Source organism: Serinus canaria, chromosome 2 (genome assembly GCF_022539315.1).
Source record: "Serinus canaria isolate serCan28SL12 chromosome 2, serCan2020, whole genome shotgun sequence".
Taxonomy (NCBI): Eukaryota; Metazoa; Chordata; class Aves; order Passeriformes; family Fringillidae; genus Serinus; species Serinus canaria.
In genome coordinates this window covers 70,070,311-70,342,637 of record NC_066315.1, presented here as the reverse complement: position 1 = coordinate 70,342,637, position 272,327 = coordinate 70,070,311, and the positions used below count along the sequence as shown (strand labels likewise).

At 40.3% G+C, this 272,327-nt stretch overlaps 3 protein-coding genes and 1 long non-coding RNA gene across 11 annotated transcripts; 3 read left to right on the top strand and 1 right to left on the bottom strand.

Moving 5' to 3' along the window:
* Positions 1 to 48,184: 48,184 nt before the first annotated feature.
* PIGN (phosphatidylinositol glycan anchor biosynthesis class N) lies at positions 48,185 to 150,698 on the bottom strand. Of its 2 annotated transcripts, XM_030229110.2 has the most exons (29): positions 150,623 to 150,698; positions 136,815 to 137,075; positions 132,353 to 132,474; positions 131,152 to 131,250; positions 126,487 to 126,593; positions 120,372 to 120,496; positions 119,008 to 119,138; positions 112,334 to 112,450; positions 107,650 to 107,690; positions 106,063 to 106,122; positions 104,880 to 104,972; positions 102,952 to 103,007; positions 88,523 to 88,601; positions 86,230 to 86,412; positions 82,862 to 82,998; positions 81,781 to 81,880; positions 81,577 to 81,669; positions 80,151 to 80,242; positions 78,361 to 78,472; positions 74,162 to 74,270; positions 70,540 to 70,642; positions 68,116 to 68,218; positions 65,916 to 66,002; positions 63,164 to 63,219; positions 62,603 to 62,678; positions 61,287 to 61,360; positions 58,431 to 58,473; positions 56,672 to 56,724; positions 48,185 to 48,519 (listed from the first exon to the last, which is right to left on the bottom strand). In XM_030229110.2, exons 2-29 carry the CDS (start codon positions 137,039 to 137,041, stop codon positions 48,396 to 48,398), a joined length of 2,802 nt encoding a protein of 933 aa, XP_030084970.2. In that variant the 5' UTR covers positions 137,042 to 137,075; positions 150,623 to 150,698; the 3' UTR covers positions 48,185 to 48,395. The 2 variants fall into 2 exon arrangements, 1 of the variants encoding a protein (XP_030084970.2); XR_007776754.1 differs by lacking the exons at positions 48,185 to 48,519; positions 56,672 to 56,724; positions 58,431 to 58,473; ... (1 more) ...; positions 62,603 to 62,678; positions 63,164 to 63,219 and adding an exon at positions 67,484 to 67,665.
* Positions 150,699 to 151,033: 335 nt separating this feature from the next.
* Positions 151,034 to 226,876, top strand: RELCH (RAB11 binding and LisH domain, coiled-coil and HEAT repeat containing). Of its 5 annotated transcripts, none has more exons than XM_050970683.1 (29): positions 151,039 to 151,647; positions 167,322 to 167,411; positions 175,327 to 175,398; positions 175,508 to 175,563; positions 175,673 to 175,786; positions 177,567 to 177,770; positions 177,860 to 177,951; positions 178,950 to 179,258; positions 183,597 to 183,672; positions 184,047 to 184,142; positions 192,779 to 192,824; positions 196,935 to 196,957; positions 200,656 to 200,727; positions 201,517 to 201,657; positions 202,161 to 202,325; positions 203,020 to 203,167; positions 205,026 to 205,182; positions 206,149 to 206,272; positions 206,995 to 207,043; positions 207,429 to 207,508; positions 208,294 to 208,400; positions 209,003 to 209,102; positions 213,038 to 213,120; positions 214,045 to 214,108; positions 215,651 to 215,789; positions 216,143 to 216,259; positions 216,967 to 217,055; positions 220,882 to 220,952; positions 225,077 to 226,876. In XM_050970683.1, exons 1-29 carry the CDS (start codon positions 151,167 to 151,169, stop codon positions 225,195 to 225,197), a joined length of 3,486 nt encoding a protein of 1,161 aa, XP_050826640.1. In that variant the 5' UTR covers positions 151,039 to 151,166; the 3' UTR covers positions 225,198 to 226,876. The 5 variants fall into 5 exon arrangements, with proteins under 5 accessions (XP_050826641.1, XP_050826640.1, XP_030084732.2 ...); XM_030228872.2 differs by lacking the exon at positions 213,038 to 213,120 and adding an exon at positions 213,780 to 213,862 and having other exon boundaries at positions 192,779 to 192,891; positions 196,867 to 196,957; XM_030228867.2 differs by having other exon boundaries at positions 192,779 to 192,891; positions 196,867 to 196,957.
* A 3,054-nt stretch (positions 226,877 to 229,930) lies between these two features.
* LOC127059335 (uncharacterized) lies at positions 229,931 to 231,797 on the top strand. Its single transcript, XR_007777032.1, has 3 exons — positions 229,931 to 229,998; positions 231,179 to 231,380; positions 231,709 to 231,797. It is a non-coding gene; the product is annotated as an uncharacterized LOC127059335 (long non-coding RNA).
* Positions 231,798 to 233,898: 2,101 nt separating this feature from the next.
* TNFRSF11A (TNF receptor superfamily member 11a) lies at positions 233,899 to 262,724 on the top strand. 3 transcript variants are annotated; one of them, XM_018926797.3, is made up of 11 exons: positions 233,899 to 234,092; positions 234,645 to 234,854; positions 247,165 to 247,246; positions 247,675 to 247,800; positions 248,352 to 248,495; positions 249,576 to 249,669; positions 250,016 to 250,110; positions 250,972 to 251,079; positions 252,904 to 252,956; positions 254,591 to 255,443; positions 259,562 to 262,724. In XM_018926797.3, exons 2-11 carry the CDS (start codon positions 234,795 to 234,797, stop codon positions 259,942 to 259,944), a joined length of 1,998 nt encoding a protein of 665 aa, XP_018782342.3. In that variant the 5' UTR covers positions 233,899 to 234,092; positions 234,645 to 234,794; the 3' UTR covers positions 259,945 to 262,724. The 3 variants fall into 3 exon arrangements, with proteins under 3 accessions (XP_018782342.3, XP_018782336.3, XP_018782332.3); XM_018926791.3 differs by lacking the exon at positions 233,899 to 234,092 and adding an exon at positions 234,099 to 234,470 and having other exon boundaries at positions 252,907 to 252,956; XM_018926787.3 differs by lacking the exon at positions 233,899 to 234,092 and adding an exon at positions 234,099 to 234,470.
* Positions 262,725 to 272,327: the final 9,603 nt, after the last annotated feature.

The window sequence follows — 272,327 nt, the reverse complement described above, 5'->3', positions numbered from 1 at the left end:
TGAGACCAGTTCACCCCATACACCCCTATCCAGGTTAAGAAGACAGCAAACAATCAAGTCTTTCAGATCCCACATGCAAATACAAGGTCCTGGTCTGGAGGGGCTACTGCAGATTTTAGCACCTGACTCCCTCTGCTGAATGGATTCCATGCACAGCTCCTGGCAGAAGTGCTACCAGTGAGATGCAGCAGATGAGGGGAACTGGAAAAGGTAATTACTCCCAGGAGGATCCCTGGATTGCTGCCATGGTCCCCAAGGCTGCATCTGTTATGAGTAGAGTCTGTATAAGTCTCTGGGGAGGAAATCTTGAAAAGTTCACAGCAATAGGCTTGGGAAGGAAAAAAGAAAGATAAATAGATTTCATCTTCAGATTGCTTCACATGGTTTATTTCGATAAAACTTTTCACTAGGAGACGGTTTTGTAAAAGGCAGCAAGTTCCTTGGTACTGCCCTTTTCAGTTCCTACCTGAATAAAAAGGATGAAAAGGGTTCAGCCAGTGCCAGAGGCATCAAAAGACAGAGGAAAGGCATGCAAAGGCAGCTGCGCTCTTCTGTCCTTTGCTATTCTCTCACCAGTCTGGTTGGATATGGGGACATTTTCCTCCCCCATCTGGATTCTTCTAACAATTTGTATAATTTTAATTTTTACATCGTATCTAACAGTCAATGAGAGCAAACTGCTATCAGATGCACTCACTCAAGTATACCCAGTACTGGGGAGGTGGGAACACCTATCATTCACAGAAATAACAGGAGCAATCCCTGCAAGTGCTGGGGTAGCACTGGGATATCATAACAAAAGTAGCTAACTCATGGTTTCTCCATTATGATCACCTAAGAGACCTCTAATACACAATATGTATGTAAGACCTCAGTGTCCAACTTTCAGTTCCAGGAACAAGTCCCCAAATAATCATAAAACCGAACAGTTTTATGGAAACTTGTAAGCATTTTAAAAATAATCAGCACATAGGGGATCCATTCCTTTTCATTTCTTAGTCAACACTGGAGGTTTAAATCATATTTCCAATGTTTATTCTGTTTATTAAAAAGCCTAAGAACTCTTTTTAGCCCAGTTTCCTAGAGAATCAAAGTTTATATTACCTCACTGTGTATCCTTCTATCTTCCTGTTTTCTTTCAGCTGCTTTTGAAACTGTTGGTAGAGGAGAAGAAATCAGACAGCAACATCCCTAATTTTTGTTGTTGTGTATTAAATCATTAATGGGGCAAAGAAATCTTCTTTGAGGGAATGGGGTAAAGAAGATTCTTTGAACCCTCCCCAAGCAAGAGGCAGGGAGAGTTCAGCTCTTTTCTCTTCAGTCTGGCAGCCAGTGAGCACAAATGCATGAGGCAGCAGTACCTCACCAAACTTCATAATATCCCTTGTTCAGGTAACATCTTTCAGTGGGAAAAAAATGAAGACTTCTGTGATCTCAGAGCTCTGGGACTAAGGGGGGAAAATTACATTGACCATTAAAATTGCTACTGAGTCAAGGCCTGTCAAACCCCACACCTTGCACAAAAGCTTCACAGAAAGCTGTTGCCTAAAACTGTGAGACAAAAGTACAACCCATAGCGATTAAGAAAGAATCATTGGTGGAAACAGCTTCAAGCCCTGCTGATCACAGGTAATTGTCACTTCTCATATTGATACCCTGTGATAAAATTACAATGAACATTTTGGCTCATTGAAATCTGACAGGCTCATACACATTCCCTTATTCTCTTCCATAAAACTCTGCTTTATTGTGTGCTTTAAAAGATTCAGCAGAGTACTTTTACAGGTCGCTAACCTGAAAACAGGCACCTAAAACAGATGCATATTTGTGGTAACTCCATTTAATAAATTGCTGTGAAACCCCAGTCTCCCTCGAAAAAGAAAAAACTCCACCTTAAAGTTAACAGGAGAGCCTTCACCCCTTCATTAAGATTAAAGGCTTCGAGCAGGAGAAGATGGTCAATGTGCCTACCTTAAGAGAGTAACAAATTCTCTATTCACCAGTGTGTCATTCAGCCCACTTTTTGTCCTTGGGTTGGATACAGAAATTTGATCAATAATTTTCTCCTGATAGCAATAGCTTGTAAATGCTTCTCTCTTAATTATAACTTTAATAATGAATCATGGAATCATAGAATCATATACCCATAGAATGGTTTGGGTTGGAAGAGACCTTAAAGATCATCTCATCCAAACGCACCTGCCATGGACTGGGACACCTTTCACTAGACCAGGTTCTCAGAGCCCCATCCAGCCTGGCCTTGTACACTTACAGGGTCAGAGCATCTCTGGGCAACCTGTTTACAGTGCCTCAATATCCTTGCAGCAAAGAACTTCCACTGAATTTCCAATCTAAACCTACTCTTTTTTACTTTTAATCAATTCCCCCTTGTCCTTTAACTACATGCTCTTGTAAAAATCCTTCTCCACCTTTTTGTAGGCTCTCTTCAGGTACTGGAAACCTTCTCTTTTCCAAGCTGAACAATCCCAACTCTCTCATCCTGCATTGACATATCAGGTGATTTAACATCTATAAGTACAAAATGTAAGGAAGTTGCTCCTTCTGGACCATCTGATTGCCTTTACACTCAAAGGGGAGATGTCCCTGGAGGTAATTCACAGTAGAAGTCCATACTCTGAGTCACCTTCTTGCTACCTGGGATAATCTCCCTCCACAGATAAGATAGGTTGAAAAGCTTCCTGCACTAAAGTTTAGTGCCCAGAGATAGGCAGTGCAAAGAGCCCCCTGAGGCTCTCAATGTTGGGAACCGCTTGGGTCTGCTGACACATTTCTTTGCTTCCTTTAAAGTGGTGGCCCAGACTCCTCTCAGTGAGTCACCTTGGAGGAGCCACAAACCCTGTATCCCACCAACCACAGGGATGGGCAGCATGTGTGCATGTGCCTGAGATGTGTTACCCATGTTGTCAGCACAGCATAACTGAGGTGGAAGGGGACCTCTGCAGATCCTCCTGTCCATCCCCCTGCTCAAAGCAGGGGCAGCATCAGCGGGGCACTCAGGGCTGTCTCCTGCTGCTTTTTGAACATTTACTGCCAGTACAGAGAGCTGGATAAACACACCAGGGGTGCTACCGCAGCAGTTGCTCTCTGTACAGTCCTGGATATTGTCTCTGCTGCTGCAGCTGTCACAAAATGAAAGGGAGGGGTTGTTTATAAGCTCTGGCAATTATCTCCAGAGCTGCACTTTTCTCTTCCTTATCCCATCACAAGAAGATATTTAGAAAAATACACTTATATGAATCTAATCTTTGTTTTTTACTGTACCGAGTCACACCTGTATCTTTTTAATAATTAATAGTTCACTGTATATTTAACAAAAGAGAAAACATATATGTGAAAAATATTTTCACATCAGTGAATTTCAATTACCAAAGCCCGATTATTTAAAAAACCCTAACTCTTCCATTATCCAAAGCAACACTGAATTCGTGGCTGGGCACTAACTATATTGGAAGTCCATTAGTTAGACAGCCCCTCAATCATCCATGTTAATTCATTCTCCTCTGAAGTAGATGAGTTTTAAGAGAATTACAGTCCTCATATACAAACAGCACCACAAATAAATGGCATGAAGATATTTCATCATAATTTACTAAGTGCAACTACTTCCCTGTTCAGGACTTGCATACTAAAGCATCAGGATAGCCCTTTGGCACCAGCTCTACACAATAAATACAGGTAGTCCTATCACTGACAAAAAGCTCAATTAAAAAGAAAATTGAGGTTTCAAACATAAGCATTTAAAATTAGAAAACACCCAAATTAAGGCTGACTGTGCAAGTTCTTCCTGACATAACCACATGCTTCCATTACACGAGTGCATGCTGCTTTTCACAGCATCCTGGGCTTCCCTTCAGTTGCATGGGATCTCAGAAGCACAACCCCAGCTTCCTGCTCCCTAGTGCCAACCTCCTCCGTCATCTTTCCCTGTGCCAGCACCCAGGTTCCATGTCCCAGGCTCCCTGTTCCCTCATTGTTGGTCTCCAGCCCTGATAGGCCACTTTCTTCTCTTCAGTGCCATCTCCCCCATTTTCCTTGTCCAGCTGTAACCCACATTTCATCCCAGCAGTTTCCAGCCTCAGTTTCCAACCCCAGCTCCCAGACCAGGTTTCTTACAGTGAGGCCCAAGTACTTTCTCCACTCCAAGTCTCCAGTTCCAGTCTTTCACTGCAGGCTGCTTTAGTCCACCTGTTAATGCCAACTCCACAAGTAAAGGCCAGGTCCCTTCCTCCTCATTGCTTGGGATCCAGGAGGTCATTGACACAGACCACAAGTCTCCATGGCTGTATCAGGAGGCACCAAGAAGAGCATTGCCAGAAACCTCCTACTCAGTCCCTCCAACCACAGACAGACTAGAGCACAAGTCTTCACAGACTGAAACATCAAAGAGAGCAGCAGCCACACTTAGAAGTCACTGCCAGGAGTGTGCAAACTGCGATTTTCCAAGAATTTATAATTTAGCCAAATCTGGGTATTTTTCACAGGAGCCAGAGTTGAGTTGCACCTATTTCCTTTTTTTTTGCTCTTGTGTTTTGGAAGGGGAATCACAACCAGACACTGATTAATGTTATGTAGAAAAATCTAGTTTCAAGCATTCAGTCTTTCACAGGAAGAAATGTCATCAAAAGAGCTGAACAGCCAAAAACATCCCTCCAGAATCAGACTGAGGTATTCACCTGGCACAGAAAATGTTAACCCAAAAGATTAAGGTTTCAACAAGTTACAGAAGATGAAAAGGGAAAAAAAAAAAAAAAAAAAAAGTGGTGCAATTCAACTCTGGCATTAATTAAAGCAAACTGAGTAGAATAAAGGTTATTTTCTCTAGTCCAGCAGAAGTACCAGATATATCTACTATCCTTAGGATAGTACGAGTCCACAGTTCATGCTACAGGCCTTGAGAAGACAAAATTGCACTGTGTAAACACTTTAGATATAGTTCATTAGGACCATTAGGACTAGTCACCAGGTTCAGGGTGCTTTACACCCTGTAACTGGTGTTATAAACCCTGTGGTTACCCCAGGCAGAACACACAGCCCGTGTCCAACAAAGTCCAGCAATCATCTAGACATCGTGTCTGTCATGGTGTACTTTAGCAGAGAAAATAAAGTGAGGTATGCAAGTCTCTGTGTTTATGCAGACTTGTTTTCTTGACTTTTTACACTACACATTTCCAAGCCACTGGCTGATCTTTTCAGCTCTTACCTGTAGGACAAGCTGCTCTGAAGAATCCTCAGCTGAATAACTTAACTCAGTGTTAACAGAATGAGAACCAAGGCCTGGAATTTCAGAGTCAAATGTGAAGCACATATAGAAAAACAAGCACACTGGGATATTTATGTGCTGGGTGCTGGCATGGCAGTGACTGCACTTCATCCTGACACTTCCTGAAAATTACATCATTTATCATTTAACACTACAGCTGCAGATTCCCCACCATTTACAATGAATTAAGTAGCAGAGCTCTTCAGGAAACCCCACGGATTTCCTGGTCTATCCCAGTATGGCTAGTTAAGTACATGAATATATGAAGTAAATATTTTTTTGTTTTACTGGAGTTTCTGAAAATGAAAGCATCCTGTCTGTGCCTCACAGAGGGAAGGGCATTGCTGGTAGCCATGAAACAAATCAAAACCAATGCTGTCCCTGCCAGAGACGCCTGGTCAAACTACACTGGTTGATGATAACCTTGCACAGCAGTCTTTTGTTCAGGGCTTCATCCTGCAGTCCCTTACACCCCTGGAAGAAGCTTGGGGAATTTCAGTGGTTTCTAATTTGAAACTTATTTTTGCAATCAAATGTCTTCAGGACCAGCGAAAGCAGACACATTCAAACCTGTGTCAGCATGTCCAAAGTCTGGGGGACTACAGTTGCTGCTCAATGTCCACATGGGCTCCTGTCTCCTGCCCTGCTGAATTCAAGATTATTCTGAGGGAATTTCTGCAGTGGCAGAGCTTCAAAACAATTTCTGCAGTGGCAGAGCTTCCCAGCCTCACTCAGTTAGTGTTTTTTCAAACAGCCTGCTTATGGTCTGAGAGAATAAGCTTCTTATGAAGTTCATAGATCAGTCTCATTAGTATTCACTCTTCTACAGTTAAGCATGTTCATGTTTTCTAGAACAGCACTGCTTGTATCTCATGTAAGATTGCTGCAGAAGATAAGTGCAGAGTTCCCAGTTCAGACCTGTGGGCTACAAGGACTTACTTAAATCCATGTCTAATGTCAGTCCGTTAACATGGTAGCTCTTACATTTAACTCTGATTTTAAAAAGAGGTGTTCAGAACCTCATTTTCATACCTGCCTTAAAGGAGTACAGACCTCCTTAGAGATGCGGCTGAAAGGCATAAAACTGCCTTAGTCTTATTTCTGAAGTCAGACGAGACTTACACCCTTAAAGCTTTTGAAAAATTTACTATGTTGCTGTTTGGGCTGAATAAAAATTACCTGTGAGAAAGGCTTTTCTTTTTAACACTCTTTTTAGGCTTAGAAAAGGCTTACTCAGGAAAATATTTAAAAGTATTAGGCTGCTTTTCAACCTCACAACTTTCCCAATTTTTCCAGATTCTCTGAAGAGGCCGCTGGGTGCTGGTGCGTGTGACTTTCAGGGCTGTGAGCCTTGCAGAGCTACACCAAGTCCCATTAAAGTGAGTGGTGGAGTTTCCATTGATTACAGCAGGATTTGGAGGGTCCCATAGAGAAGCTGCTCTAAATCCAGGAGAGCTGATGTTCCCGCCCACCTATCTGCAAGGAGTGAGCACAGGACATGCAAGGAGGAAGTAAAATACATTTTTCTTTTTTGCAAGGAAAGTTTGCCTGATTCTCATTTATTTCAATCCCAGTATCTATATTTCAGCATTAATAATGGGCCAACCTGCAAAAGGAGCTCATGGAAGCTGCCAGGTTTCCACTGGGGAGACTCAAGTTTGGCTGCCCAAGGCAGAAGGGAGCTTTGGAAAGTGCTTTGTTTAAAGTTGAAGCGTTCAAAACTGTTTTGCACATTCATCATCCTCAAAGAGAAGTGCTTGGCTGCCCTCCATGGAGGGAGGGGAACATGCAGCAATGGGACCCTCAGCAGCTGCCAGCAAAAAATAATCCAGAAGAACTATGAATAAATAAAATACATTTTGCTAGGCCTAATATTACACAGCTTTCTTCATGCTCTCCCTCTAAAGCTGTGATTCTCTTCCAGCCATTTCTGGTTTTAGTTTTTATCGTGGATTGTTCTCTTCCTATCTCTCTTCCTTTAAAGCCTAAACAGCGATCTTCTCCTTACCTGAAAGCTTCCTCTATCCATTTCCTAATTTTCTACTAATTTCTCTCTTCTTTTAAAACCATTCTGATGCAACTCCACAATACTTTTCAGACTTCCAAGCCTCTTTTATTTTACTCTTTTCTCTACAATGTTTCCTTTCATCATCATCTTCCCAACTTTAATTAACAAAGATTTGCCTATGTGTGGCAGAACTCAATTCCATTTTAAAGTCAAAAATGTTTTTCTTTCTCTGAATATGTTTTTACACCAGTGGTGCTAGTGACAGATGAGAAAACACAGATTATCTACTGCACTGTAACAGAAGTGGAGAAATCAAGTGGTCTGCAGGCTCTGAACTCAGGATCAGCATCTTTCAGACAATGCCTGAATGGAATAATGAGAGAGACCAAATTCAGAAAACCCTTTTCTTGCTTGAGATGTCACCTTTCCAACTCATCATAGCTGCCTTGGGCAAATTGGGATGCTCTCCACAGGACACTCACTGGCCCAGACAGTTTCAATCTTGTTCATTGTGGCTTTATCAAAGTTAGATCAGGAAGCATAATTCTCAATGCTAGGATTTTATTTTATTCTTTCCACCTCATGGCAAATTAATTCCTTCCCTGCTGCTATGAATGAACTCCTTAACCATCCTCCTCATCCTTGCTGTCTTATAAATAACAGCATTCTGCTCCATCCAGATCCAGCCCCAGCCAGCTTGTTCTATCCTTTAATTTATGAGGAAAACTTCTCTGATGTGCAATGGTGGCTCCGGGAGACTGCCAGGTGGCTTTTGGCAGAAGTGCTCAACTGGACAAAGAGGACCAAGCTACAAATCTGAGGTGAGGAGGAGCCCGCCTCTGGTGCCTTGGTCCTGCTTCTCTCAGTGCAGCCAATCCTTGCCTCACATTGAATGATTTCTGAGCTCTGGAAAAAGCTGCAGTTGCAGGTTGCTGCTTGCCAGAACCTAATGCCAAAGTCCTACCTGTCCAGACATCCCATATAACAAGAAAGTGCTGATGGCAGCATGACAAACCTCTCTTTGGAGCTGATGCTATGTAGTCATGTTTGCAGTTGAAGCCCCAGCACAGCCTCACCAGCGGGTTGGTTCTTGCGAATGCTATTTTAAGGCAGAGGGGGTGCAATGGTACTGCCACAGCATGAAAAATGAAATTTAAAATAGTGGATATTTACAGAGCAAGGTTATTCTGTCTGTGAGGTGTGATCTTTTTCTGCTGAGTACATGTAGTGCCCCTTCTCATTTCCTTCTGCCACCTGTAAGCTTAGGCAAGAAAAGTGTGCTATGGCGTAGGGCTCTGCATTATGGACTCACCGGTGTTTCCTACAGAACTCTCACATGCTGCTAATCACTTCTGGGATGTAGGGGTTTGGGGGTTTTTTTGTGGAGCAGTATCAGAGGGAGAGTCACAGTTTAAGAGCCATGGCTGCTACTTGCCCACAGATATTCGCATGCTTATCAAGATCGATAAACAGCGACAGTCACCCCCCCCCCGAAGTGATGCACCCTCGCCTGCAGCGATTGCTCTGGGTATGGAAGTTGTCAAATCTCTGTTTATCTGCTGATGGCTGAACTACTCTTATCCTGAGTGTGCCTCTTTCAGGAAACATCCAGTAAAGTACTCACACTGGTCAGAGAGATAATTGCGCTAAACCTTCATCGTTTAACGCTGCAATACTGTAGCAGCTGCAGATTGTTTTCGTAAAAAAAATTATTTAAAAAAACCTTAAAAAAAAAACCCACCACAACAACCCCTAAGCTGTCTCATCACCATTGTCTTCTCCAGATAATGTCCCAGCTGTCTCGGCTAGGCTTCCCCGTGACTACAAAGAGGTGTTTCACTCACTAGCCAGTCCTCAACGTCTCTCCTGGCTTCTTCCCTCCGGGCACCATGTGATAGCCTGGGATGTGGCTGGGATGTTCCCTCCAGAAGCTGATAGTAATCTTGGTCTTTGCCTCCTTATCCTCTCCCTCCTCTGTGAGTCATCAGGAATCACTCCCAGTCTTTTGTCTCTTTACTTGGGTGTCATTTGGTTGTATTCATGTTCCTGATGGCCTAGGTCTTTGTTTGTCCCCGGTTCTAACTTTTCCTTTGTTTGAGGAGCTGTGTGCAGGGGAAGGGGGAGAGGATGGGGGCCTGTGATGGTGAAAACCCGCTAAACTGAAGATTTTCTCTGTGCTTAGAAGGACAGTGCAGCAAAACCAAATTCCTGTTCACCCCATTGCCATACTTTGCTTTGTCCCATTTTTCAGCTTCCCTCCATCTGGGAGCTCCCAGCCCACAGCAGCTGGTCCTAGCCTGGAATGGGTGGTTTTCTCCAAAACTGAAGCAAAGCCCACCTACATTGGAGGACGACCATCATAACAGAAATGTCACCAAAGTAGAAAAATTTGGATGAAAGGGAAAAAAAAAAACCAACCCAGCATTGTATCCCGCACATGAAAGTGCAGAGTAAGCAGTTGCTGCCCTATAAAGCTTGTTTAAACATCCGCGGTTTTTAGGGAGTTTGGTACCAGCTTTGGCTTGCACAGTAGAATTGCAGGCCAATGCACATTCATCACTCTAATTTCATACAGCTGCATTATTTTCACAGTTTATGGTGGCACCATCTCATTAATGAAGTACACACTGCAGTTACACATATGGCTGTATTATTTTCGGCACTGAAGTTCAATTAGTAGTTTCACTGAGCTAAGACTGTCAAAACAGCAGCAGGAGTACACACCGTATTGTAGCTGCCCAAAATTTATATATGTTTATGCAATAAATACATCGCAGTTTGTGTGCTACAATTTGGGTCACTGGTTCTAAAATAATAGCAGAAACACTAGGTGAAATTCGCTGTCACTGACTCAACTTCAATGACTGTGGCTCCAGCTCTTCATTTACACCTGAGATAATTATGGCATGATCATGGGTCACAGAGACACTGCTTCTTCCCTGCCCAGAGATGTCATGAGACAAAACACTAATGTGAGCTGCCGTGTCTCTTATTCACAGACCAAGCCTTTAAATACAAATTCCTGTTCACCCCATTGCCCAAGCAGTAAGGTGCCAGAAGCTGGCCTTTGGAGACATCTCTGTCCATAATACTTTATTTGAGTCATTTGCCAGCACCATAAGTGATCTTCCCCATTAAGAAACAGTTTCCTAGGGAAAGATGGGCAGGATGGGGAGAAGGAGAAAAATTACGCAAATTTCCTGGGTGATTGTGCTTGCTGAAAAATGTGCCAGTTTGCATGTCGCTGATTTATTCCTGGTGCCTTAGTCATTAGGGAGGGTAAAACCACAGTGATAACGGAGCTGCTGCAAACAGATTACAAACTCTGCTTTAGTTGACATCAGTGCTGACTTTCCCCAGCATTTGCATACTAGCAAATTTAGCAAAGAGGTGGCTGTTGCTCAAAGTTATGAGAAAGAGCTTGGTTCCTCCCAAGCACTTGTAGTGCTTCTGAAATGCTGACCTTTCATGCAGGTGCTAAGCAGTAAGAAACTCTGAAAATCAACTTTTCAATGCTCCAGTTTCACAATATGCAAACCAGAGAGAATAAAAACTACCTTCAGGTGCATTCAAAAACTTATTTATAGTCTTCCAAGCTTTCTTCCACCCCTGCATGGAAGGTACCACTGGGACACGAAATGCAGTGAAGTTTCCTTCAGCTCCTATGGCTGATTATGGTACAATGAGAAGAGGAAGTGGCCTCAAGGCACCAAATCCAAATTAACAGATGTTTATAGCACTCCTGTCTTCCTCCTTGCTCCACAAAATAATGGATCTATCCTTATCACCATCCCTTACACATGGCCAAATATAAATATGAAAATACTTACAGCATGAAATGAAGACTTGTTGTGGGACTCATCAGCCTCTGAGCACGTTTTCTTTCACATCCTGACAGAGCCTGGCATAAATTCAGCTTCTGACGCACAGGGGAAAGTATACCTTTTTTGCTCTACTTTTTTGGCAGTTGTCATTAATTTGGCTCACTTTCCCCTGCAGTAATGTTGACAAACACATTGCTCATGGTAGCATTTCAGCAAGCCCATTCAGGCAATTTATGTTTCAATATTTACAGACAGCACTGCCTGATCTTTTTGTAATGAATATGTTTTGACTTGAGACAGAGTGGGAACTTGCCTGTCACAGCAACTGCATCTGAAAGTTTACACCCCCAGTTTCACAGTACAAAGACATGTATTAACCCCTATATTATGTGGTTTTCTAGGTTTAAATTGGTGTGTTTCCTTCCTGTTCTGCTCATTGACTCATTTCTTTAAATCTGACTTGAGCTTGCTATTGAGTTTTAGCCTCAGTACACCAGTAGTGGTCGCAACACCCCCAATTCAGCAGGAAGAGAGGTGACAGCAAAAGAGAAAACATTTTCATTATATTCACAAGATAGTACAAATAATTTTCTGATAAGAGGCAAGGAGAAACAACAGTGGACAGGACAACCATGAAGCAGCTGAAGTTTTCTTTCAGAGGGAACCTTACCTGTCACTCCAGCGTCCAAGCATGTCTTGTAAACCCCACAGAAATGCTGACCTGGTTCACAGAGTTGACATCAATTCTCTCTTGTAGTTGAACGTGTTTGAATGTCCCTTACAAAAGAAGAACAGAGGCCAAGAGTGCTTTTTTCAGGAGCTGAGGAAATTAAAGAACAACTGCTTTTCTCCTCTACCTTAAGGTTTCTGGTACTCATTCTGTCTGGATCACAATGAACATTTTCCTTAATATAAGTTCCTCTACTACTTTTTTTTTTTTTTTTTTAAGTGGATTAAACATTTATGATTTTAATCCACCAGAGCACAGATTTCAACAGCAAATGTGATCTTGCTTTTCCATGCTCAGGCAGATATTTGCTCTAAGAGAAGCCTTTGAGCATAAATACCAAGGATACAGCAAATGTTCTTGATTCAAAATTGCTTTAAAGCTAGCACCCTTATATCTAGTCCATGATTAAATAAATGTTTTATTGAATGCTTGCCCCTGGCTCTCTTTCAGCACGGTGAGAGACCTATACCCTATTGGTGAGATGAAGCACATTGTTGTAGGAGTGGCTGGGTATTCAGTGTCAGCTGGGCTGTGCCCAAGCCTCTGATGGCTCAAGCACAATTTCCTGCCTGCAAGAGCACCCCTTTAGACATTTAACTACATGATCTGCAAGGAAGTGCTGTGACTCTAGTTTTTTGCCAGCCCTTCAGCATAGATATAATAATGAACTGCAGGCACCCTACTTGATACTCACATTTAATTGCACCTGAACTGTCAAAATGCAGCCTTTGATCAGGGGCAGGTTTCAAGCTCTTGCTTGCAGTTAAGGAGATTGTTACAGGAAGCATCAGGCTGCATTTGCAAAGAACCCAGATGCTTTAATTCATTTTTGTGGGTAAAGACACTATGAGAATGAACTGAGACCCTGCCATTGGGACAAACCTTTAGGAGTCCAGGACTCACACATAGTCAGACCACAATAGTCTTTGGCCTTGGGCAATTCTTTTAGCCACTTTGGCTCCCCTAAAAAGATAATGTGATAACACCTCACTTCCCTCACAGGCCTTAGAGTGAGCTCATCACTTAGTGTCCTTAAGATACTGTGTAGATAAAAAATGCAAATGACAGCAAAGGCCAAATCCTCTTCTCATTTATCCCAGCCGATATTAAAGTGAATTGAGGTGGAGCCAGGGAAACCCGGAGGAAGACTTGGCTGTAGGCATGAAGCACCATGACTGATCTGTCTCTGCAGAGCTCACTGAAGGAGCTTCTTGAGGAAGCTATTCCAACCTGTTCTCTGGCCTCAGCTGGCACAGAAGCCCCATGCTTATTTTATTTTGTTGCTGCTTCTTTTTTTAAATTGGCTGCCAAGGACTCAGTACTTCTGTTTATAAAGCCAGTGGGCTTTGGCTTGTGTTGATCTGGATGATCTGCAGGCAGAGCCATCTCCTCGGGTTCTGCAGTGAAGGAAGCATCACTTCGGGGCAGGCAGTGCAAAGGTGACTGGGAGCCACCTGCACTCAAACTCTGTGGGTGAACCAGCACCAGTGTGCAGAAACAAGCTCCAGAGAAGCCCTGTGAGGCTGGGGTCACCTGGACTGGCTGCTATAGTCATCAGATAACAGTACACCCGATAAAAAGAGAAGCAGAAAGGCAGGTGTGATGGCCAGGGTCATCCCTTCAAGGGAAACAAAAATGGGAGACTCTCCATAGCTGGGTGAGGAGACTTGACTTTTGAGGCTGTCCTCTCTCTGTTTAGGGACACTGACACTGGGTCAGGCAGGGTGAGGGGTAAATTCCCCTGCCCCAGGTAGCTGGAGCACTCTGCAGGGAACTACCAGCAGCACACAGCCAGGCCCCACCTCTCCTTCTGGGGTATTTTGATTGTAGTGAAAGGCTCAAGAGACAGAGAGAGGAAAATCTTGTTCTATGCTAAATTGACATTTGAATTGTGAAATGCTTCTAACAAATTGCAGCTCAAGGAGGGGCTTCATCTGATCAGCATTTGGATGAGTCTGATACTGAATGACATGGTATCCTATAATACACCACATCTGAGATTATTATTATCATTACTGTTACTTCTATTATTATTATAATTATTATAATTATTATTATAATCTCAGGGTCTTGGGAATCCAATCAAGAAAATATACATAGTGGTTTTATCTAGCCTAGACTGTACTAAAAGAAGATAGAACTTACTGTCCCTTCTGCCTGTTTAGTGAGAAAGGAATGTCCTCTACATGTTCTTTTGGGAAAAAGGAAAAAAAAAAGAATAAAGAAAAAAAAAAAAAAAAAAAAAAAAAAAAAAAACCCAAAGAACATGTTCATGATACTGGCTCACTCATACATCAGAAAATCAAGGGAGACACCACTAAGGATCAAAAGCTTGCCAAACACGCAGCTGTGAACTTACTAGTAGGGTAAAGGACTGTTTCCTCCATCTCTCCCAACCCCACAGACTCTGTCTGTTTGGTCCCTACTTCATGCTGGGAATAAACACATTCCCAGACTCAATGGACACCATAGGGTTTATCAGCTGCCCCAAAACTCATGCGATGGTCCAGCTCATGGCCCTTTTCCACAGAAGCCTCAAAGAAGAAAACACACATACAAGCAAAGGCATGGTACATATCATACTAAAACACGCCCAGGCTCAGGCATTTCCCCAAGTCACAGATGCACATGACTTTTGGGTTCCATGGACCTGTCCTTTACATGGTCCTCCTGGGCCACGTAGCTGCCTTTACACAAATCATGCAACAGAGAAGGAGCAAAGCATGAGCAACAGCCAACAACAGTATCATTAGCTTATCAACCTTGATTAATGGAGGTGAACAGCTTTTTATGGCAGGCAAAGTATGTAATAGTGGCCATCTCAGGCTTTGTGGTGATAAATGGTATTTTCAATACCAACATTATGGTTTTCGAGGGGTAACCTCTGATACTGAGAATAAATATGCCTTTCTGCTTGTGGCAGGGAAGGGAGGTGGCAGAGCTGTGCCAGAAGTGCTGCCCCATGCCCCCATCTCTCCCACCAGCCCTTCTCACACTGGCAGTCAGGGTGATAGCAATAATTCACCTCTAGCCCAAGATCCAAGAGCCTGAAAGTCACAAGTAACATTGTCATCACCTCGTGTGCCTCACCAACAGCAGTCGTGCCTCTGAGAGGGGAGGGGAGCAGTGGTGAGGTTGCATGGAGAAGGATGGGGAGGGATGGCTGTGGAGAGAGGCAGTCACAGGGTGGTATCCATGGCAGTGCCCAGCCATGCTCAGCACTCTGAGCTTACAGGCTGCCAGCACCAGCACCACTCCAGGGAGAACCAGCATCCCAACTGCATTGCTTCCTGTAAGGACAGCCTATGGGAAAAAAATCCCCCAGGAAGGTCAGTGAGACAAGGGTTTTCTTTTTCTGATGATTCTGAGAAACTTCTCCTTCAGGTAGGAAGGAGAAGAAACTTCTTCAGGGTAAGGTGCCATCTGTAGACACTCTGTGCTAGCAAAACACTTTGGTGATGCAGGGTTTCCCCACACTGGCTTTGGTTAAAAGCCTTTAAAGCTCTTGCACGCTTCTGTTGCCCTAAGGGAGAACTATCACCTAAAATTCTGGTACTTTATACATCAAAAGATGTCAAGAGTAAAATTAAGCTAGATGTTTTCATAAAAGAGTATCATCATAAAATCCACTTTGCTGTTGTTGAGTGAAGAAGCTAGGATCTGAAGAGAAGCTTAAATAAAAGCTCCACTTAAAAAAAGATAAATACAGAATATTTGTACCTTGGGACATTTGTTTTCCCTTTTGAGACCCCTCATGAGCTATGCTGGTGTTCAGCTTCTGACTCATGCACTTGTTCTCAGGAAATTAAACACCATATCCCTGATTTTTTCTTTACATGAACATAAGATGAGCCTGTAAATGTAAGCTGTCTCCACATTTCTTAGTGAGCATATTGCAGCTCCTGCAATTATCTAAATAAAATGCACATAACTGTAAGCTAAATTGCATCTTACACCATTAACTTGAGTTTTATCTGGCTGTTGTTAGGGACAACCACATGTCACTTATGGAAAGCCAGGGGTTTTGAGATGTTAACACAGGGGATTCATTAGTTCCCCAGCATCTGATCTGACCCATCTTTAAATAACAGGCTGGCTTTTCAGAGGGATGATCCTCATCACTTCCTTAAATTGCTCAAGCCTCCTTTAAGTATCATAGACTGAGAGCATTAATGCAGAACTACCCATGGCTATGTGTAATCATGGTATTTGTGTCCAGCTAAAGGACTAATTTTTTTCAAATATCAGACCTACCACATTATTATTATTGTATACTATTCTTGTATAGCCACAAGAATAATTCAGAAAACAAAAAAAAACCAGGTTTGACTAAACAGGATGAAAGACACAACAGAGAGACCAACTTGGTTCAGCATACACATATTATACAAACAATAAATGCATAAACAAATATACATTCATGCAAAAATACCACTAATGCTCATGGTTCTTCCCTCCAACCCCGGAATCACTATAAAGGGAAATATTTTTAAATTTTCATTTTGTCCTAGGTCCTGAAAACAAAACTGGTAACTGGAAAAGAAAAAAAAAAACTAAATTTCACTGACTAACCCCCAAATTAGTTAGAAGCAAACATGTTGAATTCAATTCCTTCATGTTTTCTTCATTTGCAGAAGTCATGGCCATACTATACTGGAAAAAGATTTTTTTTTTTTTTTTTTTTTTTTTTTTTTTTTTTTTTTTTTTTTTTTATCTTTTCAGCCAGTGGTGCCTGCTCAGAGCTAATGTGTATTGGCTGCACCAGGCTGTTTCCTGAGAGACTGGCTTTGCATTGCCTCCAGTGCCCAGCAGGACAGGATATAGCATATTACTGTCAGGATGCACCAGGCTAAGTACAACCAGTCCAAATAGTTCTCTGGGCCAGCTCAAGCAGAAAACAAAAGCTAGGTTAAAGTGGCTCTAAAGTAGCTGCTCCCAGGACTCCATTAATCATCAGTCTGCCGGGTCTTCCTCAATCCCATAAACAAGCAGGTCATCTACCTCTGATTGCTAACCAAACAGGGTTGCCTTGTTCCAATGTCCTGGGAAGGGGGGAGAGAGAGCTGGAGAGCAGAGCTTTGAAAAGTGTAAAGGTTTACGTACAGCAAAAGTACAGACTTCAGACTTTATGAAAGGCTGTTACGCACAGGAGCATCATACGTGCTATGCCACCGTAGGTCTAAGTCCTAAATTTGTATTTTATGCACAGAAACTAATGTGGACTGAAGATACGGACTGCAGAGGCATGTAGTAAAGTGCTTCTGCATCTGTACAATTTTTCACACTCCTTTCTGTATAGCTTTTACACTCATCTGTCCCCTGAAAAAACCCTCCTTCTAAAACACCCATAACTCAGCAGTTTTGAAGAGGAAGGTTCAGCCAAGCAGAGAAATGCAAAGGTGGGAATCAAGATCTAAACCTGAAACTCACTGAGCTCAGCTGTATCAGGGCTTTGATCCAGAAACACCTCTGGTAAATAATTCTTTTGATTCCCATATTGTTTGGGGGGCCAAGAAGGTGCACTCTTTTCTGTCAGGAAACAAAATCCATGGAACCCTCTTTTGGGGAAGGATTTTTTCTGTGCTGCATAATGATAAATAGCCAGTCCTTCTCTTGTACATCTGCCAAAACTCTTTTGTGACCTAGGCTTTCTGAAATAGAAATCTTAGTTTAGGATGACATTGGGGCTGCTTCTTTAAAAATGTCAAACCAAGGAACCAACTTCTTTCCCATGCAAGTGAGGCAAGTTTTCTGATACTTGGGTCTTAATTCAGCTCACTGCTAGCGATGGACATGTTCTTGAAAAAAATTAAATTCTTCAAAGTGTGGTTAAATAATGCAGCATGTTCCTTGGGGGTCCTAGATACTTCTAGAAGTCCTTTATAGCCTGGAATTAGTCTGGGAGACATTAGACTTTAATTGGAAAGGCAAATTTAGTCCAACATCCTAAATATGGTCCTAAGCTGTGGCTTTAATTGACATGAAACACATTATTACAGAGGATAGCAGTGACAAACTAAACAGCCATTTCCTCCCCCACCCAAAGCAGAAATCAAATGTAAGCTGAACGCTGCCAATCATAGCACACTATTAACAGTGGCAATTACAGAAAACCACCACAATTACTAATAAAATATTATCAAGGGTAATGGAATGGGTAATTGCTACCTTTCTTTTAAGAAGGTCCAAGACCATGGCAAGACACTCTCAAGAAGGATGATTCCCAACTCCCTTCCTATTTGATGGCACCCGTTAGGAGACCCCACAGCTACAGCTCAGGAAGAGAAAGAGCAAAGGTGTGTCAATCCTCTTCCTTGGAAGCAGCTTCCAGGGCAAGACTGGCAGCACAGCTGCAGTAAAAAGCACCAGCAAAATAACTACTTCTTAAGCACTGTGATACCCAAGTGTGACTGAGATGCCCATGGACACCCTAAAATATTTCCACCCTGATGCTTCCCAGAGCCACAGTTGAGGGTCTTGCTTGCAAGCTGTTGCTCAGGACAGGCTCATGGCAACTCTGTGGCTTGGCTTGACCCTTAGCACGGATCTTTGGTCTCCATCAAGCAGGAGACTACACATCCCCCCTCAGTCCCCCAAAATGCCTGGGTGTTGGCTCCAGGGACTGAACACAAAGAGCTGTGGAAATTGAGCAAATCCTCACTTCCAGCCTAGTGTGAAAAGTTAGTGCAGTGGAATTGTTAGGCCATCAGCCTTCCCTGGCTCAGGGTCACCTCTTCACATGGTCAGTGGGGGACATAGGAGAAAGTTATTTTTCCAGCTGACCTGCTGTCTTCAGAGGTTTGCATTTTACCTCACTCTCAGATTGATTTCCTATATTCCACATTAAATTATATATGAGTAAGTGGTAACTTGTGTGCAGGGTGGCACAGACCAGCAGCAGCAGTTCCCATGCTGAAGAACAGCTCATGCACTTGCTTATTCTGTCAGAGGAGCTGTGCTGAGATGGATGTTTGTGTCCTCTGCAAAGAAACAACAGTGGTTGTAACCTGGAGCACAGGCACTGATTTGACTGGCATACATCTAAAGCATGGGTACCCAGTTCCTTGGATTATTCCATGAGTAGCCCCTCTAAAACCATTTGGGTAGTCATGGAGTGTGCAGCATGGTCCTATTTTTGGGGGGCTATTTGCACAGGGTGCAGCAGCGGGAGGCTCATCTGGACAACAGAGAAGCTCAGCTTGTTTGGCTCAGTTTAATATATTCAAGTAAAGGAAAGGAGTCTCAGCAATGCAGAGGATAAGAATAGGCTCAGTCTTGGTCCAAAAGTGATGTAGAGAGTAAAATCATTGCTCTTCTACATGTCTTTTAACAGTTCATACTGAGCATCAAATCTGGACCTTATCTCAATTCCCAGCACATGCAGGTTTTTTTCCCATTCACCAGAATATTTGCAGTCACAGGTAAAAGTACCTTTTATTGGTTTTACAGTCCCCTTATATTGCTGTAAAAGAAACAGGATTTGAGTCAGTAGCAACTATGTGTTGCTGAGCACAGAGCAAATTCCCAGGGCTTTTTATTGGATTTCTCTACCTGGTACTAGGCAAATCCCCCAGGGGGATCAAAATTACTGCAAAGTCCAAGAGGAGCAAAAGTCTCACAATAAATAGCTGGCCCAGATCCAGCAGGCAGCCTGGAAGGTTGCCAGGCTGCTATGCCTGAAGTAAAGATGGCTGGAATCTGCAAGTCAGGTCCCAGCAGTGTGAGCAAATTCAGGGTGATTAGCTGGCAGGTCACTGCAGCACACACTGGAGTAGGAGGGAAGTCACACATATCTGCTGAGCAGGTGGCAGAAGGTCAGGGAGGAAGAGGACACCAAAAAGGAGTGAAGGGATCAACGCACAGAAAAAAAGCCCCTTGCTATTAGAGAAAGTAGCACAAAGGCATATACAAGTACCTTATTACACAGTGACAACAGTATCTAGCTTAAAACAAGGGCTGGAAAACCATTATAAAAACACTTTAAAAAAAACCCAAAACACACTTTAAAATGTATCCTATGTTGACAATAGCATGACCAGCAGGTCAAGGGAGGTGATTCTTCCCTTCAATTCTACTCTTATCAGAACTCGCTTGGAGTGCTGAGTCCAGCTCTGGGGCCTGCAATGTAAGAAGGACAAGGATCTATTGGACCAAGTCTAGAGGAGGAACATGAAGATGACCAGAGGGATGGAGGATTTTCTCCTCTGTGGAAAGGCTGAGAGAGTGGGGGTTGTTCAACCAGGAGAAGAAAAGTCTCCAGGGAGACCCTATAGCACCTTCTGGTACCTAAAGGAGGCCTACAAGAAAGCCAGAGAAGGACTGTTGACAAGGGCATGTAGGGAAAAGTGTCCCAGCTCATGGCAGGGGGATTGGAAGTTTGCGATCATTAAGGTCCCTTCCAACCTAAACTAGTCTTTGAAGAGTCTATAAATTTACTCTATAGTTAGAGAGGAAGCACAGAAAAGGAATTTTGCTGGAAATTCTTGGTGGAAATTTTCTGCAATATTTTCTATGACTTACACACTGTCCAGTTGCCTTTCCAAAGATGCTTTATGGAGAAAGTAGGGGCAACCACCCTATGATGCCTCAGCAAGAATGAGCAAGGCTCTGAAAACTGAGCAGCATGCATACTCTGAGACACAGTCATGCAGAGATTTGAGAGCAGCCATAAATTCTGTACCCTGAATAACTGAGGCATGCTGCCCACCCTGCAAAACATCACTGTTAAGAACTTCCCCACTCTGAAGGCAAGCCCATGCTGCCAGCAAGGACAGCCTACAAGGGCTATGGTGGAAGCTGCTTCTCCAATATGCTCCCCTTTCATAATGCTGCTTTGGGGCCAACCCAGAAATCCTCACTCTCACCTGCAGGGCACACTAGGAACTACTATGAAATACAGCTTTATCAGTTCTAGAAATATGGATGTCAAGTATGAGCATCTGGAACAAAGCAATTTGAGAGTAGATTCCTATGAACTGTACTGAGATATAAATCTCTTTGATGGACAACCATTTTGATAAGGCATTTCCTGAACAGGCTGGGGAATTGTGGTTAAATTCCTAGAGACTGATGAGCAGTTCTGGGGAATAGGAAAGAAACATGACAGGCCTGGGCAAGGAGCATAACACTGGTTTTTCCTCAACTTTTCTACAAACATTTCTGGGGATTAACAACATGATAGATATAACTGAAAACACTGGATGAGTAGATCAAACATATGGAAGAGCTACTTACATTAGGCTAATGCAAATTTATGATTTCAATCTACATAACTTTACTGTGGATTTAAATCTCAGCAAATGGGCCTCTTCTCCTAGACGGCTTCACAGAGTCATCTTATCCACCCTTCACTGCAACATCTCTGTCTGTGAAAATGAGATTAATAAATACTTGTAAAATATCCTGTGATCTCTAGATACAGGGTATCTCCACACCATAAAATTACTGGCAAATAAACATGGCTTTTCTCTCCCACTCACTCAAAGCCTCAGGTCTGGATATCAAGTTTGCATGTGCAATACAAAGGGTAGAAAAATCAGGCACACCAAGCTCAGTTGCTTTTTCATCCTTCAGCCCAAGGAGCCACAGGGTGTGAATGACTTGGGTTTTACAGCTCAGGAGGTCATGACTGGGAAGAAGAGTAGAGAGCCTGTTCTCATGCTCCACTTAGATCTGCTGGAAATCACCCCTGCCCAAACGAGGCACAGCTTTAGCCTCATCTGTGGCTCACATTGCCCTCCCCAGGAGCCACACGCTGAGATGTCCAGACAACTGCCAGGAGGAACAACCAGGGCTACAGTGCAGCAGCCTCTGCTGGGGCTCCTGTCATCCATCCTCAGCCAGGAAAACATGCAGGAGAAGCAAAGGAGAGGAGGCATGATCTTCCACAACACCCTGCAGAGGCAACTCGACACCAGCTCTTTGAAGAGGAACAGTTTTAGTCACCATGTGTAGAAGGTGCGAGATAGGACTTCTACCTACTGCCATGCAATGTAACTTCCAATAATGAGCTGTAAATGTAAACTGTGGAGTTTTCTACCACCTACAGGAAATTTCTAGTATTAGGGAAGTGTGTGTTTGTGTTTCTCTGTGACTTTGCACATACATTCAAGCTTATGTACTTTAATGATGTTGGTTATTCCTAGGAACATGGATGAGGACAGGCTTGTCCTGAAAGATTTATAACAAAGATACAAATTAATTCCTACTTAGGCATCATGCAAGAGAATGGAACTGAGCAAAAAGGCAGCTCTGCCCAGGCAAGCTTGTGAAGCAAGCTCAGAAAACCCCAGCAAATCAAATCAGAATGTGGGGATTCCTCCGAAAAGTCAGAGCTCAGTGCCTGAAGTGCCAAGCTGCTTGTAGAGATGAGGTATTGCTTTCAACAGATGAATTTTGCAGAACCCATTTCTTGATAACACGTGACACCAGCAAAGCACAAAAGGAGCAACCCTTTTGCTAATTTGTTAGCATCTTTGGAGAGGTTTGTGTAAGAGCATGTGAATTTTCTCAGATGAACACAGTTCCATCCAAGGAGACCATGAGATTCACAGCCTGCAGGCATGAGGATGAGGTCTAAATCTGACCTCAATGTTCATTAATTCATGTCACATTCCCACCAGTGGTGCTCAAGTTCAAATCCACCTCTTCCAAGTTAGCACAACACTATTATGGTGTCATGTTTCTACAATATCTGCTAAGAAGCAGATGCAGCGAGGTCACAGTAAGCTTTGGTCACATGGGAGCAAAGTAAATTCTCAGAGCCTTTAAAAGGCAAGAAGAGATAAAAGAGAAGCAAGACTTCCTTGAGGAAGGGATGATGTATGGATATTGCAGTGTCAGGCTATGTAAACACAGCTGCAAATCTCCACATCGAGTCAAGCTGCTTTATGGGGTGTTTATTACACATCTAGATGGATATCTCTTTATATACTTATAGAAAACAAATATCCACATAAAACACCCTTCTGCAAGCGCTACTCAGAACTCTTCATTGCAAAGAAGTTGCTACAAGTGGGATAAGGGAATACTGTGAAGCATTCAGATCAGAGTGGTGACTCAGGTGAGCCATCCCAATGAGCTCTATGGCATTGCAGTCCAGCACTCTGCAGAAGCAACATCAAAGCATCTTCTACAGTCTGGCAAGCACAGCCACCACTGGTCTTTTAACAGCAGTTTGAGGCTATCAATCAGATGCCAACATGCCATCAGTGCAGGGAAGAGTCATCAAAACAGGCCATAGCACTGTGGTATCATTGGACATACAATAGAAATTGGGTCTAAAAGAAATACAGACATAAAACTGAATAAAATCAGTTGGCTTGGCAAGGGATCAGTCTGGTTTATCAAAACATTTATGGATGCAATATCTTAGCTTGCTTTCCTGCAGACCAGGAAAAGAAACGCGGCTGGAGGGATGTCTGACACCAGATTTTGCACCTTTACAGTAAGCTCTGCAGAGATTGTTCTCGACTTGCAACCAGCAGTGTAGCAGTTTTCTGGTTTTAATATTTATTTTCAGCCAGATCAGCACCCTAATCTCCAGCTACATCATCTTTTGTGTCAAAACAAAGAAGAGGGCAGGAACAAATAGCCAGTAAGAAAGGCATATCTCCTTTACAATGTTTCTTCACTGGCACAAGTTTCACAAGCACACTTCCTGTTAAATTTTCTCCATACCTTGCATCACACTTATGAATTCCAATACTACCTGTATGTACCTTCTTTTCTCTCCAAATTCTTCCAGATTTTTTTCAGAGGGGCTACATACCAGTCAGCAAAGACTAAGCTAGAACTAGAAAAAAGAGCTGCATATGGGGACTAGCTCCAGCTGAGAGAATGATGACAACTTCCAAAAGAGCCATCAAGGACTTCTCTAGAACTGACAGGTGCTGAGTAAAAGGGATCAGCTTTCTTGCTGCTCCGTGGCCCCATGGCACTGGAAGAGTAGGACACAGAGGACTGAAGACACAGTGTGTCTCTCTTGCTGGTAGAAATCCTTGGACAAGAATCAGTGCTAACCCAGCAAAACACAGATGCTACACTCCTGACCACCTTCTTACTGCATTACACACCAATCCATCAGAGCATGTTTCTTCAGTAAAGGCATAGCTGAAAAATTTGGAAAATAAAATACCAAAATAGAAAGCTGGGAAGAGTATCTGTAACCATCTGTTGGAGGAAACCTAAACATGAGTGTGCATAAGTCCATGGGACCTGATGAGATTCCTCTGCAGGTCCTGAGGGACCTGAGAGATGAAGTTACTAAGTCACCATCTGTCATTTTTGAAAAATTGTGGCAGTCAAGTGAAGTCCCTGTTGACTGAAGAAAGGGAAATATAACCTCCATTCTTAAAAAGGGGCATGGCCAACAGGTCAAAGGGGCTGATTCTCCCCCTCTGCTACTCTGCTTAGACTCCACCTGGAGTGCTGCATCCAGCTCTGGGGTCCCCAGCATAAAAAGGACACATAACTGCTGGAGCAAGTCCAGAGGAGCAACACAAAGCTGATGAGAGGACTGGAGCACCTTTCCTCTAAAGAAAGGCTGAGAAAGCCGGGGATGTTCAGCATGGAGAAGAGAAGATTGCACAGAGACCTCATAGCAACTTTCAAGTACGTGAAGGGAGCCTACAGGGAAACCAGACAGAGACCCTTCATCATGAACTGTAGTGATAAGACAAGGAGTAATGGGCACAAATTGAACAAGAGGAAATTCAGGTTAAATATTTGGAAGAAATTCCTGGGTATGAGGGTGGTGAGACATTGGACCAGGTCACCCAGGGAGGCTATGGACACATCAGTGTTCAAAGCCAGGCTGGATAAGGCCTTGAGCATCCTGGGAGGCATCCCTGCCTATGACAGGGGGGCTAGGAATAGATAATCTTCAAGGTCCCTTCCAACCCTTAATATTCTATGACCGAAGTAGTTATGCAGCATCTATTGCATAACCATCAGATATTATGGCATCCCTGGGTAGCCTTTATTATTTCCAAATTTTCTTTCTGTATTAAAAAAAAAACAACCAAACTTCCTAATCACACATCTTTTCCTTTCAGTTGTCTTCTCACTGACTAATCAGATATACCAACCACCTCAACAGAGATTCTCTTAAACTGTGCCCCACACTTAACATTTTCAGCATAGTTGCAGCAAGAAGCTCGATTTTATGATTTAGAAACTGAAGTTTTTGGTTGCAATGACAATTTTGCAGCCATTATTGTTTTGTTAAAGGGATTCTTATAAACTGCCCCTGCATCAGGAATGCTTTACCAGCAGAGAGCTTCTGGTGGAAATGCCTGGCTCTAATAAAAATATTCCACTCCTCCAAGGATTATCAGATTAGATGGGAGGCTTTTTCCTTATTTATTTTTCTTCTGGGCAGGCTTAGTACCCAACAACCCTTCAAGGACAATACAAGGCACTCTGAATCATGGATGTCTCAGACATTCTCATGCCTGCATCCCCTCCCACTGAGGGAAAAGTAAGAGAAGGGCAACCAAATCCTCCCCCAGCAAAAATGAGTGGTGACAGGAGATGTAAGCTGCTTCCCCCTGCTTTTCTCTCCCTCCATGTCCTCCCTCTGTGTGTGGCTCTGAGGAGGGTGGTAAAAGGTGCAAGTTGTTGTGGGAGAAGGAGAAGCAGCATTTCTCACAGCTGAATTTTTGCCAGAGCATGAGCTGTGGTTCATGAACTCAGCCTCTGGCCCAAGGCTAAGTTCAATTGTGTCTGAAGTCTGATGAAATGCTTTGCATTGCTCTAATACAAATTTCTATTTCAGCTGAGGTTTTTTCCAAGGCAGAAGACAATTCCTCTGCCTAACGAAAAAACAGGCTTTGAGCACTGTTTGTAATGTATTAAAAAGGATTTGCTTTGTTAATTTTCACAAATACCAAGTCCATTCTGCAGGCATATAAAATGTACAGTAAAAAAAAAAAAGTGATCTATGTAAGGATCACAGAGGTTCTCTTCTTCACATTATGTCCAGTGGAGATGATCAAGATCCTGAACTTAAGGATTTTGTAATTCACAGTGAAAACCTTGACTGTAAAAAGATATTTCTAATACTAAATGGCTCTTTATGAGACAAAAATGAAACAAGATCTAATGGCTGGAAACTTGGCTAAGAAGATACAATTAATTTTAATAATCACTAACTATTGAGAGTAATTATCTGCTAGATCAAACTACTGAATAATAATAATTTTTTAAAATCTTAATTTCTAGCTTCATTTAATTGAAAGTACATGTTCCCTTATAAGTTGCACAGTAGCTCAAACAGAAGTTACAGGGCTGAAGCACAAATTACTCAGAAAAATGCTATGATCTGCATTAAACAGGTCAGGCTGGATGATCTAGTAGTCCCTTCTGGCCCTAAATCCTATGAATTATGAATCTAGGGTGCTCTCCTTGGAGAGTTTGACAATGCTTTGCTGACATGAGTTTATAATCCACTGTCATACTGCAGGCCAACCACAGCATCACCTCAACCTCCAAAATCTATGTTTTATGGCCATCTCTAAAAGGATAAACTTTACTTATTAGGGTATTAAATATTTCAGAGGAATTGCTAGCAGATCTGATATGTGGAAAATTTCCTTTTTACAAAGGGAGAGCAGGACAGACATGCACTATGAATGTCCCTGGGCCAAGGACCTCTGTCTGCCCAGCAGAAGCACCATCTACTTCCAGGCTGATGTCTTGATGTCACCCTAGCAGATGCACAGAGACCTCAGATAAGGATACAGGCTTTTCCTCACTGAAAGGGCAAATAACCTGACCACCATCTACCCCATCTCTCTGTATTATAGGCAAAATACAGGGATGAAGACTCTCCTACTTTAGGTACTGCTAAACAAGCAGTACAGCAAGGCAGTGCATGTTCATATGGACACACTGACACCAATGTTAAAACACAGGCATGTGGATGTCCCATCCCTGGAGGTGGTCAAGGCCAGGGGTTTGTCCCTGCCCACGGCAGGGGTTGGAAGTAGGTTATATTTAACCCAAACCATTCTATCATTCTATGATAACAAAGAATAATTTTCAATAGGCAACTTTAAGCTATACAAGAGTTGCTTATTTTAGTTGCAGACTAACAAGACTGCAGGCTGCAATTGCCTCTATGAACTCAGCTCAAACTCTGGGAGACTTCTCTGTTCCGACACAGTAACACAATAAAGACTGGTTCCAAAGCAGCTCAGCTCCAGGAGAAGATGTCCTGCTTTTGTGCAGCAGGGAGCCCAAGCCAGCCAGCCAACCTGGCAGACACAGATGAGTTCTTCCCTTAGCACTCTCCCACCACCAGCATAGCAAGGTGCCCCTGTACCCAGGCTCGGCCTATGCTCAGCAGCCTCACAGGTCTGCTGGATCCAGACCATGCTCCCTGGTACAGCAGGTCTCCAGGGATTCAGCACAGGGTGCTGAGCCACTGTCCAGAGCTTTCCTGAACTTCCTAGTGCTACTGAGGGGAAGGATCACTTCTGAGGATCAATAAAGTCTGGGAAGCTCGAAGATGTCCCCTGAAATAGCATTAATATGCCTGAACCTGAATGCCTCCTCTTTACAGAGGCAAGAGCTTCAGAGGCCTTTTCTGTGTGGCTTACAGACAGAGGAGGGCTGACTGATCATGTACAAACTTTAATAGTGAAACAAGTGTGTGAACATCAAGGCTTGGAACAATTGTGACCATACAAACCTCTAAGGGAATCAAATCACTGTGGTATCAGAACTGCTGAAGCAATGCTTGAGAGCAGAGCAGGGAATGACCCCAGAGAGGATCATCCCAGGCTCCTGCTCTAACAGAGTGTGACCAGGCAGCTGCTCATGCTCATGTGACTTGTGTTAAGCCCCTTGAAGCATCCCTCTGTTGCAAGAGTCCAACCACAGATCTCTTACACATAAATAGAATGCTATAGAATGAGCCTGAATGCTTTTCATAAAAGCCTGATCCAAACCTGCTGAAGAAGATATTGCATTTAATTCTGCAATCAAGCCTAACAGGTGTTTTTTAATATGCCACTGCATTGCTCAGCATGCCCTTTCTCTCCCTTCACAGTCACATGGCTTTCCTACCGAGTTTTATTTTGACCTAAGGTAGCATTTTCAGCAGGCACACATCATGTGAACAAACCAGAAAATTAACAGGCTGATGATTTGCTGCTGCTTTTGTTAAGTCAAACAGAGAGAACACTCTTGTCATCATAAAGCTCCGCTACAAAAATCTCAGCCAGTCAGAAGTTAGGAAGTTGCTGCTCCAGTCAAGTTACCCTGAGGTCTGTTTTGAACCGGTTTGTAATCAAGAAAAAATGAGGGACCAATGGTTTTGCTTCCTGCCTGAGCCTTTTTATCTGCTTTGGGCAAGGACTCTGCTTCTGGAAAGCTTGGTCCCATTCCTTAGACTGTGCTAGAGCTTTGCTACAGGATGTATGAGGCGGGTGGGAGCTGTGAGCAGCAGAGCATTGACTGTCTCATCTGGAACAGAACTTAATAGTTCTGAATCATTATGCTGAGGATCTTCAAGACTTGGGAAAATAGATTAAACATAATAATAAATCATATACTGAAACAAACATCCTTCTTTAAATGTGGAATAACCCTGCTCCGAGTTCAACAAATGCCTGTGCTTTGTCTTGGCTCCCTTTGTTAGAGAGCGGGTTCATCAACATTAGTTCAGAGCAATGCGTTGAACTGTGGATTGTGAAATGCACATCTACCACAATAATGGAGCTCTATAAATAACCTAAACTAAAAACACTTGGACAGACACATGTAGCTAAAGGACTTCATACTTCAGTGGGCAAAACCACAAAATACCAAAATAATTAAATTTGTCCCTCAGAAGCCTTGAAAATAATTGGGTCAAGTTTCCCTATTTCATCCCCTCCTATTTTATAAGATAATTATGAACAACTCAGTACACCCAGTTTCTGGAAGCAAAATTCTGCACATCCTTCTTTTTTCCTTTCTGCTTCCAAAGAAGTAAACAAAATAAAGAAAAACTGAGTCTGAGCACAGTTAGGTCTGCAATATGCCACTAGCTTTCCTCCACACAGCCCCCTTTAAGTCAAACCAGCTGATTAGCTCTGAGATGTCTGTCTGTGTAGAATCTCTCTTCCCAGAGCCAACAAGAAACGGAATTGTGGTTGCCTGAACCAGAACAGTGCTTCTGGGATTTTTTCATGCACTCTCCCTGTGCAGAAGAGTCAACATAATAGTGCAACATGACAAGATGTTGAGCCACAGTGCCAAGACAACTTGCACACTTCGCATTTTTCCTATTAGAGATGCATCAGTGGTTCTGGAAGGGAAGAGAGCGAGAGGAAAAGAGAGAAACTAGTGCAGAGGAGACAAGTCCAGCTCCAAAAGCCTTTGTGCTTTCATTTTTCTATCAAGATGAGAATACCTCATCATCACAAGACAGTGATGATTTGTAGACTTCAAATACTGTAATAAATTTGCCCTTTTATTAAAACTGTTTTCCCAGGGAAAAAAAACAAACAAAAACAAACACAAAACAACCAACCAAACACCAACAAAAAACCAGGACCAAAAGAAGAAAGGACCAGAACATTACAAACTACATAGCATCCTCAACTGCACACTTCATGCTAAGATGAGCAAACAGAGAAAAAACTAAAAGCAAAACCTTCTTTGCCATCCCTCCTCACAGTTTTTCTGGGAAATATTCCCCCAAATCACACTACCAAAAAACCTGTTAGTTCCATTTTTTTTTCTTAATACCAGGCATGAAGAAATATGGGAATTTTTGAATGCGTTTTCCAATTTTCATTTGTATTCTGAACAGAGACCTGACTTTAGGCCGGTTTGTCTGGACATTTTTGATTTAAGGGAAAGAGGGTTTGTATGTTATCTCGGCACCCTTCCAAGCCAAGGCTCTCCCCAGTGCCAAGGCAGGGTGTGGCAGCAGGCAGAAGTTGGCCTTGTGCTGCAGTTCCCTCTTCCTCAGCATCCCTCCAGTTGGGTGCCCACTGGGATGTCCCTGGTCAGGACTCTCAGCCTGTCTCTGGCTCCCCCTCTCCAGCCCAGGGTGCTGTGTAGCAGGGAGCCTTTCAGCCACCCCGAGCATCCAGGGTGCCTGCTCTGGACCCCAGCGAGTGAGCAGCAAAACCTTGCTCGGGTTGTCACCCACCTGTAGTCCCCACAGCAGAGCACCAGGGCCACCACTGCCCTCGGGCCCATTTTTGCAGCCCATCCTGCACTGTGACCTCATCTCACAACAAGTCTGCTGTGACACTTCATAGCTCTTGAATCCTTTTAATTTGTAGTGACAGAGAAAGCAGTTGCCCATTGCTGATGAACCTGTATCTGTGCTGGAGGTATGCACATATCTGTTCAGTCATAAGGAGACAGCAGTTCATTTTCAGCCTTTTTCACTGTAAATGCAGTGGGAGATTATGGGGCAGGAGGGTGGTATAATTTCTAATGGAAATTACCTTAATTATAAATTAGAAACATTAAGAGGATTACCCTCACAAAGGAAAGTATTATCTCATCATTTTTATAAAAACCTACTGCTCTGTTGTTTTAACACAGTCAGCTTAAAACCTCAAGGCTGATAAAAGAGTTCACTCTCAGCGTTCTTTTTTTTCAAGTAGGGAGAAGATATTTGGATTGACTTCCCTCCTCACCCCACCCCACTTCTAAAGTCTCTCTAAATTGCACTACAGTGTTACTGATCCATGAGCTGTACTGTAGACGTTCACTCTTAAAGGTCCACAAATCCCGACTCTTTATTAGGTGACAACCTATGCCTAGGGCCCTGGCAGAGATTATTAACTTTACCATTTAGTTGGCTTCCTGACAGAGATTTTTAATCCTGTGAATTACTTTTAGGAGGGCTACATCAAGAATTTCAGAGCTGCTTTATTATCTATGAATCAAGCCTTGGCTGCACATTCAGAACATCATCCCTACTTGAGAAGAGCAAACATATGTATGTATGGGGATATAACAATCGAGTCTTTTGTTGACAAAAGACTCGATTGACAATGGCCCATCTTGACAATGACGTTCATGAATTTACATCCATTCTAAAGATGCAGTAGAAAAAGGACAGAAGGTCACAAGTTTCTTCCCAGTGTAAAGCCCGAATTTAGCCCCAACACAGCTTTGTTCTATGGAACCATGAACCTGAAATTTGCCAGACACCCTCAAGTGACAGAGGGTATTTTTTCAGGAAAAAGAAAATTAACTGAAGATTTGTTTTTTCAAATATGGCTTAGCAAACAGTTACCTTCTGTTGAGACTCTGACTCCTGCACTGAACCAGTAACATTTCTGCACAGAAACTTTCCTGCAAAAGTAGTTTTTGCTCTGATAAAAATTTAAATATAGAAACTAGGCAAAGAAGAGTTACTTTTTTAGATAGAAATCACTGTTCAGCAAAACATTTCCTCTTTGGCCTTGTCTTTCAGTTAAAAGTGCTTTACCGAGCTACCTTTTTAAAGATCATAGCATGAACTCTAAAAAGGCTGGCCTTATGGGGAGGGCAAGGCTCTACATCAGATTTCCTTTATCCATCCATAGGGTCACATCCATAGGACTATCAGACAAGTGCTGCAGACACCTTTGGGGGACGAGGGAGGTACATGCCAGATGTGCATCCTCACACCCATCTGTGCATAAAGCTCATGGAGAAATAGGCTTGGCAAGCACAGCAAGCTCCTTCCTGCTCAGAAGAGCCCATGCCCTCTCCTTGATGGTGGCAAAACGCCGTTGTCTTGGCAGGGAAGCACTGGGCCCTGAGCACACCAGGGCTGCAGAAACTGCTCCTAAAGGCCACCAGCCAGGCACTGGAGGTCCCTCGATTCCTTGGGCTTGCATCTGCCACAGACACTGATGTAGAAAATGGCTGCAAAAGCAGCAACATGCTGCCAAAAGGGGGAGAACAACAGGTATGGGATTCGCCCTTCATGGGCTGTGAGAATTCCAGCATCTCTTCTGCAGTTCGTCGGGCTGGGAGTCCCAAAAACCTAATAAACTGGGAGCCAGACATTCACCGTGTTGGGAAGCACGTCCTCAGATCACCGTTTGGCCATGTTTCTACATTTAGGCTGTATGCAAATCTTGTGGCGAGCTATCAATTATAAATCCTCAAAGGCTTTTGCACTGTTATAAATGATATAGCATGAGAAATGTTAGAGTCACGGCACAAGTGTTTTCCGAAGCAAAGGCATACAGCCCGGAGCCAGGAATGAGGTAATTACTTGTACAATAGAAATGTAAATTCAGTAACCTGAAGCGGGGGTGGGGGAACACAGAAGCGATACAAGTCCTTACAGAGCCAGGTCCCAGGGGTAAGTCTCAGGCACCAAGAGGCAGACAGGAGGAAGAGAAAGTTTTTCTATGGAGGAATACGGCAACCAGAATAGTCACCTTTAAAATCAGAGGAAGAGGTAACAGAATATCCCAGCCTCAGAAGTAGCAGATAATGAACTACTACAAAAAGCTAGCTGGTTGAGGGAATAGCCAGAAAAAAAAAATACTTAAAGCTAAGTAAAATATTAATAATTCTTTTATTTTATTAACTTTATTCTAGTATCATATAGCCTCAGGCCTAAGTAAACACCCTTTATCGTTCAGTCTCATCTACTGAAAATGCTGACTGTCGAGAAACATAAAACACAGGGTTTCCAATCCTTCTGGGGTGGAAGCAGAGGATTACTATGCTTCAACAACAAACAACAGCTGAATTTAAGAAAAAAAACATTCCCGGGATATCACAAACCTCCCCAGAGAGGAGGAAAGCTCCTTCAAGAGCAGCTGGGCATGGAAGCCCCTCTGATGTTCAGCAGGGGGTGGGAAGGACCCTGGGCACAAAGGGTATGCAGCACAGATCCATGAGCAGCGCTGGAGCCTCTCTGCCTTGAGATAAAAGCTACACACCAAACCCCCATACAGAAGGAGCTCAGGACACCTACCTGAAGGAGCCTGAGGCAGGAGGAGGACCACTGGAACCATCAGGAAGACCCCAGCAGTCCCACCTCTTGGGCTCAACACGAAAACCCTTATTTTATAGCTGCTTCCCATCATTCTCCAGCCCCTCTGTCTAAACAAGTCAGCTGAAACCCATAGCCCAGGGGCACGGCTGTTCAAATGGAGAGGGATAAACCAGCTGTGTTTTGGCCAGACCTGATTGAAAACCCCAGTCCTACAGTCAGCAGTGCACTGGCAACTAAAACACATCAACTGGTGAAAATGAGCTCCACATGCCCACCGTAGGTGCAATTGTAGGAATTTGCATCCTGCAAGGCTCTGTTGAACGCATCCCGGCTTCCTTTTCAGTGTCAAAAATAAAGCTTGTTATTTGCTGAGGTTTGGGATAGGGGGTGGGGACGTGACAGTAAGATCCTGAAATGTTTAAATAAATGGAGGCAGCAGTGTTTTGAAGTACTGCTTGTTCCTCTCGAGGCTTTGCCCCGAAAAAAAAAAAAAAGAAAAAATAGGATAAAAAAAGAAAAAAAAAGGATTAAAAAAAAAAAGTGTGGCCTTGTGACTTTTTTATAAAACCCTGCTGCATCAGAAAGTTTGAAATATAAACAGTTGCTTTTACTGACTACATCACTGCAGCTGGGCTGCCTAATCCTTGGGTAGCAGTGCTTATAAATACTGCTCAGACAGGCAGGTTAGATCAGATTTTCCCATGAGCTCACCCAGGATGGCTGGCTTTCATGGACAGGCACGCTGTTATCTCTTTTAGCAGCCAGCGTTTTAACAGCCGGCTTTTGAAAGCCAGCCACAGTTTTCAAAGAGTCAGTCCTGGGGAGGAGGAGAAGGAGGTGGCAGAGGAGAGAATCTTTCATCACAAACCTGACACAGGAAAAGCTGTGCCTGGATTGATGCCACCAGAGAATGTATCGCTCACTGTCAGGCAGAGCCGGGCCATTTCCAACAGGCAGCGACCAAGCTGCTGCAGAGCCCTGGGCTCTCCCCGGTGGGCACGGGCCTGTTGAGACCCAAGTGCCCCTGGAACACTGGAACCTGGTTTTGCCCAGGGGGGTAAAGTGTAGCAACAAAGGATATGGAGCTAACCTACTCCCTCTGCATCCCTGAGAGCATCCCAGCACCCGGTACTCAAGGGAAGACCCCATCCCACTGCAGCCCCTCACCCTAGAAAGACCAGTGGGAGAGGACAGAGAGATGGGATGTGGGTATTGATATGAGGATTGTTCACCTTATCATACAAGCTGGGCTTTTTAACATCAAAGGGCAGCAATGTTTCCAGTTGGACCTCCCGGCACTGTGGTTCCTGCCCCTCAGGGGTATTTGTCCCAGTGGCATGGTCACCTCCATGAAGGGCCACATGCCCTTAGCTAGAGGAAAGCATCTTGCAAAGAAAGGATTTACTGTAAAAACAATAAAATGAAGATGGCATTATCAATAGAGCTTAAATTGTAGGAGGATGACTAATCGGAGCCCAGCTTTGGATGGCCTATGTGGCCTGTGCCTGGCAAGAAAGCGTTAACCCAAACCTCCTCAGCCAAGACACGCAGAAAATCACCTTCAGTTCCGCTGCCTTCTGCGAGCTGATCACTACGGAGGTGCTTCAGAACAGCAAACACAGGGCTGCAGCCCCAGGGAGAAAGGAATCCATCAGGAGGGAAAGGCAGGGGGTCCCACAAGAAGAGCAGATGGAGGAGGGTTTTGAGGAGCGCAGGCAAGGCCTGGCCTGCCTGAGCCGCCTCAGCGCTCGCCCCGCGCAGGCCTCGGTCAGGCTCGGGCGCTGAGCAAGAGCTGCGGGGCACGGGCTGCCCTTCCTGTCAAAAGCCATTCCTGGCAATCTTGCTCTGGGCATTTGGCTGATGTGTCAGGATAGCCCCGAGGAGACCACGGAGGTGACATTATTGCTGCCGCAGAAGAAAAGTGCAGATAATGAAAACTGTGGCTTTCATTAGTGTCAACAGCACTGCTGAGGAAAGGCTTTTTCCTCTCTATGTTTCTGTTTCTTCAAAAAGAGACGCAGATCTCCAAGCGCTGGCAAAAGAAAAAGAGATTTTATGGGAGTCTGCTGAAAAATGCAGCCAACATGAAGCCATTTGAGCTTGTTAGCTCCACTAGAGTTAAACCCAATGCATCCCTCAGTGAAGGATCCTGGGCAAAAGGGCCTTCACCCACATTTCCTTGTCTGTCCTCATAGTGATCCCAGTGGTGCCATGCCAGCTGAAAAAAAGATGTTAAAAAAAAAAAGCCACTACATCTGCATGTACACTCAGGAGGGGCCAGTGCACAAGAGCTCCCTGATGAGGGTCTGAGCTCCAGCCACAGATCCAGCCCAGCACAGGAGACTTGCACCCAGCAACCCCACAGGGCACAGAAGCTCCCTTTCTTTCCTGAACACCATCAAGACTGGGAAAAAAAGCCAGAACTCAGGTCTTCATAGCCCCCTTCCAAGTTCAAGGAAGTCAGTAGTGAACATTGGAACAGGGTGAGTTTTGGCCCATTTGGATCACAAAGTGCAGAGGCAAAAACTTCATTTGCCAAAAAAAGGGTGATCCACCTAAATGATTTCTGCCAGAGGGCACGAGTTGTCTTTAATTTCCAATTGCCAAGGGCTGTAATAAGGGAGGGGAGAGAAGGCTGGTCATTAGGAGGCCAGAGTTATTAGCCTGTGTCCTCAGGAGAAAAGATTTCATCCCTCTCTGGCTCACTCTCAGCCAATTTCAGCTGAATTCAAAGGAGTCTCAGAGGTATAAGTCTCAAAAACAATTGAAGTTCCACACGACTGATGAGACATAGGAGTCTGGGAGAATAAGAGGTCCCAGGGAAAAGCACATAGCCAAGACTGGGCACAACTGGCCAGTGGGTCAGCAATGCCATTTGTCTGGATGGCCTCCACCTGGACATGGCCAGGCAGCCAGGGGAAGGGAGCACAGGCACAGCCTTCCCAGGGTCCTCCAGGTCTTCTGCTCATAGGACATAACTTCAAACAATACAGGATATTGCTGGGGAGAGGAAATAATTTCAAAGTCATTTTCTGTGACTGCTTTCTTTCACAGGGCGTTTCCATGCTTTAGACAGAGACTCAGCATCAAATTCCTTGGCTGCAGTTTGAAGACACATTACCTAGGTTGGAAACAATCTCCCTGTTTTCAGAGGTGATGGGGATTTGTCCTGTATGCTGCACGAACACACCATTTCCAGCACAGGGTTGCACGCCTTCCTGCAGCAAGATCCAGTCAGGGCTGTAGGCTTCATGCAGCAATATCTGGCAGCTGATCACACTGATCCTTTGAGCCTTAAAATTAATTAATGAAAAACTGAGAGTAAGCTAATCATTTTCAGTTATAACGGTTTCATACGATATCAGAATGAATACCTATCAGTTTGACAAGATTACAAGCAAAAAGTGGGGAAGAGATGAAAAATTCCTTAATTTTTGCTTGTGTATCACAAAGAAAAAAAAAACGAACCAAACAAACAGATGCAATCTCTTTCACAGCCCATTATACAGACTCCTGGAAAGAAAATACCCAGAAAATACAAGGATCTCCATTAAAAGACAGATTCAGTTCCCATCACTTCTGACATGGAAGTGCATGCAGAAGTAATGAAGGTTTGCTTTGCTTACGGTTCTCTGTGCATAGCTGCTGGTAATTTTTCTTACTGAGCAGTGGGGCATTCTTTTTTGTGGAAAAAATCAATAAATATTTAATTCATAAATGCAAGAGAGGTGATGAGCAAAATATACAACTAATAAAGACAAATGGCTTTCGTACTCATGAAGAAGTCTCATAAAGAGTCAGTGGAAAAAGTGCCCCTGCTGAGCAAAGAGAACAAAATAAATGGGAGATTATATACTGCAAACATAGCATTGAATTAAAAAAAAAAAAACCAAAACAAAAAAAACCACCAAAAAAACAAACAAAAAATGAAAACAGAATCAAACAAAAAAAATCCCAAAAACACAAGAGAAAACAACATTAATGCATCATTAATGCTGAGTGTTTAAATCTACAGAAACCAGCACAACATAAAGGAAGATTCCTGAGGCAACATTAATTGGGACTTATTGTGGGCTCTGTTATTGATAATTACATACATTCAACTGCATAAACAAATTGCCAAAGCTCTATGCAACTGGAATGCAAATAAGGGATGTGCAGTCATGTGGTTTCTCTTACACTGTGAGACCCAGCAGGCAACATGTGCAGCAGGAACAGTTTATGGGTCACCTACAGATGCACACATATGTGTATAAGTTCCATGGACCAGCACAAGGCAAAAATTCCACCCACAGTACATTCAACATAAGTTACTTGTGTTTATTTATTTGCAGGCAAGTTAAAGATGGGGCTAACAATGCATTCTTTTAGTGCTTGCATAATTTAATTTGTTTCATCTGTTGTATCTGAAAATGCTTAGACATGACAAGAATGTAACACTCCCTAAGTGGTAAAGTACTTCTATTTAGTCATTTCTATGGCCAAATGAAAACTTTGTATTATTTCATGTCCCATACTGCCAGTAAAACCACAGCTGAGCTAACATGCTCCAATCCCTATGCCTGTTTTCCAAAGCACAACATCCTGGGGACATATTCTCTAATTTCCTTGCAAAGGCTTTGGAACCACACAAATGCAGCCTAGAGAAAGAGCCTCATCCATCAGAAAGGCCAGGGTCTGTCTTGGCTCCAGCAATAACATTGTACCTTATCAGCACCAGGCAGTCACAACTTGGCAAATGGCACTCAAATTGATGCTGGAGGGGGTATTATTTGCATCACTGATATTCCCAGAAACCCCAACAGAGATCAGATTCCTGCTACAAAGGAAATTGCCCTTCATGTCCAGGTAGGCTATTAACCTTTCAGAGAAGGGGTAAAGTGTGAGTGGGTCATCCTTTCAAACAATTCCCATTACAGAGGGGAAGAACTGACCCTTCTACTGAATGCTGTGGATTGAAGTGGGAATTTTTGGTGTCCTGACAGTTTGTTAATAATTAAATCAAGCTCAAAAAAGTGATCCCAGACACTTTATCAAGTTACCCAAAGTTGCACACTGTGACAGAACCCAGAGGTGCCACTCTTCCCCACTAGCAGTTCCCATAACTAGCCAGTCCCTCCCCAGCTTTTGTGCCTCCTCTTTAATCAGAAAAAAATAATGGAAGTGCTCATGCAATGTTGCATCCTCTTTCGACTTTTGCTTTCAGGCTCCCCAGCATCTGAGCATGGGGTGAAACAGACAGAGGGGGCATTCTGCTTAGATGATTTAACTAATCTCATGCAAATGTACTCAGCAGTCTTGGTACCCATTGTGTTTTCACCTACATAATGGCCAAGACAGCTGAATATAGCTTTTTGCAAGGATAATAGCATTTTTATGCATTATTCCTTAAAGCTTTTTGTGCTCACACACTGAAAAACAGCTCCAGCTGAGGAATAGCTGAAGTCAATATACTCAGTCTCTGTCCAGGTAATTATGCATCCTCCTCCCATGCTAGGTTAAGAAAATATTATAATGATAGGACATCATTAACATGTCTATTTCCCCTACCCCTTTTCTTACTTTCAGCATGTGCAATGGAAAACTGCAGTTAAACATTTATTATTACATATTTTCTAACATATATTGCCTACTTGTCCTGCATTTGAGAAACAGGAAGGATTTTTCAGGCAAGGCAAAACACAAAATAAACTTGTTTAAACCAGAAAACAAGACACTTACCTCTCCTGAATTTATCTGATTTACTGATTTCTTAATTGTCTGAGTCTAGAAGAAAAGGACAAAAAATCCATCCCAAAAATATAAATTATATATATATGTAGTTTCCTTTAGTAATAGAAGCAAAGCCCTCAATAATGGTAATGGAAGAGTTGTCAGCTCCTTTTCCCCATCCCTCACCAATTCTCAGGTTAATTTGCCAGTGATAAAATCCACCTCCTCGTTTTACCTTCTTCCCAAGGAACCAGGACTGGCTGTGAAAACCAATGTTAGTGGGTTTTCCCCTTTTCGGTTCTGACCAAGTGTTGCTCCTGCCCATGCTCATGGGCTGACCAATGCACAAAGGCTTTTGAGTAAAGATTGGGATTTCGAATCTGACATCAAGGGAGCTGGAGAATTTGCTGGAGGGAGTGAGGTGGGTTGCATATGAGAACACAATCAGCTCGTGGCCACCTGAACTATTACCTGGAAAAGCTGCAGCAATGTGGCACCTGCAATAATATTCCGGAAAGCCACAAATTCCATATAGGTCCAACACATTAAACCTGGCTGTAAAAAAGGAATGATAGCAGATTTACAAAAAATGTAAGCACTTGAATAACTTTTGTAATAACCAGCCTTTAACTCATGCTCCTGAGAGAGCACTTTGACTGTTGATTTATCTACAACTGCCCTTTCAATCCATTGGCTTCCACAGGCTTTAGGAAATTCCTGTGGATTTTGACAGCTGTTGGCTTATATCCAAGGGCCATGCCTTACAGAAGCATGAAACCCATTTTGATGCTTTAAACAGATATGGAGAAAGCTCCAGCCGCCCCACCCTCTGATACAAAAATGTGACTGCTTTCATTGTAGGTGTGTCTCATGCTGTTTGACCATTGTTCAGCATCTTTCAAGTTAGCTCCATTAGGAGGAGAAATTGCTGAGGGATTCAGGTAATTTGATGCAAACCTGTTGATTTTGAAAAGAAAAAAGAAATACAAAAGCCTTGAAGGCAGTCTGAATCAAATCAGAGATAATGTATCATTTTCTAGTCTGCACTTGTATTTATGAGAATTTTCAGCCATTCTCTCCAAATTGTATTTCCAACTTTTTTTTTCTGTCTTCAAGACTTTCTAGATCCTATTTTTCCTGTTTATTTCCTGGCTATTAAGGCTGACAACACACTCCAGTAACAGTATCTTATTGCTGAGATCTTAATTTGAGCCCTGGATAAATATTTTCACCTTTTTCTGCTTCTTGTTAATTATCCAAAGCCTGTATTTTGGGCACTGAATCCATTCATATTCATTCCAAAAAAAAAAGGAGATTATCATCTTCCTTCTTGTCTCCTAAATGAAAGACACCATGACACTGACACGCTTTAATTAAGTTTCACCCAACCACCAAGAACTTCAGACATGGTTTAAAAGAGATTACATAAGCAGAGATAAAATAAATTTAAAAAAAATTAATTATGGAACCAAAAATCTTCCCAAAATGGAAAGAACATGCAACAGCAGCATGTATCACTTTTATAAAAGCCCACAAGTGAATGCCTGGTGAATGTACAGTAGCCACTGCACCCAGGTATCCGCTGGAAGTGGGAGGAGCTAGTCACTCTGACAGCAGATATAAACCCAAATATTCTCCTTTAGAGGGATAAAAGGAGAAAGCAGTGGACTTCATTTGTAATACTCATTCGGTAAATCTCACCCAGGCACACAGAAACATTCCTCAATTGTTACATGGAGACCAAAACCATCAGAATGACCCTCATCTGGGCCTTCTACTTTTGCTTAACGCTTGTGCTTCAGAGCAGCTTCTTCAACCTCCAGCTACAGGAACTTCCAAATATACTGTAAGAAAATGGTTTGTGATGGAACAAAGCTACTAACAGGATTCTTAGTGGGTGCAAAATTAATGCTGGAGAAGACTCTCAAATTACTGGAAAATTAAAATACTGTTGGGAGGTTGGGGGTTTTGTTTTCTGGGAGTTTCTTGGGTTTTTTTTGGCCAAATCTCATTTTCAATTAAACCATTTAGTGAAAGCAACATTTGGCCAAAGCAGAGTGTGATTTTCACAGAAGAGCAATAAAATATTTAGCGTGTTTATATTCCCAAAAATTAAAAACAAACCAGAACAAAATGCACAAAAGAAAACATTGCACTGAAATGGGCAGAGTAGATTAGTCTTTTGCTGCAATACCTCTGGTTTTGCCCTTTGTCTGAGAAATGCTAGGCAACAGACAATTCCCACTTCATCAATAGGAGCTGGGGATGCTCCATCTGTGATGAGCTCTGATCTGTTTACAGACCTGCTCACAGCTGCCATCCCGATTTAAAAGCATTCTTGGGGAAAGCTTTTCCTGGTTACAAGCTTAGCCAGACTCTGGTCCTCCTGGTCACTTAAGCACACATTTAACTCATGTGCAGGAGCAGATTCCCAAAATTAAGAGATGACCTGACACTGCGAGCAGGGCCAGGTTGTTTGAAGTTAAGCACATGCTTAAGTGCTCTGCTGGATTTTTGCCCAAGCTGCCAATCTTTTATAGTTAATCATTTATCACCCCGCTTATGTTCTGGTAGTTATGCTTCAGTGTGCAAATATGTAAATTGCTTTCATAAAGCTCCACGCACTGAGCACAAATAATGCTTCCTCAGCCCTTTGCAGTTCTCCAGTCCTGTGACACCTCAGATAGATCAAGCGACACTGAGAACTGGCAAGAAAGTTACTTCTCCCTTAATTAAACAGAATCATTACCGTGTTCGTCTTCTTAATGGTGAGGCACATTCACAGACTTGCAAAGTAAGCAAATAAATAATGCCAGTTAGCTCTAACCTGACAAGTATCACACATTTTGCCTCTAGAAGCATGTACACCGATCCATCTTCCTCCTCCACTCCCAGAGTAAGAAACGGATCAAGCTGTCAAACCCATCGTAAGCATATTTGCATAACTTTGGCACAGATTAAGGTAAATCAGTGCCTACAAGGGTATTTGCAATGCATCACAAGGTAATTCTCCCAAACACCAGTGACCATTTTAATTTTTCTTCTCCTCCTGAGGTTAATTGCTGTGAACTACAGGGGAATGTCACCTCCACTTACCTGTGCTCTATTGCTTTGTATTCAGAAAGCTCACAGCTGCCGTGATTTTTCACAAAGAATTAAAACTGCCACAAGGAGAGAAAACATAGTTACTGCCATTCAGTTCCAATATATTTATTGGAATGATAGGCAGCAATGGTGCCTCACTGAAACAGAGCCTTAAAACACAATTAGTTGCAGTTCTATAAATTGCAGAGCCAGTTATTCTGTGCTCCTGCCCGTGGGCCTTCCATGCACCCACTAATGAAAAGGCTGCTTTTCCCCAGATGTCAGGTACTTTTGCAAGAAATGAGCAGCAGGAAGGGAAAATGACAGAGTCTGTTCCCTTGCTCTGTAGAGCAACTTTTTGTAAAAATTTATTCTCTGTCAAGCAAACTGCCTGAAAAAAAACCCCCTCAGTCAGCTACATTTTCTAAGAGGAAGCTTGAACACTGCTCAGATTGAGTCATATTAAAACAAATTAATGCCAACAGCTGGTCTCACAATCATTACTTGAAAAAAAACTAAACCTCAAGCTTTAAGTGTAAATTAACAAAAAATCCAACTCCTAAACAAACAAAAAAAAGAAGCAGCAATCTAAGCAAATGGGCTCTCCATTATGACCCACTGAACAGGACAAAACTTGTCTCCTGAACTGTCCTGAGTCTGGGTCCTGCAAAATGCTCCTAAGATTCTCCTGCAGAGTTGGGCTGGCAGATCAGGTCCTGGGCCACCCAGGAAACAGACTGTTGGAGAAGCAAAGGCAGGAGGGACCCTCCAGGGAAACCCTCATGCCTGGGAAAAAGAAATCTCAGGCAGGGTTCACTGCATGGCTATTTTGGGATTAGTGAAGAAGTAAAGCCCCAGGAAATGAGGAGCCTCAGAAAAATTTCAGAAGGCTTATGTTCAGTTCAGGTCCTGGATGGAGATTTGGCCATCATCCCAAATACTAGGAGGTTTTCCTGCACTATGTAATTCTTTAAAAATGACATGCATGTTAACTTCTTCTTATGGTTGCAACCACCAGTTAATTACTAAGTTACAGCAAAGCAAGTAGGTTTGTAGCATTTTAAAGGAAATATAAGGTGTTAAAGTAGGTTAGCAAAGACACAGAAAGATACCACTTGTATGAAAAAATGCATGGTGGTGAAACAGATATTTTCCCTTCACAGTAGGTCAGATATAACAAGCCCTTGATGGAAAATATCCACTCACTTCTGGAGATCTAGTGAGATGGAGACACAAATATCTGAGCAGCTAAATATAGTCCTGGATAGCAGCGCTTTGTACAGTAAGTTCTAGTGTCTCTTAACTTAATATGGAAATTGACACAAAAATAAAATCACAGCATTTTCAGAGTCTTTCTCTGCTTGTGTGCTCACTGCAACTTACACCACCAAATTTCAGCCTCCGTTGAAATTACTCTGCAGTTTTTGTGTTGCACTGCCTCACAGGCCAAGAAGGCAGAATAATGATGTCCATCACTAAAAGGCCACATCTATTGAGATATATAAAGGTTACTCCACAGAAAGTCAATATGAGAACTGCACTGAGAATGCCTTGTCCTTCAGCATTTCCACAAGAGTGATAAGCTAAGTTTAATTAGAGGAGTCCAGGTCTTGGTCAGAGGTTTCTCCAGCCCTAAATGCCAGTGGCTCAGTGGTGCAATGTTTATTACTGGACATGTGCCCTTTGGATCAGCTTGTACTTGCTGAAGCTTGGAGCCAGGCTTGGGCAGGTACTGCTGGAGCTGCAAACCCCTTGAGAAGGAAGAGGAGGCAGTGGGAACAGTGAAGAGCCGTGGTAGTGACATATGGCTTTTCATATTTCTCCTATCTTCTCACTTTGAGGCAAAAACTTTGGACCCAGGTGTGATTGCTTTTGCAGTGATTTAAATTTAAATTCCCAAGGCCCTGACTCTACACTAACCTGTCCCTTGCTCAACCACTGGCCCCAGCACTGGGTGTGCAGGATTGGTGGCTGTACACTGGGTCACAGGACAATTCAGGTCAGGAAGGGCCTCCTTGCAGTAGAGGTGACACCCCGAGAAGGAGGGTGCAGATGGCAGAAAATTCAGAGCAGAAGTGGGCTCCATCCCTGGCCATGTCCCACTGCAGTCACAGACAGCTGAGGGGAACTTGGTCTGGTGCTTTTTCTCCCCGTTGCAGAGAAAGCACTGGATGATATCCAGCCATTATTAACAGGCTTGCCAGCAGTATTGACCTGAGCAAAAGGTAAACCTTTAAGTCAAGTTCACCTTATGTAACATTAGAGGCATTTGCTCTCACAACTCACATGGAAAATAAAATGTAAACAAAACAAGGTGTGTTGTCATTGCCTTTACATTATCCACCTTCAAAGTTAGAAAGTTATGCCAAGCGTAAGTCAATAAATAAATAAATAATGAAAATATCAACAAGCTTGATTTCAAAGGTCATGGGAAGAGGAAGACTTTCAGCCTTCTTCTTCCTCTTTTCAGTCCTCAAATGCTAAAATACTGTGCCCTGCCCTGGGGTGAGGAGGGAGCCCTTGCAGGAAGCAGCTAGATTCAGAGCCTGTATAAGCAGATGAACTGGATTCAACACTACACATCCTGATGAACACATAACTAGTCCAAGAGAGACCAGAGAGAACTGCAAATAATTTGATGACTGCCAGCTGCTGTGATGGTCAGTTCCAGCCCACCACAAGCTCTGTCTCATGGATGGATAACCAGGACTGACCTGGGGCTGTACCACACACCTGGCAGCTCTGAAACACAGGTTCCCAGACCTTCCCCAGCCACAGAAGCTCACCAGCAGCTTTCCAAAGACAACACACAGGAGAAGACAGTTTTCCACCTTCAGGCTGGATGAAGCCATGTAATGATGAAGAAGGAGGCATCTGGAGATGTCCCAGCACTGTGACACACAGCACACCCCAGAGCAGATGCAAGACAGTTCTTCCTTCCCTACCACAACTATAGCTCCCAAAAATATTCTCTTCAGCCAGCTCCTGCTCACAGAGCCCATCTATCAGATGCAGAAGCATGGCACCCTCCATGTTCTCATCCTTTTTGCCAAAGACATCTAGGTGAAGTACCCCCACCACTCCAAAGCCACGGGAAAAGAGACTGCAGCGTTCACACAAACTATCTGGAGAAGTAACAAGCATCGTATCCTTACAAATTAGCTGGGATGGTAAGAGCTGAAAAAACATTTGCCTTGTGCCTTCTCCAAACCAGACACCATAGTTCAAGGTTCAGGTGAGACCATGAATGTTCATTCATATCATTGTTCTCATTCAAAAATGTGAAGACTGTACCAGACTTACAACTAACAGGCACAGTATGCATTGAAATTGCCAGAGCTTGTAAAATCTGATTTACTCTGTGAGGGAGAAGGGGAAGTTATTTAGTTTGAGTCATAAGAGGTCTTGATACAATCTAGGCTTCATCATTTCTGAAAAAACAGCTCACTCCCTGGGCAGATATCAAAAGGCTGCTGTGTAGAGCTTTGATAACAAAAAAGCAGAGAACAATTCCTGGTGCTGAAGATTACAAGACTTTTGTATCAGCTGCTCTTCAGTATGGTTTCTCTTGCATTACATCACCTGATGGGCACTCTAGGTTTATGATTAGCTCTTCAGGAATCCATGGATCTGAAATCAGGAAGACAGAAGCTTTGCAGAGGTTTTTAGTTTAAAACAAAAATTAAAGTTGTGCCATCCTCTGCATGAATAACAATGTCCATCTACCTGCCTTTTCCAGCCTGAGGTTTTCACCCTCTGGACCTCACTTGCTCCAGAGTCAGAGAGTGTGCAGCTCTGCTGCAGGTGCAAGAAGGCAGGCAGAAGGGCTTGGGGTAAATTCTGCCTTCATATCCTTCACATGTGCTGGAAGCCTCTGCTGGCTCAGAACCCCCTTCTGTGGCCTGAATCCTGTCAGAACACCATGAAGAGGGATGATAATGCTTCAAGACCCCCAAGGAGAACAAAAGAAAGCTTAAACCCATCCAAAACCAGAATTTTACTCCCTACCTTAGCTGCTAAGGTTGGGGAGGACATTTTATTGCCAATGCCATTTGTTTCTGGAGAACATGCATCTGTGGGAGGGAAGAGTCGACTTTGTAACACACCACATGGGGCTGTGTAAAGTAGCTGAGTGGGAGAATTTTTGACACCTCTCCATGCTGGAGTCAACCCAGAAGTGTGGGCCAAGACTCCGGCAAGAGCCTCCCCTGGGGAGACACAAGAATAGCACAGCCAATCCTGCCTCTCCATGAGAGCTGCTCTCCAGCACTCCCGTGGCCTCTGATAGAAACTGAATTCACAAATGGCACAGAGATGCAAGGAACCAGAGGGGGAAAGGGAAAGGGCAGCTGAGGTTGCTATAGCCATGGCCCAACCAGAGCAAATGGCAAACAAGAACACGCCCCTGCAGAGCAGCACTGGGGAAAAACAACACACAAATTGCAAATATTCCCCTGTGCTCATTGTCCCCTTTCTTCTCTTACAAGGAACGATGTAAAAAACAAAACTCACTTTGTAGAAAAAGGTGCTGTGGAAACCATAAGCAGAAAAAGTAACTGATGCAGGTTGTACTTTGCATGTTCATTTCCACTTGCCTGCATAGCAATGTATCTAGATTATTCCTACCACCACAGATGAGCAGCACCAGATGCAGTCGGCTGAGATGCTGTTTTATTACTAGCCTGCTGTGGTAAAAAAAAGGAGTAAGGCTTGAGCTCCTCTGCATTCTCCCAGGGACCCTACAGCGCCAGCTTCCATTTGGTCTTGTCATAAATAACAAGGAGTTTTGATGAGCTTGCAGAAGGTGTGACTTAAGGGTGGCAGCCATGTGAGTCCCACATTCCCAATTTTTCAGTCAATTTCTTCACATCACATCAATGCCAGCTGTTCAGCTGCTCCCATGAGTGAATTGTTCTACAGTAGTTCTGCAAAGCGGTAACTCCAGCAATGGAGACTGGGATGGTCAGTGGCTTAGAGCTTTGTGTACTGAAGGGAAGCACTATGGACAGAGGTCTCCAGACATCAGCTAGGGCACAGAAAGCCAAGGATGTAGCGAGTACCCACAATGATACAGTATGCTGTAGATACTTGTGGAGTGAGGCTGAGATGAGGACAGCTCTCCACAGCTCTCCACAGCAGACACTCACTGGATCCTGGAACAAGCGTGGCACATTCCCACACCTATACACAGACTGTGCTGTAGTGGCAACTTTCTAACTGCTCATGGTTGCTCCTTGCCTTGGCTGTAGGGTACAACCACCAGCACCAGGCACATGTCCACCTTTAGGTGTCCAGTCTGCAGGTACAGCCTGTAACAAATGCAAAGTATCTGCTGCAACTGAGGCAACATGCCCAATAAAACCACTGGACCACCACCTAGTGGAAAAAATTACTCCCTTAACAGTACTCAGATACTCTCACAAGGTACTCTGAAGCTGCATGGATGACTGCAGGCCTGTGATGCCATTTTTTTCTAGTACCCAAGAAGCAGATGGAGGTTTGTAACTGGTTTTTCCCAGCCAAACTTCCTGCAGAGGGATGACTAGTTTTCAGTGTTTAAGAGACATGTGACCATGGCCAAATGCCAGATGGCTGGAAAGAGCATTGGAGAAGCCCCCATGATGCATGTCTAGCCTTGGCTGCCAGCATCATGCACCATATGTATCAGCTCCCAGATAGAAAGGCCTGGCTGGTGCTTGGGAGTGACGCAGGGGATATTACACAGCACAATTTTTAGTGACACCATCATAGAATGGGCCAGAATGAACAACATTTTTTCTTTTCCTTGCTTCTCACTTGTAATCAGTATACAAGGAATCTGCATTAGATTAATTGTGCAGCCATTACTGATGCTTACAGAAATGGAGCAGAACACAAGTGGAAAGAAAAACAAGGAAACAAAAAAAAAAGCCTCCACATGGCATCACTTTCTGAAAATCAGCAACTCCAGCTGCAGTTTTGTGACCTCTTTATGCTGATCTAACTCTGGGCTGCTATGGAAACAATCAGCCCTAACCTTCCTGCCCACCCTATCATAAGCTGGCCCAGGGAATTTGCTATTTAACCAGGTTTCTTTTCATTTGGATCAGCTACCTGAGTGTCATACCGCTCAGCCTGCCCAAGCTCAGAAGGCAGCAGGAGAGCACAGTCAGCAGCAGCAATTCACAGCAGGATGAGCTGAAAGATGTTGTATTACAGCAAAAGCCTCACAGCACACCAGCCTTAACCTGCCTCAAGATATTCTCACAGGCACACTGACACGGCTGGCAAAAAGCACAGCCTGTTTCGGAGGTATTCTGACATGTGAGCCACATCAGGTACACACAAACCAGCCATCTGCCCAGACTGATTCCATCCATGCCTTAGACTGGGAGGTGCTTATGCAAGACATGAAACTAAGCTAGAACTTTGCAGACTCCTAATGAGAGTATGTGTAAACAAACACATACACAGCTGGCAGCCAAGTTATGACAACAAAAAAAGAAAAAAAACCCACCTCCCCAAAAAAACACAACCCAAAAGACAGCTGTCTATGTATTTTAAAAATAATTTAGTTACTGTTTTCATGTTGAAGAAATGTGTACGCTTGAAGAATAACCAGAGGCTTTTTATTCCCATATTCCCATTGGTACCTAAATGGCAACTCTCAAATGCAAATTTCAGTCATGTGACAGCATTTAATTTGTATCAGCACAGCACTCGATCGAGCTGGATGGGATTTTGGCACTCTAGTCCATTAACCCTTATTTACATTCCAGAGCTGGAGGTTGGTTCAGAGGAAGTCTGAGGATGTTTCATCACATGGAATGGTGCTTATTCCTTCTGGGAAGTCCAAGTCTCTGTGTAGTTAACAGCTGGGCCAGTCCATTCATCACCATCATAAATATGGTCAGTGACATCACCAGCACATAGTGGCTGATGCTGCAAGGAAGAAACAGATAAAAAAAATGAGAGAAAAACACAAATTTGCAGAGTAAAGGAAAAAAAAAACTGACATAAATAACCCTCTGAATATTTTTTGTTCCATTTTAAGTAGGCCTAATTGTTCACCTAGGATGTAATTTTATATATACTGCTCTTAGAAGATAAGTATTGTAGCAGTCCTGTCATGTAAAAACCCAAGACTCTGGCAAAATAAAATGGTGGGAACAACAGAAAACACAACTGAGCATACAACAAGAGAGTAAGAGTACCAGGTGTACTTTTCATTCAAATGGATAATTCAGTACATGTGAGTGAAACAATTGCAAAACTTTCATTTGCTGTCAATTATAACAGAGAATCTAGAGAGAACTTGCCATCAGGCAGACATTCACGGTAGTAAGACAACTCAGATATTTATGTCAGATGAAGTGCAATTTTCTAGAGAAAACACTATCCTAGTGACAAATAGTTCTAAGAAAAAAAGAAAATCCAAAACCCTACTACTTTTTCACTGAACATTGCTAAAATCTATAGAATTCTGTGCTGTGATAGCACATGCAAAGAGATTAAAGAGATGAGTTCAAGAGTGGCTAATAAACACAATATGGAAATACAGCTTCTGGGTTAGGATGTCCTGAAACCACTAATGATTAAAAGTCTAATAAGCAGCGAGCTTGTTCTCCACTTGCTCAAATTCTGTTACCTGAGGTTCAGTGGTGTTACAGATGGGCTATTTAGGGTCAGACTAAGATTCAATCCAGGACATTCAGCATTCTGTGTTCAAGGGGTTCAAGGCCCATTTGGAATTAAATCTGGCTTAGAATATCAAGAATAACAAGAAGGGCTTCTTCAAAGACTCCTATTACACAAGGAAAACTGTGGCAAATGTGGGTCTGCTACTGAATGGAGCAGGGACCTTTGCAACAGAGGATACAGAAAATGCTGAGATACCAAATGCATTCTTTGTTTCAGCCTTCACTGCCAAGGCTATCTCTCAAGAAACCCCTGACCCAGGAGATCAGGGAGAAAGTCTGGAGGAAGGCAGATTTTCCTTTCATGTAGGAGAATTGGATTACAGACCATTTAGTCAAACCTGACATCCACATGTGCAGGTGCCCTCTCAGCAACTTCACTGATGCCACAAAGCTGGGAGGAGTGGCTGATACCCCAGAGGGCTGTGCAGCTCCTCAGTGGGACCTCAGCAGGTTGGAGAGATGGGCAGCAAAGACCTGCCTGAGATTCAACAAAGGCTGTCAACAGGCAACATTTGCTGTCAACTATAACACAGAATCTAGAGAGAACTTGCCATCAGGCAGACATTCCTTGGTAATAAGACAACTCAGGTATTTATGTCAGATGTATGCATGCAGGGTTCTGCACCTAGGAAGAATAACCCCAAGAACCAAAACAGGCTGGGGACTGACCTGCTGGAAAGCAGCTCTGTGGAGAAGGACTGGGTGTCCTGGTAGGCAATGAGCTGTCTATGAGCCAGCAGTGTGTCCTAGTGGCCAAGAAGGCCAAAGGTAACCTGGGCTACATTAGAAGAGCATTGTTGCCAGCAGGTGGAGGGAGGTGATCCAGCCCCTCTGCTCGGCCCTCATGAGGCACATCTGGAGAGCTGTGTCCAGTTCTGGGCTCCTCAGTACAAGAGACACAGGGAGCTCCTGGAGTAGGTCCAGCGGAGGGCTAAGAGGATGATCAAGGGACTAAAATGGAGCATCTCTTTTATAAGGGAAGGCTGAGAGAGCTGAGTCTGTTCAGCCTTGAGTAGAAACAAGTGAGAAGGGATCTCTTCAATGTCTATAAGTATCTGAAGGGAGGGTGCCAGGAGGATGGGTGCAGGCTCTTCTTGGTGGTGCCAAGGAACAGAACAAGAGGCAATAGGCACAAACTGGAATACAGGCAGTTCCACCTCAACATGAGGAAGAACTTCTTGACTGTGCAGGTGACTGAGCACCAGAGCAGGCTGCCCAGAAACGCTGTGGAGTCTCCTTCCCTGGAGAACAGCCATCTGGGCACAACCCTGAGTAATGTGTTCTGGGGGACCCTGCTTGACCAGGGAGGTTGAACTAGGCATGCTCCAGTGGTCCCTTCCCACTTCAACCATTGTGTGATTCTGTAAGATCTGAATTGGGTACTTTTAATGTAAACCATTAGTCATTCAGAAACCAGAAATCTTCCAAACCCAGTGACATTTCAGGTTAGAGCTGCAGATGAAACACTGCTGCACCCATGTCCATTATGCATCTGGTGTGGCTTTGGTTTTTCTTGAGATTACTGAAGAAACTAGCACTCTAACATGAGAGGTACCCATACCTCCTGAAGCACCCATACCTATTATTCCAAAGTAGAAGGCTCTTTAGGACAAACAGAGTAACTTCAGACCCCACGAAATCTGAGTTTAGTCACAAAAAAGGATTGTAAGGAATGCTTGCTGGCTTAATGACCTGGAATTTCTGCCAGAGGACTCATTCAGTTTGAGAGGTTAGCCACAGAAGAGCAGTAAAGCTCATAATGCCGACACTATCAATCCTCACAACCCTGAGACTGTGACAACTCTGGCTCTAGTCTAGCACAATTTAGACCTGTGGAGAAGCACCATCTCTCCACAAAGCTGGGCTGCTAACCAGAGTGAGAGACTAAAAGTAATCCAAAAAGTTCTTCCACAGCCAGGGTGCCAGCAACCAAAGGACCAAACATGGAGAACATGAAAACAGACTTGATGCATGCTGTAAGATTTTTCTGTTTCAGTCGAGTCTGACAAAAACACCTCACAAATGCCTTGTTCAAATGAATAGTTTTAAAAAATCAGTTAGAAAAATCCACTATCATAAAAGGGCTCAGACCTCAATGAGGATAATGAGTGGCAGGGCAGCATGTCTACAAGAGCCAAGCTCTTGCCCTTTTTCTGTGGGAATGGTGTAAGAAGGGACACAGGGGGAGCATGAAGTCAGGCACAAAGCCTCCTGTCACCTGGGCAGTGCACTTTGGACTTCATAGTTCACAGCACATTTACAACAACAAAGATAAACTCCCTTAAGAGCTGCCCTTGAAAGATCACCTGGGTGTGTTACAACTTTGGTTTCAGTTCTCCATGGGAAAGAACACATTGACAGATGAAACTCAAACTCTTGCTGCAGTTATCTTCATGGTGTAATGTGGCCTTGGGACTGTACATGCACCACAGTAGATAAGGTTGGTGGCTCCTAAGGGAACAGCCACCCTGGTAAACAGCTGGATGCTTAGTGTCTCTCCTGCCTTACTGGTAACACCTCAGCTTTCCTTCTCCTTTCACCTGGCACCAGAATTCTAGTTTTTCATGTAAGCAAGCAAACACCACTTTCCTTGTAACTTTCAAAGAAAGCGTGAATGAGAAATCTGAAAAATCATAAGCCAAGTGAAGACCCTGCCTTTATTCCCATAGATACCCCAAGACCATCACAAACAATATATGACCATGCCAGACAGGCATCTGAGTTCCTGTGAACCCCTGAAAAGGAGCTCTTTCAGATGTGATCATGATTTGCTGGGGCACAGGGAGGGGCTTTCTCAAAGCAAAAAGGTCTCTTCAAACTCTCCTTAGCCACCTGTCAGTTGAGGGACTGGATTCTCTGTGCTTTTGTAAAGAAGAGTGTTGCACACACTTCTCCCTTGCTATACTGCACAGGTCTGCATAGTTATGCTCCTTTAATAAAATATGAGACATTCAAATATACATATATAATGCCATAGAGCACAAGAGAAACAATTTCAATCTGCTTGTCATGTAATTACAAACACCCAGCATCACTGGGGCTCTCAGAAACTGGTACTGTACTGCCTGCAGGCAGCTCTGCCAGGTAAATTACTTCTTAGGCTGGGGTAATGCTGTATTTAAACAAAGAAAACCAGACTCTTACAGGTATATGCCACCACAGCAGTGTCAAATCTTGATCCCTAAACAATTCAGAACTGCACCTTTGACTGGATCTGTAGCTACAGTGAAGGAGGTAGTTCTCAAAACAAGCTTTCTGCATCAGAAGTCAAACCTGAGCTAATGAGGAGATTCTAGGCTCTAGGCAAATTAGATCCATGTAGAGAAAGAAGAGCCATTAAACAGGTACAAGAGAAGAGCATAATGGGGCACAGTGGGGTAATGGTTATAAAGGATGAGATGGCAGAGGTAGCAGGTGTGGGGGATCATGGATGATCTATGCTAAGGCAGCACTGTTCAATGGAAAGGTGAGGGCCCATGTATGGATCAATGTCAACAGGCAAAGCTGGTGGTAGGAAAATTTTTCATCAGCGAGCAAGACACCTGTTTCAGTGGCAAGGAGAACATATGAGGTACTACCAGCTCCTGGCTTTGTGACAGTATATACTGGTGAGAAAAAAAGAAGACAAGAATCTAAGATATTGAAAAAATCAGGGGGATAAGCGGTGGGAATCAATCTTGCTCCAAAACTTGTCTTTTTCCCAAGACAGGCTAATTCCTAAGATGACAGACCTGATTAGAAGCTGGAAAGACAGGAAGATGGAGTAAGTCACCATAGCAATTAAAACAACTAGGAACAAAATAAGTAAAACAAAAACAACTCGTGCAAAGACTTGGATGAGCACTCTCCAGAGGAGTCCAGAGACATTATTTCTTTGTGACACGCTCTTTGAACTGTTCCCAAGCACACACTGAGACCCCAGATTTAGATTCTGAATTCTAAGTTTCCTGCTTTTTCAGCCAGGATGCCACACCCTCTCTCCTCAGTTTCACCAAAAACAAAACACAAAACTTTTGTTTTAACAGTTCAACCAAGAAGGCCCAGCACCCCAACTCCAAAATTGACTCCGTTATTCCTAAACCTCAACAACTCCAGTTTTGTGCTTTATTTATGTCCCCTGACCTTTGAAACTGGAGAAGAGCAGTTAAGATCATATCTTTATCTTCCAGCAGCTATAAAGAGAAGGAATAGTACAGTATGCATCTGTATAAAGCTATGTAATAGCCATATAAAGAACCTTTAAGGTTTATCTTTACTATCAGGTTATACAACTATTTACAAAGTGCATGTACTGTAAAGATATAGTAGGCTTTAAAGGCTATTTCTCTCTCTTTCTGGAAATCTACAGACAAAGATAGATAAACACCTTTTAAGCTTAAGAGAAATTATTTTGGTGACAAAGAAGCTGAAGAGCTAGCTATTCCATTTGGCTCTTATTCAAAAATAAAAGGACCTGTCAGAACAAACCTCTCACAATCATGTACTACACACTAATACATCAAAAACACTAGGAAAATTACATTATTATATTTAAGAAATTTAGTGGTGTGCTCTTCTAGTGCATATGATGCAATTCAGTTTACCTCAAGGTCTATAGGCAGTGGGCAAGGTTAAGCACACCTTAGTAGTTTGTGGCAGCTGCTGCTTTGAGTTCTGCATTCCCTGCAAGACCACTATCCCATTATTATATCAAAACAATGAAAAGCACTCTCTGAAAGACAAGCTTATATTGATTTTGGCATCACCATTAAGAAAAGGGGCTTTAAAACTTACTAAGAAGCCAGAAATATTTATGATAATTGATAATTTACTGAGAGGAGGGAATCAGTGGTGCGTTGATAATTTGCTGAATGTGTAATACAGGACTGTATGTTGGATCTGTTGTTGCACAGCATTTCATTAACAAACTGGAAGAACAGAAGAAGTAAAAATCTGCTTCCATTCAAAGACAACACTTATGTGACCTGGTGAATTCCACCTGGAGAATAAAGACATATTGTTAAGGCAAATGTGAGGCATATGGTTAAGGCATAGCAGAATAGGATACAAAAAGCCAGGAGTTAGGGGTGAAATTTTTAAAAATAGAAAATGCCAGTTCAGTAAACAAACCTTACTTCCAAACAATGAGATCCACTAGGAAAGAAAACATCAAGGTGAAAAAGCACTGAAGGTCTTTTTATTGCAAGGGATTTAAAGCCAGCTCATCTACATGAAACTTGGCTGCTGGAAAAACCAAATATTGCCTAATGAGTCGCCTACTCAACTTGCATATTCTTAGTAAGAGAGAGAACATACAGAACTTTTGAGCATGGTAGTTAGAAAACCCATGGAAAGCTCATCACCACAAAACAGGATGAGTAAGAAAACACAAATCAAAGCTTTACAAATGTGGCACGTACACCACTGAGCTCTGAGAGACTTTAGAGGAATGAATCTCCACCAGGCAATTAAGCTGCTGGTTTCCGACCTCTGATTTCACTGATGTGCTAACCAGTAACATAACACAAATGCAGATATTTTTGCTGACACACACATACACACTTCCTATCAGTGTGACAAGAAAAAAAGAAAAATATGAGAGCAGCTGTCCCTAAAGACTTCTCCTATTCTCAGGAAAACTTTGGCAACATGGAAAATGTTGCCTGCCATGAGACAGGATATTTTCAGACCTTGCTGTCAAAGCAGCAACAGACAACACTGCAATGAGAATGCCACAGAGCTGTCACTGCACTTGCAACAGGAGGACAGGAAAGAGCTTTGTTAATATCTTACTCCCACTGGTTTTGGGAATTACCCAAAACCCCTTGAAGCTCATCTTCCCTTTCAGGAACAAACAAACAAAAAAATCTTCTTGCCTGCTAATTTTGCCAAGCCTGAGGATCACACATTAGAAATCTGCTCAGAGGAGAAAGTTTGATGCCAAAATAATGCTCATGCTAGATAAAGAAAGGACTACTTAGCTCTACACCTATGGCTTCACTTCCTTTCTTAAGCAACCTAATTATTTTTCTTATGTGCATATACACACCTACATATAAGACATATATAAAGAGACTACAATAAAATAACATAGGTGGTAGAGTCAAGCACTCAAAACTGAAGTAATGACAGAGGTTGCCTGAACATTATGAATTTCCATGTTAAAAATTAATCACAAATTACTCTTTCGAAAGGCCCTTTTCAGTGCTTTCTTCAGTGATCAAAACACACACATGGAGAGACAGAATTAGTGGTGCATAATGAGCTCTCCTAAACTCTTCAGAATAAGGCTGCCTTCCAGCTGAAATAGATCCAGCAATGCATTACTGTTGTAAAGCTCTTGCTATGAAGGCCATGTATCAGAGATGAAGCTTTTGGGTACTTGTAACAATTTATACTTTTGCTGCTAACTCCCAATTAAAAAACTTCTTGCCCAACAGCACAGAAATTTTCTGAGGGCTTTAATATCCTTATTCCTGCAGAGGAATTCAAATCAAATGATGAATTACCATAAACTGACCATAGCAAGGAAGTGGGAAGCTAAAGGGACATTTTCACTGTTTGCTCTAGATGTACCTCTGCCCACTAGGAACCCTCAGAAGGTAATGATGAGCAGGAATTGGAATCTCCAAAGAACAGGAGTGCACACATAGTCCACACGCTGCTGGGAACAAAGGGGCTCACAAAAGCAAAGCACAGAGCCCACGTAGACTAAACAGAACATTAACAATAGGTCACTATTCAGCTTCTGTTTAAATAACAGTGTCAAGTGACCAGATTGGCTGGATCAGAAACAACGCATTCCCTACTAAGCTTACTACAGCATTTTATCTATTTTCACAACTCAGGGAAGGTACATCTGAAATGTGTATTCCTTGTATTTGAGGTTAATATGACTCATAATGCAAAACAAATTCTCTCATTTTAGCTGTGATTTCTATGTTTACATGCTAAACTCTTCCCCAGTTAGGGGGAGGATAAGTGCATGGGCCTTGGTAGCCACCAACATATTTACACAAGGTTCACTAATTCACAGTGAACTGTACATGGAGGCTTAACTAGAAACGAGATAATTAACAACTTCAATAAATTGTTATTTTAACAGTGATTACAACTAATTAAAATGCAAAACATTAATTAAAACAGTTTTTGTGTAATTGCTCTTCAAACAGATCCCACTAAATGTATTTCTTGCCACGCTGGATTTATTACTTACTCTGTGTTGCTCCAGCACGAGTTTTATCTTGGGATATGTGTATGTAGGTGTGCACATGTGTCTAAAGTATGTGAAACATCCCCAAAGCATTTGATTAAGCAGAGTAATTGGAAAAAATGACAAGAATTATGAGTAGATAAACAATAGTATGAACCCATGAAGCTTTAAAAATGCAATGGAAGCAAAAAAGCTACTGTACCTTGTGCCAATATCCAGCCAGCTTCCATAATCTTTAACCAAAAAGAAAAAATGCTAGGAAATAAAACAGTTCTCATTAGTAGATCAACACTGCACAATTTGAAAGACAAAATTCAACCCAAATTTTTTCAGGCTGTTTACTCCAAATTTCTAATTCTTCACATAGAATATGCACAACACCTTTCCAGGGATGATCATTTGGACCACAGTAAAGAATAGTCTAGGAACCAGAAAGAGATTTAACATGAAATGAAACGAAAACATCAAGAGATGGACTAAGTTCTGTCTAGCTTGGCTGGCAAAAACCGGAGAAATACCAGAACTTTTTCAATAAGAAAAGCCAAGCCACCTTATTGTTTGAAATAACAACAGGCCAAATAATGCCTAAAAGTTTTCATGGAATTTCAACACAAATGTCTTTGGGCAAGTCTGGCAGTTCTCCACCTGTAAAGTGAGAGTAATGTTGGGAGAAGACAGTACTTCCCTATTAGTGAATTCCTCTATTTCTAGTTGGTGGTCCCATTGATTCAAGACTACAAACATGTTCTCCTTTTGTCCTGCTACTTTCTCATTTCTTGATTTAGTTCCTACTTTCTCTTTTCGTGACAGAGTTCCTACATAACTCCTACAAACCTCTTTGGTAATTTCTTTTTTTTTTTGTACACCAAGTACATTGTTTCAAAACACTTAAACCAAAACAGGAGAATACATGAGATATAAGACCTGGAGATACTAGGGCTTGCTACACACTAGTAAGTACCTGTAGTCTAGGTTTGGTTTAATTATACTGATTTTATTAGTGAAATGCTATGAGTGTGGTTTATTGGTATACTATTTCTTTTCCTGTGGAAGTTACCCAAAAAGCAGATTAGACACATAGACTTATTTAAAACTTGACACAGCCACACCTTCTCCTTTTCTCACACTACAGACAAATTGGCAATTATTTGTTTTTTACTTGCTGTTTTTCCTACCAGGTGATATTTACAGATCACAATGTACTAAGAAATAAGATCAGGAATGCTTACTCCAAGGGATAAAACAAAACCAGCATGTATAAAGTGACAACACCAGCTCTACCTGCTGATTTGAAAAGGTTTCTATTTACTAGTGGCACTGCTTGCTGATTTGAAGACAGCTGGAGTGGGCAATGAAAACATAACTTTTAATCTGCAAAAACTGTGTTGGGGATTGTTCAGCTTTGGGTTCTTTTGGCTAGCTTGGTTTGTGGATGCAGGCTTTCTGAAGATAGCATTTCCTGACAGCTTATTACAAAGGGCACAAAGTGTCTTTTTGGATGTTGCTGATCTCTTGGATTCTGACAAGTCTAATGGAGCTGGTGGGTAAAGCATTTCTCCTTTTCCTCTCTTTTTCAAGAGAAGCTGGGGTGGGTAAAAGGTTTGGAATTCCTGAACAATTAACTAAACCCTGCACACAGCTAAAAATGATATTCCTGTTTAATTTTTCCCAAGGAATTTGATCGTAAAGCACACGAGGAACTCCAAATGTTAACTTATTATTTCATTTTGTCTCTTATTATTATGAGAACATTGCTTCTTCAGAAGCATTAATTACATGACATTTGAAAAGCAGTGATTGGAAGAGTTTTATCTCTAAGTTATGCTAGGATTTCAATCCAATTCTCTGCCCTAGTTAGAAAAACTTTGAAGTCTGAAACAAATTCAGATCTCTCTTGATGGAATTAGGAGAACTCTTTGCTTCTTGATCTTATTTGAAGAGAATGTGCAACAACAACTTACCAAAGCCATAATGTCTGAAATCACAAGAACAATGAGGAAAAGGCTGCAAAGGAAAAAACCCAGCAAAATCAGACCATCAACCTTTCTTTATGGACACAGCTATTAAAAGAGCTTATTAAAACCCACAGAAAGAAATTAAAGATATGATTTCTTGCATTTGCCTTTCAAACAATCAGGTACATTTCAATCGACTAGAAAACAAAATACATGACTAGGACATCTGGTATTTATAATTTCACAGTAATAGGGTTTCAGTTTTGCAATGGAGAAACCTAACATGAGTCATTTTTTGGAGAACAAAAGAATCTTACAAAAAGCATCTGGCCTATTTTTGATGCAGAGAGCTGTGTGCTGGTTGGACCAAATAAAGCTGATTTAGGAGCTTCATGATGAACTCAAGAGTGAGCAAAGCTGCTTGGCAGGTACCTCAACTGTTCAGTTCCACCCTGCTGACAACCACTCTGCTGGGTCAGAGGCTGCTAAAGGAGGTGCTTGCCCCCTCCCAAATCTCTGGATGCCCATAACCTGCTCTGGGAACACCCAGCATTTTGGTGGTCTGCTCCCAAAGCATGGGCCTCTTTACAGGTAGCAGTTAACTTCTGGAAGTTAGGCTGAGGCTAGTAAAAGGAACAAGAAGGGAGGAGGCAGAGCTATTTTTTCCCCCCCATTAACCTAATCTTCTTTTCCTCAAACTATGTAAATTCTAAATTACATGAAAGCAATTGCTGTAACTGGTTAAAACTGGTTTCTAAGTTAATGACACTGAAGTAATGTTGCAAACAGCTGACCCATTAACAAAAGTTTTTAACTAGAATACAGCTAATTTATCAGTACTACCATAATAAAACTACAAATGCTTTTTTGGAAAATGTCCTGCTGCAGCTTTGCATGAGCATGTACTGGGGAGATACCCAGACCAATGCCTCCAAATGAGGAACTTGCTGATATTGCCTACATCAGTTGTGCTTCATTAGTAAATCAGGATGCAACAAACCAACTGCATCTCAGACACAGGGAAAGGCTTCCCTCTGCTAACCTATGGCTCAGATAGACAGGATGTTGCAATAATAGTGCTTAGGGGGCACTCAGCTAGAGGGATTTTTTTTATAGGCAAGCTCCAAGTACATATTGGGACAGAATATTCCCCACTGGAAAAAAAAAAAAAAAAAAGCCTTTAATCTATAATCAGGGACTTTAGGAGCAATTTGTCCAAATCACAAAAATCCACTTTTTGCCCTTCTGAACTGCAGGAAGCCTTTCTCAACAGAAGGAGAAGACTAATTTCAGGGTATGTTTCTACACTGCAAAGACAAGATTGTTCCCAGTGATGGTTTAATTTATCTAGCAGGGGCAGCAGCAGCAGTAAGGAGTGCAGCACAGACTTCAGGATACGCTGACAATCAGAGCACAACCTCTCTGGAGATCCTGGGTGCGCCTTGCGGTTTCTGCCTTGTTCCCAGGCGGATGCTGTGGCACTATCACTGCATTTGTTACCTGAGCCCAGCTAAATGAAACTGGCACAAACACCAGACAGAGTTACAGCCACAGCCTCATGAAGTGGCACAGAAATACTTGTGTCCCCTGGTTTATGAAAGCAGTATCATTTCCCCTCTCACACACTCAGATATACATTCCATAAAAGTTTGCAATATCACCAGTGCTGCCAAGGCAAGCATTCACAAATTGGGAAATGCTGACCTTTATGATGCTTGAGCCCTAGAAATGGAAACCACTAGCTGGTCATCTGAGCAACCCCAGGACCTCAATGCAACCCTGCCCTTGTACAAGCCTTAGGGATGAGGATGAACGCCCTTCCTTGGGGGTCCAAGGATGACGCAGGCACAGTGCACACACAGCTAAGGCAGAGCAGGTAAAAGGGATGGGAGTCAGATTTTGGGCTGCCCTACCTCCCTTTGGTAGTGGGTGGTGTTGTACAAGGAGACAACAGGCAGGGTCAGGCAGGATGAAAGCAAACAGAAAAGCAGAGGGCATCACAAAAAGTGAGGGCAACTTCTTCGTGCTCAACTGAGCAATGCACAGAGAAAGTCCCTGAAGTTCTCCTGCCACACACAAGCAGGACTTTTGGTCAAGCCCACACAACATCCCACAGTGAAAAAAATCACATGGCTGACAGGGACCTCCTCCATCTCAGCACCATCCATAATATCACACGATGAGAGGAGGATTCAGTCATGTGCACTGGGTCTGCTGAATGGGGTGAGCAGGGCTGACAAAATAAAAGTCTTGAGACAGGGAAAATGTGTTTCAAATCTGGATACAGCACTCTGTGAGGCTGGGCACCCATACTCTGAAAAGACCTTAGAGATAGGGAAAGGACTGGCAGCCATCTGCAGCTACTGCAAAAAATGTGCAATACTGAACACATCTGGGAAGCACTGAACTGCAATGCAAGGACATGCAGTGCCTTTTTTTTAATGCTATTTGGGGTGAGGTCAGTGCTGCAAAGCTATAAATTGGTTACATTAGAAATGGGCTATTTAAAAAATACTATGCTAGAGGCAGAGATGTAATATAAAGTAAAATCAGACTTTAAATTCTGATCATTTTTAACATTATGGAGGAAAAAGGGTCTTCATGTGTATTGTCAACAAAGAATATTAAATATCTGATTGTTTCAGACAAGGCCAACACTTCAATTTATTCTCATTTATCACTAATGAAAAAACCCCTGAACTTGCAGAAATCACTGAACAAACCCCAAGCCCTAATAACAAATAAAAGCAACAATGAGATCTAATAGTTTTTTTTTAATTTACATTGAGATTTGAAAATTCTGAATTCCTCCAAAATAGATTTGAAACCATTACTAATGCAGAAATACAGCATGTAATGTACCTCTTAGAAGACAGCTGTGTTGTGACTTGAACAGCTTCGAAAGCACATGATACCAGAACAAACGGGATTGCAACCTGTTCAAAACACAAGCTACATTTTGGCTTATAGTCATATTTAAAAAAAGAACCTGGGCAGGTTGTGGAAACATTTTTCTGTCTTTAAAATTATCACAGAATGGGTTTGTTACAAAATAAAATATTGGCTAGACAGGGTAGAAAATAATTTTGCAGGAAACATTTTCAGTTCATTAATAAAAATCCCCTTTCATGGTCATAGCTGAACTGCAGTGAAATAAGCCATGAGGTAATACCAAAAACCATAACTAAAGCATATCCTCACTTCATTTATCCATTGATCTCTAGTGATAAATACTTCAACAAGGCTAGAAGACAGAACTATGCAGCCTGTCATGTGAGATGCTGGATCTGAAGAGTTTCAAGTGTAAAGGACAATCTCATGATAAAAAAATAGTCTGAATACAGAAGGCATTCAATAAGGCAAGGGTCACACTGCCCCTCCAGAGCCAAGTCAAGCAAATGTAAATGGTTCAGTAAATTAAGAACAAAAACTAGAAAACATGAATGCTGCCTTTTGCTCTTTGCAAAGTTGATCTGCAATCCTGACTACTGGCATCCAGAAGGTTTGTACTATGGATCTGTGTCCCGCAGAACAACATGCAGTGTACCTGTAACTTCAGTCTGCTTCCTCTGGGACAGAAGCAGCAGAAAAGAAGTGGTAGAAAATACGGCTTATTTCAGTAATAACAAATCGATTCAGTGTCCCACTTCACCCGCTCTGGCAGATCTTTTACTCAAATACTAGAAAAGAGCTACCACACCTTGCCTGCAAGCCAGAAGTGCAATCTGACAGACTATTTAAAATACAGAAAATAATGGCCACTGTAAAATGATAACCTAATCAGTAGAACATTCAGTACCTCTATTTAATGTAATATAGATAGAGCTAATGATGTATCTCCTCAACGTTTTTGTTGATATCATGCTACAAGAAAAGCTTAAAACTTTAAAAACTATTAAAGTACTTTCAACATTCGAAATTTCCATTTTAATAAAATAAACTGACCTAATGCTGTTAAATTACACTTCCCTGCACTTCAGCTTCTCTTTTGGGAAACAAAATGATCTCTCTAGAAACACTACAAAGACTGAAAGCTTCACACACAATTAAGAAGCCTAATGAAGCTCAAATATATATACATATGTTCTTTTGTGAATTGCAAAGTAACAACCACGTATGCTATACTTTATTTATTCCACAGTTCTCTGAGAAGATCTCACCAAGCTAGGATTACTAACCTTCAGTAAAAGCAAGCCTCCCATCATGAAGGGACTGAACACAGTCAAGAAACAATAGACAGAAGCAGGATCAAAACTAGAGAAACATGAAAAAGACATTACATATCTTTGAAATGGCATTTTCCATTTTAAAAAAAAAACCAGCCTTTAATTACCCTGTAACACACTGGGTTGTATATACATTTTTAAACAAGGCTTCCAATTTTATCTTCTCTTGATGAAATATTAAATCAGCAGGGACTGCCACCTGTCTTTCTCTACAATTTTTCTCTGATTGTGTTTTTCAAGGTGCCATGGTGTTGGTGGGCAACCAAACTCTCTCTGCTCATCCTGACATCATCCTGATAACATCTAATGGAATTGAGACAGCCTCACAAACAACTAGCTCAGGCTCTTAGGGTAGATATTACAGAGAGCAGAAACAAAATAAATTGTCATCTCTCCACTGATAACTGGTTTGATTCTGCTGCCCTGATTTTGTTAACCAAATTTACATTTAGTACATCAAATGCAGGAAGAATTTTTTGTACTCTGTGTCTCAAATAAATGAATAAAATTTACCTGTTAATAGAAGCTATGTTTCCAGTGCCAAAAAAGGCTGTCACTATGAAGAAAACCTAGATGTATTTAAGGAAAATACACTAAATAAAAAATAAAACCCACATTTCTCCTCCTTCATTCAAATTTACTTTCAAAATCTATCATGAAACCACAAGAAGATGACCCACTGCTACAGGTTTTACAGCACATTAAGAAATCCAAAGTATTTTCTAACTCTACCCTAGATTTCACACACAACTATACCAATTTTAAAACACACAGAATGCCTAGGTGAAGTTTTAGAGCCTGTCTTGAGGCCCTTGTAAGAAAGCTGCAGCTGGCTTTTTGGGTCTCTGCCTAGCAAGACAGGAATATCCCTGGACCACAAACCCAGCAATGCATTCAAACACATGCTTTTGCAGAAAGTAATAACACAGGCATGTATTCTGCACACCAAAAGAGATGGCTTTATTGAGGAACTGACCATGGCTCTTAAAAAAGGCTAGAGGTTCCTATGCTACCCTTACTACAGATTATTTTGTCCAAAGATTTTGCTGAGTCTACCCATGGCAATATGGAACTTTCTTTCTTTCTCACTTCAGGGAGAATGACTGCAGCAGTATGTGTATAGCTAGAAGGTTTTTTATATACCCTACCTTTTTCATCTAGATACAACACTTGCTACTACATGACCCATGAAAGGTATTTTTCTTGCTCCTGAGCTCATTGGAGCCCTTAATAGCTCACATGGCTTTAGCTGAAGAATGTTTTTTAACTTGCTTTGCATAAGGCACAGGGTCATAAGTCAGTGAGGATGGGCTGCTGTTGCCAGAGCTCCCTCTGGTCCTTTTGCTCCTGTTATAGCTCCTGCACTGGGTCATTTACGTCTCTCCATAAACAATTTGTTACCAACTGTTCAGCAGAATCGTTGGGATGCTGCATGCAATATTTTGGAAGGATTAGGTCAGCATAACTGGAGAAATCAGCCTTCCCAAGAGTATCACATAATTTCAAGTTCCATAACACAGCAGTCTAACAGGCTAGCACAGCTCTGCCGGTTGAGATTTATAAGAGGAAAAGGTCTGCAATAAAACAAACAAGAAAATACCAGTAACACATAGGTCCAATCAAAATGCTACGCATGAGCAATCTGAATCTTTTCCTCAAAGACCAGACTCTGATTTCTCAGCGTATGCCAGCTACTGGGCCCGATACAAGAGCCTTGGGACAACCTTAAGGCACACAGTTCACAGGGTCATAGCTGCAGTATGACTGCTCCAGCAGAAAAGGTTTCTCCTCTAATACTAATACTCCACTATTTCTAAACAATAAACAGCATCTAAATTTAAAAAAAGACATAACATATTTTGAGCAGACAAAGGAGATCTGAAAATTGGTTATTTTTTCAGGAGCTGAGTAAAACACATTTAAGTGTTTTAAAGTAGTGCTCACTTGTGGGGCAGTGTGAGGAGCAGAAAAGGCCTTGACTCTGTGCAAGCACTGAATTATCAACACTGCTGTCATCACAAATGCAAAACATAGTCTCACACTAGCTACCATGAAGAAAGTTAACTCTAGCCAAAATCAGCACAGCTACATTCCAGTGTTAAAGAAGTGCTATGCTGGAGCTTTAAAAAACACAGTTGGATTAGTTGATTTATTTTTACTAGTATTTAGCAACTGACAGCAGTAAGCTTTACTAAAGTTAGTATATTTTTTGTTAAATGAAACTGATGCATTTAGTGCAAGGTCTCAGCTCTTTTTAGGTATACTAAAGCAAAGACAAACATCAAACACCTAGCACATAATTTTGCCTTCTTTCTTAGCATTAATCAGCCTTCTTAAATTGGTATCTGTTACACTTTCTCTGCTGCAGGTTCCTAATGTCCAACAACACAGTTCCAAAGTCCAAAAGTGCGGACCCTGTGACTGTGACCCACCCTCTCAGATCTGGTTACCTGACAAACTATAAAGGCTGTTTTTGTAGGAACCAGTATTGAGACAACTTCCTCCCCAGATTAAGTAACTCACCTGCAAGAAACCCCCCTGTGTTCTAGACTAGCTCAATTTGTCTCCCATTTGCCCATCCATCTTCCTTGCTACCAAATAGCTCTCACTCAATTGCAATCCCACAATGAAAGAGAAAAATGACAATGTTATCAATGTACAGTATTAAAAAAAAAATCAGCTGCAGTATCAGTTACAGGAACACAAACTAACTGCTATGTTAGTGAACAAACAGCTCTTCCCTCCTAAGACCATATAATTTCTAACAGTAGAAATCACTTAAGATATAAATAATTCTAGGCCAGATTCTGGGAACATGTTTCACTATGAGCCTGCAGGAACTTTCCTCCTCCTTGCTTCATGTGCCTGCTACCTAACATCTGCTTCCTAACACACTGCCACGTTCTAAAAATGAGAATAACTTTAATATCACCTATTTCAACGGATTTGTGAAGGTGAGCAAATTCCCTCCAGCCAAAATGAAGTCAAACAAAACCAAATTGAAAACAGAACTCCTCAGAAGAAAATTTACCTCAGCTGCAATGGCCATAAGTGGGCAAAGAGCCAGATTCTAAAACTGCCTTTTTAACTACTTGATAAAACGCCTAATGAACAAGACCATTGCCTTTTGAGCGATATGAGTCAAATCACTTTTACCAGCTCCTGTTCTCAGTGAGTACCAGGCTACAAATTTTGACTGCAGGTCCTTTTGTTTTTGAAGCAACCCATTTTTTTGCCTGGAGTGCAGCAACCAACCAAAGGATACAAAGAAGAAGGACCTCCGGACATCATCCAGGTGGAGCTGTCGGAACTGAGTTATATCCATAGTAGAGGTGAAGTTGAAAACAGCAAGCTGGAAAGACAGTAGAAGGAATCAACACCAAATATAAACTAATGGACTTTGACAGAGCCACTGTATTTCTACTGAAATGAATGAGAAAGAAACCTACTTTCCTATTGCCTGTTATTAGAGTATTATAATAAGGACTGCAAATGTTTCCCTTGTTTTCATTATACTTTAATGAATTAATGAATCTGCCAGAAAGACTGTAAAAGTGAGATGATCAAAAGAACAGTGAAGCTTCTGCTGTTATCTACACTAAAAATGAACTCCTATGCCTTAGACTTAGAAGCATATTTTTTCATCAGAAATATTCCTCCTACACACACACTTCCACTGCTCACATGAGCATATGGATAAAGATCCTCAGAAATAAAAGACTGCAATTATCCTTATTTGACTTATTTTGTGAGTGAAAAACGTAAACCACTCTCCACCTCCTTTACTCAGTTCTCAGCACAATATCACCTGACTTGAAGAGAAATTACCGTCATGGAATTTAAGAGGTCAGTGAACTCCTTTACACTGGGGAAAAAAAAAAATCAACTAACAGACATTTAAGACTGATAAAATTTTAATTTAAAATAATCTCTCATCAGAGGATTGAGCTGCATTCTCTAATACAGGATTTACTTGGCAGCATATATTAGCAAGCATTCTAGGGATGATATCTTCTGGGGTAACCATTATTGTTCCTTTCACTTGAAACCATAAGGTTCAAGTAAATGTTGACAAACAGTGAGTGACAACTTAAAACATAATTACAGCCTATCTATGTTCTTTCCATTTACATTTGATTAGTAAGTGTTCATCACTGTTTAATACTACTTTAATAGAATTTTATTTTACAATGAAGAGAACATCAGACTAACAGCAGACAGGCAAGCATCATAGATGCCTTGTAACAAGATACAAAAGATAGAGTGGGTTCCATAGTGGAAGAAAAAACACATCCCTGATATGCTAAACACCTCCAGTCACAATTGTGGCATCACACTAATTGTAATTATGATATTCAGATTCCATTCCTGATGCTTAAGATTCTACAAAACACGATCACACAAATTATCATAAGTAAAGGTAGCATAAATAGAAAATGATTCCTGGTTTTATTTTTGTATTTTTTTAGCCTTGAATTGGTAAATCCTACTCTGTCAAATTTCAAAACTGTCTTCCTTGAAGGAGCACCACAAAACCACAGTATGTGTCAGGTTTGCTCTGGTGACTGTCTTGGCTCAGGTTGCAACCTCCAGGACTTTTTCCTAATTATTATGAGCTGCAAAGGAAGGAAAGACATGCACCAACGCTTCCCTTCAAGTGACTCTGGCCCCTCCCATGCATGTGTAGCCAGGAGGGCTCATGTGGGAGAAGCCAGGGAGAGCTGTGGTGCACACCCACCCACCTGGCACCAAGGACCCAAACCACTGTAACTGGCACTTTGGATCTGACCAAAACAGTGGCACAGCCCCAGTTTGTTCAACCCCACACCTCACCTAAGAGCTAAGCTGCAGTGTGAGCAGCAGGACTTTTGCAAATTGTTGACAATAAATTTTAAGATGGAAGAATTTGCATTGATTACAAAACTCCCTTTTCTCCTCCAGGCAAATCTGAGAAGGTGCTACTTCCAAGTTGGTCTCCAGTTACTTGTCAGTCTAAACAGAAATAAACCTCCATCCTTGGACAAAGAGAGGAAAAAGTGAAATTAGGATTTCTAATATTTCCTAAGATCTTTTCAAAAATCAAATAATTTCTTTTCAGCCTCTCACTCGTGAGTTTACGATCAGACCAAAAAAAGCACAGTGACATTGCACTTACTCTGAAGAGTTACTGCACCTTATACTAACCTGACAGAGACAGCTCTGCAGCTTACAGACCATACCACTGTGTCTTACTAAGTCAGACTGTCTTCCTGCATTTCTAGAAACAGCTCTGATGTGCAATATCTTCCATAAAGGAACTACGAATCTTACTTACAAAGTCATATTCCTAGTTCATGATACACCTAATACTGACTTCCTAAAGTGAAAGTGCTGCTCTCTGAAAACCACTCAGAATATTTACTACATCCTCAAAAAACCCAGATAAAGCTGGTAATTACATTGATATATCTGTCAAGAGCTGTTACCTTTGGTTTGAGTGAAAGACCATAGTGCTGCAGTGCTTCTTGTTCCATATTTATCCACACAAACATCAAACCAAACAGTGCCAGTGGAAAAAGAGCTTCATATCTGAAAAGTAATACAATAATCATAGCAAGTGCAGTTGCTGACAACTAATTAACATCAAATGCTGACATATTTCTTTTCTTTTTTCTTCACACAAAGAATCTACCAAGACATAGTGGCATTCTCCCCATTCTTTCCCCATTTCTGAATACCCACAGTTGGTGGAATTTTAAAGCCATAAAGTAGTTAAACGGCAAAAGTAGGAGAAACAGAGTTTGCTTCAGCTTTGCATTTTTTGCATTTTTTTGTTCAATGGCTGCCACAATGTTGGATGAATGCCTTTTTTAATTTTAACAAAACTGGTAAAAAGTTAAAAGAAACAGGAAAAAACCAAACCTATTTGACATTAATTTTCTGCAAAATGGAACATTTCTCAATGAGAGCCACTTGGAACTGAGGGGTTACAGTTCAAGTTAAACAGCAGCTAGAGACTGTGTCTCTTTAGGACCTAATCACACAAACTCATTATGGTGATCCCAGTTTTGTTCTAAGGAAAGACACATCTGTATAATAAAAGGAGCATTACACTTCAGTGAAATGCTCTTCTCTACACTGTATTCCAATCCTTCACAACAGCAGCATCAAGTCACACTCTAACCATGGCCACTAAGCTGTTCTAGCTACACCCCCAATCTCTGATACTTCTGACTCCTACAGCACTCAAATTCCAAAGTGTGAGTGTATTTATGACAGAAATTAGTATCCCCAGATAACATAAGGGTGCAAACTGAAACTGGATAACACTTAGTTTCTCCAGTTGCACTTCATGGTACCTCCCAGGCTTTTTTTTTTCAGGATAAAATTATAATACTGATACTGACAAGACTGTAAATGCCTCCCTTTTTATTTTTTCCTTCCTAGACAAATATCTGTCTAAAAATAAGGAAATCACTGCAATCACTGTGGTCTTGGTATTGTTTCTGTTGGGCTACAAAGCAATTTCAAACCAGAACAAAAAATTCTGAATAGACATTTCCACTTTAATTATCAGAACCACAGGCAGCTAAACATGAAGATGAAACAGTTATGCTGTCAGTAATAGAAACACCACAGCCCTTATAATGGTCTACACTTGCCTTCAGATTAAATGCCTTCAACAGAGTTGAAGTGACAAGTGATTGTATGCAACCATCCTCTTAGGCTGGCTTCAGTGCTTCCACTTAACCACCCCTAGAGAGGTGCTGCAGTTACCCAGGCAATGTGCTGAGTTATCAGTACTTGATAGAAGAGTGCACTGAGGAGAGAAATGCTGGACACTTTTGGCACCAGTGCCTTGGGTTTTGTTTTTTAAGAATTGCTCCAAAATTTTTTCATCTATTTGGACATTGTAGGAAGGCAGCAGAGAGCTGTCAGCATTTACATGGTCTGGTGCAGGGCCAAAATACAAAGAGGGAGATTGCCAGCCTCAGAGAGAACAACATTCCTGCTTTAAACAGTAGCCAGCACAGGCTAAGAAGGTTGAGTGTAAGAATGTGTGTGCAGTCAGGAGTAACACCAGGATCAAAATCTTAATGGGGAAGTGGGAGGAAGGGGAGGCAGAAGACTGGGGAAAAAAATAAAGGAGATGCTTCAACTAAAATGAGAGCATCCACAGGAGGCAGCTATTGCAAAATGTCTGCTGCAAGATGTTTTATTCCATTTAATTTTCCAGTGTAATTAAATCCAGAGGATAAGTGGGAGGGGAGGCGGAAAGAACAGTTCCTATACTCCCCATTAATTATGCTCTTAAGAGCTACCAAGTCTGAGAAAAAAGAAAGGGCTGGCTGACATAGTGTTTTCTTCATTTAAAACATCAGAGGAATTGACTTTTATCCAAAAAGAAGCAAGGTCTAGTCTTTACAGGGAAACAATATCCCTTTGGAAAAAAATAATTACTTCCACAAAAATCTCTCAGAATGCAATTTTCCCTCATTTTAGGACTACCTGTTTCCTGGCACACATCATTTAAGCCATAACTAGACACCAGAGCTAGCAGCTGGGAGAGATGCTATTTCCTTCTGTTTGTGAGCAGAAAAGCACACATCAAAACAACAAAAGGCATGAACAAAACCAGACTTACTTATTTTGGTGCAAGATTGTTTGAACACGCACCCTTCCAGCCACTGCCTTGTCTAGTTGAAAGGAATGTCAACAAACTGTGTTTATAATACAAGGAAGAACATGAAAGTTCCCCTGAAATTTTATTCAGTAAACTAAACAAGGAGATAAATGCTGGAAGCACATGTTACACCTTTAACAGAAATGTGCATGAGATGAAGCAGTTTCACATATAATCCTGGATTTTCATATGTAAAACCAACTCAAATAGAGTAAGGATGAAGTACCCTGTGCTGAGGAGCAGGTAGGTGGACATCAGGGAGAGCAATATGCTGAACAGTCTCTCAAAGAGAAACGTGGGGCTCAGTAGCAGCAACACTGGGGAAAAAACTGCAATAAGAAGAGATACATCAGTCACAACATGCAAAACATTCATCCTCAGCAACAAGATAACTTTCCTCAAATCTTGACATTTTATGTACAGAAATTCAATACAGAACATATATGGCCCTCTATTTTCAAAAGTTAATTTTGCTAAAGAAAATACAATGTCTGTAATGTTTCACATTCATCAAAAGTAATTTCAGTTCTGTATCATTTTAATTCCCTGTCATTCCACGTCACAGCCTTTATAATATCTCATGAACTGATGCTAATAAGTTTTTAAGATGATGCAGAAGCACTACCCTCAAATCCAATCAAACTTGACTAGTTAATACTACTCTGATAACCAATTACCAATGCCCTGAGGACCTCTGGCAGCTCCAAAACTGCAGCAACAAAGCCGCTGATCCAATGGATTAGAGCCATAGAAAAGCTTGGGTTGGAAAGGACCTTGGAGACCACCTAGTTTCCAAACCCCTGCCAGGGGCAGGGACACCTTCCCCTAGGACCAGGTTGCTCAGAGCCCCATCTGACCTGACCTTCTATCTTTTGTAATTAGATTAGGAACTGGGCTACTGTAAAAGTGAGTAAAGAGAAAGAAAAACAGGAAAGATGTCCAGTGCTTGAAGAAGGGAAAGGGAGAAGGACAAGCACTGCTGTGACATAATCTTTAAACCCATTTTTTTTAATACAAAAACTGCATGTATATAAAAAAAGTATGATGACAAATAACATTCATGTGATTCTTCATTGCAGTATAGGAACTTCACATTACTGAATCATTCAAAGGTTGCATCAACAGTAAGTCAAAATTAATAATCACTCTAAGGAACACAAAACTGTAAGATATGGAAAGTACTCCCTTGTGAATATCATTGTACCCATTAGTACTTATAGTGAACATATCCATGAAAGAGAGGTGAGGAGGTTTCTAAGTCCTGAGGGTCAGTATGTTTTACTTCCTTGATTTCAGCCTTGGCCACTGCTACAATTACAGAACAAGTGACTTTAGGGGGCTCCAAGAAGGCCCAATTCAAGGAGGAACTGCAGGGACCTCACTGAAAGTCAGAACAGTTGGAAATAAAATTCAGCATGGCAACTGGCCTCTGTGAATGACACTGAACATATCAAATGTGTATCACTCTAAGGGCAATCATAGATGAGAACAGATGAGTGGCTCGTAGGTGATTATTAGTCTCTCTCTTCCATCTCTGATGCAATGTATCAGATATCAATCATAAAAAGACCTGTAGATTTCTGGCTGACCTACACAAACCTCTGTATATGACCCCTGCACAGTTGTGACACCAAATTCCTCACAATTTAGCAAGTTGCTATGCCAAATTCCCACAGATGAAAATTTTAAGACATAATATACCTCCATTTAGAAATGTCTGCTAATATTAAGAAGGTTCTGAATAACATGAAAAGCACTTGAATTAATGTTACACCTCCTGGTTTTGCCTCTATGGTCGCAGTTTAGTACACTGTATGAACCATACCATGTTACAGCTAAAGCTACTAGGATACAGGCCTGAAGGACCTCAGCCATCACTAATTCATTTGCCTGGTTCCTCAAACAACAGTTTAAAAAAAAAAAAAAAAAAAAAAAAAAAGAAGCAAGTAGGTCAAAGTTAAAATTTTAACAGTTAGGGTTCATATATATTAAGATAAACAGCTGAGAAGGGGGGAAAAATTCCCTGAAAACTTCTGAAGAATTGATATTATCCTGACACAATAATAAAACAGTATTATCAGGAACAAATACTGTTAACTGTGTGTTTCTAGTTCTATAAATACACAGAGATGCAAAAAGAGAGTTCGGTAACAGTGCCATTCTTCCACAACTACGCAAAAAGACAAAGAGGAGTTGGACCACCTGTAATCCCACCAATCCTGGAAAAGCTACAGTAGAGTTTGGTACTTTAATTCTTATGGTATCCCATTTGTGGTACCCACTGGCAACAAGGCAGGTGCTAGTTGTGGTTACAGTAATGACAAGGCATTTCTCTCCAAGAGGAGTATTGAGGACATGCTGGATGCCTTAGTGTTTTACCTGCTTATTTCTGTGTTTAATTATGGAAAGCAATTTCAGCAAGTACACAAAGCTCCTATCTTGTATATTATATTCACTTAGAATGATTACTTCCAGTCTGAAAGACTTTGCTAAAATATTCAATACTACTGTGGCAGCAGTACCTACAGTTTACTTCACTGTTAGCTTTATTTTTATCATCACCCACAACAAAGAGAATTTCTAATATACTTTTTCCTCATAACTCTAAACCTCTTTGACTGCCTGAATCATCTCTTAGATGAAAAATGTTTCTCTTTCATCCTTACACAGGAGAGAAATATAACCTTTACACTCAACTCCTGCTCCAGTAAGCCAAGCAGGACTTCATCGATTTCATTGACTTTACAACTGCGAGAAATTCATCCACACAGAGATCCCCATTTAGCTTCGCAGGCTACAAAGAGTTAGGGGAGCATGATGGAAAGGAAAATGCTCCAAAGAAAAATGCATTACTAAGAAAGCATTGCTCACACACACTGATCACAATCACTGAACTTAATCTTGAATCCATTTGCTCAAACAGAAGCAGGATTGCTAAAACCAACAAGATCTGCTTAAGTTAAAACAATGTCACCAGTACAGGAATGTACAAGACAACCAGCAAGCAGGTAGCATGGGCCACTGTTCTTTCATTGAGCTATGTTTAAATTTCTAATCTTGACTTGTAGCAAAAAGCTGCTATCAAACTTTATATGGGAAATGTTTAGCTCTAAAACAAATCCCACATTTCAGATCACTCAGGGATAAACAATGCTAAACATTTTCTAATGGAGCTCTATAGAAATTATTTTATAACTGAATTATGAAAGGTACTGCTTCACTGTATTCCAGAAGTCCAGTAACAATTCCATTGGCTCTGTTTAATCACACTAAGATTTTTGAGTGGTGAAAAATTCATAGACTTACAAATTGTTTTTTTCTTTAATAATTAGATACTAACAGATATCAAACATACACTATCATCATTATTTCACAGGTATTTTGCACAGCAGCTCTCAAAATCACTTCCACAAGGGTCACTGCCATCTGCTGCAGCTTCCAGTTTACACTGAATTACAGCAACAACCTTTGGTCATTTCCCTGTGTTCAACTGGATTGATGGGAGAACATCTCAGATCACCCATATCCAGCTCCAAGTGAAACAAAAAGGGAATTTATGCCATTATATCCCTGAAAGTGGTCTTCAAAATATTCAGAACATTCAAAAGATAAAGCTATTGGTAAATCAAAGGTATTTGCATTTTATCACAAACTTACAAAGGAAATATATTTTCAAAGACTAACACATACCTCAAAAAAACTCACTTAGGAAAGCAAACATACAGAAGGACTATCAGCAGTCAGATAAAGGAAAAGGAGATGTTCATGAAAAAGTGACATCATCCCCCACCCAATCCCAGACTCCACAAACTGCCAGCACAGAAGTTTGAGAGGGAAGATTTTCTTACCTAGTGTCATCCAGCTAATAATTTGATTCATTACAGGTAATCCCTGTTTGATCTTAAGGCTGTTATGGGTACTGACCACAACATATGTCGAAAGTGCAACACTGAACATCTAGAAAGAAATCGGGCAAAGAAACACAAAATTATTGTATGGATGTCTGCCATTCCATCCCAAATACAGATATGCTTTAGAGTTGCATAAACTTCTCACCTGAATCACCATAAGAACAGGAAGTCAAAGACAGTGTCAAAATCTATAACTTTTTATAACTTACTGGCTTTTTAAAATTTCCATCCAGATTACTTTTTATTGTATTCTTGTTATTTATTTGTGCTATTTTAGAATAGTTTACATGAGTGACCTGGACCACTGATTTGACATGCTATGCTCTTTGTCAAGAGTAACTATTTAAACACTCCTGTAAACACCAGAAAACACATGCCCCCAGTCCTTCAAGGGGCCCCTGTTCTCAAACAGCAGCCACAAGGAACAAGCAGAGCCTTTGGCTTTGCTGCAGAATCAGGTACAGGGAGAAGGAGAAGGCTCCTGGAAAAAGAGAAGAAGCAGCAGAACAAATTGGAAGTGGCTTTTAAGAGACGGAAAGAAGCTGTTGGGTTTTTTGCCCCACAACTGAATTGAGTGAAGCACCTCAAGCAGAGCCCTCAGCCTTGCAGAAGCAGAAAAGTTGAAGAGGTTTTTTCTTTGACTAATTCAAGAGACAGCATTCAGTCATCAAATACGTGCAAAAAACCTTTTGAAAATTACCCCATGAGTCAGTTATTTTTGAAAGGTGACAATTATCCAAGGAAATGCTTGAGCCAAGTTTTCAATTACTGCTATTTATTCACAACTCTGCAGTTCCACTAAAAGGCAAATCAAGCATGCACAGTACTTTGCAAACACGTGCTTTAAAACTGCATTAGAGGATGTAATTGCAGTGGCGGCTTTTTAGTGCACGGCAACTACACCATTCACATCCATCACTTTGTACCATATGAATAGCTGCTATTTCCCTGCTAGACTGCTGTGATACCTACTGGGATCAGCCCAGACGATACATTTAGCACCAGCGTTCTTTTTTGACAATTTTCACAGGTGCTCAGTATCTGCTGCTTTTATTTCATTTCAGGCCACAAGAACATATACCTTGTATTTCTCTGTGACATCAATAAACAAGGTCAAAACATTAGGCATCCAAAAGCTCAGGGAATTTTAGACCTCTGATGTTTATTTTGGACACTTTTGCTGTATTCAGGCCCTTTGATATATCTTATCAAGTTCTGTTTGGTGTCATGAGCTCTGGTAATTCCTCTGATACCCCTAGATGCCGGGGAAGTCACTTTGCACTGACTTTGTGTCACCCTCTGTAATATATCCTGTGCCTTGGAAGACTTGTGATGGCTTGGGAATATTAGTAAGCACAAGGAACTGCTGCTGAATCTATGCCAGTGTCCAGGGAAGGGCTCAGCAGGTGCTTTTGAGAATCTGTGCTCACATTTTAAGTAACATTCAAACTGGTCTTGGCTTTCCTCAGCACCTCCAGGACTGCAGAACTGAGCAGAAGAAACTTGGAGATTCTTAGCTTAGCAAACTGAGCTAAGCTAAGAATCTGTCTCCCTTCATTCTTCACAAACGTCTCCAATTATCAGAGATAATTCCTGAACAACTTAAGAGCAGGTCTCAGATACCCATACCTGTAGGTCATACACCTACAATGAAGAAACCAAGGGTGACATCTGCAGTCCCAACACTGCCAGCTGCTCTGGCTGGGAGCTCTCCTAAGCAAACATCATAAGGACCCATAGGGAGAATGGCAGGAGAACCAGCATCATCAGCTGGGCACAAGGCTGGTTGAAAACACCCTTCCTGTCCCCTGCTTCCACCAGAATGGTAGGGACTCCTACTGCTCACTTCTCCTATTTTAAATGAAATGTAGATGCTGCACTTAGTAACATGCTTTAGTGGGGATCTTGGCAGTGTTAGGTCAATGGCTGGACTTGACCTTAGAGATCTTTTCCAACCAAAATTATTCTATAATTCTAATTGAGAGGAGGAAACTAAAACTGACCACCTTAGACACAAATGAAGTCCAAGCATCCTGAGAATAGTAAGTTTGTCCAACATTAGCAACCTATAAAAATAGCAAGTTCTCAGTAGCGTGGCAGAAACTGGACAACACCTATGAAACAGATGGCAAAGAGAAACTGGGGCTCTCTCCAGCAAAAATTAAGTTCTACAGTAAGCACTGCAGCAGTGATGGATTATGAATGACTCCTGGTTTCATCATTACTGGAGCCTTAACGACGTCTCAGAGATCACAGAATCAAAGAATTGTTTAGGTTGGCTAGGTTTAATTCATCAGTGACCCCAAACATTAAGAAGAGCGTTCTCAGAGGAAGGCATAACCTTTGATGACTGCCTCCAAACACCACTTATGGCAGACCTGCAAAACCTACTTTTAAGAAATCCCTTGTCAGATGCAGAGCAGGAATCTGACTAAGTGTGAGCATTCTATTTGAATGCCAGTGGCCTGATCACCTTTTGTCACAACAAAATAGTTATTTTCCCCTGACTGGGGTATTCATCTCACCTTTAAAACTGGGAGTTTAATCAAGGATCTCAAAATGAACATTTTTGAAGATTACCCCTTCCTGTTCCCACTGAAAACTCCAACTCAAAGGAAAATATAAAAATAGAATTCGGGAATTTCATTGACTAGAAATACCAGTATTCTGACAAGCATTTTCCTTTTGTATTCCTGTACATTTCAAAGCAACTAAATGTAACCTAACCTCAAAACAAGATATTTATTTAGAAACACACAGAATGCCTCTGTAATGTCCTTTTTTTTCCCCTCTACATATGAATAATCTCACCTCCCAATCTTTTCCTTACCCAAAACGTGAATGGTGGATCCCATATTTTCCATTCCCAATTAAGGTACTGAAACAAAAGTCTAATAGAGATTAGTAATTAAATGTCACCATTGTAAAATATCTTCTGATTAAGAGGCAATTTGAAGAACTTTATGATCTTCTTAAAAGTTGGGAGGAAAATGAAGACATTACTTCCAGAATTAGCAGGCAGAACATTTTCCTGTAATTAACTATCACTCTGTGAGTGGCTTTCCTGATTCTCTACGTTTGCTCAAGAATAGTCTGGCATTACTGTTTTACTATAGACCAGTTTCTTCATAATCATGAGATGCTGCAGCAGTTGTGTGGTGAGTTGAGGTTGGCCAGCTGCCCGCTGGGCTGCTCCCTCACTTCCCGACCCAGTGTAAGCTTTTTTCAGGCATTCCAGCAAGAAATCCATTGCTGAGTGTATACTGGAAATTTATGTTTGAAATGCTTAGGAAAGGAACTGACATCTCTTTTCCACATGTAGGCTGAAAAAATTAAGAGACATCACCACCATATTTGACATGCATTCATGCTCAGCTACTAAAGCCATTTTAAATATTCATTACTCTTTCCCTTCCTCCTTTCAACCAATTTGAGCTCCATACCTAAATCACTGATATAATGAGTGCATTGCTTTGCTCAGCAAGAAACTCCTGCACACACTAAATCATAAGAGATAAAGCTGGTCCTGAAATAAAACTATTAGCTTGTAATAGGTTGGGGGCAGGGGGGGGGGGGAGAGGACAGCAGACATGCAAGGTATTATTAGAACCTTAAAGCTCTCTAGAACTTAATTAGCTCCAAGCATGAAAAAAACCTAACTATTTCACAGAGATATAATTCACCTGAAAGAAGACTTAACCAACAGAAAACCAGTTGAGCATCAGTCTCACATTGTTCTTCTACAGCCAGAAACTAGAACTAGGTCAAAACCCCCAAAACCAGCAAGCCATAGTGTGCACATGCAACTACTGCAAAGGAAGGGATATACACAGACCAAAGGCAGGACAAACTCTCAAACTCTCCAAGCAGAGCATCTAAATCTAGATGCACACTGATATATCAAGCAATATAATTATGCACAGGATGGGCTTTTGGGAACACAGCATAATGATGTTTAAATATGTGCACATGGTTCTCTTGAAATAGCCAAGGAGAATACTCCTAGGAACAATCTTTTTTTTCTTGAAAATAAAGAATATTTTTTGGCCTTGGTAGAAATATGTTTTTAGAAGGTAAGTAAAAATTTGCACATAAAAACCCTCTAATATTTAGAATTACTGAAAGTAACAACTGACCTGATAAAAATATACTTTCAGATCTTCATTATCTCTGTACTTTTTTCCACTTTTACAAAGAGATGCCAACGAGAAGAAAGATATCAAGATGGTCAGCAAACCAGCTGCTATTCTGAAAAAACAAACAAAAGAACAATATAATCTCAGAAAACATAATCAAAAATTTGTTTTGCTACGGTATGCTATCTTGTTGCACTTGACATCCCACACCAGATTCAACCCCAGGAGCGCTTTGGCTTTTCTAATCTATCCTGAATATTCAGTGTCTCCAGGTACCTCTTGGATTATCTAGCCCTACTTTCATCCCCACATTTCCTTTTTATGACTGAGCTGACTGAGGAGCTCCCTGCTCCTACCACACAAGTTTCATTAATGTACTGAAAAGCCCTGATTTGACAGTACCACTGCCCAAGAACAGAAACACCTATTTCTCATTGGCTTGCTGATTTCCCCCTCTTGTATTTTCTCCCCCAGCATCAACTTATCTGCAACATCCTGAAGTGTCACTTGTATTTTTAATTGCTGCTTCAAACCTTTCCAGCTTCAGAACTCCCTTGAAAAGTTTCAGACAAACACAGTGTTTCAAAGGTAAAATATTTCATAAGAATAAACAGAAAGATGTACAGCCTGGGCAAGGTGAATATAAAGAGGTGTCAGAGAGGAAGATCTGTAGGCAATTTAATTCCATTTTGATTTCTTAGCTGTGCACATATGTTCTAAAGAATAGAAAAACCTCAGTTTGGACCAGCAGAAATACATATATATGTATATACAGCTGAGAGACTATAACACAGTCAAGGGAAATCTGAATATTTCTAATGAGCCCAAGGAATGAGACGAAGTAGGGTCTTCAAAGATAGATTTAAAACACAGTAGAAAATATTGAGGGAGAATGTCATAATCTTGGAAATATCTGGGTTCATAATTCTACCTGCAATCACATATTACTGCTTAAATCCCATATTTCACTGAGGATCAGGCATCCTGGCTCTGCTGAGGCATGACATCTTCTACCAGCCAGCAGGAGCCATTGCACCCCTAAGGTAAATTCACTTTTTCTGCAGTAACTACAAAGAGAGCACAAGCCTAACCCTTCAGGCCAACCACCTGGATTGCATCCAGATATGAGAGAATGCTCCTATGACCAAGGAGTGGCTCACAAGAGGAGAAGGACAGATAAAGATATAATAGAAAAACAATAAAAAACAATTGTAGAAAATCAGACAAGCAATACCAGAAAAGAAGACTCAGGATAGAGAAGCAGAAGTGGAAAAAGAAGAGACACAGGAAACACAGAGGAAGAAGAGAGCTCTGCCTATCCTATTTTATTTCTCTGAATATTAGGTACAGAGTGCTATTCAAAGACAGATTATTCAAAATTGGATAGACAAATTCTGAAAGATGCTGTCAAAAATATATTGCTTTTGACTAAATTCTTATTCACATATGATAGTTCTGTTGACCATATTTACATCCCACTGAAGCTTCTCCTATAATGATCCCCTTTTTTTTTTCTGTAAAATGTGCAAATTTTTATATTGTGGGAAATGCTTCCCTTGACAAGAAATTACGGAATAACACAAAGACCAAATGCACGTGGAAAAATAATTAAAAGTCTATTCTCATTAGTGAATAACTGAGTCTCTATAATCCTACTATTTAAACTCTGAATTTCAACTCCTGTCTCAGCCAGCTTTCAATAATGCAATTCCTCCCAAATACCAATAGGCAGCCTAAACTCTGAATCAAAGAGGGAATAAAAAATTTAAAGAACAAGATGAGATTCTTACACCAGAGGAATGTTTGGTTCTCTTCCTACAACAGGCATTAATGGAAATATTGCCAGGAGCACACACAGGAGAGTCCAGATCAATGCTTTTGTCTAGAAGAAGAAGGAGGTCATGTAGACAGACAATTGCCTACTCATAAAGAAATACTTCAGTGAACTACTAACAGCTACTAGCATCTCCCATAAGCAAATCCTGAATCATCCAAAACCCTGAATCACCAAGGAGTAAAATTAACCAAAAAGGTATTACAGAACTTCAATTTAATACAGAAAATAATTTAATTTATATAGTTGTGAAAATCCCATCAAAGACAATGATAATTAAAGCCAAGTTTACACTTATAAGCACTTTCTCAAAGTGTGGCCTTCACACATTGCAGGCACCAGAAATGTGACAATTTGCCTTCTAGAAGGAAGGCATAAAACTGATATCCTCAGAAGGTTACAGCAGTTCATCAGCATTGAGAGAGAATACTCTGAGAACATGGTAACATTATCCAGTCTTTTGATTTATCTATTTGATAAATCTATTTGATTTAGCCACCATAATCATCTAAGTAGTTCCTGAGACTCTTAGCTAGGATGAAAAAAAAACAACCTATCCCAGGTGTTTTATATAACTAAAAACATTAAGAGCTGTGTCATTTAAATTTTCAAGCTCAAGTAAAATTCATATTACTGAAAGGAAATTTCACACTACAAAACATTATCTGTGTATATCCTGCTTTAAAACAAGTTACTTGATTACTCAACTAGAACAAAAGAATTGTAAATTAAACAAATACAAGCCTCCATCTTGGCAGTTTTTGGAGACCAAGACTTAGCAATTTGATTCCTTTTCTCCATCCCAGAACCCTAGCTTTTAGGTATCCCCTGAAATAAGAGATGTTGGAAGCAATTAACCTAAGAAACATCTCTTAAAATTAATATCATGCCACTTCATGAAAGTGGAGATTTTTTCCTATGAAAAACAATACAGAAAGTTGCCTCTGAGGAACAGTGTGTCCCAGGTGATTGCAGAAAATAAGGAGTTGACAATTGTCTTTCCGTTATCTTCAACATTTTTTTCTAATAAATGATGATATTAGTTAAAGGGTGACACTTTCACCAATCATACACGTAAACACCATAGTCATTGCAAGAGTTTGATAAATGATGCACATTTCACATGACTGAGTCAAGCATTTCTTAGTCATCAACAACAGAAAACTGATAGCTAACCCACAGATACCCCAAAACTCTTAGCAACTCTTATTACTTCTGCTGTATAACAGATCTATCTGGATCAAATTAAATTCCCTTGCTTCATGCAGCTTATGACAGAAATCAGAAAAATAGCATAATTGAATAAGACTCTAAAGCAGCATTCCAAAGCACTCCCAACATCCTAAGATGCAATCCAGCTGTTCACCAAAGCAATACTATACCTTAGCTTGAATCCACAGCTGTGTCATCACTGGCCAGCCAGCAAAGACAAGAAGGCCAACAGTAAGTGCAGAGCGGTAGAAAAAGCTGAAGACCTAATAAAAAAAAATCCAAAAGAGGACTGAAAATCAAACACATTAATTCCTCAAAGAGGCAGAATACAAGAACTGAGATATCCTGTTGATACATAAGGATAAAATACTTACTAGTATTTCTATGCCCAGTATACAAACTAAGAGGAATCCTGCAGATTGACCAATATGAAGCGACAAAACATTTCTGGCAAGGTCTTGAATGACAGGAATTCTGTTTAAAATGATGGAACAAGATAACATTCATTAAAGAAAAAAACAGAGATAGCATAGCATCTTATCTTTTCAGGGCAAGGATGGGGTCAGAGCACAAAAAACATCAGAGGTATTGCTGGTTCTGCCTAGACCCCACGGTTGATGGCCAGATGCTCCTGCCCAGTTTTACTTGATAGAAAATCCACAATAAAATCCTCCAGCTTTTTTTCCTCCCATATTTGGCACATCTTCGCCACCGTTTGGACAAGCTTCAGATTATTCACTACCCAAATTGACTCTGAGTATATGAATATTTTTGGTTATGTTGTGCTTAATGTCTGTCACAACTGATGAAACATTCAGAAGCTTTAGAGAGAGAAAAACCTTCCTTGTTAGCTTTTCCTGTGCTTTATGAGACAGCTCATTATCTAACTGCAGTTGGCCTCATTTTCTCTGAATAATACTGAGTTGGTATCTACAAATTGCCAGGAGATCAAGAAAGTAAAAGGAATCTGAAGATAACAAGCATTTTTGTGCCTGGAGTAAAAGGAGACCCAAACAAGACAAATATATTTCAATATGGGAGCACATTCCTCAACATGACTAGCACATGCTAGTTCTCCAAAAGTGGCTGATGTTCCACAGACTTGACACTTTGCAGGATCATTTTGCAAAATAAGTCAGCTGCTACAGGTATTTGCAAAGATTTTAGCACTCTTTTGCAACAGCTGCAAGAGTACTAAAATTATGTTTTCATGAAAATAACTTAATTTACTTTTGCTAATAGAAAATATATCTTCTAGAATTGGCAACTGTATCAGTCAGTTTGGACACTACTCATTATGTCAACGGAAATATAAACCAGAGTCCTTTGGAATGTCTCAGGAAACACTTAAGGACATTTTCTCCCAAATTTATGGGAAAAATTTAATTCTCTACTAAAATGAAGTCCAGACTTGGTCTTATAAAACAGTAGTAATAAATTGCATTCTTTACTTACTCTTTCACAACTGCATACCATACTGGCACTGGCAAGAGACAGTATACATAGTATGTCCAAGGACATGTTTGAATCAACAGGAAAAAAGTTATTATCATTCCAGCAGAGGCAAAACCATAGAAGAGAACAGCAGATTTCTGAAATGCAAACGTTTGGACAAACATTCTTTTAACAGGAATAAAATGTTTTGAACTACACTCTATTTTCCATTTGTTAGTTACACAGTAAAACAAATGCTATTTTAATACAGCCACACAAGCTGCCATGTGTCTCTACACAACTCTACACAAAGTTGTCAGCCAGATTAAAAAAAAACAACAGTAGGATTTGAAGATCTAATTCTAAATGTGTCTCTTCATAAGGTCCTGCAGAAAAATCTGCATGAGAAAGACATACTTGTACAATCTGGAAGCCCAATATATGAAATGTCATTTTTGTTCAATGGGTACTTGGAATCCATCTGAAGCCAGAGACGCTAAGGGGTTTGGAAAAAAGAAACCTCAAATTCAGATTCTAGAAACAGACTTGGAATATAACCCATCGAGTTCAATTTCATAGCCTTACAGTCAAAGCATTTAATGAAAATTCCATCAGCACATTTACTCCTCCTTGAGACATTAGTAAGAGAACTAATTAAATTAAAATATTAAGCATTAACTCCTACCAGAAAAAAACCCACCACTATTAAGGATCTAGGAACAGCTACAAAAGGAGGCGTGTGACCAACCTTCCACAGGATAAACCTCCTTCCTCAAAGAACCCTCAATTTCAAAGTACAACAGAGGACTAGTGCTGCATAGCCCTAAAAGGTAGCATAGCTACAACTCTTATGATATTTCATCTTAATCTACAAGTACTGCTTTGGGCTTTTCTTGGAAAAAAAAGAGACACAAGATTGGAGCATTATGTACTCCAAGAAACATTCTCAGACTGAGAACACTCTTAAGGAGAAACATCAAAGAGAGAAGGAATATTTTTAAAAGGGTTATCTCAGATAGGCAGGTCAGTCCTTAATCATCATCAGAAATCCCTTGTTTGTGCAAAGAGAAGCATGAAACAGTCACTCTGCCTCTGCCTTTTATCTGGCCATTGAACTATTCTTCCTTATTCAGGGACATTCAAATATCAGAAGAATTACTGGTAAGGGAAGATTATGCACAAGTTTTAAATAAAAAAATTTTTTGGATCACAACTTAACATAGCAGAGGCAGCTTTAGTGTAAGTAATGACAGACACTGCTTTCTTCTGCACAAATGCTAGTTTTTTGAAAGAGTTGGATAGCCAGATACACAACAGTGTTAAATATGCTGAGGAGACAATCAGCTCACAGTTCACCTAGATAGATTAAGATATTTTCTGGCTCCCCCTCCCTTTAACTGATGTACAACTGCCTTGATCTAAAATGACAGCAAAAGCAAGTTCTAAATTATTTTTAAAACAGAACTTTTGCTAAGAAATACCATTAGCCTAAGAAAAGATATGTCATACAGAAAGCTGACCTAGGGCAATTTTGCTTTATTAGTTTTAAATTTTACATATAGGCAGAATGAATATGCATATATATGATACGCACACAGTATAATTTATCACTGAATGAGTAAACACACACAATCAACATTTTATTCCATATAGTGACACAAATCCTATAGAGTCCAATATAGTCAGTCATGCATTGAAAGTGGAAATGAGATTTGTAATTCTGTGAATATTTAAAATAAATTTAAAGGTTATAATTCTTGCTAGGCAAAACAACATTCTACAACAAAAGAAAAAAAAAAAGCTGTTTTTTCATACGCAGCATAAGAAGCCAAAAACTTTTAAAGGTGATATATATAGGATATGCAGTTTCATTACTCAGAGGTTTCTTGATTTTATAAGGGTGTGCTTTAGAGGAAACTATTTGTCAATGGTAGATTGGTCTCTCAGCAAATTTGTTTAAGTTGTTTCAATATAAGCTATAAACCAAATAACTTCCGTATATGAAGCATTAGCCTCACATTGTGATTCTCTAAGTATTTAGAAACACTAAATAAGGTTCCTACAGAAAAGGGCCTCTTATGAAAACTGAAGAAAAATTAACTCTATAGACAAAGAACTAAGATATCTAACATTTTTCCTGCCAGTGTCACTAGCATAAAATTTGTCTTCAACCAGTAAAATCAATATATGAAATTAAAATCTATGTCAACTAAGAATGCAAATTTTTCCTTAATGTAGTTATTAATATGCCTGATATCCAGCCTATTTATTGTAATTATTTTGCTTGTATCTAGCATAACATGCATTCTGGATTATTTCCTCTCAGTTATTTGATCAAAGAACAACTAAATCATGCAGTGCAGCACTTATGAATATTTTCCATTTTAATTTTGGTTTGAGCATTTTCACTAAAGGTCAAGAGTATCTCATTTCAGCCAGTAGTAAAAACCTCAAGATAGCATGAGAGGAATTATCTCAGAGTAATATATTGAAGGCAGTAAAGATGTTAAGTGAGTGCACATTCTCACCTACATTACAAAATAAAACAATTCCTTTTATACTGAAACAAATTCTTGAAATTTGGGTGAATTTTCCCTCCCCACAAATGCTTTAACCCTTCTCTAGTGAAATGCTAGCCTTTTGAGGTCTCTCTTTTCTTGATGAATGACCAAAAATAAATTCTTAGGATTTTATACTTTGTGAAAAATCAAACCATAATAATCTAGTTAAAAAGAGCTTCCTTCATCTTTAATGTCTTCTGCATACTTGCAAATCACAAAGAGAAAGAGAGCACACTGTTCTGTGAAACCACAGCTCACCTTCTATCAAAACAGGCTATACATTTTAAAAATGCCATGACTGGACTGCACAGTTTTTGAGAACAGATGAAAAATTACCAAATAGGGCAGGAATAAAATTATTTACATGCTGGGGTTTTTTTTGGCCTTACAGTGAAGAAACATCAATGAAACTGGAAGCCTGAAATCTGCATTCTTCCAAACAATCATTATTACATCAGAGTGCTATTAATATTGAAAATTAAACCTGGTTAATTAAACCTGGGAAAAATAAACCCGGATAAATATAGACCCTTTAATAGTTTTAAATCACTGTTTTCTCACCCTTGCATTAGCATCTCAAATGGACAGCTGTAGGAAGAAAAACTGAAGCACACTCAGACTTACACATCTTTGGAATACTGATCCTAATCAATGGATTTAACAGCAACACTACACAGGATTACAGCAGCTGGAAAACTCAACAGCTTGCCAGTTTCCACATTAAGTAAAAAGAAGTATAAGGATTCAATTTATCCTGCACAGAGTCACTTGGCATACATGTAACACTGAAAACTGATAGAAAAAGATAATTGAATGCTTCCAACCTACCTTTTTATTAGCTGGGACAGTCTTGGTCAAATTGGTATGGGCCTTGATAATGACCAAAATCACGTAAGTTGTCCAGCCCACAAAACTCACTGCAATGCTCAGACCCAGGAATAATCTATCATACGTGTGGTAGTAAGACAAGCCTTCCAAAGCAAGGTTAATCAGGGTTTTGCACAGGGATACCTGGAGGCAGAAAAAACATTTAAGTAACATATTAGAAGAGTGTGAGCTCCCCATTCCACATATACACCTAACTGACAGCAACTGGAGCTCCAGCAGCTCTCCCACTCCTGGCACATGCGTCCTCTCCATGCTCAGGTAGTGTTTTGGCCAGCAACAACTGCTGGAGTGCACACTGCTTGGGACTCCTGCTGGATATCAAGTCAGCCATCACCTGGCTCCATCACCATTCTCCCTGGCCGTGACAGTGGTTAGAAGTGAATGCCACACAGACAGCACACCTTGAACATCACCTGCTACCAAGCATGCCATTTGGTTTTCCCACAAGCATTTGACTGTACATACTCCAGTGTAAGTTACCCCCTCAAAAAACAGTCATGTGCTTCTGAAGGCACATTTACACAGGGGGAGGATTACGGATGTAGCTGAAACATGGTCACTCTCCACAGCCTCAAGTATTCCCTGCCTCGGTTTCAATGTCCTCCACTTCAGTAGTAACTGATACCACCAGCACCAGCAGTGAATTCAGAGACTAAACTGGAGTCCCAGATGCATTTACAGAGCAGCTGCTTGTAGCTCTCAGGATGTAACTAATTTGGAAACCAGAAGGGTTGTACCCAGTCTAATGACAGGTCCCCTCACTCAATACCTCCACTGGGGAGACACCATCATAAAGACCATGGGTTTTCCCACTGTGCCATTTGGGCGTGCTCTGATTTAGCCAAAGATGGGAAGCTCATCTGTGTGACTTGGAAGAGTACAGTAACAAGGTGAACATACACCATGAAGCTTTCCTATATGTGCAGGTATCCAGTTGGGATTCAACAACAACAAACCCAGGAAAAGGTACAGCAACTACTGAAGAGATCACAAGTCTGCCAGTAGGCAAACTCACCCCAAAAGACATCTATTCTATACAACTCTGAGTGCACATTTGCAATGCAGAGTTGCAAGATTCAATCAGGGCAAACAATCATTCAAACCCCAGGTTCCGGGGATGGAAGAACCTTTCTGCATTGCAATACAGGATGCTGAGGATAACTAAGGCACAATCTGATGTGTGAGTGATCAAGAGTGAACTCGAACACCTGGAGCACTCAAACAAACAAGGAGCAAAATTTACATATAAGCAACAACACAAAATCACAAGTTCTACTCCTGAAATGCATAAAATGTCTCCTATCAGTAAATGTGACAGCTAAGTAGAAGTATTAAGAAACCAAAAAGAAAACCTTCTCTCACTGCAAAACAGATCCATTTATTTAAGCTGAACAGTTTCCAATTTACAACAAGGCAATTAAAAAGGCATAAAATAGATTTAGCTGTCCTGTGCATACAATAGTAATGTATTACCCTAAGAATCATATTTGGAAAAAAGAACTGAACCCTAACACATAATGGAAGCCTTTCTTGCACCTGGCAGGTTAAACATAATCTTACATATTCAATATTTTCATACTTTGTAACATAGAAGTCAATGAGCAAACCACATCTGATAAAATGAAAGACTTATTGGTATCATTTAGCTCTACAAATTCTTTCTGTGAAGATCAGAATACAAGCATTGGTGAACTGCACCCATCAAGTACCCCACCACACAGTGAGCGCTGGCAAATGCTTAGGAAAGTAATACTGGAACTGAGAAGCATAATTCCATGTATGGCTGCCAGTCTGACACACTGAAATGTGAAAGTAAAACAAAGCACAGCTGGTTCAGGTTAAAAAAAAAAAAAAAAAAGGATCAGGTAAAGCAGGATCTATGATGGAGCAAGATACCAGAATTTTTTTCATCAAACTAGCAGTCTAAGTAGTGCAAACATGAACTACATTCCTCAGTTTATCTCTCAATTTACCCTTTTCTAGTGTGGAAAATAAAAACACACACTGTGTGTCATTATACTATGAAATACAAACAAACAGTTTAAGAAGTATGAGAAAAAATACAGCAAGTCAGTATTATTTATTAGAATTGGTATCAAACTGTAAAATTTTGAAAACTTACAGTGGGGTTTTGGGTTAATGAAATGTGTATCATAAGGACAAAAAAAGTTTTATTTCTCAGTTAATTTCAATTTAAAGAAAAAATATTTACACATAGCAAAACCAGACTTACCGCTTCATCGTACTTCTGCTGCTCAATATATCGTCTTATTTTTTTTAAAAAGTTGATCTGTTCAGAAGCAGAAAGTGATCTGTACAACAATATAAAGAGATATTAACATTTCTCCTTTTCATGACCAGAAAAAATTAACTTTGCAATTAAAATAATTATTCTGTAATGAAACCAATATATTCTGAACTTCATTAGAAGCAATTAGGTAATTGAGACTAATCTATTCCTCTGCATTCATCTTCACATGTGTCAACACAGCTGCTTTTTAACTTATCTCAAAACTGCTGCATTAATAGACATTTCTTTTATGTAGCTGACCCCATCTAATATTGCTGAGAACTATCTCCCTTGTGCATTATTACTGACCATTGCTGGACAGGAAGCATGGCACATAGAAAAAATAAGAAATTAAATTTATTTGAATCTGTCTGTAAACAGTTGATAAGACAGCACTGAGTGATTTGCTCACATTCCACGTTAACAGGAGATGGTGCCTAACAATCTTCTCTTTGAAAAGCATGACTGTGTCTCCTGTTACTCAAGGAGCTATTAGCTGAGTCCCCAGAGCAGGGCATAACACAGTTACCTGGCTACACTGAGGTCAGTGATAAAAATCTCTTTGATTTTAATGAATCTGATCATCAACCTAAACAACTGCTACCATTCTTCCCTTACAGAAACCAGCAACCAGGACAAACAAGCCAGTCGACCCAACTCCACTAAATGAAGGGAGAAGGAGCTGTTTCTCCTGTACTATTTTCTTCCCACATTTAAGGACAGCAGCAGGCCTGAGAATCCCAGGCTTACCCTGGATAAGTTATAAGCCTCAACACAGTCCCTGTCACTCTTGGCACCACAGACAAACCACCATGGGCCACAGCTCTCTGACAGCCAGGGAATTCATACAGAAGGTTTCTTTTACACCATCCAGAACATGGCAGTGGCACAGCACCAGCTCTCAGCATCCACAGCACAAGATGGCCCAGCTGCATGCGTGCCTCCTGCTCCTTCCCATCCCTCATTCACAACCACCAACCTCATGTTTCAGGTGATACCAAATCAGGTCCCTCCCACCATTTAAATCATCAGCAGCTGCCCATGTGGTCAGTCAGCTGAATCACGGGGGCAGGTCTTGATTTCATGCAGCTGCTGCATGGAAATGTCCATTCCTGCAGCTCCCAAACAGCCACAGGTTGTTTTGCCTACAACCCAGTCTATAGGCTGATACAGCACTTAGTAGATACATGAGCAATACATACACACCATCCTTTGAGCCGTGAAACATATTGCAAGTATTCTGTGCCTGAACAACCTCAATTTTCATTAGTAGTAACATCCTGGTAGCTTTTGATGCTATTTCATTAAGTTCAGAGAACAGCAGCATAATGCAGGAATCTTCCAAAACACTGAATAATTGGAACAGCAATTAATCTTACTTTTGAGAAGAGTAGTACCTGTATTAAGAAAATGTTTATCTCTTTTCAATCTAGAAAAAAAATCGAAGGGTGGTATGTATAAACAAGTAGGAAGAAAGAGGTCCCATGGAAAAGGAAAAAAGGATAAAAAGATAATCACAAGGTCATGGTAAGAGTTTGATCACCTTAACTTTGAGGGCAAAACAGAGGATTTTAAAAACCAGACTTGAAAAATAGCAAAGGGAATGTTGGTTGTTTCTGCACCTTCATGATATGTCTCTCTGGAAGCCAACCTTACAGCTCCACAGGCTGAGGGCTACAATTAGAAATAATTCTTAAAGGAGGCAAACCAGACCCCAAGCCCTGCCTCAAGGAAATCTGTGGTTTTCAGATTTTGCTGAGTTGTTTGGTAGGGGAAAGGGAGCAAGACATCCACTCAAGATGGGAGTTTCACCACATGTAATAATAGGAGGAGGAAAAGTAGGAGGAAAAAAAAATAGGAGGAGGAAAAAAGAAAAGATCTTAGTTTTTAGGTAAGAATTAAAAAAAAATTCTGGAAGAAATATTCAGAAACTTTATTTAGGACTTAAACACATTCAAGCTGTTCCTATGTTCCCTGGCTCATTTTTCTTGTTTTACACATCCTGTTTTCCATGAATTCTATCCTTGTCAAATTCAATGCAAATTTCTTCCAAGCCAAAATCATATCTTAATTCATATCTTTAGTCATTTAGCTATAACCCACTTATTATCTTTTTATTCTCACTGAATCATTATATTATTTATGAACAATAGTCTTCACCTATTCCTGCTTAGAGGACAGCACCGAGGATCTCTGTCCATGGATGGTGTAACAGAATAAATGGGGTTTTCAAACAGTAAAATTTTGACTAAGTCAAACACTGAAAGCAATTATTTTGTCAAATTGGGTTACCATTGGCAGGTGCATTGTTAATTTTCAACAGCTAACATCATAACACACATATTACCTTACTTCCATATATATAATTTTCAAGAGGTTAAATTTACAATTGTCTAACAACTGTTTTTGTAAAATTTATGAATTCACCAGAAACTAAGGACTATTCATATGCTGCTATGAAAATGCAAGGAATGATCATTATATTAAGCTATTTTTTATCTCTGTATTAAACAAAAAAGCAAAGAAGTGATTAAAGACTTTTTGTTTTTTATACCAGTCTACAAAGGTTACCAAATATGCTGATAATTCAGGAATGGGCATAGTTCACCATAAGCAATTTATTATCCATTGAAGACACTGATTCACTTCCTGAAGCTGACAAAGCAGATGAGAGATTTAAAAGAAATGTAGATGTAGCAGAAAGCATAAAGAGGCAAAGATGAGCCATGAACAGAAATGGAAAGTTGCCTATGAAAAAACCCATGGACTTTAGAAATGGTGGTTCTATAAAATCTACAAGACTTACCAAAAAACCAAAACCACATGGAAAATTTAAATCTGAGAAGTTAAAGTTGAACCATTCGTAGCACCACTTGATTTTAACTTAAACTATTTTAGATGTCTCCTGCAGAAGACAGTGTTAGGAAATAACAAACTGATCAGAGTTTTTCCCTGTGTTTTACTATACAGCATCCCAGAGGCACTAGCAAATGTCAATGTATTCTCAAGGTCACTTAATACACATATTCCATGCACTTAATACCAATGAACTGAATTTACTGATCATGATTAGAAATATTCTCAATTCTAGAAGGAAAACTAGGGTGTATGTGTATATGCTCTTGCCAGCTATCCACCATCAAAATCCAATTCTAACAAACTCAAGATGAATAGTCTTGCCTAGTAAAATATGAGGTCTTTTTCCATAACACAAAAATACCTGTCCTATTAAGAGGCACACACAAAGAGAATTTGGTCAGTGGACTCAACTCTGTCCTCCTTTTCTTAAAAGTATTGCAAAACACATGCACTTGAAAGAAAAAAACAAGAATTCCAGGATCACATAGATTATAAACACACAATAATTCACAATACTATTGGGATTCTAAAGACTAAAGATTACATTCTTCACAGAAAATGATGGTGGTTCTGGAAGAGTCATTTTATATTTCATTACGGCTATCAGAGATTAACTTCCTGGTTCCAGAGAGAAATCACAGCTTCATCCATGAATAAACATAATTAATTATGAAACAAGATGATTGGGCTAATCATGCAAGTGCTTGTAAACTCCCCCTTCTGAGATGTTAGTTACCCTTGTCATAGGTATACCTGACAAAATTAATCTTTCCAGCACATCATTCATGCTTCATATAAACTAAGCTATTTGACAGCAATTCAAAACAAGACTGTGATGAAGTACATTCACCATTGCAATGTCAAAGGGATCTCTCTTGGCCAATGAGTCTTGTTTATCATCACACTACAGAAATCACCATCCCAATGGCATAGGTAGCATGCTGCAGACAAATCAGGAAATAAAAACTCTCAGAACAGAAGGAGATGCCTTGCAAATACATCTGTATCCACCACTGCTATTTTGTTAATTCTATTATGCCTGGTTATTTGGGTAAAGATTTATGGTAATTTTATTGCACAGTACATTTTCCAGAATTCTGCTATAAAAAGTAACCCCTTAGTGTTTGTATTAGTTGAACACTTTTAATGCTGCAGATTTAATAATAAAAGTCAAAGAAGCACCACAGACCTGTAGATAAAACGTACAAGAAAAAGACTGAGATCTTTGCCTAGCTCATTGACAGATGAAAACAAAATCATTTCAGCTGTTTACCTATACCCACAAACCCCATGCACCTGACTATGTCAGCTCATGCAGGTCTACATATAATAATACTGCCTTTTCACTCTCTCCATCAGAAAAAAAGAAAATACTATACATCCTACAACTCTTTGAGAGCGGCAAGATTTGCAAAAGACAGTGATCATATTTCTATGACCCTTATCCAGCAGCAAATCAGAAGCAGCTGTTCAGCAGTCCTCTATCTTTTTCACAGTGGCTGTTTGGGAGATGGGGAGGAAAGCACCTGCTCCTCCTGTTGATGCAAAACTAAAAAGCTAAAGAATATGGACACACATCCCTAGACCCCTGTGACAATCCCACGATGGAGCAAGGCCATTTGAATATAGCATGATAGGATTTTGTATAGGTGACCTTCTTTTGAACACCACATAAAGCAGAGCTTCTCTCATGCTTTGTTGTGAAATTTCTAACTCCAGAATTGTTAGCAGCAAAAGAGCCATCAGACTGACACTGTCCAAACAACTCCAGTAACCTCTTGTGCCAAATTGCTGAGTAATTACAGGTTCTTGCCCTCTTCTCCAGAAAGAAGATCCCTGGTACTGGAGTAACTTGCAATCTGATAAAAATCTGCCAGGATAAAGTTGGGCACTACTCACCGTGCAGAGCATCCAAGGCCTCTGCCATCCAGACACTGCGAGGGGCAGGTGCCAGGGTGCCTCTCTGCTCTCTCCCCATGGGACAAAATTGCCAGCAACACAATCAGCTGAGTACATTCAAACTCTGTCACCAAACACCCCTCTGTGAGAGGGCCACACTGCAGAGCAGAGATGGCTTCTACTCCAGCAGTCCTGCAAGCAGCTGAAATAGTACTTAGAGGACCCATTATTACAGCTTTGATCCACAAAGCAATAATGTGATCCACTGCAGGCAAAATGTTGTCTCGGAAATGCACATGTAAGACTGGCCTGATGTTTTTGCAAGGATGCTATTCAGAAGCAACTGAGCCAGTGCAACAACAGCCTTCAAAAAGGCAATCTCCCATGAGAGCTGCCTTCAAACATTGCCAGTGCACAACAGGACGGTACCTGAGAAAGCATCAGGTGGGTAATGGCAGAGTAGAGACAGATCTGTCTGCATTCAACACTATTAATGTGGCAGAAACACGATTGCACACATCAATTCACACATGATTATTTCTGTTCTACAACAAATTCACTCCACTTAGCAACCCATGAGTGCAGAGACTTAATATTGGTGACAGTGCAAACTCAAACGAACCCAATTTTGTTATTCTCCTGTTTCTTGCTTCCTGTTTACTTTTCAAAGTACTCTGCACAGTCTTGTAGGAGCAGAATAAAATGCATAAGAGAAAACTTTCCCACTACATCAACAGCAGAGAACAATCACAAAGACAATGAATGGCAAATGATGCAAAGACTTGAGTTCATTCAACAAAATGTGAAAAAAATTGACCAAATAAATATTTCAAAAATCAAAGTCTGGAACCATATTTCCCTTCTGTTGAACTTGCTGTGCAATACAGAGTACATGATGGTACCTGGGGCAATGATCAGGAAAAAGAAAGCTATTACAATTCTATGGACCTCACCAAATTACCTATTTACATGAATTTTAATGGCCAGAAGCCAATTTTTTCCCATTTTCAAAAGGCATTCAATTGCAGTTCTTTAGATGTGCCTTTTCAAAAAAAGAACTGTTTTATAGTATCTGCCAAAGACAGACTGAAAGCAGACAGCATGAGATAAAGAGACAATCCTTTGCATACATTTCAGTTCTGATGAAAGAGTGAAGCTTCAAAGATGAAACAATTTGAGGGTTAATCAGTGGTCCTTAATCTGTTTAGATGGCCTTAATTTTACTTGTTTACTAAAATATTTTCAGGTAAGCTGCTAAAAGAGGCAAGTCCTAAAAACCATCATTTTGATAATTAGAAGATGCATGTTGATTACAGATTTTAAAAACTACAGCCATAGTTTCAGTATAATAAAGTTATGCTGTTTAAAAGAAAATGTGCTCTACATAAACCTACATTAAAGGGTTTATTACAGCTTCATAAAGCCCAGAACCCACAATATTCCCTTTCCCAACTTAATCTAAGGTCTTTGTTCCTGCTGTTCCACTGCCAAGACTTTCAGTTTTGGAGGGCCTAAATTTCAAGTGGGTTTTTGTATTTCTGGATTTTCTGACTACTGTGTTAAATTTTTAGTCAGGTAGTCTAGTTGTAGGGTTGTAGTAAGTTATTTTTTGCAATTCAGTTACCCCTTTTCTATTAAGAAGCATTAAAAAGCACTGCTGGCACTCCAAAAGAAAGAAAAGGATTAAGAAAGTCAACAAGAGGCTCTTGTTCTTTAAAGCATAATGAAATAAAGGAGGACAAACACACATTTCCACAGGCCAAAGGTAGCAAAAAGTATATTTACTGACACATTGCAGAAGCCTGCCAGTACATCTATGCTTTTGGATTCATCAGATTCACAAACATGCAGAGGAGGACAGCAGGACATCAGTGAGGCTGCAGGAAATGGTCTGACTGCTAATGCTCTAACCCTGGACTGTCAAGTCTCAGGAATTAAAACAGCCTTTAATATTCACAAATCAGAATCCCTGATGTAACATATTCAACAGCATAGTGCCTTAGGATATTTATGTAAATCCCTTAGATAACAAAGATGAGAGAAAAAGGAGCTGACAACCAAACTGCCAGCTGCCAATTCACTGAACAGAGAAGCAATTAAGGTAACTGGGCTGCACACAGCATATTTGGCATGTAAACTACTATGGCAAGAGCTTCAGAGAAGCAGAGGCCAGAAGGGAGGAGACCACACTCTGAACCTGTCCCTCTGGTTCCCTTAAAGCAGAACTGAGAAGCTGGATGCAGGGATCTTCCAGGGGCAGGGGGTTTGGCCTGAAAGCCATAGCAGGACATAATGCCACAGCCTTGGAAAGGGAAACTGCTTTTCAAGGAACGTGGAAGATCCTTGAAGGAAAAGAAAGGCACCCCTTTTAAAGTCCCTTCTATTTTAGTACTACAGGGGAGGGATATGTGCTGACTGTACATAACACCCTGCCAATGCTGCCAGTGAGTCCTCATCTCTGCAAGATATATGATGATTTATGTCAATGACTTGTGTATGGATTTATGACAAGGAGCTGGATCTAGGTATCTGCAGAATTGTGGCTATGTAGTGTTATACCACAGCTCCTCTTCTGCTCCACAATTCTACATGCCCATCCTAAACCCTAGGGACCATTTTTGAAGCAGCTGCATCCAGAGCAGGCAGCTTGGGCTGGGCAAGTACCTACTAGCAGGGCCTCATGGCCACCAGAACATGTCTGGGAGACCACCCATACTGATCCTAACCAGGAGACCATTGCACATCAAGGAGTCACTGATCCCTAGGCAGGCCCAGGCCCGTGGTACCCAAATACCCTGGGCCAAGGGACAGAGGCAGTCAGCTGGGAGGAAAAGAGGAGCCTGCAGGCAATTCCCACTCCATAACAAGGATTACTCTGCCAGCTGTCCTCGAGTATGTAAGAGCTGCAAAAAGTTCTCATGTGAGCCTTCTTTCTGTCTGACAGTAGAAATTATCACCAGGGTTGCTTTCTTGATTGAAAATCACATAGCAGCTTGAATGAGCAAAACAAGGGAATGCCTCCACAGCCAGCATCTGTGTGGCACCATCAGAAAACTGATCCCATGCTCCACAAACACAGGGTGCCCAGCATCTGAAGTGATGTATGATTTATGTGCTGTTTTCTTCCGTTCATTTCCTACTATTTTATTATTAACAGCTGTTTTTTTAAGCTATTTGGTTTTGGGCCTTTCTTACTGGGACCCAGAAAGAGCCCTGTACTCTGCCCCTTACCTCACACCCCAGAGCAGAGCATTCTCTGTCCATCCCCTCCTACCACCTGCTGGAAATCCTCCCTCACCCTCATTGCACAAAGCCTCACAAGTTCCACAAGAAGGCCAACAGGATTTATAATACAAGGAAATACAGAAATATACATTAATCCTGTGATATTTTATCTTATACACCAGCCTTTTAGCTCCTTCTTAAGACCTTACCTACTTCCTACTTGCTAGTAAATCCAATTATACCCAGTCCTCCTGCACAGAAGCTGCTGCCAGTTAGCTTTTCTTGTACGAACTAAAAGCCCCTGAGTGCACTGCTGAAACTCCAGACCAGCAGGATGTCTGCTTTCTAAGAGGATTGCATCCTCCCTGAGCAGCAGTGTGCTTCAGATATGGCCCATTCAGTGACTGAGAAGCTGACATTTTTGCCAAAAAACAGGCATTGATTTCTCCCTGAAGAGACAATACCTTAACTATTTAAACACGAAGGCTTTTCTTAAAGAAATAATACAAAGCCACTATTTTCATTTGAGCACTTTGTCTCTAGAACACTGCAGCTCTATTTTTTGATGTATATACACATGTCCTTAAAGCCAAGGATGGAGAGGAGAGGGCTGCCAGTCTGCCTCCTGACACCAACAGGCTAAAGGTGCCCACGCTGGCCAGCTTGTACCAGCAGTCCCAGCAGCAGCCTTATGCCTAGATTCACTCCTGATAACACAATGGGGACAAAGTGGAGACAGGAAAAAGCTGGCTGCCTTTCCAGGGTTCACTTGGAAGTGATAGAAGCTGCTGGTACTTCATTCTTGACCACAGGATGAAGGGGCTGAAATCTCTGCAGAGAAATCAGTGCTTCTGCTAAATAAACAGTCCTCTGAAGACACAAAGCATTCCAACTAACATGCAGGGAGAAAAATAACTATTAGAATATCCTTCCCTACTGCAATATTTTCACGCTTTCCTCTTGGCATTCAAAGCTTAATGTTTGCTCTTGCAAGCATTATCACATGTATCACAAATACCTTACATATTACCAGTTATTTCAAGAAAAGTAATTTATTTAAACAAAACAAGAATAGTATGTTTCACAGGATGTACTGACATCTTAAGGAACCCTGCCTTGCTCAATGGTGGAAAAGAAATCCCTTGCTTCACTTTGATCCAAATGTCAATTTTGTGGGAATATCTATTATTTAAGTTTTGAAAGGTCATCAGACAGAGGGGACAATGTGATACTGTATCTCCAGTCATCAGAAAAAGAAAAGAGAGGTATTTGTGCACATGGCAGTTTTTTGAAGTTTCTGTAATCTTCAAAGACACTCTACACTCTATTTTCTTTTCTGTCACTGACAAAATACGTAATGGGCAATTATGTGGAATAACTCAGCCTCTACATGATTGATACTTCCTTGCACCGAGTCCATACAAATGTTTAAGGGAGTTATGTCTCAATTCATACTAGAGGATAGAGCAAAGAAGAGTTATATTGCCATATGGTGAGAAGTACATTTTTATTTAATAAATATACACTGCACATTAAAAATGCAGAGACTGTCTACATAAATATGCAAGTTATAACTTGATTATGCACACAAAAGTAATTATTTTTATGATTAATATGTACTACTCAGACAATTAGGTTACTTTAAAAATGCAGCATAAGGTGGTATGAGATTTTTCATATATGAGAAGATAGCTCAAGTATCTTATTTAAAGTCAGGTTTCTATTTCTTGCTAAAAAAACCCCCAACCATTATCGATAAAACTTCAAGACATCCAATAAAAAAGCACAGGTAGTGGTAAGCAAGCACTGATTATACTTTAGCTGTTCATCCCCTTGGATTTTTTTCTGAAGATGGTTGGTTCTTAAACTACTGCTCCTGCCATCTTACTGTTAGGCACCAGAACCTGACCAGCTGGAAGCACAGCCATCCCTGAATGCATTGGATACACCAGGACCTATGCAAAAGGACTCCTGTGCTTTTGTGTCATTTTCACCTTAAATCTCTTGTACCTGTTGGCACAATAGAATTGCACTAATTGGTTATGAGGATTTTAGGGCAACACTGATGCACCATTTACTCACCACATCACCCTGTCCTTCTGATACTTCTAGTAGGATTACTTTCACGGGCCAGAGATGCCAACTTTGGGAATGATTTTGCAACAGTAGCATCTGGCCCCTTGGCACACTGGTCTTTGAGCTGTGCCAGCTTGGCAGTTGCCCTAAGGAGCATCAAATGGTCAGAAAACTAAGATAGTTCACTATCCTGGACATCAGTTTTCCTCTGTCAGCAGTCTTCAGATTTGTCCTCTCGCTTCCTCCAAAGCATCTGGTATCTTGGCACCTGCTTTTCTTACACATAAAGGTCAAAGCATTGTGCTTTTCTTCTCAGAATTCTGAGAAAAGCCTCCGATTTTGCTAAGCAAATGGTTTTTGAAAATATGTTTTTGAAGATGGGAAAAAAGGTAGGGAGACAAAGGAAGTGGAAAGGAAACAAATTTCAGAGAGTAACTTCTTTCATATACCCAACTAGAACTGCAGGTCAGTATTCAGTCTCAGCAAGGGATACTGCACCTCGCCTTGCAGAATCAAACACTTGGAGCTGGATTTCTGAAATGTATTCTCAACAGTTTCACAAGTAGCCTCAAGATACACTGGTACCCAGATTTGTTCCTTGAAGGCACTTTATCAAAGTAAAAATGGCATTACTGGCAGCCAGACACATCCTTATTAACAGACAGAGCTATTCCAACTCTAACCCACCTCAAGTCTGGTCAAGCAGACACTATTGAAGTTTCTATCACATAACACAATGATCAGCTCCATCCTCCTTCTCATCATTATACACCTGACAGAGGGATTTCAGACAGAGATGCAATTTACATCCAAGTAGGAAAGGGCACATATCTACTGGCCTCCTTCATTTCCTGTCCACTGTGCCAGCCACACTCCTGCTAGGGACGAGATTCCCTGTGGAAATCAGAAGCTTTATATCAATTCAATATTCTTCCTCTGTTGCCAACACTTTAAAATAGGCTTATTTTATCTATAAATATATATGTGTATACTAGCTTAATGCTTTTGGTGCAATATATTCAACACACAACTCAAACACTGGTTTTTGAGTCATTGCAGCTGAAGGTCATGAACAGTTTTCTACTCAGTAATAAAACACCTGAAAATCAAACTAGAAATCAGGATTTTTCCCTCAGAATGTCAAAACAAACATTTTTATGCTATTTCTGACTTAAAAAATTAAGTCCAGGTTAAGTTTCTGTTATTCAATTGCAATTTCTACAGAACACATTGTTTGCCAATATATCCTCTCCTCTCCCCTACTCTGAAAACTACATATTGATCAGTAATTACATCTCTAAAACCAGAATGTCGCCATCTGAAATTCTAAACTCAGATTTCTTCTGGAGCTCATTTCTACATTTCTATTATACAGACTTTATTCAACTACGCCTTTAAATCATTTAAGAAATTCAGTTCTTAGAGATATCTTTGTTCATTTTCAGGTCACCAAGTTGCTCAAATAACACAAAATCGTAATACTCACAAACAAAATGTTGAAAATTTTCTATGCAACTTCATGATTCCAAAGCACTTCAGACATGAACTACCCTTCACTAACCTCCAATAAACTATGAAGGAAAAAAGAATTATATGTTGGAGCATACACTTTCTGAGCTTCAAGTTACATATTTCAGGCACTAGAAGGATTAAAAAAAGAGTATAACTCCTTTGTACAGCTGAAGACGAACAGAGGTGGAAGAAGTTATTTGTGTCTGAATGAAAGGACAGTAGAGCAGAAACATGGCACAGAACTGTGCTCAGCTGCAGCAGCAGGTAAGGCCAACCACAGATCAGGGGTCAAACCTGCTATTAAACCTGGGCTGACAACTCCCAATAGCATATAGCTCTGCAGAAACACAACCTCCATGCAAATACCAATGACTCTGAAATTGTCAGCACAGCACACCAGGACTTCTCCTGCTCTGGACAGGAGGTAGGTGTCCCCACCTTAGCATTTTTAACTTCTCCTGAAAAAGCAATCATACCCTTCTACACCCTTCTATCTACCACCAAAAAAGGGTCCCAAAGACAGCAGAAGGGGATGCATGCCTTTTTCTCTCGTTCACATTGAAGCATAATTTGTGTGAAAAACAGATGTGGTTTGCCTCATACTAATGCATCAAATCATGCACCTGCAGCTGAAGTCCAGGCTTGTGTTCACTGCACACACATTCAGTCATCTGCATATGAAAGGGGGGATGGATCTATAGACAGGTCATGCCTAAAACTACCTTCAGTCTTCCTTTGGTTCCTGCAAGCTGGAGCACTAGGAAGTTACTTATCTATTTAAAAGTAAGTTTGCGTTCTACCACTTCATCCTAACTATTAGTAAGAGGTTGGACAAGACCCCTTGGTAGCTTCTCAGACATAAGCCAAGATTTCAAAGTCAAGGAGAGCTGGGAAGACTAATCAGAATGTGGCCAAACTATCCCCAGCACCCTGTAGGCGAGCATTTACATTAGTGTGTGACCATCCATGGTGAGTCTTTTTCTGCTTTCCTAGCATGACTAAACAGTATCATCTTGAAACAACAAAGAAAGTCTTCACCCGTCACAACATTCCTGTAAGGCATTTCACTGTGGTAGTGAATTCCAGCCTCCTCCAGGCCCACTGACCAAGTCTGGAACTAATTCTGGACCCAGCTGCATCTAAACTCCCTCTGAGAAGGAGGTTAGAATCTAAGGGGGTCTTCTCTGAATCTCACAACTCAACAGGAGGATCTCCATGACAGACCCATCCTCTATGCAGTAAATAATCAAGTATACCTTGTCACTAAATCTTGCTAACCACTGTGGCATTTACTATCAATCATTGTGAAATAGTTATCACTTCTCTCTGATGAGCGAGGCGCATCCATGACATTCACATATCCAAGGAATTATTTTGGTCTCAAATAAAAATGCTTCTTAGAACAACTGTTAATCCAAATTTTGATTCAGAAAGAACTGTAGAGTATCTAAAGAAAATAAACTTACTTTTGCAGTGGACCATACCAAAGTAACAATATGTTTATACCAAGTTTTAGTTGCATTTTCAAAGTGATAAATGTCTCTGGCATTTCCACTTAAAACAATCCAACATATCATTAAAAAAAGCAATCCATAAAGCAATTGGTAATACTTATATCCTTTAAAGATAAATATAGCATTAAGAAAAGCATATCCTATTGTATAGACTCAGTCTTATTTCTCAAGGAAAGGTAAAATTGAGAGAGCTGAGAAGTCATTTATCAAAGAGAACTGTCCATCCTTTCCATATGGGCATTTTACTTCACACAGATCAACAAATTCTTTGATAATGCAGCTGTCATTCTTATTCAGAATTTGCTCTAAAGGATTCATCATGTGCCCAAGATTAACTTGACTTCTGTCTCACAGACTGTCTTGAACCTTTCCCTTTGAAGGAGCTAGAGGTATAAAATAACACAGCAATTGTCTGTTCAGACAGACAGCAATCATCTTTAACAATAATCAAACTTCACAGAAAGCAACTCAAGTACATTTTATTGCTGCTATGATTTAAAGAACTTAATTAACATTCCTCTGTTTCCCAAAGGAAAACAGCTGCTCTTGGTGACAAGGCCTTTTTGGAGCACTCCACAAACTGCAAGCAGAACTGAACACTATCACATGCACCCATGGCAAAGCTTTCAAAAACCTTTACAGAAGAAAGGAAAAGGAAAAAAGCTTTAATTAGATAACACAGAAGGATGAGGGGAGAAGTAACTGTTCCATACACTAGAGCAGAGTTCCCAGATATACAAATTACTACTAAGACACCTTCAACAGCCCTGGAAACACTAAGACTAGGCAACACAAATGCTAAACATTGTAAGCTTCTTTTCTGGATGCAATGCATTTTATTTATTCTTCATTAGCATTTAAATCACAGAAGAAACAATTCTTAGTTTAAGTTTTAGACATATATATAAATTAACAGATTGTACTTCCTGACCCTATAGGGACTTGTATCTCCCCAAGAATGCTGAAAAAATGCCCAAAGTACAGCAAAAAAAAAAAAAAAATCAGTGCAATCTATATAGCTAGAGTGTCAAAAAAAGCTTAGACAAATAACTCTTAATGAAAAATAAAATGTAAGGAATAGATTTAAAAAACGGAAATCTATCTTAAAGTTCTGGTGAGAAGAAGCGGTTGATTGCATAGAGTTCTAGTGCAAAGTTTCATAGTCTGATAAACACTACCATCTAAGAAAGATTTAAGAGACTGAATGTGTTGCTGCAGCTCACCGAAATACCAAAGTAAGTGGTAAGACAATCAGGTAAAATATACATAGCTTTTACAGACACTTACTTGAATGGTGTGAACAGAACTGACAATGTAGTTTCCTTTTTCTGACTCATCTTAACCTGCATAAAAGACATTAAATTATTACATGCAAGTGGTAACAAGACTAAAAATTGTATCAGGAATTGAACTACAAAAGATCACAGAGGATGTCTAAGACTTTGGAAAAGGAATGAAATCACACTGTCAATATGCTGTCCATGAAACTGCATGTTATACTCCAGCATGAACAACTCCTCTGAGCTCCTGGAAACTCAGACCTGCTCTAAAGTAAATAAAATAAACCACGCTCCAGCCACTGCTTTTCTCAGGTGGCCTTCTACAGTTTGCAGGATAAAAGGAAGACATGGATAGAAGTGTTACCAGGCTTCAGTGACAACCACCCTCAACGAAACCAGCACCATTTATGCCAGACAGGCACCAGTACAGTGCAGCAAACACCGCCAAAGCAATGCTGTAAATCAATGAACCTGCACATGGACAAAAATAGAAGGTTTTGATGCCACCAGAGCCACTTTGTCCAAGGTCCTCCAAAACATCTTTAAGGCCTCCTGCAGCTGCCTGATTCAAGTCTGACTGTTGGCATAATGTACAGTCAGGAACTTCCTAAGCACACTACTTGTAAAACCTGACAGCTGGAAGTAGGAGCCCACACATTTCATCCTATCCATCCAAGGCAACATCATCTTCAGGGAGCACAAACTGTGGTCAGATCAGCCCATCACAGGAAAAGCAAAAATCCACTTGGCATGTCTAAGACAGTCTACTTCTGCTTCAGCAGAGAAAAAGGAAATTCAAAGGAAATGCAGACAGGATCACTCCAATACAATGCTAAAAACAAGCCAACAACAACAATAACCCAGCACTACAGAACAGAACAAAAGTAAGCTAAAAGGAAAGGAGAAGCAGAACTACTTTGTTTTTTAAATAATCTCCAAGATGCCAATTTAACTGAAAAATATCTGAGTCATCCTTAATTCTTAGAGCAGAGGTCTTCCAACTGCACAGGTGATAGTGGCATACTTCTAACTTCACACCCAGCCCCACCAGTTACTTCCCCTGTTAACACGCCAGCTCTCCACCATATTTTTGAAAGTGATTCTGCTGCTGACACTGCCACGCTGGTATCCACACCTTTGTGAACCTGGCATTCACAAAGGGACAGAAGATGCTGAAGGTGCTAATCTCATGTAGGTCATCTCATGCTAGTTCATTGTTCCACTATCATGACAGGAATTTCCAGACAGGATAACAGTTCTTTTGTGCCTCAGCTTCTATCTGGGGGGGATGGTTTTCTTTCAGAGTATTTCTGTGCCTTGACAAAACTGGGATTTTGGACAGTTTGTCACTCCACTGCTTAGTGAAACAGAACCTATTTTATTTGGACCACTCACATGTTCTCATAATGTAATATCCAATATTAAATGAATCAAGATAGAGGAACCAGAGATGAACACCAGCAAAGCAAAACAACAGATATAACAGCATTAGCTAAAAGTTAATTAGGCCACTAATTTAATTTCTTTAATGCACAGGAGCCTTTTACCTTTCTGATCTGTTTGTGTCCTGACCCTGATTTAAGGCCTCGTCTCCCAGCCCCCATTGCCAAGGCATTATTTCCCTTCTCTGGTACCAGCATTCCACCTACTTACTGCAGGTAGATTTACATTAATACCAATAAACATCACCATTTTTGTTAAGAGGCAAGAAAAAAGTTATTCATTCTCCTTAGAAAAAAACCAACCAAACTTCTTTATTAAAGCATTTCAAGCTTCCCTAGATAAGTCTCACAGCTATTCAATCAAATGAATGTGCATTCAATTTTAATCCTTTCAACTTGGCACACTGTGGATAGAGTAAGTCATACAATTATTTTACACATAGCCTCAACTATTATTCAAGTAAGCTGGGCTTTTTTACCATATGTTTAGTACCTTAAATTGCTCCAGAATCTGAACAGCATTGGTAAACATGCTCTCTGCTTTGTAAAGAGCACTAGTGTTCAGATACTCCAGAGGCAGAGTTCCCTGAGGAAGAAAAACACACATAATAAGTTAAAAAAAATTAAATTAAATAACAGGAATTTCTCTTAACTGAATTGCTAGCCAAACAAGCAGTAAGAACACTTCAAATTACTGCTGAAATAACTCATGTAACTCCTTTGAAAATACTCTTCTCACACAGATTTGCAACATCATAGGGATTGTTTGTAATATCTCAGCTTCTACAGGAATGCAATAACATAAATAACAGAAGTTGTTACTAAACTACATACTATAAAATAATATAAACTCAACTTCTAATCAGAAGCCTTTTTTGATACCCCTAACAGTCTTCCAGCCAATGCCTCACCTGGGCCTGACTCAATCCAGTAGTTGTGGTAGGGTAGGAAAGGGAGCAGTTCCCATGCCACCCTGTGCTGGGCAGCTTTCCTCACATAACCAGCAATGAGCGCAGGACAAGGGGACAATCCCTGGGACAGAGTCCCCAGAAGAAATATTCCAAAAAATATCCTGTAAATAGGTGTTTTATGTGTGAAACTAGTAGCATGACAGCACACTAATGAAATGCTAATTGTCAATTCAATATTTATGAGGCAATTTTTGGACTGTGTAATAATACATGAGACAAATTAAAAGAAAAAGCCATCTCACTATTCACTAAATTAGAAGCACAAGATAACATCTGAAGAAAGTACACTAGTTTAATCAAGAAATAATTGAACATTAAATTGCAGGAACTGGTTGTTTACAGGCTTAGCTTTCATGAGCAAAATCATGTGTTATTCAAACCATATTGCATTTTTACCATCCCTAAAAACCAAAGCAACAAAAAACTTTTATAAAGCTCAAGAGTGTAAAGTTGTAAATTACAAAAGGACCAGCTGCCTCTCCAATTAAAAGCCCTATACATTAAAAAAAATTAATTTTGTACTCTAAAGATACATACATAAAATTAAAACTACAAGCAGTGTAAAAGTGCTACAGTGTTCACACCCTGTAGCACTTTTACAAATCTGTAATCCTTCCCCTCACACACCTCAAGTCTTGTCCCCAGCACCTCTTCCTTTATGATGAACAGATTTTTATAACATAGAAAAACATTTGTACTTCTTACCACAGAGTTCAGGGGGAAAGGCACACCGATAAGGGAAGCCATCAGTGGTGCTATATCAGCCTGTGCAAACAGAAACATTTCCATTTTAACATAATTTCAGCCTCTAGAGATAATAAATTCAGCTTAATTTTAACATATCTGCATATGCAAAAGATAATTATGTAATATTGTCCAGTTATACATATAACTCTCTCCCTTACAGTTTTTTTCGGTTTTTAGTTTCTAGTAGTCATGGCATGATTAGATTCAAAACGTGAAGATCCACTGCTGAACAACCTTGAAAAAATAACATTTCATTTAAAAAGCAAATATAACCACCCCAGTATTTATCTGCAGGAATTCAGCACCTCCTTTACTGCACTCAGAGAGGCATATCACTTTTTATGACTATTTATATGACCAAAAGAACTAATTCCATATTTACAGTTTTAAGCAGTATATTGGATATACTGCTTTTCACAACATTCTTTATCCCATGCTTCCACAGGGCAGATTACTCACTTTCTCCCCTGCAGAGGGAGTTTGTGCAGTTTTTTAATGTCCAGTCAGCCCTCAGAAAGGCCCTTCAATCTTCACCAAGGCATCTCATAAAATAAGTTATAATTTACTTCTATTTGTGATAATAAACACTGCCTCTTACTAGGTTTATATTTTCCTTTAATATAAAACTACACACCAAAATTCTTTGTTTCTCCAGCATAAGTCTGAAAAAACTACACTGAAACCACAGGCACTGCTCCAGCCTCAGATCTACTGGGCAGACTCCAAACCATTATTTGTGGAGAACAATACACTCGGAGTGTAGTGATAATTAGAAGTCTCATTTGCTATTTTTACCCCTAGTCCCACATGTACTACAAAACAAAAGCTGTGTCTTTGGGAACTCCATTATCCAGGGCAAAGTAATACTCAAGACTCTTCTTTACAGTCTCAAAACAACATTGCCATAACTCCTACCAACCCTGAGAGGAAAACTAATATTTTTTTGTAGTTTTTTATTAAGGCTTTGCTGAAAGTAGTTGATCCAGAACACTCCCAATTTCAACCTTCTAGCATGAGATTATTTCCCTTGTTTGAGTAGGTTTGGAGTCTGTTATTCATATATTGATTTTTGTAGTATGATGAAGCACCACAGTTTAAAAAAGCTTGACTGATTAAGGATCAATGGAAAAGTTGTTCACATTCTTTTCTTTTCTTCCTTGACTAATTGTCTAAATTGCAAAATATTTGGGCCACAATCACAGATGAAAAAAACCTACAGTTTACCACTATAGCAAGGAATGTGTTTGATTTTGTGACAGCAGCTTGGGGGACCTGGTATATTGTACTGCACTCTTCCTACAGCTGTGTGGGATCACTTAAATAAATGGTTCAATAATGCATCTTCAGGAGAAGTTGTGTGTGCAGCTGTCATGTGTCAACAAGCAATTTAAACTTATCCTCATTATGTTATTGTAGTTCCTATTTCTAGGGAAATGGTACATTGGTGTGATCATTCACTCAAATTAAGTAAATTACTTTACATCACACAAAACTCATCATTTAAGGGGAAAACTTATGAACTATTAAATTAGGTGTGTTTGATACCTGATTGACATCAAGCCTCTTCAAGTTCTCCAGTTTCCATTCTGCAAGAAATAACAGAGCACCTGAACAGCTAATCTACACAGATTTGAAAGGACAGTTCAAGTTCAGTTGATATTTACTATCTTGTTGCCATTTTCTGTAAAGCGTTGGTACTAAAGAAAATTATGATTTTACATTAGGACGCTAGCTCAAGAAGGGTTACAGATGGAACTCAACAGGCAGAAACAACAAAATGCATTCATTTCAATTCACATTTTCTTTTATACAGCAGGATAAATTGCTGCCTGCAATTGTGACCTAGATCAGTAGAAGAAAGTCCAAGGCTTTTATTTTTTTCAGCACAGTGATGTATTACCTCCTGTGCCAACAAAAAGAATCAAACTCTGATTTAGGAGATTATAGCATCTCTTCAATAGTTTGTAAAAAAGGCTAACCCAAGGTCCTAAATGCACTGGTACAGTGTAGTACAAACATTAGATCCTAAAGCTTTGGCACATCATACAAAAACCTGGTTGAAAATTATATTTTCCTGCTCTATGCTGGCCTCTAAGGAAATAAAGAGAAAATTGCCTATTTTCTTTGGGGGTGGAGAGTTACTTAAAAACAGAGTTCAGCAAGATTTGTTTTTGGTTTTTTTTCTTTCATACATCTACAATATTGCATACACCAAACTTATTTTCAGCAATTAGTTCATACCACTGCTACCTTGGGGAGTCTGAGTACAGGTCCACTGTTATTTGGTCCCACAAGCACCCTGAAGAGCAGACTTGTACTCTAACAGTAGTGAGACAGCTAAGGGGAGTTCCCATGGCAACACAGGGGCAGTATTAGCAGCATTAATCATAAACTCTGTTGAACTCACACCAAAAGGTACAGGTTTGCTTCCTTTTGCTTCCCAGAAAAGAAAATGGATTGATATTTCTAGAAACAGACTCTTACCCATATTTCTATTATATAAATGAATTGCCTGTTTTCCCTTTAAATTCAATTTTCCAAAGAAAAACATTGGAAAAATGTCTATGCGCACACAAAATTGCCTAAGGTAGGAAGAAACTGTATCTCTCCTAGAGAAAACATCTCTTTTTGTCAGAATTTTTTTTATCTCCGTGTGCCCTACTCAGATATTCCAAAATGAAGAAGTGAAGACATCTGCTTGGGACCAAGAGCCACAGGACACGGAGCCCAGGAACTCCTAAGGACTGGGACACACCTATGGACTGGCCAGTCCAGGCTGTACTCCCAGGAGTGAGGCATCTTGGCTGTGCATGCTGCCCACACTGGTTTATGATTCCAGCTCAGTGTCGAGGTTTCCTGTACAGTGCTCAGCAGTTTTCCACCTGCTTTACAGAGGGGTTTTTTGCCTTTATCCTGCCCTGCTTTTACTGCAGCCCACTGGGCTGTCAGATGCAAACAGTCCAGGGAAACGAGCAGGGAAGTGCCAGTTCAAAAAGAGGCTGAGGGCACATGAAGCAAAGAAAATCTCACATAAAACCTCACAGAAGCCAAACTAGTGGAGGGTACACTGAGCTCCCTCAGCTGTGCCAAAGCAGGCTGAGCCCCCTACAAAGCAGGCTTATAGCAAGAACCCCACATCCTGATGCTGCAGGAGGTTGTGCCTTCACTCACAAGCTCCTCTGGGCTTGTGCCCCAGGGCCAGCCATCAGCCCCTGAGCAGCTAGAGAGCAGCTCTGTATTCTCTTTCCTCTGAAGAAGGGTCAAACCAGTGGCCAAATGGGTAATACCACACATCACCCACAGGATGCAAGGCTGCCGTAACAAATGTTTCCAAGAGGATTGCATGAGGAGGCCTGAGGGAAGGCAGAGCACAGGTGACAAAACTGATGAGGAGAAGGCTGCCAACCCAGAGGAGATTCTGTGCCCTTCTGGCCATCCAAGGAACATATTCATCTCTCTGTGACAAAATGGACAGGCTAAGTCCTGCCTGTTGGCACTGCCTTTGGGTGGTAGGAACCCTCCATTGCAACAATGAGAACATAGATAATTCACTGAGCTGCCTACAGCCTGCTTGCACGGAACAGAGCATAAGAAGTTTGTCAGCTTTAGAAATGTTCTGTCAATATTTCCATAAACACGTGGAGAAATTAGAAAGGATTGTCAATAGATGAAAGAACTTGAACATTGGAGCATGCAACTAGAAATGTAAGCCTGACACCTGCATACATCAGTGACACAGCAGTCTTGAAAACACTCTCCTCCCCTGCACACAGTCACAGCTGCAGCTGTATGGAGCAGGAAAGACAGAGTCAAAGAACATTTCAAGAGAACTCTTTTAAACAGCTTTTCTTTTATATGTTACCTTCGTGAAAATATCTGGGATTGTAACAATGGAGTAGCTGAGCTGTATTGACCTGTGCAAGTGCCAAGTTCCATTTCAACAATTTTCTCTTTTCTTCTAAGCTATGTAACGTATTAGAAGCTCTGATGTACTACCATAGAGAGAACAGTCCCTTTTTAAGACAATACTTATTACTCAAACAGAAATTCAAACTCTCAAGATTCTCAGAGTGTCTCAGATCTCCAATAGAGATCATGCTTGGCCATTAAGAATCTGTAAGGTCTAAACAAAGGAACAACATGCTTGACAGATGCAAAGCTAGTCAAAAATGAATTGAGGAGTTTCTTATGTTTGCTTTGGTGTGCTTGGTTTTTTGTGTGGTTATTTGGTTTGCTAGTTTTTTTAACCATCAGAAGGCAAATATGAAGCAAGCACAGCAGGCTGCAGACAAATGTCATCCTCTAAGTAAATACACATTGCCCAACAGATGAGAGCCATATAGCTTTCCCTATTGTGCACCTGGGAGTCAGCTCAAGGCTCATCTTTTTTGAAATCTCTCACATCATTTTCATCATGACTTGAAGTCAAATGCTGAGGTTTGCACTAAAGCTGCTGAGAATCAAGGAAACTGAAAGATGTAAAATTCAGCTATTACAGATCAACCCTTAGATATCAAATGTCCTTAAAAGCCTAGCAGATCAGCCATCACTGGCACCAAAATCAGTTGTTTTATTCTGTTTTCTCTTTTTTCCCTACAACTCATTCTCAATTTTATTACAGATGTCATCATTTTAGAGCAGCAGTTAGGCACAAAAAGTGAAATGTTAGCACTGTTGTGGTGCGCATCCATTTTCCAGTTGTGTTATATTCCCTGTTTGTATTGTTCTCCCCATTTTGTAATGTTCCCCCGAGTTGTAAACCTAAACCTATTTTGATGGTTCAGTCCTGGTTTCCCCCTCTCCCTGAAATGGTTCCCTCCTAGTCTGGGCACACTGCCAAGCGCTTGTCTCCACCCCCATTTCCACAGTTACCAACCCTCTTGTTGCTTTTCCCCTCCTCCTGAGCCGTGTCCATCTCCCAGGGCCCTGCCCATTTCTCCAGAAACCTCTCCCTTCCTCACAAGGTGATTGGGCAGGTGCTCCGGGCCCCTCCCTAGCTCTTATATCATTAGTTCTCGCCCGTGTCAGTTATGTCCAATTCCCCTCCTCGGTTTCCCCCATTGGTTCTTGTACCTATGTTCCACCCCCTTTATATACTGCTGTTACTCTTTGTTCTCAGCCTTTTCCCGCCTGGATCCCCTGGAGACAATAAAATTCTGGACTGCACCAGGTGAGTTAAGACCCTCTTTTCTCTCAAGCTTCTCCCCTTTTGCCGCTCCTCTCGATATTGCTGCCCTGTCGAAGGCGCTGCCCAGACGCCCCGGCACATCAGGGTAGTGCCCCCCGCTGCTAGCGGCTGCTGTGCTCCCAGCTAGCCGGCGTCACCTCCCCCCACTCTCAGGGGAGTAGAGTGCACTCGATGCAGCAGCGCGGCAAGCACTATTTCTGAAATGACCTAAGCTGTTACCAAATACCTTCTCAAGAGCAGGGCGGAGTTAAAACCTCGGGGCTGAAGTAATTTTTGCCTGTTTTCTCTAATGTACCTTGACAAACAATCCAATAAAATAGGAAGTCATTACCTCATTGATCATGAGCAACAACCCAGAACTGAAGACATCTTAAGAAACAGAGCAGGCCACAAGAATGGGGCACATGAAAGAGGAACAGCTTGAATAATTTAATCATGTGGTCAAGACTCTCTAACCCCACTGATATTTCAGTAAGACAGCATTTATTGCATTATGTATGTGAAATAATAAAAACTCACCCCTTTAAAAAAAGTTTACTCTTAAATTAGAAAAGGGAAAAATAACAGTGAAGAATTACAGTTTTTCATTACAAAAAGCCGTTTACATTTGCACAACAGCTGCAAGGATGCAAATGAGACAAGACAGCCCCTAGAATGTTCACAGGGTTGCGCTGTGAAGTTAGAAAGGAGTCTTTGAACTTGTCAACTTATGTTTCTGTTCTAATACTTTCAACATCTGGGAGTTAAAAATTAAGTCTCCTTCATTCTCTAAGGAATGAAGTTTTAGGAGCATGAATGTCCTGTCAACAAAGAGAGAAAGTCTTCAATTCTATGATTAGAAAAGAAAACGAACTGATTTTATCTACCCAATTTTGCAGTAGCTTCCTTAGGCATACCCTGCCACCTTTTCCTTACACATCACACAAAGCAAATCACATTTACTGAAATAGAACAGAGGTTAGTGAAGCTCAACAGATGTAATGGTTAAAAACACCTCTGTTTCCACCAGAACCCTTCACTTAAGTCTTATATTTTACCTACCTTTCAAAAAATTGTCTTCAAAGACCTGGCTTGTAACTTTCTGTGGATAATTTACCCCAGCACCCCAAACAATTAGTGGTGTTAAAGTTTCTGAGGGATGACCAGCTCCATGGGATCCTAAAATACACCAAACAAGAAAACCAGAAACTTTACGACATGTGCTATAAAAACAAACAAAATCTACATGCAATAAAAATATGCACACATATACTAAGTTCTTGATACAGACATACTAAAAGCCTGTTACAGACAACCTATTCCAGCTTCATAGCTTATTTTTATGTCACTAAGGGCTAAATTCAAGTTCTAAGTTGGGGAAATCAGTATCAAGACCAAATAGATAGAAATTTTTATATTAAAATCCCAAAATTTTTAACATACAGAAAATAAAGCCATAATATTTTTAAAGCCTCAACACATGGAGGAGTTACCAGCTAAAAACATGCATATGTACTTATCCTAAGCATTTCAGTGAAACCAAGAATGCCTGATTTCAGTAATATTAGGCATATGTGAAAAAAAAAAATCATATAGAACTTATCTCTGAATAAGAATTAGACTTCCAGTTCAAAACCAAGAAGCAATAGGCATTGCAACTGTCATCCTTCCAACAGTGAGAGAGGTTAATTTTGAAGGTTTTAAAGTCTAGTAGCACATTCCTTAAAAATTGATAAAACATTAATTTCTTCCCTGGGGAAACAGATTCCCTTCAGCTTAACACATCAGCCACCAAAAGAAGGAAGGTAGAAAACTATGACATCTCAGCAGCAGTTGTACTAAAGCAGGAGCTACACAAGCTTGAAAGAAATGCTGGTCATTGAACCTGGTGGGTGAGGTACCAGAGCAGTGAGATAACCCAGCCTCAAAGGGAAGGACTTCGCAATAAAAACCCTGTGTGGGTCCCAGCACGGTCTACAAGATTACACATTTTCCTTATATTTGCACAGACACATGCTTTTCCCTGTCTATAAATATAAATTTTAATAAATACAAAGAACAGACAAAGCACACTGTTGTGCAAACTCAAAGCTATTCCCAACATCATACCTAATTCTGTCCTTAAAGCAATCACTGTGGCACAGTTGAAGAGCCAACTTTGCTTACTTTAAACAGCCCAAAGCTTAAGAACACACTGGTCTGGGAATTAGACTTCTGATGTTTCTTGGTGGGCACTCTCTGGGCTCAAAAAACAGCAACAATCACTGTTCTTGGAAGAACCTGGGAAAATGAGCTGATGGAGAAAGCACTTCCTCTATCTTCCACAGACCAGGGATTATTTCTTATATCAGTTATAGTCTTATTACTGCAGGAGGAGAATTTAGCCAAGCCACCAGCTCCATCAACATTTCAGTGAGATTCTGCCTCTATGAATACTTTAAGACAGAGCTGAGAGAGGCAGCTGTACCCACTCCTTCCCTGCTATAAGGAATTGTTTCAGTTCTGATCTGAATAACAAGAGGGGAAGAAAAATAATTCTTTTCAGCTAGGTCAGTTCCAGGTTCCACCTCCAGCACTCTCCAAATAGACCTTTTCAGGGAAAAGGGGGGAATGCTGTCATCTTATTGCAGGGGTTCCATATGTTGTCTCCTATCGCAAGACTTTCATACCTTCTTGGTGTTTCTCACACGCTGCTCCTCCGAGCACTGATTCTTTTTTCTTCACAAAAGAGCCAACTGACTCCAGATCCCCTCTCAAGCAGCCAAACCACTCTTTTATAGCACTCTTCTTCTCACTGGTTACAGCTGTGGCCTGCTAAAGTTAGGCCTGTTCCTTATCTTTGATAATTGGCCCAGCTGCAACTCCTTAGGGGTAAGATTAATTTCTACACTATCTTTATTTTCATATATTCTATCCCCCTACACTTCACCCTTTTTCTAATGAAGGAGTTGCAGCGTTTCTAGAAGGACATATTCAAATAACATAACATTATGACACATTCATATATTTCATTTAGAGCTAATAGCTATACAAATGTTCAGACACCATATTGCAGTACAAATATATATGGATTTTAAAGTGTTGGTTCAGTTCTGCAGCTTTTTTCAGTTTACAAAGGACTTATCTGCAAAATCTTTTATATTCATGCTTAACAGACATTAAGAGCTGCATTTGATATGCTCCACTAATCAATAAATACATTGTACAAAATAATAGAACTATTCTTTTTCCAGTTCTTACAGTTGCCTTGCTAAATTCTCCCCTTCTTACTTTTCCTCATGCAGTTCTCTACCCAGATCACCATGGGATCGCATTGCTTAATGTATAAGTCTTCTTTCCTGAATCACCACAGGATCACATGGGTTGATACTTAAAACATTTTCTCCAAATCACCACTGGATCACGTTTAATAATGAAGTCCTTTTTCCTGAATCAACGGGGTCATATCGTTTAGTATTTGAGTCCTTTTTCCCCAATCACATTGGGGTCTTCAACTGTTGTCACCTGTCGTGGTTTGAAAGGAAATGAAGTTTTTTGTGATGGTGTGGGCAATCCAATCAGTGTTCAGATTTAATATTGGCACCTGGTTTGTCCACTGAGGGCAGGATACGCCTCTGAGAACACAGGGGTTAAAAGCTGTGATCTCCCAGGGGAACTTCCTCTTGGAGTCCCGCTGGAGAGTGAGCAGACCCCCCCCTGCCCAGATCTGGCTGGGCAGGGGGGGGAGGGGAGCCATGTGGCCGGAGAGAGAGGTAGGCCAGGCCTGGGCCCAAGGGTGGAGGAGAACATTGCAAGGGCTTCGGGCAGCCATCCTCCATTCCCCCCCCCGCCGGAGAGGGAGAGAGAGAGACAGAGCCGGTGCCTGTGATCGTGGCCCGGCGTGAAGGAGAAGGGGGGGTGCCCAGCAGGGCAGCCAGGCGTGGGAGTTGACGAAGTAAACCGGCAGAGAGCCTGGGACTTTTAACCCCTCCAAGGAAGATGAGAACCTTGCAAACGCTGAGTCTTCCTGAAGTTGATGAGATTGAGAAGATGTTGAGATTGAGAAGATGTTGAGGAAAATTCTAGGTGGGAGGAGATGATGAAGTGGCTTTGGGCTGGACTTTTCTTGTGTAGCCACAGCAGAACCACGGGTGTTTCTGTGCCACAGAGACTGCGTTCTAGGGGGAGGCGATGGCTCAGAGCCAAGAGAGTGCAGTGATGTGGAGGAGTGAACAGAGACGACGGGTGAGGAGGGTGTGGTGGTGCCCTCCACTTCGAAGAAGAGAAGAAGAAGAAGACGATCTCTGTTCAAGAGACCCCTCGGCCCCAGGGGGTGAAATTTGGGGGGGACAAGTGTCCCAGAAGGAGAAGGACTGTGCTCCCTTTGGAACTGGTCAAAGTATCCTTAAAATGAAAAACCCCAGAAGCAGCTCTGATCCATGTGCAGTGGTGAGAGCACTGGACATGGAAGGCGTGTGGCGCAAGAGGGACTTCTCTCTCCTCAAGAGACTGAGAATCGACTGTCTGAAGGGTGGCAATGAAATTGGAAATTTGGTGGGGGGAGGAGGAAGAATTTTGGAAGGTTTTCATCTTATGTTCTATTGTGTTTTGTGTGTCTTCCTTTGTAGTTGTAGGTTAATAAATGCTTTTCTTTCCTTTTAACCTTAAGTTGGAGCCTGCTTTGCTCTGTCTCTGATCATATCTCACAGTAGGTGCCAGGGAAGTAGGTGTTCTCGTGGGGGCACTGGTATTGTGCCAGGCTTAAACCATGACACATCTTATTGCAGGAGTTCCATACTGTTGTCTCCTATCACAAAACTTTCATACCTTCTTAGTGTTTGTTATAGGCTGCTCCTCCGACCACTGACTCTTTCTTCACAAAGGAGCCAACTGACTCCAGATCCCCTCTCAACCACCCAATACATTCTTTTATAGCACTCTTCTTCTCACTGGTTATAGCTGTGGCCTGGTAAAGTCAGGCCTGTTCCTAATCTTTGATAATTGGCCCAGCTGCCACTCCTTAAGGGTAAGATTACTTTCTACACTACCTTTATTTTCATATATTCTATCCCCCTACAGGGAGAAAAGGGTGCTGTTAGTTTAGTTGTCTGTTCCATAGACCAGCACACCACACAGGTACTTGTGCCAGAATGGTAGCAGGAACAAGAGACCAAGCTGAAGGGTGGGTATGGAATGCCCTGCGTTGGTGGTCAGCAGTTCCATCTGACATCAATTTAAAGCAAAATCATGGGGTCAGACTGAGAAAGCAAGGGATATCATTGGCTTTTGCCAGCAACCACAATGTCTTTGATCATGTCTCATTCAGATCATATTCTTTTCCTTAATAGGCCCCCCCATCCTTCCAGTGTTTCATTTGTTTTAAAACTAGTTCACATCCCATTCTGCAAATAACCACTGAAAGGCTCCAGTATGGCCTGATACTACCAACCAGCTCAAGTTAAAACTCCTGAACTAGCCTTCAGACAGCTCACAATGGGCCTGAACAGAAACTCTTGGTTTGCTCTTGAAATCACTGAAGCCAACTTCAAAGTTATTAAACTTCTGGCACAAGATCAAGCTTCTCCTTCAAGACAGAAAGAGATGACAGAAAACTTAGACAGACCAGTGGTTCTCAAAGCCTGAAGAAGTTACTCCTAACACCTTTTATCCCCCCTCCAAAGGATCCACTGCATAATGAGAACATCCCTGCAGCCCACTCTGGCAGCAAGGAAGCCCAACAGCACCACAGGCAGCGTTAACAGGAGCATGGTACAGGGAAGGGATTGTGCTCCTCTTTTCAGGACCTATGAGACAACCCCTAGACACTAGATCCAGTTTTGGGCTCCTTTGGTACCAGAAAGATACCCATCATCCAGAATGGTCTCAATGAGGAGCACTCGTCCTGTAAGAAGCAGCTGAGGGACTAGGACTTGGTTCAGCCTGGAGAATAGTTTTGGGGAGAACACAGCAGAAAAGCCTGCCTGTGCCCCCCTGTAAGGGGGCTTGAGAGAGGACGGAGCCAGAGCGTCACTACGGCGCACAGTGGGAGCATGACAGAACAGGCATAATTTGACGCAAAGGTGTTGTCTCAGCTAGCACGAGTTCTAACGTCATTATAGTGCAAGGACTTCATATCACCAGAGCTTCATACCTCTGTGGTGTTTCTTGCAGGCAGCTCCTCTAAGCACTGACTGTTCCTGATCCTTGCAGCAGTCATCTGACCCCAGATCCCCCAATCCACTCTTTTATACCACTTGTTCTTATTGGCTACAGGTGTGGCCTGTTAAGATCAGGCCTGCTTCTAATCTTTAGTAATTGATCCAGCTGCAACTCATTGGGGGATAAGATTACCTTCTATACCACCTTCATTTACCCAACTGTATCCCCCTACACAAAGGAAGTTCAGATTGCAGATAAAGAAAACCTTTCCCCCTCCATGAGGGCAGACAAGCAGTAGAGCAGGCTGCCCAAAAAGGGTTGCATAGGCTCCATCCCTTTGAGGTTTTAAGGGCCCTGCTGAATAAAGCCCCAGCATCTGTGTCTGATTCAAAAGCTACGCCTGCCTTGGGCAGGTGGTTGGACCTCCTGAGATCCCTATGGTCCTATATATAAATAAATATATATTTTTTTAAATTATATATAAATATATATATATATATATATATATATATATATATATACACTCCTTCATTATAAGAAAACTATGAAATAATTTCTTGAAACATACAAAAAATGTAGCAGAATTAAAAATTTATTGCAAGAGGCAGTCGGCTCAACAGTAAATATTATTCAAAATGGACTATTTTGCAAATGAACAGATTGTTAGGCTGATTGGATAAATATACAAATATTTTTGTTATCTCTGATGACAGAAAAAATTCTGCATCCCTTCAATTGAAAAATTTGAGGATTTCACACCCAGAGTAACGTGCTGACTGTTGTTTTGCCACAACCATGCCTGGAGCAGCCTTGATTCAAAAATATCATAGTTAGTAGCTGCACACACAGCATTGGAAGAGAGACTTATAATTTTCACTGGCTGCACACAAGGACAGGAGTGTTCTTAAGATTCCTGAGAGAAGAAAGAATTAGGGAAAAATGTCTAAATGACCTTGTGACTGCAAACTTTTCTCATCTGCCCTCAAAGCATTTGGCCACTGTGGCCACACCCTTCACAAGTCTCCTCTGGGGGTTCCAGCAGAGTTGGCCCTGCCTCACTCCCGCTCTTACTCTCAGCTCCTTCACCTGTCTCCAGCACCAGCCTCCTCTAGAAAGATCACACAGCAGTCCCCTCCTTTCTACTGTGCTTAGAAGGCCAAAATAAGCAAAAAGATTCTGCACCCTTCACAAAACCTCTCTCTGTACAGTTTTTCACAGCTCCTGGACAGATTTCCCACCTTTTCCAGGTGTTTAGAGCACCAAAGTGAGAACTGTCTCTCCCAGAGGGACTGGAACAAGCCCAAACTTGCTCCTGGCAGCCAAATAACACCATCTCCTCCTGCCTAAGGTGGTTTTCTGCAGCAATCTTTCTATCCCTACTAGCAGTCACTGAGGAAATCAAGCTTTAACTTAGTGTATTTTTTCTGCCCAGACATGGAATGCAGCTGTTACAGCAATTTGCATGGATTTTCATACACAAGCAACACTTAGGATACCAAATCAAAGCAGGGGTTCCAAAGCTTCTCATGGGACAGAGCTCTCTAATCACATGCCAGATGTCTATAAACTCAACGGACTCAATATTTAAAAAGACTCACCCCAATCTGTCATTCCATGGTCAGAAGTCAAAATAAATGCAGTCTTTCCATCATTTCCATAAAAATTGTCAATCAATGAAGCAATTTCTTTCACACCCTCATCAACTTGTTTAATATTCTCCTGGTATTCCCTTGAAAAATAGGAAAAAATGTTACATTCCAGGTGGCTCTCACACTTGGTGTAAAGCAACTTATCCATGGCCATATAGCCCAGTCCTTTGAGTATAGACTGCTATAATCTCAAATGAACATCAAGCTAACAAAAGGCTTCCTAGATATAAAATCTCTCCTCCTCTGAGTCTTACTGAGATATTAAATCATTGCAGCACAGTTTGAAGATTACTGAAACCAGTTTCAAATGGATTTATACTTCTAATCTGACCTGTCCTTGATATAAGACTATAATTTTACTACTCAGAGCTGCCAGGCAAGTTAAGCAGAATGAGTTTTCCAGAATTCCTTAGTTTTGGCAAACACCTTAACTGTAAGTTGCCAAAATTACTTTAAGCGGGTAAGTAAATGGCAAAGAAAGATCTCACCAGGCAGTCAATGTTTTGAGATGATTTATAGATCAGGACAGATCCTAGTTTTCTGGAATAGAAGCTAAATAAAAATTTTGTATGTTTTTAGAAAGTGATTGACCATGATTGACTTTCAGACAACTAATTTCCTGTCTGTTGCTCAGTTTAAAAGTCAGTTTTAAAACTCTGTCTTTAATAAAATAGTAATAAATGAGCATTAGACATACAGCAAGTATGAACTTTAGAATGATGCAGGAAATCAGAGAATTTTAAAAGTATGCAAGGATCAAGTGAAAGACATAAAATCCTGCAAAGCAGGATGTGAAGAAATTAAAAGAAAGTTCTCAAATAATGCACTTCAAGATGAACTTGCGACGGGAACTGTAAATCTAAACTCTTCTCTTGTTTTAAGTGTAATAAAGAAAGCCAAAACACAATGTTGGAATTTGCAGCCATTATTGCTGAGCTTACTGTTGTCTACAAACTCAATGATATCACTTCAGCAGTGGGGTATCTGAAAACTGTATCCATTTAATATTTAAAACTGCATTTCCTACATATCCTCTAGATTATGTGTTGGCTGCAACTAAGAAAATTGCTAAAAATCAGACCTGAATACAGGAATATAACCTGACATACTGTAGAAAGCAAAAATCTGACATTTCTATAGATGAGACCATAAAAAACAAAATAACCCCAAACGTTCAGAATGTAGGTGATCATGGTAACATATATGACCCCCAAAACTACAACTCTTGTTTCTGGCTTGATAAATTGCACTGTTAAAAAGTCACTATATGCATTTAAAACTAGTAAGAAAGATATGCTTAATATCTCAATTACCTTGAGTTTGGCCGATGAGCGTGTCCATTGGTGTCTATGCCTAGCAAATGCAGGAACAGAACCACTTTCTCTTCATTCAGTGCAGAGAACAATGTTTGATTGCTTCTGGAAGAATTAAAGAAGCTCTGTATGGAATAAGCCATTAATATATTAATCTGAGCAAAATGGAAGAAGATAAGCATCTTGCTAGAATTAAAACATTGCTGTTTCCATGTCAAAATACTAGTAGTTATTAGAGTTTAAAAAGAGAAAAAATAATGACTTTCAAATTTACAGCTTGGAGGACAACTATCAGTAAAGTCAGTCCAAATTTTCAGCTTATCTAAGACAACATTTACACTGAAGTGTTCTTTTGTTGGGCTTTTTTTGGTTAGGTTTTTATTTGTTGGTTTGTTTTGGTTTTGTACGGGGGTTTTTTGAGTCTGCATAGGCAAAAATACATCATCCCTTCTTTGCCTCCTGTATAAGCAAATTGATGAACTACTCCTGAATGCCACTTAGGACTTTACGTTTCTATTGATTTACTGAATTTAAATTGGAAGCAAAGGTCTCAAATATTCTTGCTTTGGAAGCAGGTTCTGCAGGACTGAGATACCAAGCTATAATTTGTTTGCAGAAACTAAATAAAAACAGAACAAAACATGACATGCTTTGCAAATACATGAACTTCAGAACATACATCTGCCTTGCACATGTCCTACTTTAGCATCCCTGAGGCAGATGCTAGGGGAGAATTTTCCCCTTGGACTGAATGAGTCCTGACAGGGCTATTCTGTGTTAGACCAGCCACGCTGCAGCAATGCAAAATGCAGGCAGACAGCTATTCCAGCATCAGCTCCTTATTAACAGCACTGCCCAAGGAAACAAAGTTGGGGAGGGTCTTAGTTCAAAAAAAGCATCTAGAGAACCTTTCAGTACACTAACGTAAGTGAGACTGTCTTTGAACTTCATGCAGGAGTCCAGGGAAAACGCTGGTAGAGGCAGAGAAGCATTTCTGACACTGAAGACAGGGCAAGCCACCACACAGCTATGACAGTGATGGAGCTCTTAAAATCTAAAGCTCATGCCTTGTATAAACAAAAGTCAGTGTACCCAGAGGAAGACCAAAGTGGCAGCGAGGATATCACAGTGAGCTGTGCCAGGAAACCATGGCAGTAGGCAATTCCACTTTTCTAACTCCCTGAGTACACACAAGCCACATGGACTAATATTTGCATGCTCTCAGTTTCAGCTCTTGTCCAAACAAAATAATGACCAAAGTCCAGAGATATTTTAAATAAAGATACAAGAACAAAATCCGATTACATTAAATAGCAATATAATTATTTTTAAGGAGATTTTCTTTTGCCACAGAGATCCATCCACCTGCACATATTTGACCACAGACTGAAGAAGCTTTCCAGAGCACGCCAGTAATTTGCAGGATACAATAAAGCTGTTTCCTTAATTTTAATTAAATAAAAGGAAATCAAAACAAAGCATATCAAAACAGATAAACAGGAAAACTCCCAAAATTAAATCTTAAAATGTAGATCAATATTAGAAGGCATATGCTTTTCTATCACAGAATGATTAAGGAAAAGAAATCATTCAGAGGAAGGCAAGGCCTGAGCTTTTCCTCTCCCACCAGACAAGCCCCCAGGATAAACCAAAAGCATCCCACTTTCACAGTCCCAGCCACCTCATAAGCCAGAGCAGCAGCAGCCAGAAAAGTTTGCCCAAATTCTGGCCAATTACAAACAAGAAGACAAAAGGAAGATGAGTGCAGCCTAAGATGTGATGTCTTTTCACAGAGCAAACAGCAAACTTTATACCATGAAACTTGAACAAAAATGGTTTCCTGAAAAAAATCCCAAAAAACAACAGGAAGCTCGCCTGGATTGATGACTGATAAAGGTGGTGAGTTGGCAAGCAGGTGCCAAACACACCAAGGACACAAATCACTTCACCTTGCTCTGGATGTCACTGAACTATCTGTTCAGAAGTATCCTTGTATCTACTTATAGCCTGCTAAAGGTGTCTTCTTTTTGGTACTCAGTGTTCACAAAACTTGAGTCCTACCTCTACTCAGCACTAGTTTCCAACCCATCACTCTATTTTTATTTCTATCTTCCTGTCTCACTCTTTTTTATTCTTGCTTCCCTTCTATTTCCTCTATTCAGTAATATTGCCTCCACTGTATATGTAAGCTGAATCTCACCAAGAAGTTTCAGGGACAGCAGTAATCAACTAAGAGGCTGAGAGCCCTCAGTTTTTCCAGTCTCAAGAAAAAGCAGCTAAGGAGAGGTCCCATTGGTGTATACAACCATCTGCCCTGAGGGTGAAGGGAATCTCCATCCTTTGATTGAGCCAGACTGATACAAGGGCCTCAGAGATGACACAGGGAGACACTCACAATGTGGAATGTGAAAAATTGCAGTAAGACACAGAGACTTTTAAAAATTATTTGGTAAACCATAACTATAGCCATACATTGGAACAGCTGCTTAAAAGGCTTGCCCTTGGTGATGCTCAAAACTTGACTGGACAAGGTCTGAGCACATTGCTCTAACTGAACCTCCTTCATTAAGAGATCTGGACTCAAGATAACTACATCTTCCTTTCAACTTTCTTTTTAAGTTATTCTGGCACCTTTTGTTTGATTTTCTGGCAGCTAGCGACAAAATAATGCACTGGTTACAACTGATATGCAACTTAATAAAAAGAGCAAAAGTTCCTCATTAAAACATTTACAGCAAGCTGTGAACTTAATTATAATGTAGTACTAAGTAAACTACTACAACAGAATTTTAGTTATAACTATGTGAAATCTTGATCTAATCATCTCCCTCCTCTGATGCGAGAAAGCAAAGAAGAAATAAAGACTACTTAGAAAGTCTAACAAATGATTCACAGATGTCTGAACAAAATACGAACTTTAAAATGTTAAATATCTAAGTAATTGGGGACTTTTTGTTCCCTCAAACAGTGTCTTCCATGGAAGCATGATTCTTTAGTAGAGCTGATAAACTGTTGCTGACTGCATGTATTAGAGAGACCAAACAAACTTTTCCCTTTCACAAAGCTCCTTAATCTGGGGCAAGTTAATTTAATTGGCTGCTTAAAGCCGTGCACACTGATTTGTGCTGCTGGGAGAGTTTAAATAGTTATGCCAGCTTTCAGATGTAAAACAAAAGTACAAAGGCAGGACAAACATATATGTCAGGTTTAGATCCCTTGAGCATGATCATAGACAAGACACTAACACATTTTAAATGAATCATAAAACCATTGCAGTGCTAATTAGAGCAGAGCTATCTGTATTGAAATTCACTGGCACAAATCAACATCCAGTCAAAGCACTATTTGCAGAGCTTCAAAGTTTAACATAATTTAATTCTGGACTCCATCCACCACCCTGCACAGAAGGGACAGTCTGAAGGCTTGGGTGGCCTTTCTCCAGCAGAAAACGGACAAAGGAAGACTGGAATACTGTGTTCAAAATGAGAAAAGAATAAAGGAAAAAAACCACAATTTTTTGCCATCTGTATCTACATGTCGTTTTCAGTGAGAAGACATTAACTGAATATCCTACTCTTTGAACATAATAAATTGTGGTTAGGCCATTACTGGAACTCATCTCCAAGACTGAGTTCCTGGAATTTTAAACTTTTTACCCTTAAAAAAAAAAAAAAAAAAAAAGAGTTGAATCTTCCAAAACTATTTTCCACCAAATATTTTGAAAAATCAGAAAGGCACCAACAAGATCTTTTTTTCCCATTAGTTAATCTAGACTCCCAGTATTTTGCTCCTTAGTTTCTTAGCATAGACTCAAACTCTGATTTCAGTAAAAATTATTTTACTGGGAATCATTGAGTCACATTACAGTGATTAAACTCCACTCCTTAATTATTTTGCCAGCTTCTTAAAAAAAAAAAACCACAAACACACCAAAAGAAGCCCCAAACAACCCAAAAACCAGAAAGAAACCACAATCCATCAACTCCATGCCCATCTGGAACTCCAAACCATTTCCAAGTTATTACTGCACTTTAATATTGCTGAATTTTCACACTGCTGTAGATAAAAATCCCACAGAGTCTAGTCCATGGTATATTTTCTGTCCCAAGAAAGGGTTACAATCACCTCGTACCGCGAGGAGACAGGACAAGAACTATTGAGTGTTATACATTTTTCTTCTCATGATTTAAGCATAGATACAAATAAAAAGTAGTTAGAGTTTACCATCTCCTGATGGTAAGTTACTGTTAGCATTTTGAAAGAGAAGAAGCAATTTTAGAGTGCCAGCACCAGCAGCCCAAACATGAGTTAGCCACTCTTCATTGTATCCCCATCGTTTTTCCATTGCCCCAAACAAGTGGCCCTCACAATGCCTGGGACTTGTGGACTGCAGAGTAAACAGGAAGTACATTGGATGTCTTTTGTTTCCTAAAGAGGCAGAAACCAGGGACCACGTTGGCCAACATATGAGGTAAACAATATATTGTTAAATACTTGAGATAAAACACAAAAGAGGAAAAAAAAAGAGTAGGTGAAGCAGAATTTAGATTCCAGCATAATGTCATTCCTACTTATATATAATCTCCCTAGCACAGCTAAAAGTTGTTTGAGCTATAATAGCAGAGTGACCTTGGTTTCAGTAAGTTTCACACTCCTGAAGCAATTGTTGATGTGTAGTTGAAGAGATGATTAATGGAATGTGTGGCTTATGCCAGTCAATCAAGTCCTATCCATCCACAGTATGGAATTTAGATGGGCAAAATAAGTCTTAAAAATAATGGTGCTGGCTCCAAGGAAAAAGTAATCAGTAATGACATGTATTTTAAACATATCATTATAGCTTGAAAGGATAAATGCCATTAGGTGTTCTGAAGCAAAAGAAAGGTAGTACCACCCTCATATACTTGTGCAGCTCCAAATGACAGCAGGGTGCAACTTTATGACAACAGCTATTCAAGTGTAACTGACAGCCTAATTTGATTTGTATTATTCATATGCATTACAACACACAACATGGCACAAGTGCAGATTCAGGGAAATGATGGCACTTAGAAAAAACATCTTTTCACCTGCAAACTCAGAAAATCACTTCCTTTGAAAATTAGCAAACTATAATGAACTTTTCCACCCTATGTCACTGTTTACAGCAGAACTACCTTTCACTTCCTAGATAGATGATTTGTTTTATTGATTTATTTTGTTTTTGTTTGATTTGATTCATGCTGATTAGCTATACTAATGCATACAGCCCAGAGATCTCGTGAAAACAAGTTTTAAGTCTGAAACTCCATTAACATCATTATGAGATCCAGAAAGTAACTCAATTACTTCACTGATACAGATATTTATATACCAATGCCCACTACCAGCATTTCTTAATCCAGAACAAGTGAGGCAGCATGGAATAACATAAAAACAGGAATTAACAAATAAACAGAAATCATGTGCCTTGGAGTATTAACACGGGGAGAGTGTCACAGAAAACAGCAGTCATGAACCAGCACTGACCCAAGTCAGCTGAGCAGAGCACCACAGCAACAAATTCTACAGCTGCAGGTTCTGAGCTGCCTCTACCTCACACCTTGTCTCCAAAACAAACTGTGCCTGCTCTGGCAGCCACAGCATAGTGTGAGCCACAGCAGAAAATAGGAAGCCAGCTACATCTGTGAGGAAAAGCCACACAGCTTGACAAAAAATAAGTCCATAATATTGCTTATTTTGCTTTCATAATGAAGACTTATATTTTCTATCATGCTGCAACAGCCGTTATAAAATCCTTAACTAATTGCATTCAAGATCTTAAAGGGTCTATAGTACTCCAAGATGGGTTTCACATTATAGGCAAACAAAACAAAGCCAAGAATGTTTTTATAGGGTACTTTTATTAGTGTTAATTTTTTAATTAGCATTGAATGACAAATACTTCCTTTAAGCATCTATTACACTTGTCATGAAAGATGATTCAAGAAATTTTTACTTATGACCCCAAGTGATAGGTCTTTAAAAACTTTCTTACTTTCTAGATCTATGATAAAGTGTTAACAGGTTCTGTGAGAAAGTTAACATACAACTGTGCTTTTTATAAACAGGTAGCATAAAAAGAGTCTCTGCTTACCTTAACATGATCAAAAACCCATATGTCAAGCTTGGCTGCATCTTCTGCTCCAAAGTCTTCACTTTCTGCTGCATAACAAAATGTATAAACATGATCTCCAGTAGCACCTGCAACAAGAATATAGATGGCATAGAAGATAACAAGATTTCTTGCCTTTCTCATAGTCAAAAATACTTTCATGCACAGGAGTAGAAACCTACCAAATATGATCCTGAAGGAAGCCAAAGAAATTTTATCCTTATTTTAAACTTTCCTATAATTAATCCTTTTTGGAAGCCTGGATAACATTTTACCTCATTAGCTTATCAGCACCTCAGAGGAATGAGGAACAATGTTATCCAGTATGCTCAGGCAAGGAAATAAAATGTGGAAAAGCAGATAGGAGAAAACCAAATCCCAGTTTAAGCAAATCAAACAGAATTTGGTTTTGAAACAAAGAACTTCTCGGAGAAACTTCTAACCATGGAAGATACATATTCATAGTCTCATTTGAACACGTGTTTTGGGGGCAGGCTGTTTAAGAAAAACATGCTTAGCTTTTGGTAGTTCAACTGAATCATACAAGATAATGCCTTATCCATGAGGTCTCTCCCACAGGAAAACATATCACATATAGTAAAGGCATCAGGAGGGTTACTGTATTTCAATTCCAGCTACCAAAGGCCCAGTGGACAACTTCAGGGAGACAATATTCAAAGTCTGCATCTTTAAAAGAAGCATCCAAAACAGAAAAGGGAGACTTAGTTGACTATGTTCAGTCACAAAGTACAACACTGATGTGCAGGGGGCCAACTGATGTGCAAACACAGCATCTGGACAAGGCAACCCCATTCTCTACTTACTGTTAAGGGAGCAAAGCAGAGAAGGGAGGGAGCAGGGGGAAGACAAAGACTGGCAAGAAATTAAACTTCAGAAGTCCTGAACAGATTTGAAGCTAGGTGAAGTTTAATTAAACAATTCCATAAATGGCAGAGCTGTTACAGCTCAGGGGTGCCATTCATACTATGACTATATAAACTCTCAGAAAGGAAAATGTTCGTCAATCAGTTGATGACCACAGAGAATATATGTGATCTGCTGTATGTCACAATTGTATAATGCATCTGTGTAAGCTTCCAGGCTTGTGAATGAGCTGACATCCCAGGATAAGGCAGCTGCTTAACCAAGATTATGTGGAAACACACACAAATGGATGCAGGTATTTCAGGCCAGGAAGATGAAAGCTGGCACAGATTTTCTGATGCAGCTCTCCCCTGCGCCTCTGGAGATGTTACTACTACTTATAACACAGAACACTCACTGCAGTTCTCAGCCTAAAAGAAAAGGAAGAAAAAATACTGCCAGGCATTAAAAGTGAATGCAAGAATTTCAATTGGTGGATAAATGAGTTCAAAAGAAGAAATAAGTCCTGTCCATCACTGCCAGGATGACTGATAGTCTAAGAGGATAGAGTGCTGTAGTGTTTTTCCACAGTGTCACAGCAAACCTGAGAAGTCCTTCCTTGAGAAGTGCCACACCAAAGACAGCACAAAGCAAAACAAAACAATCCACCCAACCCCGCACTGCTATAAAGAGAAATGGTGGTAAAATGAAGTCATACCAGGAAAGTTTTGAAAGTGCCTGCATAGCTTATAAAATAACTGTTTCTTTTTTGTTTTGTTGGGGGTGTTTTGGGTTTGGTTTTTTTTTTTTTTAGTAAGAACTTCTACTATGAAAAATGTTAGAAAATATTATTCTAGTTCTATTGTTTGAGGGGGCAGGCAACAGTATGCCAAGACTTTTTTAAAGTCTGGAAATGAGAAAGCAAAGAGGATAAAGAAGTAGAAGAAAGTCAGGGATGAAAACATCTTTCAGAAGGACAGAGCTCTGCTGGGTTTGATGATGCCACTGTGGGAAATAACTGGAGGTGCCAGAAACTCCCAAACAAGATACCACCAATCCTTTTGCTCTCTTCTCTGCCACTACATTTCACACTTAGCACCCATATTCAAACATTAGGATCAGGGATGAAGTTATCACACTCTTACAATCAGATTTAGGTCCTGCAGAAAGTGAATGTCTTGCTCTACTAATGGGGCAGGTTGTGCCTCTGACAAGTCTGTCATGGGTCAGAGTCCAGACCAGCAGGAGAATTTGCCAGCAAATTTTGCAGGCACAAAAGAGGGCAAAAAAGAATGAGTACACAAAGACAGACACTGAGCAGGACAGAGTGTGGCCATCAGAGAGCTGTCATCAAATACAGCCATGTGAGGGATATGAGAAATTCTGCATTGTTTAACAATAAGGAGCTAAACCAGTAGATGGAGAGGACCGTCTGTCCAGAATAATCCTGACAATGGTTTGTCACCGCTGTTCCCATGATCCTGATGATACCTTTCTTCATACTCAAGGGAAAACAATGACCCTAGCCTTTCTGGAAGCTTTCAAAAAAGAGAAGGGGAACCCATGAAACAAAGGGCAATCTGGATGAAACAAACTAGTATCTACTTCCCCTTCGAGAAGCAACAGTCTCAGCTCATTTTTCAGCATGACATTGTAATATACGCCAACCCAGACCACTGACAGAAGAGTACAGGGCTGGATTTCTCAGGTCAAACCTCAAATCCTGGCAAGTCTAGAAGAGAAACTCAAAGTTTTAAGGAAACAAAATAGGCATTTTCAAACCCTGTTATTTTTAGATAATTTCAAGGTTATAATTTAAAAAATCACAGAAAATAAGGTTAAAATTAGCACCATGAATTTGTGTAACTTAAGTGAGTTTAACTATTAGAAATAAATACCTTCTAATCCTGCTCAAGATAAAAAGGTAATTCAGACATTTTCTCAGACTGAAATACTAATAACACAGTCATTAAAACTTTGCCAAATTTAAATTTCATATATATCTATTTTGATATTTTTTAAAAATCTGTAATTATTTTCTTACTTGTAGAATTTTCAACCATTTTCTTGAAATACATATTTTATTACAGGAAAAGTACCTAGAAAAAATATACAATGACAGGAAACAAAGTATTTTTCTATCTTTCCCAAAAGGCAGCAGGTGTCATACAGTCTTTATGCATAATCCAATGCAAGTGGTGAAACAGTAAAATTTGGAACAAGAAGAGTCCTGTGGCGTCACTAATTTGCAACATGAAAAGAAAGGGGCACATAGCTCAATTTTTCTATATCTCCTTCTTGGCTTTTTTGTAAAAGTAAAAATAAAGAACAAACACTTGATTCCTTTGCCTTCCGTGCTATAAAACTTGGCCTCATTGAAAGAAAGGGAACTACCTTTTTCTAAAAGAAATTAATCTATCCTTCTGTCATGAGAAATCATGATTCATGTTCTGACACAGCATCTACCTCTCAGATACATTCAACTTTGCCAATTTTGGGGGATTTTCTTGCCCCCCTGCAAAAGGAAGCTGCGTTGTCGATACCACTCAGAACAAGCCATATAGAGTATTATCCTTTCACATCTCTTCAGATAACATCAAAGCTGCTCACAAGTTCTCTGCTTATCATCTTATTTAAACAAAACCAGTAGAAAGACAGGGCTCTGGGAAATTCTTGAATTCTCCAAATATTTTCCCAAGAACATATCCCTTAAAACACAAATAATCTGTGCAAGGGCAACTACCTTTCCCTTCTCCCCACCACCACCACACTCTTTCCAAATACAAGCTGTAATCTGAGGTCATGGGAAATTATCAGGAGATATTTTTACAGCTCATCATAACTTTATGAGGCTTAAGCAAAGAGCAGAAAAGAGGGGCGTGGGGGGGAATGTCAGGATGTGAGGGGGAAGAGACATGAGTTCAGAAAAAGTTCAAGAATCATCATGAGAAACATGATGTATATTTTCTCTAAACCAATATTACATTCCACTCCTATCCTGCCTATCCCATTTTTCTTATTATTTGTCAATACCACTGCCCAGAACAGAACAGCAGCACATGCCCTTAGCTTGTCCCCTTTTCACTTGAGTCTGTTTATTCTGAGATTATGTGAAAGGGTGTATATGTACTCATTCTTCCAAGAAAACAACAATATTAAACTTGGAGAACCTTTAAACGTTTTAAGCATTGCTCAGCAATCTCTGCATGCTCAAACACCAACTGCACTGGCCTGACAAGACTTTAACACACTGCACACCACAGGCAAAAGACCTCAGCTTCAGGAATAGTACCAGGAAGTTCTTGCTTGCACACAGTTCTTCCCTTTACATATTAATGTTGTGAGTAGAAGCAGAATAACCCACAATAAGATACTTCTTCAGCTCTGACACTGAAAAAGCATGGCTGCAGTTCTATCTCCCTGCTCACTGGAAGCTGCAAGCTTGAAGAAAAATCTTAGCTGCAGGCTTGCAAAACAAGAATTTTAAACCTCACCAAAGAAAAAAATACTATGTCCTTATACCTAAAAGTGTGTTCTTTCAGTATATTGACAGAATTAGCTAAGGCCTATTTAAATTAACGAGTGATAAATAGTGATATCCTCATCAAAAGCTTGCTTCTTTTCTTCCACCCCATCTTCATGTCACAAGCTAGAAACTGAGTATACAGAAATACACAAACTGAAAATACTTTTGTCACCTTCTGCTCTAACTCAAAAATGCTAAGAGTCCATATTTTACTGCCTGATAACTATGTGTTAAAGATTCATAAAATTAAGTCTTACCTTTTGCAAACATTGGCAAAATATCTGGGCTTCCCCAGCTCCAGGTATATTTACTTTCATTGAAAACTGAGTCAAATTCCACTGGATTCTCCTTCCATCCTGATAAACAAACACACCTGCATTAAATGGCATTACCAGAAGATCTCATTGACTGCTAAAACTGATAGTCCATGCAAAATGTTGTGGGGTTTTTTTACAAGTTTCCCCTAAATTATTTCACAATGAACTCCAATTCGTGCATCTTGATTCATTTAAACATCTATTATAATTACTCCCCCTTTCATTATGAAGTGAGCCGAAAACCAGACCAATCTCATTATGCAGGGTTTCAAACAGGCAAAGCACACAGCTGGTTTACCTTCTAAACAGCTAACAACTCCCTGAATTCTGCATCTCCTATTGCCTGAACTCAGTTTTTGGCATTTCAGGCAATAAAATACACACTTATATATTTCCAGAAATTACGTTGTACTTCCTTACAATAAAACCTTCAAGATTTTCTGTTTCCATGAAAAAGCGCTTGACAGAAATATGGTGTTGCTCTTAACTAAGTATCCTTGCCAATCCTACATTTGTAGTGATTGTCAGAAGGAAGAACCTTTTCATGAGGAACACAGACAAGACCAAGTAATTAATCTCACCCCCCCTGTCCAAAACCAGCACACATGACTAGTGCTCAGGCCTGGAAGCCTGGGGGAAGGCAGAGGAGCACACAAAAGACCAAGTCAGTAATGCAAAGGGTTGTTCTGCATAAATAAGCCCCAAACACTCAGTAAAAGCTCTGGACAAAACATGGGCTTGGGGCTTTTATTTTATTTTTGCTCCTGATTCTCCAATTCAAGCTTGCAATGGTTCAGCTGAGACACTGCAGTTCATTTCTTGTTTGCAACACCTACTTAGCCATATCCTAGTGCATCCCAAATGACAATTGAAAACTCTGTCACATGAGGAGGTGAGGCCATAGGATACTTCTGCTTTTAGATTCAGGCTGCTAAATTCATCCATACCAAAAATATTAATTTATGTATGTTATTTTCCTAGCTACCAATATTAGGTTTTGAAAATCCATCCAAAATTACTATTTTCCATATCATCTTGGCATATAAACTACAACAGAGGTATTTATCAATACAGAAACCCAGCACATCACTGAAACACTGTACCTTGGAGGACAACATTCAAAGCTTTAGGACCAGCCTACCTTTAGCAACTGCACTGACATCTTCATAAAATCCAGCAATAAGTGCAACATGCCCTGGCCTGGATTCTGTTGGGACCCGGGTGTGAGAGATTCCCCAGCTGCCATTATTCTCTAGAATACTCCTGAAAAAAGGATTCAAGGCAGTTAATGTTCATGACTTGTCAAAGTACAACAAATTCTAGATAAAAAGAGTGACAAAGTACAACAAATTCCAGATAAAAAGAGGTAGATGTGAGGCAGGAAATGCAAAAAAAGGTTTTCACTACCTCCTGCTGTGCAGTAAAACAAGCAGAACATTAACCTCCAAGTAGCTCTATATTGCCACACTGCAGAGAACATCACCATTGCAGCCCACCAGCACTGCAAACAGACGAGTTCAGCTGCTGTTCTAACACACCTAAAATTAACATACTATTTTTTTTTGCTTCTTTCCTCTTCAGCTTTTTTTCCCCCAACAGATTGTTTCTGCCTGGTGTTACTCTTCTTTGTTCTTTCCATTTAGCCTGAAAGTGTCTAGTTCAATCTTATCTTACCCTTTAAATACACTCAATTATAATTAGCTCTTGTGACCATGTCTGCCTTTATCTGTGCTGAATCTTGGAAGCAACATTAAGAGAATTTGAACCCCCACATAAATCTAAGGTGCAAATAATCTTGGCAGCAAGAAGAAAATTTAAGTAAACCTTGCATCTTTTACCATTACACTGAAGTGAAGGAGAATGCTTTCTCACCACATGCACAGAAACACATCAAGTGTCTAGGGTTTATGCACATACAGTAAATAGTTACATCAGATAAAAAGCAAAGAAAAGAGAGGACAAACCCCAAGCATAAGAAATAGCCTCATAAACTATTCTCATTTGCTGAAGGTCTGGACAGCTGGAGCCTGTCAGGAAGCAAGAGGTGAGTGTTACCATATGCTGTTTTCTTGTCTCCATCTTCTGGAAGAACAGAAAGATTCACTGCTCACTGTCAGAGCATAGGAAAAAAGAAAACAAAACACAACAGGACATATCTTTTACTGATTTTTAGGAAAAACCAGCTGAATCTTCCAAAAAAATTCAAAGTAGTTTTTAACAGTCAGGTTACCAGGAAATTAAAATTTTGTTGTTCATGATATAAACTACCAAATTTGCAATGTTTATGTGTTTTAGTCCAAGTAAATTCTAAATTTGTGCCTTTAAACACCCTAAAATTTCAGGCTCCACTTTAAGCTTGCAGCATCCACCATTTGTTTGTTGGGTTTTTTTTAAATTCACAGAACTACTTGGAATAGCCCAAATACTACAGTGAGGAATATAAAGGTATAGAGAGACATAGCACTCTGATATGTTATTCCTACTCTCATCTCAGCTAGGAGACAATGCAAGTGGTACTGAAAAAAGTAAATAGAAAAAAGGATTTATGTATTAGTCAAAGTGGTTTCTTATTTTTCTCACTACAGACTGATCAGGATGTACTGCACTAACATTCATGAAAGATTTAAAACAAAAATAAAACACTTGCAGCTCTCATTAGACTTACATTGAGACAACAGGTAGAAAATTGATTTAATTAGAAATTTATTTTTATTGAATTGGAAAGTAATTCTTTACCTTTGCTCGTCTAAACCAGGATGACTTCAGGATCTGAAGTCAACAATAATACATACCAGGCAGAAAAAATGCTATGTAAATTTGTCATTTACCTACTCAAAATTCATTTAGATACTCTGAATGACTTCAATGCCTTTTACTCTGAAGAACCACTGAAAAAAAAAACCAATTTCCATGACAGCATAAACATTAGCTACCCATAATAGTAACAGTAAGTATTAATATGATGTAGTAATATGGCTGAAACATGACAGGCAAGGAAGAAAACATCTTCCCTGGAATCACCATTGCAGCAATTCAGATCACTTACTGGCCCTCACAGCTATGACAACACTGCTGAAAACCACATTTTTCATTAATATTGTGGAAGATTAGGTACTTGACATACATGTATTATCCAACTATCTGCTTCAAGCCTAATGGATATTTATTTTTAATTCCATGTACCTACTAAAACTTTGCTTCTTTTAATAGCACATTGCTACAAGAATGGCTCTTGCTCATTTAAAGACAATCTTTCTTCATTAACAATGCAGTAGTTCCCAAGGTACTCCACTTGGATAAGACTAATCATCTGGCTGTTTTGTTGCCCACTACTGTAAAGTGGGTAAAGGACTGAACACTTGGAACTTAAGAATGAACATGCAAAAAAGTAAAATTTATATTAAATTGCATATACCTTGAGTTAGTATTATTGAAAAAGGAATGTTCACACAGCAACAATTTGGCAGAATAAAAAAGGAAACATTTCCAGAAACTAACACATGATCTTGTCAGCCTGTTTACAAAGTTAACTTATGGAAGTGGTGCAGCTCAAAGGTTCAGGGACAAAACACTGAACCAGTTGCTTCAAAATTGTGGCAGCTCGTGTAATAGATCTGAGGATATGCTCTGGGCTGCCTGAATCTCCACATTTCAAAAGGCACAGCATGCTGCATGCTTTTTTCTTTTCATCATCTCTCACATATACATGCTCACACACATATGTACTTCTATGCAGAATGAGAGATGAGAGAAATACAGATGGGACTTCACACCTCTCCTGGCATTTTCTTCCACTCTGCGACCTACCAGCATCTTTGCTTGTTACAAGGCAGTTCTTCCCTTCCATTCACACATGTACTTTCAGCACCAGGGACAATGCTTTACTTCTACAGATTCTAAAATAGAAAGTCCCTAACTCCACAAACATGGTCAAGCAGAGAAAGCAAAAGTGACGATTTTCCAGCAGTAGAAAAGCTAGTACACCGTTTTTTCTATGTAAGCATGATAATGCTGAGTGGATAAAATTTAAAACCTCAAATCACTTAGTAAAAGAAAACAGTGACCATAACATTGTCCTGGCCACTACTGACCCCTGTTACTTCGTTCTCAGGGGTCCCAGGATGAGGGAAGAGACGACAAAGTTGACTCCATGTATCAGAAGGCTTGATTTATTATTATATGATAGATGATATATAAAAACTATACTAAAGGAATAGAGAGAAGGATTTCACTACCATGCTAAGCTAAGAATAGAAAAGGAATGTGAAAACAAAGGTCTTCTCAGACCGAGACCAGCCGGACAGGTGATCTTTGATAGGCTCTTAATTGCAAACAGCCTGACGGGGCTAATCACAGACTCCCCCCGTTGCAATCTACACCAGCAGATAAGAATTGTTTACAGTTTGTTCCTGAGGCCTCTCAGCTTCTCAGGAGGGGAAAAATCCTAAGGAGAGGATTTTTCATAAAACATGTCGGTGACATCCCCTGCTCCTAGTGATGGGGCCATTACAGCATTCACACCTTGATGGTGTTGACTGGTCCAAAAGACCAGCAGTTTTACTGCTAAGGAAAGAAACTGCTCTGGGGTGAGTGTGAAGTCCACTGCTAGAAGACAACATGGTAAACTCACACTGATGTGGCAGACACCTGCCAGTGGCAGACAGCACCCTATAAAATAGTAACAGCAGCAGAAGTAGGTACAAGTAAGTACATGTGGGCTGGCAAGCAATGTAGGAAGAACTCCTCACATTTCTGTACTACTTTTGCAGCAGTGGAGTACAAAAGCCCTAAGAGCTTCAGATGACTGATTATTTGATTTTGCTCTGATATTCAAGCCCAATCAATTCTATGATCACACAAAAGTAGTCTTATTTAATACTGCCTTTTTTTTTCAGTCTAGGAAATTATTGTCTTATGCTCAAATAATTACCTTGACATAAGGAGACAGGGAAAGTTAACAAAAATTAGTTCTAAGCACACAAGGATATGACTTGAAACACTTTTTAAGCAGGATTACTTTTTCATGGCCTTAAACTAAATCATTCCTTTAAGCAATTAGACACACACTGTAGAGAGTACAAGGGAGGCAGCAGGGTCATGCAACAGGAAGGGTGGAATGAAGAGGAAGTGGCAGCCTGCTGTCAGATCTATTCAGGACATCTCTTTTAATGACTCCTTAAAAAGTTTTGTCAGTAGCTTAGAATTAGAAGACAAGCACATTAATGTACTACTACTCTTAAACTGAGCATCCAGGAAGCAGTTTAAATTAGTGACTACCAGGCTTCAGAATTGATACCACGCTGATGTGAATGGAGAAAGTTCACTCTCCTCTCAGTTACTGGTTATCTGTAGAGCTCAGGGGACAATATGGACTCAATTTACACTGTCCTAGTTTAGGTAGCTTTCCTGACAAGGGACACTGACCCAAGCTCACACATTTCTGCACAGTGTAACTCTGAAAAGTTGGTTACTTTGAAGGCAGAAGGAAGGCAGTACTCAAGCCACCACAACTGTTGTTGTTGTTGTTCTCGTTCTCTTCTCAACATGGCACAGAGCTGCATCCAGACGCAAAGCCCTGTAGGTCAGTGTAGTTTTGGGCTTACCTCAGGTAAGGAGCCCGGGCTGTGCCATTGCTGTCCAATTCATACAGAGAATCTGCTCGCAGACCATCAGCCACAAAAAGCACAAGACGCTTCGCCGGAGGTGGCAGCGGAGTCTGCTGAGGAGTCATTCCATGGACGAGGGGAGAGCTGAAGTAGATGTCAAAAATGGAGACCAGGAACACACAATGCACAAGGAGCCCTGCAAGAATGAAGACTGGTATATCCATGGCAGCAGCCAGCTGGCAAAGGCAAAGTACAACACTAAGAGAGAGAGAGAGAGAAAGAAATAAAGTTAGGCAGACGAGACTTTACTAGAATCAATATTTATTTCATTTGTTAGGGAATGGGAGCAACAACCACAGACACCCTCAGAATCTATAATCAATTCCTGCTTCCAACAAGCTTTTTCCCCCAGAAGTCCTGGTCAGAGTCACTGCATGACTAATTCAGACTTTCGACAGCCATTATGTCTCAGCAACTCATCTCTGATGTTCAGGGGTTTGTTGGCTTCAAAAGAGCACTGAATCCAGCCAGTTAGTTTTGTGAGCTACATCTGTGACAGAAAACTCAGACAATGCAATGTCTCCATGAACATACTACCCTCTACTGGCTGGTTGCACGACAGAGCTGAAGTTTGTTCAGGCGAATACAAGCCAGGGAGCTAAGAGAAAGCCATCCTATAACAAACATCCATCCAACACTGCTTTTTTTCCTCCAAGTTTGCCATCAAATCTGGGCTCATTATACTCTGCCTAGAAACCGAAACCTTCTTTTAAAAGAACAAAGATCCTGTGCTGAGCACAGAATGCTATTCCTCTTCTAAAACAAGTGGCAAAAGCACAATAGCTGAAGAATTATGTTTCTGGAATTATTATATTCCCTTTTTGAGTGTTTTTTTCCCTCTCTGTCATCCTCTGATGTCATATTAGAGATACAAATATGCTTAATAACAGGTACACTGGAAAATGTCCATGTTTGCCAAGCATGCTGTGGGGTTCATGCAATGCTTCCTAAGTAAATATGTAATCATTTAAGTAAAGTAGAAGTAAATATGAATATTGGCTGAGGTAAGTGTGGGACCTGAGCCTGAAGGAGGCTCAGTTCTGACAAAGGACTATTAGTGCTGTCCAAGCTGCTTAGTGATTTAAATATTAGCTAATTATCCACCTTAGCTAAACATCCATTTACCAATTAAGAAACAGATGCTCTTAACAGCCTGGAAGGTTCAGACTACCTATGTAAATACACACCTCTCTCTAAAAGAAACAGTTTGTTTAACAATCTAGTTAGAGCTTCCCAACAACAATATATTTATTAAGTTTATCTTGTTACTTTCAGAATTCCAGTAGCTGAACAGACACAGGCAGCCACCATATGGTAAATCTACCACTCTTACCAAATAAGCATAAAAGGCTTTGCTACCACGTAACCTTAACTCTGACCAGAACTCTGAAAGATGTTTTTTAAAACAAAAACTTAAAAGGCTGAGAAAATCAGAGGAAAAAAAGAAACATACTGAAAAAGATTTGAAAGATAATACACAATATTACTTACTAACCCAAAGAAAATTCAGATCTGAATGTAAGTTAAACATAACTTCCAATTCCACCCATTTTCCTAATTCAAACACAGATGCAACAACTCCAACTCTAATCTGAAACATTACTATAGCAATTTCTCATATGAGATATTTGAAGAGAAAACTAAACAAAAAATTGAGATAACAAAACACTCCAACACCTCAAAGAGAAATGTAGTAGTCACATTAAATGAACAAAAACTTTTTGCTAATCAGGAACTCACAAGTTTTTATGTCTACAAGTGAGATTCCAAGATATTTGGAATATCTGTAAATATCAGTTTGTTTATTTTTTTATTTTTAAGTATTCAGAGTTCCTGCATCAATTTAAATAAATGAAATCACGATCACTGAAATACCACTAAGTTCAGTGCCAGAGATCATTTTATTCAATCAGTTTTATTTTCCACAGGGCTTTTACTTTTGAAGCAGTTGTGCTTGATAAGAGATTATGAACTACTCATGCCTTAAACTGATGAGACTAAACACCCTACTAAAGAAAGCTGTTACTTCCACTTGTTGCATGCTCCCAGTGCTACAATTCCACATCTTAACATATTCTGTGTTCTCCTAATTAAAGTATTAGTAACCTAATCTGTTTTCTGCACTAGCTAATTCTCTTTGCTTTAAACTCTCCCTAGGCCTCAGTCTTTGCAAACAGAAAAGTTCAATCAACACAATTCAAATGTAATGCTTAGACTATAGTATCTATAGAATTAGTGAGAAAACAAAAAAAAAGAAAAGGATATTTCTTTTGCAACCACAGTTTGATTACATTACACCAAACCATTTATCTGGGTCCAACATATCCTACTGCTCAACACCATCACATGGTTTCCAGACAGGCAGCTCCCAAAGCACCTGCTCCTGCCAGGTCCCTCCCTTCTGCCCCTGTCTTAGCTGACCCTGCTCCTTGCATGCAGGACTTTGTGTGTCATCACTGTGACACAACACCATGAAACAAATTCTGTCCTCAAGCTTACAAAGTTTCCCACAGGTACAGAGGCTTTGGAAAGCTCCTAATTGCACTCAGCTGAATGCAAATTTCTCTACAGAGCCTGGTGCTCAACTGTTCAAGACAGCTCGAAAGGCATGGAAACAATAAGGATAACGATTTCAATAATAATTTCTTACTCACAAGGAAAAAAATAACCAGGATTAAGGGAAGAACTGGACTAAGCACTAGCTTATAAGAAAAAGCAAAAGCCACAGCCTGCTGACAGAAGAAAAGCAAAAATGTTTAAGCGTACACACTTTTGAGGCTGAGGAGCTGTATCTAAGTATTTATGACTAGTGCCAAAACATCTCTGCCCTCAGGTGCCTGACCATCCAAAATGTGGATAAACAAACTGTCACTTGGAAATACATCTTATATTTTTCTGTCAAGAAAACTTGAGCCAAAGATATCTCAATATTTTTGTGTCCTGTGATATTTTCTCAGGCAATCCCTTAGTGCAGTACCTTCCACAGTCCTTATTTTCACAGGGCAAAACACAAGCTTTACTCAAATTCTGACTGCATTACTCTGCTTTCTTCTGTTAAGTCATTGCCTGTCACACCAAGAGGAAAGAGACTCTAAGTCCTGTAGATAAAATAAACATGGTGCAACCTGTTTGCCAGGTGTCATTTCTTACTGCCCACCCAAACATATCACTTGCTACTACAGAATCCTGGAATCCTAATACAATTCAGACAGCCAAATCACCTCCTCTATAGACCCAGCCCAACTAGTAAGCTATATACCAGACTCTAACTTATATTCCTTTCTTTCTATGTTTCCCCCTTCTGTCACCATCTCCTAAACTGTACAGAGTCAATAATGATACTGTCCAACCCCCACTATGCCAGACCTTAAACTATTCCAATAAAATATTTTTGTTCAAACGATTTGGAGTCAAAATCACAAAGCTGCAGTGGATTCTTAAACAAAGATCCTTTTCAGATCCTTAACAGGAAAGTACTAAAGATCCACTAGGCTACTCACTGCCTGTTAAATGCAAGTTGTTCACACAGAGGAAGTAGAAAATGGGCAGTGCCAAGGTGATGCAGGGGGCTCCACCAGACTTCAGAGCTTCTCACTTCTTTGGATGTTGCACAGGAGCAGAGAAGAGAGTAAGATGCACAGGTGAGATCGATCTGAGAGACAGCAAGGCAGAACCAGCAGACACCTTCCCTAAAGTTTAGGAGATGAAAGAAAGAAAAGCAGCAAGGACCTTCTGACTGCAATTGATTATTTTTCCAGAATAAAGTGATACATGCAGATTAGAGGAGGGTTTTTTGGTGGTTCTCTCCCCTCACTCTGGATTCTAGGGAGAAAGTTAAGCTCCCATCTGGTGGCAAACAGGATGAAGAGACCCTTTCTTTGTATTCACACCTACTCAAAACAATACCAAAAAGTCCTGCTATTAGCCACAAGTTCCTCTCCAGCAGCCACGTCAGTGCAAAGACTAAAACACCCAGACTGTGATGGTGGCAGGGGAGCAAGACAGTCACAATGAGCCACCCAAGACCAACTCTTCTTCACACAAGCTTTTCCCTCTTTTCAAGTTCATCTGTAATTTGTTGACAAGAATGGTTTTTTCCAAACCTTCTTTTTGATGCCACAGAATCTACATCCACAGCACCAGTCTGGATCAGGTCCCTCAACAATTAACAGGAAGGCTGACATAATTAAATAAAGCACTCATTTTCCCCAAGTCATCTACATCTAAGTTGCATTGCCTATGAAGTTATAATTTCTCAGCATGTTTTATAAAGCAAAGGAAACCATACTTGTACTACAACACAATATAGTTCTTCACACAAAATGTGAAGAACTTTTTATATTTTTCTTTCTCTGAATATGCAATGAAACACACACAAAATACTGCGTGGAATATTGGCAGGAGTATTTTCTTAACGACAATGAAGTGTCAAAACAAGGAGCTCAAGGTACATTAGTAATTTCTTTTAGAGGGGCCATGCTTCACTAATACCGTCAAGTCTGTTGACTAAAATGAAGAGAATCCACTGCAAATGCATTTTCAATAAGCATCAATGGCCTTATTTTTTACAGAAAAAAGAAATAGACAAGAATGTCTGCTGTGCTTCTGGCTAATGTTTTTCAATTAAACAGTGTTGTGTATTTTGTAATTTAACTGTCAAAGTTGTGACTGTACAATTTGTCTACACATTAAAAAATTATCCTTTTCTTAGGGCAGAGGAGCAAATGGAAGTTGGGTGGTCTGACAGTACTTTGCGTGATATGCCAGCTCTAAAGGTGGTGTTGGCAGTCCCTACCCTATTCTTTCACTAATTCAGATTTTTAAAGAGCTACACTAGTCAGGAAATGCACTCAAGTCATTCCTGCTGTCACAGCCCACACCTATTGACTGCACAAGGCTGTTATTTATACAAGAGATGTACCAGCCAATTCTGAGTAACTCTCATATCTTCACCCACTACTTAAACATAGGAAACCCCAAATCCTCATCTTGACTTCATCATGTATGAAGTGGGAAAATGGTAAATTCCCTTTTCCTCTTCCCCAAATTTTCATTTTCTTTCTCTATTGAAGTATAACATACTCTGCCAGACAATGAAACTGCAACTACAGTATTTCCACTTGCTCTGGCACTGAAGTGGCTTTTGTAATTCAAACCATCTGTTTAAAATTATTTTATGTTCAACATCTTCACTGAGCATTTTAGGGATTATAATAACAAATGACAACTGTTTTAAATTTTAAATGTGATTCAGTAAAGCACAGCCAAACTTGAGGCAAAGAGCACAAAGAATACTTAATTTTCTTTTTAACATCACTTGATAATCAAAATTATTCTGCCTGCCTAGAAAAGTCTCTTTTGCCAGAATTTGTCAGGGAGAAATTTGACTATGGGCTGCAAAGCATCAATGAAACATCAAAAGTTCCAACACTTGAACACACTGCAAAGCAGTCACCCCAGTGTCAGCCAATGCAATTTTCTCTGAATTGTCCTTAAACATGGACAAATTGTATCCACAAGTTTTCCAGGAAAAAAGCCCATGCCTGAGAACAACACTGACAATGGGACAGCAGTGAACAAGAGCACTTTATTAACAATTACTTTTTTGAGGCATGAAATAGAAAACAAGAGCATCACCCTTTTGTACCATTTGTTAGCCAAGTGCAGGCAAAGCATGGAGTAAATATTTAGCATTACATTCACTCAGGATGCATGCAGCTAAAAATTCAGAACTCAAAAAAAAACAAAACCCAACAACAAGAAACCCTGTGTGATCTTGTTGTGAATTATTTCACTGGGTAACAGCAATTGGAGGACCTGTGCCTGGTCTCAGGAGGTATCTGCAAATCCTCTTGCATATTTCTTGATTTCTAAGTCATTCAGCAATACTCCTCCAGCAAGTCTTCTTCAAACATCACTGTGATACTGCATAGTTTTTACCATCTCAAGATGGACTGTTTAATTATTTTTTGTACCACCAAAAGTAGAAGATTCACTCAGATTTCTGTGTTCTTGAAGAAAACAAGAATGTTTTCCTGTCACTGTTTTTTTCTTAACCTGCTTGGAGATTTTGTAGACAGATTCTTCGTATTAAAAGTTTTATGGGATACTCTGGGGGAAAGAACATAAGTCTGACAGTGTTTAATAAAACACATCCTACCAGTTTTCACAGGTCAGGGTCAAGGGACAAGTGGCACTTAAGAGAAGACAAGCACATGGAAGGCAGCTTGCCACAGCAGTCTTCTTTCTTACTGGAGCCCTCCCTCACAAACCAAGGCCGAAGGCCCCCTGGGGTATTTTAAAAGCCATTTGCAATAAAAATACACAATAAAGCAGAAGTACCAATAGAAGCATGACAGTTCTACCCTTTAACAACAAAAGGGGCAAGGATCATACTTTAAAGTCATACAACAAATATTAATGTAGAACACACAGGGACGAGGATAAAAAAAACAACTTTCAGCTACACTTTTGCAAAACTAGTTTGCAAATTTATTATATATACACACAGAGGAAAAAATACCCTTTAACAAAAAAAAAAAAAAACAACAAATAAACAGTGCTTTATCTGTGTTCTAGAGAAGCTAGTATGAATAATGAAGGCTCAAAAAAGTTGGCAGAAGTTGTTTTGCTTCTACTAAGTCACTGAGAGCAACGATTACAAATAAACAAGAATTATGTCATTTAGCAACAAGCACATCTGTTGGATCTTATTTATAAGCCTCTGAAAGCAAATTTACCAAAAGCTTCAGTTTGAAGGAAAAAAAAGACCACAGTCTTCCAAGCATGAAGTAATACTTTTATAAAAGGTAGTCAAGTAATCAATTTGTAGTTCCCCACCTTTTCAAAAGTTGGCGGGGTTTTGTTTTTGTTTTTTAGTAAAAGACTTCAGGACTTTTTGGGTTCAAAAATACTACTTAGTTATGCTGGCAAGTTGACTATAAGGTGTAGCTGAACACTATTCAACCGGCTAGCATTATCTACATTTTCTACACCTTTACTTGCCAAACTTGCATTCCAAACAAGGCTGACACGGACAGGGGCAGGTTGAGCTCGGCACTGAGAACAAAAACCCCTTGGCGGCCGGAGGAGAGCCCGGGGCAGGAGGGCGAGCAGAGCCGGGAGCGGTGCCCTCCCTCCGCCCGGCGCTCTCCAGGGTGCTGCACCGCGCCCGGCACCGCCGCACACCCAGAAACCCGGCAAATCCCACCTCTCCAGCTTTAACAGAATTGCAACAGTCAAGTTGTAAACCGGAGAAAAATGCTAAAAAGGATGGATTATGCCTCCTTTAAAAGAGCATCAAGTCATAATACAAGCATACACAGTATTTGTGCAAAGATACTTTGAGGTCTAGTAAGAAATCTCTGTGCAAAGGAATAACCTTCTCTAACTCTTCCACCAGCAGCCATTCTTGCAAACTGCTCACGAAGGAAGCATTTCCCTAAGCTCCCACAGGACTCAAAAAGTCACTGAACTTATCAATCACTGCAGCCTGAAATACTGGCCTTTACTTTCATAGAAAGTTCTCTGTGCTCCTACACTTGGCCTCCACAAACCAAGTAGTTAGCATTCATTAGCGTTTATGATATATCAACTTGCAAACACCCTCTGCCTGTGAGCTTGTATTTGTTTTTACTACAAAGCCAAGCCACTTTTCATTTGTATAAGACACCTTTATTTTTCAGCTGCTGACTCAGTCTAATAATTAATGGAGACAGAAAATTATTCCTGAAAACAATCAGTGTTCTGCTTCTCTGCAATATGGGGAACTGCTGAAAAATGAAAACTCCCCGGCACTCTAACTCTTTTGGCAAATGAACAGCAATAGAGTCACTGCAGAGAAAAAAAGAGCTCAGAAGACAGATCAAAAACTGCTAGGGAGAAACCCACAAATCTGGAGAATACAGATGGGCAACAACTCCCCACTTCTCATATTTGAGGTGATCTGTGTATCAGTTATTCACTTGTACCCTGCCACCTATCAAAACTTGCTTGTAACTAAAAGCATATTTTCCAAAATACTCGGGACCAGTAAGGCAAATATATTTTATCAGGTCTTTTATGCAAAAACAGCTGTCATGGGGATAGCAGTTAGCAGAATAAGATATTTTCACAGTTATTTCACTACTGTATAAATATTCCAAGAAAAACAAGACAGTACAGCTGCAGAGAGCTGTCCTGTCCTCCTCTGTTCCTGCCCACTTATTCCCAAGCCAAATCTCTTCCTCGGACTGGCACAGCCAGGTGTACAACTGGATAGTTAAGCATTCTAGAGAATGAATTGAATTGAAAAATAACCTCAAGGAGAAAAAAAAAAGGCAGCAGGAAGAATAAAGATGACTTTGCTGTAGTTTAGTTCCCCGAATTCCCGACACAAACCTCTGTGTTGGCAGCAGGACAGGATATCATCTCCTCCTAACAAAGACCTAACTCAGCATGCTCAAAGCATGTCCTCAGGCTACTTCATTCTTTGAAGCCTTCATCCGAAATTAGTTGTAGTCAGCAGGCCATATAAGGAAAAAAAAATGCTGATTTTTTTGTTCAAAACTCTGCAAATTCTAAATTGAAGAGGAATAACGTGAAGCAGACAGCAAAAGCACAGAGCATCTTCCCTTCCCCACCTCCCCTGTCCCTCAGCATGGTGAGGCAGGGTCAGGCACCCATGTCAGAGCCTCTGCAACATCTTTCTGGGCAGCCTGCAGTCCAGACAATGTACTCCATTTTCTAGGCTACGGTGAACAAGGCCCAAGTAATTCAATCCTCAAGTGTCTGCAGTGTCATAAAAGGTCACGCCTTTGATTCACAGTTTATATATCCTCACTCAACTAACAGCAATTTTTCCTTACATATTTATTCTCATAAAGCCATAAATATACACAGAATAAAGCCCATCATAAAGCCTGAACAAGTTTTCTAAAATACTCCCTAGGCTCTTAGTGTGTTTGATGTCTTTTTCTGATGGTAGATTTCAAAATATCCACTGTTTAAAATAACACTTCAAAACAGCAGTTTTGGAGGCAGAAACACACAGCCAAATTTGAATTCAAAGGGATTTTGGGAGGTTGTTTTGTTTAATTCAGCTCTTTGCCTGATTTCATAGGGCATTATCACATTTTTGGTGACGCTGAAAATATTTCCAAATGCCCCTTCTCACTGCTGTACTGCCTTCACTTAAAATCCCAATTTTAAAAAACCCTCATAAGCAGAGCTCTCTGAGTAAAGTTACATCTGAATGTAACACACAAGTAAGCATTAACTACTGATAGTTACAGGCTGTTCTCATTTAAAAACATTCCCTTGAAACTGGAATGCACAAATACAATTTCAGAGATATGGCAGAGGTCTTTAAGCACAAGCTACCAACACTATGTGTCTCAACATCTGCATTATTTGGCTCCCACAAAATATAAAAATATTTTAGAGGTTAGAGTTAACAAAGCACTAAAATTCATTCTTAAGGTCTAAAAGCAAACATAAAAATCATAATTGCCTTCAAGTTTCTTTTGAAAGGAGGCAAAAGTCAGCCTTCAATAAACATATATAGACAATGATTCTTGCAGGCAGCTCACTTTTAGGAGAAAACTTACGCAAAAGTTGGTAGAACTCACAGATCAGCATTATTTTATAGTAGAAATCAGATTTGTTCAGATAGTTCTCCATTATTTTGTTCCCTTATTTTGTTTCCTATGCCCTAATTGGGATCCCAACCAGATTAAAAAAAGCTACCCTATTTCCCTATAGGACCCACTAGAACATATTAATTCATATACTTGAAGTATTCAGCACAGAAAAAGCCCCAGTATGTACCTAAAAGAATTCACTTCTTTGAATGAAATTAACTTTGTGTGGGGGAGCCGAAACAGAAACTCCTTTAAAGCTTGACTTAAACTGTGTGTTCACTGGCTGTGAGAATGGCTGATGCTGCACCAGAGTAGTGCAGAAAGAAAGAACACTTTACACACTCATGACCCCACCAAACAACAGAGGGAACCTGAAACTGGTCATATGTTTCAGTTCATTAAACTCTCAGGCATTAGCTCAAGATTTAACACTCCTACCAAAATCAACACGGTAAATGCAAAGTTTTTTTTACTAATTTTTCATCTCAAGGACCATAAATTTAAAAGTTCATAAAACAAAACATGAAAAAAAAAAGGTTTACACCATCTCCTCCAAAAAAAGATTATTCAGATTTTTTTTTGTTGTTCAAGCCCATGTAATTTGGACTCAGCTTTCTGAGACGTATTTAGATATGTTGTTCTTCAGACATATAACTCAAATCCTTTAAAAGTTAGAAGGAGACAGCAACTCTACTAAGAGACAAAGCAGCTTGATGAACAATCTGCCTCTCTTAGAATGACTACTGAATAATTAACTTGCAGCTGTCTGCCTCAAGTAGACCTATATAATGCTCCATTTCCAGTACTGATGCAGCTTTTTCTGCCTCACACATCCTCTGAGGCACTACACAATCAGGTTTTCTTCTCTGGTTTCTCAGAACAATACCCTTTGGCACATAAACTCTTTTAAGCATATTGTTACCAGCACATTTTTCTACCTACACTCATTATTCCTGGAATACACTTTTCAGCAAAGACTGAAATTCAGCTTTTTCCCAGCCATCCATAAATTATTTTGGACCAATCGAGAGACATCTGTAAATATTTAATTTAGTTTCACAAACCCAAACAAACCTCTCCCAAAGCAGTGAAACAGTGGGACGCTTTTACATCGATTTGCGGAGTGGAAGAGTGAAAAAAGTTAGTCCTTACTGGCACGGCACAGAGCAGCGGGCAGAAAGGAGTTAGTGAAGAGAAAGGCAGAGGCGAGCGCTGCAGAGCCCACGGATCGGCGCCAGAGGCCGCTGCAGGACCCTGGCAGGGCTCGCCCTCCTTCCCCAGGGAGGGAAAGCACCAGACCAACTCACTCTGAACACGCTCTGACCCTCCCGAAAGATAAAAGCAGAAGGTTTCTTTAAAGGTTCGCAATTCCACCGGAACAGCAACGCTAAAATGGTTTTGTCCCCATTTTTGTTGTGGTCTTGATAGTGGCGCCCTGGAAAATGCTAAGATACACTCTGAATTGTTAAGCCTTGTGTTTTACCTGTGTAAGTAGTATAATTGCTAGCTGTAATGATTGTTTGGTAATTAAAATAATTATTGTATAATCATAAGAAGGACAATGAGAAACTGTATGTTCCTAGTCTAAGGTGGCTATGCTTGGCTGAAATCTATGTATACTATAGAACAATAATAATAAGTTTAATAATTAACGTGAAAGTTATGTAACGATAGAATATAAAAGCATATCCCTCCCAAACCTATGTCGGAGTCAGATTTGGGTTTGTACCCCTGACACCCAGAGCTCTTCAATAAAAGCACCTGCATATGATCATTTCTCGTGATTATGTTCTCGTGATTATTGTTCCTGAACACCAACAATCCCACTAGAACTTTTTAAGAATTTTCAACACACTGCTATTTTACATTATGCTACAAACAGTTCATGCTCTGCCACTTAGGCTCTTTTTAGTGGATCAACAACATAAAACAATACATCAGTAAAAAAATCCAAAGTTTATTACAGGACAGAAAGCTAAATTGAGTTTAAAATTTACAGAAAAGTTATGCAAATCCAAAACTGGAAAGCATAGTCTCTCACGGCACACCACCATGTGAATGGAAGAGCTTGGAGTGAGTTCTCCAGAGTGCTTTTACATCTCTATGTTGCTGCCAAACATTCACATTATTCTATTACCAAGAGTTCAGCCCCAGTATGCAGGTCCTAGTGGATCAGCTTTACACAGAGCTTCCATTGGTGGGAATGGAATAACATTTCCAAAGAAACCAAACAGCAACCAATGCCGATCCTATTTTGCATAGTTTCCAGTGAGCTGAACTTCCTTCCGTAGCACACTACCTGCCGCTACATTCCGGCTTCAAGTGTTTTGCCAGGTAACACACAAAGTAACCACTTTGCATCATCTTTTTAAAATTGATAACTTCACACTTCCAGATGCACAACTTCATGGATGCATAGAATCATTAATGTTGGAAAAAACCTCGAAGACCATTGACTCCAGCTGTTAACACAGCACTGCCAAGTCCACTGCTAAAATACATTCCTAAGTGCCACATTCACATGCCTTTTGAATATTTCTAGGGATGGTGATCTCACCACTTCCCTGGGCAGCCTGTTCCAATGCCTGACTACCCTTTCAGTGAATAAATTTTTACTAATATTCAATCTTATGCATATTAGGAAAAAATTCAGTGGCACAACTTGAAGTGACTTCTTTTCCTCCTATCACTTGTTACCTGGGAAAGGAGGCCAACCATCACCTTCTACAGCCTCCTTTCAGGTGGTTGTAGAGAACAGGAAAGTGCCCCCTAAACTTCCTTTTCTCCAGGCTAAATGACCCAGCTCCTGCAGTCATTCCTCAGAAAACTTGTGCTGCAGACTCTTAACCAGCTCTGTTGCCCTTCTCTGGACACATTCCAGCACCTCAATGATCTTTTTGTAGTGAGGAGCCCAAAACTTGACACAGGATTCAAGGTGCGGCCTCACCAGTGCTGAGTACAGAGGGACAATCACTGCCCTGGTCCTGCTGGCCACACTATTGCTGATACAGGCCAGGATGCCCTTGGCCTTCTTGGCCACCGGAGCACATTGCTGGCTCATCTTCAGGGAGCTGTCAATCAGCACACCCAGGTCCTTTTCTGCTAGGCCAGCTTCCAGACACTTCTCCCGCATCCTGTAGCGCTGCCGGACACAACTTGTCCAGATCCCTCGGCAGAGCCTCGTCACCCTCCGACCCAGCAGGAGCATCATTCTACTTCCTCTCCCTTCATCTGGCTCAGGGGCTGTACATCACAAGGGTAACTGGCTTTGTCATTAAAGAGCGAGAAAAAGAAGGTGCTTTGTACCACAGCCTTTTCCTCATCCTTTACCACTGTTTCTCCTTACATCCATAAAAGGATAAACATTTTCCTTAGCTCTCCTTTTGCTGCTGATGTATCTGCAAATACATTTTGTTGTCTTTTACAGCAGTCGACAGATTGAGTACTAGATGGGCTTTGGCCGTTCTAATTTTCTCTCAGCATAACCTTACAACATCCCTTTAGTCCCCCTGAGTTGCCTGACCCTTCTTCCAGAGGCCATCAACTTACTATCCACCTGTGCTTGGGCCCTCCCTAATGGCAGCAACACTTGATGCTGGGACATGGCTCACACACCCACCGGGAACGCAGAGTTACAGAACCAACTTGGTTGGAAAAGGTCTCTGAGATGACGACATCGAGTCCAGCCCATGACCGAACCCATGTCATCTAGACCATGGCACCGAGTGCTGCGTCCAGTCTTTCCTTAAACACCTCCAGGAACAGTGACTCCACCACCTCCTTTGGCAATCCAAGGTCCATCTGGCCCGGGGCCCTCGCAGGACGCTGCTTTCCCCCGGGAAGCCCTGTCAACACCACCCGGCGAGGGTCCGAGCCCCCAGCCCGGGTTCGGAGGCCAAGCCCAGTCGCGCATCCCTCCCGTCCCAGCAGAGCCGTGAGCCCACACGGGATGGGCGGCCGCCGCGGAGGCTGAGGAGCGAGCCAAGCTTAGCGGAAGCGCGGAGGCGCAGCCCGTGCCCACCCCCTTTCCCAGTGCCCCAGGATCAGCCGTCCCTTTCCCCCTGCTTCAGGATCGGCCGCCCCCTCCCCGCGGAAAGCGCTCGGCGCCCACGCTCCAGAACTCACTCCTCGTCCCCCACCGCGATCCACGGCCGCTTCCGCTTCCGCCCACCGCCTCTCCCGGCCCCGCCCCATCGCAGGTGCGTCAAGTAGCCACGCCCCTTGTCGCGACCGCGCCCCGGTCCGCGCCCAGCAGCGGGGTTCCCCCAAAGCCCCGCCCCCTGTGCGGCCACGCCCCTCAGCGTCGCTCCTTCCCCTCGGGCCCCGCCCTGCGCGGAGGGGGCGGGCGGGAGGCCCGGAGGGGGCGGGGCCCCGTGCCGGGGCGCCGCTCGCGGTTGGCAGCGGGAAGTCTCGCGCGAGCGGGGATCCGGAAGCGGCAGCAGGGCGGGTGGGAGGCCGCCGAGGAGGCGGCGGCGGGGAGTCGCTGTGGCCGCAGGTGGCGGCAGCGCCCGCGGTAACAGCAGCATCGTCAACATCATCAGCACCATCGCAGGGGCCTGGGAGCGGCTCGGGCCCCGGCCCCGCCAGGACCGGTGTCTGCGGCGGCGTCTCCGCGCAGGCTTTGCCGCGGTAGCGCCCCGGCAGCGGTCGCGCCGCGCCGGGCTGTAAGATGGCGGCGGCGGCGGCCGGCGGGGGCGGCAGTGTGAACCCCTTTCTCAGCGACTCGGAGGAGGACGAGCCCGAGGAGCCCCGGCCTGGCGGCGGCAGCAGCAGCAGCACCGAGCCGGGCGGGCTGGCGTACCCGCAGCAGCAGTCGGAGCCGGCGGCGGGGAGCCCCGAGGAGCTGCCGGGTCTGCGAGCGGCGGCGCCGGGCGATGCTGCCGCGGGGGCAGGGGAGCTGCCGCGGGTGCCGATGGACGCGATAGCGGCGCAGCTGCTGCGGGACCAGTTCCTGCTGACGGCGCTGGAGCTGCACACGGAGTTGCTGGAGAGCGGCCGGGAGCTGCCCCGGCTCCGCGATTTCTTCTCCAACCCGGGCAACTTCGAGCGGCAGAGCGGCACGCCGCCCGCCGGCGGGGCCCTGGGCAGCCTGGGCGGCAGCAGCGGGATCGGGGGAGCCGGCGGCAGGGAGCCCGGGGCCGGGCAGCTCAGTAAGTGACCCTGGCTTGGGGCCCGGGGGGCTCCAGGAGGCGGGGACAGCCGCCGGTGGGAGCACGGGGCTGGGCGGGTATGGCTCTCGGTGTCGCTGGGTGGCCGTGAAAGGCGTTTGGCATCGTTCCTTGTTCAAGTCATTCCTTGCTCTTTAACCTGTGCGGGAGTGGCGGAGGCTGTAGGAGCGGGGCAGAGAGGGCCAAGGAGGTGCGCTGCCAGATCAGGTGCTTCCCTGGTCCCAGAGAGGTAGTTTCATGAGCTTCGGTATCCCTGTGTGTACGTCTCTGGTGTTTTCCAAATGTGGGAGAAATTATTTCCAGCAGCCTCTTTAGTGCTCACTGCCAAGAGATAAGTCATACGGTGCTAGGAGAAAGAATGGGGTGTTAAGCCGTGAGTGCCACATGTAAAGTCTAAAAACTGTCAGAAGTCGGGTATAAGGAGCCAGGGTGTTATATCTGCTGGTGCACCTAAAGATAGGTCTGAGTTTCACAGCTCTTGCACAACTAATACAATGCTTCCTATAATTAACACTACCATGTTTACCAAGTGTCTGTAATCTTTGGCTAGCCAAGGAGATGGGGAGCACTAAACATACTGAGTTGGTAAAAGTTTAGAGGGCAAAAGGAGTGCAGGTGTTCGGACAGTTGTTGCACAGCTGGCCTTAACAGCTTTTGTGTTTTAAAAGTAGCACACTTGGCTTAGAATAAAATCACTTCTGTGTCTTGTCAGTGTTGGTGTCAAGACACATAGGGTTCTACAAAGGAGGTGGCCTGTGGAAGTGGCTTTGGGAAAGAGAAGCTGACCAGCCACCTGACTTTTGAAGACTTAATGAACTCCTGGGAAGGTATTGAAAGGAATTGTGGGTAGCAGACAGGTGAAAGACATAATTATGTGTTCACCAAGATACCTAAAGGCATTTTGTGAATAGTCCTGTAGTTTAGTTTCTTTTAACAGTTTCTGATGTCACAAAGACATGAAGTTACACTTGAAATTTGGAAATAACTAGTAGCATCTGGATGGCTGGGATAATAGACATCTAAACTTCAACTTGATAGTGCATTTGAAGGTCTTTTAAAAAATATATGGCTTCTTTTAAAATTCCTGATGTGTTGTTTATGTTCTGCTTGTCTTGTTTGTGAATATTAGAATTTCATGCTTCTCTTTGTCCAATTGAGAGCTTCAATGTGGTCTTCTTCATGACACGATTAGTGAATGTTGGAAAGATTTGTGCTTCGGGGCTTTGAACTGATAAAAATTTCTGTTTCATCCCCGAGCTGCTTCCTTGGGGATTCCAGCCAATTAATCTGATTGATTAAATATTCTCTTTCTTTTGTTAACATAGTACCTTGTTTCCAGTTATTGATACTGCACATACTCCAGAATTAGAAAAACAACAGCCTGTGTAGCTGTGTTGTTATACACAGGAAAATAAAACCTCTTGCAGTTGTAGAGCAACGTGCACTTATGTAAGAAAATCTTAATTATTGTTTTGCTGACTTGCTAATTGACAGATGTCTGTGGGATGTCCCTATTAAAAAAAGGAGGGAGGAGGCCATAGCAGTGGGGAGAGAGAGAAGGGGGGACTAACACTTAGTTTAGACAAGTTTAATAATACTGAAATGCTGAAATTAAATATCATGCTAGACCTTATGCTAAAGGTGTGTCTTGAAATCTGATATCTTACAATAGATTAGAAAGTGCATTTCAAAGCTTTTTTTTTTTTGTCTCAACAGTGATTCAAAAGGCACTCCACATTAAGTGACATTGAAAGGTGACATATGCAGAACAATGAAAAAATATTTTTGTATAGCTCAAGTAACTTTTTTAACTTAGTGCCATCAGACTTCCTTGGAGTTTGGAGTCTAGCATTGAGCTAGCAATTGTGACAGCGCTGTTCAGACTGATTCTGATTGAACAAGAGCTGATAGTCTCGTGCCTTTGTAGTTATGTCATTTTCCAAATATTAAAATGTAGAATGCAGAAGACTCTGATGGGTGAAAATCATGGTCTTTGGAAGAGTTCCCTCACTTTTTTCCTAAGCATCTGGTATTACTTCATTTAGGTAGGTGGCTGAGCTATAGTTCAAATCTAAGAATAAGTCTGAACGGTTTCCTAAGTTAGTCAAAATGTCCAGTTTTGTTGAGAGATCCAGTCTCTTGTACCTGCCTTTATAAAAGAGTTGTGCATGTAGCTTCTCTTGCTTTAACATGCCTAAAGGTATTTGAGAATGAACTACGAGTTTTCTTAATAGAAGCTATGGATGTAGAAAGTAGTGCAGGTTGGCATGATTGCCATTTCAAGGTCATGTGAATTTTATGCTTCAGTGAAAGAAAATTCATAACATCATTAAAAAATTTCTGTTGATTTCTGAAGTCAGAATTTGTTCTCAGTGCTTTGTACCTGCTCCTCCCAGCCCCCAGCTTAAGTTAATTTCTCTGGCTTTATTCGAGATTTTTCATAATTGGAGTGGATGCAGCAAAAGTATGACTGGCAATTCTTATTGAATGTGAGGTATGTTTGGAATGCTGCCTGAGGATTTCTACTGAGCAATAGAAAGCTTTCTTACTTTACGTGCTGTACAGAATGGGAGAATTTCAGTACAAGTGTTCATTCCCTAAAAGGACTCTGAGAAGTGCCAGTCTAAACTCTTAAGTGCGTGCTGGAATTTATTTTGGTGTGGTTTTATTTATTCTCTTCGTCTTCAAAGACTGTTACAAAAAGATTTTGCTGAAGTGTCATTGGATTTAAACAACCAGCATCATATGGTCAGCAAGTGACTTAGAAGCTGTTTTGTCTTTGAACCATGCTTCAGAGCTCTTGGTTGCAAGAGCAAATGACAGTCAGATGACTGGGATTTCGTAGTTCTTTGCAAAAACATCCTTCCTTTTTCCAGCGGCAGCAGCAACATCACATTTACAAACTGAGATTAAGATATATTGTAATGAAAAATGTGGAAATGTTTCTTGTGTCTAGCAACTTTGATTTTCTAGTTTGAAGCATGTGAAGGAGGTGACACAATTCCTTTAGGTGTCCAGCACTGTGTACAGTCATCCTTCATGTCCTGTATCTCAGCCAGATGTTTCCAAACTTCTGAGAGCTTCTTTCATTGGTTTCAATAGCAGTAGTTTAATATCTCCTAGAGCACTGGATACCACTTTTCTAATGATACTCATGTGAGCAGTATTGTTTGGAAGTCTCTTCTTCTTACTGCATTCCAGATCTTTTACAAGGCTCTAGTCAGCACCTACACATAAATATAAATTTTTTATCCCTACATTTTTGCATAAGAAGGTATAGTACCAGTTGAGACACTCAAAAATTAGAAATAAAACTGTGGCTCAGATGTCTCATCTGTGTTCCTGGACCACAAATGTGTTTATTATACACATGACCCTAATTCAAGTTTGTGCATAGTGGATGAAGAAAACTTCTTTTTAATGTGATTGATATGATGCCCTTTGGTTGCCATGTTTGATGAATGCCCTTTCCTGAAGGAATGCAGCTTATACTGGTAGGACTAGTGTTAGTCTTAAAATTTGTCATTCATTTTTTTCTTTATTGCTACTAAAGTGCAAAATTCCCAAAATTTGAACTACCTTTAATGAAAATCATAAGGGATTTTGAGCACTTATGTTACATTTGTGGTTTTCAGGAGATAATTTTTTTCTAGTTACAGCCATAATAAAATTTTTTATAGCTTTCTGAGGATTTGATTTCAGTTGTATTAAACTAATCCATGAGTAAAGATATAAAGTGTTGCTGCTTCTTCATAGTAAGCTTCAGGCTTTGTTTATGATTTGAGGTGTTTGATTTTCCTTTGGGTTTTTTTTTTGGGGGGGGTGGTGTGGACTATTGTAATGCATTGCTCCTTTTGCTTGTAGCCTTTGAAATTCAGATGGATCCTACTGGAAAAAGCAAAGTGGGAAGAGTATGCAGATTCTACCTTTATGAGAGGGCATGTCTTGGTAACAGCTTTTCTCAAGCCTGAATCACAAACATTGTAATTTTGTGTGGAGCTTTGCCATGACCAGTGTTTCAACTGATTTTTGTTCTGAGTGAAAATATAGCAGAACAGGGCTACTTCCAAACAGTTCATTATACCTCGGTTTAAATAGCAGTCTAAATAAAACAGGAAATTGAGAAGATGGCAAATAATTTTTGTTCTGATGACTATTTCTTATATGTTTTGGTGTTGTCAGCTCAAGTCTTTGCCTTGTTACTCTATGAAAGCAAGCAAAACCACCTAGTCCTGTTGGCTGTATCTGCAGATAATGGGAGGTAGACTGGCAGCTTGTGATTAAGAGTGGTTTTACTGCCTCATTTAAAATACGTGCTCCCCTGAGAAAGGATGGGATGGAAAGGTGCAGATAAATAGGTAATCAAAGCTGCTGGTAATCAACAGATGGGAAAGGCTGATTGTTGTCACTTTTAATGAAGTACAGAAAACATTTGAAAGAGTTGAGGTTTGTACGTAATGCTGAAAGAAAAGGAAGCAGAGTTCGCTTCAAACCTGGCAGAAAAGAGCAATGCCTGAAGGAAATCTGAGAGGTTTGATAGTGCTCTGATGTTTGCTTTACTGATAGAGAAGCCAGGTGAACTTTTCCTGTTGTGACTTCTTTAAACCCACTCCATTTTACTGACACTGGTTTCTGACAGGTTTTCAGTAACATGCACTTCATAGCTTACAAGCTGCTTATGTTAAGGCTTTTGCAACTGTTGGAGTTGTCAGATGACTAAAACTGGGTGTGCTGGAAGCTGTGCTTGATGGATGAGTCTAAGCTTTGATTGATGTCTGTGCTGGGCTGATTTGGGATGTAATGGTAGATTGCTCAGGAGACAGGTTAGTTCCCATAAGTATGTAACTACACAAAGAAGTAACAAGATAAGGTAGCCTGATAAGCATGACAACTATGGACAAAGGAGGACAGAAGCCTCTATTATTAGGCAGGTAGATATCAAGTTATCCACTGAGTAGTGACTTTGACTATGTTCTATTTTCTCCTGTTGTAACTTAGTGCGTGTTGTGGTTCTTTTAGGATCCTCAGAGCTATGAGATGGGAATTTAATTGCTTTTGTCCTATCTTCTGTTCTCTTCCTGTGCTAGAGTTCCCGTTACTTGTTGGGGAAAGCAGAAGTGAACCTCTCTATATATGCCGTGTAGCTAGTTCAGTTATGTGTGTGTTTAACCATCGTGTGGCTCAAAGCTTCAGCAAAACGTGCTGGATTTGTGCTGAAGCAGCACACCATCCTTCTGATGGTTTTGCTGTTAGGGAAAGAAGAGATTGGATTTTGGTAGGTGGAAAGAAGGAAATTAGAATGTAGAGCTAAAACTTTGCATTTCAGAACCAGCCATTGGCAACTTTTCTAAGTTCTTCCATATGTAATTTCAATTCTGTGTAAGTTATATCAAATCTCCTGTAGCTTTTTTTTCCATCAGAGAATTGCCTTTTTCTCAACTGAAGATGTGACTCATAAACTCTGTCCAGCTGAGAGAATGCTTGCTGAAAATTTTACATGAGTTTCATTTCTGATAAGAAAGTTTGTCTAGTATTTGAAAGCAAGTTATTATCAAGTAGATATTGATATCAGCTATGTTGGAAGCTGATCTGTGTGCAGTCTGTCTCTGTTAATTGAAAATTTATAAATACTGGACTTCTGTGTTCTGTAAACACAGAATTAATGAAAATATGAGAAAAAGTCTTTTCAGGACGTTCTTACACTTCCCCAATAAATTAAGATATTTTACAAAATCTGAGTTAGGTAACTTATATCTATGGAGCTCTCTAAAATATAGTATGAGGACTCTTTCTTTTAATTGAGTAGATAAATTCTGAAACCTTATACTACTGAATTTGTCTTGTCTTTGAGGTGTTACTTGTATTTGGATTTCTAGAGTATTGTAAAGTTGTAGTTTTGAGAAACTGAGTTGAAATCTCCTCTAGCACAGGCTAAAACATTGAGTAATTCAGTAAAGTTTGTAGGCCTTATATATTTCTTTATGATGAGAATGCCTGATACATGCCACTAAGTATATTGAGTGTGTTGGACAAATAGTTAAAAAAACTGTAATTTTTTTTTTCAACAGACCAAGTTTGAAAAAGCTTTTTAGAAAGTGATCTCCTTCTTCCAGTGCACTGTAGAGTAGAGGCAATTTTCCTTTTCCCTTCCTGCAATATAATTCTGCATGATAGTGATGCAGCTGATTACTTTGTTGTTGAATTGAAGGAAATACTGTTACGTAAAAAGTCACAGAACAAGAATTTCGTATTTATATAACAAGTACTTTTTCATCTTGTTTGATGTTAGAGGAGAAAAAAAAGCTATGAGCTGTTTTGTCATTTGAAAAAAAACTTTTGGAGGAAGAGAAACCATGGCAAGAATAATCTCAGAATCACAGCATGGCTAAGGTTGGAAAGGACCTCTGGTGATCATCTGGTTAACCTCCTGCTCAAGCAGAACTACTGTGGCCTACAGCTGGTTTCCCAGGATCATGACCAGATGGCCTTCTAAGTATCTCTGGGCACAGAGACTCCCTCACCTCTCTGGGTAATCTGTTCCAGTGCTCGGTCACCCTTACAGTAGAACTGTTTCCTGATGTTCCAAAGGAACCTCCTGAGTTTCAGTTTGTGCCCACTGTCTGTTGTCTGTCACAGGTCGCCACTGAGAAGAGCCTGGCTCTGTTCTCTTTATGCCCTGCCTTCAATTATTTATACACATCGTGAGACTCCTCCTGAGCCTTCTCTCTCCACACTGAACAGCTTCCTCTGTCTCAGCCTTTTCTTATAGGAGAAATGCTTTGGTCTCCAGTTGCTAGTTTTTTGGTTTTTTTTTAATTCTCTAGAAACCACATGGACACAAGTTTTAACTGGAAAATTTACTACTGTCCTAAGATAAATGTAGGAAGTTGGCAAATGAGAACTTAACTGAAATTTAAATATGAAAAAACGGAGGCAATACAGTGCTTGAGAATAAAGATAGACGTTATCTATACACTTTAAGTAGTCCTTCAGCAAGGGCAGCCATTTAAGGACTAAATTGAGACAATTTGGCTTGATGTTGGTCTTTAACAGAAAGCTGGGTTACTACTACAAATGGAAAACTCATTGTGGTGCAAGTTAATGGATGCATTTTGGACAATGCAGTACTGCAGCATCAAGCATATGGAGTTAATTTGGTGCTGGGGAAGCTTTCTGTTTTCTGCTAAAGCCAGCTGGGGTCATGAGCTGGAGGGAGTACCTCCATGCTATGCTTGGCCCTTGGCTGTTCTGTTTTGGGAAGTTCTGCTTGCTCAAGAGCACTGCAGCTTGAGCGACTCCTTGCACATGTTTAGGGGGTCAGGCTGGGTTTGATGCTTTTCCTAAGGGCACACCCCTCTCCACCTCAGTGTTCACTGCAGCAGCAACCAAATGCTTTGTGCAGGGCTGGCTTAATTCTTTCTGACTCATGGAATTTGAATGCTGCCTGAGAGTGTCTATGCAATAAGCCTCTCTCCAAAAGCAGCCTGGTTCTGGTATGGCTCTCCAGGAGATCAGCCCAGGTGCATCTCTATCGTAACCCAGTTCTGTGAGTGTGTTATTTCTGTGCTAGTGTGCACAATCTTACATATCTTCTACTTGTAATTTCATCTTTCTGATGAGCTTCTGCAGTGTGCCTGTCACGGGAGTGAGAGAGATACTTTTTTGTTGTAATGTGTTTGCAAAGTGTTTGTTTTATGAATCTTGTGGTTGGGGTTTTTTTTGTGGTTGGTTGGCTGGTGGGATTTTGTTGGTTTGTTTGGGGTTTTTTTCTTTTCTTGGCCAGCAAGCATAAGTTAGTTTTCTCTAACCAGCTTTAGGGGTTTACCCTCATGTGCTTCCTATGAATTTTTATAACTCGCTATAAATGTGAAGTAGGAAGGTGTATTAATCATCTGTTTTCAATCTGGTTTGGATTCCCCATCATGGACTAATATTGAATGTCTCTTCTTGATAATTGGTAAGTAGATTGTTCTGACAGCTTGGAAGTTAATTTTATTCTGGTAGCTTTAATTAACTAAGTTTTCATTTCATTTCATGTTCTGAAGTCTTCAGAACATACAAATTTGGAAAATTCTGCAGGTCTCATTGATTAAGAGCATCTGGGAGAGAGTGAAAGAGGCACTTGTTGCAAAGCAAGGTTGGTAGGTCAGGTGCTTGCAGTTTAGTGCCTGATGCGATGAATTAATTAAAGGCTTTTTGTTCCATCCCCAAGTTGCCATAGCAATGTGGAATGTGTTGATCTGGTAAAATTTACTCTACAAGTTCAAGTTGGTTTAAAAAATTGTTGTGTAAGTCTGTTTCTACTGTAAAGGTTGTATGCTAGATCACATGTCTGCTGCAATGGATCAGATTTGCTTTGCTGAAAGATCCAGCATCAGTAAGCTTGGAACAAGTTGAAACATAAGAGAAATTTTAAATGCAGAAGACTTTTAAAATTCTTCAAAAATATTGCTCCAGAGATGTCTTATGAAATGTGGTACAGTTAAAATAAATTTGCAGTTTTATTTATGGGGAATTAAATAGTTCAATTCATTTATTCGTATGCATTGCACCACATAGCTATCTCAGTTGCTATAAAAGGTAATCATAAATGCAAACTGTTCATTGATGATCACTTATTAAAGAGTTAATGATGCCTGATTGTTTTATTTGATGTAGAAAGGACTTCATTAAAACTCTTGAGGTTTTCACATTATCCCACGTCTTCTATCACACATGCCCGCTCTCTCACAATTCGGTTTTTTCGCATACACATGTATGTGGTTCAGTACTAATATGGGGCTATAGCATGTGCAAAGAAGTACAAGAGGAAATTTATTTTTCCCAATTAACCTCCATTCCCTGTTTCCTTGGCTTCTGCTATTTTGTGCCTGTGATATTGCGCAGGGTAGCTGAAAATACAAGTTATTCAAGGACATGCTTTTTCAGACCAGTAGCTCTGGAAAAGAGCAGGCCATCTGCTGCATGACCCTACTGACTAGTTTACTCTAGGTCTGGAATGTTCAAGGTAGGTAAAATACCTCACTTTCAGACTTCTTTACTGCCAGCAGGAATAAACCTAAAATGGATATTTATACATCTGCATTCCCTTAGGTCTGAATTTCAATAGTTCTCTTATTATATCTGTAGCACAGAAGAAAGGGAAAAAGTGTCAGACCTGAGTAATTTTCATAGAAGCTTCTCAGTTGGGATCTGTTATCAGAATACTTGCTAGTTTGCCTGTATCTTTGCATTTAAAAATTAGTTTGGGTGCCCTAAAAGTAAGGATAAGCTATACACTATAAAATATGAGTACTGTTGTCCTTTGCTGATGTCAATGAAATTTTTTTTCTGACCTTTGATTTACAAACACCTTAAAGTTTTGGCTTTGATCTCTTCATGACATAATTTCCTTTTAGATGGAGAGGTTTCTCTATGCAAGAAGGGGTTTATGTATAGTGGGAGGAGGGACAGCTTAACTCATAGGAATAGCACAGCTCATCAGGAAAAGCTTGTGTGTTTTCTAAAGTTACATGGAGCTATATGGTTTTTTTCAGAGCTTGTCTTAGTAGCAATCTGTGGCTTGTTGGTTGAAAAACATTGCAGTAGGGGCTTTTATAGCTTCTCACTTTTCAGAGATCTGAAAGAGTATCTCAGAGTTAGTTGGGATTTTTTCCGCATGCAGCTGTAATTGCATGCTTTTCTGACATTTGTAATCCCCAACTACTTTCTTTGTATGATAGTTCATAATTTTTGGATTCTAATTTGCTGCTGTGTGTTAAGTGTAGCATTTGTTGGTTGAATTATTCTGTTTTGGTTTGGGTTTTAATTCATAATAAAATCAAACCTTAGGAATTCCCTATTTTAATAATTTTGTTCTGAAAAACAGATTTTCAGTGCCCAGTTCAAGAATGGAGTGCAACTTATTTCTGTTGTTGCAGAGAGTTGTATTCTGGAGTCATATTGGGTTTTTTCTTGCCTATAAGTATCTATCAGGATGATGATGCTAAAGAATAATTTTTGATAGCCTCAGTCATTCGCTTATGTAACTTTCAACGTCTGGTTTTATTCAGGATAAGCTAGAAGGCATTAACCTGAGATGGCTTCTAAGTAGGGTTGTACCTGACACTGAACTGGCAGGCCTTGTTTAATGTTTGTCCCTAGGGAAATCCAATGTAGTGAAAATTTAATTTAGTGAAAAAGTGTGTTATTATCAAATAAAGTAACTACTGGTGGATTAAGTTGCTTGTATGATAATTTGAACACTAACGTTAAAACACTTTAACTTTGTCTAAAGTAAAAAAAAAAAAGAAGACAACTAAATGAAATAAAAATTTAAAAATTCTGTGCTGCTGGAGGCAGAGCTGTGCTTGGATGTATATTCAGAGTTTGTGATATAAATCTGCATAGTATCCAATAGCATGAACAATGTTCTTAACAGTTTTTTCCTTTGGTATGCTGTATGTTCCTGTTTGATAATAGTACAGTAATTGACAAATACAATTGTATTAACCAATTGGATAGAACATTCAGTGTGTTCTTTTCTTGGTTTTCAGGTTTTTATCAATGCAAAGTCATGTTTGGTTTTGCTTCTCCAAATAGTGATGTGTGAGTGTGGAGGTTGGAGTTCACCTGATGGCCCTGATAGCATTGTAGATATAAGTTAATATCCAGACCTTTACTATCTCAAAAAGGTTGTATCTCTGTGTATATGTGTGAGCTATCTGCCTACAGCTGTTTCATCCTCCATAGACCCCTATAGTTCATGTAAAGCCTGGCTTAAACTGGGAAATGTGTTGTCCTAGTACAACACATTTGTTGTAATGCAATGCAATATCCAGTGGGAAGGTGCTCTGATCCTGCCTGGGAAGGATTCGCTTTTAGTTCCATTTGTATGCTTACCAAAACCCTACTTCCAGTAGGCAGTTATTTTGCCAATTGGTGTAAAATGTGGTTAGCCAGCAATTTCACTCAGCAGTTTAAAATATGGCAATAGTCTGGTTTCAGGATTACAGACATCTTTCAGTACAAGTGAACAGCTAGTTAGCTGAGTGAATCTGTCATGTACAAGCATAGTATCGTTTCCTCTCTTTGAATTTCAAGGAAAAATTGTGGATTTCTGGGTCTTCATATGTTCCATTTGATTAATTGTTAGTACATGATGATATGATTTCCTGTGATCTTAGAGGAAACGTGACAGCTGGGCTGCTTTATCAACTAGTAATTTTTAAAATAAATTTGGATATTTGCAAATTAAATTCAAATTGCTTCTAAACTATTAATTTTTAAAATATTTTTCTCATGCCTCCTATCAATAAGTAATGCCACTTAATTTTTCTATGCTTTTAGCTGATTTACAGTGTCATGAACATGTAAAGATTATTTAATGAGATTTTGTAGAAGATTGCAACTTATTTTTACTTAATGCACGTACTGTGACAATATGCCTAACATGAAAATATGGCTTATATGATCATTCTTGGTGTCCTTTAGGTAAACTGGTAAAAATAATCTCCTTTTATCATCAGAGTGAATGAAACATAACCTTTTTCATATTATGTATGTCAGTGGAGGGGGATGTATCATTTTGAGATTCCCTTACATTTTCCTACTTCGGTAGTTATGCTCAACTTTCAGGGAGAGCTGAATATATGCCATGGAAACAGAAGCTGTCAGCAGAAGTCTGCATGTAATTTGGTGCCAGTTCTGGGAATAAGAAAAGAATTAAAATTCCTTTCCTCTGGAATGAAGCAATATTTTTAAAGACTGTATAAATTAATAAGCAAAATGTGATATTGAACCAAATTTTTCACTTCACAAATGAAATTAAACGTGTTGCATTTTTAAAGGGATTGAAAATCTTCTTATCTTTGAGTATATTAATGTTGACATTCTGATTTTGCTCATCCTTTTCCAGTGGTGAAGATAAGAGACAAGAATGTGCACAGGCTCTTCTTTGTTATCCCGATATGTCTCCTGGCATTTCACTAGTATGAATTATGAAAACCCTAAGCCTATTTCACTGCTTCTCTATGCACTTTCTTGTTCCATATTGAGGTGATCCCTGTTCTGCAGTTGTTTATACCTGCTTGTCAAAATTGTTCTTGTTACTTTGCTTTTACCATTTCTGAAACATGAAGCTGACAGCAATTATTTTGCCAGTATTCACTAGGAAAGCTTTTAGCAAAAGGGAATTGCTAATTATAAAGTGTTTTAATTCAGAGAAAGAAGCTAAAATCCATGCACTGGAGACTGTTGATAAGAATGCACATATCAAGACAACAAAATGGGTTCCCGCTGCTGTGGCAGATTGGGTTTCTTTCTGGGAAAGAAGCAGATTTCAGCCAAAGTGTACTTGTCCTTTTCAGTGGTTTCTCCACAAGAAGTTGCTTTGATATTCTTTGTCAAATCACTTGAGACTCAAATTTTTATTTTTATTTTAAAATTGAGTGTGTTTTCTGCTAAAAAATTGTGGGTTTTTTTCTTTTTCACTTTCAGTTCAGAAAATAGTTCTCTTTTCTGAATGCTGCAGTGGAAATGCTTCCACTCAGTGTCCTGGAGTACAGCTGTTTGTACTTCAGACAAATGCTATTTCACATTCCTCAGGTGAGCTGTGCACAGCCCTTTTCTTTAATTCCTTTCCTTCTAAAAGCCCTGCCCATTTTCCTAACAAATGAGGCTGTTGTGCTGCCAGCAGGGAGGTACCTTTTACACCCTCTTGATCCTTTGCAGAGCAGCTACATCCTTTATGGAAGTGTAAAATACAAGGTTATAAGATGTTATTCCATTCTTTTGTAGACAATGGCGTTAGTTTTAGGAGTTAAACCTCTGCTGATGCCTGCCTACAGAGACAGTGGTGAGTAGCAAGGCCGCAGATGCAGTTTCCCCATGGTGACATTTTAGCAGGTGAGGTGATGGCACAGGCCTGCTGCTCTGCACTGTGGGCACTGTTCAGCAGTGCCTATGTACCCTGACAGTACTGATAATGGCACATCTTGGGTTAGGGGTGTGGACTTTTGTAATGGATGGAGGATCAGCATTACTGGCAGAGTGAAAGAGTGGTATCAGGAAACCCTTGAGGGCTGGGGTTCCTTAGCAGATCTTCCTTGGTTTCATCAATCTGAATCAAGCTGTTTGTGCATCTTCCCAGTGTGGGCCTCAATGGAAAGGAAGTCCAATATTTGCTTTTATTATGAACATGGTAATGATAAAGCAAAGTCAAAATGGTGAACGTACAAGTTTCAACCATGTAAATTGCTGCTGTGCATGCAGGGGTGGTGCTTAAGGCAGCTTCTGGGTGTTGAACTCGCAAACCCCCTTGGTGCTGCTTGTTCCTGTAGGACCCATTAAGTTTGTAGAGCTGAGTGATATTGAGTGTTGTTGGATTCACAGCTGCTGGTGTGGTCTTAAACAGCTTCTGTTGTCTAAATCCTGACAAAGATTGCGATTACCCTCTGCTTTTTTTATAGGCATCTGTGTTTTGGTGGTTTGGATTTTTTCCAAGAAGTTTTTGGCTTTGGCAGATAAGTTTGTGTTTTATGCATGGGTTTATCAGTTCTCAGGGGAGAACCTTGGCTCTGAAGTGCACCACTAGTCATATAAAGAAAAAGTTGTGTTTCTTATGGTTTTGGATGCTTCAGTAATTGTGATGTGGTTGACTTAAGTTGAAATTTGAGCATTGTTTCTCTGATGTTACTTTGCTTCTGTTCACAGTTCAGTTAGAAAATTGATCTGTGAACATGGCAAGACTGTGGGGGGAAACAGTTTTATTTCTGCATTTGCCATTGCATTGCTGTATGTGAGACTTGGTTACTTCTCTTCAACATCAGCTTTTCATTGAGATCTCCATTTAAATGTTGTCTTGAATTTGCTTTCAAAAATTTATCTTGTAGCTCTCAATGAAATAAGTTGGAGCAATATCTACTCATCAAGGTGTTGGGTGTTTTGAAAAGTCAATTCTAAAAACTCTCATACTGCATGAATTCATGTTTACTTTTGAACTTAATCTCTTCAAATGTGATTCCCACTGGTTTAGTTTCACAGCAGTCCATTTTCCAAAGATGCTGTAAAAAGAAGAGTTTGTACTGTGTTGCTAAGCTATATAGAACAGCCTACAGAGAATTACTAAATCAGACTAAGGTCTGAAAAAAATGACTGGAAGTTGCATATGAGCAAGGAGGTTTAAAACCAATGACTGAGTAGAGACTCACTGAGGAGCAACAGCTTATTTCATTGTTTGGATAAGAAAGCATTGTAACAGGAAAAACCCCTTTGGTACATATAAACTTTATACTGTGATATACTTTATGTCCATGAAGAAGACAGGTTAAGGTTTTCAGGCAAGTCTTGATGTTGTGGAACTCAGCTAGAGTTGGTAACTTCAGTACTTCTGTAGCTTTTAAGTGTAAATGCTTTATTCAGTCTTAATTCATGTGTTCTTAAATATTTGAGTGTGATGCTCATCTGTATATAGAGAGGATGTCACAAGACCTTACAGTAAAATTAAACACAAATATACAAAGAAAGTCATTAATAGTTTTTTGTTTTGTTTTGTTTTTTATTTTTTTACATAATGAAGAATGGGAGGAGAGGTTAAATACTTAATGATGTTAGTCATGACAGAGTTTGACTGACAAGTGATGAAATGGCTTCTATTTCCACTGACAGATAAAAGGTTTTTTGACAGCTCTGTGGAGTTCGTTCTTTGTTAATGTGCCAACAGTTCTAATGTAATTTAAATTATTTTTTAAGTGCTTCATAGAAATTAATTTCAAAAGGAGGGGAAAGATACTAAGGTACTTAATATAATTTCTGCGTGTTCAATTGTGCTAAGAACCTGTTCAATTTATTTTAAGTTCTGTTGCCAAGTAATTTCTGCATTTTTGTAATAAAAAGGTTGAATATGTGCTTCAACAGACTTATCAAAATGGTATTTTGGTTGATGGTTTTTTCTTTGCCATTCCCATGAGATGAAAATTGTCAGGATCAGATCCAAACCTTATGCTGGTTACTGAATTTCTTTAATTGTTTTTTCTTTTTAAAATTCAGAATTTAATTATAGAGTGTGAATGTTTTACCTGCAATAGCGTGAACTGTGCTTCCTTTGCTTTCGTTAGATACTGTGTTCCATAAAAAACGTTAATTAAGTGGGTATGTACTGAAGTTAAAAGCTAGATCAGGAGATATGTAATAATTATTTGGTCCTTAAAATACTAAACATGGGAAAAGGAAGTAGAGTGAGGCAGTCACAGGTTTCTGTTAAAAGGGAACTGCTTGAAACTTGTCACACAACAGTTTGGTTTCTTTACATTCTCACCTGGGTGTCCAAGCCAAAGTCCTTGGCCCTTGTGGAAAAGGGGAAGTGCTACAATGCACTGCTCCTCATCTGCTGTGAACAGGCTAGAAACGCCATCTTTTAGGGAGAGCAAAAATATCTTATAGTCTGTTCAGTGAACTTGCTGTAGTGCGGCATTTTTGGTTCAAGTTTACTGATGTACTCTCTACTTACAGACCTTCAGAAAATGCAATACAACTTGAGTTTTGCAGAACATGTAGCCTCCAATTTATAGTTTCTGAAATGAGATGCTGTTTTGACTTTCTCTGTGACTTTCTCTAAAAAAGACAGCAGCTCTTCAGGATTCTTTCTGATTTTGTTTTTTTTTCTCCTACCCCTTAAGATCGTGCTGGAAGTATCAGTACTCTTGATTCTTTAGATTTTGCAAGATACTCTGATGATGGCAATAGAGAAACGGATGAAAGAGTAGCAGGTAAGTGTTCTATATGTTTTTAGGAATCAGAATGTTAATTTTACTGTTTAACTTGTTTCTAGCATAAGTATATTTAAATGAACATTTCTGGAGATTACAAGACTTCACTGAGGTGCTTTAACTAGTTGCTTGATGTTGGACACTTCTGCTGTAATTTCCGTAAATATTCAGGCAGGTGTGCTTGTGTATGATTCCAGATATCACCAGTGCAGAAACACACAGGATACTTGAAAATTGTGCCCAGCTTTCGGCAATAGAACTGTATCCTCAGTAGGTATTGCCTACTGAGTACTATTGTTAAGCTGAAACATTCACTAAATTACTCTACACTGTGGTCTGTTACTACTATGTGGGTTAGAGCTTTCTGACATAAAGATCTGCTGCAAGTCATCTCTTAAATATAGTTTTCATCAAGATTAAATAAGCACTTCCAAACCCAGAGCAAATTTAGGATTTTCTCAGTTTCATAAATCTTTGCTACAAATCTTCATTGTAGTGCTTTTCTCTCCTATTTGATTCTTTGTATAAGATTGGGGTTTTCACCTTTCAGTCTGAGCCTTTGGCAGGACCTTCTCTTATGTTAGAAATTATTTTACTAGCTGCTTTTGCATGTGAGCCATGTTTCTCTGTCCATGTTTTTTTCCAAGTTCTTATATTTATTCACAGCTTCCACAGAGAAACCCATAAAATCTCTCTAGAAATGGCTACAGAGCTCAGTTTACTCCTTGTCAGTTAGTGGTTTTCAATATCCTGAGCTCATGGAAGCTGTCCACGCTGTGACTTCTGCTCAAGTGGTTAAGTTTTATGAAACCTGAGGGGTATGCAAGCTGCCATGTCTTTCTTCCACCCTATTGTCTCTACTCTGAACCACCAAGCAATGAAAAGGCTGACAAAACATAGTTCTGTAAAGGATCTTCATTCTGAAATTTCATCTCTGGGTCAAACTGAAATGGTGGGAAAATCTTACTCTTCTTACCCTGCCAGTGTTGCTAAGTTAAAGGACTGGATTAAATTCACAAACACAAAGCAAATCCAGGTATTTTGGTGTTCTGGTCTAGTAATATAGGAACTTACTGTTCTTCAGTTTGTATGCAAACTTGTGGATTCTTATTACTGTTTAGCTACTCTCTTTTTCAATATACATAGTTCTTTTTAAGGAGGCAATAGTTCTAAATAGAAAACTAATCTTCTAAACAAATTGTGTTTAAGGAGCCCAAGCCTTAGTGAATTGTGTCCTGGAATGCAAGGAAGAAACATGCAAAATCCCAATATTTTATTTATTTTCATTATTGTAGTAGATTTTTCCTGATTCTAGTCAGTATTTCTTGGCAGTGGTGTTACTGAGAGAGCTGGTTTGATTCTTGCTTGGAGCTGTCCTCAGAATTGGATTAGAGATGCTTATAGAAATATAGACCAGTCAGAATTGACATCCAGTAGAACCAGTAATCTTCTGACAAAACATAAGTGATGAAATATTGGTTACTTCCAGTATGAAATGAATATAGCCTAAAATTAAGTGTTAAGTTTAACTAAATAGTAAAATTGATCAATATTTTTGATAATTGCTACATAGTGATTGACTGCTGTCATATGTAATTGATGAGGAAATTGTATGTCAGGATATTTGGAGTTCTGTGTTCCTTTAGAGATGTTTTTCAAGGAATTCTTAAAAAGTAACATAAGTACTTGAATGAAGTAAGATTAAATATTATTTCTGGATGTTTTTAAAGACTGGAAGTTGTCAAAAATATTTTGTTTGTGCTTAAAATTCTGGTTCAGTCATAATTGCTTAAAATATTTTGCCTCAATCATATTTAAAGCTATCTTCTCAAGCAGATTCAAAAACTGATAAGTATTTATTTTGCACATTAAAAAATTATGTCAACAGAGGTTTCAGAAATTTTGCAAATCCAGTTCCTTCTTTAAACAAACTCTGGCTTATAACTTCTGCTTTTGAAGGTGTTCTTAGCTGCAAATGCACTTTAAAACCTAACTGGAAGTCCATCTTGCTTATTTCTTCTAAAATTCTTTCTTTTCTGTTAAGTGCTTTGATGTTTAGGAGATTAAAATTGTAATCTGTTGTGAAAGTTTGGGGCCATGATCTAATAGTCATATTTTTCTTCTGATAGTTCTGAATATGAGGTTTGAATTGTTTCTCTTCGAGAGGCATTTGCCTTTCTCATGCTCCTATCTTTGTTTTTTACTGTTTGGACAGAACACATGACTTCCATATCAGTTCCCTGTCATATCAAATGAAAGATAGGACATAAATGCACATCAGTCACTAAATGAGACTGCTAAACTGGTTCCAAGTTAGAAGGAATTGAAAACTGTACAAATACTTTTGTATTTTGGCTATATTAGAAAGCCCCAAATCAAAAAATGTATGCATATATCATCATTTAAATCCACCGTATTCCATTTGCCCATTATGAGTAGTGGTAGCCATAGCTGCCTTTTTTTGGTTTGTTTTGTTTGAACAGCCCAAAAATTCTTGGAAATAATTTGTTTGAAATTGATTTCAGTACTTAAAAGCCATTAGCCCACTTCATTCCATCTGGGATTAGAACCAAAATTTGGCGTAGAAGCCAAGATGTTTTGAAGAGTTGCTGAAAAGAGCTTTTCACTTGGGAAATCTGCTGGAAGGAATCTAAGTGAGTCCCTTCTATAATATTATCACCTGTTTGACTGAAAAGATGCAAGTCCTAGAAGCCAGTCAGGATGTGGAGAAGTATGACAAAACTAACTGCAATTTAGAAAACATCAATTTTCTTCTTTATCTACCTGATCTTAATGAAAATGAGAGTTATGTAACAATTTGGATAATACAGTTGTAAACCACTAAGAGATGAAACAAACCAAAATGCATCTCTACAGCTTGCAATTTACTAAATGGAAACAACTTGTTCTCTGAGACTGGTAACTTTTGAATGCAAAGTCATGTATTAAGTACTTGAAATAATTGCTCCTGGGATAGACCAAGTACTGAAGGGTTTGTTAGGGGTAGCAGACCTCCTCCAAATACTCATCACTTCCAGATAGCAGCTAGAGAATGGAAAACCTGCTTTCTTCCTGTGTAGTAAGGGCGCACCTAACTTGAATACCCACAAGGTTTGTTTAAAATAGGTTGCCTGACATTCAGTCTAAGGAACTGAATCTTCTGCCGTATCTTAAATTTGCCATGGTCTAAACCCCTTACTTTGCATAATTCAAAATGTTTATTATTGTCAACCTGCCTTTGACATCAACTCAAAAGATGAGAATCTAATAATTTTTGAGAATCTTAATAGTTTTCAAAACACATGCTGTGTTTGCAAAGATGATAAAATTAATTCTTATAATCAAACTCCATTTCAATCATATGTATTCTCAGATTCCCCTGTATTTGCATTGATCTCTAGCTAGTCTGTGTGTCTCTGATTAGAAGAATAAGATTTGAAAGGAAGGGACCAGTTCAAAAAACACTTATTATTGAGAATTTAATTTATCTAGACTCAGGTTCACGGTTTCTGCTTTTTACAGAGCTCTTTTTTGTGTTTTTTTAGTAGGCACTATTAAATTGTGCACACCAAAATCAGAAGAAAATCTTTTAAAAAATGAAACAAACTTTAAAAACAGCACAAAAGTCATCTGTGGTACAACAATCACTTGCTAACATTGTGTGTGTACTTTGTTCATCCTGAAAGCAGATCTGGTTTTGTCTTCCCATTGCCTGTCTTAAGCCTGTGAAGGAGCTGTAAGCCTCTTAAATTTCCTTCCAGGTTGAAGGTCCCCAGGGGTTGAAGCTGAAGACAAGTCGTCTCTAGTTCAGGTCTTCTCTGTAGGTGGTCCTGTCTCATTAACTTCAAAGCATTAATGAGGCCTCTGAGTCAAGTGTTGGCCTCCCACTATTAGAGTGACAAGTTCTCTGTTACTTGCTCATGAACCCTCCTGCTACTCTTTATTTTTGTACTGTGGTAGTCATATCTTGTGCTGAAGTACAGCTTTCTGATTTAGGGCTATTTGTGTAAGGTGCTGAAGTGTTTCACATTTCAAGGCTGCTTTTTTTCTTAATACTTCCATCAGGAAAGTGGGAGTTGGGAAACCTCAGGTCTTGAAGTCTGTTTGGGACAGCAGCTTCAGTGCTGGCTATTGTCAGAGAATTTAAATTTCTTCTGATTGATTCACAATGTATGTACAGATTCATCAAATTTAATAGGATGTCATACATGATTTAGGACATCTGGAGCTCTGCATTTACGTGGCAAGGAGAAAGGACTCCAAATGGCAGTTGTGGAACAACAGAGCTTGTAACAGTATGAAAGTGAGGAAAGCTGGGTGAGCACAGGGGCCTTGATACTTCAAAGGAAAACTGTGTTTAAAAGAAAATGCCCAAATGCCGTATAGTGGTTTCACAACACAAAAGTACCCCTTCTACCATTATCTGACGTACTGGGTACTTCATAGTGAAGTATGCAAAAATCTGACAAGGTATTCTAAATGTAGATTATAAAATTGTAATATAATTGGAATTACTACTGCTTACACAGCACAAATGCTGGATGATTTTCGAAGTGCTGTTTATGTCCTCAACTTTTTGGCCTTGGCTCAACAAGACTGCTGTTCATGTAGATCTCAACTAGTTCAATCCCAATTGCAGGTGGCTCTTTGTAGGTTCTTTGTAGGTGTCTATGATCCAGTAACTTATGAAGTCATTAACAAATGTGAGTCAATAGAATAAGACCCTTGAGGAAGCTTAATTTTGACATTTCGAAGCTCATCAGACAAGCTACTCATTCCTGATATGCACTTCTCTTTTAAGGTGTATTAGATTAGCTGCATAAAAACTGAAACATTTAAAAATTGCTGATCTGAAAACCTTGGTCCAATGCATCATTGCTTGCTTGAAGCTTCACCCATTTTAAGTTAGGCTTTGTTAAGTTTTTTCAGGATAGTAGCTGTAGTGATTAGCAACTTTAAATAACAAAATAGCCGTTTAAAAGAGCTGTTGAAATTTGGATAGTTTTCTCCCCTAAGGCAAACTAAATTGTTCAGAAATGCCCTTTCGTTGTAGGAAGATTACCCAACCTCAAGCCTCTAAATTTCTGTTCTTTGCTTTCCTGGTACAGAGGCATATCTGATTCTTTGCTTTCTTAGGCTGTCTGCTGCAAAACTTTTATGCATTATTCTTAAGGAGTGTCAGCTCCTTCACCAGTTGCTGGGAGTTGTGTGTGTTATCAGCCTAGTCAAGCGTGAAGCTAAACTTTAACTTGGCTTTGTCAGTGCTTCTGAAGGGGTAGCTTCAGCTTTGTAACGGGAGAGGGGGAGAGGTGTCAGGTCGTTTATATTAAAAGTCAGTAGTTCATAATGGTTACAAATGAAGGGGTTCAAAGGTTGACTTTTTATGTAAGAGAATGCTATAGAATCAACAAGTAGGGATTACTAATGTTGATTTCATTGGTAGACATGTTGAATTAAAAGTCATTACATGTTTTGGGAGAAGAACACATTTCAGTATAACTTAAAGAGCTTTTAATCACAGTTTAACATTTGACTGAAGTTAATGTTATAGCTATTTACATGTATAATTGTATAAACACCTATAAACTTCTTCAAATAAAAGCTACATTTGTGAGTGACTTGAAAGCATCAAGGTTTGTATGATGGCAATTATCATGGTGCTATTAGTAAGATTAGATGAGGTGCAACTGTAACAATGCTGTGTTGTGGTGGGATTATGTGGCTGTTTTGACATGCTTCCAAGTGACAGCTTCTCAAATATACTATGTCTAGAATCTTCTACTGTGTAACAGAAACATGCAGCAGAGTAATCTACTTTTAAGGTTGAATGGGTTAAGTCCTAATGATTTCTAAGAATTGTCGGCATCATCACAGTTCACTAAAAATCAGTTCTTGCCGTCTGACATGGGTTTGTCTGACAGTTTTTTGGCTTTCTATGCCTTCAGACATGTCTATTCCTATTTTCCTTAATTGGATTCCTGAGTTTTTATAGTTTGCATTGTTTTTCTAACTTTTTTTATTATTTATATCATTCTAGTTCAGGGCACTCCTGATCTGCAACTGTTCTGGTCTTTGAAAATATTTTACAAGAGTAAAATGTTAACACGTAGTTACTTCCATAAGAAAAATTACTTAATTTGAGTTCTTTAAAATTTTCAAAAAGTAACAAATTAGATTCTTACTACTGTGAATAAGTAACTCAAATGCAAGGAAGTGCTAAAATTAGGTGCTTACTTTATGATGAGAGCATTTTCTAACTTTGTTGCACAGAAGTATTTGCAGATCAGCATTGCTGAATACTAGAGAGATTTTACATATTTTATTCATTGTATCCTCAGTTGCGCTTTTGTATTGCTGCAGTAAAATTCTGTGCATCAAACAAGTTACTTTCATGTAGCAAATGTGGTGTACTGTAGTAACTCCTTCAGTTTTTATGCAGAACTGCAAACTGAGTGAATCTTTTTTCCATGAGTGCTAATTACCACGAGTCTTAGTTACAGATGCTCAAAAGAGGAACTGGTTTTATTTGCAGCCTTCAGTAACATTTTTTTACCAGCAAGGGCCAATTCAGTTTTTCTGCTGTGCATTGTGTTCTGTGTAAATATTTTAAAATGCCATGGTGAATTGTTTCCAGGCAGTGATTAAAGATCTCATTGAAACTTTCTTGTTAAAAGTCACTACAACATTTTTCCTTTTGTTTGGGAATAAAGTAGATATTACACTATTCTAAATAGGTAATCTAACACTTCAGTGTGGTAGGTGTTCTGTGCTCATCTCTCCTAGTTAAGAGTCCTTCCTGCTGGTAACTGTATATTTCAGTGTGATTAGATTAATCTGAGAATTAGTGAAATGCATATATTTATCTGGTCATCTCTTAAATAGGTTTCCTTAAATGTTCACATATAAATGACTGTTAAAAGAACATTTGCTATATATCTTTTGCAAAGGTCCAGGGGGTTAAAATTTGTGGCCACCATATACATACGACCTCAGCATCAAAACACATGGAATCCCAGTGCACACTAATCACCACTGGCCCTTTTTGGAGGAAACATTGGAACATGAGAAACAAATAAGAGTGACTAGGGAAGTGGAAAGATGAATTAAGAGAGAGTGGAGAACTAAAATTAAGTATTTTTGAATTTAAAGCTGACTCTAGGTCTTTGAAAAATTGATGTAAACTTTCAAGAATAATGGTGCAAAGAATTTTTTCCTTTCAAGTTATTTTATAAGTACTGCAGCAGAGCTGCATTTTTTGGGTGTTTTTGGTCTTGTACATCTCTTTTCCTTTGAATTCAGTGACCTGAATTCAAAATCCTAATCAAGTGTAGGACATTGCTAAAACTCCACTATTTTTAAATAGAATTTAAAATTACTTTTTTTTTTTTTTAGCAAGATTAAAGTACATTTCAGGATCTCCAATTTAAACTACTAAAATTTTGGTGTATGGTTTTATTTTCCAAAAGAAGTCTGTGGTGTCAGTGGGACTGTACATTCAATCCTTGGTTTAAGCTTTGCTACATGGAGACAGCTTCCTCTGCTGCCACAACATACTTGTTTCATTTAGAGCTGTGTTCTTATTGCCCACATACTCCTCTTGCTCCCAAAAAACCAAAACATTTGACAGCATCAGTTCCCAAATATTTTCCCAAAATCTTACAGCGAGTCCTTGTCAGACAGCTTGAAATTTTGACTTAGCTAAGCTAAGGCCAGTGAAACTATGGAAAATGTTCACCAGTTTGCTTTCAGACCAACTCTGCTGCATGTGTTCATAAGTTCCATAAAGATTGCATGCTTTACGTTTAATACAAACGGTATCTTTTTTTTCACACCCATCCTTGCTTTTTATATTTTATTTTTGTTTCCCTTGCCTTGGTTGGATGCCTGTGTGTGTTTAATCCAAATCCCTGTCCAGTCCTGGAGTTTGAACTACGGAAAGCCAAGGAGACCATACAGGCCCTTCGAGCCAACCTGACTCAGGCTGCAGGTGGTGTACATAAACCTTTTCTTAAGACTTTACTTTAAACAATGTAGAAGTAGCTGAGCTTATCCTCTGTGAGAGAGTAAAATTTAGTTACTTCTTTTTTCCTCCCCAGAAAATGAAGTTCCTTTGCAGGAACGAAAAAATTATAAATCAAGTCCTGAAATTCAGGTAGGTGGCTGGTGATAAATGAACTTTGCATGGATTTTAGTATGAATATGTTTTGATAGTTGGAAGGAAGATAAACCAAAATCTAGTCTGTTTTCTTTTTTTTTTCCAGGAGCCAATCAGACCTCTTGAGAAAAGAGCTCTAAACTTCCTAGTTAATGAATTTTTATTGAAGAATAGTTACAAGCTTACATCAATAACATTTTCAGATGAAAATCATGATCAGGTAACATTTCCTTGTGGGTTTGAGGTTTTTTGCACACCTGCTTTCCATATTCTGGTCTTGTCATGAACTCAAGTGAACTTAAGTGATTTTTCCTGTGCATGCAGTTTATTTCATATACATGAGTACTCTAAAGGTTAAATATGTTAGTTAGCATTTTCATATAGAAACCATGGTTTGAAAACACAGCAGTTTGAGCAGTAGTTTCCCAAAATTTGTCGGAAGGAGACAGAGTGCTTGCATTCTTTAAAGGAAGCAAAAGAAGAAGTGAAATACTGTGAGATATTTCCTTGTATTCTGGTGTGACACACATTCAGTTGAACTCGCGGATATGGATCTCAAATATAATATTTTCCTTAGATCCTACTCAGTTGACTTGTGCAGAATATACAATTTACTCATTGGTTGTCTTTTGGGAATGTGTGTATGTGAGAGAGTACCTAATCACCTGTGGCATTGAGTACAGTATTGAATAAGCTCTTGGTAATAAGGTGTTTTCCTGGCTCTTTCCCAACATAGCTGTGCTTTGGTGCATTTTTGCTATGATCAGTTTTATATCTCTGTTGGCTTACAGTTGATGGGGAGAATATCTTGGGAAGAATGTTTGGAAGGTTTTAATTACATTACTGTTTCTGGGTAGACAAAACACCCAGTAATATTAACACCCAATATCTATTCATCAGAAAATGGGAATATTACCAGAAGAATTAAATACAGAATTTCATCCAGTTTTATCTGAAACTGGTCCTTCTCTATTTTTCCCACATTTCAAATCCTAATCTGTGAAGCAAATATGTTGTTAAATGGAATTTCCGAATCTTCCACCTCCACTGAATATTTGCACTTAACATCCAAATACTTGTGAGAATACAGCCCCCCAAAAGAAAAGATGAACATGCTCTCAACTGAGAATGTTTTGTGTTGTGAGACAACTAGCAAAAAAGAGGGAAATTATTCATTCTAAAAAGTAAATATAAACATACTGCAATTAATGTAGAGTAGGCACATTTTCTCTACTTTATTCACATAATTCTTTGAGAAAATAATCTTTCTTCAAAGTATTGTATCAGTCTTCTACAGAGCTGTAGAAGTATTGTATCAGTCTTCTACAAAGTATTGTATCAGTCTTCTACAGAGGAAAAAATATATTAATATATTTAATCTATATTAGACATCAGGAGGAAATTCTTCATGGAGATGTTAAACATTGGAACAGACTACCCAGAGAGGTGGTGGAGTCACTGTCCTTGGACATGTTCAAGAAATGACTGGACATTGCGCTTAGTGCTCCTTAGTGCTCTGGTCTTGTTTACAGGGTGATGATCAGTCAAAGGCTGGACTTGATCTCAGAGGTCTTGTCCAGCCTAAATGATTCTGGGATACTGTGCCTGTCTTCCCTAGGGAAATTACACCTGCATTTGTGAGTGAAATGGGAACAAAGCCAATATTCCTGCCTTGTATCAATTCTATTGGCTTCTGCTAGAATTTGAGCAATATTATTTCTGATTCTAAAAAGTGTTCATGTCTTAGCAAAAAAGAAAGTGGTTGGAAAAGTTCTCTTTCTAGTTACCTAGAGCTGCCTTTATGGTCAAACTGCTTTGGTTCACAAAGTGGATCCTTCCTCTGCCATTATTTCTTGCTGAGTTAAGCTTCTATCTGATTTACTACAATTCAATCTTGATGTGATTATTTTGCTAATGCATCACCTGTGGTCAAATGAGGATGAGAAAACAAAATAAAAGGCAGTATATTGTATGCTTTAGTTTCTTTTATTCTTTTGAAGGATTTTGAACTTTGGGATGATGTAGGATTGAATATTCCAAAACCTCCTGACCTGTTACAACTCTACCGTGACTTTGGAAACCATCATGTTGCTGCAAAAGATGTGGTGGATGCATCAGTTGGTGTAGAAGATGATGAGTTAGAGGCTGACACTCCTATACTTGGGACCGTCCCTGTGTTTGAAACAGCACCACAGTCAATAGAAGTAAGACTGTACAGAAGAAATGTTACAGCTGTTTGATGTACTGCTTAACTTTATTGTACTAAACTCTTCTGTTTCTGTCTTGTGTTTAGCAATGTTTAATAGTGCAAAAATTAGAAGATCAAATTAGTGTGTTAAACAGTGAGAAATGGTCTTTGATGGAACAAATCCAAAGACTTGAAAGGTATGTTCTTATCAACCTACTTGACTCTTGATAAATGTTGGATAACTTTTCAAGGTTTTTCTAACACATATATGGAACCATAACTTAGGTACAGGAAATTACTGGGAATTCTTCAGGGCAGGGCAGTCTTTCCTTTTCAATACATAGTATTTGATTTAGAAAAAGGAAGAGACTTCAAACTGACTATTTCCCTGTATTACCTATACAATTTAATTTTGTAACCAATTTTGTTCTTTCAATGTAACTTCTTTATTTCTTTGAAAGCAGTCGCTTCTGATCTGTTTTACATAGGTTGTTTTAAATTAGCTGTATGTCACTCCTTAGTGTGTACAGCTTGCAAACACTGTCAGAAAGATGCTTGTTTTAACATCTGATGTCAACAGTTTTTCTTTCTGAAGAGCAAGACTAGTAAACATGACGGTATCTTTAACAGCAGAAAGGAAAAAAAAAAGATACTTTAAAGTTTTGACTTGAAAATATTTTAAAGTTTCATACATATAATTCTGTAAGCCATAAGATATCATTCCTCGTAAGAGGTGTACTAATGCACTGTGTGCATAAGTGCATTAAATGGCTTTATTGACTTGCATAGTTACCATTTCAAAGCCAGATAGGATAGTACATATTAATTCACCACTCTAGTATTTTATGTTTTGCATTCTAGATAATCTTCTGGTTTATGACAGTTTGTGTCTTAGTGCTCAGATTTCAGCCAGAAGGAGATAAAACTGTTGTTACTCACTTGTTTCATTGATTCACTCAGATTGCAACATTTTTCCTGCTACTAATTATTTGCTAAAATGCTCAATGAAACTAGTGCTTATTTGAACAGTTTGTGTGATGAAAGTTATTTCTGTTAGAGGAATTCTTAAACATACATTAATTTAAGAGTATGTTGAGCTCTTCAGTATGTTGTCTTTATTTCTGTGCTGCAGTGGTGTGATTTGAACAGCATTTACATGAAAGCTACAAAAATATTTCATATTTTGCTTTTTCAGTGAAATAGATCTTCTCAAGAATGAAAACTTTACTGTGTCAACTGTTTATGGTGTAGCTCCCCATCCTTCTTTAAAACAAGTGCCTCTCACAGTCTCAGAGGACAATGGACGGTACTTGGATATCAAGAGCTCTGAGAATGACAGTAAACATGGAAACATTGAGGAAACAAGCCTTGCTTTATCAGCTGAAGTGGATTCAAGGACTTCTAAAGATGATATGCTAAATTCTGTGCCCTCTAAAGAGACAGAGAAACTGTCCTCATGTCCTCCATCATCTAAAGCTGCAGTCCACTTTGATAAACCCAATAGGTTAGTGATAAGTTGCAAACTGCATGGTATTATTAAAAATTCTTGTAAAGTGCGTAGATAATTTTCTAGCAGTGAACTTCTGCCAAATGAATAGATTGTGTTTTGAAGGCAAATAAAAGACTTAACATACCTCTAGGGTACAGTGCTGATATTTTTATATTGTTCCTGATCTCTTTAGGAAGGAGTACGTATGACTAACTTACAGTTTTGGTATTAAATTTCAAAAATTCTTTTCAATTTCTACTTGTTTCTAAACCCAGCCCTGTTTTTTGCAACAAAAAAATAGGTGAAATCAGAATAGTGAATGGGAAGGTAATAGAGTTCTGTTCTCTTCTAAGTTTTAATTTAAAAATTCTCTTCTACTTGAAGAGTTGTTGGGAAACTTTTTTGCTTTTTCTGCATAGATGTGTATAACTCTCCTAGAGAGCAGTACTATTTTTTGTTTACTTATTTTGTAATTATCAGAAAAGTATCTGATGTCATACTGCTTTTTTGAGTTTTCATTTTGGGGCAAGCCTTCACTGGGTAGCCATGATTCTTTTAACTAAATTAGGGTATTTGTGTTGTGTTTTACTTGGAGACTGAGTTTGTGCTTATAAGTGTTCTTGAGAAAGCCCTTTTAACCTGTAAAAGTGTTTCTATAGTGAAAAAGAGAGGTGATTTGTTCATTAAGTGGTAGATAAACCACTGTAGTTAGCAGGAGTAACATGGTCTACAAACATAATGAGGGTATGTACAACTTGTAGTTGCTACCACTGCAGACAAAGATAAGCAAGTAGCTCACCTTATGATCTTACTCTTGCTGTTTGTAGGGAAGCAGGCAGCCATCCTGCTTTATCTTTTGTCCCTTAGCAAGCTTTTGCTGGTTTTGATACTGTAATTTGCTTCTAGAATTATCTTTCTGTCTGAAAATACCAAGTAGAAATCTCTGTGACATTTTGTGCAGATGGAAAAATAAATGCAAGCTTGTAGTGGGGTGGAGAAAAGGAACACCTGAAAAAAAGGAATTGCTAACCCTGCTAGTAATTACCTTTTCTTACAAACGCTAAGAATTCTGCTTTTTCTGAGTTTTCTTACTTCTTGCACTAACTTCTAGAGTCAGGGCTACTTTTTCAGTGATATCTTAACTTTTAGAATTGGACAGGAAGAAAGATTTCTGATTTCTGAATTTAATACTTTGGAGTCACATAACAAATTTCTTCTCTCTTAGTTGACTATACTAGTGTTTAACAGGAAAGTAGAACAGCTTACATTTTTCTGGGAAGTGGTCAGTGGTTCGGTTTAAGCTTTCCAGATTTTTTTCTTTTTAAGTTTCTTTCATATCCTAGCTAAAAATCCAAACTATGTAGTAATCAAAACTTCAAGCTGTTGCTATATACTTGTCTGCCTACTTTCATTTGGCTTGTTGCAAGTTTCTTCTTGCTCAGATTAATGGTGAGTGCTGGATGGCATTAAGTGCATGAATATTAGATTGATGGTTTCAGGATAGTGAGGGTGTATATCAAAATAGGATTAAATCACTGAGTGAGGAATGAACTGTGTATTTCCAGTGGAATTCATGACAGCAGAGACTAGAAGAACAGCATTTGTTCTCTAGTCTCATTTGCCGACAGATGTTTTAACTATAACTGAGCATAGATTTATGTGAAAAGTAGTTCAATGAAGCCGTGAATCCCCATGGAGTTCACAAGTCTCCTCAAATGCAGTTCACTGCAGAAATAAATAATTCATGTGTAATATGTAGCTATTTTTGTACTCTGAGTTGGGCTTAATATGTCAGCAAAGGGTCAAAGGAAAGCATATTCGATACAGTGTTTTATAGACCTGTATCTAGTACTAAATTTTCTTCCTGGATTATGCCCTAGGTTTGTAATAATGCAGTAATTTTTCTCACTGAATAAATAGATTATTTGTTAAATGTTTTGAGATTTGCGGGAGAAGCAGCACAATGGACGTGCTGGATATTTATTGATTTCAATCCATGTTTATTTATAGAAGACAATTGCTATCATTTACTCAGAATGTACCAAGAAGGGTTAAAACTAAGACTCTATCCTAAAAGACAAGATCATTACTACTGTATCTACAGAGTGTTTTCTTGGCATAAATCTTGCCCATATGGGAAGAGAGAAGGGGAAGTGAGCCTGCCTTGTGTGACTGCACTCAGAGCAGCTGTGCATGCATGCTGGCAAATGAGGACATGACCACTGTTGGAAAAATGCCTCAGTTAACAGATGGCAGTGCAAAGCACTAGCAGTGGTTTAAATAGACTGCACCACATGTGTTTATTCAACTAATTTGAGGTGTGTGGTAATTTGCACCAAATACAAGGTGTTTTCTGTATACAGCACTCCTGGCTTTTTGAATTAATTGACTCTTTTGTCCCAGAGTTCTATAGAATAGAATAGGAGTGCCTGGGCTTTTTATGCATTGTACTTTCTTATATTCGGACGTCTTCACTGCTGGCATCTGTTGGCCCTTGAAGAGATTTGCCACAGACGTGTGTGCAAGAGGCCTTGGTCTTTTATTGTTTTTGTCCAGCATAGCAATCAAGGATTTTGTGAGACTTCACTAAGGAGAAGCTTTCTGCACTCCAAGTATAGCCAGCAATTGTAAGAGGATCCATGCTACCCAGAGCTTGCTGTTATTTAACCCACAGGGAAATTGGGTGACACATTGTCATACTTACTTTTCATTCTCTGCACTTTGCCCTTATGTAGGATTTTAATTAGAATTCCGAGTGGGAATGGGTCTGATTTTTCTGTAAAATGAATGCCAGGTTGAAGGACAGACTGGGCAAAGGGCTTGCCAAGGCCTTGCCTCTGTTTTAATGTTAAGCTGCTGCTTTGCAATGCCTGCTAATGTTCTCCCAGTGTAAAAAAAACTCTGTAGTGTTGAGTAGAGTCTGTAAATCTGTCACTCAAGAATATTTTACAGCATAAGGACTAACATATTGTGAAAGAGGTCTTTTACAACTTGCTACTGTTTAAGTAGTTTAGTAACTTTTTAAAGTGAACCTTGCACAAAACCAAGCTGAATAGAATTAAAACAAGCTTCCTTCATTAAAATTTAAAATATACTTCAAAAATCCATACTGTTAAAAAAATATTTCAAGCAATAAATAAAAATTCTTATTTATCATAATTTTCTAAATAGTGAGAAGAGGAAAACTGGTATATTTATTGATGTCCTCTTGAATTAGTTTAATTAATTGTAAGTAAGAGCTTTGATTCTTAATGGGCTTTTTCAGTTATAAAAGGGTGAATGATGATGTATTTACTGCAAGAAGTATTAAGTTTCAATCTCTTCAGTCTAAATGTATGTCCATGCACATAATCGTTTGTGTGTTGGATTTTGTGCACTTGTGTGTATTTTTGAGTGTTCAAAGGTGTTACCAATTTCCACATAAAAAATAGGAGCTGCCTCCTCTCAATGTCATTAGAGGACTCAAACAGCAGATGATGGAAATAGGCGAGATGCTTTCTGTGCATATTTTGGAAGACAGATGTTGTCTTTCTTCTTTAAACATAGTGGATGAAGCAGTGTTAGATTAGCATCTAAGTACAAGGCCTCGATAAAGTAGAGGAAGTTGTCATTGCTGGAAATAATAGGGTGCTGCTGCTTGCCTGTTTGAGGTAGTGGTCAGTAATTGCTTTCTGAGAACATTTCTGCCAAAGTGCCTTCTTCAGACACAGCTGTTTTGAAGCTTTTATCGAGGTTTGATATGGATGCTTAAGGCGTTGAGTAGCTCGGCTGCATTGGCTGGTGCTGGATGTGGCCATGAGGCAGTGCCTGTGCAGATGGCTTGGACACCAGTTTAAGATTGATTTTGAGGTTGTGGCAGCGTTTGAACCCAAAGTTAGATCCCAAAGTGGCAGTTGAGCAAACACTATTTAACCCTGAAGCTCGTAACTTGACTGACTACTCAAATGCTTTTGTGCAATTTGCAGAATCAGAGCATTAAGCAAAAATATTGTTTCATGTGATTTCTGCACCCGCCCCACCCTGTTTGCATAATTGTAAGCTTCCTCTTGTATTGCCTAAGCTTCCTTTTCTTCATGCTTTAGTCCTTTTTTTGTCTGTGCAGCAGTTTGAAAGATGTTGTATTTTTTGGAACTAAAACTAGCGTCTTAATTAGGACACTCAGGGTTTTTTCTTGCTACAAGCTAAATACCCTAAAAGTCAAAGATAATTTTAAAACTTTTGTAGTATGAATCACTTAAACACACTTTCTGGGTGTCATTTTACCTAGCTGATTAAACCAGAGTGAAAGGACTCGCTTCATCACCTTTCTGATTTGTGCTTTCTTCTCCCTCTCCCTTTTTGGTGATATTTCAGGAAATTGTCACCAGCTTTCCATCAAGCACTACTGTCTTTCTGTCGGATGTCAGCAGACAGCCGTTTGGGATCAGAGGTATATTTCCAGTTGACATAAACTAAAAGATCCTTCATTTTGCATGGCAGCAATAGTTAAACAATAATTGCTTTGAAACAAGACATGGAAAGATGAATCTATGTGCATGAAAGTTAAGAAATAAAGATATGTTCTCAGATTTTATGCTAAATATGAAAACTAGTGATAGAGGTGTAATTACTGGGAACTTTGAGTCACTACTCATGCTTTTGAAATTATTGACACATAAAAAACTTACAGCTTAATGTATAGTAATAAATTAAATACTTTTCTGGTAGGTGATGAGCCTGCTGCAATTTTTATTATTCCTTTCAAAATGTATTTTTCTGTTCCTGTGCTTCTAAAAAAAGCAAACAAGCAACTTGGTTTTCTAGGTATCTCGGATTGCAGACAGTGAGAAAAGTGTCATGTTAATGCTGGGACGCTGCCTGCCTCATATTGTCCCTAATGTGCTGCTTGCGAAGCGGGAGGTGAGGAACCCTGAAATTTTACATTTTATTTTCATCACACTATTTTGTTGTTAATTTTGAAGATGCTGTGTCTAATTTGATGGAAGTCTATTACTTGCAATCATGTTCTTACTTTTGTGCATGCATCTCTGCTCCTAGAAAATGGTTTTACACCTCTGTCAGGTGAGTTCAGTAAACCCACATGGTATTCTAATATTCCTTCCTCTGCTTAAGGCACCCATTAGCATCCAGCAAGACTGTTACTGTAGGTCCATCTGTTTGTGGTAGCATAAATGTTTTTGTTAGGGAAGACCATAACAATGTGCGTTGTAAAAACAGGGGCTATAAGTTCAAACATTGTTTCATTTATTTTGTCTGTCAGTTTAAATAAGCAAAAATGTTCAGGTTCTTTTGCAGCACTACATACTTCAACAAAAATAATTTTCAACAAACAAATTATTTTAATGTCTTTTCTTGGAAGCTCCATGTATCAGCCAAGTAAAGGTTCATCAAAAATACCCCTTCATAAGAAAATTAGCAATCTTGCTTGTATGTTTTTCTTAACTTTAAAATGAGAATGACTAAAAATTATAAATGCATAATGTGTATTTTGAATGTAACTGAAGGTGATGGTTTGCATAATCATTCATGCTATATAGCACACAAAAGGAAGGAAAAAAAATGTGGCTGGTTTTGTTTTGCTTTGTGTAAATATTGCACATTACCAAATATGTAAAAAAAAAACCCAAAAGCTGAAGAAATACCAAACAGAAATTCAGTGTCTTTGTAGTTGACACTGAAATAAAGGGTTTGAAATAACATGAGCAAGTTTTAGTCCTTGTTGACAGGACCTACAGTATGGTAGACTTAGTCATGTGTTTTGCATAAATTCATTTTAAGGCTTTGAAAATTCCTCAAGAAATTTGTACTGATCCTGTAATCTAAAATTTTTATACCATACAAGTAATTATCGGCAGCTGACACGGTGAACTTGAGATATGTGCTATGGTTTGAAAATTCATAAAAGGCTTTTTTTTTTTTTTTGAGGGGGTGGGGGTGTTAACTGGGTGCTCTGGAAGTGCTTCTGTCTTTCACAATAATTCTGTGAATGTTCCTGGATCAGTGCTTAATTTCTGATTCCTTATTTATTCCTTTCCTTCCTTCTGCTTGGCAGGATGTGGTGTTTTGACTCCTTTTCACAGCTTTTAGCATAATCTGTGTAATGTATTGAATATTTTTGTGATCTTTTAGTCTGTTTCCCTATTTGGTTCTTTCCTAGGTTGTTTTACAATAGAAATTGCTTTTGATTACATGTATTTTTGCCTTAAATTATCTGCTTCAGTTTAATTGAAAAAGCCGCAAATCACAATTGAGTAATTGGATTACATGGGATGGTTAATGTTTCAGTAATAGAAATTTGTTTTAAAAATACCTTATTTTAGTTCCCTGCCACCTTTTGCTATAACTATTTTAATGTTCTTTCTGATGTAGTCATGGTACTTGAAGGAAAAGTTGGGTAGTCTATCTGTCAGTATTTATCCTAATCAAATTATGAAAATCTAACCTAAGAACTAGGCTGTCTTCAACGAGGTATAACTTTGAGTCTTGTCCATAAACAACCTTATAATGAGACTTTTGCACAGAGAAGTGGCGTAAAAATATACCTAAAGATCACTAATTTGAGAAAGACGTGTAAAAGGTTCAGAGCACAATGGAGTCTGTTCTGAAACAAGAAGAATGGTAGTATTTAAGATCTTACACTATCAATATCTGAGGATGAGAGTTAAACGTAATTTTTTGATGACTCCCTGAAATGTCTTTCTTCTTTAAGCATCAGTCATGTTGAAATTGCTTGCAAAATCTTCAGTTGAAAATTACAGGCTGTGCATCTGCATTTCGGAGAAACTGAGTTTGCAGAGGCTGACAGTCTCTCAGTGGTTATTGTCCTTTATCAGAGATTCAGAAGCCTTTTTTTCTATGCTTTTAAGCATCTTAAGGTCAGTAGCAGCCTGCCTGATCCACTAGTAAGTGTTCTGGCAAATATTATAGTTGACATTTCTGAAATTATTTATTTTTGTGTATTGGTGCAGCTTTAATTGTTTTTCGGTGTCTGTAGTTTAGGTTCCAATGGAAGGTAATAAGGAAAGACATAGTATTGACTAGGGTGGCTGAGGGAATAATTTTAATTGTTTCTGAAAAAAGCAGTTCAAATCAATAATGCATCATACAGGAAAATTTCCTCAAAGCAATTCATAATCATCAAAATTCATGTAACAACAAGTAAATTAAATTTTGTTTTCGTCTCTAACATCTAGGTTATCTTAACTCCCTGAAAACATGTATGTCAATATTTAGGTTTGTGTATGAATGCAGTCACAAATAAAGGAGATGTTGCAATCCAAGTAACAGTTAAGTGGAATGACCAGTAACAAATGCTAAAAGCCAATGCTTAAAAAAAAAGCCCATTGTTTGGGGTGCAGTCTGTGACAATACTTCTTGAAGATGAGCACCTTGGGTTCATAAAAATTGGTCTGCATTGGAATCTGCTTTCTCATTTACCATTTTACCATTTAAAATACACTGACAACCAAAAAATTGCAAAAGTAAAATCAGACACCTTCTATTTGTTAACAGATGTACCACAGAAAAATTCCTCTGGCTGAAATGTAATTAGAGAGAAGCAGTCTTTTAAAATTTTTGTAATAACTAATCAGTGCAATACTCATTTTTCACACTTTCTAAGATGTGAAAGTCAATGGTTTTGCCAGGAAACAAGAGTTACCTTGTTTGTGCATACAGCTTCCATACTCGGCAGTATATAATCCTTTAATGGAGTTTGGCCCAGAGTAAACTTTTTGCTTAAGATCTTATTACTCTTGTTCCTAATCAGCACTTTTATTTAATTATTTACATCTTTCATCTCGCCTATTATTCTAGTGTTAGTCTTTCACTTCTTTTGTGTCATGCAAACTTAGCACAATCATGATAGTGGTCTACTAAATATGCACCACTAAATAGTTATACTGAGAAGCTGTTATTTATAGAGAGTTCAAAATGTTGAGAATAGAGTTTTGCTTTTATTTGTTTGTGAAGTTGAAGCAAAGATGATGTTAAATCTTCAGGCTCTGAATTGATGCCATTCTCAACTCTATTAGATCTCCACTGTAGATTGAAAATAATCACATTAATGTGCAGTAACTGCACATAAGTATCACCAAGACACTTTAATTGTGTCTGGCATGTCTCTTAAAACATTGTAGAGTTGAGTATCTTATTATAAATTTTCATCTCAGTCTTATGCTTTAAAAGCCATAAAATACTGGCTTTGTAAAAGAAATGCAAAAGAAGACTGTGTCAGATCTTGGCAGTATACTTAATTGTTTGCTTCCAGGGGTTGTGTCTAGCAGATTTCATACGGTTGGATATGGATAAAGATACATAAACCTGAGTTTCTGGGCATGAAAATTGTCAGTTGTCGATATCTTCTGGATGACCACTTGAATTTCCCATTATAGGAGAGAATAAAGAAATCTGAATGAACTATTACAATACTTTGTAACTCTGTAAAACTTAAATTGCAGTAGACTTCTGAAGATTGTGTTTCTAAAAAAGAGGGGTAATACTGACCACAGCCTGTTTGCTGGTCCTTTTCTGGTATACATGCAGTGCTGGGTTTGGCTTGCAGGGCTGTTTTGTTCGGGGGTGAGGATGCACATGAGACATAACCATTTTTTGAGTCCTTTAGTTCCCTTCTGCTCAATATTGAGGGCCTAGTGCAGTTTCCTTTGAGTAAAATACTCAGTCTCATAGAGTATCCTTTTCATCTCTAGTCTGAAAGCCAATGTCTTTCAGCACTTTGTCTGTAATGCTTAGATAGTTCATGGGTGCGAGGAGTTGAATTTGATGTTTATGAATTGAATTACCAGCTTTTGTTGTATCACAAACTTTTATATGTGTGTTTTCAAATAAACAGTAGATACTGACAAAATAGAAAGTCTTTTCACACCCACACCCTACCATTGATTCTTATGTAAAAGCATCCCTTTGAGATCTCTGAGAGGCTTACTTTGGATCCTGGAATAATAGTCTCACCCCAGGAAAGAGCTGTGTGTAATTAGAGCTGTGATTTTAATATTGGTAAGATTAGTAGCACAAAGTTTTTGAGTCATGCGGTAATCCTATGATTATTTTTTTTTTTTCATTTCAAAACTAAAAGAATTAATTTGGAACTTTAAATACATTCTTGCCCAAGACAGTTCCTATCAGTGTTTTGTTGGTACCTGCAGCTATTTCAGTTGCAGACAATAAGATTATTTCATTTTATTTACTTGCTGTCAGATGCTAAGTTACAGAATAATTTTAACACAGTATTGGTTCACGATATAAGCATTGACTATTAAAGAAGATTAAAAGGCACACTTTAACATAATTTATTATGTCATCCTGGTTTATATATTGTTGTCTGCAATATTAATACATTAATATTTGGATTAATAAAATATTATTATTTGAACCTACTGAAATAACCAGTCTGACACTTAGCACTAGTTAAATTTGTTCTTTGAGATAATTATTTTGCTTATACAAATTCAGCAAGAACACAGTAATTAGTGAGAGCAGTAAGAGAAGAAGACTCGTTGGAATGTTTAGCAAAACATTATTATAATGATGGAAACGGCACTGGCAGAAAAGTCTTTGCTACCTTCGGAGATGCTCACTATATGATGCATTTTAAAAACCCAAAGTTTAATATTTTGTTGTAATACTTTTAATATGTAGGAGGAACTGTAGGCATATAGTTTAGATGGTACTAATTACTATTAAAAAGCCATGTTCTTTTGTCCATAATGAAATGAGAGCTACTCTGTATGTCCATGTAAATGTTGCCTTTATTCATAACTCAAATAGTGAATCCCCTTTAAAGGTAATGGAACAAGTTGTTGTAAGTTAGGAAGAAGTTGTCTGGAGATACTATGGTGAGAAAAATGTGAATTTTTCTTTGGAGAGACCTACATGGAGAGTTACAGAGAAGCAGAGCTGAGGGAAGATGGACTGTTTCGTTTCTCCTGTGCAGTGTGTCAGGTCAGCCTCAGAGCATTGTCTGTCAGTCACCTGTATGTAGCTTCTCTCACAGTAAAACCAAAATATCTTCTTCTTCTCCATTCTGCATCTGGGTAGCTCATGGGTATAAACTACCTCAGACTGGAATTTGGCTTTTCAATAGTAGAGATGGGACCTGTGATACATAATGTTTTTTTGCATCAATCTGAAAGTGCCAACAATGTTATGATGTCAGTCTGCTTGGAATCTAATGGGAAAACAGTATCAAAACTCTGGAAGTCACTCTTCTTGCTATGGTCATGAGTCACTGGTCACTCCTATTGACTAACACAGATATGAACTATCAAAAGTCATGTTCTGAACTCAAAGGCAAAAGAGAAAAGAAGGGCTTTGGGGATGAAAAGGATGTTTAGGAAAGTTCCCAAATTAAATAGAGGGAGAGTTGTTGTGTTTTTTTGAAACTTAAATTCTTGCTTTATGACTGTCAGCACAAGTGGTATTCCTTCCCAAGGAATGCAGAGTGTTTCAAATAGCACTGGAAGTCCATTCCTTGATTATTAATAATTATATAGAGTCTCCAGTACCATATTGTGAACTTTTCTCTTGAATCTAAACAGCCAAATATTAATCTTACTGTGTTTTATTGGAATATTGCTACTTCCTATAGCTTCTCTGCTGGTTTCAAGAATGAAAAATCTGAGCTTTGTCAAACAAATCTACATCAAAGGCATGACCCTTAGCACCAGGAAGAAATGAGCTCAAACTTACCAGTACGTTGGTTTTTTTTCTTAATGCTCCTGAATGTCTGGAGGAGAATCTGCCCCTTATAAGTCTTTGGGAGACTTCCCTTGACCTGTTTGATCCTTCTGTAGAGCAGTTTTGTTCTTCTTGTGCCACAGTCCCCTTTGCTTCCAGTTTTACCTTCCTGTCCCTGAGGGCTTTAGGGAGCACAGAAAACATTGTTCAAGACTTCTCACTGTTTCTCCACTCCTATTAATAGAAGGAGCTGTAGAAGCCCTGATGCAGCGATGCAGAGAGCACTCTCTTCTCCCATAGTATGCATGAGAGAATGTGACCAATGGACGAGAAAATACAGCTAATTCCGTCAGCTATAATAACCAGCTTGCTGCAAGGTAAAGAACCAGCCTTGGATCTGCCCATGTCAGTGCTGTTAGGTTACTCATTAGCCTTTCAGACACAAGGCAGTAGTTTCTAGGTGAATATTCTCAGGTGTTTACCTTTCACGCAGACTCAGCTGAAAAAAGACAATGTTAACTTCCTTAAATTCCATAAGAAGCTTAGAAAAACCCCACCTCATGGTACTGCTTTAAAATCTAGTAGTAGCTCTGAGGAAGCAGTTGAGGTTTTGGAGTAGGTACTCAAACATACTAAGGAACTGAAATCAGTGTATTGGTTTCAGCAGATGAAACAAAAATCCCATGAATGTCCCATTTCATGGAGTATATTCTTTGTAAAGTTTTTCATAGGAGTATTTAAGAATACTTGCAACAGCAGTTGAATAATATGAATTTAGAGTAGATTTCAGAAAGTTAGATTTCACAACAGTAACAGATAATTAGCTTTAAGTTTTTAAATTAGCTTTGTTCTTCATGTTAGTAATTTAGTTTAAATAGTTCGGTATCTACAAATTGCAATCAGATTTCCTATTTAAAAGATTTTAGTTTAATCTGTAAGCAGTGGTATTTAGAATGGTGTTGAGGCAGGTATTATTTTAGTAATATTCTTTCAAGTCTTTTTGAATTAAAGTGGCGTTTGCGAGAGAGAAAATTCTATGCAGTCCAAAAAAAGAAGTTAAATAAGTTAATCCTCTGACTTCTCATGACTTTAAATGGGCAAAAATCTTAAGTAACCAAAAATAATGAGATCTAACATGCAGATTCTAGAGGGAAAGAAGGTCACCTGAAGAAAGTTACTTAGTTCTTCATGCAATTTAATTGGTAAAGTTCCTTTAATGCACATCTTCAGTTCATGTTACTTTGTGTTGTGCTACACTTATTTAAAAGCAACCCCAGTTACTCTTAAAAGTATTTAAGAAATGGAAATGTTCAAAGTATTCAAATTTATTTTTCATTTCTCCTTCTCTCCTTTTAGATTTTTTAAAGTGATAGGATATTTCCATATTGACTCTTCTGTCATAAATTCTCTAATCTGTATCATAATTGAGTTGAATATTACAAATATATCTTCCAGAATCATAGAATGTTAAAATACAGTTTAGGTTGTCTCAGTCATGTTTGGAGATGTAAAATAGCACATTGAGTAGAATTCTTGTAAAATGAAAAAAAAACAAAAAACCAAAAAAAACCTTGTCAGGAGTTGGCTAGCTTAGGCACTGCTCTAAAAGGGAGTCTTGTTCTATGTTTAATACAGAGCTCCTGCTGTTTAGGAAAATACAGGTTGAGCAGTGAGGACATTGTCAGTGGTGTTTCCACAGGTCCACAAAAACATCACGATTAGGTCTCTTTGAACATCTGCAAGAAGAAATTTGCACCTCCCTGCAAAATCATTCTAAACAACAACAGGTTTTTCCGGGTTTTGTGTAATTTCTCCTACTAATGTTAGACGTGTTCCCCACTGTCACCTGCTCATTTGTCACGTCTAATAATTCCCAAGAAGTCTTTCTGCTGAAAATTACTGCAAAGTACACAGCAGGTGTGCAAGGTAATCTCCAGATTACTTGCCAGTGTTTTTTCTAGACACTGAGGTTTTTCTTGTTCTTTTTTTCCTGACCTCCCAGTGTGATGTTTCTGTCTCTAAGATATTCAATCACTTAAAAACTGTCTGGTTTCCAAATTCGGTTGGAGTAAAAGCTCACATCAACAAGGTCAAGGGACTTCCCGACAATGTTTTAGAAACATTTGTTTCTTCTGGGAATGAATACCATGAGCTTTGTAGGCATGTTAGAAGGAAGAGTCCTTAGCTATGAAGATCCTTATATTTTCTCTCCATGTTTTACACAGTATTTTCTTTGTAATTTGTTCCTCTAAGGGGTTTTAATTGCTCCAAAAAGAAAATTCAGCTTCAGAGATCGCTTTTGTATGCAAAAAAAAAAAAAAAAAAAAAATCACAGAACCTTTACAAAAATCAGATAATTGTCAGTCAACACAAAATCTGTCTGCAGTCACCTTTACCAATGTATGCTTCTCAATATTTATTTTTTCAAACTTGTGCACAAAAATGTATGGATGTTTAATTGGAAATTTTAATCTTTAACTCCGTGGCATTTTTTTCATAGGAGCTTTATTCCATAGTTGTGAGTAGGTAGTGAAAACAGTTGAAACCATGATTGTCCTCTAATTCTGGTTACAGGTGACCTGCGTATGTGAATTGTAATCTTTGCACAGCTTTTTATTTCATGTGCTGATTTTTTTCCTAGCAGGAAAATAATTCTAACTTTTATAGACCTTCACTTTCCTCAAGTCACTTAATAAGACATCAGGACTCCAAAATATCTTTTCTAACTGTTTTCATGTTATGTGGTTTTAGATTTATCTTCTTAGTTTCTTTTGCAGTAAATGAATGTATGCCCAAGCAATTTTACCTTGTTTGGTTTTCCCCTACCCACAACTTTTTAGGAATTGATCCCACTCATCCTGTGTACAGCCTGCCTCCATCCTGAACCCAAAGAGAGAGATCAGCTTCTGCACATACTGTTCAATTTGATCAAACGACCAGACGATGAGCAAAGGTGTGTTTGCGCTTGTGTGATATGGGACAAGCAGGAGCTTTTTTCTCGTTGCAAGCAGCAGAACTAGTAAAAATTGGATATTATTGGGTGGTATTAAACGAGTTTTGTTTAAGCTGGTGTTTTGCTTATATAGTGTTGACAAATTTATGCCAAGTTCAGGACTTTCCATTTCCATGACTTGTACTTCCAGTTACTGAATTTTAAGAATGTGCTTGTAAGCTACAGTGTAATTTCAGGGTTTTTTTCTGTTTAAAGATTATTTTTAAACTGTTTTGTTAAAATGGTCTTCAACATTGTAATTCTTAGCACTGGTTGATGTAGAAATCAAAACAGCTTATATTTTTTTTTAAACCTGTCTTAGTGACCTACATGTTTGTTCAGATGACCACCACATTTCTTTAAGGAAAATAGTGCTCTTTCTACATATAGCTCATTACTATGGTGGCAATAAAAAATCAGAAGAACGTAGCAGTGATCTAGGTCTGACAAGTGTTAAGGACTTTGTTTCATTTTGGTTAAGCTTCTGAAACAAATTACACCTTTTGTTCTATGAAATTAATTCTTCCCTAGTGCTCAGGAAATCTGACTTTGTACTAATCTTGATGAGAATATCCTTAAGGTTGAAAGACAGTACCCAAGCTGGTATGTTTCCTTCTCTTAACTGTGGAATGACTTTTCATGTTTGATCTGTAGCTCTTCCATTGTTTTCATTAGAGATGTTTTGGAAAGCATCTATATCTATTGTTGCTCTAGGCTGTCTTCAGACAAAATAGGCTTTATCAAATAGATGGAAAGCATTTCTTTTGGAAACTCTCCAAAACTGAAGGGTTCAGGCATCTTTCTAAACCGTTCCCATGGTAAAATTTGGAGATTAGGTATAATTGAAAGCCATGGCTTTGGAGACAAAAAAAAGCTTAAATAAACAAAAACAACTTGTAGCATAGTGGCACCATGTAGATTGAAATTACAAAAAGATGCAGTCTTGGTTCTACTTCAGAGTCATTAGAAATCTGCTTCTGAAGTGTTTTAAATGTCCCAGTGGATTGAGAAACTAAAATAATTTGTGGTTGAAGGGGAAGGAAATTACATGTCACTTGGAGTCTCTTCTGATTAATTTGTTAAGGATTGGTGGCCTATCAAGTAGACTTTTCATATCCCCCAATAGGTGCATTAGGCATGTCTTTTCCAGCCGTTAAGAAAGAAGAAAAAGCAGAAAAATCTTTTTTCCCTTTAATTTTTTTCCATTTTTGTTGCAAATTAGAGATTTATATATAAAAATATATATACCTGTTTCCATGAGAAATCTTGGAAAAATAGTCTGCCATAAACTCTAGGACAAAGCATGCATATACATAATATACATTTTCACACATAGAAATAACAATTGCTTTTAAAGGTGCCATAATCTGATGGAAAACCAGTTAAGATTCCGTGAAATAAAAGAGATTCTGAATAGTAATTAAATAGAACATACTTTTTCTGAATTAAAGGGAGGTTATATTTATAGATTTGTATGGAAGTGTGTTATGCATGCTTTGTTTTTATCTAAATACTTTTAAATAATATTTTATAAGTCTTATGCAATATGAAGTGAGCAAAGACATTCAGGTTTAGTCACCAGAACAATGATGTTAATTATCTCTTGTTACTTTTTTACCTTCTGCTGTACAGTACAGGCCCACTACATTGTACCTGGATGTACCAGCTGATTAGTTGACATTTTTAATTTGCTAAATGTGAGAGACTGAATTGTGACATTGCATTTCTAAGAATTAACCCATGAAAAGAAGTATTTTGTTTTACAATATCAAATTGTAAACATACTTCTTGTTAACGTAATTCTCTCTGAAGTATGTTAACAATTATGTAGAAAGCCTGGACTATATCTCTTGCCCATGGGAGATGCCTTTTGGTGCTTGGCATATTTCTGTAGTCTTGTACACTAACATTGTATTTGACAAGGCCACTGGTATCCTCATGGCTTTGCTCATTAATGTTCCATTCAACATTTAAAAATGCCTGTCAAATTCTGTTCAGCTGAGGAACAAAAATGTGTTCACATAACCTCCTTTTTCTACAATTATGTTGGTTTTGGAGGCTAGGAGTCATGAAGAAATTAGATTAATGTTTGACTCTAATAGGACAAGATTAAAACATTACTACAATCACCTCTTATTCAGATCCTTACAACTTTCCTTTCCCTGAAATGCTGACTGTTATTATATGCTGTTAAAATGGTTGCGGTAAAACATTTTAAACCTTATTTTAAAATATTTTTGAAATATCTTCAAATTCTCATCATGGTAGGCAGGGCAAAAAGAAATCTGACCTAATTTTGAGATTTCATGGAACTTTAAAAAAAATATTTAAGAAAAGATACTTTGTTTTATCCCATTTATAAAACAGAAAACTTCAAGTGATTACTTTGTTCTGCTATTTTCTAATGTCTTAAAAATATATATTCTCTTGCCCAGTTCTGTGATTAGATGCAGTGTATAGAACCAGAGACCGTAATTCAAATGCCTATTTTGTTTGCAGTAGAACTGAGAATTATCACAGGTTTTTGTCTCCATATTGCTATCAGCTGTTGATTTCTTGAGTCTTATCTAATAATTTTTTTCTCCTTCCTTTTTACCTTAATCAAAGGCCTAGTTCTGTGAATGTGGCAGAGAGGTAAAAAGCCAAACACACACAACACAGAAGAGCTTGCTCTGATTGTTGGCATAAAGAATTCTGGGATAAAAAAACCCCAAATTTTGATAGGATCTTTCTCCTAAAAAATTCTTAAAGTGAATGAGTCTTTTTTTGATGGAGTATGTTCTCTAAGGAGTTAAAAGATAACTAGCAGAATCTCTGCCTTTCAACCTTAAGGGAATGCTATTGGTACAGAAAATATTTAGGAGTCTAGACATGACACTGAAATGGTAACAAATTAATTCCGGCTTACATTTCACAGAGGAGTAATAATAAACTCTGAGTGGTGTCCTAATCTTACTGAGGAAATGATAAAATTTACTCTCATGTCCACACATTGTCATTTGAAACTGGGTATTTAATAATTCATGTAGGCTCTAAAGGTAAATAGAATTGGTGAATTGCATTCAAAGTTGGTACTATTCCAATCCTATCAACAGGAAAAATAGAAGTAAAAACATTTTAGCAAGATAGACAGTCATTAAATAAAATATCACAAATGACAATTTACTATAGTCTTACTGAAATTTTATATATGCCTCTATGCCTATAAAATTGATGGAACAATGGCAATTTCCTGCAAACTTTAATGAAAGGTAAAAAAGTATATGAATACAAATAACAGGTGATCATAGATTCTACTGGTTGATTACTTGCTTTCATTTTTTAGTGGGCTTTAAAAAATTTCTCACAATTTTTGTGAGATGACAGTAACTTGCATGTCGGAATGTTGCAGAGCTATGTCGCAAAAGAAGCTGCCTGCTCTGAAGAAAGTTCATTAAATCTAACAAATGCTTCTATATAAAATCAATTTACTTCAGTGAAATACTGATACTATAATAGTATTAGGTAATTTAGATCCTTTTACTGCATGATTGTATTCAGTACTAAGAAATGAGAAATTTAGTCAGAGACTCCCAATCTCAGACTTCAGAATATCTGAAATACCCAAATCAGGGATTCTCAGACTGGTTTATGGAGTTGAGGATCTGCAGGATTTTGGAAAGGCATTCTGAATATAAAACAAGGTAAAATCAGAATAGTTTGGGTTGGAAGGGATGTTTGAAGGTCATGGAAGCAAATCCCCACCCTGCAATGACCAGGGATCTTAGTGGCTTTCAATTTAATATTTAGTCTTAAAGTCAGTGTGGATGGTGTGAAATCTTGACTGCAGACAGCTATATTTTGCCTGTCAGCATGCACTATTCCTGACTTAAGGAATATATGTTATATATGATAAAACTTTATAAACAGGTTAAAGCTTGCAATTTATCTTTTCAGACAGATGATACTGACTGGCTGCGTGGCATTTGCCCGACATGTTGGACCAACACGTGTAGAAGCTGAACTTTTACCGCAGTGTTGGGAGCAGGTAACTGATTGGTGTTTGCTTTACACTCAAAAATCAGTTAAAAGTTCATAAATTTGAGTTGTACTTGTTCAAGGGGGAGGTTTTGGGTTTGGTTTTCAGAAAGATATTTGGATGTTCTTTGTTCTCATCATATATATTTTTATCTAATATTAAAAACACCTCAGAAGTAGAAAGCCTATTAAAGACTAGAGAGATTTTAGTTACCTGCTTGTACCTGAATAAGCTTGTTATATTGAAATGCAGATAAGCATGTGTTCATCATCAGTGTCGTGTAGCATATTGCTAGATAGGTACCTTTATAATTTTTACTCTGCCTTCCAGCCTGTTGGAAATCCATTTTCATTCAAAGATTTTATTTGCTGATTTTTGTAATGTTGTATGAAGTCCCTGGAGCAGTGTCCACACCAGCTAGTTTAAATTCTTCAAACAGAAAATCAAAGACCAAAGTACTCATAGGCAAGTCTCTCATAGAAAGGCACCTGTGAGATGAGCCTGAAGTTTACATGTCCCTTGTAGAATCACAGTGATCTTTTTCACAGATATTCCAAAATAATAGAAGTAACTGAACAACCAAACCAAAATGTTTTTACTGTTTCATCTGAGACATCGAAGCAGAACAACATGAGTTCAGGTGAAAATATGTTGTATTTTCCTACCACAGTGAAGGAAAGGGAGTTCATCATTGTCTGAAAAGACAACGAATTAACTAAGCCATGACGGAGTGGGAATGCCTGCTTTGATGGCAGAGTCTTTCTGGTCTGGTAGTTTCCTACTGTTCCTTGCATAACACTGCAATCTGTGTTTCCCAATAAAGTCTAAACTTTAATAGCCTTAATGCTTTCTGACAGTAGAAGTACGAATTATATGCAGCATTTGTGCTTGTTGTGAATGACTGATGTATTTGTTGATTAGGTGAAGGTCTCATGACAGTAGTAGTTTGAAGGGAGCCATAGAAAAAATTCTGTATTTTTGTCTAATTTTGTAAGCAACATTTTGTTTTCTTAGTCCTCATGAAATTTAAACTGTGCTTGAAAAAAAACTATCTCACTTCAGGAAGAGCACATTTTTCTCATCCACTTCTTGCTAATTGCTGGTGCAAAAGAGAAATGAGTCCAACTGTACAAGTACAGCATCTCAGACTGCCAAGTCATATGGCACAGTGCACTTACTTAATGCAGTTTGCCAGACTTTGTTTGGCAGTACTGGAACCAGGTCATTATTTTCTCCAGCGAAATACCAGCTGAATCTCACTGTCACAAGTCTTGAGTTTGTAGAAGGAACTCTAGCATGGACATAATTTTCTACTTTTTTCAGTAGATGTGTAAATCATGAAAAGGATTCATGCTCTTGGTCTCCAGCCAAAGTATGTTTACAGATGCAAAGGTCTGGGCCCTCAGGAAATTCATCCTTTTCATCGATACATTGTGGAGCTCAGTTATCAGGCTAGTATTGTTAAACTCTCTACCTGCTCTTTTGCCGGTAAAATTTGGTAACTTACTCAGTTTAGTTGAAGGCTCTGTGAAAACTAGTGACCAATTATTGGCTTCCAAAATTGGAATGCTGCTTACTAAAGACAAAAGGAAAATAAATCATAATAAACATTTTAGTTACATTTAGTTTCCAAGGGCTACTCATCTTCTCTGAACAAAAACCTGACAGAAATTTGAGTCTTTTTTCCTCCAGTACGTCTTTGCAATATCAGGGGTGATATTTGTATTGCCATGCTAGACCACCTAAAACCAGCTGAAATGAGTCATTGCTGTTTCCCTCAGGCAGAGCTCCAGAAGATGATGTGTGTCTCTGCTGCCAGTGGGGAATTTGCATTTGAAAAGATGACACATAAGTAAAAGATTTTACAGAATAATAAAGAAGTTAGGGTTGCAAGGGACCTTAAAGACCATTAGCTCCACCCCCATCCAACTTGGCCTTGAGTACTTGCTGGGATGGGGCATCCACAGCTTCTCTGGGCAACCTGTTCCAGTGCCTTACCACTTTCACAGCCTAGTAGGTTTTAAAGCAGCCTCATATTTGTCCCATAAGAGTTTTCATCTGTGAAATCTCCCTACTTCCAAAAATTATTGCAGATGCTCTACTGATTAATGAATGCAAAATAATGATAGACACACTCAAAGAACATTCTCATGCTTGAGGCTTCAGTTTAGTCCTGAGGCTTTCGATTTGTTAGTTTAAGTCTCTTTGAAATCATCTTTTCCACACTTGATTCTTGAGAGAGTTCTCAATAATTTCATACCAGAGCAGTCAGAGTCAGGCATCATAGTTGAGTATGCTGAGCCAGTCATCCCAAAGTTTTCAGGTTGGTTGTGTTGTTTTTTCTATGTAAATACATCCTGGCTATTTCCAGCCACCTTCTTGTCCTTCAGATGTTTGGAAGTGCTTTGTAAGGCTGATTGCTCTGACAGCTTCCCAGGAGCTGGTGTGAGACAGACTGGCCTGTGTTTGACTGGGTTCTCTGTCTTGCCCTTCCTGAGGATAGCAGTGACATTTACTTTCTTCCAGTCCTCGGGAGCTTGCCCCATTGCCACATTTTGTTAATTGTCAAGAGTGTTCTTGGAATGACATCAACCAGGTCCCTGAGCACTCATGGGTACATCCCCATCAGGGCCCACAGACTAGTGTATGTCCAATTTCTTCAAATATTTCCTGTCCTGCTAGTTTCTGCCAAAAGTCCTCCTGGTGCCAGAATTTGGCATGGATTTTAGGGACCTCAGACTATTGAAGGCAAGTCTTTCAAGATAGAGACAAAGAAGGCAGTGAGTACTTTGGTCTTTTTTCATGGTGAGATAACTGCCTCACCAAGGTTATACACTATATAGCAAGAAAGGAACAATTGCACCAAATGCTGCATATCCTATTTTATCTGACAGCATCAAAAATTTCACATTTTACTCTCAGCATGGTACTATAAACTTTTTTTTTCACAAAGTATTGGAACACTTCATTGTTCCATTGTACAGCCGTTACACGAACAGCTAAATATGACTCCACCAGAATGCACACTTGATTCCAAAGTGTCAATAACAAAAACTATATTTGTAAGGCACAGTTTTCAAGCAACTTTTGAGTAGAAAGGGGAAATATCACAGGATCAAGAGGTTCTTGGTAATATGAATTGTTTTTAGAGGTGTGCCATATTTATGCTGGACTTCAGAGCAGAACTTTAATGGAATGCAAATGTGTTTAGGCTTCTACAGGTATCTTCTTTTGACTGATTGCTCAGCAAGCCTGGGCAGCTCTGCTACACTGCTTGGCTCAGAGCACTAGAGGGCACTTGTGCAGCTCTTGGAGGAGCAGTGTTCCTGAAAGTCTTCATAAGACAAAATATTTCATGTAGTGCCAGTTCAGGAGTTATGCGGATTCTTTAGAGTACAGCAGCCCATATGCTGCTCTCCTTTTTATTGCTTATATGTACATGCTTCTCACCTGCATATGTGCTTCTCTGACTCTTTCCCCACTATAAGCTATGTCTTATAGGACAACTGCCTCACATTTATGCCTCAGTGCAAGAATTTGAGGCTGCTTAGTACCCAGGTGCAACTTCTGTGAGCTTAGTCGCTGTTTATTGAAGAGGTGGAGACACACCTCTCTAACAGGGTGTGCACCCCTTTGCGGTTCATTCTAACCAGATTTTGAATGCTGGTTACTGCAAAGCGTAGAGTCCATCTGTTTCTCTTTACCAGATCAACCACAAATACCCAGAGCGACGGCTACTGGTAGCAGAATCCTGTGGAGCTCTAGCCCCGTACCTTCCAGTAAGTATTAACAGACTCCAAAAACCTGCTAGGGAAAGCAGGGTAAAAATCTGATGCATAATGTAAGCTTTCTTTATCGTTTTAAATATCACCAAGTGTGTATGTTATGCATAGACAGTCACATTGTCCTCTACTTGATATCACACATGAGATTCATTAAGTCACTTTAGGAAGGAATAGTTTGTTATGAAGAAATACAGGTTAATCTAGCTATAAAATGTTTCTAAAAACCATATGAATATTCATTTCAGTAAAAAAGAGGTAAAGAAAAGATAGTTAGGACCAATTAAGGAAACTGTCTATGAAAAAGGAATTGGCACCTAGCTGTAGCATTCTTCAGACACTGTGGAATGTTACATCAAGAGTGCTGCCAGTTAGAAGCAGTGAAATTATGTCAGTGGTAAACTAGAATTTGAAGCTTCAGAGAAAGGGTGGGGGAAGGGAACTTAAAACCCATTTTCTCCAATTTAGCAATGCAATGATTACTTAAAGTCTAGGCCTACAGTAGTTTTATTGCTGTTAGTTAGTTTCAGTACCATGTGAATGAAAGGACCTTAGTTCTGTGCTTAGTAGGATAAAAGTCTCTCTAATGAAGCTACTGACATTTTATATTCATTCATCTTCTATTGTGAAAGCTGAACATGTAATATTCATAAAGGATTTTATGGTTAGAAGAAAGGATTTTGTTTGTGAGCACTAATATAAGTGGGAACTTTTTATTATAGTTGATATAAATCCACATTTCTTGTTTCATTGGCTTTAACAAATGTGTTTCTCATTTACAAACAGAAAGAAATTCGTAGTTCATTAGTGCTTTCCATGCTGCAACAAATGCTAACAGAAGATAAGGCAGATCTGGTACGAGAAGCTGTGATCAAAAGCCTTGGCATCATTATGGGCTATATTGATGATCCAGATAAATATCAACAGGTATCATTTGGTTTGGGTTCTCTATATGTAAAATGCTTTCTATAGATATTTCTTAAATAATGCAGGAGCTTGTATGATAATAGGCAATTGTTTAAATTCCTGCATTTTTATTAAATCTTTCAAGATACTTTTAAAAGTTGATTATTTATATTAATGTTGATTTTACTATATCACCAAGACAAAACAGAAAAACTACAAGTAGCCTTAGAATTTCATGTGTAAGCCTTATACAGAAGTTGGTCTAATAGTTCATAATTTGCCTTTAAGAACATACCACTTCACTGCCCATCTGATATTGTTAGCCAGTTTGGCATCATCACTTACTAACACAGATTCGTTTGCTACAACAAAGCCTACTTGTAGTTCAGCTTAATGCTGCCCAATAATGTTTCACATAAGTGAAAATAAAGAATTTTTCTCTTTGAGTTTTTGAAGGCAGAGTGGTAAAAAATGTGTGTATCAGTTTTTGGGAAATAATTGCATCTTTTACTGTCTTTTACCAGGGTTTTGAACTGCTGCTTTCAGCTTTAGGAGACCCTTCAGAACGTGTGGTTAGTGCAACACATCAGGTATTTTTACCTGCTTATGCTGCCTGGACAACAGAACTGGGAAATTTACAGTTCCATCTTATACCTACACTGCTTAATAAAATTGAAAAATTGCTCAGGGTATGTACTCAGCTGTTTCTACATTGGATATTTTTCTTTGTATTCTTCACTTGTACTTTGGAAGAAGGAAAAAAAAAACCAAACAAGGAAAAAACACCAAACCTCCCCCAAATTAAACATACTCTTCTTTAATACTGTTCTATTTTGTATCTTTATAGCATTGCCCCATGTCTAAATTGTGTAGATTTTGGTAAACAGTTTTTATTACATAAGCACAAAAAGTAGATTTGAACGGTTAAGTTAGGTCATTTCCAGTTAGGATCCAGTTTGCACATTTCATTTGATAGATATCTCAGAAGTTCTGGAAAAATTGTGTGCCTCATAACTATCCAACACAATGAAAGAAGATGTTCGTATTCTGAGTACAGGTGACTTGTTTATTCAGTTTAGGTGCCTTGGTCTCTGAGGCAAAGGATCCACATTTCCAAAATGTGCTGAAAAATGTTCTTTCAAAATATCAGTCTGTTCATCAGCATGGACTGCTAAATGCCAAAGGTTATATTGCTTGAATCTTTTCAGTAGAGATGAATTAAGAGTGGCAAAATATGCTTATGATTAGGCTAAATTGCTTTATAATTAGTGTGTCTGGGTAGAAGCTCATCACAGATGTGTTGATGCGTTGCCAGGGAATACATGCTTAAGGAACAGATCTTCCAAACTGAAAACTTCCAAATTAATGTCCTGTTTGTTTCAGGAAGGAGAACATGGCTTGGATGAACATAAGCTCCACATGTATCTGTCCGCCCTGCAGTCTTTGATTCCCTCGCTGTTTGCACTGGTGCTACAGAATGCACCTTTTACAAGCAAGGCTAAACTTCAGGGAGAAGTACCACAAATAGAAGGTAAATTATTAATTTCTGGTTTTTTATATTGGTCTGCCTTAGTAAATTCTTAAGTAATGCTTCCTTTTTTCAACCCTTGCTATGCTTGAGATACCTTATTATCACAAAAAAACCGACTTCCATCTATTTTTCTCTACTTCTTATAAGAAGCTTTTAGAAAGCAAAACAATTTTTAATTGTACTTCCTAAAGGTTTTTAAAGAACTGATTTCCATTAATAGCCAATAATAGCTCAGGAAGGCTAGCCTCAGATTCAGTTAATTCTTACAAATTTATGGAGTGGGAAAAACACAGCATAATGCAGCAGCATCACCATCTGTTATCTGTGTAATACCCTACAAGACCATCCCATCCCTGAAAGTGTTCCAGGCCAGGCTGGGTGGAGCTTTGAGCAACCTGTTTTAGTGGAAGGTGTCCCTGCCCATGGTAGTAGGGTTGGAACTAAGTGATCTTTAAGGTGCCTTCAACCCAAACCATTCAATGACTGAATAGCCTCATGGCGAAGTTTTCCTTAGATCAGCAAACCTAGCCTGTGGAGTGTTGTCTTCTGTTGCAAATACTTTAAAGATGTTATTGGTGACACCTGCCACATGCTGATAATAGTCCTGTGTGTGAAGATGCAAAGAAAGGGTAACAAAGGAGAATTGGAAAGTAGCTAGTGATACATTATTGTCTGATACTCCTTTGAAAATGGATGCCATGGTAAGGCTCATCTATCTGACTTGAGAAATTTGAAGATGAGAACTTTTTCACTGTGTGGTTACTACTTGAATAACAAATTCAAAAGTTTCAGGTTTCAGCCTAGTCTTCTCCAGGCTGAACAAGCACAGCTCTTTCAGCCTTTCTGCATAGGAAAGGTGCTCTATCTTTGTTCACACTTTTGTAGCCATCCTTGTGACTTGCTCCAGTAGGTCCATGTCTTTCCTGTGCTGGGCATCCCAGGGCTGGATGCAGCACTCCAAGTGGAGTCTCATGAGAGAGAAGCAGAGGGCTAATCACCTTCCTCATCCTGCTGGCCATGCTGTTTTGGATGCAGCCCAGGATACTGTTGATTTTCTGGTCTGCAAAGAAATATTGCTGGGTCATGTCCATTGACTAGCACCCCCAAGTCTGCTCTCAATCCCTTCATATCCCCCAGCCTGCATTGCCCTGATCCAGGTGCAGCACCTTGTACTTGGCCTTGTTGAGCTTCATGAGATTCCTATGGGCCCATTTCTCAAGCTTGCCCAGGTCCCTCTGGATGGCATCCTGTCCCTTAGGTGTGTCACTGCACCACTAGCTTGGTGTCATCTGCAAACTTGCCAAACTTGCACTCGATCCTTTTGCCTGTGTCGTTGGTGAAGAGAGTGAGCACTACTGCTCTCAGTATGGATCCCTGAGAGGCACAAATGATGTCCATCCAAACATTAAGGCATTGACCACTATCCTCAGGATGTGAGCATCCAGTCAATTCCTCATTTACTGGAAAGCTGATCCATCAAATTCGTATTTCTCCAGTTTGGAGAGAATGTTTTGGGAGACTGTCAGAGGCCTTACAGCAGACCAGATAGGACATCTGTAGCTCTTCCCTGTTCACAGATATTGTCATTCCAGGTTGGTCAGGCAGGGTTTGACCTTGGTCAGTCTGTGCTGGCAATAATAATCATAGCATAATCTCCCTGTTTTTTCTCTTTTTAACTGAGGGTTACATAATCCCTTCAGAGATTATTTTAACTCACTGATTTTTAGCAAGCAAGGTGATAACCTTATAGAGAAGGCATTTAATGAGTTTCAGAGTTTGTTAGCTGTTGTTTATGACATCACCTGTGTGGTATTTTTATCTTCTGTGGTTCATGGTTGCTTGTTCTCTGCTGTTACAGTCACTAGGTTTCCCCGACCCGTGTCGCCTCTTCAGGACGTCGCTGTCATCATTGGAAGCCGCGAACAATTGGCGGTGCTGTTGCAGCTGTATGATCATCAGCTGGAACATGAGGGCACCACAGGCTGGGAGACTCTGTTATGGGTAGTCAATCAGCTGTGAGTTAATTTGTATTTTAGGATACCTACTTTTAAAATGTGTCAAAATTAATAGTTCTTAAGCATGGTCTGTGGCATTCACATTCTCTAAAAAAATTCCTTCGTCCAGGATTTTTCTCCTGGGAAGCTGAGAAGCCTCAGAGAGAAGGAGAACAATTCTTATCTCATTTGCTTCTCCTATGTTGTGCTCTTGTGTGGAATGTGTTTGGAGATTGTTTCCACACAGATGATTGTTTCATTGGTCTCTGGTGTGAGTTGTTGTGACGCATTGGCCAATTGGTGCCAACCTGTATCGAGACTCTGGAAAGAGTAATGACTTTTCATTATTATCTTTTTAGCATTTAGTAAGTATCCTTTCTGTATTCTTTAGTATAGTATTTATTCTTTAATATAATATAGGATTATAAAGTAATAAATTAGCCTTCTGAGAGTCAGATGGAGTCAGATTCATCATTCCTGCCATCATTGGGGAGTTTCCCTGCAAATACAATACATGGTCATGTTTAGCAATTACTGAATATAACAATGCTAAGAATGATTGCATTTGAGAATTACAGAAGAGGAAACTTTTATTTTAGGCATTTTAATTTTCATGCTGAATTGCCTTTGATTTTATTCAGAAAATATCAAGTCTAGCAGAACATGAAGGTAACAATTTGCTCTGAAAACTTGTTTCTTTTCTTTTTGCATCAGTATAGTTAATTCTGTTGTGAAGTAAAGATTGTTGTATTCCATCTCATGATAGCAACAGATGTTTGAAAATATGGGTCAGACTTTTCTGGCACTTAAACCCTTGCTTTCTTCACGGGTCAGGAATTGTACAGAACATGTAGCTAACTTTATTAGAACCAGCAGTGCTCTGTGTGTGCATGTATTTATTAATATAAGCAATAAATCTATACAAATGTAAATGGACAAAAGCAAAAAGTCAGAGCAGTGGTTAATATCCTGTTTTCTGATTTTTAGGCTACCACAGCTTATAGAAATAGTTGGCAAGATCAATGTAGCATCAACTGCCTGTGTCCATGAATTCTCTAGATTTTTCTGGAGACTTTGTAGGACATTTGGGAAAATTTTTACAAACACTAAGGTAAGATATTACTTTAAATATTCTACATACTTAGTAACATTTATTCTCTATATTTACAGTATGTTGGAAAACCCACAGTTTGTGACCATTTATATTTTAATGTCACATTGATGTTTTTCCATAAATACATTCAAACCTGCTCTTTTTAGAGCTCTCTTTGTGTCCTTTTCTGGTTTTGATAATTTTGGAATTGCCTTCTCATCTTGCCCAACCAGGGACAATTTTTTTTTAAACTATGTTCTTCATATTTCCTTTGTGAATGACAGAGAGAGTAGGAGAGATTGTCCTAATTCTGGTTATTTAACAACTTTCTTTCTTCAGAGCAGCATACTGATCACTCTTTGCAGTGTACATAAGTATTTCAGCTTTACTTGATTTAAAAATTTGAAGTTGATGTCTTCCCAGCCTGAAATATTTTCTGTTGGTGGTATCTAAACATTTTTATCAAGGAATTATATAACTTTTCTCAATAAAATAACTTTTGAGTAAAATTTAAAAATACTTCAAGGGAAATTGTCAAATGTGAGAGGATTACCTAATGATAAAACTCTGTTAGCAGTACATGCTACCTCCAGAGAGGGGATTGTTGTTGTTTTGTTTTGGGGGATTTTTTTTGTTTGTGTGTTTTGCAATTTTTTTTATTTTTCTAAGTTAATTGACACTGGTAACAGGTCAATTACCATTGACCAATTCTTACATGAGATTCATCATCCTTTGCATAGGTAAAACCACAGTTCCAGGAAATCTTAAGACTGTCTGAGGAAAACATAGGTAAGTAGCTTTTTACTGAAATAAATTGATCTTAACTGCAACAGGAAAAAAGTTTCATTCTCTTGTTCAAGTAACATTGTCAGGCTGCAGTTCTCATATTTGTCATCTTTATGAAATGTTGAAAAATCTTGTCTTAATCTGAATGGAACACTCTGAAATTGAAGATTGTGTGTAAGGTAAAAAAACTAATCTCAAATCCAAATACCTCCTGAGTATTATTTAAGCTTGTTTCTGTATATGTGCATATAAATTCTTCATGTATATATCAAAAGGTGATTGAATCCATAATACTTAAATGCACACATGTAAGTCTACTATAGATAATATATACATTCTATACTCATATGTATGTATAAAACCTCAATTCTTCACTGTGTTTCATTAGATTCCACAGCAGGAAATGGAGTGCTAACAAAAGCCACAGTTCCCATCTATGCAACAGGGGTCCTTACATGTTATATTCAGGTAGGTTTGGGTTTCTGTTTCTTTGTTGTGTAATAGTGTGTGAAACTTATTTAAAAAAATACCTAAGCATTGCTGTGTTCATTGAAAACTTACTGTTCTTGTGCATTGAAGATAGGTAGATGAATGGGCAGCTGTAAATACATTGCATTACAAGCAAAGTTTTCTAGTCAGGGGGTGATGCACATTTAGATCATGTGTTACCGTGTCCCTCTATCAAAACTCTATTAATGTTATTCCTGAAACGGGTTCTCAGCCACTTAACTGTGAACTTGGCAAAAGTCATGGTGCAAAGCAGGTACTGAAACAGGTAAATTACCATTTGAAGCCTAGCTGTTGTCTTAAAATTTTCATGTTACCTAGTACTAAAACAAGCACACTATAAATCTTACCTAATCTTCCAGCAACGAGCAGTCAAGTTCTAGTACATACATATCTTACAGGGAAAACAAATAAATTCTTGATAATCTTACAGATTTTTAGTGGATTATGATTTATAAACTTTCAGGAATCATAAATGTGCTTAAGTACTGTTCTTAGAAGTTTCTTTAAGAAAAGAATTTATGCATGAGTATGTGCTTAGTAGATGAAACACAATCTCGTGTGTTTGCTTTGAAAGGCTCTTGTTCTTTAAACACATTTTTGAAGTTCCTAAGAAAATTGTTAAATGCTTAATCTCGTTTGTTCTTTTTCATAGTTTGTGTCCTCTGCAGCTGTAGGTTTCCATCATAACCTCAGCAATCCTTCCAGCACATTCATCACTGTACTCCCTTCTTCCCTTCTTTCAGGAAGAAGACCGTAAGCTGTTAGTTGGATTCCTAGAAGATGTAATGACCATGCTTTCGCTGTCCCATGCTCCTCTTGACAGTCTGAAAGCTTCCTTTGTGGAACTAGGGTAAAGAATATACCTTGGGGTTAACTACATCTAAATATATTAGAAGCTTTTATTAAAAGCTGCTAATCTATTTGTAATTTTTAATAACTGTGATGCTTTGGGTGATTAAAGTGTATACTTGCTGTTTTCCCCTGCTGTAAATGTAATTTCTAGGTTAAACATGTAGCAGTTAAAATCTGAAGTGTAGAAGAGGAACACCAAAATCCAAACAAAAGATTTCCAAAACAAAAATAACTCATTCAGAGTACAATGGAAATTAATTTTGTATTTACCATACTATTGTCATTTGTTCTAGATATGTAGTTGCATTTAAAATTTTGCAAATGTATTTGCATTTAAAATTTGCATTGAAAATTTTGTTCTTAAAGTTGAGCTTGGGGCTCTTTTAATTAACTTTTAAAAGGAGCATATTTTCTAGACTGCAACATGTTGCAAGTCTTTCAGAATGAGATAAGTATTTTGTATCCTTCAGAAAGGATAAATGCTGGAGTTTAAGATTTGTTGAACAAGGAATTCTTAAGACTGCATTTTTTTAGGTAAAAAACACATCCAGGGCTTGGGAGTATTTTTGTTTGATCAGTTGCCCAACTGTTTTCTTCTAGTGCAAACCCAGCTTATCATGAGCTACTATTAACTGTTTTGTGGTATGGAGTTGTCCATACTTCTGCTCTTGTTCGGTGTACGGCTGCTAGAATGTTTGAGGTAAGTGTTCTCCAAACTGTTTTTCACTTTTTTAAAACTAGAGTTTATATTTTAAAACAGGGATCAATCAAACAATGTTTCTACATTCTTAATAATTGCAAACAACTTAAATAAGCTGTGTACTGTGTGATGGAGCAGGAGGTCGTTGTTCAGTTGTTTCTTTATCTGTTCTCTGTTCAGCAGCACACCTTTCTGCAGGTTTGTAGTTAAAAATAAGCATCTCTGAGTTTTAACTTCTGCTTTTGCTATTCAACACATCCATCTTCACTAGTCTAATATACAACTTAACAATTTCAGTAGGTCTTGTGTATGCTAATGCAAGGCACTTGCACTGTAATTCAAACTAGTTTTCTTTGTACCAGATACGATGGTGAAGACACACATATAATTCTGTATTTTTTGCAGAAATTAAAAGAATTTTAAAATAATTTACAGTTACTTTACTTGTCTCATAATGACAGCTTCATTTTTCTGTTAATATCTATAAATTTTGGTCAGAATAAAGACTGAAATGTATACCTAGTCAGTTTACTTTTATTTTCACATCATGCCTTTGTTTCATCAAATGTTCATTTTAAAAGGCATATGCAAAAACTCTGAGACATACTCCATTGGCTGAACAAAGAGAGAACTTTCTGTCCTTTGCATGTTAGAAACACATATTTCTAATCACCATTACTTTTTCCTTCTCTTTTTTTTTGGGCATTTTTCCATTTATGTCTCATTTGGATAGCTTTGGAGGGGACCTCTAGCTGAACCTGACATCTTGTATCCATTTGCAAAACCAGATCTGAATTCTGCCTCTGAAAAAAAGAGCACTTAACATATCCATCAGCTTTCTTTAGTGACACTCTGCAAGTCAGGGCAGAAAGAGCAGTAAACAACCACAACAAGCTCCATCCTGAGACTTCAGGTGAAAACATCCAACAATGTCCTTTTTTGCTGGTGGTTTGGGGTTTTTTTGCCCCTCCTTTTAAAAAGGAAATGGCAATTTTTGGATGCTGTTACGATCTATTTGCATATTTTCCCTCTCACAAATGCATTTTTTATATCCTATTTGTAATAATAAGCTCTTTTTCCCTAATAAATATTAGCCAAACATATGAAACACCCCAGTTACAACAGGCTGTTGTCTTGGTTGCAGCTTCTTTTCAAATTCAGCTGCATGTTGATTATATTTAGGCAGTCTATGCATGCTGTTTCATATCTTGTTTCTTAGCATATTTCAATTTTTATCAAAGCCTCAGCAGCTTTCTTGTAAATGCTTTTCTTACATGAAAATAGTAGCATATTGCTATTTCCTGGATAGCCATGGCATACATATTTATACATGGTATTATGTAAATTTGGGAAATCACCTGTGCAAAGAGGTAGTAATAGTGGTTTCACTGTTGGAAGATTCCATCACTTGAGGAATTTCTGTAACCTCAGAGGCTGCTGAATGGCAAAGCCCAGTGTTTAGATAACAGGATGAAGAGTATGCAATCTGCAGGACTGCTGTATGAGAACAGTGAAAATTCTGAGCAGCACAGAGACTGCAGGTCTGACTGCTTTACCAAACCTTTACAGTCTGTTAAGGGTTGGAAGGACACAGAAGTGATGTGGGGCCTTTCCACTCCCTTGCTCCTTTGGGGCTGGAAGCTTTGTGCTACCATTTTTAAGCTGTAGTATGTGTAAGTAATTATCTAGAGGAATCAAAAAAAGATAACAATTTACATTGTCTGTCTCACTCTAACCTTTCATGCTGCTACATGGCTTTGCCCACCAGCTGTTCCTGTTTCTTCTGTATTAACGTTTGTAGTCAGCAGCTTCCCATTTGAATGCTGATAGAAACAGATTTGATTGCTCTGATCTGAATGTGAATAAATCTAAGTTGACTTATACATCAGGTTTCTTTGCTGGTCTGTTTGAGTTCAGGGCTGGGACCACATCTTCAGAATGACACTTGTATTATAAAGCATGTTTTGTTTCCTGTATGATGGAATGCATCTGTTCACCATGCTTTACCATTCTTAAAAATGTGGCAGACCAGACAGAAATGAAGCTGAGATCATTCTAAATTATTTGCTAATTATACAAATCCTAAGATTTTGGTGGGTTTTTTTTCAAAGCACTGTATAACTGCTAGGCTTTTCTCTAAATGAAGGTTTATAAAGAAAACTCAAGTCTCTTCTTGTCCAAGATTGAAAATTATAAGCATTCTCTATTTTAATAAATGTGAAAATTAGTAAAGCTATATATGAGAGTTAAACCATCCTAAGCAAACAGTGAGCTGTATCCTTAACAGCTGTTTGAAGAGTAGCCCATGAACTCAACAGATTGGCACTTGGAGTTGTTGCCAATGTAAATAATTGTGAAATGTATTGATGTTAAAATGTTGTAGTTGAACTGACATCCTAATACTTTCTGAATAACAAGTATAGGATGTTGCAACTTTGCCACTCCAGGTGCTTTGCAGCAATACTGTCTTATGTTCTTACACAGCTTCTCCTCATTCTTTCTTCTCCAGTAAAATTGTCTGTGAGGCCATGCTCTGTTCCATGTCTGTGTGCACTCGTGCATGCACATATATACATGCACACATAAATGATGCTTAATAGGAGTAAGTCCTTTATATAGAAGCTTCTGAAAAGTCAGGTTCCTTCCAATATTTTACAGCTTACTTGGGTTTGAATTCAGAGTTGGTAAAGCAGGAATGCTTTAACAAATAGCAGAATGTAAAATCTTCTCTAGTTAGAGGATGTAAATACTGTCTGGTTTTGGTACTGATGTACTGACAGCTACTGCTTTTCCCAGGGGAATAGCTTAGAATTGAATTTGTGGCCATTATGCAATATGAGTAATCAGAATATAGCTAAATATTAAAAAGACATTTCATTTCTCATATAAACTTAGTGATAAGATTTTTATATTCATCTCCTTAAACCATCAAATACATGCAGACTTCCTTACATGAGACACAAAATGGAAATATCTAATCTTTCCTCTTTTTATTAATTAAGACAAAACCTACCATTTTGTTGAATGTGAAAAAAGTTTGCAACTTGGTTTGCAAATTAGTAGGTTTTCATATGAAGAAAGCATGTAAAGGGCATTTGCAATGTATGCAGCAAATGCTTGTGTATAACTACATAAGTAATGTAAAAAAATCACCTGGGAACATCTGGATTCAAACAACTTTGTTGTGTTCATGGATAATGAGGTTTACTATGATTTCAAGCTTTTAATGTTTGGGATGCACTTCAACAAATACTTCTCTTCCTTAGTTTGCAAAAAGACTCGAGGAAATACATTTCATGTATAGTTCAAGGATTCTCCCCAGACCGGCATTCATACTGTTTGGATGGTTGTTAAATATCAAGGAGTCCTGAATGATTTTCAGGAAAACATTTTGGCATCTGGGAAGGTGCTATTTGTCTCATTGTAAAAGGTGTGAGAAGTGTCACTCAGTGTGGGGAAATCTACACACATTTGGCCTAGTCAAGACTTCTGTGTTGCATGCAGCAGCCACCTACTATGATAAATACTGTTGTGTTGAGTTAGGAACAGCATTTACATGAAATCATCAAACTCAAATTGACATTGCTGTAGTACTTTATTGTACATAACTTTATTAATAGTTAGAATCATATCTGAAATAAAACATGCAAGTACTTGCTAAAGGTTTGAGTTCAAGTATTAAAATATCTGAAAATAAAGAAAATGTTGTATTGTTGAATTCATCACGTTTGTGCTAATTGCCAGACCACTTTAGCTTTCTTCATGCCTTTGCATTTATGAAGCTCTAGTGTAGCAGTATTTGCTTAGCTTCTAATTTTGGTTTGCTTTTTGTGTTTTATCTTTCTCTCTCTTGGTTTTGCCGTTCTTCTTCCCATGATACTGTGCTCGCTCTTTCCGTGCATCACCTGTGATACCCCCCTGCTCCGACCATTCAGCTGTTGGTGAAGGGGGTACATGAAACTCTGGTAGCTCAGAGAGTTGTTCCTGCTCTCATTACTCTCTCCAGTGACCCTGAAATGTAAGTTCCCTGACTGTCTTATATACCTAGCATCCCTCTTAATACTTAGAAAGAAATAGCCATCACTTGTGTCTCTTAATCTAGCTGAACAAAAATTGAGTTCTTTTTAAAGGACAGTAGCCTTTAAATAATTTATTTCTAAATAAAAAGGTTTACTGCAACACTTGGAATTAAACTGTATAAAAATGCTGAATAAACTTTAAATAGAAAACTTAAATCCATGTAATTGAGTTTTTGTTTATATATAATAATGTTCTCAGTTTTCAAATTTGCTTACATCATTTCTGGCAGAAAGCTGAATACTACTATTCTGTAATACTATCAGCTTTGCTACTGCAAAATTAAGTATCACCTGCATTAATGAAATGCAAAGTGGTTTTGGCTGCATCTCATTTCTGATAGGCAACCGTGGCACTTCATTTCATGGACATTCTGATGTGGTATTTCTTTCAAGCTAAGGAGGGATGCTTTGCTAATCTCACTAACAACTTGTTACTAACAGATGCTCCAGCATGAATAGTCTTAGTGGCTTTAATGTCTTGTGTGGGTGACTAAACCCAGAACAACCCCAAGAGTCTGCCTGCCCATCCTCAGTCACAGCTAACCCAGTTGTTCCCGTTTACCAAAGCGTTTTTTATTGCATGTTGACTGGTTTCCAGCTGGCTCTTCGAGGCATGAGTGAAGCGTTAGTTGACAAGCGGGTTGCTCCGGCCCTTGTTACCTTGTCCAGTGATCCTCAATTGTGAGTTTCAGACTGAGACCTTGAGTTAATCCTGTCTTTTTCCTGGTCTGCTTTTTTTTTTTTTTTTCCTTTGTCATTGCTAGAAACTAATGTAACTTAAAAGTACTAATTTTTAAATTTTTATTTAAGTAATCTTTTTCTGGTGTTGATTACATCTTAAAGACCCTATTCTTCCATTGTAGTTCAGTAAGGATTGCTACAATCCCTGCTTTTGGGACCATCATGGAAACTGTTACTCAGAGAGAGGTAAGACACCCGTGCTCACCTCTGTTTTTGGAGCCTAAGAAGAGAATGATTTTTTAATAAATTCAGAATTAAAGAAAGGGCAAGTAATTAATTCTTCCTTTCTTTCTTTGTCATGTTCTCTTCCAAAGTGCTTTCAGGTTTTGCAATGGCCTTTTTTTGCCTCTCTAAACAAACCAACCCTTGTAACTAATAAAAACATTTCCTTCTAAATCTCAATCAAACATAAACAGAGACAGATAAGTAGAGGGGGAGGCCTGTGCTAGAAGATGGGAAATCCCATGCTCAAAATGTTTTTTTTTTAACCTTCTCCAGTACAGTTGTGAAATCGAACTCCATTATTTCCAAATGAAATAGTTCTATGTTAAAATAGTGACCAAAAACATCCACATATTGTACTATTGTTTATTGTACTTTTTTAGGTGCTTCAGGGTATCCTACTTGGCTCCCAAATACTTTAGAGGAGCACAAGACTCTTGTTGTTCCAGTAATATCTGCTGGTTTAGCCCTTGGTTTAGTCCAAGATGGCACTGAAAGACATAATGATATTAGCAAAGTGTTCCTTGAAGATAATGAAGAGATGCAATTCCTCCTCATTTTTTAAATGATGGTACTGTGGTAATAGATAAGAATTCTGAAGACAGGATTCTGCTGTAAACAGTAGAAAACTAGATTTTGTTTCATGTAACAGCTGTGCAATCAAATTTCTTCTGTAAGTCCTTGCAGCTTTTTGCAGAGCTTGCATTCTTCCCGTAATTTCAACATATTCTAAAAGAATGTGTTTGAGGAAATGTGAGTAATGTGAGTCAAGTCAGTGATGACTCACACGAATTTGGACGATGGAAAAGTTAGAATTTTGCAGCTTGGAATGCATGCCTATAATCAGTTGGGAAGAACATTGTTTTGTTACCACACAGAAATTACTGTATCCATTGCACTAATTATGATAAGCCTTAGAGTACAGAGGTGATAGCACCTTCCAAAATGTATCATAAAATGTTACTTTTTTTCAAGTTTGAATCCAAATTAAATGCCTATCTCATTTTTTGTTTTCTAGCCTTTAGTTGAAGGAATCTTTTTAATTCCATTGATTTTATGATAGTTACTTTTGCATCTCTGTCCTCTGCAAAAAACATTTCAACCTACTAATTGACATACATTACAAAAAATGCTATTAATTGGTTTCTAATTTAACAGGACAACTCTGTAGTTATTAGTTATTAAGTTAGAGGGAAACTGTAATAGCAGGTTAAAAAAGGGAGTATCAGACTCAAGGAAATCTCAGGAGGAAAAATCAACTATATGGGAGCACCTGTCTGTTGTTAAAAAACAGATCAGATTAAAACCCTGATAACAGTCCTTAAAACATAGAGGTGCATTGAGGAGTTTGAAACATCCTCCTAGAAAAAAATCTGTAAATTAGAAGAAAGTCCAAGATCTGTCATCTGAAGTACAGAAAATTGTAAACATACTCTGAACTGATCATAACAGTTTCTAGCATCTTGATTCTTTTGTGTTCTTTCTATTTCTCTGGGAATATTGAAGCTTCTGGAGAGAGTAAAAATGCAGCTGGCATCTTTCCTGGAGGACCCTCAGTATCAAGACCAACATTCTTTACATACAGAAATCATAAAAACGTTTGGAAGAGTTGGACCTAACGCTGAGCCCAGATTTAGAGACGAATGTAAGTTGCATCCATGGGAAGATGCAGTCTTCTTCTCTCTGTCCAAAAGCTAATAGGTATGCTGGTTACATTGATGGGGTTTTTCTTCCTTTTCTGTAAACTGTTATTATTTCAAAGGTACTCCAAGGTACTTTTTTATTTTAGGTAGTACTACCGCAAATTTTTATTTCGAGTTTGAGTCAATCCATTAAATTTGCAAGGGCAATCCCATCAAAAGCAATTGTTTGCAGTTCTTATTCCACGCTGATGTGTGAAGTTTCAAATGCCTGCAGTTGCCACATAGCACCTGTTTAATGCTAAACAAGTCTGTGGAAAGCACTTTTAAATACTTATTCCTGTATTTACTTTTCCAGTTGTTATTCCACACTTGCACAAGTTAGCCTTGGTCAACAACCAGCAGTCTGTTGATTCGAAGAGATTGGATATCGCTACCCACCTGTTCGAGTCCTACAGTGCTCTTTCCTGTTGCTGTATCCTTTTTCCAAGGGAAGTCTAGCTGTTAGTTCTCTAGGTGGTGATAGAAGCTTAATATTTGTCTTTGAATCTGTGATATAAAACATGATCTATTCAACATAAGGGGGAGGTTTTCCAAGATCATGGATTAGCAGCACATCAAGTGCCCCCCAAGCCACTCTCCTTCCCGTCCTCCGCAGGATGGGTGAGGGTGGGGGAGAAAATCAGATGGAGGAAAAACTTGTGTCAAAATAGTGGCAGTTTAATAAAGTATAAGTTATGTATGGAACCCTTTCCATTAGCAAGCAATATCCAGTTATTTTCCAGGAAGCAGGGCTTCAGCACATATAGCACTTACTCCAGAACACAAACATCATAATAACAAATGGTGTCCTGCCCCGCCACCACCACCTTCTCTTAGTTTTTATATCTGAATAGGCATCATATGGTGTGGAACATCCCTCTGGTCAGTTTGGGTCAGCTGTCCAGGCTGTGTGCTCAATAAATCAAGAAAAAAATCTTGGAAGTATTATATGAAATACCTGATGTTAAATATGTTTAAGATCTTTTTTCCTTTTTATTAGCCATGAAGTGTCAAATGCTGTTCCATTTTCTTAGTTTTGCTGCTGCCCTTGTGTTCTATAAAGCAACATTATCAGAAGACAGAAAAAAAGTATAATTTCCAAAGGCAATCCTTATAATACCTTAACAACCTGGGTTTTAGTTATTTCAGAGGATTTAATGGTCAATCACTTTTTACCAGGACTGAAGTGTTTACGAACCGACATGGAACATCTCTCTCCAGAGCATGAGGTGAGCAGTAAACTCTGTTTACTGAGTATGAAATGTAGGTGGCAGAAGTTGAAATGTGATGGCATTTAAAACCAGAAGTTAAGGAGAGCTGCTAATAAGTGGTTTCAAAACATGACATTGAGGAGGTTTTTTTCATAAGAATAGGTCACGTGATTTCAAAACCAGTAAACTCTTGTAAAATATATTTCTGAGCTGAGAATCTCTGCAGACAAATACTCAACCATCAGAAATGCATGTAGAAACATAGATCTTCCTAGACTGAAGAAAAAGGAAATGTTTTTACGATCTTTATGTTAATCAAACCAAGGATGCACTAAAATCACTGGTTACAATATATTCAGTTAAGCAAAAGTTTCATTTTCTTTACCAATGGGATAACTGATCGAATACTGCTTCTTCATTTTTGTATTTAATGTAACTTCTAAGGTTTAAAGACATGGTCAGTTCAAAAGATACCCTGAATTAGAACAAGGGGTTTGATTGAGTTTGAATCTTGTAGTCAGAGAAGGAACTGAGGAGTGGAATAGGATTTAAAATAAATCACTAGGTAAAGACAGCTCTCAATTCTCCATTACCACATTCTGCATTACTGCGCTTAATTGACTTCAGTCATAATGCCAAGTGCTTTGGCTTTTTAGCCAGAGAGCAATATAAAATTAAAAATATTTACCCCTGCTCCAGTGGGTTAGAAAACTCACTACAGGCTTTACAATTTTTATCCTTTTTTTGTAGAAATGGATATCTAGGGCTTGATCAGCTTCCCACTTCAATAGGATGTTTATAGGCATAATGATAGAGGCTTCTGAGATCAGTGAGTTCTAGTGTCTGTCTTGGAAGCCTTCTATCTGAAAATCATGTTTTCTGAAATGAATGTCATGTACTGTCTCAAATAATTAGACATTTTCATAAACAGAATTAAGCCTTTTTTCACTGTTTTGGCCTCTGTGGTGTTACTCATTATTCAAGTGACATATCACTTGACAAATACACATTTTCTGAATCACAGAGCCTTAGCTCTAATGGCTTTAACGTCAGTACAGAGTTTATGCTTATCTTGGAAGGGCAACATTGTGGAATTGGCTTGTGTGGTCCTGTCTGGCAGCATTTACCACTCATACCTCATACTTGTTTTCCTTTCTTTCATATAAATAAAAGTGTAAGTTGGGTATTTAGGTCAGACCTTTTCATCTTTAAAGGAAACATTAAAGGTAACATTTCACCTTGTGCAGACATTCAGATACTTTACTAGCATCTCTAGTTCAATGTCAAGTCCCTTCTCCCTCATTTTCCACTTACCTTCTATGGGTTTTCAAAGTAAGTGGATTTGAGTTGCATGGTAGTGAGTCAGTACTTGGTAAAAATATTTAGTCCATATACTGCAGTACTGTTTATAAGACTTCAGCATGTTAAGTCTCTTAAGTGTCTCTAAATATAGAGTTAGTACTCTAAAATATTTCTCTTTAAGGAGATGTGATTTCATAATCAGTCCTATGATCAAACAAGGAGAACCCAAGGGAATAGGTCTGAGCAGTATGTGCAAAGCCATAATGTAGAAATTTAGAAATTAATCTGTAGAAGAGGCAAGAATTGCTCCACTTCATCCAAGAATTACACAGCCTTCCCAGAAGAGCTGTGCAATGGATGGGAAAGCCATCCTGTTCTTGAAATGATCCTTGGTCCTTGATGAATTATTCTCCTCTTTGATCAAGGCTTCATATTCTTGATATTTTGAACATCTGGATTCAGATGTACAGAAATGTAGGAAAGCTCCAGTGCACAGGTGGAAATGACAAGTAACAAAAATTATCGTGGCTGTGCTTGAAAATTTCAGGGCTTTTTTGATACAGAACAAAAATTCTGAATGTATTTTTCTTGTACCTCTGTACTCTTGAGCATTAAGTATGTGTATAACATTTTATGCAAATGGAGGCCAGCAAATGTAGTAGGAAGAGTTGTAGTCCTGTTTGAATGCCACTTTCTGAAACACTCAAGGGTGCTACCTAATATTATTCAAATGCTGAAGTAATACTTGTGGATAAATAGAGTGAGCAGTGGCACAGGTCTGCAGACCAGGCCATATCAGTGTAATTAATGGGTGTGCTGCAGACTTGGCAGAAACCAGCATTTTAATTTATGCAAAAACATTTTAAAATAGTTATCAGTTGGCAGTAACCATTAGTGACTGATCTGTATTTTAGAGATTAAAAATAGTATTTTTCCTTTGTTGTATATATTGAGGTTTGGTGAGGCAATACTAATTTTAATTGCTTGTAGTTTTGAGATTTTAAGTTTAGTGTCTCAAAAAAGTATTTAGTTTTCTTCTGAACCTGTGGCAGAGGAACTTTCCATTTATGCAGTTTGTATATATCTGTGTATATGTACATATTTATAGTTTCATACTTTACATTCTAACTTTTTTGCTTAAGTGTTTCAAAACATGTCTTGGTTTGAAAAGACAGGTGTCTGCTAAGGAAGGCAGGAGCCTCTCTTGAAATGGAAAATGTAAACCCACTCCCTCTGAATTGTTATAATTTTGGAATTAAGGGGCTCAGGCAAAGATATTGGAGTAGAAATAACAGTTCTTTATTAGGAAAAGTAAAAATAAAAATTCAGTAATACAAAACAATGCTGACAGAGTCAGAATACAACCTGATACCCTGTTTGTCAAGGTGTTGGTCGCAGTCCCATTAAATGGTGGCTGCCATCCTCCTGGAGTGACAGATGTGGTTCAGTTGCAACAATGATCTTGGAGAAAGGGTGTAGTTTTCTTCTGAAGGTCCAGTGGTGGTGTAGATGGGCCTGGTCTTCCTCTTGGAATCCAGTGGGGAAAAAAGCTGCTCTTCTGGGAATCCAGTGGAAAAAGGCTGCCTGTGGTATTCCAAATTTCAGATTATATCCAGGAAGGAATACTTGTCTCCTCCCCTTGGGCAGAGCATCTCACACTGGGGTGATGTAATTTTATCAGTCATGCAGTGAGATTCAGAGTCATTCAGTGAGGCCCATCAACAGAAGATATCTCCTGGAGGGAGGATGGGTTGTGGAAGAGATAAAGAAAAACTGCCCAATTAACAGAAGATAACTGCTCCATCTCTAACAGATGGCAATAGAATACACACCCCCAGCCACGTCTTGCATTTGCAATCTAAGACAAAACACTTTTGTTTTAATGTGTTAAAACAGTACTGTTGTGAACAGGGCAGGGAGTCATTTATCTGTCCCATGAATTAACTGTATGATTTTGTTTTAAAGCCTGCTTATTGGGAATAATTTCCTTATTTTTGGATAAGTGTAAAAATGTCAGTGTGGAGGTGTCTTCAGTCTTAAATACTATCCAGAAACCTTTTTAACACTGTACTTGCTTAAATAAAAGGAAAAAGCCATGAGTCATAGGAACTCTGGAAGATACCAGTGGAATGGTATCAAGTTGATTTTAGCACTTCCTTCCATTAAGATATTGTCCTAGGATACCATCACACTTTTTTCTTTCCTTGCTTTTTCTTTCTGCATAATGTTCATGAAGATAGAGCATGTCACAGATGTGGGTTTGTTTTAGTGCTGTTTTTAAAAGCCTGGGGCAAAAGGACATCCTGAACTTCTGTAACTATTTGGAAAACATTTTCTTCCTTAAGTTATTTTGAATGTTTTTGTTGTTTCTAACCACAAGGCATTATCAGATAACTGGAATTCAAAAGCACTTGAAAAAAAAAATCAGGGAAATGTTTTAAACAGTTCTGCTAATGTCAGAATTATTTGCAGAGTAGATTTCATAAGAAGTGTTAATGTAAAAGGAAAAATGTCATGTCTCTCTCTTCCTTATGTGTCTTAGGTTATTTTGAGCTCCATGATAAAAGAATGTGAACAGAAAGTGGAAAACAAGACCGTCCAAGAACCGCAAGGGTAAGACTTCCACTTCCCTTTTTCTGTGTGTCTCCAGAGCAGTGTTCTGCAGAGTGTATTCCATAATGGTGTCCGAGGTTTGTGACCTGAAATCCTGCACTGACATATGCTGTATTTGAAAACAGTGCTTGGAAACTTTAATACAGTGGTTGTTTCTGTCTCCAGTGTAAAACGTGAGACAACAATTACTTTTATAGGAATTATGTTCTTGGTTCTTAATTTTTTGTTCATTTAAATCTGAATTTGAATTTCTGTACTGAATCTGAGAAATCAGGGAGTGCCTGGCCTAAGTGCTTAGAGCAATGTATGTAGCAGACACTTTGCCACCCATGGGGGTGGCAACCTGCAGGCTGAGGGAATTGTTCTGGTCCTGAAGCAGCTTGCTTCAGGCTGCCCTCCTGGTTTGCCCAGGACTGGTGCACGCAAGAACAGTTTCTCCAGTGTATAAACTGACCCCTGTGTGAGTGTGCTGGTTAGACAGTTAGCTGACTTTGGGAAAAGGCCACCTGTGTTGCACTTGGGTAAAACACCCTTTCCACAAACACAGGGTAAACCCAGCTCTCCAGGGAGACAGCAGACACACAGTGCTCATGCATCCATTTGCTTCATGTGTAGAGATTTGTGTGCACTTCCTGATAACAAAAGTAGCCAACAGACCCACCTTCCATGTGCAAATTGGGGATGCTCAGTGCCATTATGATGAGTTGTGTGTGCTCTTTTGCCTGCTTGTTGCCTGGAATGGCATGCCCACAGGTAAATTCTTGTGGATTATTATATAACTTAACAAATCCTTAGCAGTGTTGCCAAGGAAGTGTGTGAGGAGAGGTATCTGAAAAGAGAATCTGTTCTCAATTCCAGTGCTTTGTCATGAGACTTGAGACAATTCCTGAAGCTTGTTCATGTCATGCTTTCTTATCTGTAAAAAATTGATAGAATTTACTTCGTAAAAGGGCTCACCCGTAGTCCTGGAAGCAACTGGTGGTCTGAGAATGATTAAAATAAAAAGGTGTACAAGAACTCAACAGAAAGTTGAGTAAAGTATGTAAAGTAGAAAAAGGGTCAGTGTCTCAGGCACCAAGTAAAATACTTCAGGCTTTACTAGTAGTATATATTTTGAAATGACAGTCCTGTTAAGCCATTGCAGAAACAGATAAATGCAAACCTCACACAACATCTAATGTATGTTCTTTATGAATGCAACTGCTGAAAACTAAGATATGAAAAGGATAAGTCTTTGCAATCTGTTCCTTTGTTCTTTAATTAGCTTTACCCTTTCTTCTTCAACGTCAGGCTATGGTTGTAGTCTTGTACTGTACAAAATTAACAAGAAATATTTTACCACTGAAGAAATGACCTTTTCATATACGTAAATGTCTCTGTTTTCTTGCTAAGTGCTTGCTGATTTCAGTTCCTAATTTCAATGACAAATACATATTTGACAAAGAATTTAAATACAGCTGGGATATAAATTACTGGGGTTTGTTAACAGCACGGCAGTGCAGGCACAGGAATCAAAATGAGTGCAAAAGCAATCTTCTGATGTTCTTATCTTGTCTTTTCCCCTTGATGTTAGAAAAACTTGGTCAATTAATACAGGACCAAAGAAATAGTTTTTTCAGAAGATTAACCTCTGCATTTTTAAATATTGGATAGCTGCTTTTGTTAAACATTTTGTTTAGCAATTAACAAGGTATTTTAATCACGGATAACAACTTATATTACAAACTGATTGCTATAAAATGCCCATTAGGGGTGTTTCTTTCAGCCTAGAGCTTCCCCATAAAACAGGCAGAATTCTGTGTCACATCTGATTCATCTGGACACTAGGAAAATTTGATGTTTACACATTTTTTTATTTGTGGGTTGGGTTTTGTTTTGCTTTTTAAATAATGGATTGTTTTAAACAAGATATACTATTGCTTTGTTGGGTTCTTTGATTACTTTTTAAAGATGTGAGACTCAAATTGTTTGATTTCATATTAATTTTTGCAGTGTTTAAATATTCACTTTGGATAGTAATGGAAGTACTTTGGAGGCTATTTATTTTGGATATTTAAACTTTTAAGTATGCAGGATACTGTGGATTATGTTTCTATTTACAGTAACAGTATTAGAAAACATGAACTTCTAGACTCTGTAGTTGTTACTATTTAATTTTTGACATCAGATGGCTGACATCCCCCAAACTGTTTCAAGAACCAATGGAACACCTCCTTGTTTTCCTCAGTCTTATTCAGGATCATTAAATTAATGAAAGCACAGTTTGTTTAGAACTACAGGTTTGTTACCAGTTGCTAGGCTTTCTTTTCTGAAGTGAGCACTTTTATTTTCCTAATGCTGCTAATGCTTGGAATGTACAGTATTTCCCAAATAAGTTTTCGTAGCTACACACAACTCTAGGATACCTCACAGTCTGAGATAGCTTCTTGTCCTTAACTAGCTGATACTGAGTGTAAACTGTTAGTTACATAATTTATATGCCCTTGCTTTATCATTAAATCAAAGGAAATTGCAAGAGGCATCCATCTTACTGTAGCAGTAATTTCCCAGCTGAGTTTTATCAGCTGGAAATATGTGATTCATTAGTTGACTGGAGATGTTTAATCAAGCCAAAGATGTCTGGCTATGAGATTGTGCCTGAAATAAATATTTTACTTTAGAAGTTTATAATTAAACTATTTGCAAATCCACAATACAGCTTTAGCGAGAAGCTTCCCTTTTATTTTTAAGGTACTTTAAAAAGAACCAGAAATCATTATTACTAAGCACTTTTATTCTGTGGTGTGAAATGGGAGAAAGTACTGCATGTATCCCTTCTACCTTTGAAGAAATCATTTAAGTTCTGTTGAAACAATTCAGAGTTAACTTCAGTTTTATCTCCTTGATGCAAGTGTGTCTAACAGAACTGTTTATAACTTTTCAGACTGAAAAGTCAGTTCCTGGAATCTGGCCTTTGCCAGTAAGACAGATTTTGTGGTCTTAGCTATAAGTTTGAAATGCAGAGTCCACGCAGAGTTCACAAGGGAGAATTTATTTGGTAATGTTTTCTAAAATTGTCCTTGTCCAATGTTGATAAACACTTGCCTTTTTGACTATAAATATAGAAAGTATGGAATATTTGTTAATATTCCTGCTACGTGCATTTGCTCTGTCTTGAGACACGACTCCTACTGTGCTAAACAGTTTATATATATCTGAAATTGAGCTCACTGTTATTTTGTTAATTTTAAAAAAAAATCTGTTAATTTCACATAATAGGGATAATTTCTTAACATATTATTCAAAGCTTAGCATCCTGTAGCTTCAGCATTGATTGGATTGCTCCTTCCAGTCCAGTTTGTGGGAAACCTATGAACTCTCCATTGTCCTGTGTAGTATGTCTCAATTAAGAACATCCAAGCACAGGTAACAGGAGCCACATTCATAACAACCAGAAGAAGAAGCTCCTTACCCAGCGAGGGGCTGACCCATTAGGGCTCAGGGTGGGGTTTGCAAGAAATTTATAAGGAGATCAAAGGAAAGCTGATCAAGTAATATAAAATAAAGATTTATTGAGGAGTTACTAGGTTGACAATCCTCACCAGTTTTTAACTCTGCTCAGGTGAAAGTAGTTGGAAAATAAAGTGTTGAAACTTAAGGAGAGAGGTCACTGTTTTGTACTTACCTTGCTTTTGCTCATCTCTACACGTCTACTAATGTCACTGTTGGAGGCAGGTTTCTTGGGTTAGAAAGGTCTGTGTCTGAACTGATACTGGTGGACTTACACTAAATAAACACAAGAATTGACATTTCTGGTGAGAAGGCAAAAGCAGTCTTTCACAGAGGTATTTGTCACTGCAGCAATACCCCAGTAGGGAGCGAATGCTAATGTGGTGACATCCAAAGGAACTAAAATTAGTGCACAAAATTATTTTACCATTTTCACAGGCACTGCAAACACATTATAATAAGTTTAACAGTGCATATATGGACTAGGTAGTGATGGGTTTTCAATTTTTCTTCACAGACTAGTCTTTTTTGTTGAAACCTATGAAACACAAAGACAATTTAGTTGCTTAATAAATAACAGCATAATGTTCTTTTTAATTTGTACTCTCATGCCACAAAATGTTTTCCTTTCCCAGCTCGATGTCAATTGCAGCGAGCCTGGTAAGTGAAGATACAAAGACCAAGTTTTTGAACAAAATGGGCCAGCTGACTACATCAGGTGCAATGTTGGCTAATGTGTTCCAGAGGAAGAAGTAAGATGGGAAAAGGAACTCCCAGCTAACACTAAGGTGGACCTCAAAGAGACTGGTTCCTGTACTTGAAGTACTTGCCTTTTAATTTCTTCTGTCTTATGTTCTTGTAGTATAATTTTATTCTAACCTCCAAAGATATTTGCACTGCTTTTGAATATCGCTGTGTATCTGTTAATTTTGGGTTAACTGTGGTTGATATAAAACTGAAATCATAGTCTGTACCAAGTCCCTGTTCTGTGTTCTTGTCTTTCCAGCATATTTTTTTTATATAGTGGAAGGTTTTGGTTTTTTTTATTTTCTGACAGGATATCAGCAAATATCTGTATTATACATGGAGCTATTCTGACGGTACTTAAAATAATGTAAATTTGAAGTCATTGTCATGAAGTAATAAAAGTGGAGATTACTTATGTATTTAAATTATGAGAGAGTAATGCAGATTTTTTAATTATGTTTCTAAAAAGAAGAGGAAGAGCCACCAGCATTTGTCTGTGCTTCTAGGGTTGTTTTTGTAAGTATTGTGCATCTTGAATCCAGAGGAATTGCAGTATCTAATGTGTGAGACTGCTTGCACTGCATCAGTCTGCAGGGAATGCTCATGTTTCACATGCTTTATGCCGACATTGTAAATGCTGTACAAAGCCCTTCAGATAAAATTCTCACATCTATGTGATTTTTTGAGGGTTTTTTTCTTTTGTAGGGGTTTTTGTTTTATTTTAAAGCACTTTACAAGTCTACACATCCACAGGCACATTCATTAAGTAAAGGAAAAACACAATAAATGAATAAATTTATTATAAGTTTATAAACATGTAAGCTACTACACAGGGTCCAGTACAGTTCTGCAGGCAGAGGAAACCTTATGCAGAAGAGAGACAGCTTTCATCTTGCACTCAGTGTGCAGTTCTGTGGACTGTGAAAACTAAAGATATTTTGTTGTTTAGATTGAATTTCAGTTCAAATTTAATTTTGGAGTGTTTGAAATTACACTGAGTTTGATGTGCAGTTTCTTTAAAATGCTAAGTAGACTGCCTACATATGTTTTGAAAATGACATTACAGGGAGTATATTCAACAACCAAATATTTTTGTTAGAAAGAAAGCATTAACAACTAAATCCTTTTCTTCTTATACAGCACTTTTTTCCCCCCTCTTTATGTTAATGTAATCTTCTGAAAGTAAACTCAAGTGCATGCATGAACTGGTATGAGGTAGCAAAATATAAAAGCTCGGGCATTCTCTGACATGGTACCATTCAGCTGGAAGTATGGATGGCTTTGAGGACAGGGAAAGCAAAAAAGGGCAAGGGAATAAAGTGTTCCCCCTGAAACAGAATTTGGATGGAATAACAGGTCAGGTATCACCCTTAGATGAATATAATGGAAATTACTCGAGGCTTCTGCCTGCTTCATGTCTGTGCCTGTTGGCTCTGCATACGCTGTTCCTGCCACGGTTGTGTTGTGACAGGGCCTGCTGCTCACGTGCGTGCCGTCGGTCCCCTTGCACTGCACTGATGGAACATTTCTCTGGAGGTTACAGACAGCTCCATGCCTTCATGTTGCTTGTTACCATGAAAGTATGCTTTTAGCAGAATGACTGTGAAATGGAGACATTCCAGAGGGATGGGAAGTGGTGACGTTCCTCTCTATTGTTCTGTTGTCAATAAAAAGTTTTGTATACCTGCCTTGTCTTGTTACTTCTGCTCTTCTCTGAAAAAGATAATCACGTCAACAGAGCTGTTACAGGAGAGATGTTTAATGTACAGAAATTGTTTAGCCTTAGCTCTTTTTACATAGCAGGAGGTAGACTGAACTTGCTCAATTTCCTTGGCTCCTAGACCTGTGGCTTTACTGCCATTTTCATTCAGGGTCTCCTCCTATGTCTCCTGTGCTAGAGTTGTGTTTTGGATTTTTCTTCTCCTGTTTTCTGACTTCTCAAGCAGTTGCAGTGCCAGAGACAACTTTGTTGTCATGAGACTGAAATAACAGGGCCATGGTTAAGCTGCCTGTGAGAGTGGCTGCTCACCTACACTGAACTTCATCCACTGTTTGGAAAACTTTTGAATTCACACAAGCCAAAAAACTGACAGCAATTTAACTTTGGAGAAAGTGGGATGAGACTCTTTAGTTTGTTAGTATGCAGGTAGCATCTTTACTCCCACAGGGTAATAGATTCTAGTCTCTCCAGCCCCTTGAAAAGTATAGCTTTTGCTGCTCACGGTTCTACTTCCTACCAGTTGTAGGAATTTGAGTGAGGATCGCAGAAAGACCAGCACAGGAACTACTGAGGTGAGAAAATTACTGTGTAGGCAGCAAACTTCCAATGCTGGTTGTCTTCTGGAGTTTTGCCTCCTAATTTTCAGGTCTCTGTTAGTCTATGATGGTTGCAGGAGTTTTTCAGTGTATATTAGTTTTCAAATGTGAACAGACTTTCAAGATTGCAAGAAGTTGTTCGGGGTAGGGGGAGGGGGGGGCTTGGTGATATTTGGGGTTTTCTGATTATTCCTCCTAACTCTGTCACTGTAGCATTCAGGACTGGAAAATAAAAGAGACACATTTAATGAGAAGAATTACCAGAATATTTTAAATTAACCTTCCCCCACCTTTCCTGTTACTATTCAAAATAAGTGAACCTTTAGGGAGAAAATGTTCTGTTAAAAGAAAGCATTTCATCCCCTAAGGGGTGTCTATAATTGCTTATGGCTCTGTCTGAGTAAGGATTCTGTAAAAAACCGAAATGTTTGCTTTATTGGCATTGCCTGAACTTCTTCAACTTGTTAGCTTTAAATGTCAAAGGTCTCATGCTGCCCCTAGTGAAGTTTCAGACAAAATCTTAGAATCTTTATTTAAAATACTGACTCTTATGTTCTTAAACAAAAGTGATCAGTGGGCTGGAGTACCTGGCTGCCTCAATATATGTTCTCTGTAGATTAAGCATAAGGCTAATTGGTATTATGCCTATATTTGGTTCTGAAAGATTGTTTTCTAGATCTCTAAATTACAAAAAGAATAATTTGCCTGATCTCTAAATTACAAAAAGAACAATATGCCTATCTTCTAAGCAAGGTGAATAAAGGGAGCTCCATAAGAAAAGCTGCTCAGTTTTCTGTTACTCTCTCCCTACTCCCCTACTGCACCAAGAAGAAAATCCTGCTATTGCTGTACTGAACGTATGTTCTGTTTAGGAGAACTAAAAGCAGTGTTTGAGTGGATATGGGGCTACAAAAGCTGAGGAGGCTGATGGGTTTAAAGTTTAAAAATTATCCATAAAAAAATCTGTTGTGAAGACGAGGAGTTTTTGTAATATATTGTGGGAATTCATTGCTACATAAGGATGATAAGATGATTCAAAAAGAGTCTGCAGAAAAGTAGATTTAGAATAGGGATATTCCTATTTTCTCTGTTGTGACACTGTTAGTGGCATTTCTATGTTCCAGGAGACAGTGGCTATATTTTAGTGCATTTATAGTGAGTATAGTGGAAGGTGAGTATAATGCATTCCAAATGTTTAAAGTAATTTCCCATATGGAACTTACTGATGATGATATTTAAGTGAACTCATTAAGTCCCAGCACAGGTTCATGGAGCAGAAAGTCACCGACATGTTGATACAGCAAACTGATTGGCATGGCACTGATCTGAGGTGGAATGACAGAAGTTCCTGCATCAAATGTAAATGCTGATGAATAACAAGAATTAAGGCAAAAAGATTTCAAGGAAGCTGGCTCAAATGCTTTGAGTGCATCTGGCTAACGTTTCTAGTAAATACATTCGGATCCACAGCTAATTTGGTTTAGACTATGAAATTGGTCAACAAAGGCCCGGAGGAGGGTGATTGTTGAATAAAGCTGTTCAGGTCCTGGATGTCAGCAGTGTGCACTGATCTATCACGTGTTAACTAATTCAAATGAGTGACCATGAATGAGTAATCATTTTTCCAGAGAAGCTGTTTCTAAGGTTTAGCTTAGAGGCTGTTTTAAGGTTTCCTTAGGTTTAATGCTGGCCAGTTTTCATCCATACAGGTAAGCTGTAGAAAAAGATGATTCTGCTTACAGAGTTAGTAACACGCAAGTCAGTGGCAAACAGCCTCTGTCTTTGGAGGTATCTGCACTACGTGCTGAACTTCAATGTCCATCACACTTCCAGTTTGGTGCAAGACTTCCTTAGGCTGAAGAGTTCCATTTCCCAGAAACTTCTGAGCATGAGCAGTTCTGCTGCAGAAGTGAGTGACTTGTAAACAGTGACTTGGTGTCAAGGGCCAACACAACAGCAGTGGTCAGTCTGGTTCCTTTCCCAGCACTGGGATTGCATGTGCTCACCACTGCCTCCCTTAGTCGCCCAATGTCAAGCTGGTCTGCACCTTCTTGACTTCACCATCCTCACAGAAGCAGAGGGCTGTTTGTTCTACCATTTAAATACTGTTTGCAAATAGGGCTGTTTGCTGTATATTTGAATATTTCCATTCCCAAAACTATTGTGACTGTGGCCTTGTGCTGCTGCTCCTTGCCCTGCACTTTTACAGAGATTTTCCCCATTCCATAACATCTGAGAAGCCTCTTCAGGAGACAGAGGTTATACAGTGGAGTCCTGAAGTGACAGGAGCTGTAGCAGAGCATGTGCCTTGTAGGATCATGTGGGTTTGTTCTGAAAGGCATTTGCACCTTCCCTTTAAGTATGCTGTAAGGCAAGGGGAAGTGGTGATGGGGAAGAAGCAGCTGCAATGTTTAATAGGCAATAAGGGCTCATGTAGGTTTGATCCCTTGCTGACAGATGAATGCACTCCGTTGATCTGAATTATCTCAATCAGGTGAGTTTTCAAAGGAATTTGGGATCATTAAGTGTGCTATTAGATAAAATGGCAGGGTGGCTCTGGGCAGCTGGTAATGGGGTGTTGCCAAGGGGTTAGGGTCTCAGTTCCCCTGCTGGTAGGTGTTTGCCAGCCTTAAAGACTCATCTCCAGGACTTGAGAAGTATCCTGGGCTGAGCAAGCTCCCCAGGCCATGCCAGTATTGCTCATGTCCCAAGGATGAATATATGACTCAAGTCTTAGAGGTCAACAGGTATCTTATAAACATCAAAGTTCAAAATTCACTATGACTTTGTATTTCCTCCCTGGAGTATACAGGCATAGCTGTTGCCACAGTGGCTGGTGATAACCTATCAGTTCGGTGTCTGCTTGCACGTACTTCAAATATCTGACGCACAAGCGGTGGCTGGTTGGGAGCATTTTTCTTTTGAATGCTGTGGACTTGAGGTTTTCAGACAGGCATTTAGCAGTGGTACATTTTTGTGGGATTGTAAAAGGTGTGTTGTGTAAACCACACCAGTGTGACTAAGGAGCTTTATTATAGTTGCTCTGTCATGGGAAATATTTGTGTGTTTGAAAATTTCAAGGAGACTGGGCAAAAGAATGCTATGGAAACTTGCCTTTCACAGGAAGAAGAGTTTCAAGTTGACATAATTTTGTGTATGGGTTGGAGTTTATTGTAAAGAGTAGATTTTATTTTTTTAATTTATTTATTTTAATAGCTGGAGTTCTTAAATAAAACTAGAGCCTCCTGTGCTAAAATGTGCAGATATTTTTCTACCTTTTTTCTCCAAGTGTAGAAAGCTCAACATGCTGGGTCATACAGTAGGGCTCCCTCCCTGCAGTGGGTGCTGAAGCAGCTGAAAGCAGCCTTTCTTCCTGGTCCCACAGCAGACTCTCTGCATGGACTACTGCTACTCCAGAAGCTGCACTGCGACCCACCTGCCCCACAGGGCATCCCCCTGATTTAGAGGGATCTTTTCTAGACTTCTGACTTTGCACTGCACTGCCTTTCTTGCTCACCTGCCAAGAGGCATGTATAGCAGTGCGATGCATGTGCTCATATTTACATAACCTGTAACTGACTGAAACCTCAGATAACCTTTGTGACACATACTGAAAGAAAACCATTGGTCGTGATTGATCAAAACCCTTCATCTCATCCTCTATCCCTCGGCAGCATGTGAGAAGAAAGGGAATGCCTTCACAGCCTTCCTGCACATGAGAAAAGGTTTTCCAGGGTGCAACCATCTGCCTTTCAGTGTTGCTTCTCTACCCAAGTTTCCATCACGTCACTTTGAAGACCTGGATTTAACACAGAGCGTCCTGGTTCTCCCTCCTGGTGAAAGGGGGCATCACAAGATGTTGGTGTCCATGTGCAGGTAAGGGGAGTTCAGTGGCATGGATAAAGTGAAGGAACAGCTGGGGATGTAAACATGAGTGTACAGGTGCTGCTCAGATGCCCTGGTGTATCCACCAAACCATTCCTGGCCTTTGCTTTTTGGGTTGAAAGTTTTGGGAAGATGGGAGACAAATTCAGGCATTGGCTGGGACTGAGCTGCCATTTATCCAAGCTTCTGTAAAAGAGGAGTTTTTACACTGATGCTGAAGGGGTTTAATTTTCCCACAGCAACAAAACTTGCAGTTTTGATGTAGATAGCAACTTTTAGAATTGCATTTAGCAGGTAATACCCACTTTTCTCTCTCTAGGAAGGAAGAAAGAAGAGATCCATACTGACCGCAGCCCTGCTAAGCGGTCAGCCGGGCTCACGGTTTGTTTTCCATGGCAGGCATCACCAAAGAAGGGATCTGGAATTATCCAAGGCATTATTTTCATTCTGTCACACCGCTAAGGCTGCACAGGGTTTTCCATCTCTCCTCTTTCACAAGAGCTTCCCAAAGGCTAGTCCAGTTTATGCTTGTGTGCCACAGTGGTGAACAGAAACAAGAGGAACCTGAATGTCATCGTTAAGTTTGTAACCTTAATATTTCAAGAATTTTGGTTTTATTCAAAACAGGTGCTTTGCAAAGGCAGCTGACAAAATAATGTTCTGTAAGAGAAAAAAAAAATCTAGAACAGGCGGACAAACCAGTTTTGGTATAAATATTTAGGTTTTATCTGTGCTACATAGAATGATATATAAGTGTGAAAGAATTGACAGTGCTACACATTCCCTGGTTCATATTTTATAGCATTTATATTTTAGTTACTAACAATCCACTGCAATCCATAATTAAGACTGTAAAGCACCCAGTAGTGGCTTCTGCGGGTTTTGGCTCAGAAACATAAAATTTAACTCAGAGGAAAATGTCTGAGCTTTCAAAAAGAGGCTGTTTTCACATAGTGGTAGAAAAAGAGAGAAATTTCAGCCCAAAAAAGCAATATTTTAGGCAGGATCAGGCGTGAGAATGCAAAAGTAATTGAGCTGATGTGCAATACTGACTGCTCTGGAGCTCCTCCGAGCTGCAAAGGGCTTGGCTTTACTCGATGCCTTCAAAGACTTCACTTGACACCTTCAGAGCAAGCTGATAACACATCTAACTGCTAGTGAGAGTGTGAATTTGCTCTTGTAAATCTCTGGTTAGAAAGAGCAGCTGGTAAATAAACACAGCCTATAGCCTTGGTGTTATGCTAAATGTGAAAAGGGGAAGAGACTTAACAGACTGTTCTGTTTAAAAGGAAACATTTCCTTGTACCATAAACACAAACACTTTAAAACATCCCAGCTGGCACAGAACTGCATGTTTTCAGCAATGGGTGGATGAGGCTCCAGCAGAAGGATCTCACCCCGGTGCTGTCCCTCCCTCTCAGTGGGCTCCCTCCAGGACCAGCCAGGACCAGCACCACTGCCAGCAGCTGGGCACACACCTTTGCCCATGTCACATCTTACCTTGCAAAGCCCCAGTGAAATCTGCTTTGCATTTGTTGCCTACCAGGCAAGCTGGCTGCTGTGGCCATCCTTCCTACTCCTCACTACCCAGTCAGTTCTGTTCTGGCCCAGCAGCCTGTCCTGGCCAAGTGTGGTGAGACCCTGACTCCTCAAGCAGGGTGACAGGGCACTGACACTGCACTTGCAAGCTCGAAGGCTTGCTGAAACCCATCAGCATGATCCTTGCCCACTCACCTCCAGCAGAGTGAGAGCATCAGGAGCAGCAGCTGGCCCTAAGCCAGGTATGTCCTGCAGTGTTGCTTTGAGCCACAGCCCACTGTGAGGCATCAAACTCACCTAGGGGCCACCAGTGCCCAAACAGCCACGTGGTGTCAGAGAACAAGGCCAGGACCTGCACAAGGACCTCAAGCAGGACCTGCTTAGGCAAAGATCAGGCAGGGCCCAACACTTGCTGAGGACATTGGGGAGGGTCAAGCAACTTTAGGGAGATTAAAAAGGCTTTATGGCCCCTGGAAACTATCTAGGGGTGAAGGTCATAGCTTGATGTTGCTGGGAAGGCAGGTCTTCCACTAGCTACAGGGAAAAAGCTCAGCAACTCTTTCTGTCCTGAGTGCAATCATTCCTCTGAGCAGAAATCAAACAGCACCACCGAGGAAGGATCAGTTTTTAATATTCTCTTCATCTTTTGTGTTTGAATTAACTCATTTATTTGAAAACATAAAGAAACTCTAGGGTTTTTTCCTGGTCAAGGGTTAATTTAAATACATAAGTGAAAGAACAACTTCCTTCTTTGCCCAAGTCAGAAACATGCTTCCCAAGCTCATTTCTCAGCATGTGAGCACAGGGCAGGTTTTGTGTCCCCAGGGTCAGCTCCCCTGGATCCTCAGCCTGTGTAAATAGCCGGGCCCTGTCCTGCGGCACCACAGAGGATTCCTGACCCTCTGTGAGAGCAGGGACACGGCGGCCGTGCCGGGCACGCCAGAGGCTGCAGCCCCTCGGCCCCGGGCGGGGCGGCTGCCGCAGGGCGAGCGGTGCAGGCTCTTTCGGGGGTCAGGAGGCCGCCGAGCAGCGTTCCGAGTCAGGTCGCAGGGACTGGCCCCGTGCACGGCCTGCAGTGGTTTGGGAGAGCTCCCAGAGCACATCTTCCGCTTTTCTTCCCCTCTTGGCAGCAATCCCGTCCGCCAGCTCCCGACATCGGCTCAAGTTCGTGGAGGGGGAAGGGAGGGGGACCTCGAGCTCTGTCAGGACGCCGCGGCCGGCACCCACATGTTGCACGGGCACCGAGAGGGGAGAGGGCAAGGAATGGGATGGGACAGGAGCTCTCCTCACGGCTGAGGGCAGACCCAGGGCGCATGGGGGGCGAGCTGGAGGCAGACTGAGGCCCACTGTTTTCTGACAGTGACAGGCGACACCCGGGACCGTGAGGAGAAGGCAGCAACTCCAGGGGAGATGACAGCGAGGAAAAAGGCTGGGGGCTGGAACGGGAGGGCGCAGAGGCGGGGGCAGGTGGACACATGGCCCTGCCGAGGAGGACCGACCGGGAATACAATCCCCACCGACCGGAGGAGGGACGTGGGCATGGTGACTAAACTTCTTGTAAAAAGGGGTGGAGAAAGGAAAGGGAGGGACAAGAAGCGAGGGAGAAAAAAAAAAAAAAAAAAAAGCCCTACATGTCAAGGCTGAGGAAATGCTGTGGGAACTACAGCCAGGCGCTTTTTTTTTTCTTCTCTTCTTCTCTCTTCTCCCCTCGTGTAGCTGAGAGGAAGGAAAGGAAGAAAGAGAAGTAGTCAGCTCAAATGCGCCTCGCTGCGCTGCCGGGGCGCGGGGGCTTGGCTGGAAGGATCTAGTTTCCCTTCGGTGGCAGGAAAAGGAGCCACGGGAGGAGGCAGAGACGCACACCCAGACATGCCCGTCCCGTCAGGCTGCTGGCTCCTTCTCCTGTGCCTCGCTGCCGCTGGCAAACAGGTAAGGCTGGGAGGGGGAGGTGGGTGTCGCATCCCGCCCGCTGGGTTGGTTTGCTCGTCCCGCTGCTCGGGGCCGTCGGCGAGGTCGGAGCCCGCGGCATCCCGCGGGGCTGGGCAGAGCAGCTTCGCCTGCCTTACCCCCCGCTCTGCTGGTTTGGGTTTTGGTTTTGTTTTTAGCCCAGCAACTCATAAGCTTCTCTCGCTTCTGTAAAATCCAAGTAGTCCAAACCCAAAGTTGCAAAGGAAGCCAGGGGATGTGCAGGGAAAACAGCCTGCTTCTGCCCAGGGCAGGGTGTGAGAAACCAGAAGATATTTGCAGTGAGGTTGTTGAGGGATATAATTTGCATGTAGAGTAAAAATAACGCAGACTCCACCCTACTGAACAGATTTATTCGAGGGAGCGTGGGCACACTTGTCCCTCACGCATGGGACGCGGGGTTTTCGCAGCCCAGGTTCAGCTTTCCAGCTTCCCCAGCGGGATGAGTCCCCTCACGCTCTGGCCATCCCAAATGCTGGCAACCCCCGCGCGGCCCCGGGACGCGGGACGGCCTGGTGACCCCCGGTCCGCGAGTGGGCGGCCGCGTAACTCGCCCGGAGGTTGATGTGCTGCTCAGGGCAGAGCCAGGAACGCAAGCCCGGAGCCGGGTCAGCTGCCCCAAAGCGCAGCCCTTTCCTCTGACGGGGGAAGATCTGAGCGAGGTTTGGCTCTGCGGTTGTTTGCAAACACAGCGTGCTCTGGTCGCAGCTCTGTGCGATGCCAGGTGGCTGCTGGTCAGTGGTGGTACGCTTGGGATCGCGGCTGGTCTTCCTCTGCTGTCGGAAAGACCATTTTCTACAGCCAGCTCTTGCTCAGCCTTGTCAGTGGCGTACATTGCGTTTCCTCCAGTAGTTTACATCGGCATAAGCTTGCTTTGCTCTTTTTAATTATACAGCTTAAAAATTATCCTTCTCCCTTGTGGTTGTTTAGACCCTTCTAGACTGGCAGGATTCAGAAAAACCATGCTACCCTTTATTTACACTTTATTTCCTCCATTAATCAGTGTTTGACAGTCTCGCTACCATTTGTATTTATTTCATCTGAACTTCTGGTATTTTTCTGTGTGTCATTATTCTTGATAAGTTATGTAACTTAAAGCGCTTCCCTCAACATGGGGATGTAACCAGGCCATGGCTGGGTTCCCTGAAAGCAAGGTGCAGCTTCAAGAAAAAAAGAGATAAAAACCCAAACCAAAACAGAAAACCCTCTGCTGTCTACAGCTTACAATTTCATGTCTGACCGCACAGTCCTGAGAGCCTTTCCTTTGGATTCCTGGATTTAAATATGTTGCCTAAAACCACACAGGCCTTTTTTTCTCCTCTAAAATATACGTTTCATTTTGTCCACCCTCACTCTCAAGCCTCTTTCAAAGCGCTGCTTTCCAGGTGTCCTCCATATGTATGTGTATGAGCCTGCAAATTTCAAAAGTGACTTTTACATCACAGCCTTCAGTGGGTTTTCCCTATCCCTCAGTATCCTCTGTGTCTCTCTTTTTCCCCTGCCCTGGTGCTCAGGACTGATCAGTGCAGCAGGAAGAGCAGACCTCATCGCTCTTTGTACCTTTACTTCAGGTCACTAACCATCACATGCCTGCTTCTGGAGCCATTTTGGTTTAGTGCAGTTTTTCTTTTTGAAATATCCTCACTGTCTGGAATGGGCTCAGCTTTTGACCAAACCTTGGAAATTCAGATTTCCGTGGTATAGCTCCTGGCATGTTTCAGGTACCATGATGTAGGAGCCAGAGCTCCTCATCATTTCTCACCTCTTGATTCATAGCCTTTCACAGGACACAGAACAAGGAACTTGTATTTATTTTGGGCTGATGTGTAAAGTCTTTCCACTGCCTCCAACACGTGCTCAGTTCTGAGTCTGTGATTGTACAGAGTGCAACATCGCTGTTGCTTTGGACAAGTAGCAGCACAAAACTGTAGGAAGCTCCAGGAAAGCTGCAACGTAAAGATAAGGATAAAACATAATTTGCCAAAGAGCCCATTAATTTAATATTCTGCCTTCAAGAGTAGCAGAACCTACAAGAATGTGAAAGGCAAGCTTAGAGAGGTGCTGCTCTGGAACAGCCTTTCAGTTTCTCCTTTGTCTGACTGATTTGAGCGGTGGTTTCTTACAAGAGAGTTGCTTTCTGATGGAACAAATGTGAGAATACCTGTGGGAGGGTTGAGGTTTTTCTGATGCATTTGTGTTAGTTTAGACTGGTTGAAAGGGTGGAATAGCACTCAAACGGTGATATTTACAATGTATTTCCTGCAAAGAATGAGAAGCATTTAGAAATATAAGTAATTGCATACTCATAATTCTGCTGAGAATAGACATGATCACTGTCATCATTTTCACCAAAGAGGAAATGGGAACAGAGAATTCGTGACTTGCTCTAGGTCACACACCAAGCATGGAGCAGAACTTCTGGGAACAGAGCTCAGCCCTACTTATCTCGTGCTTCAGCCAAAAGACGATCTTTCCAAGTGATTTGTTTTGGGAACCTCTCAGAGGTATTTTGCTCCCTGGGGCATGATCTGCTCAACTTCTTCACACAGAATAGTCACATCCTTTTCCTTGCTTAACATCAGTAAAGAGTATCAGTGCTACTATCAGATGGGAGTCAAAGTCTCTGAGAATGTGCATTTGCAAATGTGCAATAAATCAGTTGCACCACAGATTCATCTCCCCTTGTGTGGCATGGAATGTGTCCTTCCACTACTCTGTAACATCTACTTCATAGAAAAAGTTTGCTCGTTGCAAGCATTTCGAATTCTTTGCAATGTAGAAAAGTTTTGGCCAAAATATAGATTTTTCTCTAACTTCCTAAAATGCACAGTCTGTATGATGAGAGAGGGGAAAAAAGAGCATAACGGTGACTCTGCTGTGTTACACTGTAGGCTCTTCCAGTCCATGATTCCTGCTCTGATCAGGGCCAGAGGAATCATTCAGTAGAACAAAACTTGTACAATATCTAATCTGAACTCCTGGATAGATTCAACCATTAACAGCATGGGCTTGCTTCAAAGCTACTGTAATTCGGTTAGTTCAATTTGTCAAAATTCCCTTGCAGCAATGGTTCCCATGAGAAACACTGGCCAGCGTTCCATTTTTTTGCAGTTTCCCCCAGAATATGTGAAAAATCTTACAGCACCTCATATCAACAGAACATAATGTATGTAAAACTACATCAAACCACAGTTTAAGAGATCTGTCCCACTTCTCTTTTCATGTTAAGCCTCATCTGCCTGATGTAATTTCTTCTTTCCCACCAAGAGGACCAAAACAAACCTTTGCCACATTTCACAAATTGGTAGAATTCAAAGCTTATCAGACATCTCAAGAGTACTGACCAATGTCATCTAAGTCACAGGACTTTCTTCATACTGTGCCAGAAGGGAAAAAAAAAAACAAACTGAAAGAAACAGGTCAAGCAGAGAGATTAACTGCATCCCTAAGGATCTTTTTTTGTGTCTGCTGCCCATTTCTGTCTATAACCCTCAAGCTCAGAAAAGTGGGATGTAACTTGACAGCTGGGCAAGAACAGTACAGATGATTAAAGGGATGCATGTGTAACTACTACATAGAAAATCATGGAAACCTCAAAGTGATGCCCTCCAGCATCACTTAAGACTATTTAACACATCCTTGATGCTACTTAGAAGAATCATACTTGAATCACTTTGCTGTGCTTATCCATCTGTCCCTAGGAGTTCAAGTGGTGAAAGGCTCTCCTGTAGTAGGTACATGCGCAGATGCAAGGAAAAGGCAATGCAATGCTGTCCTCCTGCTTCTCCCTGCCCACTTCCTCTCTGTATGACCAGGTCTCCAGGAAGTTTTTGTGGTGACCAGAGCCAGGAGGGTTCCTGCCACCACATGCCATTACCACAGAATTCAGATCTCCCTCCATCCTATGCCCCGTGCTGCAAAGGTCTGCTCTGCAGCAAAGGCTGCAGGACACTTGGAGGGGTGATTGCTTTGGGAGCTGGTTGAGCTTACACAGGAGGGAAGAGGGAAGCAGAGATAACTGTTCATTGTGTTGTCAGCTGCAGCTCTGCTCCTTGCATAAACTGTCCTCTTCCTTTCCGTAGGAAACTGGAAACACAGCTTGCTGGAAACTTGCTGGAAACTCAGCTTGCAAGGCAGCACTGGCTTCTGCTGCAGCTACACACCCCTGTTTTTAAGGATGCCTTGGTTGGCGTTGCTTGCATGGAGAAGCAGCTGCTCTGAGAATGGCTCATTATTACTGACAGAGAACGCAAAGGCAAATATTTGTATGTTATAAATGCAAGATAAAAATTAAGTGATATTTAACCAGGTTGGACTCTGGACTTGAGTAGGCCTTGGTCTGTGCAACACAATAGCCTGCCTGCAAGAACTTGCCCCTTTTTATGACTTACTCTTCTTTGAAAGTGGTCCAAAGGTCATGTAGTAGAAAAAAAACTCCACAAGCAGCAATGGCTGGAAGTCATAAGGTGGGCTGCAGGTGGGAATCCAGCTGTGCTGGCACTCAGGATAGCCTGCTGTTGTGTTTGCCCTGTGGGAGCAGGACTTGGTGTGATGATTTGGCAGTCAGGAAAGCAGGTTTCCTGATTTGTCCCTGTCTGTGTGTCACTGCAGTGTGCTATCACATTTGTGATGGGCTGCCTTCTGGAGGGCTCAGCACTGCACAGCAGGCACAATGCTGACATCAGCCTGGCACTCCAGGACATCCTGGTTTGTGTCTCATACCTGTGCCGCTGCCTCAGCTGCTTTGTGCAGGGCTTCTGATGGTTACCTCTTTTGTTTGCCTTCTCAGGGTGTGAGCTCTCTGGGCATGGCTTTCTTTGGTGTTTGTGCAGTGCCCAGGATGTCATGGCTGCAAATGAAGCCAAAGAGTCATTAATCACCTTGGGATAGTGCCCCATCTGTTTCTCACCAAAGTCACAGGGAGGTCTGCCCACGCAGGCCCAGGAAGGGAGTGGATGCGTTGCCCTGGCTGGATGCCATGGTGGAGGCTGCAGCATCCAGCCCTGGCTCTTGTTCTCTGGATCTTCTTCTGCCCAGAACCCCAACAGCATCCCCACGGCAGGGGCACATTCCCCACACCACTTGGCCAGATGTGTTTGTGCTGCCTCCCTGCAGCATTCCCAAAGGATTGGGTAGAGGAGGGGCTCTGGCAGGGAATGGCAGCTCAGTGGGCAGGCAGAGAGAGCTGAGACCCAGGGTTACTTCTCAGCCTCTGCAGAACCCTCTTGCTGCCTCCCTTCTTAAAATCTAGATAAAAGAGACCAGAAAAGGCTGTGTTTTGGTGAAAGAGCCAAGCTGGCCGGTTTAATCCACCCTGCAAAAGCCAATTAGCCAAGGAGGGGGGAAAAAAATGAGGTCATTCACCCTCACCACTTTGTGGCTACTCCAAAAGAAAAAAAAGTATATAGGGTCTGTTCAAGAATGGCAAAGAACAACATTTGTGACTGCAGATGGATGCAGAATATATTTAGTCAGTGGTCAAAGGGGAGGGAAAAGAAAAGACTCTTGTGTGGAAATAAAAATACTGTGAAGTTTTGTTAGGCAACCCATTAATCTGGAATGCAGAAATACAGATAGGGAAAAATGTGCAACTAGGTTCATATGAAGTCCTAAAATTGCTTATGTAGCACACAAGAAAATCTATTTTGAGTGCATTATTTTGCCACAGTGAAGAGTTTTGTCTTAGGAGCAACATATGCTCCATAACTTTGCATTGTTTGGTAGCAAGAATGAGATGGTTCCTTGAATCTGATCTCACAGGAAGAAAAGCTCTCCCCTGCAATACCACATGTTGTAAAACAGCCTGCTTATGGAAAGCAGCCAGGGCCTCTTCCAATCAGGGAAGAATATTTCCACAGACATTACTGGCTGCAGCCACCGGCAGAGCTGGTTCCTCATGACTGACACCTAAAGAGTGAATTAATCAGTTCTCAGCCCAGTCCTGAGCTCTTTAATAAAGGCAGCAATTCCTTCACTGCAGAGAAGGTGCAGATACAGTAAAGCAGTCCTCCCTCTAACTCACGCCGAAGCAGAATGGTCTGTGGTTGTTACATGCATCCCCCCCAGACAGCCATCATCTCCAGCAAGGGCTGCAGCCCCACCTCTGCCCTTCATGTTTCTGCCTGCAGAGTACTCAGCAGTTGTTCCATGGACAATGCTAAAATCCAGGAGAAGGAAGCCAGAGCAGAGCATCATGTGGTGAAAGCAAGCTCTCTTCTACAAGCTTTCTCATTCTGCCCAGCAGCTCATCTAGGGTTGTGGGATCTCACCTCACATGATAAGAGATTAGCATGTTATGTTCCAATCTGAGGGCGTGCTGGAAGGAAAGGGTACATAAATATACAGATTTTTAATCATAGGAAGTCCACATTGGACTCCTAATCTGGCATCCAGCCCAAGAAATCTGTCATGGTCATTTCTTCAGTAAGACTCAGCTTCAGCTGATGAAGCAAAGAAAAATTATCTGCTGAACTAAAATGCAAGAGGAGCATGATCCCCCTAAATCATTTTATTTTTATTATTTTTTTAATTAAGCATGAATAGGTGTAGAGTTACTCATGATGAGTCATTGAGACAGTACCTGGAGTGGTAAAGCTGCTAAACTTTCCTTTGGAGCACTGCTCTCGCACCTGTTCAATCTAGAAGAGATTTGCCTCTGCAGGCCTTACCACAAGCACACCTAGGTATTATCTTTGATAATGTCATTATTCTGCAGCCTTTATTTCTGCTTGTTATGGACTGTTGGTCTTGCTGTCAAGCCTTTTTGTTAAATATTTTGGTTTGGTTAGCTTTTGGGTTCTCAGTCTCTGATTCACCTTCAGAGTATTCTACCTGGTAGCTGTTAGTCTTTGAAATGCTGCGGCTGTGGGTGCACGTAGGTTAAAACATGAAGTTTTGCAGCAAAGTGCAGGCAATGTGCAGGCACTGCTGACTGTCCAGGCAGTGAAAATGTTAAGTGTGCCCCTCTGGCTGCAGTGTGGAGATGACTTTGTCTCTGAATGACAAATGTTGTGCACGTGATGGCAAGTCTTCGCCTGTGGAGCCAGGCTGGCTGATTCACAGCTTCAGTCAGTCCCTGTTTCACTCCTGCTGTCTCTCAACCCCATTTTCTCCCATCTGATCTATCTGATATACCTGAGGTTCCTGTCTGCCTGCCCCCACCCCGCCATGAGAGCCGTCAGTGTGGCACTTCTCCTTTGCGTAGCTGCTGGCCAGAAATAGCTCTGGTGGGTTTGAGACTGAGGAATGCTCCTTCCCACTGGTAGAGCAGCACCAGTTGCACAGGTGTTTGCTTTTGGCTGCATGCTGGAACAGAGGGACAAGGGGAACAGGCAGGACAGAACTTCTGCCACCATTTGCCCAAGTCCTGGCTGCACGTTACAATTTTCTCTTCACCTCTTCATTATTGATTTTATCCCTTACGCTCTTTCTGGCCTCTTCAGGCATTCAGGCTGTAGCAGGGTTTTAAGGACCTATTTTTAAAAGTGAAATAATATTTAGTTTAAGCTGTTGCCATTTCCCGGCTCTATTTTACCACGTGGTGGTTGTTCTGTGATGTGGTTTACTGGTCACTGGAAAGTTGACATCACCGAAAGCATTTCATTCACAATCTAAGATTTTTGTGATGAATTACAGGCCTGCAAGCAAATAACTGGAATTGCAAAGCTGTGACTTGGGTGCTGCTTTGATTTAATTTTTGTCAACAGTGAAGACTGTCCATGAAGGAACTGTTGCATGCAACATGATTATAATTAAGACTTTAACACAGGACTCCTCTTTCCTCCTGTACACCCACAACTCTAAAATTTTCCAGAGTTGTTACTATTATGTGCCTCAAGAGTGTGCCTGGGAGCGCCAGCCACACCAGAACCCATCGAGAACCAGATTCTGTTTTTACTCTGAAATAATTTTTTAATCAAGCCTCTGAAACTGGCAATGGGCGGAAAAAATCTGGGTTCTGGGTAGCTGTGCTGCTGACCCAAAACAGGTAGGAGGCTGGAAGGCTGTGGGCTCCGTTGGTACCTGTGAGGGGAGAGGCAGTGGCTCATACTTGAAGAAGCAGCAGTAGACGACAGCAGAGGCCCTCTTAACTGTGCTTGCAGGGGCTACTTCAGTTCAGGAAATATTGCTCACTGCTCAAAGTTCCAGGCTTATAAAGCCCCAAATCCACTGATTTTTTTCAGTTTTGTAGCAGGCAAGTCTAAGGACCTCAAAAGCAAGTGGCTTGAATAACCCTGGGCTCCAAAGGATAAAGAAGTGGTGTGTGCAAGGCAGGACAAACCAAAGTTGTCTTTCCCATAGGTACTTTGATGCTGTAATAATAAATGGAGAAAAAAAATGTGCTTTGCACAGTGAAATGATGACAGATGACTTGAATACTCTCCAGAAACAACTACACTGGTCAAGAAGGTGCCATCTTAAAAGACAGTTATTTCTTGATGTGTTTCTTTGCATCTCAATTTTTGCAAAGCTGAGGTTATTGCTAATGAGCAATCCTCATTGAGGCATCAGGTTCTTGTTCAAAAGTGTCATGGGAAAAAGATTGTGGAAACCCCCGACCTTGTTCTTCCAGATTTTTTCTTTTCAAGGAAAGAGGCCCGCGCAACTCTATCTTTTCTGAAACGTGAAGAGCGAGAAGAGTAATTTTAGCATCCATGACACACAGCTTCTGCTGCCCTCTGATTGCTCAAGGGCACAAAAAATAAATATTTCCTTAAGCCTGAGGACAGGAGTCTGAATGCTGCTGGTTCTCCCCTTCAGAAGCACCTGTGTGTGTGTGTTTTTTTAAGGTGTGAGTAACATAGTGTTGCTTTGTAGTGCTGTCGTCGATATTCTCCAACCCTAAAAGCACAAGCACACTCTTGCTTAAAAGTGTCCTTTTCAACAAATAAGCAAGAAAAAAATCCAAACCTGAAAAGTCTGCCTGCAGCTCAATGCCAAAACACAATCTTTCTGCAAACCTTGATGTAAGCATGCCTGTTTTTCCAAAGAAGTCCATTGTGGTAATCGTGCTTAAAGGTAAGCAGGTGTTGGTGTGCTTTACCAAACTGGATCTACCAAGCGTGGAGGAGATTTGTCTTTTTCCCCCTGTCTTCTTCCCCTGTCAGATATACTTGTTCTGAAGTAATATTGATCAAATGGGAAAGCTGCCTGGTTTTTTAGGATCTGGTGCAAACCTGTGTGCTTTGCACACTTTTGAAATAACAAACTAAACTTACACAGGATACCTAGAGCTCTCTGAAGCACTTACTTACACATGGTGGTGGGATTTAATGAGCAGCTTCATTCATAGCGAGACCATTAAATGAATGACCAGGCTGGGTGTAATCTCATTTAAGCAGAGGAAGTTGGCACTTTCTCTCTCTAGATAAGAGCTTGGTGATGTCCAAATCACTCTGACCCACAGGCCAGCATCCGAGGAGAGGAAGGATGTTCCAGGGGTTACGGAGCAGACTTGGGCCTTGGGAGACTTGGTTTGGTTTCCTGTCACCTCTGTAAAGCCAGATGGCCTCCTGGTACAAGTTCCTCATCTGCAAATGAATTGCACTTCCCTGTCTCAGAAGGACACGCTGGCAGGAATGTGCTGGTGATGGTGAAGCATCAGGTCATCATGCTGCCAGCAGCACAAGTACTTCTCATCCTTCAAAGAAAGTTAATGTACAGTTTGAGACAGACACATCTGCCTGGCAGAGGGATTAACATGGGACAGCCTGACATCAACAGAGCTGTGTTAGCAAAAAGTTTGGATCCCACCATAAGAAAATTCCAGGTTGCTTTGATTTCCCTTCCTGTCCCCTCTTGCCCCAGCTTTCATGCTCGGCAGGTCCAACCAGTCCATACCAGGCTCGAGTCCCTCACCTTCACCTGGGGGTTAGCCCCGTGAGAGCCTTGTCTTTGCACCACTGGGCATAAATCAACAGAAGGAGTATTGCAGCTTTATGAATGCCTTGGCTTGTGAGAAAAGGGGAAGGACTCGGACACGGAAGAGGCTGCTTATTGACACAGAGCACAGGTTAATGCAGCTGTGACCTATTCCATAACAATAGCCCTGACTGTGTCGTAAAGCCTGGTGGTATAAAATTATGTCCAACAGGTGGCTGAGCAATTAGCCTGCTCCCTTCACCTTGGTTCTAGGGCCCTGCTGCTTCTCCTCAGGCTGAGTTATGAGTCTCAGAAATTACTCCAGACCTTTTAGCTGAATGCTCCTTAGCAGATTTGCATATCCTTCCGCAAAAAGGATGGCTTTGCCCTTGTTTGACACTTCAGTAATTTTTTTAGTCTTTTTGTCTAAAGAGGAACTATTAAACAGGGGCAAACGAGGAAGAAGAGGATATTCTGTAACAAAAAGCAAGTGGCTGAGACTGCTTTTGGTCTCACCACGATTGTTACATTTGTGGATGGCTGAGTAGAGAATCAATTGCTCAAGACACTCTTTGTGCTTGGTTCCACATCATCACCTCAGCCCTTTGCTGGCCATCTCAGTGTTTTAGCTTGAAGTGCATTACAGAAAACAGCTCTTTCAGGTATAGGGGTCACTGAGCTGTGTCACTGTTCAGCTGCCAGGCTGGCCCAACTTTCCTTTTCCTATATTGCCTCTTCCCTCACCAGTGCTGCCTGTTATCCTGTGCCCCTCCTTGGAAGTGCCGTGTAAACGGGGAATGCAGTGTTTGTTCCAAAATGGCATTGTCTAATCACAGGAAAGGTGCTGCTAATGAATGCAAAGAAAGAGACAAGGAAACAATGACAACAGAAGACTAGACTCTTAATTTGACCCGGGGTTGTTGTGATGATAAACAAAAAAGGCTGTAAGTGTTTTATACCCTGCAAAAATACAAGAACTCAAGACCTCTGTTTTGTACTGCTTTTTCTGTTCCAGACACAGCTAGCACAGTTTTGATAAACATAAGTCATGCACCAGCGCATGCCTCAAACTCCAAGCCAGAGGGTGGTGTTTTAAAAAAAAATTCAATCTTTTTTGGTCATCTTAAATATACAAGACCTTTCCCAGCATTAGAACAGGGCAAGGTGCTTAGGGAAAAGTATTTTTTTAAGGGGTTGCTAATGCTTAAACTAGAAAAGGAGAGATGAGAAGATATAAAGGCTTGGTGGAAACAAGGGGAGAATGCGAAGTAAAGGAATGGGAACCAGCACCAGCAGGTTGTCATGTGCTATTAGATGGCAAAAGCTCCCTTTAACCAGCAGAAGAAACTTTATTGCAACTTTGTCCAAGTTAATACAGTTTTCAGGGCTGTATCCAAGAGTGAATTCCTTGATATGGGCTCTATTTTGAATCACCTTATCTAATTTCAAGATCAACAACTGTGAGGTGTTGAGTTTGCCTTGAGGACTTTGAGCTGCCAAAGCAGTGTCAGTGAAGGGCTGGGCACAATGCTCAGCTGGCCAGGATCCCCAGCACAAGCCATGCCCTCGAGCCTGGGCTCTGGGTGGGACCACTGTGTGCACAGCCAGCTGAGAGCTGGGAGGGAGTGCAAAGGCCCATGAGGGCCAGAGGCATGTCTGCTGCCCACTTTGCAAATGCCCTGTCATGTACCCATTTCAGGTGGGTGGGGGGGAGAGGGGGTGCTTTGTGCAGATTTGTGTTGGTTTTGGTTTGGTTTTTTTGAGACACAAAAAGTTGTTGGATAATTGCATCAGCTTTCTGGATGGCAGCCTCAGTTCCATGAGACCACCTCTGCAGGACACAGTGGGAGCCATAAAAAGCTGCAAAATTTAAGCCCTGTATTTTATGGGACTAGCTCAGAGCATTTTGTATCCCAGTAGGAAGCTGGGAACTTCTTCTGTTTAAGGAATATAAATCATTCACTTTGCTTGTTTGCCTAATGTTCTGCATTAAAACTGGCAGTTTCCCAGGTCTTGATCTGAGGTAATTTCTTTGGAAGAGACTACAGAGGTATCTCTGTGCCTTTTTTTGCCTTTACAACTGTTTTAAAGTTGTAGATTTTAAATAAAGAGTACTGTAAGAAAAGGTTATGTAGCAGGCCAAAAGTTCATGACTAATTGCAAGATGGGTTATTTATTTGTCACCTGGCCCTATTAAAAGTTCCTATGTGTACATCATCAAGTACATACTCTTAGCATGTCTAAAAAGCACCTTTGAAATCACAAGTGTTGGGGAAGTTTTATTGTTTGGCTGTCCACGAGAGATAGAGACAGAACATCTTCCTTTTCTCTGCCAGTGCTGGGACTGGGTAGGTCTGGAGCTCCCCAAGTGTACTGGTTCTCATCATGTCCTCTCTTTCCTTCCCTGCTCCAGCTGTCACTACAAATCACTCCGCCGTGTGAGAGCGAACAACACTATGAGTACCTGGGACGGTGCTGCAGGAAGTGTGAGCCAGGTATGTGAGCACTGCCTGGGCTGTGAGGCTGAGAGGCTCCTTAGCAGCTGCTCTGCGGGTGAGGCAGCCAGCTCTCCTGACTGCTGGTGGATTGGCACGTGCCCTGCAGGTGCCTGGTCTCAAGTGCCTTCCTAGGGCAGGAGTGGTCCTGCTGGCCTCAGCAAAGGCCACAGCAGCTGTTTTGTTTGGATAGCACTTAACCACTGCGGGAGACAGACAGGAGCTCGAATTTTGTGCTCCCAGGCTGTCCACTTCGCAGATGTTTCAGTGCCACACTGAATGGGGACCAGATTGACAAACTAAAAAGGTACAGGAAAAAATGATTGGCAACAGCAGTGTTAGCACCCAGTCTCTTATTTTTCTCTAACCTCCTTAGACAGCTGCCCTACAGCTTCCAGATGACCTATTTGTCCTTTTCTCAATCACAGGGAAGTATTTATCTGCTAGATGCACTGCTACTTCTGATAGCGTGTGCCAGCCGTGTGGCCCGAACGAGTATATGGATGTCTGGAATGAAGAAGATAAATGCTTACTACATAAAATATGTGATCAAGGTGAGCTGTTCATACTGCAGAACCTTTTCATCCAAATTAGTGAAGCATGAAGATTGGAAAGTGGATCTAGGGAAGTTGCTGTGTTCAGGTGCCCAACACTGAAGGCTGAGCTTGCAGAAGAGCCTGGCAGAGAGGGAGGTCCCCAGGCAGCAGAGATCCTGTGCTGTGCAGAGCACCATGACTGCAGTCTCAGTGCTGCTGATAGTGATTATCTTCACTGGGGCCATTCACCCCTGTGAGCTGATTTTAGAAGTTGTCCTTTTGCCCAGCACACTCTGCATTCACTTCCCCTAATGTGTTTGTCTCACTCTTGCAAATGTTGTGTTTATTTTCTACAAAAGCCACAAGGAAATGTATTGTTTAGAAGTGCAGTGGGTGAGGAGCCCTGTGCTGATCAAGGGTCTCCTGTGCTCCCGGAAAGACACCATTTCCTCTAACATGAATGGTTTTGCATCTGCCATTCAAGCAAAGCATGTAGGTAGAACAGGAGATTCAGAAACTTGAGGCTTGTTTTCAGAGAGATTTTTACTCTCATCTGCTTTCTCTTTTAGGGAAGGCCTTGAGAGAAGTGAACCCAGGGAACAGCACGTTCCAGCGGCAGTGTGCTTGTACAATGGGCTACCACTGGAACGAGGACTGCGACTGCTGCCAGCGAAATACCATGTGTGCTCCCGGACTTGGAGTCAAGCCTCCTGGTAAGATACAGAAAGGGGATGTACAAAGTGAAATGTCCAGCTCAGGCCTACTGAATGAGGCCGGCATCATGTGGGTTGTGACATTAGAGAGGGTCCTTTAGACTCTCAGATGACAACAGAAGATGCATGTCTGAGTTGTCATTACTACTGCATGTAATCCTCCTGGACTCGTCACATTTTGAAGGCTCCTGCCTCTGTAGTTTAGATGGTATCTTGGATCAAGTGACTTCTGCAAGATATCACGTGGACATGGCAGTAGTTGCAAGGTGTCCAGTACGTTTCTAATGTTTGCTGAGGTGTCTGACTGTGAGTCACTAGGTCATGTGTTGCTCCTGTATTCAGAGAAGCACTCTTTTGGGGGTTGTTCCTGAGGTCAGATTTGCAATCTGGTTTTGTGCAATGACTTTGCTTTGCCACTTTTTAATGTTACAAACAAATTAAAACTGATTAGCACTTTTCAGATAGCTCATGTATTTGTTTTGGATGGCTAGTAGTACAAAGGTTTATTACGGACATTTAATTTAAGTCTAATTAAAACCAGATGCAGGTGTTTTGTGAGTGGAAAACAGAGAGTTAAGTTCACAGTGAACACTGGGAACAACTGCACCAGGCATAAGGAACCCCAAAAACGCAGCAAATAATAGAGGAATGGAGGAAGAAATGCTTCATGCGTTTTTTCTCCAGCCTAACAAATCCTGATGCAGCATTTTGTTTACTGTGGCTTCATAGAAATGACAATACCAGTCAGCGTCACTGTCTGTGGCACAGCATCATCATGAGGGAATACATAGAAGGGGAAGGATGTAACAGCTGTGTGTTATTTTTCAATAAATAACACAAATGGCTCCTGGTCATTTCTCATTTTGATCATGTAGAGAAGTGCTCAGGTGAGACTTTCCGGGGCTTACATGGGACTGTGGTTACTGCTCTAATAAAACCGAAGACCCTACTCTTTCTGAAAGCTTTTAGGGGATTGTGGGAGAAGAGTGGAGAGGGAGAATGGCGTGCATAGTCACCTTCCTCTCACTTGGAAGGAGCCCACAGAAACTCATCTATGACATTTTTCCTTCCTACATACAGTGCAACAAGACAGGGACACAATGTGCATACCATGTCCCAGAGGCTACTTCTCAAAGGTCTCTTCATCCACCGACGAGTGTAAATCCTGGACCAAGTAAGTCCTTGGGTGTTGTAAATGGACCACACCAGTCAAAAGGCAGGGAGAAACTTGGGCAAAAGCATTTCTCAGTGGGGTGTTCCAGACTGCCTGTAGAGCAGTGAGTACATCAGCATTGGCTGTGCAGTGGTGAAGGCGTTGTCAGGCTGAAGCTTGAATTCTCCTTAGAGGAGAACAAGAGAGACCAGTGACAACAGAACTGCTGAGCCGAAAATAAAGTATCTGAGGTTCTTAGGGGTGGAGAAATGTCATATTTTACACCAGAAAGTACTGCTCTGCATAAGTGTAGGAGGCACAAAAAGCTTCCTGGAGAGAACCTAGCCTCTTTGTCCTTCTTTTTTAGCTGTACCGCTCTAGGAATGGAAGAAATTGTGCCTGGGACTGACAAGTCTGATGCAGTTTGTAAAGAATGGAAGATACCTGGGCCATCAGAAGATGGTTTGTGTCCTTATAGGGGTTGTTGATTGGAAAGGAGAGAGGAGGAGGGATGTGATTATTAGAGATTTGGGCTGACTTAAATGCATTCTCATTGTGGGTGACTCTGGGGAAAGCAGCTGTAGACCAAGCCAGTGCTTTTGGATGGAAAATCCCATCTTTAAAAATTGTTTCAGGCTTGGTGACTCTAGGGCCTGTGTCCACTATTAAGCTGAGTTTGACACCTCCCACTAAAGCTGCATGGCAACATTGTTGTTATAGCCATATTATAACCATGACTCCATCACATTTACAGCTTGTTCATTTTTATGTGCTTTCTACACACACATTACATGTATAAAGACCAGCAGCTCCTCTCCTTGCTTATTTTATAGCAATGGATACAGTCTCAGCCTGATTCCTCTTAGGTATCCCTTCTTGCCCACTGTCCATTTCCTTCTTCAGTGTGGATATGGTACCAAGGAGGTTGCTTGCCTGACATGCAGTGATCCATCATAACCTGAGATAAAGGACAAATTTCTCCACCTGTATCTCCATGAAATGTGTGTCCTCTGTCCCCTGAGTGAGATCAAGCTCACCTCAGTGACCTGCTGGCAGCTTGCAAGGGAACATTGAGAGAAGCCTGCCCAGACAACATTGCTCTGTGTTTTTTATGGAAATGTCTCGGTACCAGGTACCACCAGTGTGGCTGCTTGTCACAGAACTGCATGAGTGCTAGAGTTACTGTTCCTATTATAGAAACTAAAGATCAAATAGGAAGGAAAAACAACCCTCTCCTGCAGAAGAGCAGGTAAAATGAGCAAGGATTGTCTTTCTGCTGAGTGCAGGCTGAGTTGATGGCACTATCTCTTTTACACCCTGCAGGAACAAACAGGATCTTGTATGTGTTGATTGTCATCTTGTTTTTCGTGACACTAATTGGCATTGTCGTCTTCATCGTATACTACAAGAAGAAGGGGAAAAAGCTGACAGGTACATCATAGCTAATGGTATTCATGGGCATGACAACTGTAGCTCTGTGCACTCTGATTTCATAGGTAACCAACAGATTAGGAAACTCAAGAATTACTCTGGAAGTTCTATGCCATCCCCGTGTCTATCCATATGCATTTGCTTTATCAAGCACAAAGCCAGGCCAAAAACTCCTTTCCTCTAGGCAGGCAGTAATTTACAGTGTATTACACTTGACCTATGGAGTGACCATCCTCAGGGCAGTCTAAGTGTGGTTGGAAGGAGGAGGGTTGGTTCTGGGGGCTTTTATAGCAGCCTGGCTGCTCTGCAGCACCTGGCACAGCTGGCCCCTTGGCTCAAGGGAAACAGGGACAGATAGAAGTCCTGTCTTCTTCACTTTACTTTCCCTCCCACCCCAAAACCTGCATCTGGGCAGGTTAAAATATGGATTTCAAGACCAATGTGTATTTGAGAATATGATGGAGATGATGTTTTTAGCTGAAGACTGAAGTTCTGATGAGGTATTGAAGATATACTAGAAGGCAATAGTATGAATAGTTAAAGTAGAAAAATAGAAAAATTCTAGCTGAAGGCATACTGGATAACAGTGGGATACTGAGTTTATTACTAATAGAATAGAAATACCTTCATATTCCTCTACTCTGTGTTAAGCCCTGTGTCTCTTTAGTGAAGGAGATACAGAGGTATTGTTCTGTTGGTTCTTAATATTTTCCCCCTAAACATGGAAAGCATTTTCCATCATTTCCTTTTCCAAGTGCTAGCAATTTATGAAAAGTTTTGGTAGCAGTGGAAAGGAAGACAGAACTCACTTCTTGTAAAGTACATTTCAGCCCATGTTTTAGAAATAGGCTGCCTCTGCCACACTAAACATGGGTTGTGCTAAATCTGGAATTTCTGGGATGGGCTGGAGGAAATGGTGACTCTTGCAAACCAAATACTTGCGATGCAGAGCAGGTTAGGGGGGGAATGCAATTTCTTTGGCTTTTTTATTGCCCTGCTGCTCTGCAGTGACAGAGCAGCATTTGCCCCTCATTGCCTTTGCATGGGGAATCCTGCTCACCCAGCCTGGAAGAACTGCAGGTTCAGGAAGAAGCCCTTCCTGCTTGTTGTGGGTACTGGTGGTAGATCAACACAGAACAACAGAGTCATTGCTGGGAATTGGCAGCTCATCTATCTTCAGCCATGCAAAACCGTAGTAAACTGCAAATGTACATGGGACTTCGAAATCTCCTGAATTTATAAACAGAAACCAAGAATTGCTCGTTGCTTCATTTGTTGCCCTAAAGCATATTGGACTTAAAGCTTTTCTTTGGGAGATACTCCAAAGAAATTGGAATTAATTTCCCCATCAAGCATACCCTGATTAAGTAGAGTCTGATGTATTTGAGGCTGCCATCCTGTGGTTTCAGTGGTTTACCCTCTTCTCTTCAGGCTTCTCACTCCTGTCTGGGAAGGGCCTTTGGGCCATCCATGTGACTTCTCTTGAAATAGAGCATTTCTGCTGTGAGCAGGTCGTTGTTCGGCCAGTCATAGCTTGGTGTGACATATGACCAGCAAAGAAACCCCATTTGATGTGGAACACAGTTTAACGGTGGTCTATTTTGGGAGTTTGGAAACATTTGTTCCACAGAAGTATATCCCTGTTCCAGTTACAATGAATCCTCAGCTAGACCGATGCTGGGACACTTGAGCAGGCAGTAAAAACAGGCTTGCTGGTTTTATTTAATATGGTATTGTGGGTTGTGAATGATTGTGGGTGTTTAGGTCTGTGGTTAACTTAAGTGCCTGCTATATGTTACAGCTACTCGTTTGTTTTCCCTACAGCAGATCTACAGAACTGGGCTAATGAAGTGTGCAGCCAAATAAAAGGAACAAAGGTAAAGTCAAAGATGGTGGCTTTTTCTCTTTGTTTTGTGTTTTCCTCATGGCATTCCTGACACCCCTTCTGAAGCACACTCCATGGTAATCTTTGGCTAGAAAACAAATTTTGAGTTCCTCAAAAATTGCTCATAACTTTGGCTTTTTCAGTCTGGTTTTCTGTAAATGTGAGGCATGTGAAATCACCATTCACAAATAGCTTCTGAACCTGCTCTCTGGTTTTAGCCAGTTTAAACAGAGATAAAGGTCTTGTGATTATTTAATATTTATGGTGAGAAAGCTAATCATGAACCCACTTGTCACTGAACACCCGAGACTGCCTAGGAGAGAGCCTTTCTAAATCCTAAGTGCAGGATAAACTTCAGCTGAGTTTGCCCCTTGTTACATAGCAGAGTACTCACAGGGAAGAAACTTGAATTTGGGTCATGCCAAAAATGCCAGGCATGCAAGGGATTAAACACAGAGCCATCAGCTAAAGAAACTGTTTGACTCCTTAATTCTAGGGAGGAAGAAATCCTACTTGTGCATTCTGATATGAAATAAATAAGAGCTTTTGCTCTGGAAGAACACCAGCTCCATACTTGAAACAGATGGTAACACTGCTTCAAGTTCATGTGCACAGCCTGCTTAACACCATGGATGTGGACTGAGGTGTCCCAGATGTCCCATCACCCCTTCTAGGAGCTGTGATGTGCTTAGCTGTTGAAAGACTCCAATCTCATTGCTTAAAAGAAAAACCAAACATACCAAAAAAACCCACCTTTCTGAGCAGGCAGTTCCTCTTTTGTCTCATAAGTCTTCATGCAACCTCCTGTCTTGGCAGCTGCTCAGGTCCTCTGGGACAGAGGAGTGAATCAACAGCAATTAGTGGCTGACAACTCTTACACTGTCTTTTCTATCCTGGAAGATCTGAACAGATGCTAGAATTTAAGGGTATCAGTTCCCAAACACCCATCTTTAAAGCACAACTTGTACAAACTGAAGAAAACCCCTGGAGTATTTACCAACCCTTTTTTTGGAGCTGCTACCAAAAACGTAGCTTTACTTTGTCAGTTACTGTGACAACAGGATGTCATGAGCCTTTGCATTTTTTTGTCCTAACCTTTCAGGTTAATGAAACCTTGCTTGTGTTTTCTTCTAGCTTGTCTCAGAACTTCTGAATCAACCCAGGTTCTTTCTTCAGTCATTGCTGATATTAAAAATTCAGCCCCCAGTAAGGCCTTCACAGATCAATAGCCCTTCAGACACATGGAAGTGTTTCCAAAACCTAATAAGCAGTGGGTCTTACTAATGGTCCATAAGGAACAGCAGAATCCAGCAACTCTTCTAGGTTTATTAACTCTTCTTGAGTGGCCTCGAAGAAAAAGCCAGCAATAGTTGTCTCACAAGATTGAATGTTATTGCTCCCCAGGCCACCAGATTCCATTCTCAGCACCTGCTGAGCCCAGCATCACCAGTCACAGTTTCACAGCAGAGTAGAATTGCATATCAAGACTCAAATATAGCAGCACTGCTCAACCTCAGCAGCTCCACACAGAGGAAGGACCACGATCTGCCTTTTCCTTCTTTGTCTAAAAAATAACTCCATGTTGATCTATTTGTTAAAGATGTTTTTACTTTTAATTTCTTTCAGGAACTCCCCAGAGATGCACTTGTTACTGTGAACATCACAAATGCTCCTGTCCCCCAGACTGCTGAAGGCACATGTCTCCTGGTCCCCTCAGGCTCTCCTGTCCCTGGAAAATTGTGCTGCACCTCTGGTCACACTCCTTGCAGGAATGAGAGCCCCAGCACAGAGCCTTGTGAGACAGGAGAGTTTTCTGTAGTAACTGAGACTGATGATAACCAATTCCCACCAGTTCCCACAGAAGACGAGTACATGGATAAGGATCTCAATAACACTGATTATTTATCTTTACTAAGTCTGACTGCCAGTAAAACTGTGTCATCATTTTCAGAACCAATGGAGGCAGGGGAGAATGACAGCTTGAACCAGTACTTTTCAGGTATTGGGAGCACAGAGGATGTATCAGTCTCTCCAGGCTTTCACCCTCCCTCCAGCACAGATGGGGCACACATTGCCACGGACCAGCTTCTACAGAAATCTTGCCAACCTGCCTACAGTTGCCCGAAGGAAACAGGCAACAAAGACACAGATCATTTTGCAACAAACTGTGACTCAAAGAAGATCTGTGTGAGGTGTGGCATTTTGTACAGAGAATCTCCCCAAAAGTGCTACAAACCCTGTTGTGCTGCAGCTGACAGCACCTTCATCTCCCCAGAAACTGGTTCCTGTGCCCAGTGCACTTGTGGTTTGAATTCTCTCTCTGCTGGTCAGAGCACTCTAGCAAACAATCTTGGTATGGAAGATGCACCTTCAGATAGTACCAACGTGAAGTACCAACACACAAACAGAAACACTTCAGGGACTCAGAGCAGCACTTCAGGGACGAACAGCAGCACTTCAGACCTCCCTCCAGCATCTGGTAAGCCCATTAGGCTTCACCCATACACAGTTGTGTAGGTTGTCCTCTTTCCTAGCTCAGTAGTATTCAGAGGACCTGATTTAGGAGAAGAAAGTTATGCTTTTTCACTTAATTGCCCTGAAGATTGTATGAAAAAAAACCCCTGCAGCTGTAAGGCCATTTGGTTTGTATTGAATTCTGCAAGAAGAATGAGCCCAGGAGGGAACCATTGTCCCATGCTGATCTAAGCAGCAATGCAGAACCCACCTTCTGGCTGTCACTGCAGAGGCCAGGCAGTTCTATTAGCAGAACACAACGTAGGGACCTAGAGGCTGAGCTAAGGAAGGTGCATAGTGCTCAGGCAGATACTTCTCATTCACCAGTGTGCACACATATTTTTGCCATTAGGTTTTAGTCCAGTTACATTTATACAGTGGTCAGTGAAACTCTAGCTGGAGCTGTAAGATGGTGGCTGTGACTGGGTCTAAGAGATTGTCTACAATTTTCTGCTTGTGGCTCTTTCTCCTTTTTTTTATTTGCTGGGATATATCGTTCACATAAAATGGTTTCATACAGACACTGTTTCTCCTTACACATATGCTTTCTTCCCTAAACAACCCTGAAACACTGATTACTTTTCTAATTGTCTACCAATTTATCAATTGAGTAAATATAGCAAAATTGTCAAATGAAAGGGAAGAAAAGCCCTGAAGCAAAACCAGCAGAAGGGAAGTTACGCTCCTTCTCTGGATGAAACCTTCCTTCCCCAGACTTTTTTTCAGAACAAAAGTCTGCAATCTGCCTGTCATATGTTATTAGTCCTTTTAGATTATACTCTCATAAAGTTGGATGGTCTATTTTTATTTATATCAGTGCACTGCCAAGCATAATGAGACCTTAGTGTTGAGTAGGACGTCCAAGTATTACTGTAATACCCACAGCAGTTGTAAGCTATTGCCCTTCTTTAAAACCATGTTGTGCCTTAAAATTTCTTACAGAGACATTCTTGTCAGTCTGCCAAAGCCCCAAAACAACACACTTGAAGGCCCTTCCTCTCTCAACATGCATTCCATATGGGAATCTGAAAGTGTGTAGCATTCATCTTCTGAAGAGCAGAAACTTTCTGCTGCTTCAGTTTCCTGAAGTCTTGAATGCAGTTTTACTGTCTGGTTTATACAAAATGCAGCAGGAGTAAAGAGAACACAGATTATCTTTTTTATTGAGGTACAACTGAAAGCCAAGTTATGTTTGGTACTGCTTTTCTTTCTAAATATGACACAAAGAGAGAGAAAATATTAAAGAACAATAGAGCAAATGGGAGAGCTTGGATATAAGCGCTGTGCTAGCAAGTGCCATCTTAGATCTGCAGCACAATTCTTTATATGGGATTTTAATTGTGTCTGTGCCTTTGGATATGTACATGCTACAGTGCCATCTGGTGAAACCTGAGCACAGATACCGTGTTCCTAATTTGCCAGTTTTTCTGCATGACTACAGGAAGATACCGACAGAGCTGTGGGCAGTATCAGAGCGTGGGTTAGTTGATCTGTGGGTAACCTGGCTTGTTGGCTGAGTAATTTTTCTGCCCACAGAATGGCTATGATCCCCTGGCAGTGCCTGATTGCATGAGGACCGGGGCAGGGCTTAGCCACAGGCTCCTCACTGAAGCAGCCCAGGCACACCAGGGCTGCACGTGTGGGTGATCAGCAGCTGTCATTTTGCTAGGCCTTGTGAAATGCCCAGATGGGATAAATGTGCATGTAAAATAACTTTCTGTAGAGCTTTTCAAAGCAACCGAAGCCACCAGGCTTCACACACAGCTATGCTAAAACGGAATGGTACAAAAAAGGGTGGGTGAAAAATGCTAAGAAAAAGACCATGGTAAACTCCATGAAGTTTTGGTCTTGGTTCACTAACACTCAAAATGACAACAGAACTGGTAAATTCTGTCCCTCCTGTGAAACAATCCTAGAGGACCAAAGTGGACCTCTGGACAGGTGCCCCTTCCAGGTCTCACCACTGGAGATGGAGTTAAGCCTTCAAGCAGTTCTTCAAAGCTGCTCACAAGTTCTTCTCACAAGCCTGGAGGCAGTCAGAACATGAAGGATCAGTTCAGGCCCACCTCAAATCCTGTGCAGGGCTACAGCATAACACATGAGTGCAGGAAAACTTAGCTGACTCATAACTGGTTTTGCAAAGCCTTTCACTTCCAGATCCCAAACCAGCCTGGTTTGGCAGTGACAAGCAGTTCTCACCACCTAGAGGCCGTTAAATGTCTCAGAGAAAATTATTTGCCTGCCTAGTTCCAATTCTTAGTGGACAATTACTACAAAAATTAATCTGTCTTTGTTATTAATATCAGATAGTCTGAAGAGATCAAAAGGCTGCAGCACTGCAGAGAGCAATTCCTTCATTCTAAATGTGTCCCTTAAAATTTTCAGGTTGGAAGCACTTTTCTTGCACAGTGTAGGAAGCTCTTATATCCATTTTCTGTGCTTTCAGGCCTTAAATATCCTTTTGTTTCAGCATGGTGTCTTCAGAAAGTACAGAAGGTTTGCCAGCCACATTCAGCTAAACATTAAAAAGGTGTTAATCTGCCTTTTTTTTTTTCCCTTCCACTGTCACATATATTTCTAAATTTTTGATCTCGTGCTGAGCACTGGTAACTTTATTCCCAGCACCTTTTGCAAGTGACGGGCAATCTGTTTAAAGACAAACAGTTATTTTTGTACTGCCATTAAGCCAAAGACTTTTATTCATGGCAAACAGCCACACTGAATCAAACACAGGGGGAAGAACCAGCAGGGAAAAACTCCCGCAGAGAAAACCCTTATGGACATCTCATGTTAATCAACAGCATGTGGGAAGAAATCAGAGCTAGCAATGCAGTGGTTTAGGTGAAATAAATAAGATTGCTTAGGGGGGCCTATTAGAGAGACACTTGAGTGCTGCCCGGACTCAAGTGTCTTGGCACAGATCCTGACTCTACACAGCTGGAGACCAGGGCCCAGTGCTGGTGTGCAAACCGCACCTGTGGCCACTGGAAAAACAGCATTTCTCTGGGCTGGGCTGTGTTTATCTGCAATGAAAATGGGAAAGTCTCGGGTTTGAGGAATGTAATGAAGAAAACACAAAATATCTAAAAGGAGTTGAATCAGTCTGCAAGTAATGATGAAGTGAAGCATAGCAGGAAAAACACTTCTTAGAAAGGGTGTTGACAGGCTAGGAAAATTTTGTTGGTTTCTTCAGTTGGTTTCATTTTCAGACTTCAGCAAGCTTGTTAGTTTGATGTTGGAAGTTTGTTCTCAGTTATTTTCTTTCTGCTCTGAAGAAAGTTTATTAATTCCCAGAGCCTGGTCCTGCTGTCACTTAGGTCAGCAGCCCAGTCCTTGAATAGCAGAAAGATTGCATTTGTACTGAAAAATCTCTAACCTCAGGCAGACTGACTGAAAACATAACTCTGTTAAGTTGCTATAATATAGACTCTGTCTCTTCAATGGCATTAGTCTATATCCAGCTAAATCCATGCAGAGGCTAGATGAGTGCCAGAGTGTAACTTCATGGAGTGTCATACAGTGTAACATAACTGTATAAGCTCTGTGGTTTTTGGACACTGTGTGACTGTGATCTGCTGTTAAGTCCTTCAGTATTTATTCAGTAAGTCTGCTACCTAACCCAAATGGTAAGATTGATTGGGGGTTTATTGCCTCTTTGGTTAACAGTGTGGTTTCTAGAATTCTAGGAAAAAAATAAGTCTCATTATCAGAAATAATTAGCATTTCCTCACAAACTGCAGGCAGAGGCAGGTTGGACACAGCTTTGTGCATCAGGCAGCATAGGGAACACGAGATCGTCACCTTCTCTCTGGCTTCCCAAATCACAGCTCAGAGGGAAAATGTTTCCAACCCTTCCAGACAGGCTCCTTGCATATGACAGACTTTGTCCTGAGGAGATGAAAATGGAAATAATGAAAAGGTCCAGTGGAAGGCATTGATTATAAGAGCATCCTCATGTCACGGGGGAAAAAATAATGGAACAAGAACAAAGCCACCACAGCAGATTAAGTTCACTAAGTGTCCACCTTGTGAGGGGAAAATATTAATCATGTGTGTCTTCTTTTCTCCCCCATCCTTCCTTAGGAAATGTGACTGGAAACAGTAACTCCACCTTTATTTCCAGTGGACAAGTAATGAATTTCAAGGGCGACATCATTGTTGTCTACCTTAGCCAAAACTCTCAGGAGGGGACGACGGCCTCCTCGGTGCTGAGCGAGGAGAACGTGGGCAGCCCCGTGCAGGAGGAGAACCTCAGCCGCTGCGAGACTTTCGCCGGCAATGCCCAGCACTACAAGGAGAAGTGTGCAGAGCTGCAGGGCGCCCGGCCAGCCCCGGGGAGCGGGGGGCCGCGGTGGCCTGGTGGAGCCCTGGCCCAGGAGTGGGGCCCATCCTGCAGTGGACAAGCCTCCCAGCCTGTGCAGGAGGAAGGGAAGCTGGGACACTTCTCGGAGAAGGTGTTGAACTGAGGGGACACGGTGTCCTTGCTGCGGGCCAGGGCACCGGCACACAGCCCCTGACAGGGTGTGGGATTCTGCCGTGCTGCCAAAATCCTGGGTGTCTCGACAGACTGTTGCTTCCCCTGGTGTCTCCTGGGAGATTTTACAGCTGGAAGGACCCTCATGGTGCACATGTCAGTGGTGGTGGTGCTCTGGGTGAAGGCCGATGAGGACGGGCACACGTGTGAAGCCGGGCACGCTGCTCCTGTTGCAGAAGCAGCAGCAGGGCTTTCTCCTCTCCCCTACAGGGAGATGGGCCTGCCCCCCATTCCCTGCTACCTCTCCCTGGCAAGTGGCAGAAGGGAGCTGAGATCCATCGACCTGGGGACTCTGTGAGGAGGAGAGCACTGCTAGCCAGGTGGGCAGGATGCTCCTGGAGAGGGGACAGTGTGGCCAAGGGCCAGACTCATGGGGGCCCCTGAGCTGTGCCTCAGGGTTTCTTTTTTGCAACTAAGCTGTACCCATTTTGCTGGGTCTTGGAGGTGGAAGGAAGCCATGGTGCTGCTGCAGCTTTTGCCTCCCTGTGGTGATGTGGCAGGTGGCATCATCTTTCCATCTTTCCCCAAGGAAGCAGACACTCCAGTCCCAAATCAGCACTAGAGCTGAGGTCCTGGGCTGCCCCTTATTGACTTGTGGGTATAACTAGGTGTGTGTAATGCTGCCACAAGAGGATGATAACATGCAAAATACATCTGATATGCCTTAAAAGCATATCAGATTAATCTTGAGCAAAGAGCATTTAAAGTGACCCTGATTCACCTTTGCCTTATTGCACCTTTCCAGAGGAGTTCAAACCTCTGGAGATGAGAGTGATGTGTGCCTGGTACACTGCTGCAGGAATAACATCACTATAGTTTAAGACAAAGAGCTGCTAGCAGAAAGAGAGAAAGGAAAAAGGGTCTGTAACAACCATCTGTGGGTATTTCCTGGAGTTACAGGAGAGGGAAAGATTGCCCAAAGATGGAGAATTTGGTCAGGGTCAAACACTTGTTCTTTTTTCTGCCCAAACAATTTTGTCATTCTCTTTGCTATTTTCATTAATAGGCAAAGATTTACACAGGTAGCACGAAGCTATTTCCAGAACTTGGCCTATGTGAACTGAAGTCAGAGTGTAGCATCTGTTGAACTGACAGCTGATGAGCAATGGGACCAAAGGTTTGGCATTAAAAAATAATAGTAGTTGTATTTAGAAGGGAATCTTGGCTACTCAGCTGGCTTTGGTTCATGTCCAATATCCTGCAGCCTTCTCCATCAGCCACTGAGGAGAGAAAGATGAAGGGAGCAGAGTGTCAAGGAACTCCCAAAAGAAAAAGATAATATTTCTAATGATTTCCTGACAAGGGATAATTTTCTGACATTCTTCTGCAGGTGTAAGTGCTGCAGGCATCTATCTGCAGCTGGAGCTTTCAGGAGGGCAAGTGCTCTGTTTCCTGCCAGACAGCAAAAGGATCTCTTACCTAGTGTTGCTTTGGCTTCCCTGTTGGAAAAAGTCTCTGGTTGAGAGGGCTTCTTCCTGGGAAGGTTTTAAAGTTGAGGGGTTCAGTGCATAGCTGCTGTTTGCAGTAGTACTGCTCTGTGGGGAAAGAGCGCCTATAAAGCTGACAAGGTGATCACTGTGTCACAAAGAGCTTCTCATGCATAAAACAAAAGGATGGGCTTAGCCACCTTCACCTCTCAGGAGAATAATTCTGCATTGTTTATATATCTGGGATGTGAAGTTCAGTACAAATGTGCCAGACTCTCTCTTGGGTGACTGGCAAAAAGGGCAAATGAACAGCCAGTCTCACTTCCACCTCTATGTGGCCTTTGAAAAACTAGATCATCCTAGCCTAGACTCAGACAGGCAGGCAAAGTGTCCCATTCAGTGATGGCCCAAGCTACCTCTGCCTCTCTGAAGGTGTGTAACTGAGGCTCTCTTGTCTGTGGGATTCTTTTGTCTTTCCTCCTGGATCTTTTACAACCTCTTTCTAGCCTCTTCTGGAGTAGTTCTGTATCCCCTTGGCACTGGTACAATAGGGACAAGGAAGCAGAACCACCATTACCTTCAGGAAAGGTGCTATATATTTTCCCACTTCATCTTAATTTTTTCAGTTGTTTTTTTCTGGAAAGCATTCTGCAAGACATCAGTCCTGCTGGAAAACATCCAACCAGCCCCATTTATAGGGCAGGCAGGACTGAATTCTTGCTCTCATCTCTGAGTAAATTACCCAGGTCTGTCTTTTTCTCCTTCTGCAGTTTCTTTCTTTCCCTGGTTTGTAAATGCCACCAGAGAGCAGGCTCAAAATCCTGGATTGAAGGGAGGTAACGGGAATTTATTGTGTGTCCTCAATGAGGACACATTTTTCACTTGTTGAATTTCAGGTTCTTACTGAGCAAGGATTGAAACTAGGATCATCAGCAAGCTGATGATCCTAGTTTTCTTTCTAATGAAGAAATTAGTCCCATATGGGAAACATGATGCACCAATAGACCCAGTTCTTTTTCTTCCTCCAGAGTCTATTCCAAAGTGAAAAAACAGTATCACAGCCATTAGCATGCTGCATGTTCCCTGGGTCTCTGTGTGACTCCTCAGACAAGGATCCCAAAGGGACTTCTTTATCCTCATGATTTCATTTGTCATCAGCTTGGAGCTGGGAGTGGTTTTTAGCATCTGTTTGTACAACAGGGACCTGTGCATTGGGCACTAATTTGGAGGCTTCTGGCTGCTATTGTAATACACATAATTAATAATAATAAAAATCTGAAATATCTATTTGAGAAAAGGTGAAGGTTTTATTTGAATAAAGAGGGAAAATAAAATACATTATTAGATGCCTCTGCATACTTAAAGAAAAAGAAAAAAGAGCAAAATGTGAGCATAATCACATTCCTAGTTAGGCTTTTGTAACATTTTCTGTATGTTGAATTGTTTTAACAAGAAGTGCTTACCTTCCACAGTGCATTCTGTAGTGCATATTCTGCACCTGCAATGAGCCTGATAGGAGCTCTCATAGACCTGCTGTGGTAATGCTTTACTGATGAAAACTAGGCACTGATTCCAACTCATTCCTGAAGTTTCCTCCTGCTCAGCATGCATTTTTACAAGTCTTTTAGTTTGAGGAATCGCATGAATTATCCTTGGTGAATATACTAGGTGTTCTAGAAAGTCAGCCACTTTCAGACCTAGTAATTCTGCATATAGCCATGGGAAAACAAGGACACTGGAGCAGCCCTTCTTATTCCCACAGAACACAATATGGCATTGAAGATCAATGTAGACAGTAATGGCTGTTAATCTGTATACTTTGCTGCATGTTCACACAGAGACTGGAAGTTACTCTGCAAGGCTTACAGCATACCTGGGAGTAGCACCACTAAAATGCCATTTCTACTTGTCCATTCAGGTTTTCTCCTTTTTATCATGTTGATGGTATCTGAGCAATTACACCCCTGTGTCTATCATAAAACAGAACCCTGCTGAAAGATGTCTTTGTGCTTATCAGGTATTTAATAGCGCTCTCGTTTTATCAGATACCTACATGCACATTAGGCGGCAGTGCCCCTGTAAAAATAATCTTCCATGACTGAAGAATTCACTTCCGCAGCACCTGGGCAGACCCCAGCATATACCCCTGTTTCCCATTGTTTTCTCTTTTCTCTAATGTGGTAACTTGGTTTTTCCTTCTGCCAGGCATCCAAGTTAGTTGTGGCCTCTAAGACGATTGTGTTGTCTCTGCAGCAAGTGTGGCTCCAGTCTTGCCTTTACACCCTCCAGCTGACTTGTCACATCTGTTGTGTTGTAAAATATGAGCATTTGTAAGCATGAACTTTGTGAAAAAATGCTTTATTACAATACTCTCTGGCTTTTGAACAAGGCAATGACCGCATAACTTTAAGGAACCTGTTGCGGTAGGTGAGGATGCCAGAGTGTCCAGTTGGATGTGTTTTAACACTGCTTTTTTATTTCTTCTTCTTCTGGCTAGTTGGTTTATGGTTTCTTTGTTTTGGCTGAGGATTACCACAGCTCTTCTGGTTCATTTCTTAGCCTGCTTCACCATTTGGTTGAGTGGTGAGGGGTGTTGCACCAGTTTTTACTTGCATCAAAGCTGACAGGTCTGTTCCATCACGTTTCTATTGGTGCTCTCACATTTCTATACAATATATGCACATGGCCATGCATGAAATTGCTCCTATTTCAGCTTCACAGGAAACTGTTGGAAAGGTTTCCAAGGAAAGCAAAGGAGCTCAGGAGTGTTTGAGACCACCTGTACAAGTGGGGCATACACAAGTCAATGGGACTTGGCAGAATGCATCCAAAGCTGCTGGGAGGGCTTGCCAGCACCATTGCAGAGGCACACTGCAACATCTTTGACAGGTCGTGGAGTATGGGGGAAGTCCCAGCTGAATGGAAAAGGGCAAATATTACACCCATCTACAAAAACAAGAGATTTGGGAAATTACAGATGAGTCAACCTCACTTGAGTACCTTGAAAAACTAAGGAGTGGGCTCTCCTAGAAGCCTATTTCTGGGCATGAAGAAGAATGCAACTGGGAGAAGCCAACACATACCTTAGCTAACACAGCCTTTTCCCACTGTCAGCAGTTTGTTATTTGCTTCCTCATTGATTCCATAGAGACTTGGAAGCATGACCTTCCTCATGAAGATTTAGGCAAAGAAGGTATAAGGAAAATCTTCAGTTCTCCTTCTGTCATTTGTAATTAACTGGCCAACCTCACTGAACAGTGGACCTACCTTTTCCTTGTCCTGCTTGCTAACACACAATACAGTGTGTATTTTTTTTCTATTCTTGATACCATTTGCCAGCTCAGGCTAGGGCTGGACTTTAACCTTTCCCTCTGCATCTCTGCGTGCCTGAGTGATATTTCTATATTCTGCTTTGGAAGCCTGTTCCTTTTTCCATCACTTTCATGTTCCTTTTTTTGTATCTGAGCTCTTTCAGTATCTCACTGTTTAACCAGGCTGATTTCTTGCTGTGCCTGCTTAAGTGGATGGACTGCTCTTGTCCATGGAGAATGCTGTCTGAAAGTCTCCCAGTGCTCCTGAATACCTTTGGCTTTCAAGGCAAACTTCAGGGATATCTCCTGATAGGTCCCTGAGCAAGATGAACTCTGTTCTTATGAAGGTCTGGGGCTTTACTCTGCTACTCACCTTCTTCACATTCCTTAGGATAATCTCACCGGTGCAGCCAAGGCTGACCCTGCTAGTCTTAATTGTTTGAAGAAGATTTTATCTGTATCCACATCAGGTCTTAGCAGACACCTACAACAAGCACTTCCTTGATGGTAACTCCTCTGATTCTGACCCAAAGACACCCAGCTGATCTGTCCTCTGGCCCATGTCACTCTTCCACGTAGAGTATAATCCCTCCTCCTCTTCCACCTTTTCTGTTTTCCCTCAAAAGCTTGGAAGCGGTTGCTTTTTTTTCTAATATAGCTATTTCCTTTGCTGGTTTCTAAAATGATAGAAAAAGCCTCTCACCAAGTTGCCCACTGTTGTGCCTTTGTCTGGTTATAGGTCAATAAACTTTATCTCATACCTCGGAGTGGGCCTTCAAATTTCCCACCTATAAGAAAGGGAGGATGAGAGGCAAGGGCTGGAGCTGGTGTGAGGGGCAGAGACTGAAAGGTGTGCCCCCTCTTCCCATTGCCCTGTAGAGATGTGGGGAGAAGAACTTAATGCTGCTGGAAATGGCAGCATGTCCAGCAACATCCTGGAGACTTTGTCATTCCTGGTGTCCAGTAGCAGGTGTTATCCCATGAGACCTCAGTCTCCTCTGTCCTGCAGGAGAAGAAGCAGCTGGCAACTCATCAGAGTTTCCATCAGATGAAATCAGGCCTGTGTGTGTGTCTCTCTCAAATAAAATCAGTGAATACAAACTGAATTGAAATTTGCCATAAGCAGCACACGAGGACAAACCATTTCAAATGCAGAAACCACTGCATCAATAGGCTGTTCCTATTGATCAGCACTGGATTATGATGGAAGGCTGTTTATACAAAGTCTCAATTATTTTAAGCACTTCAAATGAGTATCTGGAAGATGTTTGTTAGCATGCAGGCCTGCCATTACAGTTCTCAATTACATATATTTCGGAAGCAGCTAACTTTATTCTCTCTGGTTTTGTTCAGCTCTAACATTCATTTATCTCCCTTTTAGTGTTGTAGGCACCACTCAAGCACAAAAGTTCTTGCTCCCTGTGGGAAATACAAAACAGTTTCCCCAGGAGACATTTGCCCTTTGCATCATTTCAGTTCCTTGTTGGGATTTTTGCAAGCGTAGCTGGTCATAAATGAACTAGACAACAGATGGTCGAGCTCATGCTATAACACAGAAAATTTTAATTTCACAGAGGTTTCCACTTAAAAATGCAGCTGCCCACTGGTGCACGGCCAAATTTTCTTCTGAGAACACACTTTGAATGTATTGGAGAATGAGATGGATGCAAGTAGCTCTAATGATTGTCTCAGCAAGCTGCTCATAAATGTTTCCTGCAACCCCTCTTCTTTTCATCCACACCCCATAGACCCAACCTGTCTGCTGGATGAGCCACACTTCAGGGATACATTAGAAACCTGTCCAATTCATTGTCTTAGACTTACACAAAACAATCCTTGCCAGGGTTTTGTCTCCTTTGTCTGAAGGGATGATCCAAGTATGACAGAGGCATAAATAATAAATGCTTGGGTTTTCTCAGTCAGGCTGGCCTACTGTATTTAAATATTGATTCCCTTTGGGTCTGTTCTCTTCAAAGTCATGTTCTTTGACAGGTCCCATTCAGGTCCTCCACACTACACTTCTGTCTGTTCTGTAGGAAGTGCTACAGCTGGTGGTTTATTGATGAAAAATTATATAGTTTAGTATCAGTTTTGTTTGTTCTTACTTGTGTGGAAAAATACATTCAAAAATTCTGTCTAATCAGTAATTGTTAAAAGTCTTACAAGACTTGTTTCCTTTTGGATTTTCATGTTTTGGTTACTTTGACAGTAGCAATTCTTCCCTGCCAGTATTTTTTTCCTTTGCAGGATAACTGTGTGTTGCTGAGGGGCATGATTGCTCTAAATTAAGGATGGACTCTATTTCTAAGTGAAATATCTCATATGGTTCCTTTACTGGATGAATGGACACAAAAAGCTTTGCCCTGCTTTACTGTGACCAGAATATGCCTGCTGCAGGGACTGCAGAGCTGTTGACATGATTCCCTTGAGTTCATGCAGATACACTAAACAAACCCAATCACAGCCACAACTTCTGTAGTTTGCATGTGAATAACATCAGCTGACTGTGTTTCAAAGAGCAAAGATATGCCTGGGTTTGGGTGTTTTATGGGTTGTTCCCCCCCCCACCCCGCCCCGCTTCCCTCTAGTTTTCTTTCCCTGTCCTAAGCTTATCATTCCTTTTTCGGTGTAAATACAAAGGTCATGGTTTCAGTACGGTGGGTGACTCATTCTCATGTTTGAGCAATGTGATCAAAATGGAAACTTAGAATTCCCGGTGTGGTGTGTGTCCTATGCCGCCAGCCTGCACGAAGAATGCCTTTGTGCATGCTGGCTCTCCTGAAGGGAGCCGGTGTCACGTGTGCGATAACTTGAGTGCGAGATCGGAGCGAATGCTTTTAACCTGACAGCGCTGCATGTGGAAAAATAGGGCAGATCGCTTTTTGCTGTCGGGTAGGTGCATGTGACACCTTTAGCAGCAGTGGGCGTGTGTGTCTGTGTCCGTGCGTGTTTGTATGTCTGTGTGTGTGTGCGTGAGTGTGTGCGTGTCTGTGTGTGTATCAGTGCGTGTCTCTCTCTCTCTCTCTCTCTCTCTCTCTCTCTCTCTTTCTCTCTCTCTCTCTCTCTGTGTGTGTGCGTGTGTCCGTGTGTCAGCCGGCTCCCAGCGCTGTGTGCCGGGCCGGGCCGGGCCGGGCCGGGCTGACGCGGGCGGTCCCTCGGGAGCCGTGCCAGCCCCGTCCCGCCGTGTCCCGCGGGGCCGCGCGGTGGCGCCGCAGGGCAGCCGTGCCCTCAGGAGGCGGCGGCGGCGGCCGGAGCGGGGCCGGGGGCGGCTGGCAGCCAGCCCCTCTCACCCAGAGGCTGCTGTTTGCCCCGGGCACGGCTTCTCCCAGCAGCCAGGAAGGAGAGCTTGCTTGCTGTCCGGCGCAGCCAGCGGAGCCCGGCCGACAGCCCTGAGCTCCTGGCCGGCCATCCCTGCCCTCGCTGCCCTCAGCAGCCCTCGCCTGGCCTGGCCTCACCCCCGGCCAGTGCTTTGCCTGCCGGCTGTGTGAAACTGCAGAGCCACAGAGCCAGAGGGGTCCTGAAGAGCCAGCCTGAAAGGAGGCACGGCTGTACATAAAATACCATATAACCTACCCTAAAGTCATAGACCCAGAGAACAGCCTGGGTTGGAAGGGCCCTTAGAGGTCATTTAGTTTCAGCCCCCCCTGCCATGGACAGGAACACCTTCCACTGGACCAGGGTGCTCAGAGGCTCGTCCAGCCTGGCCTGGGATGCTTCAGAGATGGGGCATCCACAATTTATCTAAGATCTGTTCCAGTGTCTCACCTTACAGTGAAGAATTCTTTCCTAATTCTACTCTCTGTTTAAATCCATTCTCCCTTGTTCTGGCACTACATGCTCTTGTAAAAGTCCCTCTCCAACTTTCTTATAAGGTCCCTTAGATACTGGAAGGCCACAACCCTGAAGCCTTCTCTTCTCCAGGCCAAATAACCCAAACTCTCTCAGCTTTTCCTCATAGGAAAGGTACTCCAGCCCTCTGATGATTTTGGTGGCTTCCTCTGGACCCGCTCCAACAGGTCAGTGTCCTTTCCTCCTGTTGGGGACCTGAGAGATTGATGCCCCACTCCAGGAGGGGTCTCACCAGGGTGGAGTAGAGGGACAGAATCACCTCCCTTGACCTGCTGTTCGCACTGCTTTTGAAGATGGAAACATTGCAGCATCCTGTGGCACCGTAGTCCTATGTGTCACATCCTCCATAGCTAAATGATTCTTCTTGCTGTCTAAATTAGATCACTAATTAGATCACAGACAATGGTTCAAGTCTGTATTCTCGTTTTCAGGCCGTTATATGGAAAGAGAATATACTATTCCTGTGCTCTTCAAATACATATTTTAGCCTGTGTCTCCCATTGACCAATCCTTAAGTGAAATGCATAAATGTTGTGCCCAAAGCCCATGGGATTGCGGTCACAGAGCTTAACAAAAGTCTATAAATAGGGTGACCGGGGTTCTTCAAGGAAATGTAAATATGGACTCAAAATGGAAAATGTACCTAAATCCCTGAAGCTGCTTTGAAATCCTTAGCCAACGAGGATAAACAGCCACAACAAATAATACAACTGAAATCTGAATGGGAGGAATAATAACTTATGAACAGATGCTGAAGGTCTTAAAATGAGATCTTATCAGCTGACAAAGTCAGTGGGACCTTGGGCTCCATGCACACAATGCACATAATTACGTATTTTACCAAATACATAAACTCAGGAGCTCAGTGAGCTGGGCTGCAGCCAGCACTGTGTGCCGCTCACTAACATGCTTTACAAGAACAGACATTCAATTAGCAGAAAACATAATCTAAGGGGGAAATTATTGGTTTTACTGGTCCTGTGCCAGCTAGAAATTAAACCTTTGAAGTCAAAGACTGTTTTGTACTAGAATTTAAGCTTTCTTATCTGACTTGTTGTACTGGGACAAGAGTTGCCTCCATTTGAAATAATTTCCTAGAAGTCTTTTAATTTCTGAGCTGCCTTTGAGAGTAGAAATTCTGGAAGAAAAAACAATCCCTTTCTTAATAGAGAAAAAGATCTCTTAAAATTTACTCTATTGAAAACTACTATATGGAAGTATTTTTTTTTCCTGCTGAGTCTAACCCAAGCCTACTTTCCTGAAATAAGAGCTGCATTCTGATTAATAAACTCAGCACAAAGAAAATTATTCCTTTTGTAACGACTGTAACCCCTGCACTTTTGAGTCTGAATGAAAACACTTTGAGTTTTAAAGATTAAATACATCTGTGTGGTTTTTATCCCGTTGCCATTTCTGTAAAACATGATGTATGGCTAAAATCTGGCTTACATGTGAAGAGGATATATATATATACACTAAAAAGGAAAACATTAATATAAGACTGTAAATTTATGAACAAGCACTACATATTGCAGCCAAAAAAAAAAAAAAAAGCATGGAAATGTAACACAGCTACTATAAAAAGTTACATTTTTAAAGCAAATATTGGTAGCCTAGTAATATCCTGATAATCTTTCATTGCACTAATAGCAATCACACACTGTTAAAAAATAGTAGAATATTTGTGAACAGATTCAGACTTTATCAAAAACACCACAAAGAGATTTGGGTTTGCTTTTAACAAAGCAGAGGCATTGCATGGTTGGTTAAAGAGTGAATGTTGTATTGCAATTCTGATAAGTAATATTAATAATATATAGGAAATAATGGTATTTCATAATGGTTGTATGCATAATACAACTCTAAAGAAAAAGCATTAATTCTGAAAGAACTTTTTTCTCAGTTTTCCCCAAAGTTACATGTATACAGATTTAAAGACAAAAGGGCCAGAAAGATTTTCTGGCTGAACATCTTTTCCCACTACCTGACTCACCTGAGGTGAAGCATTTGGTGTCTGACTGGAGGCTGGTGAGCCTCAGAGTCTTAGTGGCCATGGAGGGGTCTGCTTGGTTTGTTTGTGTTCAAACAGTCTCAATAATGCAGTCCTATAAAATGCAGGTCTCATCACACATAGCTGCTCTTCTACCTGTGTAGACTAAAGCAGGACTTAATGTCCTGATATTATAGAGAATATCAGGAAATGACCAAAGGTGGATAGAGTTCAAACCACTCTGTATGGCACTATAAAGAAGAGCCTAATCTTGGGGTTATAGCCTTGCTTCACCCTGCTCCTTGAAAGAGCTTAAACCCTCATCCCATTAGGATGGACCTTGTTCACTCCATTTTGAGTAGACTTAGGTCTTCTTCTGCCTGTCCTCATTCTAGCTTGCAAGTCAGCTGTGAAAATCTTAGCTTCTTTCTCAAAAGTTTTTGCCTATTTTTTCTCAAAAATAGGCCCCAGTGGCTACAAATTAAGTAATCGTGGTTCTGCTACAGAGAAAAGAATCAATGTCACTTTTCAGACTGACAGTGAGAAGGACGGGTGTCTGCAAAGAGCAAGACTTGAAGGGTCTCTTTTCCCTCCTGAAATGGATGTATGTCTGATTAGAGCAGCTTATACCCTCTAAGGCTGTCACAGTAAGATGTTATGTGCAATACAGGACTCTTGGATTCTGCAAGCAGCCCAAATATGACTTTCCCATTGGAATTATTAGGGGTCCTGCACCTAGAAGCGCTCCTTGTGTAACTGGCCCACACATAAATAATGACACATGTGGAGAGACATGCCCTTGGAAAGGCCTCACAAAATTGAAGCCTGTATTTTACTTTCTGAGTAGAAGTCATAAAGTTTCCTCACCTGACATTTTTGCTCCTCCCCCAAGCACCTGCTTTGCTAACAGCCCTTTTACCCCTCCAGCCCATAGCACAAAACCTGCCCTTGCCAGTCCTCTGCAGCTGCCTCAGTGGTTGCAACATTAGCAGGCAACCTGGTGTCAGTGAGGCAATCACCTCCAACAGTTTCACAGGGAATAAAGCCCTAAGGATGGGTTTGACATACCAAAAGGGAACTACTCCACAGGTAAAAAGCTATTTGACTTATGAGTAATTTCTGTCTGACATTGGATTGCTTCTCTGTTTTGTATTTAGCACACGCTGATGCTCACTGTGTAACATACGCACACCCCTGTTTAGCACACAGCTATGCACCATTATTCTGGTGGATCATGTCCCCCAAAACAATGGCCTGCTCCTCTATGCCTAGCTGTGGTGTTGTGACCCCATTCTTCTACTTGTCCTCCCATTTCAAACACCCCCCAGCTAACAGTGTCTGAACAGCAGACCACAGAGGTGAGCTTGCAACACTGCTGTTGAAAGGTCCTGGAACTATGTTGACTGCTGGGTGGAAAAAGTTTGCAATTTTTCTAAAGCTTCAGAAAAGGTCACTATGTTTTCAGAAGGTCTTGCTGCTTAGTCCTATTTGCATCTACACAGAAAGAGATAAATTCTCTATCAGTTAATTTGGGTGAACTGCTAGGGCTCTGGTTACCCACACAACTTGTAATCCTGCTTGAATCTGATTACGTTTTTGACATTCACACTTCTTCCATAGATTAAGGTTTGTAGCTCTGACCTATATTTGCTGAGCCAGCAGCGGCAGCTCTGTTTCATCACATACTTGTTACTGCCTCTCTCTTGCTGGCTTTCAGTCCTATAATGAAGTGGAGTGG

Bases quoted from the DNA above. Each gene is read 5' to 3' on its own strand.
- PIGN (XM_030229110.2), bottom strand. From the start codon at position 137,041: ATGGATATACCAGTCTTCATTCTTGCAGGGCTCCTTGTGCATTGTGTG. The intron at 81,881-82,861 runs GTAAGTAAAGAA...CATTTTAAACAG, and splicing joins TGGTATGCAGTTGTGAAAGA to AATTCCTGTCATTCAAGACC. The intron at 66,003-68,115 runs GTAACAGCTCTT...CTGTCTTTCCAG, and splicing joins GTCTTTCACTCAAACCAAAG to CTTGCTGTTTTCAACTTCAC.
- RELCH (XM_030228872.2), top strand. From the start codon at position 151,167: ATGGCGGCGGCGGCGGCCGGCGGGGGCGGCAGTGTGAACCCCTTTCTC. The intron at 167,412-175,326 runs GTAAGTGTTCTA...ATCCCTGTCCAG, and splicing joins AACGGATGAAAGAGTAGCAG to TCCTGGAGTTTGAACTACGG. The intron at 213,863-214,044 runs GTGAGTTTCAGA...CTTCCATTGTAG, and splicing joins TTGTCCAGTGATCCTCAATT to TTCAGTAAGGATTGCTACAA.
- TNFRSF11A (XM_018926787.3), top strand. From the start codon at position 234,339: ATGACAGCGAGGAAAAAGGCTGGGGGCTGGAACGGGAGGGCGCAGAGG. The intron at 247,801-248,351 runs GTGAGCTGTTCA...TTTCTCTTTTAG, and splicing joins ACATAAAATATGTGATCAAG to GGAAGGCCTTGAGAGAAGTG. The intron at 248,496-249,575 runs GTAAGATACAGA...TCCTACATACAG, and splicing joins ACTTGGAGTCAAGCCTCCTG to TGCAACAAGACAGGGACACA.